This window comes from Episyrphus balteatus, chromosome 3 (assembly GCF_945859705.1).
Source record: "Episyrphus balteatus chromosome 3, idEpiBalt1.1, whole genome shotgun sequence".
Classification (NCBI taxonomy): Eukaryota; Metazoa; Arthropoda; class Insecta; order Diptera; family Syrphidae; genus Episyrphus; species Episyrphus balteatus.
This window is the reverse complement of record NC_079136.1, coordinates 16,234,252-16,522,609: the sequence shown is the minus strand read 5'-3', so window position 1 is coordinate 16,522,609 and position 288,358 is coordinate 16,234,252. Positions and strand designations below refer to the sequence as shown.

The 288,358-nt window shown below is 31.1% G+C and overlaps 14 protein-coding genes and 3 long non-coding RNA genes across 23 annotated transcripts; 7 read left to right on the top strand and 10 right to left on the bottom strand.

Annotated features, from left to right (window-relative positions):
- Positions 1-34,932: 34,932 nt before the first annotated feature.
- Positions 34,933-35,882, bottom strand: LOC129913275 (exosome complex component RRP46). Its single transcript, XM_055991864.1, has 3 exons — positions 35,640-35,882; positions 35,340-35,575; positions 34,933-35,287 (listed from the first exon to the last, which is right to left on the bottom strand). Exons 1-3 carry the CDS (start codon positions 35,770-35,772, stop codon positions 34,934-34,936), a joined length of 723 nt encoding a protein of 240 aa, XP_055847839.1. The 5' UTR covers positions 35,773-35,882; the 3' UTR covers position 34,933.
- A 2,394-nt stretch (positions 35,883-38,276) lies between these two features.
- LOC129913273 (E3 ubiquitin-protein ligase RNF4-like) lies at positions 38,277-42,393 on the top strand. The gene is made up of 3 exons (XM_055991862.1): positions 38,277-38,420; positions 38,511-38,664; positions 41,704-42,393. The coding sequence occupies exons 1-3, from the start codon at positions 38,385-38,387 to the stop codon at positions 42,318-42,320; spliced, it is 807 nt and encodes a 268-aa protein (XP_055847837.1). The 5' UTR covers positions 38,277-38,384; the 3' UTR covers positions 42,321-42,393.
- A 68-nt stretch (positions 42,394-42,461) lies between these two features.
- Positions 42,462-46,170, bottom strand: LOC129913277 (uncharacterized). The gene is made up of 2 exons (XM_055991867.1): positions 46,027-46,170; positions 42,462-42,709 (listed from the first exon to the last, which is right to left on the bottom strand). Exons 1-2 carry the CDS (start codon positions 46,168-46,170, stop codon positions 42,581-42,583), a joined length of 273 nt encoding a protein of 90 aa, XP_055847842.1. The 3' UTR covers positions 42,462-42,580.
- Positions 46,171-46,236: 66 nt separating this feature from the next.
- Positions 46,237-46,920, bottom strand: LOC129913276 (coiled-coil domain-containing protein 32). Its single transcript, XM_055991866.1, has 2 exons — positions 46,621-46,920; positions 46,237-46,553 (listed from the first exon to the last, which is right to left on the bottom strand). Exons 1-2 carry the CDS (start codon positions 46,856-46,858, stop codon positions 46,237-46,239), a joined length of 555 nt encoding a protein of 184 aa, XP_055847841.1. The 5' UTR covers positions 46,859-46,920.
- Positions 46,921-48,424: 1,504 nt separating this feature from the next.
- LOC129913278 (phosphotriesterase-related protein-like) lies at positions 48,425-49,836 on the bottom strand (the record flags this gene model as incomplete). Its single annotated transcript, XM_055991868.1, has 4 exons — positions 48,425-48,575; positions 48,800-49,017; positions 49,089-49,253; positions 49,314-49,836. Coding segments are annotated over 4 exons (1,044 nt in total), but the record flags the coding sequence as incomplete, so codon positions are not given.
- Positions 49,837-57,758: 7,922 nt separating this feature from the next.
- Positions 57,759-60,404, bottom strand: LOC129913270 (phosphotriesterase-related protein-like). Its single transcript, XM_055991858.1, has 5 exons — positions 60,222-60,404; positions 58,506-59,021; positions 58,278-58,442; positions 57,997-58,214; positions 57,759-57,925 (listed from the first exon to the last, which is right to left on the bottom strand). The coding sequence occupies exons 1-5, from the start codon at positions 60,238-60,240 to the stop codon at positions 57,788-57,790; spliced, it is 1,056 nt and encodes a 351-aa protein (XP_055847833.1). The 5' UTR covers positions 60,241-60,404; the 3' UTR covers positions 57,759-57,787.
- A 1,477-nt stretch (positions 60,405-61,881) lies between these two features.
- On the bottom strand, positions 61,882-64,112 carry LOC129913251 (radial spoke head protein 6 homolog A-like). The gene is made up of 3 exons (XM_055991836.1): positions 63,766-64,112; positions 63,522-63,699; positions 61,882-63,468 (listed from the first exon to the last, which is right to left on the bottom strand). Exons 1-3 carry the CDS (start codon positions 63,990-63,992, stop codon positions 61,918-61,920), a joined length of 1,956 nt encoding a protein of 651 aa, XP_055847811.1. The 5' UTR covers positions 63,993-64,112; the 3' UTR covers positions 61,882-61,917.
- A 96-nt stretch (positions 64,113-64,208) lies between these two features.
- On the top strand, positions 64,209-67,187 carry LOC129913599 (radial spoke head protein 6 homolog A-like). The gene is made up of 3 exons (XM_055992361.1): positions 64,209-64,544; positions 64,607-64,805; positions 65,561-67,187. Exons 1-3 carry the CDS (start codon positions 64,309-64,311, stop codon positions 67,115-67,117), a joined length of 1,992 nt encoding a protein of 663 aa, XP_055848336.1. The 5' UTR covers positions 64,209-64,308; the 3' UTR covers positions 67,118-67,187.
- A 2,975-nt stretch (positions 67,188-70,162) lies between these two features.
- Positions 70,163-76,032, bottom strand: LOC129913268 (L-threonine ammonia-lyase). Its single transcript, XM_055991853.1, has 7 exons — positions 75,672-76,032; positions 75,533-75,603; positions 71,466-71,562; positions 71,048-71,401; positions 70,702-70,994; positions 70,426-70,648; positions 70,163-70,364 (listed from the first exon to the last, which is right to left on the bottom strand). The coding sequence occupies exons 1-7, from the start codon at positions 75,921-75,923 to the stop codon at positions 70,230-70,232; spliced, it is 1,425 nt and encodes a 474-aa protein (XP_055847828.1). The 5' UTR covers positions 75,924-76,032; the 3' UTR covers positions 70,163-70,229.
- Positions 76,033-80,602: 4,570 nt separating this feature from the next.
- On the bottom strand, positions 80,603-148,028 carry LOC129913271 (AN1-type zinc finger protein 6). 2 transcript variants are annotated; one of them, XM_055991859.1, is made up of 7 exons: positions 147,892-148,028; positions 147,096-147,349; positions 88,969-90,029; positions 88,719-88,874; positions 84,463-84,834; positions 83,541-83,694; positions 80,603-81,461 (listed from the first exon to the last, which is right to left on the bottom strand). In XM_055991859.1, exons 3-7 carry the CDS (start codon positions 89,065-89,067, stop codon positions 81,313-81,315), a joined length of 930 nt encoding a protein of 309 aa, XP_055847834.1. In that variant the 5' UTR covers positions 89,068-90,029; positions 147,096-147,349; positions 147,892-148,028; the 3' UTR covers positions 80,603-81,312. The 2 variants fall into 2 exon arrangements, with proteins under 2 accessions (XP_055847834.1, XP_055847835.1); XM_055991860.1 differs by lacking the exon at positions 84,463-84,834 and having other exon boundaries at positions 147,892-148,027.
- LOC129913284 (uncharacterized) lies at positions 128,587-129,506 on the top strand. Its single transcript, XR_008772027.1, has 2 exons — positions 128,587-129,177; positions 129,256-129,506. It is a non-coding gene; the product is annotated as an uncharacterized LOC129913284 (long non-coding RNA).
- Positions 148,029-149,848: 1,820 nt separating the features above from the next.
- On the top strand, positions 149,849-155,486 carry LOC129913272 (translation initiation factor eIF-2B subunit alpha). Its single transcript, XM_055991861.1, has 5 exons — positions 149,849-149,984; positions 150,043-150,144; positions 150,197-150,563; positions 154,973-155,243; positions 155,297-155,486. The coding sequence occupies exons 1-5, from the start codon at positions 149,942-149,944 to the stop codon at positions 155,441-155,443; spliced, it is 930 nt and encodes a 309-aa protein (XP_055847836.1). The 5' UTR covers positions 149,849-149,941; the 3' UTR covers positions 155,444-155,486.
- Positions 155,487-155,718: 232 nt separating this feature from the next.
- On the bottom strand, positions 155,719-157,955 carry LOC129913252 (heat shock protein 68). The gene has a single exon (XM_055991837.1). It carries the CDS (start codon positions 157,710-157,712, stop codon positions 155,790-155,792), a length of 1,923 nt encoding a protein of 640 aa, XP_055847812.1. The 5' UTR covers positions 157,713-157,955; the 3' UTR covers positions 155,719-155,789.
- Positions 157,956-163,479: 5,524 nt separating this feature from the next.
- Positions 163,480-165,803, top strand: LOC129913253 (heat shock protein 68-like). The gene has a single exon (XM_055991838.1). It carries the CDS (start codon positions 163,655-163,657, stop codon positions 165,575-165,577), a length of 1,923 nt encoding a protein of 640 aa, XP_055847813.1. The 5' UTR covers positions 163,480-163,654; the 3' UTR covers positions 165,578-165,803.
- A 2,358-nt stretch (positions 165,804-168,161) lies between these two features.
- LOC129913250 (tyrosine-protein kinase Fer) lies at positions 168,162-282,242 on the bottom strand. Of its 5 annotated transcripts, XM_055991831.1 has the most exons (13): positions 280,939-282,242; positions 269,842-270,029; positions 187,109-187,205; positions 186,620-186,815; positions 186,420-186,557; positions 186,114-186,362; positions 185,856-186,033; positions 183,237-183,428; positions 170,694-171,068; positions 170,330-170,630; positions 170,141-170,269; positions 169,891-170,073; positions 168,169-168,686 (listed from the first exon to the last, which is right to left on the bottom strand). In XM_055991831.1, the coding sequence occupies exons 1-13, from the start codon at positions 281,132-281,134 to the stop codon at positions 168,532-168,534; spliced, it is 2,577 nt and encodes an 858-aa protein (XP_055847806.1). In that variant the 5' UTR covers positions 281,135-282,242; the 3' UTR covers positions 168,169-168,531. The 5 variants fall into 5 exon arrangements, with proteins under 5 accessions (XP_055847810.1, XP_055847806.1, XP_055847805.1 ...); XM_055991830.1 differs by having other exon boundaries at positions 186,114-186,557; XM_055991834.1 differs by lacking the exon at positions 183,237-183,428 and having other exon boundaries at positions 168,171-168,686.
- Positions 204,408-206,511, top strand: LOC129913281 (uncharacterized). Of its 2 annotated transcripts, none has more exons than XR_008772024.1 (4): positions 204,408-204,600; positions 204,666-205,491; positions 205,582-206,313; positions 206,385-206,511. It is a non-coding gene; the product is annotated as an uncharacterized LOC129913281 (long non-coding RNA). The 2 variants fall into 2 exon arrangements; XR_008772023.1 differs by having other exon boundaries at positions 204,666-205,523.
- On the top strand, positions 220,814-245,039 carry LOC129913282 (uncharacterized). The gene is made up of 4 exons (XR_008772025.1): positions 220,814-221,000; positions 228,030-228,157; positions 239,567-239,688; positions 244,469-245,039. It is a non-coding gene; the product is annotated as an uncharacterized LOC129913282 (long non-coding RNA).
- Positions 282,243-288,358: the final 6,116 nt, after the last annotated feature.

Below are 288,358 nucleotides of genomic sequence, written 5' to 3'. Positions count from 1 at the left end.
AAAGGCTATAAAGTTTTTAATATTATAGGTATTCTATTTGAAGAGGTCAACAAAATTTTTAGAATTAGGGTAAATTAGGGCATTATGGCATACCTAAGCACAAACTCAAATAACTTTACTACGGACTACAATTATTACTTCAATCATTTTTTTTAATTAAATTTCATAAAAACGTAACATAAATAAATTATTTAAGAATAAAAATTCAAGCTTTTTAACAAAAAATAAATTAAATTAAAAATAGTCAAAAAAAAACCATATTGCCCTATGTACGGGCAATATGGCGAACCCCATTTACTTCAGAACCCTTTACTTTTTTTAACGTATATTCAGCATTTCTGAAATATAATTGTTAATAAGTTTCATAAAATGAACGTTAAATTGAGGTTATTTTCAAATTTAAAAAAATGCAGAGTTACTTTTGGGATTAGTTTTACATAAGGGCATTATGGCGCAGTCGGGTATAATATAGCGCTATAATGCCCTTATTGGATCTGCGCCATATTGCAAAATATACACCTATTCACAAAACTCCAAAAACTAAACAAAATTTTTACTTCAGTTAAAATATAGCAAGTGATATAACCAAACCAAAACTGTACTCTGCGTTTCACTCTTTACAACAAACACGTGCACTGTATACTTTCCGAGATACACAAAAACAAAAACAAAGCGATATTATATTGGAACCCAGAACCGGTATATTGTTTTTGTTTTCTTTTTTGTTTGGCACAAAAATAATAGCACTGACCTGCGATCGTCACAAGGCTAGTGTTCGACGAAGGCCAAAGTTTCTGCATTGGCTTTATTTAAATGCGAGTATTGGAAGTATTGTAGTTGAGAGGTGCGCCATAATGCCCGGTGCGCCATAATGCCCGAAGTTACCCTATATGAATTTAGCTGTTATATGCAGAATTCCTATAATTCTTAAAGTTTTGTTCAAAATTTGTATGTGGACTTTAGGATTTTTTTTACCGTTATTAACGGTACCTGCCATAGAATTGTTTTTTGTTTTCATTTCTTTCTTACTCTTGAACGATTCGATCGATTTCAACTAAAATGTTTATAAGCATTTTAATGCCATGAGTAAAAATAAAAACAATTTTTGAAAAACAAATTTTTTGAATTAGTCCAAATTTTTTATTGAAAAATATTTTGTTTAAAGCGGATTGATGAATTTTTTATTAAACTTTGTTTTTCATATGTATACCGATTAATTTTTTTATTTTTAATGGCATAAAAATTTTTTTTGGAAAAAAATTTGAAAATTCGTACATTTAGCAGGAATTTTTCCCAATAAACGGTGAAAATGAAACAACCGCAAATATTCCTTTAAATTTTTGCTAGCTAAAATTGACTGATCCTTCCTTAGTGTTACGATTCCCGTCCTTTTTTTCAAGGACGAAAAATTAAAACAATTTTTTTTGTATCATTGCGTCACTAAGACAATAAAATCCAAAGAAAACGGCCCTCTCATTATATTTTTGGCCACTCTTTCTTCCCACAGATTTTATTTAAATAACAGTGAAAGTGAACATCAGATGGCCGTTCATATTTTCCCTTATTAAACTTAAGCCCTTGGATGCATTTTAAAATTACCATCAGCCGTGCCCACAAAAAGAAAAAAAAAATTTCTTCCACACTTGACTCCCAAGTTGTGAGTAAGGGGTTGACAATATTTGAATGTGAAGCAACAACCCCCTTCTGTTTTTTCCTCTGTGTTTTTTCTTTCTTTTTTCGAAAGTTCTCAGGGCCTTTGTTAAAATATTTTCTTTTTCAATTTTTTCCTTAATTGAAAATTTTTCTAGAGCTACCAAAACGTCTCAGGTGTTTAGTAAGTCTTAGTCTAAGCCTTTCGCGAGAAGCTATTTCCTAGCATATGGCCGCACTGTGCCTGAAAACCACCCAGAAAACTGGGTGATGATGTGGGTGGGTCGCTGGGTGAGAGTGGTTGTTGTCCTACAATAATACAAAAATGCAAAAAGGGACTCCGCAAAATGGATCTTATCAAAGTGAGGCTAAAGTGTTTTCAAGAATTTCATTGTGGAATTTTTTCTTCTATATACACTTTACGTTATGTATACGTAACACTGGCTGGTGGGCGGTATGGGTTTGGCAAAGCTCTGGCTCGCAATTAAAATTATTCCAGGAATGCGTGTGCAAAGAAAACAAACAAACTTTATCGCTCCTCTGGTTAAAGAAAAACGAAGGTTTAGAACTTAATGAAGAAATTCTCTTGAGGGTTAAAAGACGAACGAAGAAGAAAACGAAACAAAAGAACTCTTCTCTTATAGAAAAGAAAAAAAAAGTAAAGAAAGAAAGAAAACTATAGAAGCATATACGTTTTGCTATTTGCAAATAAAAGGACATAAATCTTTCCAGGCCGGGACAAAATCACACCACAATTAAGGAGTTTTCTTTTGAACAAAAACAAGAATGGAGATATTTACGAGGCTCATATGGTGAAAAAGGAGCTGTTGCTAATTGGAGATGGAAAAACAAGAGAGATGGGCGGGGGTTTGAGTTCTAAGTTGAGTTGAGAGTTGGGTGTGGATCACAGCTATCCGTTTGGGGTATTAGGAATGCTGAAAGGAGCTCTGTGGATGGGATCCTTTTCTCTCTCTCTCTGTGGTTTTGGTATATCATTGGAAGAGGTACCAGATGAAGATGAGTAGGACACCGTTAGTGGATGGAGAGGGATTGCAAAGACATCTGAGTATGATGCAATTTATCAAAAGGACTTATTCGTTGTTCTTGTAAAATTCCAACACAAGTCGTCCTTTTCTAGTTTGGTTTTCTTCTTCTTCGTGTATAGAGGTTTAATATTGTTTTAATTGCTCTAAGAAACTTGGGTAAAGAATTTTATTTACGACTGTGTTCCTTTTTACCAAGATCGATTTCCGGCTTGGTTAGAATTTAATTTAAGACCTTTATGGTTTAAAAAGTGGAAAATAAAAATTTAAGGAAATAGAATGGTAGGAAATGTTGAAATCCCCAAAACAAAGGATAGCTCAAAAGAAATGAAAACTTTGAAAATTTTAGTCTTTTTGAGTTGGCATTCTGCCTTACACAAAAGTCAGATTTTAGATATTGATGGTGTTGTTTTATCAATTTATTAGTTAACAAGGTAGACGACTTTTGTATGATTTCCTTTGCTTAACGCAGCAAATATTTTTGGGAAGTTAAACATTGCATTTTTTAACTATAAGGTAAACCTTCATATCTCTTCCAAAATATAAGAATTATAAGGACATTAGTAATTAGTTTAATAAGTGTTAAAAATCATTCTCATCTTACATCACCACCAACGTCAATGGTTCCCCACTTTAAAACCCGAATAAAAATGACGTTTATATTGTGAAATAAAGTAATGCTCTGGCACACTTGCAACAGAAAAAATGTCAACAGCAAAATTGTCGACAAACACGATGATGATGATGATGAAGCCTTATATCTGGCAGCGTCATCAACATTCACCATCACCGGAAACATTGTCGTCCTCCAATTCCAACGAAAAAGAAAAGAAAAATGCTGACAAATAATAATTTTACATTGCGTTGTTGTTTCGTATATTTTTCTGTGTAAAAGTTTATTTTTTCCTGTTTATTTGTAGATTTGGATGGAAGTGATTTTCCTTAGATCAGCAATTTGAATGAAATTCAGAGTTTAACCTTGGTCTTTATTTTATATATTAAATCAACTCAACAACAACCCAAACCTTTATCTTATACTTTTATTTATAATAAACTCCCAACAAGAAGATTTGGGTTTTATTTATATTTTCAGTTTTTCTGTTTCGGTCAATTTCTCGGATGTATCATGTATTTGGTTTATAGTGTTTATTGTAATCATTTGTGAAGGGTGGATATCTATAATTATTTTATTAATATTTTTTGACGTGATAGATAACGTCTTATAAATCGATGAACCATGGCAGCCACCACAAAAAAGTGACGCCATTTTCTAGCGTTACACTCTCGCACTTTCGCAGTGCGGCAAAAAATTTAAATTAAAAATAAACTATTAGAGAAACAAAAATCTCCTAAAGCTTATTTGAAAGATAATAATCTAAAGCCTGATCCAAATGAAGGATTTTTAAAAATTCCGTCATTTAATAGGGTAAACAGGGGTAAAACGGAAAGATGAAATTTCGGCTAAAATCTAAACGCGTGGTCGTAGAGAGTTGATTCTTTTTGTTAAAGATAGAGGAGACTGATTTAAGGATAACTGCATTTAAGAAAAAATTCTGGAACTCCACTATAACGTTTTGTTTGAACGTTGATCAGGTGTTGTGGGTATGACAAAATGTTGATTATGGGTAGGGGAAATTTTTTTTGACAATTCTAAAGTTGCCAGGTGAAAGACGAAGGAAAAAAAAATTAGGTGTCTCATACGGATTTTTTTCCAACACTCTTCGAAACGAAATATGAATTTTTGAAAAATACCTTTTTTAGGGGTATTTTTGGGTCGTTTTTGATTATTACCTTTTTTTTGGAGCGTTCAAAAAATCTTAAGTTATATGGGACATGTAGGGCTGATAAATGCGCATACATGTGCAAAAAATTGGAATCGTTAAAAGAGTTTTGACTGAATACGGAGAAAAATAAGTTTTTAAAAAACAGTTTTTTTTTGCCGTTTTTAACCGATTTTCATTGTTTTTTTATTTTTACCTTTTTTTTTTTCTTTAATAGATAGAGGAATATTATATATGGAGTAATGATAGACCATGACTACGACTATATGTGTGCGAAATTTCAATCATTTTCGTAAACACAATTTTGAGATAACAACGAAGAAAAAAAATATCAAAATAATACAAAATTATTAAAATTATTTTTATTTTAAGTGGAGTGATTGAATATAATTCAATATAAGTTCACTTGAACTTATATTGAATTTTGAGATAACGGTAAAATAAAATTTTAGAATTCAACAGGTTATAACTTTTTACCAAGAGCAGATAGAAATTTGATTAAACATTTATGAGCATCCTGATACAATTACCTTTCAATTGGTATATCACACATAAGGCTAGACTAACTACAAGGGACACAGTGTTAAATCAAGAAACATGCGAAAAACATCATACTACCAGTGGAGATCTGTTGCGCCATGAACAGCCACTAGTGTGGGAAGTACCGTAATCTCAGTGTGGAAATTCCACATGGTTGACTTTAAAAAATTCTAACTTCTCTTGTAGGCATCTTTGAAATGAGATTGATACGTCATTTGAAAGGTGAAACAATAAGCTTTCACATGGTATAAAATTTTGTATAGGTTGTTAGGGAAAAAATTCATTTAATAGCATGAGAACATAAAAATAAATGTTTTTTTGCTTTTTTTCATGAAATTTCATCGAGTTTAAAAAATTTTATAGATTGTTAAAAAAAAAATGGATTTAATAGCGTGAGAAGATAAATTTACATGTTTTCTTTGCTTTTTTTGATGAAAATGATTATTTTAAATAAATTATTTTAATACTTTTTGCTCATTGTAAAAATTTAAAAATGCTTTTATTATTTAGAAGAAATATTTGGCTTTTTAATGGTATAATTTTTTTTTGTGAGCTTTTAAAATAAAAAAAAAATAATGTAATGAGAAAAGAAAAAAGGTATTTTTTTTAGCTTTTTCTTGTAAATTATGATTGTTTGAAATAAATAAACCCTTCAAATGGCTCATTTTAAAAGCACACAACCTGTTTTCTTACGATGTTATCACGTAAAATCATCGTCCGTAAACCGGCTTTACAGACAACCTCTTTTTCTCCAAAAAAAAACCCATCCTTGGAACTTGCCAACATGATTCTTTCAAACTATAAACAAAAATATGTTATGTACAATATTTCAAATCGAAAATATTGGATCAAATCTTAGTTCTCCCTTCTTTAAAATTTAAGAATGCTATAATCTTTAATCTAAAAACCATTTAGACTTAACAAAGAAAGGCTTCTATTCCATTCACAAAGTACCTAAACAAATAACACATTTCTATAGTTAAGGTAATAAATCTTCAATATCCGTTAATATACACACTAACAACGCAATTCTATTGACTTAAAGGACCATCATAGCTGCTGTAGAAAACAATGGTCCACTATATAAATTGTCCAATTGGGAATGTAATGTCTTCTTTCAATGGTCAACTCAAAAGTATACACAAACAAACAAAAAACTAACAACAATTCAAATGCTAAATCGACAAAAGTCCATAATAAAGAAAAAAAAAATGTTAAATGAAACATTGAACATCCTCCTATATACAGCAAGTCAAAGAAGTTTCAGTTCTGTTGTTTTGATATAATAATGGTGTCCCTTAATAAGGAAATGACGCAAGGTGTCCTTATGTATATAAACTACACATATCTGTGTTGTATGATGCCATTAAATGTCGTTTTCATTAGTGATTATTATCCCCTCAGGAGCAATCTTTGGTTTTCAAATTAGGTGGACGACATAAGGATCGGGGACGATAGCAGCAGCGTATATCCATTCAGCCAAGCAATAAGAACAAGAGTCGTATCTATCTATCTATCCGTTTGGCGAGCAACAGAACAAGAATCGCACCATACTACCACAGAAGGTGTAATTTATGAGGAACTGTTTGAATGGAAAACCCTCAACAAACATAATATAGCAATTTCAATGAACAGGAACCGGATATAGAAACACGATGGTAAGGTTATTGTAAGTCATATAGTCGTATATAGAAGTAAGTATAATAAGGACCAGTCAGATTTGTTAGGTACAAATAATGTTATTCGATTGGACAAAATAATAATTCCAGTTATTTTTTTAAATAAATATAAATAGAAGCATTTTATCTGTGTCTATTCATGAACCAAGCAAGATATTAATTGGAAAATTCGATTCAAGATTTTACAAAATTACGATAAGGATACAATATTGAGTTGAATAACATTTTACTCTTTACGAATTTTATTTTTCCTTCTGTTTTTGGGAAAAAAGATGCCAAATCCTTAAGAAAGGAGACCCTCTGAACTGCGCCAACTAGAGAGGAATCAGCCTCCTTAGCTTTAAGATCCTCTCTACCGTAATATGTGAACGTCTGAAGGCCGTCAACAATATAGAACCTTATCACAGTGTGGCCTTAGATCAGAAAAATCCACAATACCTCAATCAACTTGTCGTGCGAAACTGGAAGAAGCTGACTTAGGATAGGGCTGGCTGGAGGAGCTTGTTGGTTGAGGTCCAGATCTGCAATGCATTGCAAGTAAGTGGCTCAACGGAATTAGGCTCCAAATAATAAGGCCCCAACGAAATGAAAAATGCCCCAAAAATAAATGAATTATGTAAGTAAGGCCCCAACTTGTTTTGACTTTTTTTTGTAACAATGAAATAAAACACCAATTTTGTTAATGAACTTTATTTTAGATAGTGCAGTATCACCTTAAATTAGTGATGAGAACTATCGAATGATTTGAACTATCGAATAGTTCATTCATTCATTCATTCATTCATTTATTCATTAAAAAAAAAACTATCGAATAAAACTAACGAATAAAAACAATCGAATAAACTATCGAATAAAAACTATCATATAAAAAAACTATTTAAATGAAAAAACTATCGTTTAAGAAAAAAAAGATTGGTTCATTCATTCATTCATTTATTCATTCAAATAAAAACTATCGAATAAAACTATCGAATAAAAACTATCGAACAAACTATCAAATAAACTATCTAATAAAAACTATCGATAAAAAAAACTATTCAAATGAAAAAACTATCTTACAAAAAAAAATCTATTCGAATGAGAAAACTATCGTAAAGAAAAACTATACGAATGAAAAAAATATCGAATAAGAATAATGTTCAAAAGAAAATACTATCAAATAAAAAATACTATTTTAATGACAAAACTATCGTACCTATAAAAATAAAAACTATTCGAATGAAAATAGTAACTAAACTATCGAATGAAAAAACTATTCGAATAAAATTAGTAACTAAACTAAACTATCGAATGAAAAAACTATTCGAATGAAAATAGTAACTAAATGAATGAATGAATTAATGATTTAAAACTATCGAATGAATGAATATTTTACAACTATCGATAGTTTGATAGTTTTTATTCGATAGTTCAAATCACTACCCCAAACCAAGAGAACCATCTTAATGGATGGAAATTTTAAAATTGTTTTTCAAGGATGTTTCAAACAGTTGTTGATTAAATTTTACACAAAATGTTTTGACGAGATGAAATTCAGTTCAGTTCAGAATTCACGATTTTTTGCTGAGCAGATACTCCCTGAGGGTTAACAGAGCACGATCTTTATATTCAAAAGAATTAGTTTGTAACTTACTAATGCTTTTTAATGTAAAGATCGTGCTGTAAACTTTCAGGGAGTCTACAATTAGCGGTACTCTACCAATTCTGGTTCCTCGATTAGAGGATTTTCAAAAAACTTTTTGTTTATCATTTTCATGTAAATTATGAAAAATTAAATAAAGACCCAAATGGTAAAATGAAATTAAAACCCTATTTGAGAAATTTCGGTTTTGTTATATTTTTTTTGACTTATTTCATTTTTTTGCTTGAGACCCTATTTCCTGGGGTCTAATTTTAAGGAGCCTAAAGAAAGAGATTAGCCAATTTCCAAAATTTCTGTCAAAATTGGACGAATAGTGTATAAGACTCCAAAAAGATTGATTTTCATATTATAATCCTAAATCCAATCGTTACCCAAAAACAAACGTTACTCTAGACTAGATTCAAGACGGTAAGGTATCAAAAAAGCATTGGAAAATATACGAGAGGGTTTTATGGCTTGGGGATGATGACATCGAGAAACGATGGTGAAAATAAATAATCTCATCGTACAAAGTGCGAAAGCACATTTTGAGAGGATTTTTTGAATAACCGATTGGTTGACCAAAAGTGGCAACAAAAATATTTAAATTGATTACACTGGTCGGCAAAAAAAAACAAAAAAAAGTCGGGAGCAAGAACTCTGTAAGGTGATTTTAATAAACTTGAGTGTGCTGAATTCAAGACAGTTTACAGATTTTTTCCATCACGTCTAGTTTTTGAGCTCTGCTCATCACAATTTTAGCTATGTATAAGGTTCCAAAAACTAATTTTAAATTAAATGTTTTTTGACATTGATCTAAAAATATTATTTTTCCGTAATATTTTGCTATTTTTTCAACCGAATCAGGAGTCGAAAACTGAAATTTACTTCAAATCTGCTTCAAAAACCATAAGTAACCTTGACCACCAAGATTTTGAGATATCATGCCTTTTTATACCAAATATCAATAAGAAAAAAATAATTTTGAAAATAAAAATAAACGTATTTAAGACGATAAAATATGGCTGTTGAATATTGCATATGTAGTTTTGTGAAAAAAAAATTTAACGGTGATGAAATTCAACGCCAAAAGTACCGCAAAAACGCGTTTCTGACCTGTTAATATTTAAATATTTCGAAAACTTGACGTGCCAGTGAAATTTTGACTTCAGATTCGGCATCAGCACACAAAAGTCCTATAGTAAAGTATGGTTTGGTTCAAGCTCCATTTTCGTTGCCGACCAGTGTTATTAAACTGTTTGAGACGGTGTTCATCCAAGAAACTTAAGCAATAGTTAATAAAGGTTCTATTTCGACGGAAGAAACCTTACTTTTTTTTTTAATATTTGCTTTTATTAGTTTAATGAGAAATAGCTTTATTTTCAATATCCGTGAAGTTGAAGTTGAATTATTTAAACTTAAAAAAAAAATGTTCAAAAATATTTTCAGTGGTCGCTAAATTTGTCAAGCATAAATAAATCTATAATAAATTCAAAAGCAATTTATCAATGTTATATCCAACTTTTAATCTTCCTTTCACACCTTTAACCTTCGACATCTTAAACTGACCGCAATAAACCAATTTTCAACATGCAACATAACCAAAACGATCAACGATAAAAAAAAAATATTCAAACTTAATTAGCTCTCCCAGTACATATATATTCCCCACATTGATTGTATATATCTCACGCACCTTCCCCAAACCCTATATGAAAGTGAAATAAGAAATTAAAGTTTAAACACGGAATGAGCACTGAGCAAACGCAATATTAGTCTACAAGGTGCCTTAAAGCAATCAACAAACGAGGTAAATATTGCATACAAAAGGAATTCAACATGGAAAATGTTTCAAAATAGACCATCTTCGCCCAGGCGCCATTTTGACATTTACTTGTGCCAAGTCTTCTTGTCGGTCGAGTGAGATGCATAAGAGAAAAAAAAACCATACCTAAGAGGATGGTTGGTAGTGACCAAGAGGGCAGATTCAACCCCCCTTCCCGAAAAGTCATTATAAATGTACTCCAAACAACATTCATTTTACTATAAAGGTGTATGTGTATTTATAATATAATTCCATAGCTATAATGCTGTCCATGATAAATGAATTGGGGCTTCTTAATTACTCCCCAAACTGTCGTATAGGCATTTTGGTTCGGTTGTCGGTTAGACGGTCGGTTGGTTTGGTTGCAAAGGTCTCCAAACTTATAAGAAATGTAACTCAATTTGGTAATGCTCCCCGAAGGCTTTACATATTCGGCTCCACTTCACATGTCTCCAAAAACCTCCATGCATATCTTATAAGGAGTCCGATGATGTTTCTTTGGACATACAACCCAGCTTGAAGGACGAATATACATTTTGTAGAGAGAAGTGAGAGGCACCTGAATTTGGACTATTGCGACGATTAAATTGAACTCTGACTTTCTTTCTTTTATTCCTGACATGTGATTCCGGTATAAGGTGGATATATATGCCTAATGGCCATGTTTCAAACTGACTATTTGAAGGCGTAAATTGGTTTGTATTTGTGGGAGTTATAAGAGTATAAAGTAGTAAAACGTCACACACACAAAACGTTGGACACCATAGATATAGAACAAAAGAGATTGTATATGCGAGAGAGAAAGGTGACACTTTAGCAAGGGGTCACTTGTCGCCATAAATTATGCAACCACATAACGTGATCTAATGCACCCTGTTCAGGGATAAAAATTAATCCCCCATATCCTGGGGATGCTGATGATGTTGGGCCATGACACACGAAGTTTACGTGAAAACGAAATGATGCTCGGAATTGATGTTGGTGTAAATGGTTACATTACACGAATCCTTTTTAAGCCCATATCAAAGAAGGAGGAGACGACCGACGACGACGAATGAAGCAGAGATGTGCGGTGGTTTTAGTCCTTCTCTCGCATTTAATTCGGGTATTTCACTTAAGCTGGATTGATTGATTTATTGTTATTCGGGCCAAAGTCTAGTGAAGTTTTTTTTGTTTCCGTTTGTTTTTTTTTGTATTTATTCTTAGCGGGAATGGTTTATTTTCTTCTTAGAATGGATGAAAGGAAAATGAAATTTAGCTGGAGCACATCTTTTGTTTTTGTGTGAATATACTTCTTAGAGGTTTCATATATATAAACTTACCTACTTTCATTTGATGTCACAGAAATTGGACCAAGGATAAGGTTGCTTCGAAATTAAAATGAGTTCAGCAAGAACCTCAGGTCAAAGGGTGTTTAGAAAATTAATAAATTACTTATGGACTTGCAAGTTGGAAGTTTGAGGTTAAAATAAAGAAATATCAGGTATATCATTGAGTGTGAGTAGACGAAGAAAAGGCGAATTCCACATTAAATTAAGCGGATTTCTGCATGGTTTTTTTGCCAAAATAACCTTCGTCTTAAATTAAGGGGACAAATCTTCTTTATTTCTTGAATGCGCAAATTTAAAAGAAATCCACTTAATTTAAGCGGAAAATCATTGTATTTTTTAAAATTATGTCAGAATGTTTGTGAATCTGTGAAAAAATGGAAAATCGAAACTACTGCAACACATTTGACATAAACTAATTTTGGAACTAGTAAATAATATGACTGTATTATGATTAAAACGACAGAAAAACCCCTATGCTGGAGCTTATTAAACTTCGTAAAAATTACTGAAACTGCTGACATTAAAAAGAAGGAAGAATTAAAGTTTAGCGATTGGGGTTCAAAATTTTTACTAGGTTGCTAAGGTGTAAAAATGTCAAGCCAAATATCCGACTTTTTTTTTAATTTTTCTGGACTGCGTACGTCAGACCAGATACGGAACAGATGCTCTGACATGGTCGCCATTTTTTTTTAATAAAAAAAAAAGTATCTGTATTTTTATCAGTTTTCAACCAAAAAAAAATTTAATAATTAAATAATTTTTCGAATAAAGAAGACGTTATATAGCCTTTATTTTGACTTAATTGGTCAGCTTCTTCGTCTTATAATGAATACTATCTGACCCGGCAGACTTCGTCCCGCCATCAACGGCGTATACAAGGGGGGGGGGTCACGGGGTCATGACCCCCCCCCCCCCCCCAAGAACTCAAAACTTAAACAAGAAATTGTTATGTTATACTCAATTCCTTTAAGAAAGACCGTTTTCAAAATATTGAAGTTTTAGAACATGAACGAAAATGAAAAGTGAAAAAAATTTTTGGTATTCAAACAACCTATTTTACCATTTTTTGGGGATGCGATCATATTTTTAGCGAATGCTATGCTGGATTAGGATTATTTTCATTAGTTCGATAATATTACAAATTGACAGACACTAAGTTGAGTTCTGCTGTAGAGTTTTGTGTAGATTTAAAATCCGAACAAGAACACATATTTAGAGCTTTAAAAAAAAATTGAATTATATGTAAAAAAAAAAAATCATCATTAGAGCAACTTTCCCTATAAAAATAAACGGATTAATCCTCAAGAACTCATCGATTTTCATACATTACTCAATCTTCAATCGCGTTTTAAGGCAAACAATAATTTTAGTCCAGTGAATAGAGACATTTTACTATGAAGCAAATGGAAAAAATAGGGACAGGCTGAAATCTTGCAGAACTGAAGTTTTTTTGAGGTTTGTTGAATTTTTGGCAAAAATCTCAGTTTTTACTATAACTACATAATTGAATCATCTGAGAATATTCGGAAAGCATTGATATTTCATAAATAAGTACATTTTTACAAACAAATTTTTGGCCGCCATTTTGAAAAATGCCTTTTTGTGATTTTCTCGGCTTCCGTTTGTTGTAGAAAAGATTGTTTTGTCTTGTTTTGTAGAAAAACTCATTCTCTATTTTTTTTTATTAAAAAACTTTTTTTTTGTAATGTTTCCGTATAAAAAGTTTTCAACGAAAAAATGTAGGTAAAATTTTCGGAGATAGTCGTCAATATTACATTTTTTTTCTCGATTAAGGTTCATCTAACCGAAAAAATCTTATCATAATTTTTGTACAAATCTAAATTTACATTTATATTATGTTTTTTTTTTTGCACGCCCAAAACTGTTTAGGTAGGTAGGTAGAGATGGCGGTCAAGGCAAACCATGTTTGATTGACCCAATGAGCGCAGGATGCGCCGTTTTGATACCAAAACTTATGAAACCTGTGAGTAATAATTGGATTTATTTGAAATACATTTTTTAATTGGTTTTAAAAAAAGGGAAAAACAAGTGTTAGGCAGTCCTAAATCCACTTTGTTGCATTTAGGAACGAGATCAAGTCTTTGATCCTTGATTCTGAGATGTTATCTATGACATTAAAGAATTCGCTCCCCAGAGAGAGTGCTCTATTCCTAGCAAAGGCGGGACATTGACATAGGAAATGGAAGACCGTTTCTTTTTCTTGCTGGTCCAAGCAGCTGCGACAGTAGGTATTGTGCGGTATACCCAACTTTGCTGCATGTTCCCCTATCGGCCAATGTCCTGTGCACACCGCAACGATTCTGCTAATATCTTTTCTGGGTCTAGAGATTAGGTCATGTGTTTTGGATTTATTATAGGTGGGACAGATTTTTCTGGATATGACGCAGCTAGTCAAGTTGTGCCACCTATTGTTAGCTTTTGTTAGGTATTTTAAGAAGATATCGCCCTTCATGACTCCTATGGGAATGTTAACTATTTCTGCTAGTGACTCATGAAGGGCTGATCCTTGCCTGGCCAGTTCATCCGCCTTTTCATTGCCTTCAAAACCACTGTTACCTGGGATCCAAATGAGAGTGATTGTGAGGCTTCCACTCAGCAATGAGAGTTCCTCTCTGCACTGCTGAACCAATTTGGAGGATGTCGTGACCGAAGCAATTGCTTTTATAGCTGCCTGACTATCTGTTAGTATAGCTATATTTTGGTTTTGATTTGGATATACTCTAAGTAATTTGCAAGCTTCTTTAATTGCCAGCAATTCCGCTTGAAATACACTGGCAAAGTTTGGTAGTCGAAAGGATTTTGAGATATTGAGGGATTCATAGTAGACACCCGAACCGACCCCACAGTCCATTTTTGAGCCATCAGTGAAAATGCAGGTGTCGAAGCCTCTCGTCACAATGCCCTCTTCCCAGTCTGATCTCGACGGGAAGCTGACCTTGCAATTCATTACAGTATTCAAAATAGGGGTGCAGTAGTCCGTGGGTGTCAGAAGCATATCCGATGGTATTAAATTTGTTGTGTCACTGAGACCAAAAGATTTTGCCTTCCAACTACCTGTTTCTTTTAGCCTTAAAACGCTACAAGAGACCTGGTATTTGATATGAAGGTCTATGGGTAAGAGGTGCAAGAGAACGTTTAGAGCCTCCGTGGGGCACGACAGGAGGGCTCCAGTCGTCCCTACGCTTGCTGTTATCTGGATTTTCTTAAGTTTGTTGATATTATAAGCTTTACTGAGTGCAGGCCACCAAACAATGGCGCCGTAGGTAAGAATGGGTCGTACAACCGCTGTGTAAGTCCATAGAATCATTTTTGATTTAAGACCCCATTTTTTAAAACTGTTTAAGTTATAACGAGAAAAAATTCACGACCACCCCGAAAATTTTATATTTTTGTTTCACTTCTAATACGAAAACAATACAACAAAAAATTATTTAAAACAAAAATTAGACAATTAATTTTTAATTTTGTCTGTACTGAGGTAATTTATTCAAAAATTATCTTTAAGGTGTAATAGCACCGTGTAGACACGAAACCGAGTGTCATTTTCATCAGTATATAAAACAAAGAAGAAACTTTATTTTCTTTTAAGTTTTTTCTTAGCTCGATTTGGTGTATCAAACTCCAAACTAAATTTTTTCATTCAATTTTAAGACAAAATTAAAAAACAAAATTATTTTCAAATGCGATTCGTTTGCCTGAGGTTAAGAAGACTTTTAATTCAAAAGTTACCACTGTTTATTACATAAAAAAAATTTATTTTTTATTGTAACGGCGAACCCCACAGGCGGATCACTAGTGTGAAGCAGTTACGTGGGATAGTTATGATCCCCTCGACATCAAGATCATAACAGCGCCGAGAAAAAGGAAGAAGAAGAAGAAGTAACTTTTAAAATTACTTTAGGCTAGCGGAAAAAATATATACATAGTTGCTTTTAGGCAAATTATTCAATGAAAGCAAACGAATCACATTCCGTTTTTTTTCGATTCAACTATCACATTTTCCACCTATCAAAATTATTGTGCCAAAAATTTTGGCATGACCAACCCCCCCCCCCCCCCCCCCCCCCCCCCCAGAAGTAAACCTGTATACGCCCCTGCCCGCCATTTCTTGTATTTCTAATTTTCGACTCTGTAATGAGTTATCATTTTCCAATAAAAAAAAGGGGATCAAAATTGGAAAAGTTCGTAAAATGAATTTAAAAATATTCACTTTTAAATTTTTAATAAAAAGATGTAACGTATTGAAAAATAGAGTTTTATTTTACCGTTTCAAATTTGTCATTACAAAATTAATGTCGAATTCCTTTCAATTTTTTGAATCGCCTCAAAAAAATCGAATTTTTGGTGTTAAAAAGGAACATGAAAACAGACCGAATTCTTTTTGCGATTGTATGTGTGTCATTTGACAACAATTTTTACACGAACGTCAAGCTGAAACCAAAACAATCTCTGCAAAATAAAACCAGAGATTCCTTTGATCAATAATTTTGTTTATTTTCTTCGGTAATATAGATTTATTTTAATCAGAATCAAAGGGAAATTGCAGTTATTATTAAGATCTGAGTGAAGTTGAAGTAGAAGGCTATTATTTTGGCCGTATGCTGTGGTTTTACAGAGAAAAAATTTTCTGACGACAATTATGAGAAGAAAAGCCACGGTAATTTGACTTTTTCACAAGAACTATGCCAGGAAAAAATATATTTTGATCCCACATTGCTTTTTTTTTATTTATTTCACATTTTGCCGCAATATAAATACGATATTCAATTAAAATTTACTCTTTATTTGAAGTTGGTGTTCTCAAATAAACAAACAACACGAAGAAAACTTTCAGCTTGACGTTTGAGAAATGTCAAATGTTCCAAGTGTGTGTGCAAATCCGTGTAAATCTCTCAAAAAAGAGGGATTAAAAAAAATTCGAATTCTGCTTCGTTTGAGGCGAATTTTTTTTCTATGGAACATGATTTTCAGAAAAAATTCGCTTCGAGATCGCCGAAAATTCGATTTTTCAATTGAAAGGAATTCGACATAATTGAAACTTTGTACAAATATAGTCTTGCTCATTATCTATCTACACTGTAAATTTCATTCATTTATCTGTTGAAGAAAAAAAGATAAAAATAAAAAACGGTTTTAAACGGCCAAAAAACTTGGGACAAAAAAACATGTTTTTCCCGTTATTTGGTCAAAAATCATTTTAAAAATTTAAAAGTTTGTACATGCATGCGCATAATTAAAACCTATATTTCCTTTAAGTTTGAGATTTTTTGCAAACTTTTAAAAATTTCAAAAAAATAAAAGACTACTAAAAAATGTCCCTATAAATTAGTTGTTTTTCAAAAAATCGGTAAGATACAACCAAATTTGTTGTAACATTTCATGAAAAGAGTAATTTACACATTACACAAATATCACAACTCATAAAAAGAAATAAGTATTTTTATCTGAAAAAAAGTGCGCATAAATTTGAGCATTCTAAAGAATCAATTTTAATATATTTTATTAAAATATACATTCAACCCATCGCTCTAATTTCCTCTCCTAAATTTCAATTTTATTAATCCAAAAACATTTAATATAATGTTCAATTATAAATTCGAAAATTTGATAGAACGACTTTATCTATATAGATTTTGGTATTTTGCAAAACCCAAACTAGCTTAAGGCTTTCATATAAAATAAAATTTCAATCACTTGCACTTTAAAGTCTTAACTATAGATTTAATCTGAATATTTAAATGCAAAATACATTATTTCCAATCCTCTCCATAACTATGTTCTAAGTTATATTTTCTTTATCTTAAAAGCCTATATTCGAATATGACTTCATAATCTTTTATGTTTTTTTTTTTAACACAAAGGCCGTATAAGGATTTGAATTTTGGGAGGTGATACAACTCATTTTTCTATAATAACTTCTAAAAGAACTCAGAACTTAAAAAAGGGGTTTTGGTATCCTAAACTTCCTCAAAGTACTGCTTTTGTCCAATACCCAAATTGAGAGATGTTCTACCTATAGAATATTCGTTCTTTTAAAAAGTAAGAAGAAAACCTCAAGCTCATACTGACTTCGAAAAAGAAAAGACAGAAACCAAAGCAACAACACACAAAACCCCTCTGACATTTATAGAAACAGAGATACAACCAATTCAAATCCAAGATAAGAAATCCCATTATCCTTTTGTTGCTGTTGTGATGTCTGATGGTACTACTGCTCCACCTCTCTCCTCTTTCAAAAAAAAAAACAACAACAATAATACCAACGGCCATCGTAGAAATTAACTTCCTATAGCAATTTCATATTTTCACCCAGGACATTATTATATCCTTTAATATGCAGTAAATTCATATTTCTACCATTTCCCAGAGAGATCTAATCCTAGCAATCTTCCCCCGAAGAACAAAAAAGGATATGATGTACTGTCTCGGCCCGTGCGTCTTCGTTTTTCGTATCTATATCGTGTATAGTATAGTCCCCTTCTCTTCTTAAGTTTTACCGAAAAATATAGACACTATTATGCTCTATACGCAGTCCATCGCATTGTGGCATCGTTTAAATGTATGAGATGACCGCACCAAAGGGCTTATCTAACAAGTCGGGACCCAAACAAAATGTCCTTATTTTCTTAGACTCAAAAAATAAGCGCAAAACTGTATAACACATGTGTATAAGTTGTATGGATCTGGTCTTTTATATGCCCTGTCCTATCCTGAGTCCTGATCCTGATGAAAATCGGTTTTCTTATTAGAAAAGGCGTGTCGAAACTGTTTAAATTGTCTAACGTTTCGTCGGCCCAGGATGATTTACAGTTATTACACAAAATCGCCAAACAGGTGTGAGTCAGAGAGACTCGTAGCGTATTAAATATGTGTTGTGTGTGTGTTTGCTAGGACTTCTTCCAAGGCGAAACCAACAAACCAAACGAATAATAATAATAAAAAAAAAATCGAAACGATCCAATTAGCAATCGATGACGTTCAAATTGCCTCTGCAGCACGCGAGAGGGCGCACGCTAATTATGGCGTAATTGCCCGCCTGCATAGATATCGGAAAATTATGGAAATTTTTTTTTGCGTTGCGATTGGCTCTGAGATGGCAGCAGCAGCTTCCTGCGGCATCCTCGAGGTACATTCCTTCTCCGCACTGTTTCAACTCCGGTGAAGGACATAGTGGGGTGCAAAAAGGATATTAAGAAGGTGCTAGCGGCAGTTTGTGGCGTCAGTTAACGAGATGAATGTGTTTTATTGATATCGAAGGGTAATTGGAGGCATAAATTAATTTCATGGTCCACGTTTTTGGTGGCAATGGTTTCGTGGTGGCTATGGGTATGGGCTTGAGATTTTGCCATTCTATAATATCGACATCGCAATGACGACTAAGACGTTTATATTGAAGCACATTTGTAATTTTCTTCGAGCAAAAAAAAAAAATAATTGAGCTTTTCTTAAGGCTTTATGGCAATTCACAAGGTGGGTGGGTGTTAATTCGGAAAATGACGACGTTTTTGTCGCTCTGTTGATGTTGTTGTTGTTGATATTGGTTGGTTGTTTTTGAGGAATATATGTGTTAACGCATGTTAGTATGAGAGTGTTGAACCATTAATTGTATTTAGGTAGAAAACAAAATGCAATAAGAAACATTTCTAACGTCTCTTGTGGATTTCTTACATGTTTTTTTTTTTTTTTCTTTCGATCTCTGGGGGGAGACGGAGAGAGCTGATTCTTGAAATTTAGGTGAATTAATTAAAAGAGCAAAATTGAGATGAATGTGTTAATAAAAGAAGTCTTATAAAGAATTTTTTATCACTGGACTTTTAAGGGTGATATGCGAGATGAGAGGGTGAGAGTAGAACACTAATTTGTTTTGGTAGAATTAATTAATTGTCAAAAATTGGTTGTAGCAAAAAAAGTAAGAATTATTGCATGGACCTAAGGTGCGGGTGAAAAGTTTTTTTTTAATTTGCCAAGGAATTAGATTTGGTGAATTACTGTGCAGAAAAAACACATACATAACTTCAGACATCTTGTTGTTTCGACCTTATAGGTAATTTTTTATCCAGAAGAAAATTTGTCCAATTCAAAATGCCTGACTCCCTAAAAAAAACCTATACGTATTACTTTTTTTTAGCACTTACGATGAATTGGCGGAAAGTCCTCTAAATGTATGAAAATTATGCATAATTTCAAAGAATTTTACCTCTTCTTTATTTTACTATTCAAAAATTGGTTAATAACACTGGTTAACAAAATTAAACTTTTTTTTTTTTTGTTGCCGAAACAAAAATATATTTTTCTGAAGGTTTTCGGTGTCGAGTCCGAAGTCGGAAAAAATTAATCAGCTCCCGTTTTTTGAAATATATTACCGTTAGAAAACGCTGTACTTCGGACCTTATTTTTTTATATAAAGAAAGTTGTTTAGCATATTTAGTAACGATTTCTAAAAGAACTATTTTCCACCTTTCAAAACCTATTTAAATTTGTCCGATATCTTTTTTACTGCCCGAGATATCCTCAGTTGTTTAGCAAATTATATCTACCATATAAATTTTATAACGTCATTATCTCCTTTATGATATATAAAGCCAAACCCACTTACTTCATTTTAAGATATCTCGGGCAATACAAAAGATATTGAAAAGATTTAAACAGGTATTGAAAGATGGAAAACAGTTCTTATAGAAACCGTAACTAAATATACTCAAAGAATTTTCCTTATATAAAAGAATAAGGTCCGAAGTACTCAAAAAACATTTTTTTGCATTTTCAAACGGTAATATCTCAAAAACGGGAGCTGTTTTTTCTGACTTCGTATTCGAGTTCAGCACACCGAAAACCTTCAGAAAAGTATATTTTTGTTTCGGCAACAAAACCCTTGTAAACCAGTGTAAAAGAATAGAAAAACTTTTTCGATGTATGTAAATTAACGAAACCGCCATCTTATGGTGTTCTTGTTTTTTATTTTTTACTAAGAAAACTCAAAATGCAGATATTTGGACTTCTTTCAGTAATAAGTATGCAAATTTTAAAAATCGTTAGAGTAGTTTTCGAGAAATTTTTGAGACATCGAAAACTTTGCATCTGAGGTACCTATACCGTTACGTTCTAAGTTAGATATAAAAAACAAAAGAACAAATTTCAGAATTCTATAAAAATCATGTGTACCAAATTTGAAGAAAATCTGTCCACCCTTTTAATCAGTGGAAATGAATATGTGTACAGATAGAAGTACAGATATACAGACCATAGCCGTATTAAGGGGGGGGGGGGGGGGTTAACCCCCCCCCCCCCCCCGAAATTTTTTTAGAATATGATGAGAATTTGAACAAATACAACCCTAATACATACTTGTGCATATATGTATATGCCGAACTTGATGGATTGCTTTTATATTTTAGTGATAAATCGAAAATCTCCAATTTTGTGGCGGTTAAGTTTCAAATAGATTTGAACAAAATAAAATGTATGAAAAAAGTATTTTTTTTTTTTTTTTTTTTTTTTTTTAAGAAGTACCTACTGATTTGTATGACATTTTCAATCCTCTTATAAGTGGGAACCATAAGTCGTACAAAAAAATAGATAATTATAAATTGATTGTCTCTTCGTTTTAAGAAAGTATACAATTTGTTTTTGCTAAAAGAGCTCACTTTTGAAATAAAACGACATAAACAGTTGTATGCTAAATAATTTTTTTGGTCAAATTCAGATTACTGACTTGTAAAAGATTGTGGTAACACAGCAAACTAGGCTGAATATGAACAAGAAACGAGAATGCAAGAAAATTTTTCCTTCAACCTAAATATGGAAACTTTCATTTTTAAACGATATAGGTATATTGACGTTTGGGTTATATTTTTTCTGTAGATATTTATCACAAAAACTGATTATGTTTGTGCTTTCTATACCTTTCTATTTTTGAAATATTTTGCTGAACTTAGGAAGTAGAGGTTACAACTCGATTTTTCAAATTCAGACTTGATATATAATTTATTTAACATTGACATTTAATAATAAATAATTATTTATAATTTACATATTATGTAAATCTCATCAGAGAGAAAAAAGTCCATTTATGATTTATCTGCTGGCTGTTAAAACCATTGATAACACTCCCCAACACACAAAAATTTTCCAGACCGTTGTTTATCAATTCTTACTAAATTTAGGGTGCTGATTCCAAGAATAACATTTTAAATTTTATTCATACATGAAAAGGCATAGAAATTTATACAATTTTTTTTGTTAAATTTTTTTTTTTTTTTTTAATTTTTCTTTTTTTTTTAACTAACTGAATCGAAATACATTACATTAGAAACAAATTTTTCCAAAAAAAAACTTTAAGAACGCTTGTAATAATAAAATCTAACAAAATAGTATAAAATTACCCCAAAAATGTGAAAAATTAAAATATTTAAAAAAATAGAGCTCCTAAAAAGCAACCAGTGTGATTTTTAGGCTTATAGTGAACCCAAATGCATTAGATTCGATAAGAAAAATTTTGGAAAATGTTAACAAACAGTTGAAATAAGCATAACTTTAAAATTAGTACGAAATTACCCCCAAAATGTGGAAAACTTAAATATTTCAAAAAATAGAGCTCCTAGAAAAAAAAATTAATGTGATTTTTAGGTTTACTGACCCCAAATACATTGAGTTTAATATAATTTTTTTCTGGAAAATTTTAATAAACGCTCAAAATAAGAAAAACTTAAAAATTAGTATTAATACTTCCCCAAATATGAAAAATTAAATATTTCAAAAACTAGAGCTGATAGAAAGAAACCAATATTATTTTTGAGCTTACTGAGCCCAAATCTATAAAATTTGATATAAATCTTTCTGGAAAATTTTAAAAAGTTGAAAATTGTTGGCCAGTGTAATATCTAGTGTTTTTTATATGATATTTTACGAAAAAGTTTTTGGTATAAGGGGTAGGTAGGCTTCTACAAAATTTTTTTGCTCGCTTACGCTCGCATGTAAAAATATATAAAAAAAAATTTGCTCGGTCTGAGCTAACCCCTCCCGAAATGAAATCCTAGCTACGGCTATGATACAGACGCACAGACCAACAGACGGCATGACGAAAATCACTTTTTTGGATTTGTCCATCATCCTAATGTTGGTTTGGATCAATTTTTTTTTTTTCTAAACGAAACCAAAATTTGCAAGTGCAATTAAAAATTTTTTGTTCATGTCTTTGAGAAGAAATTTTTTTCCGAAGTTAAAATTCTTCTTTCTGTTGCTGAAAAAAGACTATTTTTCAAATATTTAAACCGAAACACGTGTTTTTTTTTTTAATATTCTTAGACGGCAATTAGAATTTAAAAAAAAAATCGTAGTTGCCGTAAAGAGACAAGAAAACCCTGTTAAAAAATTTAATTAAAAAAAATTCTTTCGCAATTTTTTTATTCAAAAGGATGTTCTTTTATCTTTAAATGAATTTTTCTATTTTTTTCTTAAAAATAGGGTAACGTGGACAACCTTTTTTGTTTTCAATTATATCATTTTCAATAGTTTTTTTTTTATTGAAAAGGTAGACTACTTTTCTAGCTATTATGCGAATCCCTGCGATCAGGCAGACAAATCTACTTAATTTCTTCAATTTGAATGCGCTAATTTTAAAAGAATCCGCACTTAATTTCAGAAGGAAATCTTTTTATTTTTATATGAAAACATTTTAAAAGACAAGCAGCCACTGAGGATCAATCTCTTGGGTCACTAAGCAAGAACTGTACCATCAGCACTGTTGAAAATTAGTATGATTAAAATTCAAAAATTTCTTTCAGTTGTTTTACTTATCCAACATTAAGACGATTTCCTCGTTAATTTTAAATGATTTTTTTTTAAGAAAATCTTTTTATTCATAAACGATTTAATTAGTTTGGTAACCGTTGGGTGGTGCAAGAATATTTTCCTTTCATAAGAAGATTGTGGTTCTAACGACCTTATTTATATGATATAAATTATAACAGAAATTTAAGATTTCAAAAAATTGAACTTTAAAATTTTAGAAATTACTTAAATTTTCCAAAGTTCATGCAAATTTCCCAAAAGTTATATTCTCGTCCAAAATCATTTCGTCTTTATGCCAAATTATATAAGTGTTGTGTTAAGTAAAAATTTAAATTAACATTATTCAATTACAATTTACATCGATACCGTTGAACCATTAACAAAATCCTCTAACCAAAAAATTTCCATATCATTCACAACCACCTTCCGCACTTAATTTTATCTTTTTAAAAATGGTAGGTATAAAAAAAAATAAAGAAATAATAAATTACCATCAAAATGCAAAAAAGGACCAAACAAACGATAATAAAAATAAGTAAATAAAAAAAAAAATAACAACCATTAAATCGAATCAGATCTATATCAAAAGGAAACTTTTTCCATTCCCCATACAACAAAACACAAATTCTTGAATTTATTCAAATTTCCCTTAGTACTGACTCCAAGATCCAATTTTCAAAGAGTAATAATTATTATCCTGTACACCTTTCAATTTCTGTGTTAATTTTCCTTCTCTGTTGCGTGATTTTCATTTGCGAAATTCGATTAGAAATGTAAATTCCCAAACAAAGAAAAGAGTGGAAATGGAAAAAGCGAATCGCACTTGAAGAAATCGGAACAATCTATAATCGAAGTCATCCCGCTTCGAAATATAGCAGGCAATATTCAAATCGTCGATACAGGAAACACAGTCTTGTTGGTTTGTCTTCTGGCTTTCAACATTTTTTGCTGAGGATAAGGTGTAACTTTAAGGGAGACTCAAGGGTTTGCAAAATAAATATGATGTGTTGTCTTCTAAAAACTTAGCACGAAAACCGATTTTTACAAAGCAAACTAAGTTTTCAACCATTTTTTTTTTTAACAAACTTATTGCTCTCAGAGTTTAAATCACGCCAAATAAAGTTACTGAAGAGACGGTTTGAAATTAAAGCAAGTTCATGCGACCCAATTGCAAATTTTGTTTTCTTAAATTACTAAATCAAATCAGGAACTGCGAATGAAATTGCAAAAGGAAGTTTGCATCAACTAGGTTCGATATCTCGTTCTTTTGTGTGTTTCGGTTAATCGAATCGGATTGGCTATTGTTATGCAAATTGCTGAGAAGGAAGCTAATTTGAGTGTATTTTTGTGTCTGTCTTAGGATATGTCGAAGCATATTGCATTCGAATTGACATTGGTTAATTGAAATCGATGAAGCAGAGTTTTCCATTAATTTTATAAGACCTTGTAGTTGGGCCTTAGCATAGCCTTTGTGCATGGATTTATTTTGTTAAGTTATTCATTGACCTTTCTGAAAGTTTACTACCATGCCGGGATTCCTTTTTCTTATTCTTATATCGTTTCTATTTCTTTTTTACTTAATTTTTTCAAGTACACCACATCGCTTGGAAGAAAAGTAAAGCAATTTACCTATATCCACATATACATACTCTTTTATGCAAGGAATACCTTTTTGGTTTTAGCTTGCTCCTGATGAACGATACCCATGTGACTTTTGAACCGTAATATCTCAAACTGTCACTATTGGGCTACTTTTTCTTCAACTAAACTTTAGATCATGATATTTTAAGAGAAAGAGGATGCATTGAATGTCCGATTACATATACCTTCCATTCCTGTTTCCTTGAGCATCTCAAGAAATTTGTTATTTCAGCTTGAATAGTAAATAAGTTGAACCAAAAGGCGAATTACTTAAGAGGTTTCCTGGCTTATTTATGAACAGGCTAATGGAATATTTGGGCTGATGATAACTTAACCTGGAAGAATTTATTATATTACTCGCTAAGAAATTCCACCTAAATTAAAGTCGCATATTTGATAACAGTGGCATCTTTTGGATCACTGAAAGGAGGTTAGTATATTGCTGTTGTAGGTATTGAAAAGTAATAAGAAACAAGCTGCTTAAAATTCTCTGAGGGTCTGAACTCGAATTCACATTTGGAACAAAAAAGAAGGTACAAACAAGCTCATTAAAGTTTTCCATCGATAGAAAAAAAGTTTTCTAGAAATAAAATTTAAAAAATATTTTTTTTTATTTTCGTTTATTTCCTTTTTATATTTAGTTACAAGTAGAATCTAGGTAAACGAGTAAGTATTACATTATACTCGTTTGCGGAACTGAAAAGGAAATTGCAAACTGTCAGAGATACGAAGGCTCTGAAAGTTAACCAAGAAAGAAGAGATATGCCACATTTGTGCTCTGGTAACTGGAATCGAGTTGTACGATGTGATGTGGTTTCATGTCCTCATATACAAAGGACTTTCAACAGTGTGAAAGAATGAATGAAAAGCCTTTATATAGTTGGTCTCGAATAGCTATCACACCGTTGACTTTGCCGTCGTAGAGGTGTGTTCGGAGGCGAGTTACCAAAGTGACAAATGACTCCACTCACTGTGCATGTAATTTAGATATAAACCGTTGTGTGGAATGGTTAGCTATTTTTCAACTTAACCTTCTTTACGTTTCACTTCTTGGAGGCGATATGGTGGTGGAGTGGTGGCATCTTATTGTCATAGCTTGTTTATTTATGGGGTCTCGTCTCTTTATATGCGACAGTCAATTGGAGTAGGTTTTCCAATGAATATTGTGATAGTTAAAGTTCGTGTTTGGTGGTTATCTATATGCTTAAAGGTGTTGGATGTGACACTCTTTGAAGTGAAATGTATGTAGGTATGCACGTTCTGGAAGAATAAAGTGATTGAAAATTGTCGTTTTTGTTTTGTCAAAAACTAAGTTTAAAAAATTTAAATAGTCATGTGGGCTACAAATCACGAATCATTTGTAATCTTTCATTTATGTCTTATCCACTGGGATAACAACCATTTTTCTATAAAACCTATTAAGTTATCCGAGAAACGGTATACTTTTTTGTCATGTTGGCGTGGGTAGGTACTACTCTTATAAGCCGCTGTTTTATCAAAATTTGACATTCAGATGCTCGTCTCTGTGGGCCGTTCGTCTTTTTTTTTGAAAAAAAGTTTTAAAATAAAGTTGGATTGTCATTTTGTAGTACCTAATTATTAATCAACACCTAAAACCGAAATTTAAAAAAAAGTTAAATGTCCCGTTTTCGAAAATTCTATTTTTCAAAAAAAATGTTCAAATTTTGTTTATAAATCGAAAAATAATTTTTTTCAAAATGTAAGTTTTTATTTATACATACATATAAAAACAATATACCTAAATGCTTTTGTTTAAAAAAAAACCGTTTAAATCAAGCAAATTGCTTGGGAGAAAATCAGATTTAAAAAAAATGGTTGTTTGGGAGGTACCGTTAGTAACATTTAAAAAAAAATGTTTTCAACAAAAAATAGACCTTGTTTTAAAACTACTAATTGAATTTTTTGATCAAAATCGTAGGAGCCGTTTTTGAGTAAATCAAACTTTTTCAAAATTGGTATATCACAGGTACCGTTATTTTTGGCCCAAAAAAATTAATTCCAAAAACCCCTCTGTAAAAGATCAAAACTGCTACATACCAAGTTTGAAGTGGATCAGCCCCAGCCGTTTAGGCTGAAGCTCCTCTCCTTATACAGACCAATAGACATCCTCACAGAATGACAGACTAACAGACGGACGGACAAACGGACTTTCGAGACCCACTTGTAATGTTATGGTTTATTGTTATCTCAACTTTTTTTTCCGAATCCATAACTTGAGGTATTTATGTAGTACCTATGTAGCAAGTAAAAAATAGGGATGCCACTTTATACGAACTTCTATGTGGCAACCCTAAAACTTTAATTTTGAAAAAATATTGCTTACATCTACAAGTTGTTGTTATTTCATTGAAATCTTCAACATTTTTATTATATTTCAAACTTGTTCATTGTGGCGTATGCGTACTTTTTTTTGATCGACATATAGACCATTGTATATGATGAAAAATTGGCATAAATTCAAAGACAGTCATCGAATATTAAGCATATCAATTGATCACATTTGCAAACCATTCTAACTCTACTTCCCTGAAAGCGGCATTCCTTATTAAAAAACAAATTTTTATACATTATAAGAAATCCATAAAATTATTTCTAAAACAACTCAAATTTGAACTCTTTTCATCGGATTAAGCTTTATCTTAAATTTAATTTTGCACAAAGACTTTGGGAGTTTATTTTTTCTATCATATGTATATAAATCCATTGTCCTTGTTAGTTCTGTGGAAAAAAATTATGTTTATCAAAACGTAATTTTACTCTCTACTGCTTCAATAGTCCTTCTTTTTTCATTCCTTCCAACCATCATATAGATACTGAAGGAAGCCCGTTTCGTATAAAGCTTATACAGCAAAAAATTGGTAGTGGAAGAGAAAGGTTTCATATATGCGTTCGTTAAAACTTATTCTTCCATTGTTTGTCATCTGATTTATTTCTAATGACTTTGTCCTTATTAGCTGAAAACCAATTTCAGCAGAAAAAAAGCAAAAATAACAAGAAAGAATAAATACAACGAAAAAAAAATACGCCACAAGCTGTAGCTTCCAAAGAGAGGCCAACAATAGAACGAAAAATAAACTAAGAAAACTATAAACGTATATATACAACGAGTATTGGCCGTTCGCACGTGTATGGGAATTGCCAACTTGCAGAGTTAAAATAGGAAGGACCTTTTCCTGTTTGTTTATTTTTTTTTTTTGTATTTGATTTTTTTTCTAGCTGGTCATTTTTCCTTTCCATTTGAAGTTTGTTGTTCTGTTATGATCTTTATCGCCGCGATGTTCCTTTTCATATATGTATATTCACATACCGATAGAGGATATTTTTCCAGGACGAACTTTTAACCGCTTTTGTTTTCATTTTTGTGTATTGGTTCATATCCATCCAAACAAGAGATGCTCTGATGCTGAGACTATTCCAACTCTGGAAATGGTATTTTGTGCGTCGCGTCCTGAGAAAACAATCATGAACGCATAACCAGTGCATCGAAAGAGGACTACAAAGAGCACATGGCAAAGGAAATAGGGATATAGATTTTTAAGCCGCATTGCCGCCGCTGCCCGCTTATAGAAGCAACAGACGGCAAATAATAATAACAGCAACCAACTAGAAAAATTAATGGTTTTTCTGTACTGCTTGTGTATTGTGTGGGCCAATTTATGAGCCATGATACTAGGACTTTGAGAAAACACTGGGAGGTATCTGGTGGGGTTTCTGGAGCAGGACTCCTGTCAATTTACGAGCAACATAACCATTCTAGCAAAGTTTTTTTTTTCAAAAGTGATTCAATAAAAAAGTAAAGCTTTTGATGTTGTTTTCTTCTTTGTTGCATCGAATGTTGTTGACAATGGCATTATAGCAAGAGTTTACTGCGGATGTCAATGATTCTTGAGTTAAGGGTAGTAAAAACTGGAGGTAATTGATTCAAAATAGAGTATACGATCTGATGCAATGCTTTTTTTGCATTAAATTTTTTTAGTTTTTTGTCTTTTATGCGATTCGTTAACAAGATTACAACTCTATATTATGCGTGTGTTTATATTTTTTCGGTTTTTATTAAATTAAAGGAATTTCAATTAATATTTTATAATAACTTTCTTATTCAAACCACTGCAACACAAAAATAATTCTTATGATTTTTAAAACTTTGTTGGGAAAAAAATACGTATACGCCATAGTGAACAAAAATTGTTTTGCTTTCCAAATAATACAGAAATATCTAAGATTTAAATGAAATTTATGTGGGCTTCAACTTTTTCTAAGTTTATTAAAAATCTTTTCATATGTATATCCTTTATAAGGTTTAATTTTTGGTCACACTGTCAGCACCTCGGAAACTATTATGAAATGGTTTTTGTTATCTATTTTCCAAATAAAAAACGTAGTGTCTATGTTTTCGGATTTGTGTTCAGCACATAGATAGTTAAGTTTTCTTAACAAAAAAAAAATAATTTTATTGACTATAGAGTTTTTCAAGATTTACACCTTCTATAGACAAAATTAGAAGGGATCATAATTGAAGCATACAGAATAATAGTCGCATTCAGAATAATAGCCGCTTCTATACAAGTTGATTTATGAGATTATTTAAAAATGTTATGGGGTTTGAAAAATGTTCATTTTCATTTTTTTCCTGCATAGCCCTTTTGGTGATAAAAAACATAAAAAAAACACACTCCTTGCGTAGGTTTTTCCAATCAAAAGATTCCTGCATTTTATATTTTGATCAATTCCACATTATGTTGACAACAATTTTATTTAATAAAGATAAAAAAAGGAAATTTAGCTTTGAATCCTAGGCCCGAATCAGCTCACGTGATATTTGGTAGGTGGCAGTCAAATTGCACTTTTTCTGTCTTCTACAATCCATAAAGCAACAACAAATTGTGCAATATGACTGTGAACTATCACATATCACCTTAAACGATTCGACCCCTGTTTCTCATTAAATGGTTTAATTTGCATTTCACCTCTAGGCTCGTCAAGAAATTTGATTGATATGTGAGAAGAGCTTACCTATGTACATACATTTTTTGCGGTTAGAGCTGTTTTTTGAGAAATTTGCAATAATTATTTGTAAAAGAAAAACAACCTTCAGAATTCCATAAAAATCATTTATACAAAAATTGCTGCACAGATGGACGCACAGACCGACGAGGGACGAAACCCATTTTTTCAGACTTTTTCATCAACGTTAAGTTGGTTTTGATTAAAACCTCGAAATTTTTTAAACGAAACCAACACTTGCCGTATGGAGCAAGTAAAAATACTGAAAATGGACCTCTTGAATAGGCATGTGTCGTGCGCGACCGAACTTGTTCAATGAACTATTTCATTAAAGTGAACCAGTAAACTTATTTCATATACTTAGTTCAATTTAGTTCACGGTTACCTACCTAAGAGGAATTTTTTTCGATCCATTGTATTGATAATATAATATATTTGCAAAAAAAACTAATTGTTGTTTTCACTGAGCTACACTAAGGAAGGAAACATTGCAAATGCATCATCAAAGAATTTCCTACTAAGGAAGGAAACATTGAAAATTCATCATCAATTGCTACTTGGTAAATAGCTTTCAATTATTCCTACCCCATTACATCTCATAAAAGTCGATTTTTCTGCACATAGTCTGCCTAGTCTTAAGAATAAAGGGTTCAGAAACCAAAGTGCATAAGAGATTTCGTCCAAGTCTTTACGGAGCAAAAACAGTTTTAGATGTAAAACCCAACCAACAATTTCACTTCCACAAGGGTCTAACGAAGCTGTTTCTATCTTAGAAATATTGCTTGTATTCGACCATAGAGAAGCCCATCTGGCCCACCCGAGAAGCTTGATAGGCCTTAGAAGAGTCATATGCAAGTTGATTGGAGAGACTCATAACATGTCTTTAATGCCTTATAGAAACAACCAACATTTGAAATTTGAAAATGTGTATTATTGTTGCAGGCTATTATTTTTATTTAGAAGCTCTGAGTAGACTTGTCGAAGGATTGTGAAAGTCTAAACGAGGTATATCCCAAATAGAATAAAGAAAACAATTTTTTTTTTTCATTTAATTTTTTTTTTTTTGTGTACCTATTACATTTTATTTTTTCATTTTCTTCTTTGTTTTCGATCCAGACAAGTTTTGCTTCTGAAATTAAATTTCCAAACACAATTATATTGAGAAATAAACTTCTTACTTACTTGACTCATTTTGCTGGATTTGAACCTCGTACATCCTGACTGATAGTCCGGTACCTTACCCATCGAGCTACTCAGGTATATAATAAAAAAAGTTTCAAATTTGGACTAGTTGAAACCAGAGCTTCCTAAGGGCTTCGATTTAACTTCCTGATGAGTTGCACTATCTTAAAGAATATGGTGACCATTTGTGTTTTTTTTTCAAAGTTATTATTTTTGGTTATTTTCTGTTTTTTTTTTTATCTTGTAAAAAATTATTTAATAAAGACTAAATAATATTATATACTGATTGTAAAACCATGTCATTATTGAGAAGATGAAAGAGAATAACTTGTTACTCAAGAACAATTTTTTCTGGAATATCTGAAAAATTCGGTTTTTTTAGACTTTAGAGGTTTCACCCGGATGCCGTCAAACCCCATTTTTCCGAAGCAGAAATAAAATCTTTAATTTTTTTGGGCTTTTGGCTTTTTCTTAAAAATTAGAGAATAAACTTTGTTTTGAACTTAGATAAAAAAATCTAAAATGTCCATCACTATTTTATATTTAAATAAGTGGAGAAGATTAAAATCTTGTTTTCCTTTCTTCTCGACTTACTTGAATATGAACTCCGAATTGGTCAGTAAACCATTTTTAATATTACTATTTTAAACCAATTACCGATATGAAAAGATTTACTTTTTCATTTATTTCTTTATAACAATGAATAAAAAAACCAAAAATGGTCACCATAATGGCACTTATCCAAATATTTCTTATTCTCGTGAGTTTGCCTGACAGTTTAAAAAATTTAGCTTGTACTCACTTTCACAGGGCTTCTAGAAATAAAATTAGGGAGCCTTACTTCGCTTAGGCAAACCTCTAAAATTAAATGCTTTTTACAATGTTTTGCTTGTACTTAAAGGACTTCTACAAATATAAATAAATATCTCCTAACTTCGCTAAGGCAAACATATAAAACTAAAAGCTTTTCGCGCATGCGCCGGAAATTGAACTTCTTTTTTTCTCACACAGAGATGCAAAACATACAATTATGTAAGTCGTTATATTTGAAAGTGAAATTAAACATAATTTTCAATCAAAAAAAATGATTCAACAATTTTTTAATTCAAATATTAGAATGTAGTAACTATAACACATTTATTTTGTGGAATATTTGTTAAAAAGGCAAAACCGTTTAACTGCGGTTTATTTGAAATTCAACGTAATTTTTTTTTTTTTTATGAATATCACGACTCATATACTGTTGACATAATTTTGGTAATATAGAACTATAATAAAAAATGCATTTAAGGCAATTGTATAAGTTGTAGGTACTTCTACCATACTAAAAAACATACCTTAGTCATTTTTGAGTCTAATAATTTTCGAATTGGATAAAAAAAATACATAGCATTCATAAAGATTTTGTAAGCAGTTCTAATACAATTTCTTTTGCAAAGCCATTTAAAAGAAGTCAGTTATTGGCTTTTATTTCTTGTGCTTCTACAATGGAATTTCATGTGGCCATATTGAAATTAAAACGAAATGTTTTCATTAATGCTTGTAGAAATTTTTAAATTCCACTTGCACTAGGTTTCTAGGAAGCGGTTAACGAAAGTTAAGCCTCGGAAGTTTGAATTTTCGATTCACAAACTAAATACAAGCCCTGTAGAGATAATAGCTGCAAGAAATTAAAGATCCTAACCTTGTGGAAGTAAAATTGTTAGTTGGGAAGTACCAATGTCGCTTGGTCCAGTACCGTTTCTTTTGCAAGTACCACTCTGATTTATGAGCGCAAACAAGTTCCTGTTTATCTATCTTTTCCTAAAATATGCAGGTGAATTCTTGAGCTTCAAAAAAGTAAATTAAATTAAAATAAATGTATTTATTTTTATTAACTTGAAACTTGATGTTTGTTTTATATGTAGAATGCTTCAATTTTACTTAAATTTGGGTATAGTTTGAATAAGCTATTTTTTTTTTTTATTTTTAGTAGAATGGACTTATTAAACTAAACTGAACTAAAATGAACTAGTTCGTTAACGTGATTCGAACTAAATTGATCGATCACTCAAATGAACTAAAGTGCCCAACTCTACTCTTAAAGCCATAATTATATGTACATTGTACATATGCACACTCTATAACAATAACAGTTTTTATGCATATAAGGCTTCGTTCTATTATACTTTTACATAATTTTTTTTATATTTCAGTTAACATCTTTTTAAATTTTCTTTACAGATGAGTGCCTATATTGTTCTTTTTCTGCGTTAACCGAGTACTTATGAACAAACCAACTTATTTTCGGAGTCTGATGATCGGGTTGGTCCCCGTGAAATAGCTATAACTCCAGCATATGAACTTGATGGTAACACGCACACAAGTTGTTTTGTTCATTCAAAACCTTTAATATAAATACAACTTAAAGAAATTTGTTTCTAAAAATTTAACATTCGAAATGAACAACCAAAAGTATAACGAACTTTAAAGCATAACAATTAAGTAATTTCTTCGGTTTCTTTTTTCGAAGATGACTTTTGAATGCCATTTTTTAGAAAATATGTCAGCGAAGCAACCCAGAAAAGTCATTCCTAAAACTCTAAATAGACTTAAATTCAAAGTTTGCACAGCACGTTACTCTCCAACTACTCTGTAGTCTCTCTACTCTCTCGTCTCTCCTGAAAAATTTTGATTTTGGGAGTTACGAGGTTTCCTTATGAGGCCGACGATTTGTAAGAAAATCTTTTCCTATTTGCCTTCTTTGAAATATTTCCAGTGTTGTTTAACAGAAAACAAAATATCGAAAGCTTAGTTACGTGGTTAACGCGGAAAGGGGAGATTTTTGCTCCTGTAATCAGATCAAGAAGAAATCAATTCTTATCGCGACAGTCGGCAAGCCATCCGCAACAGCAGTAGGTAAGTTGGAAGAATATTTTAAATGCCATTTCCGTTGTCATCGAGACAAATTTCGTTTCTGTGCTGTGCTTTGAATAGATTGTGTAACCCTTTGACAATGTTTTTTAATATAACCCTTTCAATAGCAAAACTAAATATAATATTGTAAGAAACGGGAAAGTAAGCTATCAGCCCTATTCTGCTGTTCCCGTGAAACTCAGATCCGATTCACACATTCTGTTCACTTTAACTCTACCTTGCCATTCTGCTATCCATCGGGTAAACTGCATTATCATCCCTCAATTTGACGTCCAAGTGAACGTCAAATTAAAAAAAAAATGGCGACGAAGTAAATTGAAAGGAAAACAAATTTTTTGTTTGTGTTTATTTGCATAGAAAAAATAAAAACAGCCGATTAAATGTTAAGAAATAATTAAAAATTTATGAAAAGTGGCATTTTGCTTAATTTCAACGATGGTGAATTTATTTTTACAACCAAAAGTGACAGATCCGCAACATTTTTTATGCGGATTGCAAACGTATGGAGCAAGTTCATTCACGTGATTAGTGGAATACTGAACAACATTACCGATATTACCGACGTGAGTTTGGATTCCCCCCGATGAATAGCAGAATGGTAATTGGTGAATATTTAGCGATTTTTCCCCCCGATGGATAGCAGAATAGGGCTGTATGTCTTTTCCCTGCCAATGCAGAATTCACATAGCACTGGTACCAGCTACTGATCTAAGGCTTAGTTCACCTTACAGAACTTAAACATATTCCCACAGTCGAAACTACTTAGGCATACTCATTTCGATATCATAGTTATAAACAGTTTCAACTAAACAAAATCTAGTTCATTCTAACCAATACTATTATTAAAATTCAAATTTCTAAAAGTCCAAAAAGTCACACAACAAATATTTAGTTTTCTTCTTCTTTAATTTGATCAGCATTCAATTTACTATGTGATTTGGCAATAATATTTTTATAAAATTTAAAAACAATTTCACTAGCTGCTTTGCACATTAACAATGCATCATTATACTGAGCCAAATTGAACCGTCCATTTGTATTGCAAGCAACCAAATTCTTGTCTAAACTATCAAAGACAAAAATAAAACTTGCAACTGCCCCGACAGCTTGTCGATGGTCAGGATCAAGGACAAGTTGATTGTCACGATCGACTATGCTATGAACTGCAGCAATTGTAAACTTCATGGGAACTCCACCGGCTAACAGAGCCAAACAGGCTGCATTTATAGCACAAGCTTCTAACTGTAAACAAAAACAATAAAATCAAAGGAAAATCAATTAATTCAATTCTTACGCCACAACGATTATCCATTTCTTGCAATTGAATGGAAATTGTTGTTCTAGGATGAAGTGCTGTTAATAAAGCAGTTTCACATGTGTTCCTGAGTATGCATTCTCTGAACTTATCTTTGATTGTGGGTAAACCAGCCTTCGGTCGGTAGATAACTTCAACATTAGCTTTTTCGATTTTTGCGTGTTGTGTTCTTGCTTCAATTGGTCCGTACATTGAAGCTAGTACACTTGTCTCACCTAAAAATAAAACAAATATTAATTTCCAAGAAATGGAGCTCATTCAAAGTAAAAATCCTCTTACCTTGGGAATGAAGCGCTGAGCCATCGGCACCTGTAAGTGGATTTAGCTCGCAGTTTATTGGACGCATAGCAATGTCATTTTCAATTTCTTTTGTATCACTTTCTATATTTGTACTTAGCAAAGTCATTTTCATTATTTTTATTATTTTATTTCTTTATTTTAAAGAATTTTTAAATAAATTTTGTAACAAAATGGTAAACAAGTTAAATTTTTTAAATGCGGTTCTCTGATTTTGACGTTTTGTTTTTGACATTTGACAAATGGATACGTAACGTGACGTAAGGTGGTATATGGATTACTTTAAGCATGAACCACAATGAAATCACAGTTTAACTTCAATCGCGTGTACACACAAAAGGGCCTGGCTACACAGTGTTGTGCCCAATCAAGTTTCAATTCACATTTTCTAGGAACAAACGTCAAAAACAGGAAAATCCTCACCCCTCTTGCCTACAACCTGACTGGTTAGGCGATTGAAAAATCACCGTGTAGCCAGGCACAAACACAATCTTTTTTTTCAGAAGAAATAAGGGCCAGTTGTACAAACGTGGTTCAGCCTCGGATCAGGAACTTAACTCGCCTATTTCGGCGGATTAGCAGTGGATCAACTCTTGAGCAAGGATGGATTTAGCTATTTCAACTTATTATGTACCTAGAACCGGTGCTAAAAATTTGTAAAAGTTGCTGAACCACGGATTAAATATTTGTACAACTGGCCCTAAAAAGATTTTATTTCCCACATTTTGCAATTTTTGATTTCAGGAAGTAAAAGTTGTCAAAACCACGCGGTTCTAATATATGTGCAAAAAGTATCCATAGTGTCTTTTTCGAGCAAAAAATCATAAGGGGTATTCACGATCCGATGCAACTGGTCTTGTATCATTGCAAAAGTGCAAAAGTGTAAAATCTTACAACACTACAACAACAAAATATACGGATTAAAATTTTACAACAGTCTTGCACTTTTGCTATACCCTAGACCTATTGCAAAATAAAAATACAATAGAGTAAAATTATTTTTGATGGCAGCTCACCGTCGCGTCGCCATGATAAACAGTTTGTCTTTTTTATTCTGTTTATTATGTCCCGTAATTTAGTTTCTTTTGATGTAAAATAATTTGTGAAAATTAATTAACCCGAACAAAACAAAGACTTAAATTATAAAAAATGAAAAAAAAAGAAGAAGCAACAGTGGAGGAACAACCCAGTTAAAAAAAAAAAACATCATGGATTTCATTCATGCTTCAATATTTACTATAGATAAGAAAAGGGGCGTTCACGATCTATTGTAAAAAAATAAAATTTTACATTTTTACTAGGCCTGTTGCACCAGATCGTGAATACCCCTATACATTAGGGCCTGGATACACAGTGTTGTGACCAATCACGTTCCAATTCACATTTTCTAGGAACAAACGTCAAAAGGAGGAAAATCCTCACCCCTCTTGCCTACAAACTGACTAGTTAGGCGATTGAAAAATCACCGTGTAGCCCGACACTTAGTGCCTGGGTACACAGTGATTTTTCAATCGATTGAAAAATCACATGCGGTGGCTACACACTGTTGTGCCCAATCACGTTCCACTTTTACATTTTCTAGGAACAAATGTCAAAAAGAGGAAAAATTTAGCAATGGAACTGTACTGCCCTCAGAAAATTCAGTTCCCTTCGTGAGCATCTTCCCCCTTCACTCTTCATCACTCTTGTCTACAAACTCACTGCTTAGGCGATTGAAAAATCACCGTGTAGCCAGGTATTCACGATCTGGTGCAACAGGTGATCGTGAACGCACCTCTTCTTATGTATAGTAAATATAGAAGCATGAATGAAATCCATGATATTCTACTTGCTTCTTCTTTTTTCCATTTTTTTATAAATTCTCTGTTTTGTTCCGGTTAGTTAATTTTCACAAATTATTTTACAACAAGAGAAACAAAATAACGAAACATGAATGGCTACAACCAATTAAACAGAATAAAAGAGATACACTGTTTATCTTTATCATGGGCGATGCGACGACGCACGGCGAGCTGCCATCTGTCAAAAACAATTTTTCTCTATTGTATTTTTATGTTGCAATAGGGCTAGGCTATAGCTAAAGTGCAAGACTGTAGTTGTAAAATTTAAAGGCGTATATTTTGTTTTTTTAGTGTTGTAAAGCCTTAACTACATTGGCTCAAAAAGTGAAAAAGTACAAAAGTGAAAATTTTCAAACGCATTTTTGTATGGTTTTTCGGGATAGAAAATTAAAATAAATGATGCAGAATGCTCATTTTTCCGTCCAAAAATTAATTTGTAAACTCTTTTTTACAAAAAAATCCCGCTAGCGAGAAAAAAAATATATTTAAATTTTGTACTTTTTCAAAAAGTGGTGAATGTAGTTAAGCCTTAAGATTTTCATCTGGGAAACTTTTGTTATTTTACAAAATGGCCATTGTGGTTAAACCTTAAGTATGAACACACTCTTGCGTTCCAATCTTTAAATGAAATGAACAGTTGAAGAGCAACTGTTTCATTTCCACTATAATATCCCTTGAAATAAAAAAGGACCAAACAAAAACAAAATTCCAAAATGTCTTCAAATGCGCGATAACAGCTTTTGTATTTGTCTACTATTTTGTCTGCTTCCGAATTTGCTATATTTTCATTAACCGTTTAATTAAAGAAACAAGAAAACTAATTAAACAAAATAAACTCAGTTAGTTTCCAAATTTTAAGTTAATCTGACAAAAAACAAAATCAAACATGTCTGCTTTAGATTCCAGCAGTACGGACAAATCGGTAAGAAAAAACTTTAGTTCCTGAATGTCGAATCCTTTCAATTTAATATTTTTTTATAATTTTATATAATTGTATTCAATAAAATTATAGCCTACACAAAATGACGATTCATTATTTGACGTTGACCTAATTGAAGTTGACGATTTGCTAAACAGTGCTTCAAGACTTCTTGAAGAAGTCTACAGCATCCGACCAGCAATTGAAACATCCATTACCAGTCCTCGGGAAGATGCAATGGAACAGGGTAAACTATTTTTGTTTTGTATTTTATAAATTGGCAGCCTAAAAAATAGTAACAAATGTGCTTAATTTATTTAATTATTTACGCGACCTTAAAACAACAGGTTTTAAGTGCTCACATGTCACTTTTGAGAAAACAGGTAAAAGTTTTTCTCCTTTATAATCTTTTCATCGTGAGTTCTATTTGAATGGTTTTTGATTAAACATGTAGATCTGAATGAGTTAAAACTTTAGAACTAATAAATCCATAATATAGTGAATAATAAACCAGAAATACAGCTAGGAAATATAATTAAGACCCCTTGGGTTGAGTAAAGTAAAAATGTTACAGATTTGTATAATTTTATTTATCTTTTTTAGTCTTAAACAAAAAAATTCATTTCATTTTATAAAAAAAAAGGTATTTTATCAACACTTCATCTACTACCTTGGAAAAATAATTAGGATCACTTACACAAATGAGGAAGAAATGTTATTTTTTACAAAATTTGTTAACTTCCTGCCTAATATTTATTAGGGAATCCTCTTTGCCGCAGAACTTCTTCATATCGGCGTTGCATTTGACGAAGGGGGGCCTACATCTGTCCACAGGAATTAAAACCCAAGAGTGCTTTAACCGTGGCGTAGAGGTCGTCCAAATTTTGGATGTTTTGTCCACTTACAGCACACTTAACCTCGCCCCACAGATGCTCTATCTATAGGGCTCAGCGCTCTGGTCTGGACAACAAGAAGCCCATTCAAGGACATAATTGTCTCTAAACCACTTTTGAGTTAGCTTTGCCGTGTGCTTTGGATTAGGCTTGTGTAGTTCGCGAACGAACTAGTTCAATGAACTAGTTCATCTTGGTGAACTAGTGAACTTAGTTCACTTACTTAGTTCAATTTAGTTCGCGAATAGTGAAAAAGATTTGTTTCAAAAAACTAAACAGCAACCTAAAGCAGTCGTAATATGACATTGCGCTCACCTTACATTATCATTTTTTTTATATATTTTTTGGGTGAAAGGAAGTCCCATCTGTAAAGGGAATTTTCAAATTTGGTCCTTGTCTCCTAGTCTTATACAACGACAGCGCCCTTTTGACCCGACAGACGTTTAAAGAAGGGGTGCAGAAACCAAAGTGCATATGAAATTGCATCCAATTCTTTGTTGAGCGAAATCAGTTCTTCCGCTCTACCTCAAGATTTAGATGTAGGTAAAACAAAAGGTCGCTTGCGCCAGTATCTATCAGCGTTTCTTCTTCAAGCAACACTTACTCTTGTTTCGGAGCAAGAACAAAAAACAAGTAGCATCTTGGTCCTTGCATTACTATGATTTTGATTTAATGAAAGCAAAACGTACTTCTTCTAGACTTTCGTCAGGAACCAAAAAGCTCGACAAGTACCTATATGAACGAAATTAAGAATTTTTATAGAAAATAAAAAAATGTACAGATCTGTTATTTTTAGGTTGTATTTGTTTTATTATGTAGAATGCGTCAATTTTACATAAATTTGGATACAGTTTGTACAAACTAATTTTGTTTTTTAATTCTAACAAAACCGGAGTGATTAAAATAAATTGAACTAAAATGAACTAGTTCAGAACTAGTTCAGTAGCGTGATTTGAACTAAAGTGATCGATTACTCAAATGAACTAAAGTGCCCAACTCTACTTCAGCGTAGAACTGTATAGTTACAGTTCTAACTACCAGATAGAACTTTGAATCTTTATAAAACAAAAAATATTGGTATTGGAGATAGAACCTTTTTTTCAGTCAAAAACGAAATATTAATCTTATTAGTACATATTTTCTTAACCATCTTGAACGTGTTTTTTGTATTGTGAAAAAAAAAATCAATGATGTGGTAAAGTTTTTTTTTTCTAGGAAGGTATCATTATTAAAAAACCGCATTGTTATTGCACTTATCAGGGTTGTTCTAATATATACGTTCGAATTTGAAAACGGAAAGGAAAATTGAAACCGTACGGATGGATAACGATTGTTCTGATTTCCATTCGACTTTTTTGTTGGAGAATATTTTTTTCGGTAACAAATTGTTACCCGGATTGAAAACGGATTGTCGGATTATAGATCCGTACGTTTTTCAAAACACCTATGAATCCACAAAATGTGTTCGAATACGGAATTCAGAACAGGTAACATTCGAAAACGGGAGAAAATAGAATTTGAACAGAAATCAGAAGAGCCGTGTATTTTGCAGATTGCAGTTACCCCAGGAGGGTTTGCAAGAGTTTCACATCCTATACTATATATCCAAATCAAAGCCTCATCCAAGTTACCAATTGTTTTATAAAATCAGCACTCGCATCCAGATAATTCCGGCTGGTCCTACCATGTGCATTTTAACCAAAAACAAGCCAACAGCGTCATTTGAAAAACAATCTTAACTTATATGGCACATGATATGTGTCCTTAATTATGAAAGTGGACTAAGTCACTCCCAAAAATGGCATCAAATCTAGCCTAAAAATAATTATTATTTAAGGGGTAAAGTTTATTTGAAAGCGAAATCGCAGTAAATAAACTTCTTTATTGCTCCTCTAGTGATTTCATAAAAGAAATATAATTAAATCGTTATAAGAAAATTATTAAGTAAGTTTTTCTTCAAACAATGCAAAAAGTGACTTAGTCCACTTTCATAATCATGGGTACATATAAGAGTATTCTCGATGCTGGATCTCATGGAACTAAAACCAAGACTTCTCTGAAAAAATATTTGGCAGAACAAAAAACTTTGTGGTTTGGAGTTAACAATCGCCATAAAGCAGTTTCCGGGGTTGGGTTTTTGAAAACAAAATTTCATATTTGTTATCTACAATTGTTATTGATTATCTCAAAAACCGAAAGAGATAGACAGATTAGAATGATCCCAATCGAAAGAGCATGATCGATTTAGTACAATCACATATCTAACTCAAGTTCGGAAAAAATCTCAGTTAAAACCTTGTTGTCCTAAGGTCGCTCCTGTTGTAGGCTTTTTGTTAAACTTTTATGTAAATACGAAGAAAATCTTCACCCAGTATTCACTCTCTTTTTTTCAGTTCAAAGATTTCTAAGTTCAATAAGAGAGCGTGACGAAGAAGAGGAGGACGTTGTCTTTGTCGAGGCTCGTCCTGGAAACGCACCTCCCGCAAGTGCCAGAACTACGGCCGTGGTCGATCTCTGCACTCCAAACACAGCTGACGAGAGCACACCCGAGACACGCGGTACTCGGAGACGACGTACAACCGTAGACATAGCACCGATTGCATTCCCTGACTTAACTACCTCGCCGAATGGATCAAATACAGGTTCGAGGAGAACCAGACGACAAGCAAAGGCCGAACCGGTCGATAATTACCCGCAGGTCATCGAAGTTTCTCGTCCAGCGACTACCGCTCGTAGTTCTGTTCCACCTCCGGTTTCTCCTGTTAGGGGTAGTACAAGAGCTCAAACTGCTGCCAATAATACAGTTAGCCCAAATTCTAATAATGCTGGATTGCCAGCATTAACTTGCGCTGTTTGCATGGAAAGTGTCTTAAATCGACAGCCTGCATCGACATCGTGCGGACATATATTTTGTCAGGGATGCATAATGCAGGCCATACGCCTCACATCAAAATGTCCGCTATGCAACACAAAGCTTAATAGGACTAAGGTGCACCGTGTGTACTTTTAATTTATATTCCCACTTTACTTATTCATTATTGTTGAACAAATTTTTTTTTTATTTTATGTTTGTCTTTTTTTTTAATAGAAATAATTCAGTTTTTAACTTTATTTTGTTTTCTTTAAAATATTTAAATAAAATTAAAAAAAAATCATTAACAATTGAAACGAAACAAAATTTATGTCTACCGTTTTAAAAATAAATGAGAAAAAAAAATTATGTATAAATTGTTTTATATATTTTAATGTTTTAACAATGTGAGAGGATTCTTATTCCGGTGTTAGGTCATTTTCATCATCATTCTCTTCGTCATCGGTTTCATCTTCAGTGTCACCGTCGCTTTCTGTTGTGTACTCTTCCAGTGAATCATCATCCAAATCGGCGAGTTCAACTGCTGGCTGGAAAATATAAAATATTTAAAATTGATTTCGGAAGATGCTTTTTAAATAAAAAAGAAACCATTTACACCATGCGTTGTGTTACTCAGAAAATCTTTATGAAATTTTTATTTAATTCAAAGGGCACAAGAATTTCTGGTTAATTCGCCCTGGAGCGGATTCTAGACGCTCTAATTGGAGGCATTCCTAAAAGAATGCTTATTTGATGGGTAAGTCCACGGAATTTGCACTTTATGAAGTGGTGCGAAATATCGCTAACACGCATCAACTTTTATTTATATCTTCTTGCTACTTGCTGAGATGGAGAAGGGTTTTTTTTGTCAGCCACTCACTTATAGAAATGGATGGTATAACTCAACTTCACAGACATTACAAAGCATCGAGTCATTTCCAAGTCTCCGATACAAGTTTGCAAATTTGTCTTTGGTTAATGCAATTGTTAAAATGGTTTTCGGCAACGAACGAACGTACGTGACAAACACAAAAAAATTAACCAAAATCTCGGATAAAATCTACTGCTGTCGTATTGGATCAGCTGCTGATACACAAGCTATAATTGTCGATATAGTTTCGTAATCCCTTAATTATGACGAAAAATAAGGAGACGAAGAACCACTTTTGACCTACCTGTGTTTGTATTACTTTTTATACCTGCAGTAGTACTATCGGTTAACAATGGTATCATACACCTTTCACGTATTAGCAATAATGCGAGAAGCAGTTGTAAAAATAAAGAAGTATCCTTTTTAGAAAAAAAAAATTGTCGTAAAATGTAATTACAACTTAACGATCACCATATAAACAATGTCCCAAGAACGACTTAAGGTTTTCGTGGGAGACTTCAATTCATAAATTGAATTGAATGCAAATAGTATTTAAAAACACTGAAAAGTAAATTAGGCTCAAAATCTGTTAACAAACCTTTTTTTAAGTGTTTCACCTTACAAGTTCAACTAGAACAGGATAGAAGGTCAACTAAGCTAACGTTGCATTGAGTAATTAGAAATTTTAAGCTTTTTGCGTATACTAAAAATTGCTCTCCTGAAAAATGTTTAAAAAAAGACATTGCCAGGTTTCTGGACACAGATATAATATCGATTTACTTTCAGCGAAATTAAGAATCGACTGCAATCACAGTTTATACAAACTTCGTACGTTAATTTCAATAAAAAAAAATTGTATGGGTGATCTTAGCTAACCTTCAACGAAATGAAATTCTAGCTACGACTATGGTCAAGATAAAGAGGAGCTCACTCATGCACAACAATATTTAGTTCAGACCTTAAAAATTTTCGATTCTACTTCGGACTTCAAAACTACGAATATTTGAATTTGAACACTGCACATAGGAGTATTTGCAGTAAAAACCTGGTCAAAAGTCGATTTTCTGAAAATCAAAACTGACACCTAAAAAGTTATCAAAGTAGGTGCAAAATAAACGGGTCAATATCCTGCACTTATTTTTTTTTTTTTTTGTTTTTCGATCGTGTCTTGTTGAGTTCAAAGTTAACTATAACATCTACCTCATTTTTATTTGGATGCAAAGTACTTTGGTAAGTGAAGGATCCAGGAGAAAAAGAGCATAAGTCCATTCCAACTCATTTCGAGAAAAACGCATTTTAAAATTTTGTTCTCCATACAACTTAGTACTAAAAGCACAAATTTTATTTATTTTTTCAGCAAGGCAATTTTAAATAGTGCTCAGTAAATACTACAAGCTACAAGACCTCATCATTAGTATATTTTTGACAAAAAGTGGACATGTGCCGTTTTTCCCCTGCACCCTGAAGTGTTGTTATAGAAATTTAAACAAAATTAAATGGAGATTTCTTCTTCAGTAATTTATTAACAATATTAATACAGTTTTGGAAATATTAGATGGTGTATTCTATTTCAATTTGGGCTTAGAACAAGTATGTATATAAAAATTTGTTATTTTTGTTAAGTTATTATTTGAACTTTAATGATTTTGTTTAAGTATACCCCGTTATTCTGCGATTAATTGAGACTTATGAGTTAGTTTATATATTCCTTAAACCTATGCAAAACAAAAATGGGTGCTCTTACGTGCTCTTTAGAGAATTTAGGGTCAATTAGTTTTTCACTTTCTGATAGAAAATACTCTACTTTATGCAATGTTTTTTTATTTTTAAATTAAATTTACTGATGTTATTATTGTATTTTATTTTGGGTGATCTTAATTAAGGTTGGGGAAGAGAGAAAAGAAATAGAGAATTGCGTATTAGGGATGAGGAAAAAAATTTGAGAAAAATAATGTCGACAGGTGGAGTATAGGCCATTAATCAAATTTATGAGTTTTTAATGAAAGAATAAAAATAAGGTTTATATTGTATTTACTAGAATATTCATTTTAAACAGAAATAATAACAAAAACCACAAAAAATAATTATGGCCATGTTTTTGATGAAAATACTCCTATGTGCACCGTTTCACTTTATGGGTAGGCCTTGACATGGTAAAAGGCTAGTGGCTATTATGACTTTGACCATTACTACAAGAGTTTTCGGTTTTCGTTACTAATCACCCCAAAGACAACGCGTGGTTCAACTAAGGCACTTTAATTATATTAGACGACAGAGAAAGAATTCTCTAAATAATATAGTCAGTAGTCAAATCACACTAGGTACTTCATAAACATCTCTCATGAGGTATTACGACATATTCAGAAGTGGTTGGCCATAAACACATCAGGCTGAGTGTTTTAACGGTTCGATGAACGATTAGACGTTCCAAATAACAATGGTTTTCTGGTATTTAAGCGGATTCGACGAAACGGTCGAGATATTTATAAGATGTAGGTCGAATTCTATTAGAAAAGCTTCGCATCATAGATTAAGAAAAACGCCTCGGTAGACAAATGGTACTCTAAAACATGTTATCAATCGCAGCACCTTCTAATATAAGAAGTAAATTATCTCGCTTTTTCTGTAATGTGTGTAGAAATAGACATTGTTAAAATCGAATGATATTAATCAAGTTAAAATATTAAGTGCTAACAAGTTAGAATGACTAATCATCCAAAACCGATATTAATTCAAATAAGAAAATCTTTAAATCTGTCCGCTCCGTAGTGCGTACGCCCCTATTCTGTAACTTTTATCACTGGCGATAAGTTTTTTGAATGATTTTTGTTCAAAATCTTAGGAGTAATGGACCCATAAAAGGAAAAACTTGACTTGACTAAGTTTTCTTTTTCATTTAAAAAGGATTCAGGGCCAAAAAAGATACTAATTTAAATTGTTTATTTAAAATTGCTAAAGAAAAACAGTTTTACCATCATCAATAAACGCTCTTACCTGTCCCGACTGAATATTTATTTCGATTTGAAGTCGAATGTCCATGACAAGGAAGACAGTTGTAACTAATACAGGAATTGTCATGCGACTTTTCCAGGCCAAATCCGTAAGAAACAGGAAGACCTCTCCAAATGGTGTATTCATTGTGTTAATTACTTTAGTTATTTTGATTAAATATCAGATTAAGATAATTTTGTAATTAAAATATCCTTAGGGACTGTTTGATTCACTATTTGAGTCTTCTTGTGCTGGTTGTTGTTCGCCTTCAACTTCTTCTTCCGCTTCCAATTGATCGTATTTTACAATATGAACAGTTTCGCCAACAGACAACGCCTGCACGGGTTGGATATGACGATAGAGCTCTTGAACAGCTGAATCACCAGACGAGATTGGTGCGTCTAGCTCAAGTGATTCGTCTTTATTGATAAACAAATTGTCTTCGAGTAAATTTCGCAGACACTCGGCTCGTTTTTCTGAAAGAGCTTCGAGAATTTTGGGATTCTTTTTGATTTTCTTTAATTTTTTCTCTGTGAATAAACATGATTTGAATTTTATTGATTTTTTTATTTTGTGTAAGTAAAATAAAAATTGTACCTAAAGATTGAAGGTAATCCTCAGAGTCCGGAAGTCGAGAAGGTTGTTGAGTGGATTCTTTATTGGAGGAGGCGTTGTTAAGAATGTTGTGCGTTGGCAAAAAATTATCTTCAAATTGTAAAGATGTTTGCGATTCGATTAAATTGAAATTGGTTTCGTTGGAATTTGTGTCGGTTGGAGAATTTTCTACAGATTCTTGATTAATTGTTTTTTCACGGACCAACCAAGGATCCGTCATTTTAATTTTTGTTGATGTTTTTTTTTTCTCTTCCTCAGAATTTTTTTGACATCTTCTCTGCTGATGGATGACAGTTAAAATTTTCGAAGTAATAAATTGTACTAGAATAATCAGCTGCATGTTATGGTGGAAACAAAATTATGTACAGTAAGATACAAAAATCGTACAATAGATGGTATTTTTTCGTTAACATGTTCGCAAGCTTTGTACGCAGCTGAAGCGAAACAAAAAATTCTGAAGTCTCCAATTTTTGTCTCTACACGTGTTCGCTAAAAGCCGAGATAAATTTAAATTTAAAAATTATGACTGAATGACAGACAGGTATAGGTAACCTATTACATTCAATATAACATGTATATTTTTTTTACTGGCATGCCTCGGCAGCACACCTTTTTTTTCTCTCTCATTTTAATTTGTTTCTCTTTTAAATATTCAAAGCTTTTTTTGATACTTATTTTTTTCTTGCAGCAAGAACAAAGACCACAAATGTCAAAAATTTATCTGTGAAAGAATGCGACGAGTATTAAGCTGCTGATGCGAAACGAAATTTTCCATACAAAATTTCGTTAACGAAATCTTGAACGAAATTAAATTTGCTTTGTTTTAGCCTTAAAACTTATTTTCGGATGTTTTTTCTTGAATTTTTTGATTTAATATTCAATTATTTTTACTTTGCTTTAATACCTGATGGTATTTTTTCGTTAACATGTTCCCTGTTGACTTTGGAGAGTTCAAAATTTTTCGTTTCGCTTCAGCTGCACACTAGGCTTAAAAGATAAAATTCATGATTTAAAATCAAATCAAAACCAATTGAAAAAGAAAATTTCTTTTTTGTTTTTGTAGTTGTTTTTTTTTTTTTTTAATTTCGAGCTCTTCCGAATCTAGATATCTGTCAAATCTCAAAGCTTTGGTAGAGCTTCGGTAAAGCTCCGTTTAAGCTTCTTATAGACCTTATAAGTACATTCTTATAAAGGGTCAAACTTGTATAACGTTCTCCTTTTTCCATGCCCAACAACCTTACTAAAGTTAAAAAGAAGCTGAAATGTCCCGACAAACAATTTTGGTTCTATAAAGCTTTACAGATGCAATTATTGCTTCTGTAAAGCATTATAGAAGCAAAATTGTTAGTAGGGGTAGCTTCTGTAATACCTTAAACGAAGCTGAAATGTTAGTTGAGAAGGCTTCCTCGGATTACTCCGAACAAGATTTGTAGCTCCTGTTTTGTCACACGATAGAAAGCATCTCCAGCTGCTTCTAATATATTTTCATATTTTTTATACATTGTCTAAATATTGTGAGAAGCGTGGGATAGCTGAAGGCAACCCACTACCGCGGTTAGAGTCTTACTTTCTCTGGGAACTTTTTTCGGTCGCCACTTTATCCACAATTTGCCTAAGCCTTACTTTTTAATAATAGTTGTATTATTTAACCTTTCGGACCTTAAATTGTTTTAATGCGCCTTGAATATGGCGAGCTTTAAGTTTATTTTTATATTTTAATTATTCGTTTAAAAATTTTATAAGCATTTATTGAGTTATCAACACACTCCCCAAACACAGCACAAACTTTTTTTTGCAATTTAAATTTTAAACTTTAGCCAGTTTGCTGGATTAGTTACAATTATCTGTTCAATCTGTTCCATTGTTAGACCCTTTGCGAGAAGCCTTGGCACAATGTTCATGTGAATGTGATGATATCCATGACCTCCATAGGAAGTCTGAAAAGCAAAAGCCAAATTAATGATACATTTTCTATTAGAGTTTTAAATATGATCGGTATTTAAATCAAAACTTAAGAGTGTTTGAGAACACCTTTAAGCTTAATGAGCACTCATAGGTAATGTTCACAATTTAGTACCTTTGAGTATTTCAAGTTATGAGCACTGGAATAATACGAGCCAAAGTCCATACTGTCTAAATTTATTTTGAATAATAAACTCACCAATCTATGTTTTGAATGAATATCTTGAGAAATCTGCAACTTTTCCAAAAAGCCATCTTCAATGAGTAACATTAAATTATTGATCCTCTTTGCATCTGATGGTACGTCAATTGAATAATCAAATTGGAAAAAGGAGCATTCAACTCCAAAAAGGTCATACTGCATGTATGTTCCAAGACTTGCAAATTCGAAAACGTCTTCTATCTTTATAAGTGCTACTACAAAAGTAAAAGAGGGTTGGTTGTTGTTTTTAATTGAAATAACATCATGATTTTGATAAGCTACTTACAGTCTAAATGTGACATTACACATTTTTGAGGTTTACCACCAGCTTCTAGGTAAGTGCGAACAATCTCAAATGGAGCCTTACGATCAAAGCCTGGATGAAAAGAAACTCCACACCCTATACGTTCTTGAGTCTCACCTGTTGCACGAATTGCTAGTTTTTCAAAATCTAACCAAATGTTTTTTTTTTTAAACTAGAGGGTACAAATAAGTTGAACTTGTATACTACCGTGAATAGGATATCCACTTCCGACTTCACCAATAAATCCACATTTTACTGGCCCAACATTTGGTACATCAATACCAGTAATTATCTCTTTGGAGTACAAATCAACCATTTGTTCCACTGTCATTGCTAAATGGTCTGAAGTCTGATGATCATGCAAATAGTGACCAGTGCCAGCAATTATATTAACTCCAGTTTCTTTTTGGATATCAACCATCAGTTCAAGATTTCTCGTCAATCCAATGGAAGTGTTTTCAACAATACCTCCTCCTCCATACTTTTTATATAATGCAATATCCTTTTTGACAGCGGATCGTGACTCCTCATCGCAAAATTTAATATTTTCAAAACTCGAATAAGGATATTGACGGACATATCCGATGGTTTCTAGGGAAATCTTTTTCTCGAAAAACTCTTTGAATTCATTTGGTGGTGGACAGAGGAATTTTTCGAGGTCTACTTCAAGATGTTCATGAGTTAATGTACGTCCAAGTAAATTTGGACTGATTGGACCAAGAACTGGAAAATAATGAAATTCAAATTTTTTTTATGAAAAACCGCAAATGCTTATCTTAAAAAAGGTTTTCTGAGGATGGATAGATGTTAATTGATGAACAAATTAAAATACGTGGAGTCGAAACTTTCCCTTAAGGTTATAGGTTAACATTTGTGTTATTTAAAATTTAAGGCAATACTGAAAATGAAAAAAAAAGGGTTGCCACTTTTAAAATTGGAACTTGTAATGAGGAATATGATTATGTAGCAATTGGGTTGGGGTCGAAATCCCGAAAACGCAAAATCCCGAAAATCCAAAATCCCCAAAATTTTGGGTTTTCGGGATTTTGGATTTTCGGATTTTTTCGGGTTTTCGAGATTTAGAATTTTCGGGATTCTGGGTTTTCTGGATTCTGGATTTTCGGGACTCTGGGTTTTCTGGATTCAAAATTTCGGTATTGTGTCCGTCTCCCGTAGCAATTTTTTCATTTGAATAGGGTGACCACACATAAGTTCCCATTTCAAAAGTGGTAATCCTGTTTTTAAGTATCTTTCATTTAAGACCATCCGACTGCTCTTTACGGAACACAATAGCTTCTGTTTTTAAAAAGTATAGGTACGTTCGAATGCCTTCAAATCTAGACTGAAAACCCAAAGTATTCCGCGGAATTAATGGTTATGTTTTTGGCGAATTCTTTTATGTTTTTGGAACACAGATTCGACAATGCCGAAGCCATTTTACATACATACATTCTTTGGAATTCTTTGCGCAAATGTTTGAAAAATAAAGATCAGTTCAAAATGATAGCTCTTTCTGAAACACCATATACAGCCATGGCCAAAAGTATCAGGCAGTAGGCACCCAAAAAAATGCTTTTTTGAATACTGGAAGCGCGGATTTGTTTCATCTTCCATTTTTTTTTTGGCTGAAATTAGTCGTTATGCACGTGGGTGTCTTAAATATATACAACTTTAACAATTTATACATTGGTTCTCATATTGTTTGAATGTGGCTTTGGGCCGATTTCACTATTTTTACTTGCGATATAGGTACTATATATCAAGTTATGCATTCGTACAAAAAAAAAAAGTTCAGATAACATTTTTCCATGACATTACGATGGTAGACAATGCCAAAAAAGTGGGTCCCGGAAGTCCGTCTGTCTGTCTGTCTGTCTGTCTGTCTGTCTGTCTGTCTGTCTGTCTGTATAAGGAGCTACAGCCTAAACGGATGGACCGATTAATGTCAAACTTGGTATGTAGCGTTATTTGGCGACTCTCCAGAGGGGTTTTTGGAATTAATTTTTTTGGACCAAAAATAACGGTACTTGTCATATAACGATTTTAGTAAAATTGAAATATGTCAAAAACGGCTCCAACGATTTTGTTTAAAAAATTCAAGTGTTAGTTTTAAGCTAAGCTCTATCTTTCAATGAAAAAATTTTTTTTTGAAAACCATTATTAACGGTACCTGCCATAGAACCGTTTTTTTCAAATCCGATTATCTTCGAAAGTGTTTGTTCGATTTCAACGAAACTTTTTTTGAAGAAGCATTTATATAATTTAAATACAAAAACAAAAAATAAAATTTCCAAAAAAATGATTTTTGGATTTTTAAAAAAATTTTGAAAATTTTTTTTTGAAAAATCAAATTTTGGAAAACGGGACAATGAATTTTTTTGAAATTTTGTTTTTAGATGTTGATTAGTGATTTCTACAAAATGGCATACCAATTTTATATTAAAACTTTTTTTCCAAAAAATTATTTATAAAAAATTAGTTTTAAAAAAAACGGCTCTAACGATTTTGAAAATTTTTTTTCTAAAAATGCATGTTAACATAAAAATCAAAACTGCATACTTGTTTTGGAGGGCAATTTAATTTCAGATTTTATTTAATTTTTTTTTTAAAACGAATTTTATTTTTTTTTTTTCAAATTTCTATATAAAAAGTCTTAAAAATTTAAGCAACTTTAACTCTAAGAGCAAGTTCGTGCGACCCAGTCGTGCATTTTATTTATAACTAATTTTTTAAATAAGTCGGGAAGAATGAAATCCCAAGTATTATACTGAAACCTTCTAACTGTGAATACATACAGTTTTGTACAATTTGCTTCAGTTACCTACTTCCAGTATTCAAAAAATAATTTTTTTGGGGTGCCTAATACTTTTGGCCAAGGCTGTATATAATAAAAAAAACATTTCATTGAGCACTTTTGACTTTCTTCTCATCAAATCATTAAATTTAACTCTTTCGAAACTTTATCTTGAGCAATTCTTTCCTTTAATTGAAATTTCGTTTCTAAAATTAACCTAACTATGAAAGAATTACCTGTTTGTACAATTGACATTCTGTATTTTAATTTAAATAAATTGTTTATCACTGAATTCCAATAGCTCTAAAACTATTCGTTGAACTTTGCACTAACTCTACTTTGTTGATCTTCACAGCGTAGAATTCAATAATATACTGGCACAACCACGTTGAATTAAGTTGTTTGATACCCAAAGAATTCAATCAACAAATCATTATTTTAATCAAAATTATGAATTGAAGATAGTGTACTATGTTTCTGTTGGGGTTGATGTTTGAAAATTTAAGTTTGAGCATATTCATCTACTATCCGTGTATGTAGGTTTGTATCTGACGCTACAGTAAAACACTCAAATTGAGCATTTCGATTTGTTTCTTCTCAAGAGAGAAAATTGATCTTTCTTGGACTTAATGAGATATGAGGCATATTTTTATCGAAGACAATTCTTCTTCACCATATTCGACAAAATTCCACTGGTAACGTTTCTTTTCAATGTTTGCTGTGTAAAAGAATTACTTTTATGCATTCGCTTAAATGCATGACTTGGTCAGACGTACACAGAGAAAAATAAAACATTTAAAAAAAAGATGAGGCTCTTTTCAAATCTCACTTGGTTAAATTTTTTCAACATACCTATTAGGTAGGAATTTTTTTCTTGCGATATGAAAAGTGACGAGATCTTAGAAATCCACATTAAATAATTGGGTTTCAAAGTCATGTCGAATTCCTTTCAATTTTTTGAATCGCCTCAAAAAAATCGAATTTTTGGTGTTAAAAAGGAACATGAAAACAGACCGAATTCTTTTTGCGATTGTATGTGTGTCATTTGACAACAATTTTACACGAACGTCAAGCTGAAACCAAAACAATTTCTGCAAAATTAAACCAGAGATTCCTTTGATCAATAATTTTGTTTATTTTCTTCGGTAATATAAAGTTATTTTAATCAGAATCAAAGGAAAATTGCAGTTATTATTAAGATCTGAGTGAACATGAAGTAGAAGGTTATTATTTTGGCCGTACGCCGTGGTTTTACAGAGAAAACATTTTCTGATGACAATTACGAGAAGAAAAGTCACAGTAATTTGACTTTTTCACAAGAACTATGCCAGGAAAAAATATATTTTGATAGCACATTGTTTTTTTTTTTATTCATTTCATAATTTTCCGCAATAAAAATACGATATTCAATTAAAATTTACTCTTTATTTGAAGTTGATGTTCTCATATAAACAAACACACGAAGAAAACTGTCAGCTTGACGTTTGAGAAATGTCAAATGTTCCAAGTGTGTGTGCAAATCCGTGTAAATCTCTCAAAAAAGAGGGATTAAAAAAAATTCGAATTCTGCTTCGTTTGAGGTGAATTTTTTTTCTATGGAACATGATTTTCAGAAAAAATTCGCTTCGAGATCGCCGAAAATTCGATTTTTCAATTGAAAGGAATTCGACATCAGTGATTGAATTGGAAGAATTTAAGAGTCATTGGGTCACTGTCGTGTATGTGGAACATTTTTGAATTGAAAAATCTTATTACGAATAAAGCCTAGTACGGAGCTGAAGCGAAACGAAATTCTCCATATACAAAATTTCGTTAACAAAATCTTGAACGAAATTGAATTTGTTTTGTTTTTGCTTTAAAACCTTTTTTCGGATGTATTTTTAATACAGGGCCAATTTTTCAATAGTCAGTTAAACAGTCAGTTAGTACTTATTCCTAAGGATAGAGAAAAAATCAATTTTTCAACAAGCAGATATACCTTATTCCTAAGAATAAAACTATTTGCTTCTTTCAGAGACGAATAAAAATTATTCTAAGGAATAATCTCAACAAAAATATTGTGTCAGTTGTCAAAGCTGTTTTGAAAGAATTTTGAAAAAAATACAGTGAAACACAAGAAAACAAAAACAATCATCAATAAAAATGACGTTTAATTTTAAATATTTTTGAATTTGACAATTTTGTTTTGTTATTCTGTAGAATAAATTATTCTTGATTGAAAAATTAAATGTTTTTATCTGATTGTTTATGAGCCTAATAACTTTATTCGTCGAACAGTTAACAGACTGTTTATTAGAAGATTGAAAAATTGGCTCACAGTAAAATAAGGAGAAAAAAGGGGTAAATCTCGGAATGAATGTTAGTAGAAATTTTTTTTGCTCAATATCTTGCTTTTACCATTCTATAACATATCTCAAAAGTCTAGAAAAATCTCATGTCCGCTTGTCGTGATTTCAAGGTCAAATCGCGAAATGGAGATTTTCAAAATTAGCAAAAATAGGCTATGGTATTATATACACATATGATACATGATTTCAAGGTATTTTTTAATGCTAATTCCAAAAAATCTAAAATCAAGACAATCTGACGTCTCTGGAAAAAGTTATACCTGTTTTTTATCTGTCAACTCATATTATTATAACAGTTGCAAACTTACTGCCGAAAAACCCTTAAAAGTTATGGTAGATGAACCAAATTTTGCATGAAGATTTTAGAATCCATCATTATTAAAAATCAAAACAATCCATTACAAAAAATATATATACCTACGAAATAATGGTATTTTTTTATGGAGGGGCAAATTTTAGGATATGCACTAAAGAAGATTCTTGTTCATCTTAGGAATAAGTGCTAATAGGCTAATTTTTTCATTTTAATTTTTGTTTGGATATTCTTTAACTACCCTCAAAAATCTAAAAAAAATCTCATGTCCGCAAGTCCTAATTTTCTTGGATTGAAGATAAGGTGCAGATTTGAAAAAATTGAAAAACTACTCTTCAGATATTTGTGTCAGATCAACATGAATAAGGTACATTACTTTTCAGGGATGGTCATATTGATTTGTTTGTGGGTTTTGTTGGAATCAGCGTTAAAAAATACCTTGAAATTATATGGGTTATGTTGGTATACATATAAGAATCTAAAATTTTCTTATTATTTTTTTTAAATCTGCACCTAACTTAGTTTAACCTGGAAAATAAGAACTTGCGGTCATGAGATTTTTTTAGATTTTTGACATAAGTTATAGAATATCAAAACAAGGATAGAAACAAAAAAATTAGCCTATTAGCACTAATTCCAAGATTGTACCAGGATGTTTTTTAGTGCACATCCCAAAATTTCCCCTTTTCTCAAAAAATACCATTTTGTCATAGATATAAATGTTTTTTTGCATTGCATTGTTTTGATTCTTAATGATAATGGATATGAAAACCCTCATGCAAAATATGATTCCGCTACCATTACTTTTAAGGGTTTTTCGGTAGTAAGTTTGCAACTGTTATAATAATATGGGTTGACAGATGAAAAACAGGTATAACTTTTCAGAGACGTCAGATTGCCTTGATTTTAGATTTTTTGGAATCAGCATTAAAAAATACCTTGAAATCATGTATCGTATGTGTATATAATACCATAGCCTATTTTTGTTAATTTTGAAAATCTCCATTTCGCGATTTGACCTTGAAATCGCGACAAGCGGACATGAAATTTTTCTAGACTTTTGAGTTATGTTATAGAATGGCAAAAGGAAGATATTGAGCAAAAAAAATTTCTACTAACATTCATTCCGAGGTTAAATCCTTATTTGACTGGATTATTTCTTGAAATTTTTGATTTGTACTTTTATTATTTTTACAAATGTTATACCAAATAATACCCGATGGTATTTTTTTGTTAAAATGTTTGCTGTTTACTTTAGAGACTTCAAACATTTTCGTTTCGCTTCAGCTGCGAACTAGACGTTGTCAAATTTTGACACCTTGTCAATTTTGCCACTCTAAAATTACCGACAAAAACGCCCAAAAACCGGATAAACCTGCTTGGTAACTAGTAACTAGTTTTTTTTTAACAATAGGTGTGTTTTTTATTACAACTGGTCTTAACTGGACAAAAAAAAAGCAGTCGGGGCTAAGCAATTTACATATGAAATACAACAACACTTTAGCCCCGTGGGTTTAGTTGTTTAGCCCAGAGATTTCTCTGGGCTTAACTTTTTGAACAGTTTTAAATCTGTGCTGCCAAACTAATTTTTTCAGAAATTGTTTAGAATTTGTTTACAAACGTGAAAACTCACGTTTGGAATGATAAAATGTATTTAACTAGGTTTACTAGCATACATTATTGTATTTTTTTTTTGTAAAACATACATGAAAATAAAGGAAAAACTCGAAAGCGAAAATATGACAACTCTAAATATTTGTTGTGTCTTGTGTTTTCGAAACATTCAATATACAGTGCTGCCAAGATTTCAGGTTAAGCCCCGAGGCGTTTTTTGTGTCCAGTTAAGACCGGTGGTAGTAAAAAACACACCTGTCCTTTTGGATTATGGCTCTCCGAAAGCGTCCGGAATCATTCAGAAACCTTCTGAAAGTGTTTTAATTGCACCGACATGACAGAAGAACGCTTCTCAGAATAAAAATTATATTCTTGATTTCAAAACATATTTCATTCAAAATATTTAAATAGTTAAACGTCAAACCAAATTTCCTAGTAGAGAAGAAAAAAAAAATGATATATATGATTATTCACCAATACAGATATAAAAAAGCTGCGTTCCTTTGGAAATATTTATCTACTGCTTAGTACTTAAAGCTGCTTTGAACTACTTTTTCAGTATAGCAAAAGTAGATCAAAGTAGTTTTAAGTACTAAGCAGTAGATAAATATTTCCAAAGGAACGCAGCTAATTTCAGAATTGAGTGGAAGCGATTCAAACTATTTTGTTGGATTTTACACATACAATAATATGACCACCTTAAAACTAACAGATTGCCTTATTATTTTCTTGCCTATATGTTTTATAAGGAAATCTTATTAAAATCAACAATTAAGAAGGTTTTTGCATGGGGATTTCTAATTACATTCATTTTTTTTAACTTGGCACTAGAACAATCGCGATCAATATATTTATAGCAAGTTGGTTCAGGTGGTAATGTGTCCGACTAATGATTTAAAGTCTTCAGTTCGATCCCGGCCTAGTCGTCGTTTTTTTTTTTCTTGGCAAAACCCTACAAGTGCAGATTTTAAAACAATAAGGAAAACCCGATTGTTTTAATAAAGTTTCCTTTTTGGATGAAAACCATAGAGAAATCTTATTTTTTTTTGTTCTATTTTATGTGGTTTATTTTTCTCTGTATAGAATAAGTGAATCCTTGAGTGATTCAAATCAAAAACGACATAATTACCTCGAATCATTTCGTGAATTTTTTGTACAATTTATTTGTTGACTCAAAATAGTTGGTTTAATGAGTTATCAAAGATGTTTCAACTTTAGTGTAAAGATGCTTTATAAAGTTTTTTTTTTCAATCATGACCATATTAAATTTTACGTAGTATTTTTCCCTAGTGTATTGTATCTTTTATTGTTTTTTGTCTTTTTGATTCTTGAGGTAAATTCTTTAAAAAGAATGAAAATACACTTCACAATCTTAGCAACAATTTGTAATATAAAAAGAAAATAGTTCGCCTTATTTTCTTACCTTTTTTTTTATTAAACCAACAACAGAAAAACATCGTTATTTACTTAAGGCTCTTATTTTTAATAAATTACAAAACAATCTCAAATAATAGACGCGTTTTATTATTGAAGTACAAATTTAATATTAAAAAAAAATGTATAAAGTACAAAGATGTATGTACATTCAATACGAGAAAGATTTATTTTCACCTTATATTTTAAACTCGAGCCATTTAGCTGGATTGGTAACTGTCATTTGTTCAACTTGATCGATGGTCAGTCCTTTAGCAAAAAGTCTTGGGAGGATATTCATGTGAATATGATGATATCCATGTCCACCATAAGAAGTCTTGAAAGAAATCAACCACATCAAATGCATGAAATAATGAAAGACGATTAAAATAAAAAAAAATTACTCACCAATCGATGTTTTGTATGAATATCATGAGACATTTGTATCTTATCAACCCAACCATCTTCAATGAGCAACATTAAATTATTTATTCTTTGTGCATCAGATGGCATATCAACTGAAGCATTAAGTTGATAAAATGAACACTCGACTCCAAAGAGGTCATATTGCATGTAAGTTCCTAGAGCTGCAAATTCGAAAAGTTGGTCCATGTCCATAATTGTTCCTAATATAAAAATAGTGGTTAAGCAACATTTAAACAAGTAGGCATTCCTGAAGAAATTATTACTTTCTAAATGTGACATCACACATTTCTCAGGTTTACCACCAGCTTCTAGATACATTCGAACAATTTCAAATGGAGCCTTTGAATCACGTCCTGGATGGAAGGATACTCCACAACCTAGAACTTCTTGGATTTCACCTGTTGCACGGATTGCTCGTTTTTCGAAATCTAAATTTTAAATTTAAATACATATTTCTCATGCTTATGAAGTGAGAACAAATTAGAACTCACCATGAATAGGATAAACACTCCCAACTTCTCCAATAAATCCACATTTCACTGGACCAACATTGGGTACATCAATACCAGTAATTATCTCTTTGGAATATAAATCAGTCATTTCTTCCACAGTCATTGCTAAATGACCTGGAGTTTGGAGATTATTTACATAGTGACCAGTTCCAGCTATAATATTAACTCCAGTTGTCTTTTGAATATCAACCATCAATTCTAGATTTCTTATTAAACCATGACAACTATTTTCAACAATGCTTCCTCCACCAAATTTCTTGTATAATTCAACATCTTTCTTGACAGCAGTTCGTGTTGCATCATCGTAGAACTTGAGATTCTCTTTACTTGAATATGGATATTGGCGAACAAATCCAGAAGTTTCTAGAGAAATCTTTTTCTCGAAGATCTCTTTGTATTCGCTTGGTGGTTCACAGTAGAATTTTTCAAAATTAAGTTCAAAATGCTCATGGGTTAATGTACGTCCAAGGAGATTTGGACTGATCGGTCCAAGAACTAGAAATACAAATTTTTTGATGTTTCGATGATGATGATTCGAAACTTCTAGTGGAGTAACTAAAGCTCAAAAAATGGAAATATTAGAGAACCCGGCCGAACAGCTCTGATTTTGATGATCTTTTTTCTCAAACGTCGGTAATTAAAAATACTTTAAAGTCTATAGATTAAAAATTGCCGGTGTTGCCGTTTTGATTTTTTTAATTTAATTGAAGATTTTTGTGAACAAAAAATTTTTTTCAAAAATTTTGCTTAAATTATAAATTCACTAATGCCAGAAGATTGTCTAGGCAATTTAAGGAAAACAACTATGTATATATTGGAGTGAAGGACAATCTTCCATCAATTAGCCGATAAATGCAGTTTTCTCACAATTTTTTTTTAAACAAATTCATATTTTACAACGAAAAAGTTTGAAAAAAAGTCATTTAAAATTTTGTAATAACATTTTTTTTTCCAAAGTTCTGAGTTGAGGACCATTTTTTCAAAAACTCTTAGTTAAATTTAGTAGATTTAAATTTTACAGATAGAAATGAGATTTTGGCTTTTTAAAAAAGTGTATGTAAATGCTGTTGGTGTTGCAGTTGTGTTTAAAATATTTTTTTTTGTGTTTGAAGTCAGTTTCTGAGAAAATTGCATTTATCGCTTAAGCGATGGAAGATTGGCCCTTACTCCTATATATTTTTTTTTCCTTAAATTACCTAGAGAATCTGTTGGTATCATTTATTTTATGAAATTTAAGCAAAAAAAATGGTTTTATTAAAAAAAAAAAAACAATTCTAAAAAACAATACGGCAACCTATAGACTTTAAAGTATTTTTAATAACCGATGTTTGAAAAAAAAGATCATCAAAATCAGAGCTGTTCGGCCGGGTTCCCTAATAATTTGCTTTAGTTACTCCACTATTCAAGACTTTTTTGAAATCGCTGCTCAGTTGAAGGGAATGACTGAAGAATTGAATTTTTTTAATATGTCTCCCTTTATGTTATTCACAAGGGGATCATCACCCCAATTAAATTTCACAAACTCTAAACAAAATTTGTCAAGGCCGGTCTTGAAAAAATGTATGTATACCTAATGTCTGAAGCAATAAAACCTGCCTCACATTAATTAGGCCTAGAATCTCAGAAAAAACATTCACAATACTGGACTACACACTTTATCAAGAAGTAAAAGAGTTATTATCCATCAAATATTACCTGTTTGCACAATTGACATATTTCTGGCTTGGTATTTTAGTTTATAGTAAATTTATTCAAAATTTCTTTTCTTAAAGTGAAATTTATTTTCTTATTATTTCACAACTTGAATTAAACCACAGCTACAAATTTATATTGTGCAGTAAAATGATCTTTTCATGACAAAGAAATAAACAAGACTGAAGATAAACTCTGTTTCATCTTGTTTTACCTCTAAAGTACAGTATTGTGTATGTAAGTATAAAGTACATTATGTATATACATTTTGTTGATACCCAATTTTTAAACCTACAAAACAAATTTTTATATCTTATCTACAGAATATCTTTTGTTTTTGTGGTTTATATTAATAAATAGAGCATAATTACAGAATTTCTATTTGATTAGGTTATCAATTTGTTATTAATAAACTTTTATAAAAGGTGACTTTGCATGGATGTATTTTATCTGGTGAAATGGAAATTTTCAATTAGGTACATTAGGCTACTAATTTCACTCAAAAATTGCATTTCGTGACTTCGTTTGACGTATACGGTCAAAGTATATTTTTTTGTTTAATTAGAGGGGGGAATGGGTAAAACTAAAGTAACAAGTAATATTGGGAACATAAAAGATTTGGAGAGACAAAGTCTGTTAGGATGTTACATATATGTAGATCAACTTTATATAAGATTTTTATAATTAAAAAAAAAAGTACGTATACACCATGGTGAACGGTAACTTCCAGCGTAGTATTTAACATAAAGTTTAATGTTGTGTTGTGTGTTGTGTGTTGTGTAGATTGCATATTTAGGACCTTCGCAAAGCTAACAGCTTATGATTTTGGGCTTTTGAGAAAATGTTTACTATTCAATGTTTCGGATAAAATTAAAGAATTCAACTGAAATTACAAATAATAATAGAATAGCTAAAACTAAAAATTTTATAGAAAGTCTTGACTTTTTAAAAACGGAAGCAAAGATCTACCATAAAAGCTAATTTGACATGATTTATGATAGTACAGTTAAAATAGTACAAAAAACAATACACAAAATGGCGCTCATGTTTGACAAAAAGTTTCCTTTTGAAAAAATAAAATCAAGAAACAAAAGAATCCATAAAAAAATTTGAGTTGAATGTTATTTTTTTTTTGCGGAAGAGGGGAGGGGTAGGGAGTAAAGGTCAACAAAACAGTGAGCAAAAAAAAAGTTTAATGACAGCTGATATTTTTGCTGTTGAGTGAAAGTGTTTTTTTTTCAAAGAAAAGATGAAATTCAAAAATTATAACCCATTTTAAATTAAAAGGTACCCTATTGAAATTTAGCAATGTTACATTTAAGATAAAAATCAATGTTCTAAAGTGTCAATACGAATATCGTGGTTAAAAGGGTGTTTTATTGTTTTGAAAACAAAATTGATGGGTTACCCTAATCAAATTTTGTAAACATTTTATAAACGTTAAAAATAAATAAAAATAAAAGAATAAAAAGACTTCATACATTAATTTTTTATGAAAGAATGTCTTTTTTTTAAGAAGGTGACAATTCTGTAGCAAGTCGCCGCCAATGATTTGTGCAGTATAAGTCTAAAAAATGATGGGTAGAATGTTTTTTGTTTTGCGGAAGCAGGGCACACTAGTAACATATCGAAATAGTTTCTTTTTTTTAGAATTTAAAGACTATTTTATCGAATAAAAACATATTTATTACAGAATTAATTAATCTTCATCATCAAAATCAACCTCTACACTAAAATCACTCATTTCTTCTTCCTTGTTCTTGGGCAGAGCCTTTTTCATGTGATACTGTCGCCATTTTTCTTCCATTTCAACAGTTGGATCAGTTATTTCTTCAGCAGTATCAGCATAATCTAAAGCTTCAACATCCGGAAGTTCTTCCAATGAAATACATCTGGACACATATTTAAAACCCCATCCAATATAAATGCAATCTGAAAAATTCTCAAATGCTATAGAATATGCACCGGGCCATAAATTTGACCTCATCATTATCATTTGATTTATTTCGTTGTAAAAACTAGAGTATCGGGAAGTCCAAGATGGAATACCTTTTTTATTTTTATCTTTTGAACATGGAGAAAACAGTTCAGGACCTATTTCTTGAACATATTCTTCTCCAATTTCTTTTTCCTGAAGAATTTCTTCATCTTCAATTTCATCTTCGCCAGTATCTTCATAAATGCCAGCACTTCCTTTCATGCTTAAGATGGCTTTCTTTTCCAAATTTTCGAAAGCTGTTTTCTCATTAACATGAAGTATACGGCCTTGGTTTAAAATAATAGGTCTCACATGAACCCAATTACTTGTATAAGTTAATTCCTCTAGAGAAAGCTCTTTATAATCATTATTTTTCGTTATCAAATCATCATTATCAGGATCACCTTCTTCATCTGATTCAAAATCTTCTTCATCAACTTCCTCACTTTCTTCCATTAACTTTTTGTCTTTTCGACTCATTCTTCTATAGAAGTTCTTAGGAGCGATAAAAGTTCCAGAAGTGATTCTTGCAATCATTGCTCTAAGGTAGTGTTTTTCACTTCCTGGAAATAGTGGCCTCAAGTCAACATTAAGATCTCCAGTAAAATACTTTTTTATTTTCTTCGAAGCCTTTACATGCCTTGGTGCTACTGTAGGAAGCTCTTGCCATTCTTCACTCAAAGAAGTTGTAACAAAATATGTTTTCCGATTTAATCCAATTCCTATTGGTTCTTCTGGAGCATCAAATAATTCTTCAAATTGAAGTTTTGGAGTAGGTTCAGTAGACTGTTGCATTTTCTTTAAATCTTCTTGTGGAAAATTCTGCCATTTAGAACCAGGAATAAGTTGACTATCAGATGAAACAGAATTTTCACCATGTTCCTTCTTGGATATGAAAGATTTCATATCTTCCAATAGGCTTTCTTTAAAAGCTTTTAATCGGTTTGCTGTTTCAACATGAGTGAGAACTGCTTCTGTAATATAATAAGATCCATGCAAGCCAAAAATTCTTCCCCAAAAACGGGCATTTTCAACATTCGGATGAAGTTGGACTTTCTGAACTGATAAAGATAGTTGAAATACCTCATCGATGTTTAAACCTATGCCACAAAATCCAAAAAAATGTTGAATTTGAAGAAAATTTTCGTTATCCAATAAGGTACGTTGAATTTTTTCATGTGCCGAATCGGATGATTGATAGATTGTCATTTCTGATTCACCAAAGGGTTCAAATTCATCAATGTAACTAAATTTTTCTTGAAAATCCGTGGACTGAAATAATTTTATATTATTTTAAATTGGAATGTTAAACTTAGTTCTCAAACCCTTATAAATTCTAAAAATGACTTAGCCCGTTCAAGAAATTGCGGTTTTTCGACTGGTTCAATAGCAGAAGTAAGTTTATTTTTTCGAACATTGCGACTAAATTGTTCAAAATAATCCGTAACATTTACTGGGCGTTCATCAATTATGCGTTTTATAACCTCAACCAAATGGTCAAACCTGGAAAAAGAAGAGACACTCTTTTGAAGGGATAAGTTATGGCCAATTATAAACAATTTTCTTTACAGGTTGTCTCCACTTCTGGAACTAGATTGCTGAAGAATCGTTTTGAACTTTTTGTAGTCAATTTCTTGAACTTCATCTGATGGACATCGAAATTCCAAAGAACTTTTGGAACTGTTGCAACTCGATGGACATTTGCAATGTTTGCACCTTATGGCTTCATTAATTTTAGAATACACGGATGATAAAATTGAGGGATATTCATTGCTAGAGGCACATGAATTGGCCATTTTCTTTGCTGTTTTTATTTATTTAGTTGAAGAAGTCCTCAAAGAATTCTATGATTTTTTTAAATTTTAAGTTGGAAATTCAGATTGTTTCGTTTTTTTATCTGTTGTTCAATTTTTTGGACACTAAATACAAATACCATTGAAAGTTTAAGAGTTGAAATAAGTGTTATCAACAAAAAGCAATAATAATAGATAGCCAGTTTATGTGCCCAAAACTTTCTGAGTCGAAATTAAAAATTTACTCAGGAGTTCAATATTTCAAAAGGAACCTAGGCATTTGTTGAAAAAAACAAGTATCAATACATCTCTCAAAAAGATGCCACTTTACAAATCTTTATCACCATTGATTTCAAAAGATAATGGAGAAAAAGATTCTACGAACAAGTGTCCCTCTGAAATATATCCTTTGAGCATTTCAAACTCGGAATTCACCTATCAAAATTCAAAAACACATCTTTTTAAACAAAATCATCATCCACCAAATATTGAACATGAGTTGAATGTTGTTAAATCAATTCTTCAACAGGGAAGTTCAGTTACAGGTGATAGTTTGTAAGATTATTTGTTTTTCTCCTAATTCCCTACCATACTATTGATCTTATATTTTCGTTAAGGTTTGATCATTTGGCTGATGTAATTAAACTTGTAATAAAAGAACGTCCACCAAACATAGTGGATTATTTTGAAGAATTAAGTTTTAGTTTGCGAGCACAAAAGTTCAGGATTCCTGAAAATTTTCCGTGGGCTACTTTTAAACCAATAGATGTTGAAAAGGCTAAATCTATCATGAAGCTACTGAATGTAAGAAAAAATGTAATTATTATATTTTCTACACTATGGTGTTAGATTGGTGATTATTTTTTCCTAATAACCATTCTTGTCAGCACACAAAAAAAAAAAACAAAACTATCACAAAAAACCGCGTTAATTTTTTTCAGCCCTTTAACAGTCTGCGAAACAAAACTGCCAAGTCCCGAGAACGTTTTAATTAAAAAAAATAAGACAAACAAAAAATTTACTAAAGTAAACGGTCAAATGTTAACCCGGAAGGCTTTGAATTACATAGAAAACGATATTACTACCTTAAAATTAGATGATGCCCACCTTAAAATAATACGAAGTCCGCTTAAAATAAGTGGAATCCGTTTAATTTAATGTTAACTTCATTTTTATTGAATTTTCATCAAAACCGAAAAGAAATAAAAAATTTTAAATTATGGTTAGACTTTAGCTTTAGTTGCAGTTTATCATACTTATTCCTTGGCAAAAAACCATGCAGAAATCCGCTTAATTTAATGTGGAATCCGCTTTTTTTTAGTTGGTCTTTTTTCTCCGTGTAGGAATCGAATGGCTGCGTTAAAGAGGGTAAAAAAAGGCATCGAGCTTAAAGGGTCTTATAGCTTTTTACCAATGACGTTAACTCTTCATGATAATCACTAAAATGAACTTCTTTAATTTTACTTTTCCATAATTTCTAATCTTTTTCACTTTTAAAACGATTTTTCCTACAAACTTGTATTTTCAGTAGAAATTCGAATTCGAATTGATAAAAATTAAATTTCCTTCAGATTCCAGATCAATCAAAGAATGATACTAAATACGATGTTTGTATCGAAAACGTATCAAAAAATGCTAAAAAATCTCGAAAAGTAACACCAAAAAATGTTTTACTCATTGAAAGGATACAACGAAAACTTTCTCTAAATGAAAACATTCAACGGCTCAACTTATATTGGACCCTTTGTGGATTTGGTTTATTAGATGAAGAAATTTCTGAACTTTCGTATGCTTTACAAAAAGTTCAATTCCATCAAAACATTCAACACGCACGTTTTTGGGGTAAAATCTATGGTCTCAGAAAGTCTTATTACATTGTCGAAGCTCAGCTTATACAATCTGAGATTGATATTCGTTGTGATAAAATGAGAGAAGAAATTATTGAAAAAATCACCGTCTTTCAAGAAAAGAAATTCCAAAATATGCATAACGAAGAAGATCAAGAATTTACTCCCGGATTACAATGGCAAAACTATTCAAAAGAAGATCTTAAAAAAATGAGGAATAAATTTGAGCCTATCCCAATTTTAAAGAATCAGGTGAATTTTGATATTCCTCCAGAGCCTATGGGAACCGGGTTGCATCGACGAACTTATTTTGTTGTAAATTCACTGACTGACGAATGGGTTGAATTACCCGTTGTTGATCCGGAACAAGTAAAAATATCAAGAAAAATTAAAAAAATCTTAACAGGGGAACTAAATGCTGATATAATTAGTTTTCCTGATTTTCCAGGAAGTGAGAAAAACTATTTAAGAGCTATGATAGCTAGAATAACTTCGGGAACATATGTGGCGCCCAACAATTACTACAGAAGACTTACAAAAAAAGAATTAATTGAAATTTTTGGCGAGAGTGTAAAAGAGGCACAAGATGAATTGGAAGAATCAGATATTGAAGATGAAGAAGATGAAGAAGAAGAGGAGGATTTAGATAATGACGCCCTCATTATCGAAAACAACGAATACAAACCACATCCAGAAAATCTTAGGTCTTTGACATCCTGGGTACATGTTAGGCCAAATATTCTCGAACAAGGCCGTATAGTTTACTTTGATGAGAAAAAAGCTCTTCAAGCCTTAGAAAATGGAGGTTCTAATTTTATCCTAAGAACTGAAGAGGAAATCGAAGAAACAGACATTGAGGAAGATTACATAATCGAAGAAAATGATAATACAATCAAAGATTCAAATCCCACTCTCTTTTCCCCATGTAATCAAGATAAAAACGACCAAAATATTCAAAATTGGTCAGTACGCTATTCAAGCACTCATAATAAAATAAATCAGCTAACAATTTTGCATTCAAATTTGTGGCCAGGAGCATATTCTTTTACATTTGATAAATATTCTGATTCTATTTACTTTGGCTGGGGATTTAAATATAATGCCAGAAATATGACAATAACACAACTTCCTCCAATACAAGATGACAATGATACAATTGGACTTGATGAAATATTCGATCCTACTGTAGAAATGGAAGAAGCTTGGCGTCGTTTTCATCAGAAAAAGGTTGTTGAAGAAATTTCTGAAGAAGAAATAGAGGAAGAAGAAGATTCATGTTAAGCTTTTTTTTTTGTAAGAATGCTTTCATTCAATAAATGTTTTAGTTCAATAAAACAATAAAATAGAACGATTTTATTTTCCATTTAATAACGGTAATATTTCAAAAACGGAGGCTAATAGAAAAATAACGAAGAAAAAATAATAAAAATAATAACAATTATTTTAATTTTAAGTGGAGCGATTGAATATAATTCAATTTTAAAGTTCAAGTGACCCCAACTCCAAAGCGCTACGCCCAGGTACAACAGTGAGCTTTGGAGTTGAGATCACTTGAACTTTAAAATTGAACTAATAGAAAATTGTGAAAAATTGTAGGAAAAGTCGGGTTGACCAGTGTTATCTATATCTAGTAGCCTTATGGAGTATACACTAGACCAGGGATGGCGAACCAATAGCACGCCATGAAATATTTCCGGCACGCCACTGATATGAAATCCTTTCATAAATTTAGCTTGTCAAAATTTGATTGGTGAAAATTAAAGACATTGAAATGCAGCTGAACGATATGGACTCAAAAATTCTTCAAAACGACGAAGAATGCAATCACATCTTAATTAATGGAAACATGAAAATCAATTCCCGATACATATAGCTGCTCGAAAGTGTTGGAGTCTGTAAATATTTTTTTTCCTAAAGTGTGAGCGTGTGAGTACTTATTTCTCGAAGTTAATAACATTAAGGATCCTCTTAGAAATATGTTGCCAAATTTAACCAGTTCAGCTTGCATTTTAAATAAATGAATTTTAACGTTTACAAATAAAATGCTGCGTAGTTTAAAATTATTTATTTCTGTTTCTAGTAGTCACTAAAAAACTAGATTGAAACTGTATGGCACGCCAAATGTACTTGAAATAAATTATTTGATTAAAATGGCACGGGGCTGTAAAAAGGTTCGCCATCCCTGCACTAGACTGATTCAAAAAAATTTTTTTTTTTTTGTTCAAAGCATTGTTGAAAATATTGTTGGAAATGACGATAAAAAATACTGTAAAAGTTTCAGCCCTTAATGTTAACATTTAGTACCGCCGCATCGCAAATTTCTATTTCCCATACGATTTGTATGGGAAAGATTGTGTATTTGTGTTTAGAATTGTTTATCTTTTTAATGGTTCATCCAAAAGTCTTGACAAAATCATTTTCTTTTATAAAATTGTCCGCTCTACAAAAAAGCTCTTAATAATTTTTTTGATTTACCCCCGCGTTTCGAAGTAATTTAACCTTAAAATATAAAAAGTAATTTTTTCTCATTTTTTTCCGATTTTTTGACGAAATTATTAGGTTTTTCAAAAAATTTGGCAAAATTTTCGAATATTTGTATTCTATGTTGTGTTTTGGTTTCACAGATCCTTTAATATAACTCTCAAACCCCTTATACTATCATATTAGATTTCTTCAACAAATTTGAATTATTCATTTTTTCAACTAAAAATTTAATTAATTTTTCGCGTCCGTTTTTTTTTTATTTTATAAATGCAATTTTGTAGAGCGTTCAATTTTATACCAGGAAATTATTAAATCTAGCCTTTTTGATGAACCATTATAAAGATAAAAAAATCTAAACACAAATACACAATTTTTCTCATACAAATCGTATGGGAAATAGAAATTTGCGATGCGGCGGTACTAAATGTTAACATTAAGGGCTGAAACTGTTACAGTATTTTTTTATCGTCATTTCCAACAATATTTTCAACAATGCTTTGAAAAAAAAAAAAATTTTTTGAATCAGTCTAGTACCTATACACGTACTTTAACAGCTGCTTATCAGAAATTAAACAAACTTCCTGATCAAACTCTGAAAAAAGGTACGTATACGTCACAGTGAACCTTTTTTTTCAAAACTGTTATTAAAGGTGATCCGCAAAAGGTTCCACAAAAATCTAGAGCGGTTAGGTTGGGTTAAAACCAGAATGGTGGAGTGGCAATTTAAAAAAAGTTCTTCAAATAAAGCTAAAAAATATTTAAACCAACATTTACAACACCGTACAATAGTGTCTCACTATTGAATTGAGTGTGAATTTAGTCTACTTACATTTATTGGAAAACTCGAGTTCTTTAACATGCCGAAAACCACTTTATAGTACCTTCTTGTAAATGTTGGTTTAATTAATTCTAGTTTTATTTTAACAATTTTTTTTTATTTGGGAGAAATGAACAAAAAAATATATAATATTATATCAGGCATGATGCCCGATTCACAATATTGCAAGACGACGAGACGAGAGCGTTGCGAGTGTAAAATTGATATCAAGTTTTGTATGTTTGGTCAAAGGGATATACAAAAAGGGAAAATTATATCTACTACAACTTTGGTCGACCAACTTTTTCGGTTTAATTATAATTAATTAGACCCAAACTCGTTTTTCAAAATGGCAGATTTTGCCATGGGGTGGCGATAGTGTCCCTTAAACCAGGACTTGAGCTTTTGTATTACCGTTCTTTCAGCTCAGAAAAATCAGCCTGACTAAATTTCGTTCCGCAAAACGCCTTTTTTCCTAACTTTCCTGAACTAGTTTTTACCTTGGTATTTTTTTTTTTAATATTCAATGCTTTTATTAAATTTTAGTAAAATATTAAAAATCTGATGCATAAATGTCTTTTACGAGTAGTTTTCGAGAATATCAAAATTCACCAAAACTATAATTTTGTAGAAAAAACCTATTTTTTTTTAAATTTTGCATGATTTATTTTAAGTGTAACAACAGCTGATTCATTTTTTTTTTTAATAAAATTTCCACTTCTGCATATGCAGTTTGCAAAAGGAAAGGCATCCCCTCTCATATGCGATTTTTTTTTTGTTTTTGTTTCAACCCAACGCACACGCTCTTATCTTAAATTATGCGAATTATATTGAAGAATATTAAAAAAAAGATATACCTATTAAAAACATCTCCGTACTTACATAAATCATATTTAAAATTAAATGAACTTCCCACAAAAAAAACTTTTAAAAAGGCACGCATACACCACAGTGACCCTTTTTTTGGAAAACTGAAATATCTATCCTCAAATATAAATGAAGATATTTTTTCACTGTATTTTTTTTTTTATTTCTATAGTTTATAAATTGTATTTTATATGAGTGTGTAGGTACATTAAGAGTATCATTCTATTACTTTCTATTCAAAGTATTTTCATTTATAGCCAATGGCTCTTCGGTAAATTCAACATGTTCATAATTGGCTTTTAGTACTTCTTTCAGTTCTAAACTGTGTGACCAGTCACGAGTTTCACAAACCACTTTAACCTAGAGTTAAAATTTTAAAAATTAAATCTTTTTTTGGTTGGTAAAATAGTCAAATACTCACCTCAACAGCATGAATATCTTTTAACCATGCTCTCTCATGCATTATATCTTTGATGGAAACTCCTAAATCAGCTAAAAGTTTACACATTTCATGAATTCCACCAGGACTGTCACTCAGTAGAGCATGGAATTTCACCAGACGGCCCTCTGCAGCTAGACCTCGTTCCAAACATCTTCCTAAGACTGTTGTGTCAATATTTCCACCACACAGCAGTATAACGACCCTAAAAATGATTTGCATTAATTTCATGATGATGCGAGTATGAATTAAACTTACTTTTTGCCCTTTAAATCATTTAATTGTCCAGCAAGTATAGCACCTAAAGCCACAGCTCCAGCTCCTTCAACAACACACTTTTCCTCTTCTACCAGCCGCAAAATGGCCAAAGCTATCCATTCTTCTTTGACTACTACCATCTTGTCTACAAGAGGCATTGCGGTAGCATAAGCATTATAACCCACCTTTGGGACTGCCAAGCCATCGGCCAAAGTATTTTTAATTGGAATATGAATTGGTCCAGAATTTTCTAGAGCCTTAGTGAAACTTGGACATTTTTCTGATTCAACACCCTGTCGGACAATATATCATTTAATATTGAAATTAGTTTTTATGTAGAACTTACTATTATTTTAGTTTTTGGTGAAAGAGCCTTAACAGCTGTAGCAATACCAGCAATTAGACCACCCCCTCCAACTGGAACAATAATTGCATCTGGTTCTGGTACTTGATCCAATATTTCTAATCCAATTGTTCCTTGACCAGCCATTATGAGTGGATGATCATAGCCATTGATGTACATTAGGTTCTCATCTTGTGCCATTTTCAAGGCAACATTTTTAGCTTCACCCATATCTTTGCCTTGGACTATTACACGAGCTCTGTAGTTGCGACATTTTTGAATTTTCATAATAGGTGCTGCTGTAGGCATTACAACAGTGACTGGAATATTTAATTTCCAACCATGATAGCTGAGACCCTGTTTCGAAATCGTAAAATATTTTATTTAATCTCATTAGGAATTCACTTCCCGGAACACTTACCTGTGCATGATTACCCAAAGATGCAGAAATAACTCCTTTTTTCTTCTGTTCTTCTGAAAGTGAAAGTAGAGCATAGCGTGCACCTCTCTCTTTGAAACTGTAATTAGGAAAAAAAGGCAAAATTCAGCACTTTTTAATGCACAAAAAACAAAAATATCTTGTAGTCTGAGTTATTATATAAAGTGGTATGGATTACCTCCACCTCACATTCTCAAAGTCCCCAAACCAAAGCTGTGAACTAAAGCAACGGCGAAGGGCTGTATATTCCTCTTTTTTTTGGTTACAAGATTTTTTTTCAAAAATCATCCTCAGAATATTCATTTATGTTCCTTTGCAATTCCTCATTGGACCCGAATTGCTTCCGAGGTAAAATTTCTTATATTCGGGAACAAATGAGTACATCATACCCCAAATCCTGAAGTTTTCCCATATCCAAAGAACTTTTGTGAACAGGTGCAAAGTTATTTTTTTAAACAAATGCCTTGCGCAGAGCTTTTTCGTGCCTAATTCTTTGTGCAAGAAGTTTCGAAACCTTTCTTCGGGTTTCCTCACAGTTTTAGCTCTTTGACTAACCTTAACACCAACACGCCTATTCATTATCATCATATAACCCTTCTCGATGGTTTGCGTTGTAGCTGGTGTTTTCAGCCTTTCTCGATGTGCGTCATGAGGTCGAAGGAACAAGGTCTCTCTAAGTTTCTATCATCTTCGAATGAATTTCACTTAGGGCAAAAAAAACAAAGACTCTTATCACTGCTCGATATATAAGTTTTTAATTTTAAGGAGTAGGTATAAACACAAGATGGTTTTTGAAAAATTCTTGTAACAGAACCAAATGAGTTAAAAATTTAAAAATTGTCATATGAGCCTGGGATTTATAATTTTTCGCAGATGAGATTGCTTTAACTGTGTCAGGCCGAGAATTTTTCACCTTGCCCTCGTATTAACTGATAATTCAACTATAATTTTAGTTTCACGCGAACAAGATTTCTTCCGAAAAAATTGAAAATCAATTATTCTCTATTGAGAATTCCGGGCGAAAAGTAGTTCACGTTGGGAAAATTCCCCATTTTCTGAACTTTTTTAAGTGAAATGACACCTCTTCCTTCAATAACATTTTGGTAACGATTTAAAAACCAGTTTTACAGAAAATGTTGTGGGAAACTCTCAATGGTTTTGAAAATTCCGGATGAAAAAATTTCCACGAGAGACTCACAGGGCTGAATACGTTTGTTTTGAAATTCCATCTACATATATAATATTGTTCTTATAAATTTCTAAGCTTATTTACTAAGAAAGTTTGAAATATTTAGCAAGCTAAACAAAAATTGTTTCGTTTTTGTGACAATTTGCCCTGCTTGTTGATACTATTTGTTTTTAATGGAAAATTTGCTTGCATTGGGGTTATTTTACGATGATAATTTGCATTACATGATAAGTCCATTGACTTATTGATAAGGCTTGAATTTATTAATTGTCAACTAATTCCCAAACCGGATTATTGTTGCGAAAAAAAAAATAAATTACTTGTTTCATGGATAAGGATGCGATAAGAATAATCTTTTAACTGACCTTAATCTTAACTATTAAAAATTGTTATATTATAAAAGGTGATTTCTCGAGAGGTAAGATTAAGCAGAAGCATTTTTTTAGGTAAATTATTTTTGGTAACACTCTATAATTATATCAATTTTATGAACATTTTTAATCTCACGCAGACACATTATTAGATTCCTTATCAATTTTATAGTCTGCAAAAAAAAAAAATCTCTGTCAAGGCTAAGATTTCTCATACCTCAACAAACTAAACTTCCTTTTCATCAATATTTTGAACCAATTAATATTTGAACTGAACTTTCCTAATAATGTCAGTAGGCCTTTTAGAGAATAGTCTTTCTATTTGAAGATAGTTTGGCTTTTTTGTCATTTAAGACGAAAAAGTTATAGAATTCAATACAAACTTAATTCAATTAATAAAAGGTAAAGACATAAGTTAGATGATGTTGTACACTTCGATCAGTTTACAGTGCTGGGTTGCTAATTCTTAGTAATTTACTCTTCCAAAAGAATTTTAATCATATAGTTTAAGATCATGCATTTTTTTTTTTTAGATAATATAACCAGCGTTGTTCTTGGAAAATAAATATAAGGGGCCACTTTCGGGGCCATTTCAACATTTTAGGGGCCATTTCATTTTTCATGTAAAAATTTTTTTTTAAAACACATATCAAAACACATAAACCAGGTATATTTTGTTTATTTAATTATTTTTTCTAATAAGTTAAACACAAACAAATACATACATAAGTAGGTACTATAGTCTATAGATACAAGTAAGCAGTGTCAGCGTTACCGTTTATATTTTTAAAAGTCGCTAATCTAAAAAATTGAAAAAAAGTAGCTTTTTTGTCGAAGAATTCGCTATTTAAAAAAGAAGGTCACTAAACGGTTTTCATATGTTTTTACATAGAAAAATAAACTCAAGTTGTCTTGAAACAAAGTTTTTATTAACAACAAAAAAATAACAAAATTAGAAACAAAAAAAAAAACAGTCTTCATTTTAGGAACTTAAATTTAGTTCGACGCTACGCTTGGACCGTTAAGATTTGAAGTATGAAACATTTAATTTGAACAATGATAAAATATTAAATGAAAAAAGACTTTCAAGTTTCCCAATATATTTTTTTCCCTTTCCAATTTCACTGAAAATTCCATCTTTTTGTTCTTTGAGTTTGAATTGAAGTTGTGGGTAGGTAAAATGGATGAGTTTATGGGTAGGCGTTTTTCTTTTTCAATTCAGAAAAAAGCTCTGAACAGAACCAGAACATTCGGAGCACGCTCTGAATAGCCTCTGAACATTTGTCTATTTACCTTAAATTTTCTTTTACAGAAACAAGAAATTAAATTTAAAACTTAAATTAAAATAAAAAAAAAACTAGACCCAATACTGCACTTTTGCACCATTATTTTATTTGTTTGAAATTCTTTTTTTCAATATCACTTGCTAAATGCTTGTGTTCAGCATTCAACTCGGTCTGCTCAGTTATTTTATTCGCGCTCTGAACAAGTTCAGAATACTTTCGTAACGAAAAAAGAAATTGAAGCTCTAAATATTCAGAGGTAAAAAGAAATACAATTTCTAGAAAAAAAAGTCGCTATTATGAAATTGGTGAAAAGGTCGCTTTGAATAAAAAGTCGTCGCTTGGTCGCTAAGGCTTCAAAAAGGTCGCTTATAGCGACTAAAGTCGCTTAGCGGTAACGCTGAGCAGTGTTGCCGTTGGGAAACTCAAAACGGTCGCAAAAAAGGGTCACTAAATAATAATAGTCTAATAAAAGGAAGGTAATAGAAAAACTTAAGAACTGGTCTTTGGATCATTTCATCACCAAATGGCGAATTCCGCAATGTTGGAAAACTGTAATTGATCTATAACTCGCAGCCTATTGGTTTGACCGAATAAGTTATTTGATCCACACTGTTTCTTCTATGTTAGATATAACTTTATAAATAAAGTCCCCAAATTTGTTTTCATGAAGATCGAACAACCGGGGCTTCCGAACTACCGAACTAGGCCAGGAAAATTGGTTCTTAACAATCTAATATATTTAATTTATTTTGGATTTAATTAAATGTTTTTGTTTTTTTTTTGGCCATAAACTTTTTAAAATCATTTTAGTCTTTTTCCCAATGAAATAAAAATACTGAATACTTCAGAAGCCTTTATCAATCAGGTTTAAACTAGATATAAAGATAAAGGAAAAGAAATATCATTTGTCGTCCTTTCTCTTCAGTGAATGCATTCGCAAAACATTTTGACAATCGATCTTTAGTCGATAACTACTTAAAAAATCATCAAATTGTTAATACAACTAATTTATTTTGTAAAAATGCCTGTATTAATTAAAGAATTTCATTAAATGGGGCCATTTGCTGTTGGCCCTGGGCACGGGGCCAAAATATAAATTCTTGGGCCAAATGGCCCAATTGGGCACATTTGCACAACGCTGAATATAACCCCCATTGAAGAACTGGGCTTAACAATACCCCAGCGTATTTTAACTTAACTTACCTTCCAGTAAATTGAAGAAAATCCTTTTTTAAATACAAATCCATTCCATAAACTTCAGAAGACGTTGATCTCTATACGTAAGAAATCAATAATAAAAAATTATGCACCGAAAAAATATTTATAAATAAGTTATCCTCACTGGACAGGGTGTCTTTTCAATTCCTCCTTTGATAAGAAAAGCTGCTGATGTGATATCGTGGAATGAAATTTTCTGAGGATTTTTTGGATCACAATAGGGATCAAGTAGTTCTTCGGCTTCCAAACCACATTCCGAGATATGTCTACATTTTTGTTTTCCCACATTGACTTGTAATTTATCCATCGACGTATTAAGCTTTTCATCAGAAGAGCTTTTAGCAGCTTGTTTTGTCCCTTTTTCGGTACTTGCCATTATTTTAATAAAATAAATAAAAATGCGGAATCAATTCACAAAGTATTCCAAGGACGGATTAAGCGTCTTGTCACTCTCCCGACTTGATCGTTACTAGTTCAATTTTCAATAATATCATCTGAGTTAATCTTGAGGTAGTGTGTCTGAAGTGATCCATTATAGCTTAGCTAATCCGATAGTAGTATTTGAAAGCGATAATGTTCAATTCACATTTTGTTTAATATAATTTAATCATTTATATATTATAAAATTTAAATGTTAGTCTTTGTATAACATTTTGAGATGATAAGAGTTTTGGTCACTTGATTGTTTGAATCATTATGTTAAAGGTCTTCATTATGACACGCGTTTTACTGATAAAAGCATTGTAAGTATAGATATGTTTGGAGATTACATCTTCATTGATAGTGAGAAGTGTTAGTCCAAATTTTGTTATCGGTAAATATTGGGTCAAAACAAAACCATATGATAAGGATTTAAATTAATATTTTTGAAATGTAGTCGCAAAAAATAAAACATAGTCTAAGACTGCGGGTTGCAAGTAAATTGGTAACAAAATTAATCCCAACCAAAAAAAAAACTGTAGGTACCTACGTGTTTATTTACCTCAAAATAAAATTCCTATTTATCTATCGAAATATCAATTCGGCAGATTTTTTCTCTGAATTCTTCAAACGGACCTAAAAATAAACGAGAATAGTTTTGCAGAAACGGTTATCGTAAAATGTAATCGCAATTTTCTGTTAAAGAGGAACTTTAAAAAACGATTATCGTTATTTGTAATACAGGCTTAGATCATGACATTTAAAATCAGAGGCCATACTATTTAATTTTGTTCTGCTTTCGTATCTGTCCTAAGTTATGTGTTCGAGATCCGCAGATCTAAAATTAAAAATACCAATCTAAATCTTGCACATAAAACCCAATAAATCAATTGAGATGCAAGAGCTGTATAATTTTCATTTGAATTCGAACACATTTTTTGTAGAACAAAATTACATAGTTCGGGTCCAGGACTTTGATTAATAACGTATTTTTGTACAAAAATTAGTGGCTATTTTTTCTATTGATATAAATACCTAAATCCGACGAGAAAGAGAAACTCACTAATGCCAAATAATGTCAAAAAAGTGACTGCCGAAAAAAATTAAATTTTAAATAAATTTTTTCACGAAAATGATAGAAATCCAATCTGAATTTAAAACTATTTTTGCATGGATGTTCCAAATTTCAAATTTGTTCAAAATATTATCCCAACCCATATAACTGAAAAAAAAGGGTGTAGCAATTCCTATTTTTTACTGACTGGATTTCGAAGTCTCACAGAACACGACTAGTTGAAAAATTGGCAACTACCAATGTTCAATTTCTCATTGTCAATTAATCATTTAACTAGAGAATGGTCACACAAAAAAAAAAAAACAACAACCATTATTCGTTATATGATACAAATAAAAAAAGTTACACATACGCCACAGTGTCCCCTACTACATACCTAAACAATTTTACTTTTGCTGACCATTCATTGACTCTTAAGATGCATCCACATTATGTTGATTAGTGATGGGGTGTTTTCATAAACGTCTGCCTAACTTAGGCCTGCGTTAGTCGTGTTCATAAACTCAGATCTGCGATCGGACTAACTTAGTCCAACTGCAGTTTTGCTGTTCATAAACGTCAGTATGTCGTCAACATCGGGCAGATTGCGCAGCCAAAATTTTATTGCTGCAGAACTCAAGGAGAAATTTATTTGACTCTTGATTTTATTTTTTTTTTTGTTAATAAATGTAAATATTGTTAAAAAAAATGAAAAGCAAACATATTAATTAGGGTGGTGCAAAAAATGTTTCTTTTTTCATTTTTCAAAAAATTTAAATTTTAATGACACAGAAAATTTCGAAATCGTGTTTTTTGAGGTAATGAGTTTATATTAATTTTTTTCGTATTAGGGTGGCTCTAAAAAATGTTATCTTTCTACAGTTGCTTGAAGAATTCCCAAAAAATCAACGTGGATATTGTTTTGACCAAATTATCGAAGAAAAAAAAATTCCATTAGGGTGGTTCAAAATTTTTTTTTTTAATTAATTACAAAAAAAAATATTTTTCACTGCAGAGAAAGATTGTAAAACATGGTTTATGAAATAAAATGTAAAATTGGGGTAGGTATTTTCGAATTAGGGAGCTCAGAAAAATGGTATATTTAACATTTACGCTTGGAATTCAACCAAATTCAATTTAATTAATTCAGCATGAATTTAATATTACTATAGCAAAAATGCACTTAACAAACTTTCTGTGCACTAAAAATCATTTTTTTTTTTCAAACGCATAAAAAAACTTTCTTGAACACCCTAATTAAAAATATTTTTTCGATAGATAATTTGTTTTAAATGTGAACTACTCGGTGTTTTTTATTATTTTTTTTTTTAGAAGAAAGTATTTTTTTTAGCCACCCTAATGTAACACGGTTTACAAATTTTTCGTGTTATTAAAAACAATATTTTCGGGAACTGAAAAAGAAATATTTTTTTGCCTAAACAAAACTCATTCTGTGGTAATTTTTTTATATTTTTTTTCTGACGTTTATGAACACTCAGTGACTGCTGAAAATTGTACCAACGCAGGCCTGCAAACATTCTGCAGAAGTGGTGTGTTCATTAATGCAGCAAAGCAGAAAGACGATTGGACTGACGCAGATTTCCGACGTTTATGAAAACACCCATGATCAACACGCTCGATCAAAACTCGCTCAACTATTGTTGAGTTGTTTCCGCTCTTTGCCCTTCTTCCCAAACTTTATTGCTTCTGAATCGAGTCGATTATTTTTTGTTTTATTATAAAAGCCATCGGGCAAATTCGTAATTTCTAATCCAATTTTTAATTACGTAAAAATTGAACCTCAATTCTTTGGCGCTGTACACAGGGTTAAGTCACAAAATTGCATTTTCGGATTTTCGAGTTAGTTCGTTTTTATTTACTATCAATATAAGCAGATATTTCCATTGTATATACATAAGTTCTATTGATTCAGCTCATTGATTTTGTCATTTGGTTTTATATTCAAAACTTTGGACTGAAACACCATTGAAAATTCAATTTCTCGTCTTTTTATTCTCATTTTTTTTAATCATAAAAATAAAGCAATTTTGCAAGCAATAGTTGTTTCGTATTCTTTTGAACTACCTGTAAGACAGAACACAAAAATCACATAATTTCCTCGATCATCCAAAACAAATAATATAGAATCAATTGAAAAGAAGAAGGAACCAAACAATTTAAGGGGAGAAAACGGCATACAAAACTTAATTAAATTGAAAAACAAATAAAAACAAAATTTAATCATTTTTTTTAGAATTATTTTATTTACTTTTTTTATTTTGTTACTAACTTCTTTGTTTTGTTTTTGAAGTAATCTTTTTTTTAATTTTTTTTTGTTTTTATATTTAATATTATATTTTATCTCTTTTTTGTATTTTAACTCTAAAAAGCTGGTGCACTAAGATTAAAAAAAAAAAAAAACTTTTCACTTCATTTCCACTACAATAATAGCTTACAATTAATAAAGTTAAAGTTCTTAAAAATGTTACTCATTTATCATACCATATTTCTTGTTTGCTTTTTTTGTTTTTTTCATTTTTATATATACTTTTTTTTTTGTTTGTTTGTAATTACATAGTTAGTAAAATGATTGGTATTTTCTCAACTGTATATTGGTGAATGTTGTTGTTGGTTTTTTTGCAAATCAAAATTACTTTTTTTTGTTGTTGTTGTTTTTAATTTTAAAACATGTATTTTTCTTTTCTTCTTGTTTTTTATTTATTATTTTGTTTTTGTTTTATTATACTCAAATACAACTAAAATTTATCTAATTAAAAAACTAATAATAATTACAAGTACAACTCATATATATCCATACTAATTTAACTCAGAAAAAAAAAATATTTAAAACAAAATACTCAACTATAGTCGGAAAAAGTAAAGAAACAAAACTCCCTTAATTGTTAAAGCAAAAATGATATATAATTAATTATAATATAGACACGCTAGTATTGTTTTTTTATGATTTTTTTTTAAATTTTATTTTATTTATTTGTTTTTTAATTAACTTTTGGGAAAATAATAAATTGTAAATATTATATTAGATTTGATTTTCTTTCAATTACAAACTAATTAATAAAGAAAATAAGAATAATAATTAATTAAATGAAAAAAAAAAAATTAACTACAAAACGACCGAAAAAGAAAATCAATAAAAACAAGAAATTTAAAAAAAAAAATTTAAGAAAATAACTTCCAAAGCGAAAAAACGGGAAGAAAGATGATGAATGCAAGGAGAATATGTGAATATTTTTCTAATTTACTATTGCAGATTTTTGTTGTTGTTTTCTTTTTTAATGAATGTTCTTTGTCTTATCATCAAGTGGCTGCGCTCTTGTTCTTCTCAGAGAATCTTTTGTTATTCAAAGGAGTTCTGCTATGAATCTTGAAATCTGTAACATTTATTTCGAGATTTATAGCACAACAGATTCAAATACGACAGATTCTTTTGATAGGAAGGAACATTTCGTTATAATTCCAGATCATAGACTTGTTTTGCATTATTTTTTTTGTTTTGATTTTGTTGAAATAGATGTTTATTTCTTAATAACATTTTAAAAAGGTAAAGAAAAAAGAATGAATGACGAAAAAACTTTATTTGTCTGTCTGTTTTTGGTGGTGTAAGAGAGAGAGAGAGATTAATAAATTGGTTGCAGCGGCGGCAGAATTAATATACATAATTAATAATCATAATAATAATTTGTTTTATTATATTTAAGAGTGATAATTAATAAAAGTAAGTTGATTTTTTGTTTTCATATTACATACATATATGCGTTTATGTTTTTTGTTTACCTAAAAACTCTTTTTTTTTTCTCTTTATATATATAGTAAGTAATAATAATAATCAATATTAATTCGAAAGAAAACAAAAGAACAAAAAAATATTTAATATTCCACTTGCATTATTATTTATGTATATTTTTTTTCTTTTTTTAATTTAATAGTAAACTAGGTAATTTTTCACGATTTTTTATGTTTTGTATTGTTTTTTCCGCTTTTTTTTAGTATTTTTTTTTTCTTAATTTTTTGTTTGTTTTTTAAATTGTATTATGTACTATACTTATTTTCCATTTTTTTTATTTAATTGTAGTTTTTTTATATGTGGGCGTGTGTGTGTATTGTGTTTTGTAATGTTTTGTTTTTTTTTTTTTCCTCTTTTTATATGTGTATATTTCCTTTTTGTTTGTTTTTTGTTTCATTTTTTTTTTGTTGTAATTATATTTATTTAAATTTAATTTTTTATGTATATATATATATATGTATATTATAAAACTGATGGCACAAAAGTTCAAATTTTTTGTATTTTTTCGCCAACAACTACAGGATTATTGCGTCTAATTTCTTGGGCCCCGTGTTCCCTATAGTCAAATGTGCAGTCGTGTTTGTCGCTGTATCTGTGTACAGCACAATATAATCCACCACATCGGCATTCAAAACCTAAAATGAAAAGAAGATATTATAGAGTTAGAATTAAATAAAAAAAAGTTGAATAAATCGAAAAAATAAAGAATATAAACATAAATATAAAAAGAAAACTTGGCCATACTAAGGGTTTTCTACATTTATTAAAAACGTACTCTCGGTATAACGTACTGTCAGCGGGAGTCACGTTTAAAATATATATTTTTTTAAATTAAATACAAAAAGTACGTATACCACGTTATTGGGATATCGAATAACCTTTTATAACAAACAAAACCCGATTAAATAACAGATGAGAGTATTTTTCTTCAAACTTCCAACTTTTTAGACCACTAAGTTTTATCAATACACAAGTCCTAAAATAAGTAATCAAATTGGTATCAACTCACTTTTCAACCAAAAAACTTAGCTCTAGTTCTGTCAATTTAGTACCCAGCAGTAGTGAAGACTAAGAACTGGTTTAAATCACCTAGTATCACGAAATGCACATAATATGTACAAAATTTTCGTTAAGAGCGAGTATCCGAGTTAATAAGTGCTTAAGATAAGCTGGGTTCGAAGATACTTAGTACTTGTATGTCAAGTAATTTGGATTAAAAAAGGCGGAAAAGGACAATGAAAAGTATTTAATCAAGTTCTAAATTAATGAATTTGATGAATTTCAGGGAATATTTCACCAGTCCACAAATTAAACCACTAATAGAAACCAAATTAAATTATAAAGGTGAATGTATGGCAGGCAGAAAATCGAAGTCAGTATTGTGGAGGAAGGTTCTTCGAAAGATAAAATGTGTGGCTCCGATTTTAATTACAACAAAGAGTTTTTATTAGTACATTTCTATCATTAAGCAAAAATTGTTTATAAACGTAAAACTTTTTGTCAATCAGCGTCAATCGCATCGTCATCAGCTGAGCAACGATCAGCATCGCAAAAAAGCAGTGATGAGTAATCACTACCAAAAAATTTGACGTTTGTGAATTTACCCCTTATTTCAAATGCATTCTGAACTAATATATAACAAAGTAATAACTCTTATAGTACTGTATTATAAAAATGCTTGAAAATTAAAAAAAAAAAAACGAATTTCACATACACCCCTGTTCTGATTTTCGTTTACGAAAGCAATACTTTCGTTTTTAAAAAAGAAGTGGTCCACATTTCAATTCGTTTTTAATTTTTGCGAATTGTGATGTTCATATTAAGATTTCTCGATGTATTAAGAAAAATATTGGGTGTTCCGTTTTTTTTTTTTAGTAGATCTCGCTGGCGGTGAGGAAGATATCTCAGATCCAAATAATCTAAAATATGAAAAACCAAAGGATTCATTTTTAGAATAGATGAATACAGGTAATGAACGAAAGAATATAATTCAATATAAGTTCAATTGACCTCAACTCCAAAAATTTATAAAGCGTTTCGCCCAGGTACGACAGTGGGCTCATCCACTTAAAATTAAAATAATTTTAATAATTTTTTATAATTTTGTTATTTTTTTCTTCGTTAGAAGAACCATTGACAAAATGGTTTTTTTTATCAGAAACCTTATTCCTTCGTTTAGTACCTGACAAAAGTATCTAAAAAGATCGTCTGAAAATGTCAAGCCGATTGGTTCAGCCGTTTCGGAGAAATTTTCCTCACTGATTTTGAAAACACCGTTTCGCATTAAAGAATTTTAGGAACCATGTAAACTCAGTTGGAACGTATTCACAAATACTCTAATTTCTCCGAAACGTCTATTTAGGCCTATCGAGGTATCTTTTCAAAGGAAGTCCCGAAACGAAAACAACCTTCGATCGAAAGTCGAGGTATTCCGCGGAGGACGAAAGTTATTTGAAGTAAGAAAACCGGCAACCATATTCTTTGGAGGAAATTAAGCGTGTTGTCAAAAATTCAGCACAATAACAGTCATTAATAAAATGAGTGCATTCATGACCGAGTCATACGAATAAAGGCAATGGTTGCTCTATCATATTAACATTTAACAAAAATAGCTATTATTTCTGAAATAATGAAGAGTGTTGAGACCTGTCAACATGAGTTTTGAAAAAACGTTTTTATTCTAATTCAACAGAAAAAACAAAACAATTTCTCACCTGTTAATCCAACCTTCTTGCGGCAGACAGCACAACGATTCTTTTTCTTTTTTGCATCTTTATCACCTTCCTTGTCGTCTTGTTCGTCGTTTGTGGAAGTTGATGGACCTGCCGTTGTTGCACTGTCTTTAACTGTGTTTTCTTCATTTATTTTCTGTAATTTAAAAAATAAACAAAAAAATATAATATAATAAATTCAAAACATCAAACACAACAAATTTTAATCTCATTTAAACGCTTTTCTACAAAATACCAATTCAAATGCATATATGTAATATGTACATAAAATACTAAAATTCTATTAAAACATATTTGTTGTTCATCTCTTCTCTACTCTCCCTTCCTCGCTCTCTTTTTATATCTCTCCATCGAGTATTACGAGATGAGGAAACAAAAAAATTCTTTCTCTTCATCTCCCTTCAATGATGCAAGCTACATATTCTGTTCGAGAGATGACATTTTATAAAGGGGAACTTGGACTTGGCTGCCTTATTATAAATCTGGCTATATGCCAGCATCATTTTGAATTAAAATGCAACAGAGCATAGAACTAGCCTGTACAAGCACAAACTTAAAGCAACTAAATACTAAATGCAGGCTAGCTTAAGGGCTATTTATGTTTTCCTGGCGCATCAACTCGAACAACGAGAGCGAGCTAATGTTTTTGTGTTTAATTTTTTTTGTGGCATGGTATAGGTATTAAGGAACTTATCGCTGTTTAACTTTTGCGCCAAACCAACAAACTAATTAAAAAGCCAAACGAGATGAAGAAAGAAGCAAAAATTCTTTTTTATCACTAAATAATTCTGTTTATAGGCTCTTTCCTCTTATAAGAAAAATAAGAATGCAACAAAACTTTTACTAGTAGTAGTAGTAGAAATATGTAGTAGTTGTAAGAGAAAAAAAAAATAATAACATTTACCCTTTTCTTAGCCGAGTTATTAAGTGCCTCCTTGGAGTCCATAATTCGTATCGAAATCAAATTCGATGACGTTGAGTAATACGAAGCGGAAACGGAAGTAGAACAGCACTTTGTTGTAGAGTTTGAATTGGAAGAGGATGAGGATGCCGAGCAATTGAGGATACTAACTGCTGCTGACGAAGAACAACTTGTCGCTCCTGTTCGAATTGTTGTAGTTGTTGCGGTAGTAGCTGAAGGTGATGATGATGATGAGGAGGAAGATGTCGACGCTGATCCCACCGACACTGCCGTTTTTGCTGTTGTTGTCGTCTTCAAACTCGATACTGATGCGGATGATGATGATGCTGGTGACAATGTTGATTCACAGGCCGCCTTAATTTTATTTTAAAAATTTTCGTTTTAGATATTTTATATTTTTTTTCTGCTTTTCTATGTGCTTTTTTTGATGTTTGTTAATTTGTTTTAATTTTTTGTTTTTTTTTTTTTTTTAATATTTTTAATTCCAAATTTACTAAGACTACTTTTGCTCTAGGAAAGAGTTTTTCTTCTACTAATCATCACCCTCAGCGTTGGCCGTTGATTTAAGCAATTGTACAAGACTAATTTGCAGATATGATACCAATAGAGTGGTTACTTTTTGCAGATCAGTGCTTTTGTTCACTTCCTCGATGGGGACTTCGAGAACTGCATCTTTCTCATTGGACAATTTTATCAATTTGATTTTTTCGATTTTATTTTTAACATTATCATTTTTGAGATAGTTTATACCAAACATGGTAACAAGAATTATACCAATTGGAGTTCTTTGAGGCAGTAGATGATTTTTTTTTTATTTTGTTGATAGAAAAATTTTCTGACTGTTTTTTTTTTATTTATACATTTTTGAAACTAATAGCTTAGAAGTATAGCTCAAGGAGATTGTTTATCGAATAAATAAGTAATTTTTCACTTGCTTATAACAAGTACATTAGTATGAAACAATATGGAGCTTATGATGGCGATAAGAAGGAGGTACAAAATATTTATTTAGGTATTTCGTGTGAATTTAATGAAGGAAAGAATGAGGAAAAGAAGAAGAGCTCTGTGAGGAGTCAGCTAACGCACTTTAAAATAAAATATACCAACATACACTCAATGGTTATAGGCTTTACATAAGAAAAAAATGAATAAACATAAAAAAGAAAGAACATTGATTAGATCAATTTTTTAATTTTTTAGTGTTAAGTGCTTTATCTTGCAACCGAAATATTAAAATTTAAGTCTTAAGCTTCATTTCTTCATAGACTATTTTAAAAGTTACGCCTCAGTATCCGTCAGCATCAAAGCAAAAATATTGAAATGTAGTTCAGTCAATGGGGAAAAATCCGAAAAATGTTGTGACGTCAGCAAAATTTGAATGCAGTATTGAAGAGGTGCTTATCTTGAGTATAAATCTCAGTTTGCGTATTATTTGGTCTTGTGGGGCAAAGTATCTCATTTTCAGTAATTTCCCACTTAATTCTAAGGGGTGTTTAAAATATTTAAAATATCAAAAAATACACTAGTTGTGGTACTGTAACTCTGAATGTATAACTCCTAGAAAAAAATGATTTACTACAAAAAGAAAGATAATTATATTTCCAATCTTAAAAAATTCTTGCAAATTTTCTGCCCCACCAGTCGTTCTCGAGATATTGAGACTAACGCGTTTTTCAAAATGGCGGACGACCCACAAGACCAAAGAATACGCAAACTGAGATTTATACCCAAGATAAACCCCTCTTCAATACTGCATTCAAATTTTGCTGACGTCACAACTTTTGTCGGATCCCCTGCATTTGACTCCTCATTGACTGAACTATTTATAAGACCTCCAATATGAGAGCTAGCATAAAAAATTAACCATAAGATGTCGAAAGACTTTCAAATGCTATTTAAACGAACACCATACAACATACGAATTTTTTAGACGGACACAACAACTAGTAAGTTATCTAAATCTAACATAGACTAATTATGAAAAATGTAAATTGTTGCATGTAGCTTGTTATTTCTTTAATACTCTTAACGACAAAATAATTAACTCGAATTTGATTTTCTAAAGAGAATATTTTGCAACTGCAAATGTAGCAAGCAATTTTGTTAAAAAAAAAAATAATATAGAAAATCAGCACTGGAACGACTATTGTTTGTATTTAATGGTGCGATTCAAGTTGTATATCTGGCCTTGAAACAGTTTTTATTTTTATTTTAAAGATCTGTTTTTCTGTTTTTCACAGGTAGGTATAACAAACACAGAACCGATTTTTATTAAAACAAAAAAGTTTAAGAAAAGTTATATGTTCATAGTACAACATTATAATAAAATTTAAAAAGTCAGTCACAGCACAGTGGACGGAAAAACTATTTTTTTGGGCTATTGGGACCAGGGGTCGAATTACCGCACACGATTACGATCATACGTTAACGTTTTGACTATTGCTCTCTCTATTTAATTAGTAGAAAAAGATGGGGACACATAGTAACCATACGATAACGAACGTATGCCGTAGTTTTACACCAGGTTTTAATTCCTAGCATACTGATATTTTTTTTAAAAGAATGATACCAAATACGATACTTCTTTTCATTAATTTAAAAACCTGGGTCTCAGGAGGATGACAAGTGGTCGTACTTGGTATAGTTTCTATCCAGTATGAAGATTGATAACCATCAAAATATGACTCTAAAAACTAAATCATCTATGTAAGTTGTGTGTTTGATTTTCAAAGTTATTCGAAGTTTAAGTTTTGTGAAATAATCGGGATTTGAGATTCGACCTAACATTGAATGTTGATTAAAGATACTAAATCAATGGATTCTTATTCAAAACATAATTTTTTAGTATTTTTCTTTTAAAGTTGTTTTTTTTTCTTTGTCATTTAATTCGTAAGCCATTTGGTAATATTAAGATTTTTTTGGTAATTGTTTATTTTTGACAGAAAATAGAAGAATGTGTGTGAAAATAAGGAAATCCAGATATTAATTTTACCCTCGCAACGCTCTCGTCTCGTCGTCTCGCAATGTTGTGAATCAGGCAATAGATGTGTCTGCGATATTTTAAAAATGTTAGAGTTCTGTTTTCGGTTTTGAAAGAAAGGCAACTTTAGGTTCGCATAACTTTCTAAAGACAGCATTCTCCGAGAAAATTTAAGACTGGTTTCGGCTTGTGTTCGAATGCACACAAAAAATCATTTTCTAGTTAGGAAGCAAAATAGCTAATATTGAAATAAATTTCACAATCCAAATTTATAAATATTTCGTTAGGTGTATGAAAAGCAATTTACCTATATATAGGGTAATTGAATGCCAGGATCAGTTTTCCAAGGAGTTCTTTGGTAATTACTTTGATAATATTAGTAATGATTAGGCATCAAAATCAAGCTTAGTGTAGACAAGAAGAAAGAAAACTCACTTTAAGATACTTAAGTCTAGAACCCTGCAGTAGATATGGACTACTTGGTATATATATGTACATATATATATATGTATATGAAAGCTCAAAGATGGGAATGAGTAATTTTGACCGAAATCAAGATAGACCGAAAAATCTTATCTTTTGAGCAACTCTACATTGAGGAAAAATAAATTAAAAAACCATGAAAACCACTTTGTTTTTAATATTTAGCTTCGAAAAGCTAAGTTATATTTGTCTCAGTTAAGAGCTGTAGAAAATTTAAGATTTTTCGGTCAAACATTAATCGGTTGAATATTAATTTTTCGGTCATACGTACCCCAACTTAAGGATGCAAAAAATACATAAGTTCATATAATTTTTGTTAGATGTGTTGCCAATTTAAAATCTTTCGAAATTGATCTCATCTTAAAAAAAAAAAAACTGATAGATAAATGAAAATTATTTTTAATAGTACGTAAGATTCAAGTTCAATGGTTTTTAATTGTTTTATTGATTTTATACAAATAAAAATATCCTAAACCACATAGAAATTTTTTTATAACATAAAACCTGTTCTCTTAAGTGCTAAAAACTCAAACCAACAATCCGATTTGCTTTGTTATAAACCCTTACACCGCAAGAGTATACATCATTGATAAATACATTTTTTGATGAAAATTGTAGAAGATTCAAATATAATGGACAGCGAGAGGATGAACAACAAAATTTGTTTTGTATTCATAGAACAATTTTGATAAAAAAAAAAAAAATAATCTACATCCAATACTACATTTCTTAAAAACATCGAATACAAAAACAAAACAAAAAATGATCTACTTACTTCTTTTATTTCATTGTGTTGCTGTAAACTCTGTACTGTTGGTTGTGCTGTGTTGGTGACTGTAATGGCTGGACTAAATGTGGGACTCGGTTGTGGGCTTGGAACTGACACAGGCGTGCTGCTGACTGGTGGCTGTTGTTTTTTTCTTAAGGAATCCTTTTATTAAAAAAACAAAAAATTAAATATAAAATTAATAAATAATTCATTTATGTGAATGTGATAAAAAAAACAAAAAGAATGAAGGACTTACTTTGTAGCAAACGGAACAGAGTCCATCTGTGGCTGGGTTACCATAGAAACCGCATCCAGAGCGGCACATGGGTTGCATTGGATTTGATTCGCGTTCCATTTTTATTTAATTTTATAAATATATATTTAGCTGTGTTGCTGAGGAGGTGGTGTTGTTTTTTTTTTTTTTGTTGATTTATTGTTTTTTTTTTTATATATATTTTAGTGACTTTTTATTTTGTTTAATCGATTTAGAAAAATCAATTTAATTAATATTTTTTTTTTGTCTACTCAAAAATGTTGAAGCAGACAGTCAAGCGATTAGATTTACTAAAATATATATATTTCTATGTTGTTTTCGCACAGCGACAAAACGACTTATATTTTTTTTGTTTTATTATTATAACTATTATTTTCTTTTTTTTTTGTTTAAATTTTAGGAAATACGTAAGGGTCCCAGAAAATTAGCAATACTAATAATTTATATAGTTTTTTTTTTAAATTTTTCTTTGAATGCGATTGAAAATAATAAAATTAATTCACAATCTTATTTTTTTATCCAAATTTATCTGTATAAGGTTTTTGATTTGCTCTTGATTTTGTATGTCACAAAAATCCTTTAGGTTGACGTTTTATTCTGTGAAACAATCCGTCACAGGAAACGTATTCATTCATTAAAAATAATCACACGATGACTACAACTCAACAAAAAAGTTGGAATCTTCGACTGATATTTGCAGAAAGATTAGGTTTTTTTTTTAATATTATTTAGGCGTCTTAAAGATGACGCACACGTTGTTGAACTTTTGTGCCTTTTTTCTGTTCTACTATTTTTTATTTTTTTTTTTATAATTTCCTTATTATGTAGAGTTGTTCTCTCAGCGAGCTGTCTGATGCTGCTGCAAACTCCTTTGAAGATATATTCTTCTTTTGTTGTTGTTTTGTTTTGAAATTCTCTTGTGTTGAATCCAAGGGAATGATTTTTTTGTAGATGAGTGGTGAGCGGTACGCAGTGCCACGTAGAAAGAAAATATAAATCAAATTTAGTGGATATTATCGGTGTAATTCTGTGATGAAATCAATCTGGAAATGGAATAAACAAAAAAGAAAGTGTTATAGAATTGATTTTAATCGAAGATTATGTGAACAATAAGTGGAATAATAATAATTTTAAAGGAACAAGATAAGGTTGCATAAAATAAAGTAGATACAAGTAATAATCTAGTGAAAAACCCAAAGAACATGTGGATTTAACTGTCGTTGACAACAGTTTATGAAAGATTATCCTGCATCAAAGCTTTTCTGGTAATATTATGATCAATACCTTAAGTAGGAGAATTGTAAAAAGGCATGGGAACCCAAATTTCTGTAATTTTTTTTTAAACACTTAAAGGGAACTCTTTTCTCTATTTATTGAGGTACAAACGAAAAGGTGCATGGCTAAAAGAATTGAATAACAACCTCGAAATTCATTTCGAATAAGGTGTTCATTTATATGAATTCTAATTTCTTTGACTGAGGTAAAAAGTTGATCAGAAATTTGTATTTTTGAGATTTTGAATATGTTCTTCATTCATTTGGTATAAAAATCATAAATTAAGAGCAATCCCTTCATACTGAAATAAACGAAGATTTGCATAAATTGCTCAAACTTAAATAGCATTTTGGTTCTGGTCAAAGAAGACAAAAACTGCGATCAATGATCGTTTTGGGTCGTGAGAAAGGTCTTTAAGGTCCACTTCGTCGTGGTTAGAAAGGAGATCCATTCTTTGATTCTGTTTTCAAAATCTTGATACTTCAAGTTCCGAATTCTTGTACCCTTATTTCGTCCAGAGAAGACCAGTGGCGGTGGCACGAAAAGCGGAAGAAGGTATCCTCTTGACACTTCACTTTGATATCTTTCATAAGTAAACGTAAACGTATTTTCGTTAAATACGAAAGATTTTCGTTAAATACGAAAGTCTGTTCTCCGGTCAGACAGGAAGTGACGTCGTTTTTCGTACTTTCTGACTTCAGCTCGTCCAATTATTATTTTAGAGTTATGTCTTCACTTTAATCCGAGGGTCGCTTATTATAACCATTCGGTTTAGTGAACTTTTCCCAAGTTATGGTCAGAAATTTGATATTTCTGATTTCCGACTTTTGGATTTGAATACAGCAAACAAAACCCTTCAAAAAATCCTGGCTTCTCTTTGCTTTAGAAACGTTTAGGTAAGAATAGTTAATTCTTATTTGCCATCATAAACTCATTTTTGTCTGTCAAAAACCATATATCGCTAGAATTAATGTCCTGCTGTAAGCTTTGTTTTAATTTTGATATAGATACTCGTTTGTATTACAACTTTTTTCAAAGTTACCATAAACAAACAAACTACTCTCAACTTGTCAATATGGTAAGAACAAGAACAACACATAATAAAATGTATACTTCTTTTTTTTTTTGCACCAAAAGAAGATACAATCATAATCATCATCAACATTGTCCATAGGACAGGATACCATATTCCTTACAAAGGAAATAAACCTTGTATACAATGTTCCATTTGGATGATATACAATCAACACACGGTATTTTTTTTGTTATTCCCCTTTTGCAACAGAATATTCTCCTCTGCATAAATTGGGATTTTCATTCTTTGTTATTACTATACTGGGAGTGTGCAAGCAATAGGTACAAAGGTAGGAAAATATCTATGGTGAAGTGTAAGAAGAAGAAACTCTGAGAGCTGTCAAGTAAAATGGATTGATGATGCCATCGACGACGACAGCAGCAGCAATGAAGCGATTTCTACCTATTTTTATTACTCATAATCCACAAAGCTCAGAAAAAGAAGGAAAAAAACGGTAAATGGGGGAGAATGAAAGAAGTCTCAAAGAAGAACAAAAAAAAAAACAAAAACATCATTCACCTTAAATTTAAATTCCTATCCAACGCCATCATGAACATCACCCATATCACATCAAAAGATATACCTACGTAAAATTTCCACACCATAACCATAAGGTGGAGCAAGAGATCACACAACACCACACCACACCACACCAAACCGACACTACCATCCTCCTCATCGTCTTTCGACTTCTACTGAATCGCATTGTCATAGAAATGGAATCTAAAGGAACAACAGCAGCAGAGGTAGAGAAGTAGTAATTCCAATGGGTCGTTGAATTGGTAGAGAAACCAAACCAAGCGATGACCAAAGGGACCACAACATAATTGGATAAAGAAAATAAAATAACAAAAAAAAAATACAAAGTAAAGAAAGAAGAACTCTGCTTGGGTATACTCTTCTTCTTCTCAAGGCTGTCTTGCCAACTTCCATTTTGCTCTGCTCCCCCTTTTTGTGGTTAAGTGCAGTGTAACGGTGATAAATTGTTGGCAAGGATAGGTGAAGTTGCTGGAAGACGTACTTCAACTGAAAGAGAACCAAGAAAAACATGGCTGCTGTTGGTGCTGCTATGCAAAGGCACACAAGACATTCATCAAGATTGACTGACTTTCCCCTCCAATTCTTAACAATTCTCCGATTTTTCGAATTACACAAACAAAAAATGAAGAAACCCAAAACATAACTCTGGAAAAGGAGAAACATGATCTGCGCATTTTGTTTTCAATATAAATTCTCCTCTTCCAAAAGGGGAGGTAGGTATATATGATTGTGGTTGAGTTTTGGATTTTGACTCCAAATATAAAAGTTATATTCACCATGCAGATATGCACCCACTACCAACTTGTGAACCAAAAAAAAAAAGCCCCACAGACTTAGCAAAAGGGAGTGCTGTTTTAAAGAAATTTGTAAATGTATAGGTTCTTGTGTGGTTGTTGAAATAAAGAGGAATAAAGTATGATGATGATAATAGGGCCGAGTTATGTGTAGGTGCCTTCTCTTCCACCCGTATAATTGGGGTGTGGAAGAGAATGACAATGAACGTCGTTGCACAACTTAGGAAGCTTCAACGATGAAAATTTTATTCCTAAGCATTCAAGGTGTTATGATTACCCTTAAAGAAAAAAAAGTAGTAGGTAAATAGGGTGAGGATTAAATAAGAGACCCGGATGTTAAATTGAGCATTTTGTATTCATGCAGTGTGGTCTGCTTATTTCATTATGGCATCTTGCAAAATTTTGTTTTTGAAGTTTTACTTCTTTTCTGGGGTTTTGATCAGATTAAAAATTTACTTTTTGACATAAATGTCAAAATGACATTTACCTATATTAACTAGGGTGCTATATGAGCATTGGACCGAGCTGCTACATGTGATTTTTAATGTGTGAAACTGCTAAATTTTAAAACGGATCTTCACACAGTATGAAATTTGTGATGTTAAATTGAGCATTTCGTATTTATGCAGTGTGGTCTGCTTATTTCATTATGGCATCTTGGAAAATTTTGTTTTTGAAGTTATACTTCAACCTGATCAAAATCAGGTTAAAAATTTACTTTTTGACATAAATGTCAAAAAGACATTTACTTATATCAACTTGGATGCTACATGGGCATTTAATTCAGCTGCTACATGTGCATTATTTTTAATATTGATAAAACTAAATTTCTCCGAGTGCCAATTATAACTTTAAATCACATGTACAATCTTTTTTTTTGTTAAATAAGATTATTCTGAACAATTTTATTCGTTTGAGATTATTTATAATGCAAACATTTATTCTTATACTATCCTTATCTTGATTATTAAAGCAGAATAAATGGAAATATAAAACAGCATTTCTCAATCTCAAAGCTTTAAGTCATATGACTGGCCTGTAAGACATGTACTTGACATTCAAAATGTTCTAATTAAAAACCTACAAAATGTATTTCTATATTTTGTGTATTTTATTTAATTTTTCAAAATGAATTTCCCTGTTTTACTATACTCTCAAATAAATGTACATAACAAACCATGGATGTATCTTATTTTTTATTATAAAATCATTAACTATTTCTACATACAGAGAGTATCAGCAGAGCAAGTTGCTTTTTAATTGAAATGTTTACCAATGTCTACACAATTTTTTTTTTTTGTTGTATTTTATTTAAATGCCCTGTTTGTTTACCCCGAGAGTACACTAGTGTATATGAAAATAGTTGCCAAGTGAATTCGTCACATGACTTCTCATGTGTTTTTATTTTAAATTAAATACATTTTGCGTTTTGTTTCGGTGTTTTTTTTTTTATTTTGTTGTAGGTATTTTTATTATTTATTTTTAAGCGGAAATCAATAAAAGAATTTTAAAAATAAATAATATATAGACTTACACACGCTTGCCCTTCAACAAAGAAAAAAACATTACAATTATGTCATTGACATCAGCTATGTGCTGTCTGCGTTGCGTTTTTTTATTTGCGGGCCGACATGTCGCGGTCTTAATTTGTCAATGATCTCAATTTTTTGTTCTTCGTATTTATACAAAAAATGCTAACCAACTGCTCCTATTTCAAGATTAGAAAATGAGAAACTTAAACTGCTGGTTATATGATTCAGATTAATCAGAGGAAATCATGATAACAATTAAGGTGTACGAATAGGTCGTACATAATGCACTTAATTTTTTTTTTTTACAATCACATGATGAAAAAATAGAAGTTGCAATCAATCAAGTCACATTTATTTGTGAGCGGTTATAAAATAGGTTACATTTTCCTTCGTGGTGAGTCTTAAAAAACGATCTGATTGAAATTTTCTCGAGAGCTAACAGACTCAAAACTATCAAAGGATCTTAGAACTGGAAGAAAATGTCTTAATAAACTAGTTTGCAACTGATTTGAAACTAATTTGACATTTATTTTAATAGAGTAAGACATTTTTTCGGGTAGAGTTATTCCCTTAACTTAAGTTCTGAATTTTTAGAGGCTCTGATTGGTCAAATGTCATAAACAATTAAGTGAAATTTGGTTTTGACTAATCGGAGCTTCTAAAAATTCAGAACTTGAGTTCAGGTGGCCTACGTTGAACCCGGGGATTAAGTCGAATAAATTTAGTCGATAGCTTCAGCAATATAAGTTGTCAATTTTATCAATTTCAAATTATTTTGTAACCTATTTTAAACTTATTTACCATTTTGTTTGAGGAGTATGTTGCAAATGAATTTCAAATTACTTCTTGATATTATGTACCTTATACGATTTCAAACTATGTACCTTATACGATTTCAAACTACTAGCTTACAATTTATCAATGTGTAATTTTCTCATTTATTGTCATAGATGTTTTCGCTTACCCAGAGGAGAGGCTTATTATTTTAAACACAGCTCTTAATTTTATGAAACGGTAGTTTATCGATTCCAATCGATTTTTAACTGCTTTTGCAATTTGTTCAGGAGAAGTTTTTCAATGGATTTAGCTTTTTGAAACTTTAACAATAGCTCAGATTTGTAAAATGATGGAGAAGGTATTCCACACTTAGCAATTTGAATGTAATTTACAATTGATTTCAAACTAGTTTGCAATTTGTTTAGGTGACAGTTCGCAATCGATTTTAATTTGATTTGCAATTTTGTCAGGTGAAATTTTGCAATCGATTTGAAGCAAACTTCGAAAAGTTATATTCATATACATACATACAATTTTAAACATAGTTTAGATTTGTTCCACTGAAAATACGCTATTATGCAGTTTGTAGTCAATGTGGAGATAATTTGCAATCGATTTAAAACTATTTTGTAAGATTTGGTTTGACAATTAAGTAGGTGCAGTTTGCAATCAATTTGAAACTAATTTGCAATTGATTTAAAATATACTTCTCGATAGGGTACTCTTGAAGTTTAAAATACAGATTAGATATGGATGAAAAAATATTAAAAACATAACCATGGACTATTGATACAAGTTTGGTAATCGTTTAAAAATTATTATACAATCCAAATCATTTATATACCTACATACTGATAAGAAAATAAATATTTACCAATATTCTTCAATTATTCTTCTTCAAAATGGCATGTTTTATTAGTTAATTTATTATTTTTTTACTCCTCCTTATAATCTAATATAACTAAATATATCACAAGTAAAATATATGCCCCTTCAGCCTTCAATTTACTTAGCAGTTAATTTAAAAGCTTTTTGTTCAAGACTTATTTTTTTTTTTGTATTTGAAATTTGTTTCGCTCTCTCGCTTTTTTTTTTTTTTTCATCCCATAATAATTGAGCATCTAGAATTTTTTTCTGTAGGTATAACAAAAAAAAAATGAAGAAAAACTTTTAAGAGGCTGTTGTTGAAGTAAATAAAAAAGACTCGAAGCAAAAAAAGTGGGAGGACGTAGGAGCGAATAATGAATGAAATAATATAATGCAAGAGTATTATATTTTGCAAAAAAAGAAAAAGAACAAGAAAGACAGACAACAAAAAAGAGGGCAAAAGGAAAAATAAAAAAATAAAAAGTTGAGGTTACTGTAAGTATAGTGGTGGTAGAGAGTTGGTTAAATGTATTTTGGCCAAATATAAGCTTATTAGTGACGAAATGTGTACTCAAACAATTCAGCCAGAGTGTGAAAATAAATAAGAAACATAAAGAAAGAATACAAAAAAAAAAAAAAAACACAAACTGTAATGACGTCAGAGTAAAAAAAAATGAATAAATATGTACTTTTACATACATACATTGTCTGGCGTGGCATTGCTATATTGCAAAGAGACATTCCTACTAATGGAGTGTGACGTCAGAATTTTATTTTTTTTCTTGTATTCTGTCAAGTAATTTGGATTTCCGCGAAAAATATGATGATGATGATGACACATACAATTTTTTTTGAAAAAAGAGGTGTGGAATAGGTATGTTTACTCAGGAGGTATTACTTTTTCTATTTATAGAATTTCCCGTTAATTTGGACAAGAATTGTTTATGGGTTTAATAGTCTTCTCTTTGTGTTTGCACGGGGTTTTGGATGTAAAAGTTAAACCCTAAATAGGGTAAACCATTTTAAATGAGCCACAAAGGATCCATTTCCAGTAAATGAATTGACGTAACAGAATTTTTGTACCTAGAGTACCTCAACTTGTATGTTATCGAATTCTAAATGGTTTTAATTGTTTTTTCGATATGAAAAACCAAACTCAGTCGATTCACCAAGAACTGATTTCCTAGTCTGTAGCCTTCGAAAAGAAATTGAGTTCATCCGTTTTCGTTTCTAAGAAATTGAAATTGTTGAGTCTATTTAGAAGATATACCATTGCAGAAAATAAATTTGGGAAAAAGTTGCTCGAAATGGCCATGAACTCTTTAAGCGGGTCTGCAAGGTATAACGCTACCCTTAATATTATGAACATGCGAATCAACCCAACATATCACAGCACATCATAGGACAACTCATCATGGCCAGCTCATCATAGAAAAATCATCACGAGATTCGATTGCAACAATGAATGTTCTTCTTACTTCTTGTAGGAATTTAAACTTTTTTGTGGTTGTTATTTTTATATTGTAGGTAGGTATATTTTCTTTTAAATTGTTCTTCTTGATGAAATTTTCCGTGTGTTGTTCATGATGACTTGTCATATGATTAGCTGTGCAGCTTTGTGAATAAAGTGAGGTCCTAAAATAGATATCGATTCGTGATAGTTTCGAAGATCAGAATGTTAAATGATAGGGGGAAAAAGAGGCGGGGATTACATTCTTGTAGTGCGGCTAAACAAAGAATCTCTGTTGTTGATAGCAGGCCCCAAGTAGGACTCAATGGTAAACTGGTCAACTGACTGAAGAGTAATGGATAATAGCTGAGTCATCTGAACACTGTTTCTAAAAAATAGCCGGTGCTCGAGAGACGTACAACGTCGTACATGTTTCGGCTATCGATCTTTAAACGAGAAATTTTAGAAGTTTATTAATTTGGCAGTTGTACTCAAGTTTAAAATGAATATGTACGTTTTGTAAATAAAGGCTAGATAAGGAAGAATTAAGAATGGTCATTTAAAGAGTTCAAAAAAGACTCCATTTTTAATTCAACTGACTGCTGAACTATAACTAATACATTGCGCTACAATTCTGGTATGCTATTTAGCTAGCTATAAGGTACAAACAAAAATGAATAAGTATTTCACAATTTACTCCTATATTTTTCTTTTTCTAGTTTATGAGGTTTATACTCCAAAACGTAAACAAGATTTATGAAGTAGAAAATGATATGCAAATTTCAATAAAGATGAAGGTAAGACAAATGCCTCCATAATACATTCTCATAGTACATCTGCTGAAAACCTTGTTGTTTAAGCATTCTTCGTAGTTTTCTGAAAACAACAACAACAGCTCACAAGAACTGACGCCCGCAGATAAAAATCTACCAATGTAGTTGTTGTTGTTGATATTCGAAGTGGAAAAACGCCTCATATCACAACAAAAAATAGTTTTTTTTTTTCTCTTTTTACCTTTTTTTTTACTCTCGAGTTTTACTCAATGCTATGATCTTGCTAAGCCACTTTTTTCTCAAGTTGGTGTTGGTGGTAGTATAGAGTTTAGCATATTTAAACCGGTGAATATGCGGTGTGGCACAAAAACACAAGAAACATGTTTAACCACTTTATCAACTCACAACTTTAGTTAAGAGTTTTTCTTTTTTTTTTTTGTATTCTACCTTTTACCGTCTGCTCAAGAGTTAAAGGTGAAAGAGAAGAGAGGGTGTAAAAACAGACCGTCATAATACAGAAAGAAAAAAACTTCATGTACCGTTAGTTTGCCATCTCCCGTGGGAACTAAAGTTGACAAAAATGTTGCTCCAACTTCTGTCCTGTGGTGAGGTGAATTGGGATGCAACGGATAAGTGTGTAGATACTATGTGTGTGACACAAGTGTCAAATATTAAATACTGTAAATTATGAGTCATGAAATGGACAAGGAAAACAAACAAAAAAAAAAAACATTTGAAGGACGATTTTTTTTTTTCGTCAGAGATTAAGAGAAAGAAAGACGAAAAAGTAGAAAGGAAGCTTAAATTTGGGGCATACTGCCTTTCGTTATATAAAAACAAAAACACACATATGGTGAAATACTTAATGGCAAAGAAAATTTGTACAATCACAACAAACAGGTTAGGGGACATTTTTGTGAACATAAAGATTACACATTTCTTATTGGAAACAGGATGTGATTTTTTTTTTTCATCCAATAAACTGTGTACGGGTACTTTGGACAAAACAATTACCTGCATAATTTGAGGGAAAAAATCACAAAAATGAAAGAAAGAAAATATACAAAACGTGTTTCTTTACTTATCAAGTGGATTAGTTTATTCAAACGCCCTTAATGGTTTTATGTTTATTTATAAGGAATAATATGGAACGGAATTTCAAACAAAGTTCAGGAATTTAAGAATTACTTATACAAAAGACAAGACATTAAAGATGTACCAAAATGCAACTGAAATGGTGCCAAGACATACGTAGGTATAGTAAGTTTGGGTAATATGGAGTAGGCGGGTAATATGACCATATTACCTGCAATAACTTCTTATTGGAAAAGTGTACAAGAATATTATTTTATTAAATGTGAGTTCCATTCAATCGACGTAGTACGCACAGACCCTTGAGTTTATTTTGAAGTTGTTTTAGACGAACTGACTCACAAAAACGGAGTTACAATCTTCAGGTTGTCAGTAGTATTTTGAACTAGTCAACACTACTGTTATTGTCTGACGCAATTATCCTTGTTTTATTAGACCTTAAGGAGTAAAATAAAGCCCAAAACTTCAGTGTTTAACTTGATGGCTCTAGACTTATAATTTCAGTAGTACAGAAGTCTTAAAAATGCTGCTGCAAAAATAATACCTCTATTTTACAATTTCCTTTCCAACACAAGGTATGAATTGAACAAGGGGACCGATAAGTACTTAGCCTGTAAAAGAAAAATTGGCGATTTATTTCTTACTCCTTTAAGCTCTTCTTTAACCCATCCGAAAAATAGGTTTTAGCTTGAGATCTACAAAACAGGCATGTCTGGCAACGGCAAAAACCTCCTAATATGACTCAAAATTCTGCTCGGCGATTGATTTTTCCAAGTTTAGAAATTTGGGGAATACGGTGGATGGGGTAGCAGTACAGCTTTCTCAAGCCTAAAATGGAGGATTAGACGCACGCGGTCTTTTGCGATGCCTACTGTTTCAACAATCTCGCGAACCTTAAATTTTTGGTCTGCCAAAACGATTTTTGACACCATATCCTCTATTGTAGCCGTTCTCAAGGCACCTGGGCGGGGCTGATCAAAACCGATGGGCGCCCAGTGACTTATTGGTAACGGTGGAGCTTAGTACTATCGAAATCTCTCGCAAAAATTAACAGTAAGCGATAAAATTGATCGCATATTGGGTAGGTCACTGATAAAAGGAGTATTTTTTTTATTTTTTGGTACAAAAATTCGGAAAGTGAAAGTGCGAATTATTGTTTCAATACCAATGTGAAGCAAACACAAATTTATATCTGCCTGATATTATTGTCGCCTGGCGCTTTTCAGCATATGTTCAATGACAAAAATTACGTGCTATCAAACTTTCTATCCGATTCTCTTTTGAGACTAAACGTGAGCTACGCCTTACTTGTCATTCAGAATGGGATAGAAAAGGAGAGCCCCTTTAAAAATTCTCAATCTAAAACAATACTTTTTTGCATTTATGCTAGTTGAAAAACAAACCTCTAGAATAACTTGGCAAATAGCTATCAACAAAAAATATTAAACAATACGTTCTCCTGTTTGATAAATCATGAAATCATGAGCAATAAATTTACCTGCATCATATACCTACTCAAATAAATAAAACTAGCCTTGTAGGGCATACAAAAAAAAATAGCCTGCAGTCTAACATAAATCAACACAGGAAATAGAGGCTTGGTGGAAATTCCATAATTTTATTTCAGCCAATTAATTTAAGGAAACAAAATCAGCAGTTATGTGAATAATAAATTCATTTTTATAACGATAATAATAAATTAAACTGCATCTGCGTTTAAGTTCTTATTATTTTTTATAAAGCCCCATTGGCGGTGGTGGTGTGCTGAATAAATCAACACATAACAAAGAATCAAACAGAAAAAAAAAACGAAAAAATTCACGCCTATTTTCGTGCGTTATGCCTTAGAGTGTAATATGAAAAAACAACAATAACATAAAACCAAGACAGAAAAAAAAAATGTAAAATAATTGCCCAAGAAAGGTTCCACCTGTTCCGATTCAAACAATGGTCTGCACTCAAGTTGAAATTACAAATTTCTGTAGGATACCATATAATTTAAAACCATATGACAGGTAGGTAGGTATAAAGAGCATGAGGCAAAGGACAGAACAGCACAATACACACAAAATATACAGAGCACAGCACACAGCTTCCAATTCAAAACGTTTTCCAACGAACGAACGTACGAACAGAACAACCCAGGCCAGCCACCACTTTGGTATGCACTCAAATTGAACTGACAACCCAAAGAACCAAAGGAACCTTCTGTTTGGCTTGGCATATCCTTGACAAAGACATTTATTTAATACCATGCTCTGCAATATTCTTCGTAAATGTGTAATAGATGATCACTCATTGGATTTGCTTGGTTCTTGGTTTTCCCTTGCTTGGTATATTATTTTTTTTTCTTTTTGAACTGGCATACAGTCATGTCTGGGCTGTTGTTCCTCAAATAACAACTAAAAAAAAATAATACATATACCTATATGGAAAAACCTGAATGTATTTGTGTGTGGATTGGTTTAAAGACCCCAGCAGAGTAGTACCTACGCCCCTTACAACAGAAAAGACGAACGACCCAACAAAAAATACAACAACAACATCACAACAATTCGAATCGTCGTCGTCGTGCAAGTATTTCTCCTTGAACCTTGCCATTGCCACCATACTATTATTTCACATAGAAATGCGATAATGGCCGAAATGTTCCTTTTTTCGAAAAGTTCTTCAGTTGCTTGAATTTATATTATGCTTGGGTAGATATTGTGATACACATACTACTAGCTAAGGTATAACCTCTATGAATGTTTGAATTTTTCGTATTCTTGTCTTTTTTATTGTTGCTTTTTTTTTATATGTACATATCTTTGTGTCATTTAAACTTTTAACGAAGGTTAATTATAAAAATATAAAAAAAAAAAACAAACAAAAGCACAAAAAGCAAGAAGTGTACTTTTAGGGGAGAGAAAGACTTAAAAACTATTAATTATTTTATTTCCAGCAAGGGTTTCAAAACTTTTTTAAAATAAGAAAAATATTGAGTACATAAGTAGTTTTTAACTATTCAGTGATATTATGAAAGACTTGACAATACATAAGTAGTTTTTAACTATTCAGTGATATTATGAAAGACTTGGTATAATAGAAATAAAACAAGATATATTGCTTTCTTCTATACAGACAAGTGCAATGCACATATTTGGCCCCATTAAAACAAATATGAGCTCTCAGAGGCTTCTCTCTGTGGGACACGCCCATGTTAACTATTTTCTTAACAAAAAAGATGGGTTTCATCTTTATTGTTAACAAAATTGTCAATGTTTTACTTTAAAGGGGAGTTCACATTGGAAGTGGTAGTTTACTCATGAGTAGATCTAGTACTACAATTAACACATGATCTTCTACTCGAGGAGATAGGAATGTTTAGTTATTGTACTAGATTTCTACTCACGAGTAAACTAGCACCTCCAATGGAACAGTGCTATTGAAAAACTGTCAAAAATGAACATATCAAATTGTTTTAAAAATGGGAATGTTTAATTATTGTACTAGATTTCTACTTTTGAGTAGTCTACCACCTCCAAAGGAACGTGTCAATAACGCGGTCGATCTGAACAAATGACAGCTGATCTGTTCGGCAAGTTTTCCAATATGAACCCCGATAAATGGTAATCGAACACATCTTAATTGTTTTATCTCTGAAGGATAATGTCAATTTTTGACATACAAGAAAAAGATGTGTTCAACGAACCCATCTTTTTCTGTTAGATTACGCAAAAGTTCTAGCAGTAGTGTTCTACATTTTATTGAACTTTTTTTTTGTTTTTTTTTTTTTTTCAGATAAAGCAAGTGCTTGACAATTATCAAATTATCAGGAGATATGTTTTGTTGATGTGAGATAAGCTTACCATAAGCTATGTTGACCTAAATAAAATTCTATCCACTATAAACCAGTCTGAGATAGCAAACTTCAGTATACATACATACATAGTCCATTGTTTTAAAAGATAAGTCACTGTCTAAGATAGCAACAAATGTAACTTGATATTTATGTAAGTTCTAAGTGCTATTAAAAATCATGTAACTCAAACACGCCCAAACAAAATCCTAAACGTCATTTCTTCAGCTGTCTAGTCTAATTGACAAAGAATGTAGTAGATTTATATTGAGAAGAGTACATAATTAGTTCAAGATGTGTTTGATTTGATTATTTTTAAATATACAATAAGGTCTGATTGGGTACTTCCATGGAGAAAAATATAAAGCTTGTCAAATTTTAAAGAGAGGGAATACAATTCTTTTAGAGAAGGAAAACTTGTACAAAATTGCCCAAACAAAAAATATGGCTACTTATTCAATATTCAGAATTTTTAAAACATCTTCAATATTTTGAGTAGAGTCTGTATACACGAGGGTTTATTGATCGATTTAGCGGAGGCTATTAAAGTCAGCTAAATCAGTCATGCCAAAAAAAAAAAAAAAACATTTTAATATAGTGATTTTTTTCTACAATGTCAATAAACCAGGGAGAGGGTAAAACTGGTGTTTAATGTTAACCAGTATAATTTTGTTATAGAGTTTTTTTATGACAACCCTTATTATTATTTTTTTTTTTTTTCAATTTAGCAATTTAATGATGGTATTACTCCTTGTTGTCATTAATAGAAAGCAAAGGTTTATAGGTTTATAGTAAAACATCAGACATTATGAGTACTTATGTATGCCATCGAAAAGACCTTGCTACCAAATACCTTTTTAGAAGTACCTACTTGCTCAGGTCTGACTGTGGAATCAAAATTGTCAATTTTTTTTTTTTATCCTGCAAGCAAAAAACAAAACTCCTAATTGAAGATGGTGCATTAAAATATCTAAATATCTAATGCAGGTACATATCTACAATTTATTAGAGAAAACGAAGAAGAAAAAAAAAATACGAAATTTAATCTCTGTCATAAAACAAAGTTCTTTCTTCAAAAGGGCAATATAATAAAAAAGAGCAACAAATAAGTATGATTGTGTATATAAAAAAAAAAAAAACAGAATCATTAAAAACACTTGGTCGTTAAAAAGAAAATTATAAGAATAAAACGCAATACAGGAGTGGATCAACCAACCTTCCTAGGAGGTAAAGACCTCTCTGTGTAAAATGATATTGTGTCTACTGAATTGTCTCGTTTTTTTTTTTTTGTTTAATGGAATTTTGAAATTCTCTCATCTGCAAAGACACACGGACGACGCGGAACATGCGGACACGCATGTTTTTTTTAAAGATTTTATTTTCGAAGGGAAAACACAACACAAGGTGGCAGATTTATTTTTATTACTTTTTGACTTGATTTTAGTTCTTTTTTATGTGTTTAACTGTGCCTCTGTGTCAGCATGTGGTCAGAAGAAGATTTAAAGGATTTACCATCATGTTAAAAAGAATTTGTGTAGGAAAGTCTCAAAGATGAAACATGTTCATATTGTTTCAGTTCGTGATCGTAAGTATTTAAGTGGGCTTTCGTTGAATCGAATTATTGGCTTTCAATGGCGCACGTTTTTTTTTTGTTCTTCAATATAAACCTTTAAGATATAATCTTTTTAAATAAAAGATATACGCGAGTATGTATCATATATTATTTTCTCATTTATTTTCCTTTCAGTTGGAATCGGGTCAAGATTTGGGTTGAATGCAAAGAAAATGAGAGTTTGGTAACTGGTTTGCATTTTTTTCTGATGCAAAATTGGGAACACCTGGAAGCCGTTGTTTTCTTTTCCCAGGCAGTGAAACAGGTAAGAAACTATATGAAGTTTTACAAAATTTAAGTTCGGTTTGTTTGTGTCCACCTTTTTTTTTTTTTTGTTTGAAATTTCAATTTTCAAAACTCCCATGCAGTCTTTGTTTAATATCCACTCTTCTATTACTTTTTTATCGATTCAAGTTAAACACTAAAGTCAACGAGTGATTATCAGAACTTAGGTTACTAGCACAATTTCTATTTCATTTCTCTAATATATGAATTTTATAGATGTATCAGGTTTCTGAACACGCCTAATTTCAAAAGTCACTGGCTGTTTGGGTTAGTTCGCAAAGAAAATTTTTTGTATCCAATTTGTGTGAATCATGTCCCATACAAATTTTGACAGTTAAATGACAAACTAGGTAATATGTTTGACATAGCATCTTACCCATCTAGATGCATAGTATGTCAAAGTAGGAGCTAGATAGATAAATATTGAAACAATGTCCAATGAAAAGATAACATACAAAAGAAATCTATATAATAAAAGCAACAGTGAAAAGAAACATGTTAGTCAATGACAAATACAAAACACGATTATGTACTGTTCAAAGCGAATTAAATAAAAAAAAAAAAATCAATCCAGCGCGAATAATTTGCGTTTTACCATGAAAGTAGGGTATTGACCTTGTTTACACATTAATATGACGTTTTGTTTTGAAAGGGAGAGGAGTTTTGTTATTTTCTGTTCTGTTTTATTGAACTTCTTCTCACATTCATATATAAAGTATGTATATAATGTACATGTGTAAGACAAAGGCATCCACAGTAAAAAAAAAAAAAAATAAATAAAACTCCCTTTCCATTATGTCGGTGGTGTTCTTTCCACTTCACATGAACACAAAATGACGACAAAAAAAAATAATAAAAAAGAACACAAACAAATAAACTGTCAAGACGTAAAAAAAAAAAAACATGGGCGGATTTCTTCAGAGATGTTTATTATTATTAAAACAAAAAGAAAATGAACAAACAAAAAAAAACAGAGAAATCAAACAGAGCACATGCGCAATGTAACCATCCCTCCAATAAATTTTGCAGAGATTCAAATTACACCAACACCGCAGAGCAGTAGAGCGCAACACAACGCAACGCAAGACGTAACAAAGAAAAATTAGTTTAACACCAATTGTGTGGTGTAGATTTGGAGAGAACTGTCAAAAACAAAACTCTCCAAAAATACGAAAAAAAAAAAGGAAATAAGCATGTTTCTAGGAATATAAGGGCGAGACGACTCTGAATTGCCTGATGTAGCAAGCAAATTGCAATTATGTATTATTGCTTTTCTCTTTGTCCACTTTCTTTAGTTCGAGGTCGATAACATATGTTTTTTGTACGTATATTTTGGTTGCAGAGGTGGGAAAGTGGTGAATAAGGGAAACAAAAGTAAATGTCAACAATCATACAGATTCCCTGCTGACGTTTCCATTTCAAACCACCTTGACGTTAGTTTTCTGTTTCGCTTTTTAAATGAGAGGGGGGGGGGGGTTGATGGGAAGAAAGTGATAACAACTACTGACAAGGGGGAAATTGAAAACCCTTTTTAAAAAAAGACAGCAACAACAACAACTGTCAAATAGATAACTTTGAACTTAAACTGATATGAGAGATATGGATTTCCCCGCGAGTCATTTTCGGACGGTGGTCCAATGTTAAAAAAATGTATGCTAGAAAGTGAGTGGAAAATGCGTCTGTCATGTACACATGTTGTTTTGTACATGTCTGCTTTCCAACAAGCAAAATACACCTAGCAAACTTTGCGTGTGGTTGTTGGAAAATCAATTGGAACTTACATGTCGTCGTCATATTTTTAAGGCTGTTCTGTGCAGCAGTCTCACCCTGTTTACATAACACGTCAGCAGGGGAGTTTCAAGTCTTCTTCTTCTTCTCACCATGGGCTTTCAATTTCTATTTGCTGACTTTTAATTTAAAGGGTAAAATAAAGGAACCTGTTTGTTTAACCCCTGGAGTTTTTTTTTCTAATTTTTGAGCTTGAAGATTTTTGTATGATTCAGTAGGTTTGTACATGCAACTTGGAGAAACAAAGAAGACAATATAGGTATATGGTATAGCTGTAGTTGAAAATAGCACATAGCAAAATATTAGAAAAATAACAAAAGGATATCAGCTGATGAGTTTTGCCTAGACGCAACCCTTGTTTAAATAGTTTCTTCTTTTTTTTTTTTTGTTGGTTTTTGCTTCTTCAGTTTGTTCATAGCAACAACAACCAGTTTGTATGTATCTATGTATAAATGTATTGATTTTTTCTTAAGCCGTGGGAATGGATACAAAAAAGAGGAATGCTAAAAAAGCAGCCCCATTAGTTTCTGGGGCACGTGTATGCATTTACTTGCGAGGATTATTACTTCAGACTCAGTTTTGTTGTTTTTTTCTCATTTCTTTTTCTTCTTCGTTGGTTTTTGTTCAATTCAATGGGTTTGAAAATTTCTCTTTAAGCAAACAGAACTGGACCTAGTTTTTGTTTGTATTCAATGTGAATATTATGGTTTAGGATTTTGTCGTTTTGAAGGTCTATTATTAAGGAAGATTAGAAAAAGATTTAGTTTTTAGAGTTTCTTCCATTAAGCTCAATGACTATTAATAATTTGCTGTTAAATTTTAAAATGTCATTTGGTTGGTTTTCTGGATTATCTTTGCATTTGAAATGAATACCTCTTTGAGATCCAAGGTATTAGAATTGTCAAACTTTAATACAATTTTTGACAGTAGTTGTTGACATCAAGTATTGACAGAAACTATTGATGCGTTCTTTCCTGTTTATGAAGATTTTAGAAGAATTTGAAGATATCTAGACTTCGATTCATTGTGAAAAGGGTTCTCTGTTCTTTTTTACTGTTTTCTAATTACATATGTACATAAAAGCCTCCAAGACCTAAGGTCTTGTAAATGCAACTTGTACGCCAATACGTACAAAAATAAGATAGAAAGCAGAAATCAATGACATGATTTTGTCTGACAGCATGACAAACCATGCACGTGAAATTTCGTTCAGTTCTGTTTGTTTACTTTTTAGAAGAAAAAAACTTGAATAATTAGTTACAAAACGTCATTTGTATCTAACTGAAATATCGATCATATTGATCTCATGATGCCAGATTTTGTCATCACTTTGATACAAAAAAAAAAAAGAAATGGCAGATTGCCAAATTTTGTGATAAATTGTGGTAGCGTCATTATTTGACCTCGTGTAAATGTATAAATACAATGAGTTGACAATATATATTAGTTTGACAGTTTTGTAACCGATATAACAGATATCAATCGGGTAAATTTTAAGAGAAACTAAATGATTTCATATTTATTCCTTCAATATTTTGTAAGTTTTTTTTTTTTAGTGATCGAATTAGAAATTAAGGAAAACGTCAGAAAAATAATAAACTAAAAATAAGAAATCAATTCACGTTATTAGTTTTTATTCTTTCTAGTTCAAAACCAAGTACAGAAACTCCAGTTCAAATTACATTTTAGCCCAGGGAAATTAGTAATTTAAATCGCATTTTTCGCGGGACAAAATTTTTTTCATGGAATGTGTTCGGGTGGTTGTCCTTATCATAAAAGTCAATTTGTTGGGATAATTGGAGGTTGGGAACAGCCGCCATCTTGGAAAAGAGATTGGTATCGTTTTTATTGAATAGCTCCATTGTTATTCATTTTAACAAAAAATGACAAAGGTAAGACTTATTAACAATAAAATTATCTAAGAAATGATATACAAAACAATTCCGTGAGTTGATTAAATAAAATTTTATAGTTGGTCAAAGTGCGGGTTTGTATCGCAAGGTTGGGACAAAATGACATTTTTTCATATATCTGACGAACTTTTGATTTGTTTGGATAATTCTTGAAGAATGAATTGTAGTACTTATAATTACCTATAAAATGAGCCCACAATCGTTATTGTCACCATCGTATTGTAGAAGTAATCTAACTCCGAAACTCTCCATGTACTAGTCAAAAGTAAGAAAAAAGCTGTTTTTTTGCTAGTAGGCCGAGAAAATTTTGGGAGTAGAGTTATAACCAAAATATAAGTACGCAGTTTTGCAGCCATACGCGTGTTAATGTCGATTTCGAAGGTCTGACAACTCTAATTTTGTGCTTTATACGGTTTTTGGGGGGTTAAATAACGTAAGTTTTCCAGTTAATGTGAATGGGCAAAATTTATACTATTTGAAATTATAAATATACAAGCTGATGCTCTATTATTTTTCCTAAATCTGGACACCTCAATCTCGGCTATGGGGTTAATAGAACTCACGATATAAGCTTTTTTAACTAACCATATCAGGCTTTTCAATTCAAATAAACAAACAAAAATCTAAACAAAAAAAGCTTCTAAAACATAATCGTATAAACGGCTTATATATAGTTCTATTGGTCACATCCTCAAGATTGGGGTGTTCAGATTTAGGAAAAATAATAGAGCATCAGCTTGTATATTTATAATTTCAAATAGTATAAATTTAGCCCATTCACATTAACTGGAAAACTTACGTTATTTAACCCCCCAAAAACCGTATAAAGCACAAAATTAGAGTTGTCAGACCTTCGAAATCGACATTAACACGCGTATGGCTGCAAAACTGCGTACTTATATTTTGGTTATACCTCTACTCCCAAAATTTTCTCGGCCTACTGCAAAAAAACAGCTTTTTTCTTACTTTTGACTAGTACATGGAGAGTTTCGGAGTTAGATTACTTCTACAATACGATGGTGACAATAACGATTGTGGGTTCATTTTATAGGTAATTATAAGTACTACAATTCATTCTTGAAGAATTATCCAAACAAATCAAAAGTTCGTCAGATATATGAAAAAATGTCATTTTGTCCCAACCTTGCGATACAAACCCGCACTTTGACCAACTATAAAATTTTATTTAATCAACTCACGGAATTGTTTTGTATATCATTTCTTAGATAATTTTATTATTAATAAGTCTTACCTTTGTCATTTTTTGTTAAAATGAATAACAATGGAGCTATTCAATAAAAACGATACCAATCTCTTTTCCAAGATGGCGGCTGTTCCCAACCTCCAATTATGCCAACAAATTGACTTTTATGATAAGGACAGCCACCCTAACACATTTCATGAAAAAAATTTTGTCCCGCGAAAAATGCGATTTCATGCCCATATTTTGACTAATTTCCCTGAGCTATTTGGTGAGTTCGGATTAGAAATTTTCTTAATTAAATAAAAACAGAATGTTGTACTTTTCTATTATTAAAGCCCATACTAATAGCTGCGTTCATTTGGAGGTAGTAGACTACTCATGAGTAGAAATCTAGTACATATTATATTTACAAGATGTTTTTATAATTGTAGTACATACTAGATCTACTAATCATCATTTGCTCATGAATAGTCTACCCTCTCCAAAGACACGCGGCTAATAGTCATGTTCTTTTGGAGGCGGTTAACTATTTATGTATTGATGATCTAGTACATTTACTAATAGAACTATTCTTGGGAATAACATTGATTTCGTTGAAAGTGCGTTCCATTTAAAATAGTTAGTAAAGTACTAGAAGAATGTACTTTGACACCTCCCTAATGAACAGGTCTAATATTAAATCAGTAGCAAATGAAAGCTGAAAATATTCCTTGTCAATTATGACAGATGAAGCACATATCAACTACAAAAATACTCTTTAAAGACAACGCCCACAATTACTGACATTTGATTGATATTAATTTAAGATAATCGACAACACATCGTCGATAATTATAGTAAAAACCAATCTATCAACTATCGATAGGAAGTATACCAAGCAGCACTTAATAATGCCTACAAATGTTTATAAAAGATGTCAATATACATCAACCTATTGTATATTATATTCTTCCTCGAATAAATAATAATTCAATTTTCAATGTCATTGTGTTGATCGATTTTCTATCTGCAGTGAATTGAAAATTCACGTTCCATCTTCCCCCCATGGCTTTATCCTATTTTAGTTATGGCAACAACGTTTATGCATTTAGTGGGTTGTATGTAGGAATGTATATGAAAGTAAAATGCAAAAAGAAGATAACCTTGACAAATGCCAACGGGAAACCGACGAAGTTACGAATACCAGAGTTACGGGCGACAGAGTTACGAGCGTCAAAGTTACGAGAAACCGAAGTTACGAAAAACTAGAGTTACGAATTCTAAAGTTATGTTAAGCTATGACATATGATTTTTGGGTTGGCAACAATTGCGAGGAACGATACGGAATTATGGAAATACAAACAAGAGATTAACATTTTTCTCATTGGTCAGAACTAAATGAGTAAAGCGAAAATGGGTGTTATTTAATCTTGTAAAATTTTGATTGGATAGGTATAGATATATATACATATATGGTTTTGTTTTTGTGAGAAGATCGCAAAAACGTTGAAATAGAAAAAAAACATAAGTATACTTATGTAAGTTTGGGGGACATAATTGAAATTAACTTCTTATTTGTCCAACTAATATTGCACCTACGTATCGATATTCTCTTATTTATGTTTCCATAATTCCATATCGTTCCTTGCAATTGTTGCCAACCCAAAAATCACATGTCATAGCTTAACATAACTTTAGAATTCGTAACTCTAGTTTTTCGTAACTTCGGTTTCGCGTAACTTTGACGGCCGTAACTCTGTCGCGCGTAACTCTGTTATTCGTAACTCCGTTACCATTTCAATGCCAACATAACCAACATTTTGTTGCAAGTTGCCGCCCGTCTGTCGTTTGTCTTCATAGAAACTATTTTTAGTATCTATGGTATTCATGTGTTTTAAATGTGGTTTAAAACCAATTTAACAAAATATTCACGAAATGTCAGTAAAAATAAATCAATAAATAAATTATTGTCTCTGAACTACCTATTCGAAAAAATATAAGAGAAAACTAAATTCACTGAACTGTCACTTTTGGCAATGCGCTTAGTTTATGTAGTAGAGCACATAGATTATACCCTCACGTACAAAAATGTTGTATACATAAAAATATGTATGCAAGTACATTTTATCTATGTTTTCACAAGCAAATTTGTATATTTAAAATCATTTGCTTCTGCCATTTTTCAAAAAACCAAGGTCATTCAAGTGAATTTTCTTCTATCTTTGCGTTTAAAAACCTTTAAAAATATGCACACACATGACAAAAACAAAAACAAAGCTCTCTTTTGCTATGCGTTACGTAAGAGTTTTAAGCAAAAATACAAAATTATAAAACAAACATACCTGCGCTTATTATTTTAAACAAAAAAACTACTACCTCACGAAAATAGTTGTGTAAACCCAGTGACAGCAGCAATAACAAAATAAGAAATAAAAAAAAAAGAGACAGATAAGCAGCAGCAAATGATACACAATGACAACTGGGCGGACTGTTTGTTCATACAGTTGCATAACAACAGAGAGAAACAGAGGGAATAGTTCAGCAAAAAAAATAATATACTTCACTTTTGTATTAGGGTATAGGTTGACTCTGTCGCTGAATAGTATAGTTTCTGTTCGACTTTATGGTGGGGGAGAAAAGCTTTTATTTATTTTCTTCAATCTAGCAAAAAATATTAATAACACTTTATTATGTACATATATTACCAACATACATTAGAGGAAGTGTGTATATTTTTGCTTGTACTTGAATATAAAATATAGTTTTAAAAAAAAATAAATAAATAAACAAACAATGAACATATGATGTAAAAGTATGACCCATCGTGGTAGAGAGCTTTTTATTATCTTTATCTACGTATATTCACGAGGTCTGTGTCGTGTTATGTATAGTAGAAGTAGGTACGAACTTCGCGTATAATAAAACAAAAACAACAACAACAACAAAAAACTACAACAACGTCATTGCCTGCGTGTGGTATTTTAAAATATTTGATATCTACAAGTGTTTTAGACACACATGTGTACACACGCAAACAAAAATAGACTAATAGATAAAAAGTTTGAGAAGAAATAAAAAAGGGAGGACAAAACAACGAAATATGTACATATATTTTGTTATTTGTATTTTTGCTATGCTGCTGTTTTGTGTAGTTTTTTTTTTTTTTAAAATTATTTTGTATTTGACCCAATTTAGAAAATCGAGAAAATGTCCTACAAAAAACGACACGACACGTTCAATTTCAATTCATACATATTTTAAAATTCAGAAAAAAAAATAAACAAAGAACTGTTTTTGTGTACCAAAAATGCGAGATGAGAAAATCGAACATACCTACTATGTAGTAGATTTTTTTTATTTTTTAGTTAAACATTGAAAACCAAAACAAAAGTATTTATGGAATGTTTGTATGAGAGTGCTTTATGGATTTGTAGTATTTTTATGGGTATTATGTGAAACTCTCAACAAAAACAGAAATGGTAAAAAAAAGAAGTCGAATTCTCCTATATTGGAAATACCAATGGAGAATGTCAAATTTTCGATTTTGTTAACTTGGTTAAATTTTGTTAAGGCTGTAAAAGTAACGACAAAATGCGAGTGTCCGCATTTATACGATACTTTAAGTTCAATGATATCGTTACTCGTTACTTTCGTTACGTTAGGTATATTTGGTATGTTTCGTTACTTGTTTAGCACCACTAAAGCTTGGTGCCCACATGGTTTTTTTTACGCAATAAACCGAAGCAATATGATTCTTATCTTACATTACTCACAATAAAATATAGTATGTATACACTGTGCGGTGACGCTGTAGGTTCCCAAAACACCGCAGCGTTACCGTACGATCAGTAGATTGACTCAGCATTACCGCACTTGTGTTTGATTGCTGTATCAAATAGAGTAAAAGAAAAAAGCATATGTAAACCAGGCATAATGAAACATACCAGTAACGACCTTATTTAGGTAGTAACGTTTCGTTATTCGTTACTGAATATATACGTTAGGAATATATACGTTTTGTCATAAATCTATGTTTTTACGATAGAGGTATTCATGAAACGATGTTAACTCTGGGTAAACCCGGTAAATGTGGTAAAGTGGTAAATGTATCTAAGTTTTGTATAGGTTTGACAGTTAGTTTAAAACATTTACCATTTTACCAGGTTTACCAAGAGTTTACACCTTTGCATGAATACCCCTTATTTGATTATTATTTCTCAGTTAGTCATTTATGGTTTATCAAATAAATCATGATTTTTGTATCAAAAGACTAAGAGAAGAGTTGAACATTTTTAAGAACTCATCTTTGTTAATTGATTTTCTTCGCAGCAATTCACAGAAGTTACCCCTCTCTAAATCAAAGCAGGCGAGACTGAAATAGTTAATGGCTATTGCTTTTTCGTTTAAAAATCGTTATCCATTCATGCTTTTCATAATTGTTTTCATATTACATAAAAAGTCAAACCTAATACGATTTTCTTTTTGAATCGCATCAAACCATAAAGATGAGGGATTATGTGTAACTAAATATTCATTTATATATACAAAATGAATAATTAATAACGTATTAAAAGGCTTTACCATTGTAAATATGTAACATTTAAATGTCATTAAAGACAAATTATTAATAAATCACATGTGTAAATGCAACATTTTTTCCATTTATCCATTTATGGAACAAACGCTCCAACCCAAAAAATTTTCAAATCTTTTTTCACTCCAAGGTTCGAGACTCTAAAGAAGATCGAAGCCAAAGCGGAATAAGCTCCATTTAAAAAACAAAGTTGTAGGAAATGCTAGTCATTTTGCTCTGCACTACAAGATACAGTATCCTAGCGATTGTGAACGATTAAAAACGTCCCTTTCTTAAGCAATGTAGTTTATGGGTCGCAAAATCCAATAAAAGATAAATGTCAATTTTTTGTAAATATTGCAAAAAATTAATTAAAGGAAGCAAAAGAATACCTATAATCCTTTATAAGTCCACATATATTTTTTTTTTTTTTCAAAAACAAACACTTTTCTTTGGCGTTTGAAGGGCGAATGTATTTATGGACCAGCAGTGAACTTTTGATAAAAAAAAATTGTTAACATTGTTTACAATTGTTATCAAATAGCCTTGACATAAAAAAGCCAAATATGTAATTTACAAGTTCCAAAGTTTATTATAATTATTTTTTAGAAAATAAAGGTACAAAAAATAGAAACCATTTCAATTCTCATTATTTTTTATTGAATACAAATAGACAAAGAAAAAAAAATTTAAAATCATTTAAGATAAAAGGTCTTATATTTTTCATTCTAAACATAACAGAACTCATAAATATTTCTTTCGTTTAAACAAAAACATTTATTCATAAAACGTGTTTTTTTTTCTTTTCTGTTTTTTTTGTTTTTTTTTCTTAAATAAAAAATTAGTATTTTTTTTTTTTTCTTTCAACTAAACAACATCGATAATGATGATAATGAGATGAAGCAATTTTCTTTGCTTGCAAAACATGTTCTGCATTTTTCCAGTTTAAGAGACAGTAAGAAAGAGAGAGAGAAAAAAAAACTGAATAAATACACAAAACAACTCACACCAGCCGTGTGACCTAAAATAACTTAATAACATAATTTATATCTCCCCTTCTCTTGTGTGGTATACTAATTTTGTATTATTTTGTTATTTTTTTTTTTTTTTTGTATTTTTTGTTTGCTCCGTTATTTTTGTTATAGTTTATTTTTTTGGAGAGGGAACAAAATATATGGTTTTTTTTGTTTTTGATAAGATAGAAAAGCTATTTTTGATATAATAAATTAATTATACAGCTTTCGATGCACTTTCATTTAGAAACAAAACAAAAAAGAAAAGTTGGAAAAGATTTTATGTAACCGTAACAAATATAATACAACAATATGATAGATATTATCAGAAAAAAAAAATACTTTATTTTTTGCAAATTCAAATAATAATTGTTTTAAAATTAATAAGGAAAAAAAAAACATTATAAACTTTCAATTTTCAAAACAACAAACTAATAATGACGATTGATAAAATATGCGTGACGTGTGATTTATTATTATCATGCGCGTGCCACTTTGAAACTAGCATTGATTGTGGTGAAATCGTGTGTTGTTTATGGTTATATTTGTTTTTGTTTTTATTATTATTTTTTTTTAATCCATTGTTATTTTGAAATTTAGATTTTTTTTTTAATTATAAAAACATAAACTTTTGACGGAAATAAAATACAAAATTGAAGAACGATGATTAATAATAAAAACTGGCAGAAGATAAGGGTTTTTATTTCGAGTATTTGTACAAGTTTTATCTTTTTGAATTTGTATTCAAAGTTGTAATAATTTCAAAATACCAAAAGGTACAACAAAATTTACTCCGTTTACAAGAAAAGCCTTTCATTGCCAGCACAATATTTTTTTTTATTTATAAAAAAGAAACAATAAAATATTTGGTTTTTGGTAGGTAATATTTAATGTTTAAACCAAAACTTTCAAAGATACCAGTTCCTAAACGAATTTCTTCTATTTAACATAAAAAAAAAAAAACATGCAAATCAAGTTTTCACTCGCCCTTTACTAATTTCCCATACAAAAACAGCAAAAAAAAAAAAATAAGCGGAAGTAATTTGCCAACATATGGGGGTAAAAACATATTTCTTCGGTATGAAAAAAGTATACGGTTAATGACTTTTTTGCAAAATATACATACTTCAACATGTGTCATATTTGATCAAAAAGTAAACCATCTTATCATTTTTTTAAGATACGTCAACTCATCCCTTTCTTTCAGGTTCATTTATTTGTTGTTTTTTTTTTTTTTTATTTTTTTGGATATAGAAAAGTATTGTACACCATCCCTTCTGTTCGTGTCAATATTTAACGTTATCTTATCTAACTGTCAAAAAAAGTGGGAATTCAATTAAAAAAAAAAACAAAGGTTTTTTTTGGAAAGAATAGGGGTTGGAATTTCGAGTTCATTTCCTTTTCGAACACAACATTACGACTTTCGATTTACCCTAAAAAAAATACAGTAGGTAAATAATTATTTGATATTATTGTGACCTGTATTTATTCGAATGTCAAGTCGAAAACAATGTCAATCCAGAGCAGAAAGCTTTGCTCAAAGGAGAATAAATTACCAACAACTTCGGCCCAAAACAATGGGGTATAGTCAATGTTAAAAAATTGATGGATAGAATAAAAAAAAAACAAGTTTAAGGATAATGAGCAAAAACTCTTGCTTGGAGCATTTTGTTTCTTATTTCAATACGAGCCGAATAATTTTTTGGATTTTCGTAACGGAATTATGAATTATACCAGTTTACAGAGCGTATCTATAGAAATTGATTTTTTTAATATATTGCTTTTAAACTTATCTTTAAGACGAAATAATTCCTATTTTAATCGGATAAAAATTAAATAAGTTAAATGGGTATTTTTAATTGTAACGGGTGTGACACAGTTACTTAATTTTGTGTCCCTGATTTGAGTACTTTTTCTCTAAAAAGGTATTTATTAGCTTTAATACCAAATGTATTAAGTAATTATTATATATTTTAAAAAGCACATTTTATTAATCTGTCACTATTTACAATCTCTAAAAATTAGGTGTAACGGGTGGGTGTAACGTTAAAAAATCAATTCAGTCTTGTTCGGTTACTGTTAGCCATATTTTTAATTAAACAAATTTGGATTTCGTATTCAATATGAATGTTTGCACTTTTGCAGTAAGCATATTATATTTGAAGGAACTTTATAGAAAGCTGTGTTTTTATAATAATTAAAAAATGTAACAAAATAATACAAAATGTACCTACTTAAAAAGTACACATTTTTTTAAGTTAAAGTATCATCATTTAATATCTTGAAAATTCACTCTAATTTTTTTTTAAATATGTAGTGGTCAAATTGGTAAAAAAAAAATAATCATTTCAAAAACACAAAATTCGCCATATTTTGGAGTGTGTACGAAAGAAAAGTCAAGTTTTGGAGTAAGAAGTTTTCGTATGTCAGAATTTTTAGCGAAATATTTTTAATTTTATTTTACAGTGGCCAAATATAGTATTACATTAAATACATTCCATAATTAGCGTTCTCGGAACAAATCTTTAAAGATTTAACGATCTACTGAAAAAAAATATAGAAAATGAAAATCTACTCTAATCTAATCTAAAAGTTGGAACGAATTCAAATACGTAAATGTTAAAATATGCACGCGTTGTGAATCTAATGTTAAATTCGTGAGATAGATTTAGACAAACGCAGTTTAAATCAAAATGAAGCGACGCAGTAAGTTTAATCTGCCTTTGGAGTCCCCTAGAGTTTATCAAAATATTTACATATGCCTCAGAATAAAAAATGTAAAATGTTACTAATACAAAATTTAATATCAGTTTTCATTCCTTCTCTATTTTTTATTGTTAGTGATTTTCAGCGATAGTCAGATTTCATGAATACCAGTGAAAGGGGAATTCAAAATGCGAAAAAATAATAAAAATGACTCATAATTGTAAAAAAAAAAAAAAAAAAACAATTAAGAAATATAATAAAAAAAAAACAAGGAAATTTGAATACATAATCCAAGAAATGTCATTATGAAAACAACACACTACAATGACATCCAGCATGACATAAATCAAAAAGAAAAAAAAAACATACAAATTGTCATTCATTCATTGTTATCTCTTGTGACATTTCCGATATTATGCTGGTGTGTACACTGCACTCTGCACATGAAAAAAAAAATATGACCAAACAGAGCGCAAGTTTCACCAACGCCAAAACGAACGCAAAATTTTAAGCAAAAACCAAAAATGAAAGAAAGATAGAAAGAAAGACTGCAAATGAAGTAAGCAAGATTGAGAGACTATTTGCTGAACTGTGATGGTGGTGAGTCATCATATTTTTATTATTATTTTTTTTTTTTCATCAACAATATGATAAAAAATAATAATAAATCAGTACTTTTTTTTTTTAAGTAAACAGCTGATAATGACTGCACTTTTAACTTACCAACTATTTAAAGTTTTTGATGATTAATCCACAAAATTGTTGGGTTATTCACAATAAGAGTGTTGGTTGGAGAGGAGAAAACATATGTTTGGTTGGTTTTTATTTTTTATTTTGTAGATATAATCCCAAGAGAATCGACACGGCGACGTCGCAATGAAAGAAATAAAGAAGAATAGAAAATAAAACTTTTTATCACAAAAACACAAAATCAAAAATAAAAAAAAATAAAAAAAAAATCACTTAATTTAGATACATTTTTTTTAATGTAACTTATTTTTAAAGCAGCAAAAATAAGTAATTAAGGTACAAAAAAGAAGCCAAGTACATTACACATACACTCACACAGGCTTTTTTCGTTTTTTTTTTGTATATTTTGTTTTACTTTTTTCAACCAGACAGAATGTAGGTACGTGGTAAACGAACGAAAAAAAAAAATGATAATTATCAGGGAAAAAAACAGAGAAACAAAGGAAATTGACAAAAGACTACTTCTTAAGAAAAAAAATAAAACAAAAAGAAAATCATAAAAAAACACAAAAAACAATTTAAGAGCAATAAAATATTTGATTTATTTTTTTTTTAACTTGAATTTAATTAATCACTTTTAATCGTTAATTTATTCATGTTGAAATATTTCGAGAGAAATTCTTCTTCATCGACAACAAAGTAAAAAAAAATTAAGTAAAAAAAAATCGAACAAACTAAATAGATTAAAAAGCTAAAGATAAAGAAAAAAAATGTTTGTACGGGACAGAAAAAAAGAAAAGGTTTATATCTGCGTCGTACTATTTTTTTTTTGAGCTTATTTTATTTTGAGTTTTTTTTTTAATTTAAAAAATTTTTTTTTTTTTAATTTAAAATCCAAGATTTTTCGATTTTTAACGAAAAAAAAAAATTATTTTTTAAAAAAGTAACGAACAAAATGGGGAACTTCCTGTAAAAGGTATTAAAAAGCCAAGTGTAAAAAGAATTCAAACACAGGGGAGCACTTAATCATAAGTAATTTTTTTTTTTTTTGACATTTTCCATTTTTTTTTTTTTTCTTATTATTTTGACAGTGACAGAAGAAATGATATATATGTTATTCACATAACACACACGTAATTTAATTATTATTTTTTTCTTATTTTAAGCTTTCACTTACATTTTTTTAACTGAATTTACATAAAATTTTTAAGTAAATTTATTTTATTTTTTTCAATTTTTTGTTTCCACTAGAAGATTGCACTTTTTTGCTAATTTTTTCTTCTTATTGTATAATTTTTTTTTATATTGCACTTGTTTTAAGTGATAGATATTCTTTTATTTTTTTCTTTGTGATAAATCGCACTTCACAAAATTTTATTTAAAATAAAAACAATCACAAATATACACTTTTTCAAGTATTTTTAATTTTTATTTGATATCTTTTAAATTTCCCTTTTTTTAAATTTAACCTCAATTAAAGTATTCAGCAGTTAGGGCAAAAACGAAAATTTTTAACAAAATGACAATCTTTTTCTATTTTTTTCTTCTTCTTTAAAATTGAAAAAAAACCTATCTAACGTGGATTTGATCCTCCCAAGTTGGTGAAGTCTCCAAGCACTCGATTCAGACTAAAATTGAATATGAACTAGAAGTTTGCCCGCACCACATAAAGGCGGATATAAATGAAACTCTTGGCAGGGGAAATCGAGAAAGAAAGAAAAAAACCCAGCTCTTGTCGAAGTTTTCGTGTGGTGTGTATAAAATAAAATAAAATAAAATGATTTCAATATTCAACAACGCCATCATCGTTCGTTGTTGGTCGTGTGAGTTAAACAAGCAGGGATGAAAATGTATTTCATATGGATTTTTGCTTTTTGTGAAGGACGCAACTTATGAGTTAGTCGTTTTGCTTTCAATAATGATTGAATTTGAAAGTAAGTTTGCATATTTACACTTCTGCAGTGATTCGCATTTAAATTCACCTACTCGCGTTGGGCGCCATTTATGAATGTATTTTTTTCTTCTTCCACCTATTCTTTTTTAAGAAAATAATGATTGCTTGGTATATGATTCGATAAAAGCTCAAATATCTTCACTGATTTACAATTTAATAAAATAAAAAATGACAAATATAAGTTTCGTGTTGGGCGCCAGTTATCAATAAGCCGTTTTATCTTTTACAGTTTTTTTTTTTTTTTGCAAAAAATGGTTGCATTTATTTAAATTTAAAAAAAAAACACATATTACTGTGTTGATTCGCAATTAAAAAACAAAGAAAAATAGTGAAAACAAACATCTCACGTTGGGCGCCATTTATAAATTGTCGTTTTTCTTCTCTTTTTTGAAAGAAAGAAAATAATTATTACATGTATGTGAAAAAAGGTCGTATTTCTGTATTGATTTGCATCCTAATTTAACTTAAGAACAAACAAATAAGCAAAAATAGTTTTTCTCGCGTTGGGCGCCATTTAAGATTTTGTTTTTTTTATATTACTTAAATAAATTAAATATAAACAAATCGTCAAAAAACACTTTTTGACCAAGATAAAAATTTTCGAGACAATTAAATGTTTGAAACATCTCAATATACCTAATCTGTTTACGATTTCGGTGTAATATTTTTGTTTCTCTGCAGCAGCCATTAAAACCATCCTTTTACTCAAAATTAAGTTTCTGAAATTCGGATCAAATAAACCAAAACTAATCAATCAAACTGATACTGTTGTAGAACGTAAATATTGATTTTTTTTTCTTTTAAATTCAGTTCTCCTGATTATGGTATAGTAGGTATGCTTAAAAGCATAGGTACAAAATTGTCATCCCTGCTTCGTATGTGTTGTATCACACAAAGGAATTGTTGAAATTATAGTTGATTTCATTGGAATTGGATGCTTGTATTGGTGAATTTACTTATAAAAACACAACACACAAATAAACAAAAAAAAAACAAAATAAAAATAGGGGAAATTAAAGTTGTTATAAAATGCGATTTTAAGCTATTTGTGTCGCAGCAGCACACGTTTTTGTTTCGTTTTTCGTCTTTGTTTTTGCGGTTGAATCAATTTGGTTGTTGGTTGAATTTCATATGCCCTGTTCGTGTTCTGTATCTGTTTTTCTGTATACTCTATATTTTGTGTGATCATTACAATATTTCGTGGGTTATTTAGTATTCACCATTGTGAAATGCTATAGCACACAATTCCCCTCACTTTGTTGTTGTTTTTTTTGTACGTTGTTTGATTGACGGATGGGTGAATAAAATTACGATTAGGAGAAATTTCATTTTAGAGAGGGGAAAAAAGTTAAGTACGCATTTTATTGTAGTATTATTTTTTGTATGGTATAACTGTTTGTTTCTACAACAGATATTGATAGTATCTAAAGCGATGAAGTTCGAATAATAAACTTAAAAAAACAAGAAATTGTTTATATTTCGAGATATTGTAAACTTTCAAAAAAGCTAAACACTCCCTTTTGAAAACCTACTACAAATCGTTAATATTAATACTCCTATTGTATTATTTAAGGAAAACCAGTGTCTACTTGCATAAACATTCTTCTTATTTCCCCAATAAAGGCCAACAGCTTTATACATATATTTATTTCGCATTAATTCGCAGTTACTTTGTAATATTCTCAACGATTTACATCATTTTATTTTCTTTGTTGCGTTGTTTTGTGAAAAAAAAATTATATAGGTATCTTCGTCTTCTACAACGAGACAAAGAAAGTAACTTAAAAAAACTCACAGAGAAGTGAACAACATTGAACACTACACTGTCTGTCTCTGTATAACCTACCTACTCGAACTGGCCTGGCCCGAAATTATTATAAATGCGACGACGACAACGAAGAGTAGGTATAGACGACAACGACAGACACAAAAAAAAAAACAGACATTTTGTGCGTAGTTCGATTGTGGTTGGTAATATGGTAAAGTATCGGCTGCTCAGCTTGCTTGGTGAAATGATAATAATCATCCACAATACAAGTGCATTTTAGCATCATCTCTTCTTATAACAATGGAGACAACACTGAATGAAAGTGATTGAACTTTGAAATTTGAGAATTATGGGAGTTGTTGTTTTTTTTTTTTTTGTATTTATTGTTTTTGTTTGTTTAAAATTCCAAGGAATTTGTTATCGTTAAGGTAAATATCCAAAGTCTGATTAATTTGACAAAGGAATGTAGTAAACAAGCATAAAAACATCAATACATCAATACGTTTAGTAGCAACGTATGATATCTGCGTTGAAATTTGAAATGTTGTCAGAAAAGTATGAAATACAAAGTTTTCTAAGCCGAAATTAGCATTGCATCATTTTATGAATGTTGGCCAAATAAGCAATAATCCCATCAATTATCTTTATTTTTTATTTTTTGGAAAACTTGAAACAAACGACAGAAATGAATGATTTTTTTCAAAGCTAAAGCTTCAAAATTAAGACGAGGTAAAATTCACTTGAGTTTTGCACTGTTCTAGACAAAAATCAAATTATATATGGATAAGATAGCCTGTTCTAGATTAGAATTTGTCAAGTGACAGCGATGGTGCTATGCTAGTCTAAGAGCCCACAGCAAATTTTGGGAGTGGAGGTATAACGAAAATGTGAGTATGCAGTTTTATAGCCTTATGCGTTCTTATAAAGAATTCAAAAGTCTGGTAGCTTTAAATCGTGGCTTTGTATTGTTTTTATGGGGTTGAAAAATTTGAGTTTTCCAATTCATATAAGTAGGCTAAATTCACACTATTTCATATTCTTTAATAGAGCAACTGATGCTCTGTGATTTTCCTTAAGTTTGAAGACATCAATCTTGACGATGCGATTAATAGAACTCAAGATTATAAGCTTTTAAAGCGGCTTTGTTTTGGAGACTTTTCTGTTTAATTTTTTTGTTTGTTATTTTGAACTCAAATCACATATATTTTTTAACAAAAACTTAATGTGAACAATATCCATCAAGATTAAGATTTTGATCATTAAAACTGGAAAAGGTTTTGCCCGTGGCTTGGCTTGTTAATAAAGAAGAAGATTGGTTTTATAATACAAATTGTACATACTACTGAATCAGTAAAGTGGAAGAATAATCACTATATTTATTTCAACTTGTTAAATTGTTGATTTAATATAGCCTTTTCCGGTCTTTTGTCCATACAAAAATTTGAAGTTTTTCCTAGTGTTTCATCGGATTTTCCTGGCTTTTTAAACAATTATATAAATAAAATGTTTTGAATTTTAAAAGTTTCAATGACCTCAACACCAATGCTTTTCACCCAAGTGGGCTAATAAGTTAGATGCTATCATACCCTCACTAAAACGCAATTTTGATCGATGATGATTAACGACTCTTATAAAAATCACAGCCTAAATATTTTTCCTTTTATTAAAAAGTTTTTAAAATTATGAGAATTAAAATTTGAATAAATTAATAAATTACACTGTGCAAGTCGAAATCCTTGACAGGCGCGCGAATAACTGTTTCGCCCTATTTCGGACCCGAGAAATCCATTGGCATCATTGGTTTTTCGATTTATCGGTACGACTTCGAACAAAATTTTTTATGAAAGTTTTTTCAATTATTTTGAGAGTTTCCCACTGTTTTTAGTCATTTTTCAACCAAAAACAATATTTATATTGCTAATAATTCTGCTCAAACGTTATTAGCTGCCAGTAGAAAGACATTATTAACAATTTTAAACAATTTATTTGAAAATTTAGTGATTTTTTTTTGAAAAAATTTAAAAAAATCGAAATATTTTACATTGTTAATCGTTTTTTCGCTGTTTTTGTTCTCTTTTGCACAAATACATTGCATGTTTTCCATTAAAAATTAATTTAACTGTTAATTTAGCGTTGGTTAAACTTCGACAGTCTATCGATAGCATCGATAATAAAAAAATATCGAGTATATCGATACTTCACAAAACTATCGATAGTTTCAATACTTCCAAATTATTTTACCACAAGGCTACCGATATTATCGATAGCTTTGAAATTAATTAAACACAATTTGAACTACAAGTTGAGTTTTCGTTTGACATTGGATAAAAACAACGAATTAACATAGTGTTTGGTAGATATCGATAGTTTCCATTATCGATTGTATCGATAGTTTTGAGAAAAAACTATCGATAATATCGGTAATCTTGTGGTAAAGTAATTTGGAAGTATTGAAACTATCGATAGTTTTGTGAAGTATCGATATACTCGATATTTTTTGGTTATCGATGCTATCGATAGACTGTCGAAGTTTAACCAACACTAAATTAACAGTTAAATTAATTTTTAATGGAAAACATGCAATGTATTTGTGCAAAAGAGAACAAAAACAGCGAAAAAACGATTAACAAGTAAAAAATTTCGATTTTTTAAAATTTTTTCAAAAAAAAACACTAAATTTTCAAATAAATTATTCAAAATTGTTTATAATGTCTTTATACTGGTAGCAAATAACGTTTGAGCAGAATTATTAACAATATAAATATTGTTTTTGGATGAAAAATGACTAAAAAAAGTGAAAAATTCTCAAAATAATTGAAAATCTTTCAAAAAAAATTTTGTTCGAAGTCGTACCGATAAATCGAAAAACTAATGACGCCAATCGATTTCTCGGGTCCGAAATAGGGCGAAACAGTTAATCGCGCACCTGTCTCAAAAAAAATTTTCAAAAAACTTGCACAGTGTTATCATTTAAAACAAATTGAAAAAATTAATATATAAAAACTACAACATAAAAATTATCACAGTATTTTATTAAAATAGCATGCTACTTACCTACACTTGTAAAAACAAAGGATCTCAAGTTTAATAATAAGAAATTACCTGAAAAAAAAGAAAAAACGTACAAATTATTTACTGTAAAATTAGATAAAATAAAATAATATTTTTTGGGCCAAATTCATACTCGTTGTTTCACATAAACTGGAGTTTATCCAACACAATTTAAATGGCAAAAACTCGAGTTTTTTCTTTTAAAAAAAAAGCAGATTAAACAGTGTCTTTGAATACGCCCCTTTGAAATGTTTATCTTGAAATGATCAAGAAACATTTTTAGAATATTTTTAATGTTTAGTACCTTGAAAATAAAAAAAACATACATATTTCCCAAGAAATAACTATAATTAGGTACTATGTATTTAGATCGTTTGAGACTGTTAAAAATTTTAATTTGATTTAAATGGGAATACAAAACCTTTTCTAAATTATTTTACCCTTAAAATCATTACAACAATTTTAAAAGTGAAAGAGTGAAAAGAGTAAAAAAATTCGTAAGAAGTCAATATCTGTTTCAATGCTGAAAATAGTAAGCAATAGATTTGAATTCTATGAGCTTATTCAATTTTGTTTCTTAATATCTTTTCATTTTATTTTTATTATTTTTTACAATTTTTATATTATTTTATTTTTTTTTAAATATTTTATTTTTTTTTAATATTTTATTTTTTTTAATATTTTATTTTTTATTATTTTTTAAAATCTTATCAATTTTTACTATTTTTTATTATTTTTTTTATTTGTTATCATTTTGTATTACTTTTTTATTATTTTTATATTATTTTTTACTATTTATCATTTTTTTTATTATTTTTCTTTTTTTTTTATTTTTTCTTTTATTTTTAATTGTTTTTTTCTTTTTTTTTTCAATTTTTTTTTTTTTTTTTCAAAATTACCCACTGGTCCAAAAACAGTACTGAAAAATACTCCATTTTGATAAAACTGACAAATTTCGATGATCAATATTTAAGAAACCATTAAGCTTACAGACACGGTTTAAATTATAGAAAATTTGATTAGCTTTAAAGCCGTATTACATTATTTTTGTCAACAACAAGACTTAAAAAATTCGGTCAGTTTTTTAACATTTGATGTAGATATTTTTGACAATGATGAGTTCGACACTTTTTGTCCGAAACTGTAGGATATTCTTTGAGCCTTAACTCTTAACAACATTATCAAAAATCAGAACTATCAGATTTAACCAACAGTCTTTCTTTACAGAAACGACAAAGTGACTGGAAGAGGCCAAATGTAAGGAAAAATTTGGAATTCATCTAGAAATATTACCTACTAAAATCTCATTTTTTTTTTTGAAAATGTATTGTTTAAAGTTCATATGCATTATTGAACAAATTATCTAAATTTAAAAAGATCTTTGCCCAAGACCATCACTTTAGTAGCAGGAAACGAGCAACGGATTTTAATTTACGCTCCGAAAATACATAAAATAACAGCAAGGAAAAAGACCTCATCACATGCTATTTTCTTTTCTATACTTTTTATCCCATTTTATACCAATCACTTCTAGAATAGCATTTTAATCTCAAGCTTTATTAATATTATTTTACGAATATCCATAAATACCATATTGCCTATACGCACTTAAAAATAACGTTAAAGATTTCAGATATTAGAAATGTACCTATTGGTATTGGATTTTACTATATCCATTGGTAAGGACCAACCAAGAAATGGGAAAAGGAAGACATAAAAACTCATGAACCGAAAACGTGAATACACAAATTGTCCTTGAGACAGTTTGAAAAACCAAAAAGTCTATTGACGTTTTTGGTTAAACCAATAAAAATGGTTGTGGTTTAAGGTTATGACATAGCCGGAAACTTAAAACTTACAATAGATATCATCTTTTGATGACGTTATTTTAAAATAAGTGCACGTTTAAAAAAAAGACAAATTAATTGTTTAAGTGAACATACAATTAAAACCAACGTCATATGAATTTCATCAATATCAACTCTAAGTTAATCAGTTTATATTATTCTTCAATAAAAAATATCATTCATCGGTTATATCTGATGTGGGTATCACCAATACACTGACTCATTGATCATTTCTAAGAAAAAATAAAACAAAATATTCATATAAATCTTCTAGAAAGTATTAATTTGATTTCTCAACGAAAAAAACAAATCCCACCAACTACTATCTAACACAAAAAAATAATAATTTAAAACCTTCTAATTTTTTCTTTCGAATTTTCTAAAATAAAAAAAATTATAAAACAACAAAAAAAAACGATTTTGTCAGTAAAATTTTTTAATCTCAAGTGCAAAAACTGATACTAAAAGTAGCAGCGATTATATCTACACTTTTTAGAGGGGAAATTCAAAAAAAATATTTTGGAATAATAAAATTTTGTGCTATCTCATCTCACCAATGTTCAACAACAATAATTTTTAAGGAGGAGGTAGACAATTTAAACTCTAGACAGATAAAGCAGTGAGAGAGAGAGGAGAGAGAGAAAAAGAGGCAACCAGGGCAAATTGGATCTGAATCTTGAATCTGAATAATTCATTCCAAAAACTAAACTCAATATACAAAAACATATTCGTCGTGGTCATACATATAAATACTACACACAAATAAATAACATTGTTTTCTGAAGGAGAAATTCCAAAGAGAACAAAAAATTCCAATAAAGAGTGAAAAACGAAATTTTTAAATTGGGAGCGAGAACTGATGGAGCTTGGAGCTGGAGGAGAGATGTGTGGTTTCTGATGGTAAATGATTCAGAATTTAAGATTACAGCAATTGAATCTGTCCATGAAATGGTTGAGATGTTAAACAGACAGAGATTAGGTCATCTTTATTTTTTTTTTCTCTTTAAGAGAAAATTGTAATATAGTTTAATATACAAAATGTACAATATTTAAGATTTAATAAAAAAATTACATATTTTTTCATTATTCAACAACGGAAACAGGGGTGTCGAAAAGTATCATATCTTAAAACACACCTTTAAAATTCCCCTCAATTACATTGGTGTTGGTTTTTAAATTTGTTAACATGTGTATAGAAAAAAAAAGAGAACAACAAAACGTGTGTTTTTAATCGAAATAAATTTTAAACTTCAACATACACTCTAGCTTGAGAGCTCGACATTGCCCCAACGAAACAAGTATCTAAGGTAATCGAGGTAAAAAAGAAAAAGGAATAAATAGAGAACATGAAAAAAAATTTAACCAAGAGTATAAAAGGTGTTGTGGTCTTGTGGCGGACACATCATCGGAAGTCAGGTGTTGAAGGCAGTGCAAATAGTTGTTGTTGTTGTTATTGGTGAACGTATACGAGTACGCGTCATCATTATAGTAAAGTACATACATAAGCAAAATTGGATGTTTTTAATCGAAAGGAAGAAGATGAACACAAAACACAATAAAAATAAATAAAGCGAAAAAACGAAAAAAAAAAAAAAAACAAAACAGTGTATGGGAATGGGGATGAAGGTTGTCTGCTGAACTCTACACCACGTACATACAAACATACGTGCATACTATGTAGCTGTACCTACAAGAACGATAGTAATAATAATTGCCGTCGATTCGCATTATACTGTTCGAGTTCGAAAGTGTCTGAAAAGAGTAACTTACAGATTTCTTTTCTTGTGTGCTCGTAAATCCTCTTCATCCTTGCCATCCTCTCCATATCCTACATCGTCATCGTTTTTTTTTTTAATTTTTTTCTTTGAAGGAAATCCCAATAGGATCGGAGGCAAGCAACACAATGATGGTGGAAAGAAGTTAAGGTGAAGCAATTGGATTGATGTTCATTCACTTTTCAGATATATCGTTCGAACCATACCTACCTACCTTACATACCTACAAACATGTGATTTATGAACAATATGTCAAAATTATGTCTAGTCATTTATAATATTTTTTTCGCAAATAAAAAAAAAAAAAAACGAGAGCTCTCTGTCTCTAGTAGACTTTAGGGAATTATGATGTCAAAAAAAAAAAAAAAAAAAAAAATAAATTAAAATAAAAAAAAAACTTATTTCGTGGTGAAACTAATCGATTTGGCATCAATCAATGCAATTTAATTAATTATAACATTTACTTCACCATGGGAATTTTTAGTAGGGAATTGATTTTTCCACGTGATTTAACACTACTTGTGAAGGGAATATGATTATACAAAAAAATCATTTCAATCAAACTTGAAAAATCATTTGATTAAAAAATCATCAATTTAAATGATTTTTAAAAGGTTTTGTATGGTTCAGCGAATATATATTGATTGGCACTTGGCATGTTCAACCATCACCAAACTCAAACATATCGCGTAAGCAAAAATAGTCAAATATTGAACATAGATTTTTTTAGAAATAAAAAGGTATTTTTTAACCCCTGCTAATAATTATTGGTTTTCGAATTTCAAAATTGAACCATTAAGTTTTAAGTCTTAAATTATTTAGTGACAAATTGTTAACGTTAAAAATTGTGACAATGAATGAATAAAATATGTAACATGGCACTTCTTTAAATTGAAGAATATAATGTTGAGTTCACAAGAAGTGGACATTCTTCAATAAAGAAAAAAATAGAAATAGAATGATGTCGTACAAGCGTATTGAATGGCGATTGCAGTCGAAATAATTCTACAATTGAGCTTATTTTCCCATAAAAACAAAAACCAGATAAATAATTTTATTACATACTTAGTACCAACATGTTTTAATTTTGTTCATTTATTTTTTATGTAATTATTTTTACTTTTGTTTTAGTAAATTTTAATTTTTTTAAAAATTATTTTAAATTAAAAAAAATTTTTTTTATTATTTTTAATTTTTTTTTAATTATTTCTAATTTTTTTTAATTATTTCTAATTTTTTTTTAATTATTTCTAATTTTTTTTTTAATTATTTGTAATTTTTTTTTATTATTCTTTAAATTATTTTTAGTTTTTAAAATTTTTTTTTTTAATTTATTTGGTTATTTTTATTTTTTTTTAAATTATTTTTAATTTTTTTTTAATTATTTTTAATTTTTTTTTTTAATTATTTTTAATTATTTTTAATTTTTTTTTTAATTATTTTTAATTTTTTTTTTTTAATTACTTATAATTTTTTTAAATTATTTTTAACCACGTAATTTTAATTATTTTTCCTTTTTTATAATTAATTTTTATTAATTTTTGTTTTTTAAGTTTTTCACATTGAAATAAAGCCCCCTCGAGATTGGAAAAAAATCAGTCTTTACTTTTTCATAAATGAAGTACGGCACCACATCAATTTTGCGTGAAGTAGGTTATGTATGCAATTCCCCTGCCAGGGTCACTTTTGGCTCTATTTCAATATTTCTTTCCCCGTAATAAAGGTTATTAGCAAACCGCCAATGTTTCTAGTGTGAGGCTCGATTTTCAAAATAGGGCACTGTCTTCGGCGAGACTCAAAACATAGTAAAACTGCGAAAAAACGGGTCTGGGAGAGTTGAGAAGAGCATCGCAAATAATTATATGTTTTCTTATGAAAATTCACTATCTTTCTTCTCAGAATTTGACCACTTACTAGGATGACATTAGTTAGTTTTTACTACAATCCTTGACTTTCGGCTCATCACTCTTCTCCAACCTCAAATATGTTTTGAGCCCTATGAAGCTAGCAGCGCTGCTCTTTGGCCCAAGTATGAGAGCTATCATTATGAAACAAGAGTTCCTTAAGTTCATAAAAGCAATATCCCTACATTGAAATTTCATAACCTACAAACACTTATTGCATAGCATTTAAATAGGTGCGTCCCACCAAGGGAGATCTCTGAGCTCTCAGAGATTTTTTAAGTAAGACAAAAAATCTCAGCTGAGGTCTCAATTTTTTTTCTGAGATTTCTGAGACGAACATTTTTTGGATTCAATTTCTCAGTTTTCTTTCTCTTTCTTTAGTTTTTTTTTTTGTTATTGTTTTGATTTTTTTTTTTTGGGTGGTGTGCAGTTATAAAAATGCTAAAAACATGAAAAATCTAATGAAAATTTGAAGAAAATGTTATTATTTTGAGCTTTCTTCACAAAATAACTTATTTTGAAATAATTTTTTATCATAATTTAATATTTGAAGAAAAGTTGCAGTTGTGTGAAGTGGCAGTTGAAGTGTTGGATTTGAAAAAATTTGGAATCATGTGAGAAACTTGTCCCACAAAATTATTTTCCTCTATTCCTAAATGACATTGAGCCCTCAGAGATCTCTTCTTGGTGGGACGCGCCTAATGAATACACTTTTCTCAATAGTTAAATCAAGTCTTCGCACAAAAGCATACAGTTAAAACTAAATTTATATAGATAATTCTAACAGGCTTTTATATTTTTAAACTAGGAAATAAGTTTTGAAAAAAAATCTAGTTTTAATATTAATTTCTCAAATGCAAATAATTTGTTCACTAGAAACTTTTGCTGCTAAGCAATTTGTAATTCAGGTAGATATATATTTAGTTTTTGAATACAATATTACACTAATGTTCTCATTATATTTTTGTTAAGAACTCTTCAACTATATTTCCTGTCTTCTTATAAAAAAAATGTTGTTTAACTACCTGTAAATTCCAAAGTACATTTTTGAGGTCATAAATTGAACCTACTATATTTATGTATCTATAAACAAGTAAAATGACTTTGCTTTTGCTTCTTATCTTCCACGCTCCCGCTTTTCCGTTCGTTCACTGACCGCAAGTGATGACGACTGTCCAGTCCATCCAAACACAACAATAACAAGAACACAACAACGTTATACAAAAGCAGAAACAACTTTTTGCGTTTTCAACTTAAAAGTCAAACAGAGAAATAGCAGAATCATTATAAACAGAGGCGTACTTCACACGCCCCGCGACTGATCAATGCGATCATCATCATCATAATCATCAGGCAGCAGGCAGTAAGATAGATGACAACAATGAACACATGCTTCTCGGCTTCAAAGCACAATACAACTTTTTTTTATTATTATATTTCCTCTTTTGTGAAGGACAAACAAATTGTGGATTGAATGGAGGAGAGTTGAAGGACGTCAGACGTCAAAAATGTTGTATGTATGTGTGAAGTATATAGAGTAAAATTCATTTCAATATTTTTATTTATGTTTTTTTTGGTTTTGTTTTTTATTCAATTTCATTTGTTGTCGTGTGGTGAATTAAAACGAGTGGGTGGAGGTGAATAAATAAATAAAGCTTACCCGGAAATTAAGTTTAGTTCATTTAAGAAAAAGAAAGAAGGTGTGTGCTTCGCAGTCATTTGCACGTTAGATTAAATTTTTTAAATAGTTATTGTCACTTATCGCTAGCCTTTCCCAAAATAAAATAAAAGGTATAAGCTTTGCTGTTTAATTCTTCTCATTTGATTCTCCTTTGTTTGACTCATTTGCTGTTAAAAAAAAATCTATAACCTGAAGATAAAGAATTTTCAAAAGCCCCTTTAGGGTATTACTTAAAGATTGTTCACCAGCATAAAAAACAACTTAGTAATTTGTATCCGCGAGGAAATAAATGCTCAAAACACCAAGTGCTTCTTACTAACTACTCTATTATCATACCATAGAAACCATATCTTTTTTAATAACCACATTTCGAATTCGCATTGTGTCTTTTTTTCTCGAAATACGTTTACACGCAGTTAGGACGGGTGAGTCAAAAAACGGCTCACAGTTGGTACTTAAAGCCAAGAGTGCTTGTGAGCTTGAACCAACATTTGAGCTTGGGTAATATAAATTATTCATTTAACAAGTCAACAAAAAATAGTCCCAACTGTAAAAGAGCACATAAAACAATCTTGGCAAGAGTTCTAATTTGTTTAGTCCACTCAGGCGTGAATATATTCAATATCTTAAACATACATATTAGCAAGATACTACGTTAGAAATTGATCCCAGCGGCTCGTATAAGATTTCCTAAATGAACAACAAACTACACAGTACAGTCAGAAATGAAAATCTTCAATGAATAGTAAAAAATTCTACTCTTCTGCTCGGAACAATCAAAAACAACCTCGTTAAACACACATTTAACATTGAAAAAGCTAAAATATTTATTAAATATCAAAAAGGGGGACCTTTATGTTCCCTCCTGCCTAAAGCTCACATCATTTTGATAGAGAATTTTAAAGTTATACCTAGAGTTCACCCCTACCCCCAAATCAGAAGTCACAAAAGTCACCAAATCAGAAGTCACTAAATAAAATTTGCTTCAAAGAACCATTTCGGGATTACGTAAGTAGTTTTAACAATGATAATATTAAAAAACGTGAAGTACCAGTCAAATTTTGACTTCGGATTCAGAATCAACGCACAAATTCAATAAAGCAGACTAGCGTCAGTCACTTCAACGATTGCAATCCTTCAGCAGAACCTGTAGAAATCTGGTTCTGATGCTTCAAGATGGAAAAAAAACGCTTAGAACTTTTATAATCCCAACTTAGACGCAAGGATTGTACTGGAATGTTCAACTTCAACACTCGAAGGACTTAAGATTTAAATTGAAGCACTTGGCTAGAATCTGTCAATTTAAACTTAAATTTGTGAACTCGTCCATAAAATCGATGTGAACTTTTTCGGGTTTTACTGTGAGATATCCATATTTTCCCATGATCCCTTAATATAAACTTAGAAGAAAAATGTCGTATTGAAATTCCTTTCACAATCAATCCTGTCCAAAGACATTTCCACGCTTATATGTATACTCAGCATTTGCATATAATTGAGGGTGACGGAAGACCCACTTAATTTGTACAAAAATTATACACCTGATGCACCTTTAATAAAAAAAAATATATCAAAGACAAAGAGACAAAAACCAACACAGAACAAGGGGATGTAAATTTTAGTTCAAGTTTTTTTTTTTTTTTTGTTGTATGTTGACTTTTATTAAAGCCAAGAAGAGATCCCCTATATATTTCTACAAATGCAGACACGGCCAGTGACCTTAGGGGAGGTTATTTAACAAAACATACAAACATATTCAGGTTGAAAGTAATTTTACTGCCGATTACCAAAGCCAACAGTAAAGACTCTGAGAGACGAAAAAAAAAACAAACAATGACAATGAAACCAAGTACAAGCACATACATACATATTTATATATGACTTTGCTCCCCGTCGATCACGGCAATCGAGAGTCCCAAGAAGAACGGATAATTTCTTAAGAAGCTTTCTCAAGAATACCAAAGGATTGAAAAAAAACTATATACACAAAGTGTACATACATATATACAGGGAATTATTTTGCGGCGGCCACAGCTTGGATGAAGAGGATTGGAATTGTGGGAAATTATTCCCACGAAGTGCAAAATCCTTTCTTTCGTCGATGTTTCTTGTTTCTCGTTTTTACCTTCTTGTGTGTATGTACACTAAGAAGTTGAAGTGTACACACTTCTGGGTTGATTAATTTCATTTCCTTACGAGCAGGCAAGATGAACACAAAGAGTGAGGGTCTCGACTCTCGAAGATGTTTATACTTTATACTGCTGCTACTACTGCCACTCTTTGTTGAATTGCATTGTTAATGCTTTTGCTTTATTGGAAGCCACCACCCAGCCAGCTAGTCAGCTATACAGTCACCCAGTCAACAGCAGCCGTAATAGCAGTCAGTCAATTCACTGGATGACTGAGTTTAGATTCTCTCTCGTTGTCCATGCTGGATGACTTGATATCTAACTTTTTTTTTATTGTTCCTAAAGAAATATCATAGTTGATTTACAAATGCACAACAACAACAAAAGAAAAATCAATGCTTTTTAAGAAGATATTAAGCAAAAGTTTCCCTGATTTATGGCCCGCCGTGTATAATCTTTGATTGTTATTTCAAAGTAAAGTAGTTAATATAAAACGGCGCAGCGCGTCCAGACAAAGGAGTGCAATGACTGATTAAAATACAATTGAAATGCATTTTATAAGTTGGGAGACTCTTGAAAAACTTCTCGAAATAGGCTATAATTAGGTTATTCGTTTTAATGAAAAGAACAATATTGAACATGCATTTATACAAAACAATTGAAAAAAAAATTACTCGTATGGTTATGTACTTTAAGATTCATGAGGTATTTTTTGACGTTTTAATTAGCTGTCCATAAGAAATATTAGTTTTTTTTTGAACCAATAATATTACATTTATGCATATTGTGCGAAGGTTAAACATATACGCTCAAGAGGACCATTTTTAGGCTCAAACTTTTACAGAAACAAGGAAGATGTAATGCAATTTGGGGAAATGTGTTGTACTTGCTATGATTTCCGAATTAAAAGATTAAATTTGTTTGTAGGTTTGGGCATTCGCAGAGCAGGTATCTATTTCTTCTACATTTAAACAGCAGCAGGCCATTGTCCGAATGGTGCGATGACTCGTTAGCATACCTATCAAGATTCTAGTATTCTTTTTACTCAGTTTCTTTTCACTAATTTCAGGCCTCAAATTTCTAGAGATAACAAAGACGTTCGCAGGAGTTAATGCTTTTCTTTTTTTTTATTAGGTCGATTTTTTTTTAGCACGCCGATCGGGATAACTGCCCCGTAACTAATTGGCTGCTACTACTCCTATTACTCCAATTTGATGCTGACCCTTTCCTTGCTAGTTCATCTACTACTACAATCTAGGAAGCCAGCAAAGTTTTACTTGGTATAGTGTCCCAATTCTGCCGCTTTTTCAATGTTATAACTCTCAGCCTGAAAGACACTACAGTCGTCTGGGAGTTTGAATGATTCTTTAATACTAAGAAGTTTGCAGAACTTCCCAGCTTCTGTTCCTTTTTAAATTTTTGAACCATCAGTGAAGAAGAGAATAACCTGTTCACTGATAAGCGAGAAAGGATCCCATCCCATTTTTATTGGAATCTACAAAGGGTGGGATGTAATCAGTAGTTGCCTCCAGTTCAGAAACTCAGAAACTGTGTCGTACTATCGCATGATAGACCCAGCTTAATATTTGCACCTTGCTAAGGTTCCTGAGATAGCCAGCTTTTTCAATAGCCAAGGGAAATACCTTAATCATCACGGACTTATAGTTGATTTATTGATCTCCAAAACAATACATAAGTCAAGAAATTCAAAGTAAAGCTAGAATTACGCAGTCAACAAAATTGGTCAACACGCCCCCGTCAATTTCAAAACCTAAAATTGTATGTCTGAGAAGTTCAAAGTAAAGCTAAAATTACGCGGTCAAAGAAATTGGTCAACACACCCCCGTCAATTTCAAAACCCAAAATTGTATGTCAGAGTGAGTGTCATCGTTTCCGTCAATGCGCTGACGTAAACGCGTTGACCAATTTCGTTTACCCTTTAAACGTAGCTTAACAGCGCATGTTATTTTGTGTCAGTGTTGGACCTGGACTGGCCAAAGAAACTGTTCACTCATAGAATTTGAGGAGACTTGAAAAAATTAAAAATCTACAATAATGTTCATCACTGCAATTTCTACATTAATTTTGCATGATCAAGGAAGTCAAAATATACATCTTTTTTCTCAACAAATCATTATGTGAGTGAATTGAATACAATCATCGTATTTGCTTCACGCAACCTTTGCAGTCACACGTTGAACATTGTCTCTCTCATTTGCACATTTGATTTTAACGACCTTCGAAAATTACTTTATTAGCTACAAAGAGTATAAAGCAATTCACACAAAATGATTAATTTTTGCCTTAATAGACAACTTGTAGAATGTTGTTGCGCAGCAACAAAACAAGTCAGCGCATATAATCGTGATTTAATAATAAAGAAAACGAAAAAAAAAAAACAAACGATTCTGTCTATACGACTTTAATCTACCACATTTTATGCCCAATGTTCTAATATTCAAACAAATATACTCGTATGATAACAAAACAAAAATAATTAAGTTCACCATATTGGGAATCACGGTATTGCCAAACGACCTTTCGTTTTCCATAGGGGCGCTTTCAAAATTGTTGAACCTTCAGCATTTAAACTTTATAATGCTTCCCTTATCTTTACCGGCTTGACTCGAACGATAAAAAAAAGGGCACCACAAGTGAAACAACTTTTAATTTTTTTTAAACGAAATTAAAAAGTTTTTTTTTTTTTTTTGGGTGGCGAGGAAGTTTGGTGAACCTCAGTTTGTCCTCCCTTAAAAATATATACAAACCAAAGTCTACAAAAGGAAAATCGATTTTTGTATTATTTTTTTTTTTTGCCATAAATGGAACGAAATTAAAAAAAATATATATTTATTTTTCCTGTTCTTGGTTTGTGTTTCTGTTCGGTCTCTTGTCCGCCGTCATAGCATTAACAACGACTCATTTTAAATTGTGTCATGAACGCGAAAAGTTAACAACCTTTAACTTGACACGAATCAGTGGAGGGAGCTATAACAATCGTTACACAAACAAACCATCACAGCCCAGCCAGCAGCGCCGGAGTTACTTTGACCTTTGTATATTTCTACGTCTTGTCGCAGTTGGTGTTATTTATGTTGTTTTTGTTTTCATCGTTGTCTAGTGCTAGCCATCAATGCTATTTGTCGCGCTCTACGTATATATCTGTTTAAACACGACCAACCAACAACAGCCCGTGTATGTAAACAATCAACAGTCAAACGGGTGGCGGTTGAAGGTAATTCCGCTCGAAAGTCGCAATTTTGGAAAATGCGTTTTGTGTTTATCAAAAATGACCATGTCGGCTATTGATGGATGCTGTGCTCACTGGGTTTGTATTCCCACCTACCCTTTTAACAACTACAAACACTAAACAATAGAAAACAGATTTTGGCAAAATGTTGGATAAAATTAGGAAAACGCGGTAGGTTACGAGTGGTGACCCCCGCTGTGGTTTAAGTTTTAAGGTAAACAGAGCGACATTAAATATTATAAACGTTTAATACTTCGTTGTTAAACGTTTTGTGTTATCTGTTCCTGTAGAGTCAACATATTCCACAGAGTCAACACACATCGTAATTGTATTTTCATTGTGTCAGTCTTTGGCGTAATCAACTCTGGTTAAATAAACTTGTTTTTGAGAACAGAGACGCACTCGATTGTAAATCTTATCAGATTTGAAGAAATAAAAATATATATTTTTTTTTCTCTTTTAATGAAATTCATGTGGGAATCATAAATTTTGCGAAGATGACCCAAATAAAGGCGCAATTTTGTTTTTAGCTCCTGACGTCAGATTTTAAATGTGGAGCAATATAAATGAGCTTGTGTAGCTCATTTAAATTGTGATTTACACACAAAAACAATAAGAAAAGATGAATTAAAAAGGGATTCATATAAATGGGTCAGTCATTTAATTTTTAAGGTGCTATATCTACTTTGATCGACGCAGTTTCAGATATTTATTATGGGATTTCAATTGGCACTTTACTGGATTTTTTTTTACTTAAGTCAGTTTTATTTTGAATCCTACTAATCATTCGTTTCCACTAAGGAAAGTGAATTTTAGATTTTGAAGATTAGTCTATTTAATCGACCGGAGATTCAGAGCAAAAATAGAACAAATTCGTTCAAGAGTTTTTATTGCTGATTATGATTCCTTGGCATTAAAGAATACTCCAGCCAAAAGTGCTATAGGTCGTTTCAAATCAAAAGTCCTGACTCAGAGTTTATTTTCTCCCTTCCAATAAAATTGAGAACAAATAAACAAAAAACTCAATTTTATTGGCTCATTGCGACAAATCAACTCAAAAATAACAACAAATCATGCTTGTTTGAATGAAAGAAATGCTAGAGAAAAAAAATAAGCAAACGAAAAATCTGAATTTGTTTATTAATGATTTCTATGGTGACGACTCCAAAATAATTGAAAAATAAAAATAAGATATTTACTGCCCAATTATACAAATGAAAAGATGTGAATAGTGTTTTAAGTTATGAATTGCTATCATATAAACTGGCCATTTCTGGTCCATCTTCACCTAGTCCTATAACAATATTTTCGGCAGTTATCTAAACTGCCTTCAAATGATAAATAATTGTATGTTTTTTTGTATTGTCCGCGAATATGGAGTGATGCAAGCCCGGGAGACTTGCCTCCGCTTTCTGAGGCTAACCCAGTGAATCTCAATTAATTAAAACAGGGATATCAAGAACTGTTCTTCATTATTTTATCGTAATTTTAGGAAAAGTTCAGCTCCCTCATAAATGCTTCCTTCCAGTAAGCGAATGAGTTTTTTTTATTTTTGCTCAATTTTCCATGGTTTTGATTTGTTTTGAAACGACCTATACTAAATCCATTGGTGCATTTCTGAGAAAACGGCAACACTGGTCGGTTTTCAGTTTTTTTGATTAAACTCGAAAACCAAGCCTAACTTTGAAATGGTTCAAAGACACTTTTCACAGCAAATTTAATTTTATGTCAAGTTAAGATGATTAAAAAATTTTAAAAATTATTTTTGACTAAAATTCTAACCTAAAATCAAAGAAAACAAAAGTTAAAAAATTGACGATTTTAGTTTTTTTTACTAAATCAAGAGGCATTTTGTGTATGAAGCCGGTACGTCCAAACTTTGTACTAATAAAATAAAGTAGAGGTAAAATCCTTTGATAATATGAAATTTTTATTTTTTTTTTTGTTGTCAAAAAACGACTTAAAACCTTTTCAAAAATTTGCACTTTTTCTATATTTTTGACTTTTTTAGTTAAAAGCATGTTTTTAAAACTCGATAAAATCGTTTTAATTGGTAACTTTTAGACTTTTAAAGTAAACAGACTTCGAGAGATTGATTTAATATAAACTAAGTATGACAAACAAACAAAAACGAAAAACGAAAAAATTACTCAAATGATTTTAAACAAAATAGCCCCCGCAAATTAGTAAATCAAATTGCATTTTACGCGGGACAAATTTTTTTCATGAAACGTGTTACACCCAAACACGTCCTTATCGTAAAAGTGAATTTTTTGGGATTATAGGACATCGGGAACAGCCTTGGCAAGTACAAACTTATTCACAATGAAACTATCTAAAAAATGATATACAAATGAATTCCGTTAATTAAATTCAATTTTATAGTCGGTCAAAGTCCGGGTTTTTCTTGCAAGGTTAGGACAATAAGACATTTTTTCAAATATCTGAAGAACTTTTGATTTGTTTGGAATTTTCTTTAAGAATGAATTATAGCACTTTTAATTATGTATCTATAAAATGAGCCCTTTATCGTAACTGTAACCATCATAATGTATTATCGATTTCAAAGCCTGAAGATACTCTATCGAAACTTAAGAAAGATATCTTCAAAAGAAATTCAAATTATTCTTGCTAATCGCCTATTGTTTAGGCTAAAAAAGCCATTAAGGAGTGAGCCTCTATTACAAAAAAAAAAAAACCAAAGAGATGCTTTATAAAACACTCAAAATTACAATTTGGTTAAAAAAAATATGGAATCATGGCGGGTGAAAGCTCTCGGGATGTGTTTCAAAGCATCGTTCTATGTACAGCTGTACGGCCTGTTCAATGACTTGTCAAGAAACTACCAGAAAACCTTTAGAATGGGTGGGTCACTTTGAACAATTGAACGTTAACGATCCAGCCCATAGTCTTTTAAGCAAGGTCTAATATCACCCGTATTTTATTGGTAAATGTGAACGTAGTTAGTAAAATTGTGCAAAGTATTCAACAACAAACGATTGCTAAGGATAAACAAAAATAATCGTTTGTTGTTTTAAACCACGGCTATATGACACCATGAATCGGAATCAGGAATCGCTAACCACAAATCTAATGACCAATTATAAAAACATGTTCAATACTGAACCAATTAATATGTATGTTTAAAGACTACAACAAGTCTTAAGGCATTTTTATTCACTAAATCCATAACACATCGTATTAGAAATCGCTCTCATTATTCCGGTCCCAGAGTGCATTGTGGCACATGATTACAAATTCAGAAAACATATTTCCTAATGATCACATCATCTCTATTTAAAATAAATAAATGACAACAACTCATTACAACTCCTACTATTCAACTAACTTAATGATTGCTCAAAACATATTTTCATTATTTTTTGTCCCTTACTGCCACGCAAATCACTAAAGCACAACAACATGTTAACCTATTCAAACGCCTTTAACTCCAAAGAACACCTCACAACCGTGCATTATAATTGATATATCATGATTGCAAATATAATTCAAGGTGCTCCTGCTACAAACACATTGCCACTTGCAATTGAAGTAGTAATTATTGTACTAATAGCTTTGCCTCTCCGCATTTTCCATCAGAGTATAATTTGGTGCAACTGGCGACACAGCAAGCACTCAAACTTTAATATTTTATTTCTATCGCTTGAAGATACTTCGAGAGATGGCAAAGAACTTTCTATGGGTTTTCTATCCTTTATATACGCTGAAAGGATATATATTTCATAAGTATTAAATTACATCTGTATATACAGAGACACAGACATATACCAAAAAATTAGTAGCTTCTATTGATTTTCATTCCAAGTATCATTATTGGTTCAAATTTCAATAAATTTCAAGCTAAATATCAACCATTGAATATGATGTGATTATGTAAATGGTCTTTTGACTTGAGTTTTATCACAAATGAATTATTTTATTCTCCTTTTTGGATTCTGTATATATCAACTTCAATATGGACACTTGGGATGTTTTGTTTTCTTTTCTATATTCTATTAAATTTTATAGCAATATTCTATTAGATGATGACAGAAGCTCTCTTCATGATTATAGTGAGTGGAAGAAAATCAATTTGAATTTTACATTTACTTGGGGTAATGCATTTGTGAAATAAATATTCTGTAAACAGAATTTTATTAAATTAAGAAAAACACTCAAGTGATTCAAGCTAATGAGTGAATAAAGAAGCAGCGTTAGATTGAGAAGCCGAAACAACTTATTCGGTCGTTGTAATAATTATGCATTCTAAAAAACATAATAGCTTATACGAAGTATTAAAAATCGAAATATTAATAATTTGGATGTTCATTATTTTTTTAATCAAAAGCAAATAAAGAGGCTTCATTTTAGTGAAATGTTGAAATGAAATACTTGAGTATAGGTAACAAATATTTCTTGCTTTGTGATTGAATTAATGGTTATAATTCGTTTAGAGGCTTTTTTCTCTTCTGTTCTTCACTTTTTCAGTGCTGTACTATCTTATTTCGTCGATAACTACGGAAACTATTTTGCGGCAAATAATCTGTTCATGTTAGTATTTATGTATAAGAAATAGAGTGTGATTGGATAAATTAGGTGAGAAAAGCATACATGAAAAATTTATATACTGGGTTTGAACCCAGAACCTCTAATATTGGCAAACTACAGTCCCCTTTTAAAGGGATTATAACCATATAATATCAGGATGAGTTTTCAAAGTTCACAAAATTGATTTTTTTTATTTATCCAAGTTCTCATTTCATATTAACAAAAACAATTATTTGTAGGGTAAAAGTTAAAGAAAGAAAACAAGTCTAAATATACTTGAAATACCCTCCTTAGTTTATCAGTACTTAATCTTCAAAGCGGTTAAAGTTTATTGAGGATTTTGCTTTGCTTTCGAAACATTAAAAAAAGAATACATTCAATGAAATACAATTTATAGCTTGCGTTGCATTTGATTAAATCAAATTCAAATAGAATCTAATGTGAGATCATCGGCTTAAGTATACTACTTTTCAATAGATGCTTTCAATTCTGATAGGGTATTAATAGTTTGAGGTGTGCAGTGTTTCGAATAATGAAAACAAACTCTATATCGATGTGAAAGTAAGACTAATAAAAATTAACGCAGCTGAACATACATTATGTATACATATGTACATATATGAGACAAGAACAAATAAAACAAATTTAAATAAAATTAAAACGCAATTTTGTCTTTGGGTTTGAACTTTCTATTTGAAAAAGATTAGAAAAATTAGATTCAAGTATATGATTTAGCGTATGATTTTGGAATTACATAATTTTTGCACTATATATTTTTTATAAATCGGAACTCCTGATGATGAATAATTCTTCAAGCCCCGAAAACTACAATCCCGAAGCACCTAGAACTCTAACGGCGTATGCATACTGAAATAGCTGTTTATTTTTGCATTGCTATCCGTATCTGCAGTTGGCTTTTACATGCATAACAAAAAGAACACGTAGCTGCCGATAGGAATAGAAGCTTAACCAAGCTGCGGATAGAATTTTGACGAGGTCTATAAGTTTACGTTTTCCTTTCTTGCAAATAAATTTTTGTTCAATGTTGATATTTAAGAAATCCTACTGCGGATAGATTTTCTAAAACAAAACACGCCTAATATCATCAGCTAAATTCGGCTGCTTTGATTTGTGTGTGCATCCAATGCTTCCATTGGGAGAATGTCGGAGAATGGAAATGATTTTGTTCTGCAAGTACAATTTTTTGTTGTTTAATATTGATTTTTAATGTTCTTAACTCCTTGCCAAACATGTTCCAAACTCTGGACTATGTGCAAAAACAAAAATTAAATGGTAAATGTCTTAGTTGGCTTATGATGATATGCATACATTAGGCAGATTTAGTACACATGCTTACGGAGCCAGTTATAGCTCAATTTCATCTTTGAAACAAATCATTGCAGCGGTTTTTGTTAAGTTGGGTATCTTCATTGAAAAATTTCTATCATTGAAAGCTCTGTCTATGAAATAAACTACTGCAGTAAGACATTAAAGGTTAAGAAAGGAAGCGAATAGAACATTTCAGTGAAATGATTGTGTTCATCGCTATCAATTTCAATCAGTGATATGATAAAATTGTATTTAAAGAAAAGTTTAAATCAAACCGAAGTATGTTTCTGAGTAAAAATATTCTACACCTCATTATCTTCAGGATGATACCCTTTATAACCATTTTTGTTTACTTCACTAGCTCGAAATTGCAAATGAAAAAATTCAATAGTGCATATCAATGCTATCTATAACTATGCCCCAACTTGAAGAAAGAGTAAGGTTAATATTTACATTACATTTACATCTAATCCGAAAATTAATCTTAAGAACTAGAAACACTGCAGCGCTAGAAACTAAGTCCATTGGCTGATGCAACAGAAAAAATAATACAGTCATTGGGCCATCAAGCCAGGGTCTCATGACCGCCATTCTTACCTATGTCTAGTACTTACTTATGTTTAGCTTATATGAAAATCTAATCAAAAGTGTTCTGTTTGCTGCTTATGGACGTTGTTTGGAATAATTAGGAACTGAATTTCAGCACCTGCTTTTGATTTAGTACACTTTTTTTAAGACGGAATAAGAAAACTCAATAAGAAATGGGTCCTATGATCACCCTTCGACGAATGGCATTAATTAATAATAAAATTGTAAATCCCGGTCCAAGATTGTCAAACATCTCTTAAGGAAGATGTCTGAACAGTACAACATTCACCTGACATGGGTGCCGGGACATTGAGAAATTCCGGACAACAGTAAGGCGGATGAACTCGCCAAACAAAGAACAACCAATTAATTGCCACCAGAAAGGAACATTAAAAATAAACCCACCGCTACATGCAAACTTACGCTAAAACAGGACCCTTTAAAGAAAACTAACATTTCATGGACTCAGACTTCCCTATCAACCGAGCATAGATATATGGACAGTTATACTGCCGTGCTAAGCAAAAAGGGCGCATATCCATGTTTGTAGTTTTGAGATAAATGCATTTTACTGAAAAGGGAAAAGGTTGAGAATTGTAAATGTGCTCAATTTCAAAAATGATTTTAAGCAACTTGTAGTAGAAAAATTATAATTTTTAGTTTACACAAAAATTATATATTGTTCAAGCTTCCCAAATGCGTATCTAATTTTTTTTTTTTTAATTTTTAGAGTTAGTAATAAATGCATTTTTATACTGAGGAATACAGCAGAGTAATATCATTGTGCTCATCTTCATTGGCTATTTTGAGCCACTTGGAATTGAAAATGCGCTGTTTTTAGGTAACATATAAATGAGGAATTGTTTCAGGATGTCAAATATGCCTTTAACTCACAGCCTTATTATGGTTGTCAAATTTCAATACGATATTTGACTATTATCAACAAAATTGATAAATCGGTATTATGGTTTTTAACTATCAATTTTTTTGATAAAAGTTCAGATTTAAGAACTATTGTGAATAGGCCCATTGACAAATTCGGTATTACGTTTGTCAAAAAAATTGGTATTTGTCAATTTTTCAGTCAATCACAAATTTCTTGTTGATAAAATATTTTTAAGAGTCGCGAAAGTCAGACGCATGTCTATTTTTCGGTGAAAATGAAATTGATGAAGAAAATACTTTGTAGCATGCAAAGATTCGAAGAAAATTACGCGATGCTTCAAACCCGGTAGATTTGGCAGGACATATGAATATTTTTTAATTAATTAATTAAATTTTGGTTTACTTTTTAGATTTATCAAAAACTTCAGACTTTCGAAGGAAGCCTTCCTTAATGTATTTTTAGATACATTATCTCTTTACAAAAAGTTAAAATCAATAAAAAAAAAACACCATTGCGAGCGTATTTAAATTTGCACCTGTCTCAATATTCCTTCTAGCAAGGTGTTTTTGTCACTTACAATCTTTCTCCTACGTTGAGAAAACACTTAAAATAAATGGCATCATTTATTTTGTATTCAATATCCACATTTTTCAATATAATAAGCTAAATAAAATAACAACGACGGCGACGCACGTGTGATGGAAAAACGAAAATGATTTAATTCATAAAATTGAAACATTAAACGTCAAAATCAAAAGTCGATTTGCACCATTCACAATAAATTTTTGATCTTTGTTCACAATGGATCAAAAATTTGTCAACTCGCGTTCATAATACCAATTTATCAATTGATTGACAAATTTTTTCAATTGTCAATAAATTGATCTTTGACAACCGTAATAAGGCTGTCAGTTTTTAATTTTTGGCTCATGCGCCCTTTTTACTTAGTACGGCAGTATAGACCTGAAACGTTCAAATTGTTTGTGGAATTTAAATTTAGCTCCAACATAAGTGTTTTTACAGAACACTTTATAGAAAGGCACACCAAACACATGGTCATGTTCTCTAATGGCCTCTACAGGACTTGAATGGATGAAGAAGAAGAAACTATTCAACATCTTCTGTGCACCTGCTCTCTCCAATAAAACTAAATTTATTATTCTATGAAGATACTAGTCATCTAGATCTAGACAGACGTAAGGTATCCGTGTGGTTCGACTAGTTACTTCCAAACTCGCTTGTCTTTTGTGGTATTACAATGAACCCATGAGACCTAAGTCATGCGAGTATTGGCCCGACATTCAGTTTAATCGAACCTAACCTACGAAGGAACATGACATGACACTCAATCAAATAGGGAACATAATTTTTGTTTATAGATTTTATTATTATACCTAAACCCAGATTTTGGTATTTTCCTATTTTTTCCACAATTGAAAATGCTCTAATGTTATACGAAATAACTAATCTATTATAATTCAAGTAAACTGTTAATTCTGTTTATACGGTGTTTCCGACCATCAAAAATCAAAACTGTTTATTTGACAAAACTGATTAATTAAAAAACAACAAAAAATATTAGAAAAAATTAAAGAAACTTATATGATTCACACAACTCACCTGATTAGATGAAAGATTGTGAAAAATCTGGGGGCCTCTAAATGGCATAGATTATATTCCAATAAGATTCGAAGAATTCACAACGAAATTGTCTACTCTCCTTCTTCTTCTCTCTTCTCACAGATTTTTCATCTATTTAATGTTCAGAGATTTTTTGTTTTTGTATTTGCCCGCACTTTAATTAAATCAAATAAAATGGAAAAAAAATAATAAAATCGACGAGATTGATTTCCCTTGAAATAGTTGTTGGTCACCTGAAATGAAACAAGTACAAACTGAATATAAAACAATTCAATTTAAAACAGAAAAAAATAATGAAACATATTTCTCAATAATTTATACACAAGTTTTCTCGAGATTTTTTCCAATGATTGAACTCTTGTATGAAATTGATATTTTGTACAAAACAGTTATCCAATATATGAATTAACTTTAAATTACAATTTAACTTTAATTTCAATAAGAAAAATTGAAGAATTTAATGTTTAAAAAAAAAAACATTTATTTTGTCCACAAAATATTGAAACGGGGGGATGGGGGGGACGAATAAAATGGCCGCCACAATGGTGTCTCGTCGCCGTAGTCATTCGTTGTTCGCTGCAAATTGCATTCGATGAAGGGTCTCTCTCATATAAATTAAAGTGAAACCTTCAACACTACATAGTACATACATATATACATTGCGAACGGATGCGCCAAACTTTAATCGAAGATTTAACATGAATTTTTGATGGAAATTCATAGATATTTGATGAATATCAATTGAGAAAATGTTTAAATTGTATTTATTACTTACAATAATTGGAAGTGAACAATTGAAATCAATCAAAATGTCGAATTTCTTTCCAAATTACTATGACACAGCATATCAAACTACACCACTCACTTTTTTTTGTGTGCTTTACGATGTAAAAATTTACCGTAATGTCGAATAAGATCGTAGGTAATTTTTATTTTTTTATTTCATTGCGATGTTTTTTTGACAGATGGATTCAAAATGGAAGCTAGTTGTCAAAAATGTATGTTATCGATGTGTAATGGTACGGTTGCACTTAAAGCATTTTATAATACTTTAGGATGGGTCCACACTAGGTTGATCAACATGTTCAACATCAGTTCCAAATCGATAAAATCGGCAGATTTTATTTAAAATCAAAAATAAATCAATTTATTTTGCTCCATGGAATGCGAAAACATCTGATTTAACAGATTTTAATCAAAAATAAATAAATAATGGGAAACCTCCATAAGTTTTCAACAATAAACGCAACACTGTTAGTGCCTAGCTACACGGTGATTTTTCAATCGCCTAAGCAGTGAGTTTGTAGGCAAGAGGGATGAGGATTGAAGGGGGAAGATGCTCACGAAGGGTACTGAATTTTCTGAGGATAGTACCATTCCATTCCTAAATTTTTCCTCTTTTTGACGTTTGTTCCTAGAAAATGTAAAAGTGAAAAGTGATTGGGCACCACAGTGTGTAGCCACCTCATGTGATTTTTCAATCGATTGAAAAATCACTGTGTAGCCATTCCCTAATTGTTAAAACAGACGTGCACATTTTACCCTGCAGAAAAATAAAACAACACGGGCTCTTATGGGAGAAAAATCTGCATGCAGCGCAAAGCAAAATGTCTCTATTTCTTAATTCCATACCAAGTTTCATTGCATCCACAATAAGAAACAACAAAAATACAAAATACTTGCTATTTGGCATTACTGATATTGGCAGTTGACATAATCTTTCATTCAAAAATTCAAATAACGTTCGTTTTGATTTTCTTAAAATGGAAAAACTAATTGAATTTATAAAAAAAAAAAACATAACCATCTCGTTTTGCTTTATAAAGCCTGGTACGCTGCTCGCGCTAAATTTTAGCTGAGTTGAATACCCTTATTGAATTTAAGCCTGGTACGCTGCTCGCGCTCAATTTTAGCTCCCATACAAATTATCGAAAATTTTTAGCCAAGATAAAATCGATCCCATACAAGTTATCGATAACTTGTATGGGAATTTTATCTCAGCTAAAATTTAGCGCGGGCAGAGTACCAGGCTTTAAAAAAAAACTATTTGCATTGACCTACTATATATGGACTGCTAGTCGTTTGACTCATTGACCTACTAATATATGGACTGCTAGTCGTTTGACTTTTCCATACAAAAGCCTGGTACGCTGCTCGCGCTAAATTTTAGCTCCCATACAAATTATCGAAAATTTTTAGCCAAGATAAAATCGATCCCATACAAGTTATCGATAACTTGTATGGGAATTTTATCTCAGCTAAAATTTAGCGCGAGCAGCGTACCAGGCTAAAAATTGAAAAAAAAAAAAATGATTCCACATCTTTCTAGCTCTACTAGCGGTATAACCTTAGACGGCGAAAAAAGGAAACTTTTAGTGAATGACATCTGTCGTTAAAAGGTAGTGCTTTCTCTGTTTTTCTATATTTGTTCCTTTCGCACTTCGTCAAAAATGTTGCACTTATTCTCAGCTTTTTTTTAGGGCGCTAGTATCGCGAAGAAACAAGTGGAACCAACCTGAATATGCTTCTAGCAGTCCATATATATTAAGTCAATGCTATTTGTATAATTTTGTTTCGCAAATAAAAACAAAAACTGGCTAGTGTAGTTAGAACTTCAAATATAAAATGTGTACAACTCCTAAGAAAAATGTTATCGAAATATCGAACAAAATAACATAGAAAACTACTTCTGTATGCAAACCCAAGCAACAACAGTTGAAAACTAGCCGTAAGCCAACCAACAAAAAATTACCTGTCAACGACGACATTTACCCAAATATTTGTGAAATTGAAATCTCGTTTCTTTCCTATTTTTCATACAAAAAATGTCTCCTAAAAGTAAAACTCCCAATAAATCTAGCGATTTTGGTAAGAATATTAAAATCATATTCTAATTACATTTGTAAATTAAAGAAAACTCTTTTAGATGTCGTCCAATACTTCCTCAATCTCATGGAAAAAGACAAAGATCTAAATTCTGGAATAGCAGCTATCAAGACACTTCTCATGATCCTGGAAAAGAAACAATGTTTGTCCTATTTTGGTTTTAAAAACAAGAGTTAATTTAATCCATTTTCCAGTTGAAACAATTCACATTCTCCACGAAACAATGCGCAATGCTGTCGATGCAATGCGAAGAACTGACATTTCCATTGCTGCCATCGTCTCTGGAGGAGAACTCTTTTGTCGATTTATCACACTCAGTTTAGATGACAAGCATATGGAAGAATGCCGACAGATTATGTTACATCGTGGTAAGATTTTCTTAGCCAAACTGGAACAATCGAGAATGGTAATTGCCCGCCAGGCAGTACTTTTTGTTACCGATGGTTGCAGAGTGCTAACGCACTCCAGATCGAGAGTTGTATTGCAAGCTCTCATCACAGCTGCCAAGTCCAACAAACAGTTTCATGTTTATGTGACTCATGGAGGACCAGATAATTCTGGGTAAGTTTTACAAGCTTAATTTATTGTTGTCACAAGTTGGCTGGTCTTGTTTAAATAATTGTTTAAATGTTAACGTTATGGTATTTGAGTTTTAATAATATTTTGTTTGATTGCTTTTTGAAATCAGTTCCTATATCGATTGTAAAAATCAAGATCTTATGTTCCAGATTGGTACGATAGCGAAATCAAATGAGAGTACCCTTTAAGTACTTATTTTTTTGCACTTTTGAAGGTTTTGTGTTCTCACAAAAGTGTAAAAAAAAATTACTCCGGAGTAATTTTAGAACTACGGAGTACTCCGGATTTACTCCACATTTTGAGTCAGATTTAGGTACACCGATTTGCATACACACTCTTATGAATTTGAAGCTTGACATTTTAAAATTTTGTTTGAAAAGAGAAAAATGCGAAATTGGTTTCTTCCATTATTTTTGTTAATTCTTTACTTTTTCCAAAAACCGAATAAAAGAGTTTTTCAGTCAGTGTTCTTCATCAATAAAAAAAAAATCCTGTGCTAGACACAAAAAATCCCATTTTTTTTTCTGCGATGATGGGATGTTTTTATTTTACAATTACCAAACTAAGGGTGTGTGTCCATTAGGCTGAAAAAACCCGATCAGAAGTATAATGAAAAATATACCAAAAGTAAAACTAAGTCCGCTTCTGCACGAAGACGCAAAGCGCGAGACGCACATAAGAGCAAGGGAGAAATAAAGTTCGAAAAAAAGGGAAGGAAGATTATCTACCGTGAGTCTCCGGTAAAAAATTTTGTGACTCTTTTTGACGTTTGATCTTGTTCTTTTTTTGCCGTTCTGCTTTATTTTATTTCGTCGGTCGCAGAGTCTGCTTCTTCGGTTGTCTATTATTTGCGTGTATAGTAACGTTTTTAATTTATTCAAAAGTTTTCGTTGCACATAGACACCACTGGAGTGTTTTTTTTTTTTTGTATATTTTGGTGTTTTTTTCTTTAGAATTAAAATACATAGTCTGCTCCCATGGTATAAAAAGACAAGGTATGATCATTAGAGCCTCCATCTTACAAAATGGGGTAATAAGGTTTTGACGTTTGGCATTTGGCAAAGTCAAAAGCAACAACAATTTCGAAGACAAATTTGTTTACAACAACAATTTCAATGGGCTGGGCTGTCAAAACCTTAAGTAGCCATAAGTTTTGACAGTTCTCGATACTGAGTTTTTTCTAATGATCATACCTTCTCTTTTTATACCTCCTACACGAAGACGTAGGCGCACAAGATGCACATAAGAGCAAATGAAAAATCGATCTTTCTCTCTCCCTTGTTATTAAAATAATTTTTTTTTTTTTTTCAATTCATAAAATTTTTTCCCTAGGCCTGTTGTCACTATTTTTTTTTTTTCAAGGAAATTGCCCATTTTTGCCTTGTCACACACACAATTGCAAAAAAAAATTACTCTCAATATGTTCTATCACTCCAGAAAAAGGAGTAAAAATTTAGAGTACTCCTTAATAGAGTGAAAGAAAACGACATTAATCACTTGCAATGACCATTTTTGGACGTCTCTAAAATCCATTCTTCCGTACATAGAGCAAATTTTTTTTTTAAATTAAAAATTTATGGGTTGAAAAAGTATGATTTTGAACAAAATATCTTTTATTTTGATGTGATAAAATGTATTTTAAAGTCATTCAAACATTTTATCGCCAGTAATAAAGGTTACAGAACGGGGCACCAGGGCAAAAAAAAGAGTCCTTTTGAAAATAAATGTGTCCCTTAACTAACTACTACTACCTTAACTACTTAACTGGCGATTGGCCTATTTTTGCAAAAAAAAAAAAAAACGTACAAAAGTAAAATTTTGTTTTCCCAAAAAAATTTACAAACTAATTGCAAGCGCAATAAAAGTACACAAATTGTTTTTTAGGCCAAAAAATAAGATTTCTGCATCATTTGTTTTAATTCTTCAGCCCAAAAAAACTAAACAAAAATGCGATTGAATATAAAATGTTCACTTTTGTACTTTTTCACTTTTTGAGCCAATGTACTTAAGGCTTTATCAATTTTGTTTATTTCATTAAACAAGAACTTAACAAAAAAAAATTAATTGGCAGTTCACACGATATTATAATATCTATGTACTTGTTTACGAAAACAAATTCAATTACATTTATTTGATTTGCGTTTATTGTTCTTCTTAATAAACTCAGTATTCTTTGAATTGAAATGACTGTGGAAAAATGTATCCCTTTTCAAAAATATGCATCCCCGAATCCCATTGGAAAAAAAAAGAATCCCCGGGGACACTATTGTATCCTTGTGGTAACTCTGGAACAGATATCAATTTCAATACTTACTGTGAGTCAAAGGATATTTTTAATAGAATATCAAATTTAAGGTATCTTAATTATATTCAAAAGGTGCAAAGAGATCTGGAAATGAATCCAAATTTTTTTTAGAAATCTTGTCCTTACCCGTCTGCTTTTAAGTTAAATGACATTTCAAGTCATGACTATTTTCTAACTTTTTTAAAATTGCCTTCAACTGTAATACTGTGATACTTCAAACTGTGATACCTTAAATTGTGATTCCTCAATCTGTGATAAATCTTACAAAATGGCTCAAAATTTTGACCATTGTAAGGGAGGAATACATAGTCGTCACTCAAGTTGAGAAATATCATAAGCATTCGCTCAACCGAATCCTTATTCATATTCATGGTCATCACTGGTGTCGAAATTTTCAATTCCCTTGCCCGATTGCTTGAAATATTTCTCAACTTACTGGAGTTGAGTTGAGAATAATCTTAACTCGAGCAACGACTTTGAATTCCGCACTAAATCTTTTACATACATGACTGATATGAACTTATTTATTTTTTTTTATTTATTTGTTTTTTATTTCGTTATTGCTTAGTAACAGTAAGATACATACAATATCTTATAATTTAGTTATAAGCTAATTTTACTATTTGAGCAAGCATAATTTAAAAATATATAATTTTTCAAAAACTATTAAATCTAAACATTTCCTGCTGAATAATATTTTCTTAAATCCTTTCGCATTCTGTGTTGTGTTTTGTATTTCTTTAATGTATCGAGGTAAAGAGTTCCAAAGGCGTACCGAGTTTACGAAAAATGTCAATATTAAAAAACTTCAATATTAATATTGACAACATTTAAAAGTTTATATCTAACCTTGACAATAGCTGTATACCTGGTCCTGATGGTATACCGTCTATTAAAAAAAAAAAAAAAACTGTAGGTCAATAATTGTCATTGTCTTTATATCTATTCTTTTCAACTGTTCAATGTCTTCGTGTGTATTTCCATCTATTTGGAAAAGTTCTTTCATAATCCCTCAACATAAAAAAGGAAAAAAAAGTTAGTCTGGCCTATTGCCAGACTATATGTGAATCGTTATGTTTTCATGTGAAACCTTTTATTGTTCCTCAACAACATGGTTTTAAAAAAGTTCGCTCAACAGTAACATTCTTATTAGAATTGGCTGAAAATTGTATTGACTGTTTATTTTTTTTTATTTTAGTATTTTTTTTAAATTAAAAAAATTGGAATTTAGCGATTGCTTGGTGAGATGGATAAAATCTTATTTATTCGATAGAACCTACTCTATACTGTTTAATGGTTGCGAGTCAAACAAATTCAAGATCAATTCTGGAATTTCACAAGGTAGTCATTTGGACCCTATTCTTTTCATTTTATTTAGAAACGACTTGCCATCTATTATAAAATACTCCAAGTGTCTAATTTACGCTGGCTATGTGACATGACAATCTTCAAAACTATTTCAAATACTCGTGATTGTGAAGAACTACAATGTTACCTTAATTCGTTTTATGACTGGTGTACACGTAACTATTTGTTTTAAATTCGAATTTATTCAGCATATTAACTTTATTACCAATAATGCCAATTCTATTCTTGGTTGGATAAAGAGAAAGTCAAAAGAATTTTCCGACCCTTACGTTACAAAACAGTTGTTTATATCTTTTGTTCGTCCCATTTTAGAATATGCCTGTCTGGTTTGGTCACCACACATAAAAATATGCTTGAACAGGTACAAAGCTGATTTCTTAGATTTGCGCTCAGAGGACTAGGTTGGAATAATACTTATGATCTCCCACCTTACGAGAACAGGCTTAAACTTATTGACTTACCTAGTGTTGAGAACAGACGTTCCTTCGTGTTCATTGTTAAAATAATCAATGGTACAATAGAACCTTTGTACCTTCTGCCTAGTATTAACTTTAATATTCCTCAAAGAAACTTAAGGTATACATATACCGGAGAGCATACATATTGCAAGCTATTGTACCAATTATTAACAATTCTCTCCATTAAATAAAATTTTTAAATTAATATTAATAAATTAAGTTCTTTGGAATTCACACTTATTAACCGGGCTTAATTCTAGTTCCCAAATGTGCCGTGATCTTGAAAAAGCTGGAATCGAAACAACACTGATTCTTGATTCTGCGATTGGCTATGTCATGGAAAGTGTCGACATTGTGATGGTTGGAGCTGAGGGAGTTGTAGAAAGTGGTGGCATAATAAATCGAGTTGGTAGCTTCACGATGGGATTGTGTGCGCGAGAAATGAAGAAACCTTTTTATGTTCTGGCAGAGAGTTTCAAATTTACCCGACTCTATCCTCTGAATCAGCGAGATCTTCCAGATGAGTATAAGGTAAAGTTCTTTTTATTTATTTTGGAGAAACTTTTGATAAATTTTAATTTTAGTATCGAGCCAAGGACCTTAATGATGTTTCCAAAAGCCATCCACTTGTCGATTATACCCCGCCAGCTTATATCACTCTTCTATTCACTGACTTGGGTATATTGACTCCATCTGCAGTAAGTGACGAACTGATTAAGTTGTATATGTAAGCGAAGTTTGAAAAAAAAAATTTCGATGTAAATTTGTTGGCAATAAAATATTTTTTGTAATTTTTTGTTTTGGTGAGATTGTGAAAAATTTCAGAGAAGCAGTCATTTCTAGAACCATCTTTTACTCCGAAAATTTGCCCTGTAAACGACTTAATTCATAGTAGCAGAACAAGGAAACCTTCAAATTAAAAACACAGTTTTTTTTTTAATTTAACAACTTCGAGTATTTTTATTGGATTAAATCCCTTAAGTCTAATTACAGTTAATTAATAGGATAAATAGCGAGATAACTAAATGCTAGGCAGTCTAAAATTTCGAGATCATAGTTAAATTAAAGAGTTCATATTTAGTCAACTTCTTCGACAGTTGGTCCATGATAGCCGTTGCCATTTGCTTGCTGTTGGAACTGAGCTGATTGCGATCCCGCTCCACATCCAGCTCCTCCAGTGTGTATTTTCGTCATAATTGGACTGCAAATCTTTGTAGCTTCTTCCATCTTATACTCAAACTCTTCCTTCTCAGCTGTAGTATTGTCATCCAACCACTTGATGGTTTCATTGCAGCAATCCAGGGCCCTGCTCTTATCTGACTGGTCTAACTTGTTACCAGCTTGTTCGACTGCTTGTTTAACATTGAACACATAACCTTCTAGATTATTGCGTGCAGCAATTCGTTGACGATGTTTTTCATCTTCTTCTTGGTACTTCTCCGCCTCATTTACCATTCTATCGATTTCAGCTTGGGATAGTCGACCCTTATCATTTTTAATGGTGATATTCTTGGCTGCACCAGAACCCATCTCTTTGGCAGCAACATTCAAGATTCCATTGGCATCCAAGTCAAAAGTCACATCGATCTTTGGCACTCCCCGAGGTGCTGGTGGAATGCCAGTCAAATTGAATGTACCCAAAAGATTGTTATCTTTGGTCAGAGCCCTCTCTCCTTCGAACACTTGGATGGTCACAGCTGGCTGATTATCAGCATAAGTCGTGAAAGTCTTCGATTGCTTGCATGGAATTCTGGAATTGCGTTCAATCAGCTTAGTCATCACACCTCCGGCTGTTTCAATGCCCAGAGACAGAGGAGCTACATCCACCAATAAAACATCCTGAATCTCGCTACTCTTGTCCCCACTCAGAATGGCAGCTTGAATAGCTGCGCCATACGCAACAGCCTCATCCGGATTGATTGATAGATTAAGTGTCTTTCCATTGAAGAATGTCTGCAGCAGATTTTGCACCTTTGGAATCCTAGTAGACCCACCAACCAAGACAATATCATGGATTTGACCTTTATCCATTTTGGCATCTTTCAACGCTTTCTCCACTGGTTCCAGAGTCGAACGGAATAGATCCGAGCACATCTCTTCAAAACGAGCTCGACTGATCTTAGTGTAAAAGTCGATTCCCTCAAACAAAGCATCGATTTCAAGAGTCGCCTCTGTGCTGGATGACAATGTTCGCTTTGCTCTTTCAGCGGCTGTCCTCAATCTACGAAGAGCTCTTGGATTCGTCTTCAAATCCTTCTTATACTTTCGCTTGAATTCTTCTGCGAAATGATTAACCAACCGATTATCAAAGTCCTCACCTCCCAAATGAGTGTCACCAGCTGTCGACTTGACTTCAAACAAAGAACCTTCATCGATCGTCAAAATGGACACATCGAAGGTTCCTCCACCCAAATCAAAGATGAGAACATTTCGCTCTCCAGACAGATTCTTGTCCAAGCCATAAGCCAGTGCTGCCGCAGTCGGTTCATTAATAATTCTGAGCACATTCAAGCCAGCTATTGCTCCAGCGTCTTTAGTTGCTTGACGCTGTGAGTCATTGAAATAAGCTGGCACTGTGATTACCGCATCTCGAATAGTACTTCCCAAATAAGCCTCAGCGGTCTCTTTCATCTTCGTCAAAACCATTGAACTGATTTCCTCGGGAGCGAATGACTTTTGCTCCGCCTTGAACTCGACACTTATCTTTGGCTTACCGCAGTCATTGACAACTTTGAATGGCCAATGTTTCATGTCATCTTGAATCTTCTGGTCGTCGAACTTGCGGCCAATCAACCGCTTCGCATCGAAGACTGTGTTCTTGGGATTCATGGCGACTTGGTTCTTGGCAGCGTCACCGATAAGGCGCTCAGAATCTGTGAATGCGACGTAGCTGGGTGTTGTTCGATTGCCCTGGTCGTTGGCAATGATTTCTACTTTGCCGTGCTGGAAGACTCCAACGCAGGAGTAGGTTGTTCCCAAATCAATTCCGATTGCTGGCATTTTTTCTGTTTTCTTTTTACTTTTTAGTTGAAAATTAGACAAAGTGTTTATCACACTTTTCAGATGTTAAAATTATTAACAATGTCACTTTGTTGTTCTTTTAGCAAATATTTTACTGATTTTATACTTTATTACGAATACTTTTCTGCGATAATAAACAGAAACAAACCACTTTCTCACTTCTTTTTCAAACGTTCACTTTGATTATTTCAAATTGAATACTGAAGCGAAGAGAATTTCGGCGGCTATTTATATGATTTTTCATAAAAAGAGAAATTTCTCGAACCATTTTCTAGAGATTTGTAGAAAATTGTGGAAATAAACAAAGAGTATGCGAAAATAAAAAGATTCAAAACAAAAACAAAGAGGGGTAGTGCAGTATAAGAGAAAGGAAATACTTAATGCAATAAGCAAAAGTAAATGTCAAACCAAAGGAAAACAAGAAAAATAAATGGAATTCTCTTTCACCAATTGGAAGTGCAAAGCGTTGCCACAATATCAAAATTTAAAGCGGCAGATTTAAATTTTATGATAAATTTAGAAATTATTTATTTTACTAATTATTACTTATATTGAGAATAAAATATATTTATAACCAATTTAAAATATGTGTAAAACAAAAAAAAGATTCTAAGTATCTGAATATGTTTAATGTTTTCATATAAAAAGTTGAAAAATCAACCCATATTTGGTTGTTGTTATTGGTACGATTTTCCATAGGCTAGAATGTTGTGGATGTAAAGTAAAAATTCCACACAAACATATATGACTTTATGTATCGTCTTCATATTGATCTGTATCTGTTTTTATGTTTTCGCTCCACAAGTCTATAAATTGTGTTCAAAATACAATAGTTATAGCAGAAACACAGAAAATTTAAAGTATTCAATTGAAAACATAGCACAACATAATATTGTCTAGTATGATCGAAAGTTTTTTATCCCATTGCTATGCAATTTAATACTTATTCACTTTTAGTAGTAGTAGGGAAAATTCTCGATCATTCTGGGTCCTATACAACTGCAAGAGAAAGATGATAAAAATTCACAAATTTGGCAACGCTAATAAAGGAGAAAAATACTTGTCATTGAAAAGAGATTAAGTGCGAAGCAAAACCGAAGAGTATACTTAAACGAGAAAAATTAAGAGATATATACCCAACTAGCACAACAGCTTCTATAAATTCAGATCTCGCAGGTACTACTTTTTATACAGCTTGTATTGAACTTGCTTCAGAATTTAATTGCTTATAGAAGTTTGAACTTGTTTAACAATTTCTAATAAGTTGTTTAAATACTGTTAAAGAAACTTAAAAGAAAAAAGATTGTTTTTCGGAAAAGCCTGCTTAGTGAATTTATAGAAGCTTTACAGAAATTACCAAGTTAGTATTAGATTTTTGGTTTTGATATTGAATAATCTAGCTCGGACACTTTTTGGTTTTGACATTGAATAATTTAGCTCAGACATTTTTTTTTGACATTTCTGCTATTTGAACTGGTTAAGTTTTTGATTTCATTAATGAATATACTAGGATGGCCGAATGGGTTAAGTGGTGGACTGCCACCAAGTAGGTACGAAGTTCGATTCCTGGCTGTGGTAAAAAAATTATATACTTTTAATATTAATATCAATAGATCGACTAAAAACTAATGGAATAATATATATAATTTCAGGTCAAAAGATAAAATTCATGATTTAAAATCAAATAAAAACCAGTTAAAAAAGAATTCTTTTTTGTTTTCGTAGTTGTTTTTTTAATTTCGATAAGACATGTATTAAAGAGCTATACAAGCTCTTCCGAAGCTATCTGTCAAATCTCAAAGCTTCGATAGAGCTTCGGTAAAGCTTCGTTTAAAATCCTTATAGAGGGTCAAACTTGTATAACGTTCTCCTTTTTCCATGCCCAACAACCTTACTAAAGTTTAAAAGAAGCTGAATTGTAGCTTTTGTAATACCTTAACCGAAGCTGAAATGTTAGTTGGGTATACATCAAGAAAATTTCTATCCTGAAGAGCACAAGCAAATTATAGCTTATAGGGTTCGGATGTTTCAAATCGATTTTTAATTACACTTCTGACTCATAAATTGATTTCATATATTTTTGAACAAATGAAAAAAATGATGCGTAAAAAAGTAAAATGGGGGAAAGATTGAATTTGAAGGAAGAAATAATTATAACTATCTTGCATATTTCTTTAAAAATAAGTTTTTTCCTGTTATATTACTTGAAATACTCTTCTGCTCAAAATTAACATACGCTATTTTCTTCTTTAGTTAAACCCCTGTATCTTATTTAAAGTGGCGTTAAAATTCTTTGGTGTAGTTTTTTGTGTTGGCTTATTGCTTAGCAATTAATATCAACTAGTAAAAAAAAGAACCAAATTTAACAATTCAAGTCTAAAAATCGATATCAAAAAAATTTTTTGTTTTTTTTTTAAGAAAAAAAAAAAATGACTGTTCTTTCCAACAATTTTATTCAATACTTGGTATTGTTTCTAGCGCCTGTGACAACTTGGATTCGTCTGTTCTTTCCAGGAATTAACTTATGAAGATTTAGTTGTAACTCGTCTTTCATTGCATTGCAATGAGATAATTTCACAAGTTATGTATGTCATTTCTAATGTCAAAAGAATTTATTTTAGTATGAAATTCTAACTGATCTTATTCACCAATTTATATATAGACTTACACTCTAATGAAAACAGACTATTAGCATAGAACATAAGAATTGAAATAATAAAGCTGAATTTTGATGTTGTTTACCATGATAGTCCTTCATTTATGCATATGATTTCAAAAGTTAAGGAGTTATACCTAGTTTTGCATATTTTGAATGTACATATATATAAGAATGTTGTCCGCAAATTTCACATTGATACAGAAATTAGTTTCCGAGAAAATACGTATTTGTGAAGACTTTTTAACTAAGTTTACATGGCTCCAAAAATTTTTAAACGCGTTTCTTTCGAAACTGTGTTTTCAAAGTCGGTGAGCATAATTTTCCCGAAACGGCTGGAGTGATCGGCTTGCAATTTTTATACAACTTTCTTATATACTTTTGTCAGGTAATGACCGAAGAAATAAGGTGTTTGACAATAATTCGATTTTTTAAGCCACTTTAAAGTGTAAATTTTCGTGAAAAACGATTTTTTTGTTTGGGAAGCCGCCATTTTGTCAAAAATCAAAATTTTGACTATTCCTATTGCATTCGTCTATCCTGGAAATGAATCGTTTGGTTTTTAAATTTTAGGTGATTTGGATCAGAAATATCTTGTTCACCGCCAGACACCTTTTTTTGGAGGTCGTCTAGGAGATCTACTACAAATATAACGGTACCCACTATTTTTTTTAAATACACAGCGAATTCTTTTAATACATTAAATTTGCTATATGTACATGTATTCTTTATTTTTATATAATTAAATGCCTCTTCACAAAAAATCCATAAAAAAAAACGTTTTTTTTTTCACTTACAACTAGATATAACCCTTTAAAAGAGAATTCTAAAAAAATTCATTGAAAACACATTTTTGAATAAGAAAGGCAAAAGAAATCATATATTACCCGTAATATAAAACAGGAAAAAACTTATTTTTAAAGAAATATGCAAGATAGTTATAATTATTTCTTCCTTCAAATTCAATCTTTCCCCCATTTTACTTTTTTACGCATCATTTTTTTCATTTGTTCAAAAATATATGAAATCAATTTATGAGTCAGAAGTGTATTTAAAAATCGATTTGAAACATCCGAACCCTATAAGCTATAATTTGCTTGTGCTCTTCAGGATAGAAATTTTCTTGATGTATCAAGGGGCACGGTAGTGCCCAGCCAAGTTCTCTAGCAACTTTGGCACTACACCCTTATTTACAGGAAACAACTCAGGCCATTTTCGACCCCCCTCTAACTTCCACACCAAATATGCTAGAAATTTAAACTCGCTACATTTGTTGAGCTGGTCAAAACCAAACACCTCACAAAATTTCAACCTCCTACGATGAGTAGTTTCTGAGATATAGGGCTTCAAAAATAGCAAAAAGCGTAACTGACTCACTGACTCACTGATTCACTGACTCACTGACTCACTGACAGATCATCAAAATTATGGAGAACTTCCCGATATCGTAGAAACTTGAAATTTTACACGATGATAGACTTGTGGTGTATACAAAGGAAAAAATCGAAAATTTGAGATATTCAATTCAGGGGGCGTGGCATCCGCCCATTTCCGCTGAATTTTCATCAAATATTATAGAGCACTTCTGATTATCGTAGAATCTTGAAATTTGGTAGAACGGTAGAGCTGGTAGTTTATACAAAGGAAAAAATTTAAAATTTGAGAACTTCAGCCAGGGGGCGTGGCAACCGCCCCCATTTTCACTGAATTTTCATCAAATATAGAGATTTTCAATTCTACAGCCATACCTTGCAAAAAGTAGTGAAATCACAACAAAAACATACTGTTAAAAAAAGAGCCAAGTTCTCCTATGTTGAAATTATGCTGGCACAAAAAGTACTGAGATGTAAAAGTGTACCAAGTTCTAAAGTTTGGGTTCAAATTCGTATCAATAAAATTTTGATTGTTTACTTGGCAATTTTTGAAATAACTTTAAAAATCGATAATTAAAAGAAAAATTGTCAAGAGAACAATCAAAATTTTATTGATACGAATTTGAACCCAAACTTTAGAACTTGGTACACTTTTACATCTCAGTACTTTTTGTGCCAGCATAATTTCAACATAGGAGAACTTGGCTCTTTTTTTAACAGTATGTTTTTGTTGTGATATATATCTCTTAATTTTTCTCGTTTAAGTATACTCTTCGGTTTTGCTTCGCACTTAATCTCTTTTCAATGACAAGTATTTTTCTCCTTTATTAGCGTTGCCAAATTTGTGAATTTTTATCATCTTTCTCTTGCAGTTGTATAGGACCCAGAATGATCGAGAATTTTCCCTACTACTACTAAAAGTGAATAAGTATTAAATTGCATAACAATGGGATAAAAAACTTTCGATCATACTAGACAATATTATGTTGTGCTATGTTTTCAATTGAATACTTTAAATTTTCTGTGTTTCTGCTATAACTATTGTATTTTGAACACAATTTATAGACTTGTGGAGCGAAAACATAAAAACAGATACAGATCAATATGAAGACGATACATAAAGTCATATATGTTTGTGTGGAATTTTTACTTTACATCCACAACATTCTAGCCTATGGAAAATCGTACCAATAACAACAACCAAATATGGTTTGATTTTGAAACTTTTTATATGAAAACATTAAACATATTCAGATACTTAGAATCTTTTTTTGTTTTACACATATTTTAAATTGGTTATAAATATATTTTATTCTCAATATAAGTAATAATTAGTAAAATAAATAATTTCTAAATTTATCATAAAATTTAAATCTGCCGCTTTAAATTTTGATATTGTGGCAACGCTTTGCACTTCCAATTGGTGAAAGAGAATTCCATTTATTTTTCTTGTTTTCCTTTGGTTTGACATTTACTTTTGCTTATTGCATTAAGTATTTCCTTTCTCTTATACTGCACTACCCCTCTTTGTTTTTGTTTTGAATCTTTTTATTTTCGCATACTCTTTGTTTATTTCCACAATTTTCTACAAATCTCTAGAAAATGATTCGAGAAATTTCTCTTTTTATGAAAAATCATATAAAATAGCCTGCTAAATTCTCTTCGCTTCAGTATTCAATTTGAAATAATCAAAGTGAACGTTTGAAAAAGAAGTGAAAAAGTGGTTTGTTTCTGTTTATTTATCGCAGAAAGAAAAGTATTTTAAATCGTAATAAATTAAAATTTTTGCTAAAAGAAAAACAAAGTGACATTGTTAATAATTTTAACATCTGAAAAGTGTGATAAACATTTTGTCTAATTTTCAACTAAAAAGTAAAAAGAAAACAGAAAAAATGCCAGCAATCGGAATTGATTTGGGAACAACCTACTCCTGCGTTGGAGTCTTCCAGCACGGCAAAGTAGAAATCATCGCCAACGACCAGGGCAATCGAACAACACCCAGCTACGTCGCATTCACAGATTCTGAGCGCCTAATCGGTGACGCTGCCAAGAACCAAGTTGCCATGAATCCTAAGAACACAGTCTTCGATGCGAAGCGGTTGATTGGCCGCAAGTTCGACGACCAGAAGATTCAAGATGACATGAAACATTGGCCGTTTAAAGTTGTCAATGACTGCGGTAAGCCAAAGATAAGTGTCGAGTTCAAGGCGGAGCAAAAGTCATTCGCTCCCGAGGAAATCAGTTCGATGGTTTTGACAAAGATGAAGGAGACCGCTGAGGCTTATTTGGGAAGTACCATTCGAGATGCTGTTATCACAGTGCCAGCTTATTTCAATGACTCACAGCGTCAAGCAACTAAAGACGCTGGAGCAATAGCTGGCTTGAATGTGCTCAGAATTATTAATGAACCGACAGCGGCTGCTTTGGCTTATGGATTGGACAAGAATCTGTCTGGTGAACGAAATGTTCTCATCTTTGATTTGGGTGGAGGAACCTTCGATGTGTCCATTTTGACGATCGATGAAGGTTCTCTGTTTGAAGTCAAGTCGACAGCTGGTGACACTCATTTGGGAGGTGAGGACTTTGATAATCGGTTGGTTAATCATTTCGCAGAAGAATTCAAGCGAAAGTATAAGAAGGATTTGAAGACGAATCCAAGAGCTCTTCGTAGATTGAGGACAGCCGCTGAAAGAGCAAAGCGAACATTGTCATCCAGCACAGAGGCGACTCTTGAAATCGATGCTTTGTTTGAGGGAATCGACTTTTATACTAAAATCAGTCGAGCTCGATTCGAAGAGATGTGCTCGGATCTATTCCGTTCGACTCTGGAACCCGTGGAGAAGGCTTTGAAAGATGCCAAAATGGATAAAGGTCAAGTTCATGATATTGTCTTGGTTGGTGGGTCGACTAGGATTCCAAAGGTGCAAAATCTGCTGCAAACATTCTTCAATGGAAAGACACTTAATCTATCCATCAATCCGGATGAGGCTGTTGCGTATGGCGCAGCTATTCAAGCTGCCATTCTCAGCGGTGACAAGAGCAGCGAAATCCAGGATGTACTCTTGGTGGATGTAGCTCCTCTGTCGTTGGGCATTGAAACAGCCGGAGGTGTGATGACTAAGCTGATTGAACGCAATTCCAGAATTCCATGCAAGCAATCGAAGACTTTCACGACTTATGCCGATAACCAGCCAGCTGTGACCATCCAAGTGTTCGAAGGAGAGAGGGCTTTAACCAAAGACAACAATCTTTTGGGTACATTCAATTTGACTGGCATTCCACCAGCACCTCGAGGAGTGCCAAAGATCGATGTGACTTTTGACTTGGATGCCAATGGAATCTTGAATGTTGCTGCCAAAGAGATGGGTTCTGGTGCAGCCAAGAACATCACCATTAAAAATGATAAGGGTCGACTATCACAAGCTGAAATCGATAGAATGGTAAATGACGCGGAGAAGTACCAAGAAGAAGATGAAAAACATCGTCAACGAATTGCTGCTCGCAATAATCTAGAAGGTTATGTGTTCAATGTTAAACAAGCAGTCGAACAAGCTGGTAACAAGTTAGACCAGTCAGATAAGAGCAGGGCTCTGGATTGCTGCAATGAAACCATCAAGTGGTTGGATGACAATACTACAGCTGAGAAGGAAGAGTTTGAGTATAAGATGGAAGAAGCTACAAAGATTTGCAGTCCAATTATGACGAAAATACACACTGGAGGAGCCGGATGTGGAGCTGGACCGCAATCAGCTCAGTTCCAACAGCAAGCAAATGGCAACGGCTATCATGGACCAACTGTGGAAGAAGTTGACTAAAAATTTAATCTCATTAATGATCAGTATTCAATAATATTAATAACTAAAATTTTTATATTGTGATCCCAAAGAGAATTTTAATCTTTGTTCCTAAAAAAATAATCAAAAGACTAAATAATTATTATTTAAGTTAGTTTTGGTAAATATTATCCTTTTTTTTTTATTCAATAAACATTTGTTAAAATATAGTTTTAATAATAATAATAATATTGTTATGTTATAAATTAGAGGAAAAATGAATAAAATAAAAATATTACTCGAAAAGAGTTAAAATAAATTTAAAGTGTTTTTAATTTACTTTAAATTAACAGCTTCTTTTTTCTGAAAGTAGTTAGGTCGATTTATTACTTTGATAATTGTTGGGGTCTTAATGTCTGGGAATATCGCAAAAAAAGATAAATATTCACCAACTACTCTTGGAACTAACCTTTATGTATGAGAAGTTCACACTTAATCAGGAGTGCCAGCACACAACTTGTGGCTGGACCTAATATGCTTAAATCTAGGGTTCTCCATTGAAGACTTGATTGAATCAAAATTTCGATACTCGACTGTAGCGAACACACCCTAAAATTGGTTTTATCTGTTCATATATCTCGGTGGATTGTTTTTTGATATGCTTGTTTTAAACTCATGCAAAAAAAAAATTAATCTGTATTAAATTGAGCGGATTTTTGTTTAAGACTTCCGGCTTAAAATAATTAACTTCTTGCACCTAAACTAATCTTATTATTTTAAGAAAATACATTTATCTAAGAAGAGCATCATCTTTATTCTAAGCTCTTATTTTACTCTGTGCTTTGGTAAATCTCTTCAATTATGCTGTACAATATTTTATTAAAATATTTTTGGAGAGCTGGTAGAGGATTCTAATAAAGAACAAGTTAATATCCGTTTAAGTTGAAAATTAAAAGTTGATGTATTGCAGATATCGCCTTTCCTTTTTTTCCTGAATATACAACATATTTGTTACAGTTCTCAAATGGGCCTTAAGAGCTACATACCATAGAGTCAACTTCGCATTATCAATTAAACCAACAAAGGTCAACAGTTCTGATAAGTTGCTCGACAATAGAACAATTCAATAAAAGTTACGTATACACCACAGTGACCCTCTGACAGAAATATGTAATATAAAACATGATTGTCAAAGTTATGGAAATGTTCATTTGAAATTTTACTTATTGGGATCTAATATATTGGATCCCTTTGTGATATGATAATCATATTTTATTGGTAACTCAGTACATTATCATCTCTGATATCATTTTACACTCAACACAACAAAAACAATTGGTTTTATTTATTTGAACAATTAAAACTTATAAGTCTAGCAAACAAGTTTACTCTGTAAACAAGGATTTTTGCAGTCAGTTACCAATAAAATACTGGTACTTATAAACTTATCCCAAAAAAAGCATTGAGTGTTTTCCCACTATCATAAAAAGAACCATACAACAAATTGGCAGATTTTGTGTACTACCGATGGACGAAGAAAAAACTTTTTGTAGTATGAAGTTTTGATATGGATGCTATACAACTAGATAGAAATAAAACTACTTAAGTATTCCAGAACAACAACAATACATCCGGATAAGAACTGCGTTTCAGTAAAAAGTTTCCTTCTTCTTTTCACTCTTTGAAGATATCGATACCTTCCCGTAAGAATGTATTAAGCGACATTTCTTAAATTGTTCAGCAAACGCAAAAAACAACCATATTTTAGTAAAGAAATGTATGCGATACACAATTTCATTTTCTCTCTAGTTTTATTTGCATACATGATAGAACAACCAAAATTGTACCAAAACGTACAGCTTAACCCATAGTATATTTCCACATCAAAAAGTCATTTTCGAAAAAAATGTCGCTTAATACATTCTTACGATATGTTTTAGGTTTGCCATACTCATGTTATATGACAACAAATACTCGAATTTTCGTTTTCACTTTGCAAATAGACATTATTCTCAATAAAACGAAAAAAAAACGACTTAATATGTTTATTTACTGATTTATTTGAATATTAAAAAATAATAATGTACATTTTCTTACAAGACTAGTTAAAAAATCCATTTAATTATTTGTATTTTTAAGCTAATAATATACTTAAGCATACTTATATTTTTTTTTTATTAAATCAAAAAAACAAGCATAGCTTGAAAAAAAAAAACATTTAATTATAAATTCTTTCGTTGGACTTGAAACTCATAAGTGCAAATTATACATACTTTTCTATTTTTATTGAATTAAACTTAATAAATAATACTCTATTTTCAAAAACATTATAAACAAAAAATTTTAATTATATTTAATTTTTACATCAACAATTTTCCAATAAAATTTAAACTTAAATTCATTTAATTTTTTTATTATTATTATTAATTGACATTATGTAGGGTTAAAATATTCATAAAATAATTAAATACACAAAAATTTTCATTTCGATAAAATGGAAAGAAAACTTTAATAATAACTTAAACATAACAAAATTACATAGCAAGGCCAAGATTATATCGTTAATTGTTTTAAATTAAATTATTGATAATTGAAATAATTCAACATAGCACTAAATAATACAAAATATATATATTTTTTTTTTGGCACATTGAGCTTTATTTCATAAAGAATAAATGAAACTCAAGTTATTTTCCAATAAAATATTTTTCTCATGCAAAATACTTTATATTGAAAACTACAATAATTATATTATAATTAAAATAATGAATTAAATATGAAATAAATTTAAGTGATTAAAAGTTGAATTGTTATGATGAGTTTGTTCGTTGTAAGAAAAAAACTATGCAAGTATTTTATGTAGATATTTTTCTTTGTTAAGGCTATTTTATTTTTATTATAAGATTATGTTTTTTTAGGGATAGATTGTTGTTGAGAGACGGTATTTTAATAAATTAAGACACATTGTGACAAAAGCATTACATTATATAAGTGGATTAATTGCTATTGTTATCATATCGGATAATCAGTGCATCGACGACATTAAATATTTCGTCAAAATGTGGACGAGATTCGGCTTCAGCAGCCCAGCATTTAAGCATTAGACGGTACATCTCTGGTGGTGTATTCTCGGGAGCTGGCATTCGAAAACCTGTTGAATAAAAGAAAACAAAAATAATTCAGTTGATTGTTTTTAAAATGACAAATAATGATCCTTTTAAAAAATATCCGAACTGTTAGAGCTCTATAAAGTCTTAGATATTATGAGAGAACTTTTAAAAATGAGTTTATATTCATACTGTGGTTAAGTTGCCGAAAATATGGCACTTTTGAAGATTTTACTATTTACTGTATTCAGAGAAGAATTAAAAACATCAGTTATCGAACAAAAAATCACCAATAAATTAGTCTACTGCTCATATTAAGGAGGAGTAATTTCATGTGACAGGACCTATGATGCAATTGGATAGTGGATAATAACACCATTTTGGTTGTTCGGAGATGAAACATTGTAAGAAAATTATAACAATTAAAAAATATAACATTCCCACAGTTTAACTTTGCACAATAAAAAAAAATTATTACACATACGCCATAGTGACCGCTTTAATTTAAATTTTGAAAATTGTTGATAAATTTAAAATAAAATGCTTAAATGATACAAAATTGACTATGTTTTTATGTGAAAGAATCAAATCAATAAACACTCCCAAGGAAATGGTGGAGTATCGAACCGATAGGTATAAAGTGTTGAACTAATAATTTGTCAGAAAAAAAAAGAACTATTCTCAAACTTAAATAACTATATAAATAATGTCTGTTTTAACTCTGTCGGGCACGTGACGTTATTTGTCTGTACGTGACAGACTATATAATAAGATATTAACTAAACCTGAGGAATGCGATGTTTTGGTTTTCACTTAAAACTTTGTTTATTCAATTATAGGGGAATTATATTCAAAATGTTTGCATATAGCAAAAAATTATTGCATAAAATAAGAACACGACAAGTGGTTTTGTTGGAAAGAAAACTCAACCTAATCAGTTCGCAACCACCGTGTTCTGTTGGAAATTGACTCTTTTTATAAGATTTAGCATTGTAAAAAAATCTTAGAATCATTCACCAAATGTATCAGTTAGCCCCAAATAAATAAATATTCAATCAAAGTAAGATAAAAAAACCTATTTTTCTACTTCCTACCTCAAACTTCTTCATCTTAGGTATTTGACTCAATTTATTCAAAAAATAAACAAAATAATAGTTTTTTTTTTCACTTAAATTGCCCTCAGCCCAAAATAGCAGATATCTTCTGTGGTAATTTTTGAAAATTTCTGACTAAATTCGCATGACTTACCAGTATCGATACGCTCTCTAGCCCGTGAATTACTCATTCCAGAATAAGGTGTATCGCCCTTTGAAAATATTTCCCACATCAAAATACCATAAGACCAAACATCACATAAGCAAGTATATTTTCCAAAGTTCAAAGCCTCCGGGGCAGTCCATTTAACTGGAATCTGTTTCATTCCATCGGAAACTAATAAACAACAAAGAAAACAATGTTTTAAAAAAAAACTTATATCATACAAACTATCAATGTTTACCAATGTACTCTTCTTCTTCTCGGGACATTCCGAAATCAGAAATTTTCACTGAATTTTCTAAATCGATAAGACAATTTCTAGCTGCCAAATCACGGTGAATGCAATTCTTTGATTCAAGATATCGCATACCTAAGAAAATAAATGAATTTCAGTAAACGTTTTCGAGTGATAAAATTTATTCATCCATACCGGCTGCAGCATCTCTACACATTCCCATCAATTGTCTTGTCGTTAAAGAATTGGAATTCTTTCGCAAAAAATTCAACAATGATCCACCGGGTACAAGTTCCATAACAATCATTATGGGTTGCTTTTGTACGCAGATTCCTATTAACTTAACGATATTCGGATGATCATATTGTTTAAGAATACGACCCTCTTGGAGGAATTTCCTCTTTTGTTCGTCTGGCAGCGTCATTCGACAGGTTTTAACAGCAACGTCCTGTTTTGTAGACTTGAGTTTTGCTTTGTAGACATCACCAAAATTACCCTAAAATTAATGTCGACAGTTTTTTAGTACTTAAGTACTAAATTTTTTTAAATAATAACCTACCCTTCCAATTTTCTCCAGTAGCACCACATCATCATTACTCAACTCCCAACGTTCCCGACATATTGGTCTTCTTAGAATTGCTCCTGATTTAACTGTCACTGGCAACTCTGATTGATACTGATGCATAATGAGTTCCTGTATGCTTGGGAATGGTGGTCCTTCGAACCGGAAGTGTCCATCAACTGTTGTTTGCACAATAAAATGCTTATGGCCATTCCAACAGACACTGAGAACAATTTGACTTTCTTCATTGCGAATTGTTTCACGGACCAAAAAGTCACCATCGTTGTTGAGTAGACGTACGACTTCTTCACGAGGCAGAACACCATGGAACCATTCTTCTTCGTATAGTGGACGGTTCGATGACAGGGACATCTATAAAGAATACATTTTTTTATAAGTTCAAATATAATTGTTTGTTTGAATAAAAATATTTACAAAACTAGTGCAAGTCTTAAAGTCTTATAATAAAGGTGCATACAACTCAAAACTTTTCAAGTGTGTTTGTGTTTTAACAATGCTAACATGCTTCAGTGTGAAATTAAAAAAAAAAAAACAGTTATAAAAGGAAGGAAGCAACCACAAGAAATACTTACAATATGTAGTTTGAAAAATTCCACTAAATAAATTAAAATTAAAGTTTGTGTAGAAAAAATTAATAGGTGCCACAGTTTTCGAACGAAAAATTTAACAAAAAGTTTCAAAAAATAATCAATATGATTCTTTCAAAAACCTATATCTTGAGTTCTATTAGTTGGATCTTCAATATTGCGATCTTCAGCTTGCTTCAGGGCAATTTATAGAGAATACGAGCTAATTTCATCAATTTTAAATTTCAATTTGTCCTACCATTGAATAATTATATATAGAAGTGACACCGATAGTTTCTAGCGCCACAGAATTTTATTTTTTTCGGCAATCAGATGTACTAAAAAATGTCCAGAGAGAATGGGACTTGTCCTAGAAAATTATATTTCCAAAAATTTGTTTTTAAAAAAGGAAATTTCACTAATACAAACATTAGAAAACAAATATCAAATAAAAATAAAACATATCGACATGTCGACATCCTAAATTAGAAAAAAAAAATAAGGAAATTTAACTCACACATAAAACATAAAACAAATATCAAACAAAAATAAATCTTATCGACACATCGACATCCTATAAATGAAAAAAGAAAATATGGAAATTTTACTCATACATACAAAATTACACAAATATCAAACAAAAATATTGAAAAGTTATTTGACATTATAAATGTATCCATAGTAACTCGAAACTAAAAACAAAACATTTATATTAACGACGAGAATTTGAACAAAATTAAATAATTATTGGTGTATATCCTAGGCACGTTATAGCTTATAGGGCATGAAAGTTACACTTATTTCAATAGTCCTATTAGCGTAGGTGACAAGGTGATTGCTCTTTACTTTTGCTCTTTGAGTTCGTATCCCCACAGAGATTGCTATTTTTTTATATTATATATTTTTTTGGCAATATTATAAATATATAAAAACTCCACCTGATAACTTTACTTCATGACAAATAAATTTGTGCCAAAGAAATCTGAGTAAGAAGTTTTATTCACAAAAACTTATAATTAGTAAATTTTATTTTCTACGGGCCTTACCAATAATCAAATTTAAGGCTGACTTAAATATTTAACTGAATTATATATATTTCACCCTACCAATAAACAATTTAATACTCAGGTACAAGGCTAACGCTCGGCTAAATTTAATAGTTGAGTTTCATAACGAGTGCAGCTTTTAACCTGAGTTGTTTTTATACACTAGTCCAAAAAGTTAAAGGAACAAAGCAGAATTCCAACAAGTACCTATTCAATTTGATTTCTTCTACTAAGAAAGATTTGTAGAAAAAAAATTTCAAAATCGTTGGAACCTTATAAATAAATTAAAACAAAAAAAAATCAAAAATAAAATTGGTATGCAATTTCGTAGAAATCACTATTCAACATTCAAAACTAAAATGTAAAAAAAAATTAATTTCCGGTTTTCGAAAATTTGATTTTTCAAAAAAAAGTGTTCAATTTTTTTTATCCAAAAACTATTATTTTTCCAAATTGTCTTTCTGTTTTATATTCAAACTATATAAATATTTAAACCATATAAAAATTCTTTAAAATTGAATTGGCAGTTTGGCAGAAAATCAGATTTGAAAAAAAAACGGTTCTACGGTAGGTTAATAATAATTTTAAAACATTTCCATGATTGCCCAAAAACTATTTTATAATTTTTTTAAACAAAATTACTGGTACCGTTTTCGAGAAAATAAAACATTTCCGAAATTGGTATATGGCAGGTATCGTTATTTCTGGTAAAAAAAATTAGTTCTAAAAACCCCTCTGGAGAGTCTCCAAAAAATACTTCATACCAAGTTTGATGTTAATCGGTAGATCCGTTTAGCTATAGACAGACAGACTGACAGATGAACAAAAAAATCTACTATTAGTATTCTCCAATGGAACAGGGCTATAGTAATGCAATATCTGATTGTTATCTCAACTTTTTTTTGTGAGAATGCATAGCTTGACTATATAGTATCATGACAAAATAAAGAGCATGTAAAAGCTACATTCTTCTAGTTTTAGAATATTAGAACCAAATATTTTATTTCAAATGGTGAAATAGGAAAATCATTGGAACTATCCAAAACCACATTTTCATACATTTGCGATCAAAATAGACCTTTTTACAGTTTTTTTTTTCAAATAAACTCAAATTCTTGTGAGTTTATTTCAACATTTTATTAATTATTATCGTTTAAATTTTAGATTAAAAAAAAATTAAAAACAGAGAAAAGTATCCAAAAATGGTACGAAAAGATTTTTTTTCCAAAATTTAACATTTTGTAAAAACTGCAAATTTGAACAAAGCCGTAAATCCAAAGTTCTTGTTTGCATACATAAATCATTTTAAGCAAATAATCGAGATAGTTTCGTATTGTATTAAAATATTTGAAATATGCATTAAAATACTTTAAAATAATGTGTAATATGGCCATATTGTATGAACTTGATCCTTACCTACTCTTGCATATGGGGTTTAAGAAAATAGTAAGTATATGCTACAGTGCATGCAGACAACATTTAAATAATGTGAACTACAGCTAGATATTATTACAAAAAGCACCCTAGTCAAAATTAAATAAACTCTCTATAGTTGAAGAAAAATCTTCTTGTCGTTAATAAAAACAGAAAAACAAAATCCTTTCAAATATACATAAGAATCAAACATTCAAAAATAAATGTTCAATACAAAATATTACAAAAATTAAAAATAAATTCAATTTGAATATTACAGAAACAAAAATAAACAAACACACTTCTAACACAAAACAAAACTAATACAAATACACCAAATATAAATAATATAGTAGTTGTGGTTACTTAGTAACCAAAAGTCCTTTTAAGGAATTTTTCGGCCATCGAATACACAATCCTAAAACGATTGTGGCGCCACTCTTGTAACGATTGTAGCGCCACCCCTCAAACAAAGCGGATGTTTTTTCCGGTGTCACTTCTATATATAATTATTCAATGGTCCTACACACATATCATTCTCAAAAAAACACTTTAATCACTTAGGACAAAACGACAGCATTGTACGAATAGACGACAATAATCTGGTTCTAAATAGAATCTCAGTGCATTAGTTCGAGATGACTTGAAAGATCACCCCCCTAAAAAATGGAAGCCACATGAAAGTGCTTGATCTTGGTCTCATGGACGACTAGAGACACTACAAAAACAATCATGAACGATGTACCTAAATCTTACGAGCCAGAAATCTGTGCGACAGTGCAGTTATACAGATGTTCTTAAATGAATTTTTAAGACCGATAAAAATAATTGCAGGACCTTGCATCAAAAGAGGTACAGCTTCATTTTTCAAATTTAGACAGATTCAAACTTAAAAAATTGGTAGTATGTGTATCTACTAGAGTGGGCCGAAAAACACTTTTTTTTTGAATTTCAAATCGCAATAGCGCGGAAAAGTTGAAAATGGTGAAGACTAATAAGGGTTAAATCAACATAATCAAAATCAGTTCATATCTTCCGGTCGCGCATCGGCTCTGAAGTATGAAAAAATTTAAAATAAAAAAAAATGGTATTTATACAAAAAAAATTTTACCACAATAACATATTATTTTTTGAACATAATAACTTTAGAAAACTTTCATATGAGCTAAATATTAAGTAGAAAAAAAAATTGGCTCAAATTGGTTAAGGACTTCGGTGGCGCATGTGTTTCAAAATTTGTCAAAAATGGCAAAAATCATATTTTTACGACATTTTTTTCTTTTTTATAAATTCAAAAGTCGAACATCTGTTTTTCATCAATTTAGCTAAATTTTTAGCTTATAAACAGTTTCGCAAAACAAGATTCTATAAACGCTTATTCTGACCGCCATTTTGGGACCACCATTTTGAGTAAACAAAAAGTTGGTAGCTCTTCGTATTTCTTATACTTCAGTGTACTAAATTTCATGACTTTTCATCAAGATATGGCCGTGAAAAATAATTTGAAGCCAAAAAGCACCAAAGGCTCCACTGTGCGGCAAAGAGAATAATAAATAGCCAATGTGTTCTTGAGCGAAAGATTTTATAACTACAGCGACTTCATGGCTTTCACTGATTGTGTCAACTTCATTTTTAATTCTTATTTGGTAAAAATAATAATTTTACAAATAGTTTATAAAAAAGAAAAAAATATCGTAAATATATGATTTTGCCATTTCTTACAAATTTTGAAACACATGCGCCACCGAAGTCCTTAACCAATTTGAGTCAATTTTTTTTGCTACTTAATATTTAGCTTATATGAAAGTTTTCTTAACCTATTATTATGTTCAAAAAATAATATGTTAGGGTGGTAACATTTTTTTTGTAAAAATACCACACAAGTCGATTTACACCGCTTCGGCATAAGGGAGACTTTATAACCGGACCTTAAATAGGCCATGTGCATTGTGCAGTAGGGTGGAGAGAAACTGCATTTTTTTTTCTTTTTTTTTTATTCTTTATGCCAATAGTCATCAAAAACGAGCATACCAAATCTCAGCCCGATCAAAAAATATCTTGAGGGTTCACAACGCCCTTTAAAATTTACATGCTTGTTGGAAGTAATGTACTGGGAGCAATTTTCAAAAGAGATGGAGCAATGTGCCAAAAAGTTAGAGCGTGTAGGTTCACTCGAGACAAGAAAAAAATCGTATGGGAAGAGGGTCTATTCCCCTTCGTTTAGCGGGGAGGGGCAATTTAAAAAAGAAATTATTTAATTTGAAACAAAAAAATATTAAAAATCAACGGTTATACTTACAATAACGTGCTATACCTTTTTGTAAAGCCAAAAACCTCGTCTTTTACAAAAATGTTTAATATGGCCATTTTCTGGCACAGTTTTTGAAAAATTAATTTTCGAAATCAAAATTTTGAAAAAAAAAATTTCAAACTAATTTTTTTTCAAAATTTTATTTAAATAAGTACTACTTAAGTTTTTAAAATTCGATGCTGTTATTTGTTTTTAAAGAAAAACAGAAAACCGCGTCCAAAAACATCTTGTCATTTTCGAGAAATTAACAAAAAACCAAAACTATTTTTGTCTAAGAAATTTCTTTATTTTTTGTTTTTACGTGGCTGGATTATGGGAGTTGGGAGTGCTCGCCGCCCATGGATTCTTGCAGTAAGGGCCTTAAGTCAATAAAATCGCAATTTTTGAATGAAAATTGAACAATAAATAATAAGGTGCATGTTTTTCGAATCAAAAAAACTGAGTAAAACAGTAAAAACCCAAAAAACTCCATAAATAAACCTCTATGGTGTTTTCATTTTTTTCAAGTGACTTGTGAACCCTCTAAAACTTCTTTGGTCGATCTGAAACTTTTTTGCCGTTATTTAAGTTCCAAATGGCACCCTTTTTTTTCACTCCACTCTATTGTGCAGTGCACCCAAACAACTAGTGGAGATCCTGTTTAGCTACAAAACAAAACCGGTGATATCTATAAAGCGGAAAGTGACAAACGCTTTTTTACAGTCCGCGTCAAGATCAAATTTAAAAACCTAACTTACGCTGATCTGTGTTCACGCCACGCTCTAACAGAACCAAGAAACTATTCAAAGATCATTCTTTTCAAGAAGTAGAAGACAAAATTTATCTTCGATGATTTGACGTAAGAAGAGCATTCAGTTGGCCTACGAAATAAAGCAGATACGTGGGAGATTTACGAAGTCCTTTTGACGTCAAGATTCTAACAGCACCGATTAAAAGAAAAAAGAAGATTTGACGTCAAATCGGAAAAAGGGCATCTCTGGTTCGATGGGCGGAAGACACATCCTGCGTGAAAACACTTCCGACAACTGATTCCAACTGTTGGAGATGGTGCACCGCGATACAATATCAGTGGGGGAAACGTTAGGTCAACAAATTTATCTACAAATACTGCGGTAAATTTTTGTTTGAACCTTATCTCTCGAAAAAATTTACCCGGAGGAGCAAACGTAGGGAACCAGTGGAAACACTGCTAAGTGCAGTAGTTGAAGGTGGTTCAGGAACTATGGTGAAACTTTACTTAAAACGGAAGGGCGGCGAAAATGAGCTTTGCTATTTATGAGACAAAACATGAAAGGTTGAACTCGTGCAAAACCTCACAAGGAACAGATACATGTCTTCGATCATCGATTATCCGTTAAATCTTTCAATAGCTTCTATACCTTATTTAATTTAATTTTCCCCCATACAAGAAAATTCGACTGGATTCCAAACGATATGCCCGAGTCAGATCTTAACGAAGTTCCTTAAAGAGATCACTGATATCATACACCATTTATAGATCAATCATTGTACCTACAAAGCCGTGCATTACGGAAAAACTATACAATATTAGAATACATTACAAAGCCGTGCATTACGGAAAAACTATACAATATTAGAATACATTTGATGATGCATTTTTTTTGTTTTTATTAAGTTTATATAACAATAACACTAACCAACACCATGGATTTTGGTCTTTTCTTCCTTGCCGGAGCGATGGGTGCAAAATTAATATTCGACGAACCGCTACTACTTGCACCAGATGCACTCATAGCTAATTTATTATCTACACCGAACTTATTTAAAAACCAACAATAAATCCATAGGTAAAGTGTAGTATAAGAATTTATTTTTTAAAATACAACCGGGAACACCATTTGATTCATAAAAATGATAAATAATTGCAAAACGCGAACACAAAAAAAAAATGTGTTGATTGTTATGACGGGAATTGAAATTATGCTATTTCCAATTTCCGACAGACACTTTTGCTCATGCGATAACGACAAAAACTTTTTTAATTCTATTTTTGTTTTAATAATAAATTGACGTAAATGACGTTGTTTCCAAGTTTCCGAAAGTAATTTACTTAAGTTTTTTAAACTACCAAAGAAGAGCATCAGTAAGCAAATGCACTCTATCTGCTTGATAAATGGAATAACTAACTCGAGTGTTTGGAAAAAGTCAATGAAATAGTTTTTTTTTCTTTAAGAATTGAAAAAAAATATTTTCCAAACAAAAACTTTATAGCGGCACGAAGCAGGCAGCTTTCTCAACTCGAGGCCGATTTTCCATTCGGAAAACTGTCGCTCTCTATGTACCTCGATCGAGTTGTATTGGTCAAGGAAATAATGTGTGTGTTCTTGCTCAGAGAACGATGATCAGACTTCTATTTTCAGATTAACCGTGCGCTCTCGAAAATTACTCAATGGATTCGTCTAATAATTTGATTTTATTTTATTTTCAAATAAGCAAACTATGAAGGTAGGAAGATCGGAAGATAGTGGAACTTTTCTTCAATTGTGTGTTTTTTAGTAGGGTATTTTGGGGGTTCATGAGCTGCTTAAATTTGTATATACGATCTAATTAAGTTATAAATTGATGGAGATGTTAATTGAATTGAGGTGATGGGTGTCAAAAGATAATTAGGAAACGTCATGAATCACATTTATAACTTTTTTAAAGGTCAAAAGCCCAATATACTCGCAAGTTTTATGTGCTCGCAAATAGAATCATATTAGACAGAAATATTTTTGTAAAACGTGGGTTGCGAACGACATTGTTGCCGAGGTGAATTTAATGATCATGTAGATTCTTTTAAAAGACAAAAAAATGCTGATTACTATCTTTCTGAATTTGTGTTTTGAAAAATCCTGTGGACCTTGAAACTGCGAAATTAGGTAGGTATGCAGGTACTGTGGTCTCTTATTTATTAAGAATTTAACGAATACCTCAGGACCTCTTTGCCAGGTAAAAATAGACTGTCATTATAGAGAAATAAAATGCAGGTACATAAATAAAATATGTTCAAAAAAACATGCGTGTTTTAGATTTGCGTCAAAATTACTGTAAATCCATTGGGAACCTCAAAGGCTAAGAATGAAGTGGTTTCTCATTAATGCTTTGTTTAGGTGCAAGAGATTAAAAAGATTTGTTTTCTTATTTTATTTCTTTGTAAAAAAAACTGTGATTAATACGTAATGTACCAGTTGGAAATGAAATTGTGATTTTTTAGCTAGAGCTGCGAACAACTTGGTTGAAATTCTTGAATAAATTTTAGCTCGGCTAAATATAAAATATAAACAGAGCCGGTCGAAAAATGTTGGCCAAATATTTTACTACCCTTTTCAAGCTCAGAATTCATGACTGTTACATGAGAAAGACTATAGTCCATTGAAATGTTACAAAATTTTGACCGAACCTTGCATTTTGGGTAGGACAAGATTTTTTTGTTTTGATGTGTAGAGGAGATTAATGTGAGTATACAATCTAGTTTTCGGGGTTGAAAACTCCCCCATTTGGCCGCCATCTTGAAAAAAGTGGTTTAAACTGTTTTTTTACTAATATCTTGCGAACCGTTAGTCCCACAAAACATTTTTAACATTGTTTTTGTAGATAATGTATTTCTCTACAATTTTGATTAAGTTACTTTTTTCTGTAAAATTGAAAATAAGAAAGTTATACTTGAAAATAGATGTACATTTTCAATAAAGAATACTTTGAAGGGCCACAACTTTTTTCCTAAAACCTTTATTGAAAAAATACTCATGACAATTTTTAAAGATCATTTAATTTCCAACAATTTCATGTGCTCATTTTGCAGATTTTGTTTATATAAAGGTGCTGCAATGGTTTTACAAAAAAAAGCAATAATTTATTTTCGTACTTTTATGACTGATTTCGAAGGAATATGTAAGCTGGGTCGAAACAAGAAGAAAATCGTATAGTATAGGGGATTTCAGGTCCTGGGGGACCAGGGCAATTTTCTAAAAAATGTCTTACTTTTGAAAAAAAAAATTATTTAAAATCAACGATTACACTTACAACATTTTATACTTTTTTGTACGACGAAAAACCTTTTCTCTTATTCTATTTTTAATTAAACCTGGGGCCAAATCGTCGCATCCGTTGACGAAACCTCAAGCGTACGAAAGATAATTTCGTGATACATTAAACGAGCACAGCGATCGGGATGACGGCATACGTTAGAAAACATAACGAAATTTTTGGTAGAATGTACAACTGCATAGGCCAAAACATAATTGGTGACAAATTTGACTTCGTCGACCCCTATGCGAGGATGGCCGAGTGGTCTGAGGCGCCTGACTCAAAAAACAATTTTGCCTTCTAAAGATATGGGAGCGTAAATGACATGGGTTCGAATCCCACTTTTGACAAGAATTTTTTTTTTATTTTTCTTATATGTACATTTTAAGAGTTTTATTATTTTTTTGGCTAATCACGTCGTTTTAGTTTTAAAATCAAATTTTTTTTCCATATAATTCTAATTTGAGGAATTATTTTTTTCTTAAATCATTGCGGTTGGTGCTGGTGCTTTTAAACTCTTTTGGTGAAATTTTATTTTGTTAATATATGCCCTAATGTATGTTTTCGTGATTTCAAACAGTTTGATTATTTTTTTAAAATAAGATATTCTTATATTTTCATTACTTTTTGAACCCATTAACAATATGTTCGAAAGCTTCAAACCAAACGAATAACATTCCGTTCAGTTGAATACGAAGTCGTTTGCTGTACGTATGACATCATGCCAAATGAACATATTTCTTGAACGAGTTACTCGTTAACGTATGCGACGATTTGACCCCTGTTTTATAAAATAGTTTATGAAAAAATAATTTTCAAATTCAAGACTTTGAAAAAAATTACGAAAAAATTATTTCGAACTAATTTTGTTCAAGCGATTAACCTTGAATTAATCGAAACCATCATAAATAAAAAATGACTTGTGCACCCATTAAAGTCAATGTTTATTTCACAAAAATATCTTTTTTAAAGGATACTCTGTACAAATAAAACACAGTATTTAAATCCATAAACTTTAAAAAATTTTCCTCCACACAGATTAAACCACATTTTCCAAGATGGCGGCCAAATGGGGGGGTTTTCAACCCCGAAAACTAATTGTATACTCACATTAACCTCCTCTACACATCAAAACAAAAAAATCTTGTCCTACCCAAAATGCAAGGTTAATGTAACATTTCAATGGACTACTAGTACCTATAGTTATTGTAATTTGGGCTGACTAGGTTAATTTTTAAAGGAGGGTACCGATTCCTAAATTGTATCGGATTTGTTAAATTTTTTTCATGAGATGTAACCAGCTGACCGGTTGGGAGAATGTAATTTAAAAAGTTTTAACCTGCAAGTTTATATTTTCGAACGATTTTGTTGGTGGGTATTTTTATTGTAACGTGCGTGACAGCCTAAAACTTTTTATCTTCACTGTTGTACTTGTAAATATTTTAGAGCTATAAACCCTAAAATATTGTGTTTTTTATTTGTTGCATATTTACAATTTATTAAATCTAAATCTAGGAACCATAAGATTTTTTCTTATTTTTGCCTATTGGCATTTTGCACGCAGTTTTACTGGTAAGTCGACAAAATAAAAACATTTATTTATTAAAACTACGAATGTGTACAAAAATACGTGAAAAGTTTTGCGATTCAAAAAAAAAGAATAGGTAAACAAGAAAGTGTGTCATATTTAATTTCAAAAATAACAATGCAAATCAAACACAAACTTAAAAATATAAAAGCGTTATTATTGATCAAAACGACATTTAAAGCGAAAATCATTTAAATTGTGCAAAGACCGTTTGATAGCAAAGTTTGAGGAAGCAGCAGCCATTTTTCTATTAATTTACAGATTTTTTCTATATGTATTTCCTTGAACGTTTGATTCATTTATCAACAAATTACTCACACCAGCAATACTTGGTTCGCAGTACTTATGATCCTGGACTGACAAAACTTCCTCATCATTCTCATCATTAGTTTCCTCACCAGATCCTTCAATCAAATCATTTGTTGTATTTGTGGCTGTTGAAATGGTATTCAAATGATTTGCATCTTCCGGACAAGCGCAAAAATCATTTTCATTCCAACTTGTCAAATTGAAGTCTTTTGCAAAATCAAACACACTTTTACTCGGATGTATTCGTCGTTTCTTTGCGCACGACTTGCATGTTTTTCCTCGTTTCATCTGGAAGGCTATAAGTTTCGTGCGAAAGGTATTCCGAATAGCTTTGGACTTTTTCATTTTGGGCGTTTTTGTCTTTGATTTCGAAGAGGTTTCACTTTCCGAACAATCGGTAGAAGTTTCAATCATTGGTACTGTAGCATCTTCAATCGAACCAGGTTTTTTGCTTAACACCGTTACACCTTCGAGAATTTCATTAATCTCGCGATCTTCAGTGGCGGGCTGGGTGCGAAGTCCCCGAGTCAAAGGACTGCGGGGAAATTTGAAATCCTTAATATTGCTGAGGATTGTGTTGATTGATTTGTGTGAGAATGATATAGACCGTTTTTTACCCACCGGAGTGGTTTGCTTTCTAATTGACGGTCGGGTATCGGATGAGGACGATGAGGTTCGTTTTGAGCTACATTCTTGAATTTCACTTGCTGAGATTCTGTGTTCCACAGATTCAATTGCATTCAGGTCCGTATTCATTGGAGTTTGAAGGAAACGAGTTTGTGGCAGTGATCGTTTGAGCTTGTCATCTAACGATCGATTAATTTCGTCGATCTTGTCAAGGTGGGCATCGATGGAGCTTTTAACAACAGGTTCTTCAAAGTTGTTGTTATCAGCTACATCTTCTATGGACGGTGGTAATGGCGGTGAAGTTGGTCTTGACGTTGTCAGGGAAGAAGTATCTTCCTCAGGAACATGATTAATTTCAATTTGAACACTTTGTTGGCTGGAAGAGCTTGGATTGTTAGTGTTAGAAGGGACAATAGGAGCAAACTGATTATCGTTCACTTCAAGTTCGGAATAGATGTTAGTAGAGGGCTCTTCAATAACACAAAGCATTGAGCTATGTCTCGCAGCTGAGACATGTTTTGGCGACTGATGGGGAAAAGGATCAAACACAATTATATCATCGCTGTCATAATTATTATTAGCTTCCACACTGGCCGATAGTCTAAGGTTAGTTTTACACTCATCAATTACCGATAATGATCCAAGACTTTGAGAACGTGGCTGCATGTTTTTGTTGAAACGATTTCGATTGCGGATTGTAGAAGTTGGAGTTGTTGGTTGCGGTGTTGCCGCTTTTCTTTTAAATGGTCCTCGTAAGAGTGTAAGGACTCCACCACGGCGAATAAGGTCGTTCATTATACTTACATTGGCTGAAGGACGAGTCTATGTAGTTTTTTTATTTTTGTTTTACGATATTTGTTTGTTTGTGTTTTAGTAGAATTTAAAAGCAAATAGAAAAAATGGAAGAAATTTTAATTATTTACTTAAGATACCCATAACCAGAAGAGGAAATATAAATAAATATAAATATAATTTTCTACACAGTTGAAAATGTTTCAATGGAAAACATAATTATCGAATATTTTACACAAGCTTAAGCTACATTTTTAAATTTTATATTTATTCTTATCCCAGGTAATGACTAAATGAAAATATGGATCAAAACGCCTTGTAAGTTGTAATAAAAAGTCATAAGTATAAGTACAGCTCTCTTTTGAACAAGGACATTTCCCTAATCTAGGAAAATTACTGCCACCTAAATATCAATAACAGAGAATACCCCGATAAAAAACATTGCTAGTTGTGGTTTTTTCACAAAAATTGAAAAATTTACTGACAAAAGTTGAAAAAAATAGAATATCATAATTTCAAAAGTATTGTCCGCACGGAACAAATGTGTAGGTAAACACAAGAAAAATTATTTAAAGTTACCTACAATTTTGATCAAATAACTTATTCTATCAAACCAATAGATATATGTAGATTATATTGTATCAGTCGTATTTATAAGATTTTTGTCTACTTATATACTGCATAACTTTTTTCAAATTGTTGGAAATATGCTTTATTTAATAAAAATAATAATCACATTATTCGCGGTTAAGACAATCTACTCTTGTGTAAAAGTTTGACAGCTATTAAGACAACAATAAACAAGTTTTTGAGCACATTTTCCAAATTTAAACAGTTGTATAAAGTTATACAACGTTTATAAATACGGGGGTATATGTATATGAACGTATATAAATTCGCATTTTCCAAAATGGTGGATTTCACCAGGGGGTGGCGTCCGGAAAACATGAACTTAAGTTGAAAAAAATTAGCCTTTCCTTATTTCGTTCTACGAAATTCCTGTTTTTTTATTAACTTTCCTGTACTAGGAAATACCTAACAAATAACCTAAGTGATACTAATCTTTATAACAAAAAAAAAAGTTTTTTCAATTTTTGTATGCATTTCTATTGATAAAAAGGTTCGAGTTTATAACATTTTTAACACTAGCAATGCATACAAAATTTGCAAAAAAAATCATTTTTATGTTAAGAATTATGAACATTTATTGTCAATATCGTGATCCTTTTATTTTCTTGCAAAAATTCGATCGAATAAAACAAAAAAAAAGTGGTCGATGTATTGAATCGAAACTTTGTAGGATTTTTGTTGGCCTATTAAACTGTCAAAGACGCAATCAATATTAGGTTTTCTCAATATTTCCAACTTAGCGCTTGATTATTCCAAAAGCCAACAAAAGACCATTTTTTTTTTGATTTTTCAAATTAATTTAAACAAAAAAAAATTGTAATCTCAAAACTAGAATGTTTGAGCTTTAAAATCCTCTTTTTAAAATTCCAATCCAGGTACAACCATTTTTAAGGGAAATACAGTCACTTGAAAAACCTCAAAAAATTTGGATTTGTTGTGTCCACTAGTTTACAATGAAAAAATAATTTGTAATAATTTATAATAATTTTAACTATTACAATTAATTTAAATTAACATAAAACGGCAGTAGAAGACATCCCGGACTGTGAGCGCCACCTTAAGTGGCCACAATCAATAAACTCATCAGACCAGTAAAAGCTGTTTTAAGAGCTATGAGAGCAGTAAAAATCATTACTCTGTTTTTGTTTTTAATTTTTAGGATTTTTAACAATGATTCCATATTTTTGTTTTTAGGTATGTAGGTACACAAAAGATTTCGCTCTAACCGCATGAAACAATACTGATTTAGAAAATTATGAAAGTATGCTTTCGCAAGTGAGCTTATCAATTGGAATAGAGAACTACTGAATTGATTAGGTCAAATAAAAGCACCTTGCCAAAAGGAGAGCCTTTTTCTACTAGAAGACTGCTAAAGACCAGACCCGCAAAATTGAATTTTTGGTTTTTGTTCGAATCACCTCAAAATATTTTTATCAGCCGTTCCGAATCAGCGGGAAACTGTAGAGTGTAGGCCTTTAAATTCTTGTAAATTAAGGTCTTGTAGGAGTATAATTTGAATTTTATCAAGTATTCTATTAGAAAACTTGTATTTGTTGTTTTTTCTTATGTTGTAGGTAAATGAAAATAAATTTCAAATTAAATAAAATTCAGATGTTGTGAAACAATCGCTAAATCAAGAAAAATTATTAATATTCGATAATTACTTTTTCCATTTATTGCTGTGAGACATTCTATTTCTATATCAATCCCAAAACCAAATAAATCATACCCATACAAAATAACCAAACTTAAGGAAAAATAAAAATGAAAAGTAGTTTTTTCTTAAGAATATCGCTTAAAAAATAATTAAAAAAAAAAAAAACCAACCTGATTGTCATTATTAAAAGAATTTTCAATAAAAGTTTGATCAACATTTAAGTGATCATCACATCCAGATGGTAATTCTTCACAGCCAACTTCACTCAGTGCGCTTTTGATCATATCTAAAAGTTTTTGTTTTTGTTTTTCTTGACATCGCAATGAATTAAGATCTTTTGAGTTTCTACTGTAATTAAAAAATAAAACAATACATAATTAATAAAATACAAAAAAAAAAAAAAAAAAATTCAAAACAAATCCACTTACTTTTGACTATCTTTATTTGATATTCCATTAACACCATTTGCAATCGGTGATCCACCATTTAAATCACCAATCATTTTAATTTGTTTCTCTTGACATTCCTTAACAGATCCTTCGAGATCATTTAATCTAGATCGCAACCAATCTACGGTCAGATTATCAACAGTCAATGTATTTGATTGTAATTTGCCGGGTATATCTTCAATTAATGTCTCATCAAATTGAAAGACAATTGGGCTATTGGGTGAGGTCCTGAGGAATGATTGATATTTAGATAGACTTTCTTGTTTTTGTAGTTTAGGAACTTGCTTATGCTTTTCCGTGAATTCTCTGTATTCTTCGTTGGGATTTATTTTATTTATCACATTATCAATACGCTTTTGGATTTCATTAAATTTATCTGATGTTAGATCACCATGTTGGCTGGCTTCTTGGAGGATGTTCTTCCTAATGAATTAAAATATATATTAATAATACAATATTTTTGTTAAAAAAATGATGAAAATTACCATAACAATATAAAACTTTCTTGTACAGACTGTTGATGTTCTAGCAGACCAGGCAACAGTACGGTTCGAAAGTCTTTTTCCACCTCAACGGCTTCTGTTATTGATAGAACATACTCGTTGTGTGTTAAATGTAGCTTACGGCAGGCTTTTTGATATTTATCACGGACATCGTCTAGCTTACGACCACCGCGACCACCTATGGATTAAAAAAGGAACAAAAAAAAAATAAATTAAAATCAATATTCACTCTTTTAGAACAACAAATTTATTTCATTGAAGTACATAATGTTGCTAAAAGCTACAGCAAAATAAAATTTAATCCTTTAGACAAAATGTTTTTGAACCTACGATTCCATGTATACATTTTTCCAGTAATACAAAATGCAGCATTTTTTTCATTATTTAAGTGTAATCAACAAAATTAGTAGACTTTTTGATTTATTTATAAAGTAATTTTTTCTATAATTTCCAAAACTACATTAAACTTACATTTAATATAATGCTCCTCGAATCTGGTCCTTAGCGCTTTGTATCCTTCTAGGTGTTTTTGGTATTCGGACTTTTTACGTAGTACCTCATCGGTTAGCTGCAAAATAATAAAAAACCAAATTAATACCGTCAATATATAAATTGAGTACCTAAATAGACTTGTACAGTGTACAAGTACAATGTACAACGTACACATATTCAATAAAAGTCAATAACAGTATTTGAAAAATTGTAAAATTTGGATATTGAGCTATTTGAAAAAATATTGAAAACATCTTCAAGGATATGTAGTCTAAGAGCCGGCAGCATATTTTGGCAGTTTTGATATAACCGAAATTCGAGTATGCACATATCTAGATATGCACCACAGTATGTCAACGGAAAAAGTCTGGCAGTGATCTTTTTCAGCTTTCTCTTGCCAGACGCTTCCAAAGTGCAGCAAAAAATCAACTTTTGGCGTTTTGGTATAACCGAATAAATGATAAACCAAAAAATCATAAAAAATCCCCTGATTTCGAAACTGTGGGTACCGCAAGCTTCTTTTTCAGCTTTCCCCCCGCCAGACCGCTTTAAAGCATTTTTAAGTGCATTTTTCTAATAAAAAACCTAATTACTTATTTTCTGTTAGGTATTATTGAATGATGGTAACAAATTAATATTCTATGTCTATTCCAGGTCTAGAAAATATAATTTTTAGCCAGCTATTTTTCAGCCTTCCCTCTGCCAGACGCATCCAAAGTGCAGTCAAAAATCAACTTTTGGCGTTTTTCTAGATATAAACCGAATAAATGATACACCAAAAAATCACAAAAAATCCCCTGATTTCAAAAATGTGGGTACCAGAAGTTTTTTTTCAGCTTTCGCCCCGCCAGACCGCTTTGAAGCATTTTGAAATGCATTTTTCTAATAAAAATCCTAATAGCTTATTTTCTGTTGGGTATAACCGTATGATGGTAACAAATAAAAATTCTATGTCTATTCCTGGTTTAGAAAATATAAGTTCAAGCCAGATATTTTTCGGCCTTCCCTCTGCCAGACGCCCTTAAAGGTTTCCCAAACAGGTTTTTCCATACAAAAAACACCTAGTTTCTGTTTTTTTCTTATAAAATTGAAATAATATTTTTTTGAATTTTAAAGTTCAAGTGACCTCAAGTTTAGAGTAACCATATGGTGGCCAAATATTAACTTTCTCTGCCTTTTCCTGTTTAAGAAAATGTAAGTTTAAGCCAGATTTGTTTCAGCCTACCCTCTGCCAGACGCCCTAAAAGGTATCTCAATAGTACGGGAAAGTTAGATTTTGTTATATGGGGGTCTGGGAAAAAATCCGAAATGCATTTTGACTTCAGGGCTCGAAAGAGCATAAGCCTAGGGATCGAAAGAGTCTGAAACCACATTTTGTACAACCGCACCAAGAGTCATTTTGTTTGTCCCTATACAAAAAATTGCAATTTTTTTGAAGTTTTTTGCCTACAGATCGAAAACGGTCTGTCAAATCGAAAAACCAATATTGTAACAAATGAAGGTAATAAAAAGATCTACAACTTTTACTACGAACAAATTAAAAAAAAAACGCTCAAGTAAAAGAGATATGACAAAAATAAGAAAATCACTTTTTGACGTGTTAAAAAAAACACTCTAACTTTTAAACCAAAGGGATAATCGAAAAATGTTATTTAACATATATTATAGAAAATTAAATTATTTCAAGTTTGTCATACATTGTTTTTCTGTAGGTTCAAAAATACGCGAGTTATGTGAAAAACTAAAATTTTTATTAAAAAAAAATGGCGGCCAAATGACTCTTGGTGCGATTGTACAAAATGTGGTTTAAGACTCGTGTCTTTATGCCTTTCGAGCCCTGAAGTCAAAATGCATTTCGGATTTTTTCCCAGACCCCCATATAACAAAATCTAACTTTCCCGTACTATTGAGATACCTTTTAGGGCGTCTGGCAGAGGGTAGGCTGAAACAAATCTGGCTTAAACTTACATTTTCTTAAACAGGAAAAGGCAGAGAAAGTTAATATTTGGCCACCATATGGTTACTCTAAACAAAAAAATATTATTTCAATTTTATAAGAAAAAAACAGAAACTAGGTGTTTTTTGTATGGAAAAACCTGTTTGGGAAACCTTTAAGGGCGTCTGGCAGAGGGAAGGCCGAAAAATATCTGGCTTGAACTTATATTTTCTAAACCAGGAATAGACATAGAATTTTTATTTGTTACCATCATACGGTTATACCCAACAGAAAATAAGCTATTAGGATTTTTATTAGAAAAATGCATTTCAAAATGCTTCAAAGCGGTCTGGCGGGGCGAAAGCTGAAAAAAAACTTCTGGTACCCACATTTTTGAAATCAGGGGATTTTTTGTGATTTTTTGGTGTATCATTTATTCGGTTTATATCTAGAAAAACGCCAAAAGTTGATTTTTGACTGCACTTTGGATGCGTCTGGCAGAGGGAAGGCTGAAAAATAGCTGGCTAAAAATTATATTTTCTAGACCTGGAATAGACATAGAATATTAATTTGTTACCATCATTCAATAATACCTAACAGAAAATAAGTAATTAGGTTTTTTATTAGAAAAATGCACTTAAAAATGCTTTAAAGCGGTCTGGCGGGGGGAAAGCTGAAAAAGAAGCTTGTGGTACCCACAGTTTCGAAATCAGGGGATTTTTTATGATTTTTTGGTGTATCATTTATTCGGTTATACCAAAACGCCAAAAGTTGATTTTTTGCTGCACTTTGGATGCGTCTGGCAAGAGAAAGCTGAAAAAGATCACTGCCAGACTTTTTCCGTTGACATACTGTGGTGCATATCTAGATATGTGCATACTCGAATTTCGGTTATATCAAAACTGCCAAAATATGCTGCCGGCTCTCGGTCTAATGGGTAGAGTTCTTAGAATGTATTTAATTTAATAGGAATTCTTACAAGCTATTATTCTGTACTAAAAAGCTAGAGCTGTGTTGACTGTGGCGTATACGTAATTTATTTTTTTAACTTTACTGCAAAGCAAGACAAATGCTATTAAGGAATATTTTTAGTAATGAATAACAGTTCACATAAAAATACATAAAGACGCATATATGGAACACGCAGAAAAGTTATAAACTATTCTAACAGACACACTTGAGCTTAAAGCCGACAAAAAATTTGCATGAATCAAAAGTAATTGACTTTGTAATCCAAGCTTGCATGTTAACTGAAGAAATGAACATGCAAAATATCTGCCCTCGATCGCAATCTTACATATTATGTAACGTTCTTTTCTCTCATGTTATGTAAGAATTTTTCAAACTTCATGGCAAGTATTTTTTGGGAAAAAGCATTTTATAATTGCGTGTCTTCTTCGTAGATAGTTACGGAAGCATTTACCCACATTTCCAGAGGCAATAAATAATATTTTTTTGAACAACTTTCTATCGTGGGATTTTAAAAAGCTATTCCTGTTAAAGTGTTTCATTTATGAATTTATTCAACAAAATTCTTTTTAAATTAATGAAAGAAAGAAATATTCCTAAATACTTCTTTTCTATTGTTATAGCTTAGTTATAAAATAAAATAACCTACATACCACTCAAATCAGTTTACGATGGGAAAAATGAAATGTGTGGATAATAAACTTGCACCTAATTAAGGTCTGACACAAAAAAATTGTTTTATGTCATGTACTGATCATTCATAGAAAATAATTAAAAGCTAATGAAAATTTTAAATCTCAATTAGTATTAACTTTTTATTACCTAAGTACTTTACATACCAAATAGTTCGTTGAGTGTTTTGGTAGCTATACAATGGAAGATATCAAAAGTGCAAGAAAAATAATTTTGCAGTAATACTAATAAGGAAAAATTTTAAATTTATTATTTCTTAGAAACCCGCGACTTCATTTTGCATTAACATTAAAAAAAAATTTAAATGGTTTATACTTAGCACTTTTTTTTGTTTAATAGAACAAAAAATTATTTCAATAAGTAAATTGAAGTTCATTGGAGTAAGAAAAAGGAATTTTTATTTTCTTTACTATTTCACCTAAGACTTTACTTGGAATTTCCTGATAATTAGAGCAACTCTCAATTTGATTGAAAGTAAAGTTCCTGCGACTTTATAGATGAAATAAGTGACTTTCTTTGTTTATATTGAAGTTGCTTACCAACTTAAGAGGCCCAATAGTACATTTTAGCTCTCCATTCTAACACTATTAATTTAGTTGCCAATTTTTTTTATTCATGCGGTAAATTTTTGAAATTCATTTTAAATTCCTTTGAAAACTTTATTTCCTTTTCCGCAACAGAATTGTTTATTACAAAACGACAACTCTGTACGGTAGCCCTACGACCTATGGCATTCGCAGAATTCTTACTAACTGGTACTAATATATTGCTTGAGAATATTTTAAATATTGTTGATTAATATGCAGGGTTCTGGTTAATTTTCAATCGAGACACGTTTCCGGTTAACTTAAGTTTAATACGTTGTATGATTGTCAGCCGACAGGCTATAATAGAGTTGAGGAGAAAGAAAAATTAAAAAAAAGTAACAATCTGTAGCCAAAACCTTATACGAGAGTGTATTAGCCAAAAATAGAAATGTATTAACATTCATCGAGTCCATTTATGTTTATAAAAACAAAAAAGAAACACAACATAATGTGCAAGTTTCACTTAGGTTCCTTAGCCTCTTTTGCCTGTTTTTGTATTATTGTTGTAGTTGGTTGTCTCCTTTTGTCGCTTACAACAACGATTAAAACAGTGGCGTATTTTATTTAGAAACCATTGTCATTGTTGTACAAAGATAACAATGGAATTTTCAAAGGACTTAGCTTAAGATTCTAGCTAATAAATAAGAAGATTATGTATAAAAGACGCTTTAAGGTGTTTTTAACTAAACGCCAAGTTTTCCCAGAAGGTTTGAGAACTTATTGTTCTATTACAAAATCAAACGCGTTAACTAACCCCTCGAATAGCGTTTAACAATAAGCGTCTAGTTTTTTCTTGCTTGAGTTTTAGGCTATATTCCATCATCAAACTACCTTACTAGATAGTTTTATCTAACTCATAGTTAGTAAAAGTCATCTAGTACAATTTTTTTCCTACTAATAATAGCCGCCTTCCTTTGGAGATGGTACCTAGACGATAAGTAGGTGAGAAGTAGATCTAGTACAAAAATCTACACATGATCTTCTGCTCGAGTAGATAGAATGTGTTGTTGGTAGTACTAGATTTCTACTCATGAAAATACTCAAACCACTTGCAAAGAAACGCAGCTAATATTTTACTTTTATTCTATAAAGTATGGAAAATCAATATCATCTCATGGCTTAAATTCAAGGGCCCGAAGACGACTAACTCCAGCCCTTCTTTTAGACTTTGAACATTAAGGTTTTTTTTTTTTCCTTTAACTTATGTTTGAAGTCTTTTTGTCTATTTCTTCACTTGGAAGTTGTTGTGTATAGGCGGTCTAACGAGTCCGACTGGGCCTCAGGTGTGCACCATGGCACCGTACCGTCACCGGGTACGGGTACTATATAACATAGCACTCGCGCCATGGTCATGATAATAAACTGTATACTCGACTATAAGTGCAGGTAATTTCATATACAAATAAATAAATACACAGATACCTACACTCGAGAATGGGATCTGCACCTCGGAAATTATTGCAAATGAACGGATAATGTCTCTTCGGTTTCTCGTTGCTCATTTGTTAGGTAGGATTTGTTTTTTTTTTTTTTTGTTTTTTTCGTTTTTTGTTTTATTTTTATCTTTTTCACTTAATCTTTGTGGTCACACAGAGTATAGAGAGGAGGGCATCTGGCGGCTAAGTCACACAACTGACAAAGATGAAGATGATCACGACTTTGATGCTGAGGACAACAACAACAACAAAGATGATGATGACGATGTTGGTAAACGAAAAACAAAACGACGACAATTGAAGCTTTGTAATTGTTACAGTTGCGCTTGCGCCTCTCATCTTGATTTATGTATACCAATATTATGGAGATGGAGACAGACTTTTTTTTAACAACACAACACAGCAAAACCAAGACATATACAAAATGAAAAAGGATTGTAATCAGCCATGGAGTGGCAAAGGGGTCAATAACGCATATGCTAGCTAGCGATGTACACTTGCTAATGCGTTTTTCCTTTTAAAACAAAATTCAAGATTTGGATTTGTCGGATGGGTTAGCTTTATATCTTGGGGCTTCGGGGTTTTTAAATCTGTTTTATTTTATTTATTACATCACGTAGTTTCAGATCTGATGGGATTTCTGGTTAATTGTAAGAAGATTACCATGAAACTAAGGATTGGATATTTAAGAAGTGTTTTTACGGCAAGGGATTGGCTTATGAAATAAACAATAAACAAAACAAGAAAGAAAAGAAAAGAAGCTATTATAATATACTCGATATGGAAAGTCAAAGAATTCGATAGCCTTGCTTGCAAGAATCAGCTAAAGTATTTCTAAGAAAATTATATAAATTTTTGGATATGTAATACATTACATAACCTACAATCGAATTTTATAAAAAAAAAATAATAACAAGAAGTAGGTACAATCCGTTAGTGAAACAGTGCCTCGTCTGTTTAACATGTTCATAAGGCACGCAGCTGCCTTATCAAATAAAAGAACCGAAAATGAAATGAAAAATATTGTTCAAGGCTGCCACCCATCAGTGGTTTTATAACTCCTTACCATTTATTTATTTTGCCGATTTACTATGTTTGTTTGTTGATTGCATGATTCATCCTTAGATTGTCGAGTCCCTATTTATTTGCAGGCACGCCTGTTAATTTCCCGGATTCGTCAGTTGATATGCCGGGTTCGTATGTACATCGTTCTTCCAGGCTTGCATGTTTATTTGCTGGACCTTCTCATTGATTTCCTAGGCTTGCGTGCTCATATCCCAGAATCATTGTTTCATTGCCGACTCTTTCTTTATATTTTCCGTATTCGACCGTTGTTGATTTTTCAAGTCTGCGTTTTACTTTGCCGAATTTGTCCGTTGATTCGTCAAGTTAATTTATTGTTTCACCGTGTTTTCCGCAAATTTATACGGTTTTCCTGTTTGTTTATTGGGTACAAGGGTTCATTTGTCAGGTTCTCTCGTTAAATATTATCGGCGCCTAAACAGACCACGTGCAGCCGAACAACAAACGAAGGCACTTGAACACTGGCGGATCTAGGGGGGGCACGGGGGCACGTGCCCCTCCCCAGAACTGGTTCATACTTAAAGCAAATCAAATTATAAGAGTTGTTAAAATATATGAATAATAACAGAAAGAACTTGGGTGAAACTCTTGTCTATTTCTGGCTGAAAATGCGAATTTTATTGTTTTTTGCATCCCTTTCCCATGAAAAGCTCCACCTCACAAATAAATAAACGACTATTTGTTGATGGGTAAACACGAATGTTTTTTCGATTTAAAAAAAAGTGAATTTTCTAAGTGTTTTTTTTTTAACTTCAAAGTGATTTTGGTGAAAGATTTTGATATGGACATCGACAATCAAGGTATGAATGGTATTCTAAAAAAAAATTAAATATACATATATGCAACTCTATTTTTTCATACGGAGGGATTGAAGTTCACACCTAAAAAATTTGCACTTTTTTCGTTGTTTTTTTTTAACATTAGAGTTTTTAAAATAGCGCAACACTCCACAACATTGCCTATATATTATTGAACTGCTGGATATGTAGAACAAACTTGCATTTCAGAAGTTTGCCCAAAATTGCACCCCGAAAATAAAGACCCCTTGAGAAAAACTCCTCAAAAGCGACCCTTACTTATAGATTTTTATAAACATTATGTTATTGAGAAAATTTCTCTAGGGATTCCTTTAAAAATATGTAATAAAAAATAAAAAATAGTGTCCCAAATTTCAAAAGAATCGGTGCGTTAGTTTTGAAGTTATGAGGGGCACCGGCTTTGAAAACATTAGTTGTGGGAAGAACGATTTAAAGTTATGAACTCTGGACTAAAACGTTCTTAAGCGAAGTATTTAAATACCCATAACTTGGTAAATTTGGCTCTAATAGACCTACAATTTGAACACAATATTCTTGAGATATAAAAAAATTTTAATGCAAATAAAAAAAAAACAAAACTGGGTTTCCCGGGGAAAAAGCATGTTTCAGTTTTTTTTTTTGTTTTTCTTTTAGAACTTTAATATTTATTAGAATGAAGATTTGAGTATTTGACTAAAAACTACTAGGTCATTAAATAATGGTATAAATATGTCCATGATATTGCAAAATTTTATACAAAATCAATTAAAAAACGTAAACATTTTTTTTTCTAAATTTTATCTTTAAACCTCAATTTCTCAAAAACTTTTTGATGAAACAACTTAAGTCAAAAAATAAAATAAGGAATAGATTAGGTACTAACTTTAATATAGCACAGGATTGTACATGCATTTTATGATTTTTATATTTTTTTTTCAGGAGATAAGTAGGTAAGCACTTAAGTGGCTTTTACTGTAACAAGAAAATGAAAATTTTTCCTTCCGAATAACTTTTTTGTCATTTGGTACCTATTTAATGCAGAAAATGTGCCAAAATATTTTTAGCCAGGTTTAAGACCAAAATACCGCACTGTGCGTCGTTAGAATACGCTGCTTGTCAGTCAGTCGTCATTTTATTTCTAACTGTTATTGCTGATTTTTGTTGCCAATCCATCCCTTGTGCCCCCCCCCCCCCCCCAGAAAAAAATCCTGGATCCGCCCCTGCACTTGAAGGTTGTTAAGCAGATATAACTGCCATTTAAGAAGTGAATTGGGAAAGGCTGGGCAAAATGAGCCTAAAAGACCATTACATTTACTACGATGATTGCTACTGACAACAATTCCACTGTGATAGTTCGATTTTGCAACAGAAGCGAGACACATCGATTCTAGTTAATTCAAGTATGCTGAATTCAGTGGTGGCAACCCTTTTGAAAGTTTGGCTCAAGTTTTCGAGATATTTCGAAAATAAAATCTTAGGTCGGGCTATTTAAATAATATAAAATATCCCGAATCAATGTTAAACTCAAATTGCCTCCATATTAAAGGCTTTGAAAGTCAACAAAATAAAAAAAAAACATGAAAAAGTGAAGTTTTTGTTTATAAAATGCTTTGTAAGCGACCGAAACATAACAATCTAGGCTGGAATAGTGTTAAACATATAGCTATATACAGGAATAACTTTTCTCTAAACTAAAAACTGTTTAAAAAAACTTAATTATTCGAAATTATCAGTATTTTAATAGTCCCGACCTAAAATTTTGTTTTCGAAATTTCTCGAAAACTTGAGCCAAACTTTCAAAACGGTTGCCACCACTGAACTCAGCATACTCGAATTAACTAGAATCGATGTGTCTCCGCTCTGTTGCATAAAAAAAGTTCTAAAAACTATCACAGTGTTCTTATTTGAATGCAGATTCATCGTAGTAGGCAGACCGTCTTGAGATGGGTTAGCGAGCGTCTCACCGAGATCTGCATCAATGCTAAATTCACCAACATTGGCCTGATTTTCGTCACGCATTCACGGAATAAAAAGACGACATCACCAAAGATAATTTTTATGATGAGCTCCTCGGAAAGCATAACCTGCACAACACCAATTCCGATAACGGATTTGATGCTTGTCGACTTTGCTGCATGCCAAAATGTTGTCCCGCATTTCATCATTCATAAAAGGTCATGGAAATTACCATTCCTCCAGTATTATGGACATTCGATCGTTCCGCGGAGCCAACATTGACTCTGATCATGACAACTACCCGGCAGTAGAAGCCAATTTACTGATGCGGATATCCAGAGCCTTAACTTGCCAGATACACCTTTTAATTTCCAGAGATTTCCAGATTAGCATGTTGATTTGACGGGATATAATTCTGTGGCCACAACCAATAACCGCTTAAGTGAGTTAAGACAAAAAATTTTCAGTGGTCTTATGATGCTTTCCAATTCAAAGTCTACATATTTTTACTGTTTTAACTATAAAAAACGATAGATTTAAACCATCTACATCGAGTTAATAAAAGATTGAGTTGTTTTTGAGGTAAATTAAAAAATGCGGAGCATTATAGTAAAACTTAATTTTGTTTTCTTTTTCGACCTAAGCGGTTATTGGTTGTGGCCACAGAATTATAATGCCCATGCAATTGACCAAATGAATAGGGACAACAAGTCTTTGTAAGGATCGCGAGTAAAACTGGAATTTAAATGTCTACTCTAAACAATGTCCTAATTTCAAAACTCGTATTAATAAGTTACGCATAGGGTTTTAATTCTATTTAAGACTGAATCTTTTCTTTGTTCAAGAAAGGAATATCGGATTATAAAAAGAAAAAAAGTTATTCTACCTGATGGACTTCTTTTAATAAATCATTTTTAGTATCAAATCGTGTTTTTCCATTAAAAACTTATGTAACAACTACCTATAGTAATTGATCTGTCAAAACCTAAAAACCAAATATTCAACTGATATGCATCAGAATGATACATAAAAACTAGAACTGTGCCATTAAGTCATCCTGAAATAAATGTATTAATCCAGAAATGTCAAACACATCTAATGGACCGAATCAAAATAAGAAAGATTCTAAGGCCTATAAACACACATGACGATAGCAGATCGAGCCACGTAACTCTATTTGATGAAAATATGTCAGTTTTATCAGTCATTGACCTACTGGTAGTGCCATTAAATCAAACAGTTAGTCAACCACGCTTTTTGATTTGTTAATGAGAATTTAGTATTTATAGTTATGTATACAGTACACAGTACAAAAACTCTTACACATTCCATTGCATTGACATGACTACACTTAACCATTAATAAAATAGTTCCGCATTTTATTTAACTAACTTAATATTTCGTAATAACACTCTTATAGGTAGGTACTAAATATTTTTCTTAGCTTTAACTTTTGTACTGTCCCGGCTTTTTATTGTTCAAGACATCATTTGAATGTTAATACTCATTTGTACCTAAACAAAATCACATGTGAATGCAGATACTATACCTTAACAATGCTTTCCCGTTTTAATGTGACAAGAGTTACGCGATAGGGGGCGTCGGTCAATTGTGCACTCATAATAACCGCTCATTTATTATTGTATGTGTGTTTTTTTTTTTTACTTTTCTTTAAAGTTATGTAAAGCAAAATGTCAATCTGTGTATGTCAACATTGTCAAAGTAACAAATCGAATAACGCCTTCATAGCAAGTAAGTAACAAAAGAAACGATTTCTTTTAGGTTAAACATTCAAGTTAAATGAATATGTTTATGGTTATACACTCTAGGTCTATGCATTAGGGATAGTCAAATTATTAGGAATTTTTTCAAGGGTCAAAATGGTTTCGATTAAATTAGAAGTTCCGATTATAAAATTAAGTACAAGTTTTCTGACAGCAAAAACAGTTGCACTTTTAAAAATTAGCTTCCGCTTTAAAGTGAATCTATTCATAACCACCACGTCTTACTCACAAACCAATTGTTTCTATTTTCGCAGCAGAAAAGAAGAGATGAGTAGCGTTTTCTCAATTTTACTTCAGGCGTGGAAAATTATGTAATACTTAGTCATTTTATACTGTCCTTATTTTTCTAGTTCAGAGTGTAGAAAAATACCAAAACAAACAAAAAAAAACTTTCGATTTCTTTTATGTCATGGAAGATGACTGACACTGGCTTGTAAGCATTAAAAAGCGCAACTCAGGGTGCGTCATGAGTATGTGCATTTGTCTATCTCTCGTGTAGACACGTAAATATACTTATTTAATTTTTAATGAAATGCAAATTGAATTAATTTTACAAAGAAAAAAATGCATTTTGTATCGTTTGTCCAATGAAAGTTTTTTTGTTGTATTGTATTGGAAAATGCGTTTCATGCGATGTTTCGGTTTTAAGCATTTTATATGCTTTCAGTAGCAAAAGGTGTCAGCTTGTTGGTGGAATTTTTGATGAGTTTTGCATTTTCCATCATAATCAGAATAAATAATAATAATATTCACAAATAAGTGCATACTATTATTGCATAGGATTTATTTTTTGAGTGGCTCAACACTTAATTGGTTTTCGTGATTAATTAAAAAATGTTTCGTAAAAGAAGTGAAATGCTAAAATTTTGCCTGCAGTTCCATCAGATACTTGAGAATCCTTGGAGTTTTTCACAGCATGAACACGTAATTTTATTTCCTCTGAAGCTGAGGTAACGCGAAGCTCTCAAAACTTCATAATGTGTACACCACAAATTGAAATTCTTTAAAAGTTTCTTCGATGGACTGCAGAACCCCGCGTTCTTAGATGATGTCGAAACATTTGACTAGCAAAATTACAAGCTCAACATGGAAAGTCTGTTATTGCAAATCCGTTACTTACAACTTGATAACCAACTACGCCTTTTAGAATAAATTATTCTAGGAGTTCTAGGAAATAGTTACAGTCTAATGGCAAATATGATTATTCATCACAATTTTTGTATTCCTTGGCCAAAACTACACATAAGAATTCCACAAACAATATTAATTAAGGTCGCAAGAGTTATGGTATCAAAACGGCGTAAATTTCGAAGATAGAAACCGAGTTACTTTTGATCACGGGCTGAAACATTTCAGAAATAATCCAGTCTACGAGGAAGGAATTTATTTATAAACACCACATTAACTCCCCACTACATAATGATAAAGATGCACACTGTGAACAAACATAGCTACATGAACAACATTATGAACCTGACTGGTAATGAAATTAGTAGAACAATTTCTTTTTAAGCTGACACGAGGTAAGACTTTCCGCTCTTATAACTTCAACCCAGACAAAAGTCTTCATCATCTCCTATCAATCTCATCGAGAAACCAGAACTACATGCTCTTTGCCCTTTCAATTAATGATTTCAAACTCAAACTATCGTTCCTAACGGACCAACCTTGTCGATCATTTAAGTTCCTTAGCTCTTTAAAGATAGAGATCCGTCGATGACTGTTTAATGTCTTCGCAATCGATGTATGTTCGTAACCTCTTATAACTTTAAAAAACAGCTGAACTGCGTTGCATTTTTTCTCCATACTCCATTGTACTTTATAATTCCTTTCATTTCATCAAAGTTCTATTAGAGGCCTGTACCGATCATGTTTTCTATTTGTAAAACAAAAGGTCTCTAAATGAAGAAAATCTAGAATAGAACAGATCAGAACACCACAAATATGTAGGTACGTAAAAACTGTCAGAACAAAAAAGATTAGAAAAGTACAACTTCAAGTTTTATATAGGTTTGACTAATTCAATTCAATTCAATTTAAGTTTATTGAGACTTTCTTTTTTTTTTACATTTTTTTTTAAGTAATAATACTAATACTAGGTTTTGTTGCTCACTTGGAATTGGTCTAGCTTATGCATTAATATTTTATAAAAAGATTTACATTCAATTTTCAATTTTGGAAATTAAATAACAAAATTGGTTGTAATGATTTTTCATTCAAATAAATTATTCTGATATGATTCTTGAAACTATCACCTGAAAACGTAATAGGTTAAACACCACTTGCATGTCAACTTACTTGCAAGTTCAAGTTTTAAAACGGTTTTTGCTTAATTTTGTAGAAGCTGTTAAATTACTTTCTCTGATTTTTTTTTTGTATATATCTCTTATCAACACCATTTTTGTCGCTGCAAATTGTCATTTTGGTTTGAGTAGGTAAAAGCCATACATTTGAACTTAATCTTTTCATTTCATAAAAAAAGTCGAAAATTATTAAAGCTATGATTACACGGTCAACGAAATAGGTCAACGTGTTGACTCTCTGACGTAAAAATGACGTCACAATCTGTCCCAAGAGTGTCACGTTGTGTGATCGTCAACGAAAAGTGTTGTCATTGCGTTGACGGGTACGATGACACTCGCGTTGACACACATTTTTGGGTCAAAGCATTGACTATTTTCGATGACCGTGTAATCTCTCTGTCAATGCCATTGGGACGCGTTGACAGGGTTTTAGGACTGGGTGTCATCGCAATGACCCTGTCCCAGCGTTGACGTGGCAGAATTTAATACCGTGTCATCGTTTTAGAATGACATTGTTTTTTGTATAGAAATATGTTTAAAGTTGGATTGGGAAAATTTTTTGTAGGACGATTATTTGAATGGTGTACCGGTTTGGAGGGGGGTTCTCATTTCACCTTTTTGTTTTTACAAAAAAACTTTTTGGTATGGCCATGGCATCCATGTTGGATGCAAAAAAAATTTTTTTTTACAAAAAACCAAAAACCATTTTATGTATATTCTAAGCTACATTTTAAGACCATAACCATTAACATTGGGTGCGGCGTTCCTATGCTATAACGTTTGAAGGTGGCCATGTTGATTTTTTTTTCGATTTTTTAAAAATCAAATGTCGAAACTTTTTTATTTTTTTTTTCTAATTTTTCGACACAAATTTAGTAATTTTAAATTTTTATTCGTTCAACAATCTTATCAGAATTTATTTAAGACTTTTATCTTAAAAGTGCATTGCGTATATCTCGAAATATTTACATTTCAATGCAACAATGTCAAACATATTTCCGTTTAATTTTTCTATGAGAGCTTTTTTCAAATCTCATTTTCTCCGCTTTTTTTTTCAAAACATTTTTGGAAAATTTAAATTTTTGCTTTGTGTCAAACAGTGTGATCAACAAAGTTTTGCGAGTCAACGCGGTGACACTGCTAAGTAAACGTCACGTTGACACACCTGCGCGTCAACGTAATTTAGGACAACATTGACGCAATAGTGTCAATCGTGTGATAGTCAATGTTTTATGCATTGACACTGTGAACGTTGACGGTGAGATGACAGAAAGAATATGGATTTTTTCTTGACGTCAGAGAGTCAACGCGTTGACCGATTTCGTTGACTGTGTAATCATAGCTTAATAGTTTTGACACAAACCTAATCTATCAGACCATTTGAAATTTGATATACTCCCTTGATAGTTTTAAGGGGAAGCTCGAATGTGAGCATTTGCGTTAACTTAACATTTTACTCCATTTGATAAATTTACGAAATTCCATAAATGATTGACAAGGTACATAGGTTGTAGCATTTGCTAGTATTTTGAAAAAGCATAACACACAATGAAGTGTCATGAATATGTTTTTCCTACTTATTCAAATTTCATACCCAACAACTCAAGTTCATTGCATTGATGTAAGAAACTTTAAGATGACTAATTTGTTGTTCAGCTGAAAAATGACATCAAAATTTTAATATTTCCCTCACGAATGACCTACATATTCTTGATGAATGGTTTGAATGTTATGTGTTGTCTATAGAATAATTCCCCTGACGACATCTTGAAAAATTAAGCTTTTATTGAAGAAATTGGTAAACACCTTAAGTACTCATAAAAGCACAGAGATATTCAGCATAACAATAGTAGTAACTTTTTCTGTATATGTATTAAAAAAGATCACCTACGAAGTTAATTTTTGTCAAAGTAAGCATACTAATGTAAAATTTGCTAGTGTTACACATTTTTCAGTGACCTTCAATCTACAAATATCAGCATTGACATTAATTAACACTGAATCAAATTTGTTTGGCTGCAATAATAAAAAATCTGTTAAAATATTTTTTAATGCAAAAATGCAGTTACTTAAGGCCAGACCACATCATTAAAAAATTTAAACGTTAAGTCAACAAAAATACATCAAATTAGTTTAAATGCTTACGGTTGCGATGTAAACAAAATTCTATAAAATATTTTACGTTAGCTGAATGTATCTTTATATCTATATACGCATAAAACATTCAACAGGCAAGAACTTTAAAAAGTGTAGATTGTTAGCGCACAGCTCATCCTGTTTGACTTTGCGAAAGCGACCTGAAAACATCGATTTCGATCAATTCGCCAACGAGTTATCGTTGTTGTTTGTTCTTGTTGGCGAATTTATTTGGTGCAATCGGACATAAATGTTTATTTACACGATCCGAGAGCTGAATTGAAAGTTAGTTTTTTCCGTTTGTTGTTGCTGGATATAATATCATACTTCATGTGTGGAGCTGTCATCGTTATCATGTTCTAATTAAGTGTGCAACACAAATATGGGAAAAAAAAGTAATTGTGGGCAGTATAGTGTATGGGGGTATAAATCTTTTGAGGTGTTTTCTGTAGAAATTGCAGTGGAGAGTGAAAGCACCGCAATTATAGCTGCGGGCTAGTTTCATTCGATTGGAATGTACTCGTACTGTGTGCGTCGGTAATAAGAAAAATACTTTATTGTGGAAAATCATTAGAAAAGGGGTTTTAATGTTTCAGGTGTGTCTGATTGTTTTTTCCGCGTGATTCATCTGACGGTACTCTACACTATCCAATTAAATGAAGATTTGTGAAGAAATGACAAAAACTTAGTACATAAGCCAAATTTATGAAGAAACTGATCTTGGAAGATAGAATTAGCGAACAATACTTTAAAAGCAATATGAATATGCAAAAACCTGCGCTGCACATTTATATTTGCGTCCCGTCTGTTGTAAATTCGAGTACCAGATTTGAGTCATAAATATACTAGAGCCATAGGTTTGAGCCACAGATTTGAGTCCTAGGTTGGATTCTCGGACTTGAGTTACAGATTCGTTTCGCAGACTGAGTCGGCTGAAAGATTTGAGTAGCAGGTGGAGTCGTAGATTTGAGTCGCACATTTATTGCGCGGGTTTGAGTCATGAGTTACAGCTTCGAGTCACAGCACTGAGTTGCAGATTTGAGTGATAGATTTGAGTCGCAGATCTAAGTCCCAGTTTTTACTCACAGATTTGATTCAGAAATTTTAGTCGAAGACTTGAGTTCCAGATGAGAGAGTATGTTTTGAGTCACAGATTGAGTGGCAAATTGAGTGACAAATTTGATTCGCAGAAAGTTGTCGTTTTCGATTGGTTTCACTCGAGGATTCACAGTTTGAATCGCTTCCACTCAATTCTGAATCGCAGACTTAAGGCAAAGAAACTTGAGTATATTTGATTTGGAAACTTTAGGAGAAGATTTGAGTCAAGGATAGTATGCAGGTCTCAGATTTGACTACCAGATTTGAGTCGTAGATTTATTGTACTTTAGTTCGAGTTTTAAGTCGTATAGAGTCATAGATTTGAGTCGCAGATTGAGCTTTGGACTTGAGTTGCGGATTTGAGTCTCAGATTTGTGCCGCTAATTGGAGTTACTGATTTGAGTCACAGAGATATTTACAAGAATTACCAACTTTTAATAGCTTTTGGGACACTGATCAAGTGACTTAAACTTACAAATTATCAATTATAAATACCTCAAACCACCCTCTGAAATGAATTCCATAATCGTATGAATAAAGTAAAATTAGATTTTTGAGTCAAAAACGAATTTAAAATACTTAAGCTAAAAATTCAAAGTATAAGAAAAATTTAAAAAATGGTCAAATTAATGTCATGTTTATTTATTTCGATCCATAACTGAAACTTTTGTATCAAGTCATTCAGGAGAAAGGGTTTGTATCTTGTTTTTATATGCAATCTAAGTAGAAGTCAAAATTGAGTTTGCAACATTTTATAGATTGCTGAAATCATACGATTGGGTCACAATTTGGTTGAACAAAGAAAGGAGTTTTGTAAATTTACTTATGAAAAATTCAAAAAACCATTAAGATGAGATGAAATGTCCGATTGGAACAAAAAAGCGTATTGGCTTCAATAAAATTTGGGAAGTTAAACTAAATTATTTGTTTCGTGGTGTTGGCTATATTTTTTGACAACCAATTTCTATCAAAAGTACAAATTGATGTCTTCTCAAGTTTGTATTTCTTATAGTTATTGGTTTTCAAAACTTAAGGCAATAATATTTAACTTTATGTTTTGTACCAATAAAAGATATGTATGAAAACTTTTGTCTTATTAAAAAAACTCATAAGCTGAACCTTTCATATTTTCAACAAACAAAGTGAAAGTAACAATTTATCTCTCAAGATTGATATCCATTCCCTAAAGTATATAAAAATAAATAAATTAAATCAACTTTTCCTTCTAAGCTTGACGCATGAAAAATGACCATAAAATAAAAATGCGTTTGGATCACGTAAAACGTGATCGTAAACTGCGTGCGTGATAACATTAAACGTCAAACTTGATGTCAACTCAAAACTAAACCTCTACTTTGGCCGCATGCCAGCATTCAGCTGATATTCTGGAAACATGAAAATAACTATACACTCTCAAGTTTTGATTACAAAATTATTCATCAACAAAACAAAAAAAAATTGGCAAGATCAAGTTTCACTTAGCCGCACTTAGGCTATCAATTAGTTCGAATTTGGCACACCACTGGCTATAGTGATGGTATTCCCAGCAGGTCTCATTACCACCAATGCGATCGATACACAGAAGTAAGCGAAACAAAAATTGGATCACATAAAAAGTTGTATCTTGAATGAAATTGATTTTTTCTCTTTAATTTTAATGTAACACATATTTAGTGACTACGACGACGACGACCGAAAGTCGCATGGCGAATTTTCAAATCAAGTTTTTATAAACAACCATTTGGCAAGCCCGGACGGGTTCGGCCGGTGGCGGTGACGATGACGGTGACGGGCGAGCGGTGGCGGTATATTCTTTTTCGATCTCAGGAACCAGTTCCACCCAGCATACAGCTCCGATCCAGCTTCAAGACCTCGAATCCGAACCAAAACGATCGACTGTGTGACTCTTTTGCGGTTATATTTGAGGTCTACTACCGCACCCGTCTCCCGCCCAGCAGTTTCATAAAGTTGATCGCCCTCCGCATATGCTCGTCCAGAGCTCTCTCTTTCTTTTCGGTTTTCTGATTTTATTTATGGAAATGCCCAATAAAAACCCTCGCCGTAGTAATAATAATAATAATCAATTTCTGTGATGATTCAATATAAGTTTTTTTTTTTGTTTGTCGTATGATGTTGCTTGTTGGGAGGTGCTGGAAGCTCCACAAGATTTGAAACTGATTATTATAAATGTTTATGCGGATGATGATATGGGACCAAGATGAACGAACAAGAACAAGGAACGAAACTAGAGGGACCAGTTCGAGAATGTAGCACGGCGCATGGTACGGCCGGCGACTAGCGGGGTATTTTCGCCGTGCCTTGTCGTGCCTTCGCTGTGTGATGGTGGTTCCAGTTGAATAACTTATTTATATAAATAAAGTTAATGATTTAAGGAATGACATTAGAGTAAGATCATTGAATGTCATAGGTGTTATCAAATAATTATACCTGTCAAAATGTTTATTATTATTATACAGGTGTCAAGAAAATGAGGTGCCGTTAAATAATAATGTGGTCGCTGATTAAAGCGCATTTTTTCATTAATTGAATCAGCTGTTATTTTGTGTTATGCAAATAACGAGTTAACAATAAACAAATTTGTGGCCTAGGTATGAGCTTAAAATGAACAAAAGAGGAAACTTTAATGTGCATACTTAAGGATTTAAGAATAATGTATATTACTTGCCATTGCCATACACTGTTTCTATTGATAACATTGGTACCTATTGAATTTTTTTTCGAAGGAGACCACGAATTCTTCCATATAGCATTAGCATTAGGAGATATTCAATACTAGCATTTTTACCCGGCTTAGCATTTCCATAACAATAATCACCGAAACATGGGAAATAAAATCATATACCATAGCATAGACATAAACAATGTGTCACAAGTATAACCGAAAAATTTTAAGTAACTCCTGATATTTTTCTTTAAGAAAGTTTAAAGTTCACATTAAGTTGATTAAATGAGTGACTGGGTGTTAGGACAGAAGGAATTAAAAAGCTTTATTGAGTCTTAAAATCTTCTTTAATCGGAATGACATTCTTCTTAAAAACTTTTGTATTCCTTCTTCCATAGATATTAAATTTCCTCTGCTCTTAAAAAGTCTTTTTAAATCACGAGGCACAGCCTCGGCAGTGCCCAACCAAGTTCCCTACCAACTTTGGCAATATACTCTTATTTAAGGAAACAACTCAGTTAATTTTCGGCTCATTTCCTAGAAATTTCGGACTTCCTTTATTTATTGAGCTAGTCAAAAATAAGCTCCTCAGAAAATTTCAGCTAATTACAATTCATTGCTTCTGAGATCAAAGAACTTCAGAAATCACTTAAACCGTAACTGGCTGACTCCTTGATCGATCATCAAAATTATGGAGAACTTTCTTTTGGTACAGATAAAGGAACAAATTTGAAATTTTTCATTCAGAGGGTGTGGTAACCGCCAATTTTCGCTGAGCTATCATCAAATATTATAAAGCACTTCTGTCTTAGTACAATCTTGAAACTTGATGGAATGGTATAATATCTAATAGCTTATACAAAAGAAAAAATTTTAAACTTGAGATTTTCTACTCAAGGATGGTGATACCGACCCTGTGTAATATTTTTAGGTAACGAATGCCATCAAATAAATGTCTTGAAAAGTATGGGAATTATAGAAAACTTAAGATTTTCTAAAAAAAAAAGTGGAATAAAAAAAAAACATTCTACAGCAACATATTCCTAACAGAAGTGAAATCCTAGCAAAATCATAACTATAAAAAAGGAGCCATTTCCCCATATGTTGAAATAAAGTCACGGACAAAAAAGCACAGAAGTATAAAAGTGTACCAATTTCTTAGATTACCAAAGATAAAAAAGGATTTTTTTTTGGAGGAATAGCTTTTTGTTCTGGGGAAGATAACACTGGTCGGTAAAAAACTAAAAAAAAGTCGGGAGCAAGAACTTTATAAGGTGATTTTGATTGACTTTAGTGTGCTGAATTCAAAACTGTTTACAGATTTTTTCTATAACGCCTAGTTTTTGAGCTATACTCATCACTATTTTCGCTATAAAGCTTCAAAAACTAATTTTTAATTGAGTTTTTTTAATGTTTAGTCAAAAATATATATTTTCCGTAATATGTTGCTCTTTATAAGTCCAAATCAGAAGACGCAAGATGGAATTTGATTCAAAAAACCATTCATTACTTTGAAAAAAATAATTAAGATTTTGAGATATCTATCATAAATTTCTTTTTTCAATATCTTTGAGAAAAAAAATAATTTTGAAAAAATATAAATATCTTTAGGACGTGTTGATATGGCGTTTTGAGATTACATAAGTAGTTTTACAAAAAAAAATTAACGGTGATGTAATTCGATGTCAAATGTACCCAAAAACACGCGTTTTTGGCCTATTAATATTCAATTATTTCAAAAACGTGACGTGCCAGTGAAATTTTGACTTCAGATTCGGACTCAGCACACAAAATTCCTCTCGAAAAGTAGGGTTTGGTTCTTGCTCTATATCCGTTGCCGACCAGTGTAATCAGCCCTATCAAGGTATCCGTTCGGAGAAAATTTTCGAAAGAAATATAAAAATTAAAGACTGAAATATGAAGTTTCATACGGAATTTATTTTATTTTGTTCTCTTAAAGGCTTGGCCACACTGGAGGGTATGCGGTAGCGGTACGGATAGCGGTGAGGGTACTTGTATGAAAAAAATTCCAAACTGACACATCAACGTTCAGGTGTGGAATTTTTTTAGTACAAATATCGTTACCGCTATACCGCATACCCTCCGGTATGGCCAAGCCTTAATTCGGTTTTTTTAAAGTTTTGACAAAAAAAAAAAAAATGCTGGAAACTTGAATAAATTGAAATACTTATAGTTTGTTCTTGCTTGTTTTTGGTGGTTAACAAAAAGAATTTTGTTGCCAATCAAAGTCGTTTAAATAATTAAATGCACTTTAAATTATAATTTCTATGTTAAAGCTTGATAATACTGTTTTCTTTGATTAAACAAAATATTTTAATCCACGCACCAATTTAACGTAATTCTATCTTTTTTTTCCTAATGAATTCCACCTTGATTCAAATAAATTTTGATGTTTATATATAAGAATTTAAAAAATGTCATTTTCATCGGGAAAACTTGTTAATTTCTTTCCTTATATCTCCACACACGTTATAGCTATAGAAACATGTTCTTTACACCATCACCATTTTTGTAAACCACGTTTTATTCCATAATATTATTTATGCAAATTGCTTTGTGCCTTAAATTACTACTAAACACTTATAGGTAACGCTATTTTCCATCCTCGCCTTTTTTGCATCTTAATTAAATAATTTTTCTGTTAATCACCCCTCTGTATTCCCGTGTACCCTTTTCGCTATAGCAAACCTAAACCAGAATCAAACTAAAAAAAAAAGACAAGAAATAAAATAAAAAACAAAAAACAAATAAAATAAATGAAAGAAGCTATCTCGACTCTTGATGCGAACCAAAAGAAAAAGAACATTATCTGCAAGATTACCACTTCTTTCGATCAAAGATGTTATGGCTACGTAGCCTTAAGGTCTTACACAAATACACTTAGGTAACTTAGCTAAGCAGAGCTTCTCTTTGTTAAAATCTCACATCTTCTTGATGGTGTTGGCCGCATCTCCTCCTTTATAGCTGCTGCTGATGCTGCTATTGCTGCTGCAGCAGCAGCAGCAGCATCCATCCTATCATCGTTTGTCGGTCAAAAGACCACGATTCCAAGAACTCTGGACCAGTTATGAAACAAGCCAGGCAAAAATAATGAAAGTAAAAATAAAAAAAAGGTATCATAACGTACGCTTAAAGGTTGTATGTACTTGCTGTTACTTTTAATCTAAACCAAATTTGTAAGGTCTTAAAGTTCGACTTATGGAAACTTTATTTCACTCTTAGCAATTAGAAATACCAAGCAGACAAGTCTTATAGCCTGACGGTTTCGTGCAGATGGAAATATCCAAATTTTTGTTCAGTTATTTTTACGAAACCATGATTAACCCTTATTCTACCTTTATCACAAGCAAACAAAAAAATAACAAAACTATCCAAAACGACGACAGAGAAAAATTGAAAAGAAGACAAAACGAAGAAACCGAAAGCAGCGCATATATGTAAAGAGTACAATTTTTTTTTATAAACCTAATACATCAAAAGGAATATACAATTTAAAAAAAAAACTTGTTCCCGCAGATTCATCCATCGTGAATCAAAAGAGTGAGAGGCAGGTAAGCCAATGGACCAAAGCCATGGCTCATGTCTATAACCAAAGCGCAAGCGCACAAACCTAATGCAATTCACGCACAGATCGCCAGCTCACAATATATTTTGTTCCTTATTCTTTACCTCTTTCTTGCTAGTGATTTTGTGATCGTCTTGCATAAAGAAAGACCAACAAGTTCAACTTGAGAATCTGAGCCAGTTTTGAGAATAAAATCTGTTTCAAGAAGGTTTGTACTTAAACTTGGCAATTAAAGTGATGAGGTTAAATGGTTTTTTGATTCAATTTTTGGGTTCGATTTTAAATCTTAGATACTTTTCCCTTTCATTAAATTTAAATTCAAATTAGCAACAATTGTAAAAATTATTTAAAAAAGTCTTAAAAGAAGAAAACAGTGTATTTGATTGAAAGGTTAGTTTTTTTGTCATTTAAAAATATTTTATAAAATTCGGGAAGAGAATTTAATAGTATTTTTTCATTGTTTTTTGTTATGATTTGTGTGTGAAAAAGAGGTGGAGTGGAGACTTCTTCAGATAATTAAATAAATATTGCACATTTTGTTATTTTGTTCTCTATGTAAAGCCTGTACTTGTTTAATCCTTGGATATTTTTTGGCCAATGTTTGTTTCTCTCCCCAATAAGTTCAACCAAAGGTTTGTATGTTCTATTTTTCGGACTTACAGCGATTTTTTACTCACAGCGATTCGTGACTCACGTGTTGACTGACAAGTAAAACACTTTCGAAACGTCGCGTCGGGAAACAATGTTTAATAATCGCGATAAAAAAGGTCTACAAAAAACCACCATTTCACACTGTCTCACACTTGTCTCAAATACAAAAAAAAAAAAAAAAAAAAAAAAAATATTTATGAAAATGCATTTTTTGGCATAACCCAAAGAACTTCCTTTACTATCGTCTAATTTGTAAGTTGCAATTAAAAGAGATGGAATCATATCTATGGAAAAGACGAATAATTTTCTCTTTCATAGAATTCTTAATTCAAAAAGGAACAGTGTTTATTTTGCTGTTACTTCTTACCCCTGTTATTTCTTATCCCGCTCACCCCTAGTCAAAAAATATATCTTTCCATAAAAAGGATTACAAAATTTTTTAGAGTGTTCGTTTCGGGTTTCATTTCATTCAGCTACATACACACATTAAAATAATGTGTCATATAGCCAGATTGCATGAACTTAAATTTTCAAGCTTGATCATCAACCGCTTTTTCCTCCCATACTCTTCCATATGCATTAAAAAAAATCCAATAGGTATAACAAATAGCACGTATACGCCCCAGTGCAAAGGAGATGGCACATTTTTCTATGGAGCTTGGGCCCAGTGTGTTCACTAACGAAATTGGTATCAAATGAGAGGTGACGGTAAGCACATTACGTGAATAAAATATTTTCAAATTCGTTAGTGGGGTTTTGGAGATATTTGAGTTTGAAGTTTCGGATTTCACAATCAAGATTTCAGCTAATTTTTCGAACAATTAATCGTAGAATGCGTAATAATGGGTGTACAGAAATAATATTGGTATCAAATGAAAGGTATTTCTCTTGTCTATAAATCTGTATCAAAAGTTATTTTCTTTATTAAAAAAAATAATACATATTAGGTATTTACTTCTCAAAAGGTGATTTTTTTAAGCGAGGCATTTGGCACATCGAAATATCAAAATATTCAGTGGTGACATGCACTTTTTTTTTTGCAATTTTTCGATAGCTTAATGTGTAACCTTTAATTCTATATATAAAATAGTTCTTTAAAACATACAAAAACCTTATAATAAGCAAAATACATAAAAACGCGCTGAAATATGCCTATTAAATAATAAGAATAGAAACTATAGTTCAGTCAATGGGGAAAAATCTGGAAAAAGCTATGACGTCAGCTAAGTTTGAATGCAGTATTGAAGAGGGGTTTATCCCAAGTACAAATCTCAGATTGCGTATTGTTTGGTCTTGTGGGGCGACCGCCATTTTGAAAAACGCATATGTCTCAATATCTCGAGAACGACTGGTCGGACAGAAAACTAGAAAGGACTTTTTAGATTGGAAATTAGTTAATCTTTCTTTTTCTAGTACATCATTTTTCTCTAGGAGTTATAATTTCAGAGTTACACTACCGAAAATTGTGTGTTTTTTGATATTTTAAATATTTTAAACAACTCTTAGAGTTAAGTGCGGAATTACTGAGAATGAGATACTTTGCGGTTCTGTTACTCTGAAAGTATAACTCCTAGAGAAAAATGATGTACTAAAAGAAGAAAGATTAACTAATTTCCAATCTAAAAAGTCCTTTCTACGCATACTACGATTAATTGTTCGAAAAAATAGCTGAAATCTTGATTTTGAAATCCGAAACTTCAAACTCAAATATCTCCAAAATCCCACTAACGAATTTGAAAATATTTTACCCACGTAATGTGCTTACCGTCACCTTTCATTTGATACCCATTTCGTTAGTGAACACACTGGGCCCAAAAATGTGCCATCTCCTTTAAAAATATTTCTCTCTCGTTACTTCTTCGCATTTAAAAATATTCATAGCGGATTTTTTCCCAGTGTGACTTCAATATACATAATTATTCAATGCCAAATACCTAGATCAAATTTAATCGGAATCATTAGAGCCAATTTCGAGATGTGTTAACAAAATGAAACCAAAAAAAAAAAAAGACAAAGAGATCACTACAGAGAAAATATTATTTGGTCTTAGACTCGTTAGGTCAAATAGTCAAAATTTTTAGAAATTCGACGAATATTAAAAAAAATATTTTATGTAGGTACACTTTTTGCATGAATTTTTTGTTTCAATGCACAAAACTCTGTATGCATTTATGCTTCTTTTAATTTCGAATACATTTTTACTTGCTCTATAGGGCAAGTATTGGATTCGTGTCGAAAAAAAAAATTGAGGTTTTAATCAAAACCAACATTACGATGATGGAGAATTCCGAAAAAGTGGGTCCCGCAATTCCGTCCGTGCGTCTGTGCGTCTGTGCGTCTGTGCGTCTGTGCGTCCATCTGTACACATTTCCACAGCCTAAACGGGTGGATGGATTTTCTTCAAATTTGGTATAGATGATTTTTATGGAATTCTGAAAGTTGTTTTTTTTTTGTTTTTTTTTATATCTCGTTTAGAACGTATACCTCCCATACAAAAAAATACGATATTACGAATTTCTCGAAAACGGCTTTAACGATTTTGATTAAACTTTGTATACGTAATATTTAAAGCAGTGGCAATAAAACTACATTTTTATTTTTCTCAAAAAAGTCAAATAACAAAAAAATTTTTTTTTTCATTTAACAAAATTTTGCCCTAAATGTCGGCTCTTCCCCAATATCAATTTTTTAAAATTTAGATCCAGCTTTTAAAATCTACAAGTAGACTAACATAAAAGTGATTTGAACTGCAAGAGCAAGGACGTGCGACCCCAGTCGTGCATTTTATTTTCATTGATATTCTTACAACCCTGCCTCAAAGTATTAAAATTTTTAAAGAATAAATTAATAGCAAAAAAAGTTTGATTTTTTTTTTACCAGTGTAATCAGTGATTTCATGTTACTAAGATGTGATTATTTATCAAATTTTCAAAATTCAAAATACATCCATAAAGAAAAATCAAGAATGTAAACGCCATCAGGCCAATTTGCTTGTAGCATTGATAAGGCTCAATTATCACCCACTCGAAACAATATTAAACTTTTTTGTTGATATTTGATGTGCATCCATATCAAATTCATGAAAAAATGTAAGTTCGGGGTTATCATTTTTTTCATGTAAGAACCTCTGCGCAGTAAGTCTAAACGCGTATGAGATATCTATCAAAATTAAAAAAAAAAAACTTGGTGATATATCTGTTTACTGATATAACTGTACGTGATTTTACAAACACGTGCTGTTAAAGCCTCTTTCTTCTCTTATACGATTATCTTTAAAATGTAACGTGAGTTTTACTAAAACTAAATTAAACGCATCTTATGCGGAAAACTTTATTGGCCACGAAAATTAAACATTCTCATTTTATCATCCTAAAAAAGATAAAAGGGAAATTTTAAATTTTTAATTTACTTCATTAAAAATTAACTAAAGCAAAGTTTTACAATCAATACCTACAATAAAAATTAGTATACATTGTCAACTTCTCATATCAAATAAATAAAAGAAACCTTTTTGCTTCAATGTTAAAGTATACCTCTTATATATCGAAAAACAGTCAGTTGCATCGTAGTCCCAGGGGTGATTTTGTCTTTTACATCAAAGAACCTTGTGAAATAAAATAACTTAAACTATTCACATGGAAATGCAAATTCACTCAGCATTTAAAACTAATCCATCTTTAGTTTTGTACAAAAAAAAAAAATAGCAAACAAAAAAAAAATGCAAACAGAATTAGCTAAACCAATGCTACTTCGCGTGTCGTTTTAAAAGGAATTAGACAGGATTATGTTTATACAGTGCATACGATTGTATAGGTACTATTGTCTATCCATTCTTTTAAGTTAAGTAAACTTCCGTTTTACGTCCTTCTAAGGTATACATTATTTTGTTTCTACTATTATTAAAGGGTTAGTAAGGAATTCGTGAAAAAAGCTGAAATCTTAGTCAATTGTCCTTAAAAGTTGGCAAAATGAAGATTTTACTTTTATCCCGGGGAGAGCATATCAAAAAATGCGTAACAATCTGCTTTTAATTATATACATGGTATTTCAACTCGACAATCTTGGAATTGGAAAGGTTGGTTGGCCCTCTTGGAACTTTTTGTTTCAATTTTTATTTTATAGAATAAATTTGAACTAAATGAGCAAGTACCTACGACCTATTAGAGGACCTATGCTATTTCCCTTTATTTGTATCTTTTACTGGACAAGAAGTAAAATGCAAAAAAAAACAAAAAAACAAAATCTCAAGGGCCCAATGGCCATCAAATAGTCAACGAAAGGGAATACTTTTACTCTTTTGGTCTCGATGTGCTTTGTGGATTTCAATCGATGAATAACTACCTTGCAAGTGATACAAAAAACAGAAAGAGAAGAAGAGCACCTATCTACTCAACTCATATTACATATTACAATAATTGAATCATTTGTTTTCAAAACATGATAAGTCCACTTTTTTTCAAAATTCGTTTTTTGACTTAATTGTTACTCTAGGGATAACCATGTCTGTCTTCAAAATATGAAGTATCTACTCCATTTATATCTGATTTTACAGCTACGCGAAATATTTTTTTAGTATAAGTCCCGGACTTATCATCTTTTAAAAATAAACAACAGCTTCTTTATGTGTACACCGAAAAAAATAAAATGCACGACTGGGGTCGCACGTACTTGCTCTTGTAGTTCAAAGCACTTTTATGTTAGTCTACTTGTAGATTTTAAAAGCTGGATCTAAATTAAAAAAAAAATTGATATTGGGGAAGAGCCGACAGTTAGGGCAAAATTTTGTTATTTGACTTTTTTGAGAAAAAATAAAAATGCAGTTTTATTGCCACTGCTTTAAATATTACGTATACAAAGTTTAATCAAAATCGTTAGAGCCGTTTTCGAGAAATTCGTAATATCGTATTTTTTTGTATGAGAGGTATACGTTATAAACGAGATATAAAAAAACAAAAAAAAAACAACTTTCAGAATTCCATAAAAATCATCTGTACCAAATTTGAAGAAAATCCATCCACCCGTTTAGGCGGTGGAAATGTGTACAGATGGACGCACAGACGCACGGACGGAATTGCGGGACCCACTTTTTCGGAATTCTCCATCATCGTAATGTTGGTTTTGATTAAAACCTCGATTTTTTTTTTCGACACGAAACCAATACTTGCCCTATAGAGCAAGTAAAAAACCAATATCAATTTAACATTTTTTAAATATCAAATTAACATTTTTTAAATATCAGTCAAAAATGCTCTATAAAATGTGTTTTATGATATTTAAAATGTTAAACCAATATTTTTATTATCAGGATGATATTTAAATATGTATCACATTTTGGAAATTTTTTGGATATTTTATTATCATTTTTTCATATCAATTTCTCATTCCAAATTATTGAAAAATATTAAATAAAAAATTCTTAATGTGTACTAATTTAAAGGCGCTTTGTGTTTTTTTCGAAGTAAAATGTATGATTTACTGAGAAAATTTGATCGGCAATAAGATTTTACTTCACATAGTTTGGGAGAAAATAACTAGACAATTATATCACCTACACTGAACCAAATCCTTACGTAAATACAACGAAAAAATTCGTTGAGCCAACGAAAATTAAATTAATTTTCAGCCGATGAAAAATTTAATTGGCTCAACGAAATGGCTTTCATACGTTAATGAAGAACTTCATCAATCAACGAAAACTGTAGTATTTTAATGAAATTTTTCATAAAAATTTTTGATCGAGAGTTAATGAATTTTTACATCACTTTACGAAATTTTTCATCGATTAACGTAAAATTTAATTAACCACGGTGATATTTTTCGTTAGTCAGTGTATTTTTTGATTAATTTATGAAAGAACTTTCGTTAGCTAACGAATTGTTTCGTAAATTTAATAAACATTTTAATTAAATTACGAAAAAATATTTGTTAGCTAACGAAACTTTTCGTTGTATTAATTGTATTTTTTTATTGGACTTGTTAAATTATTAATTTAATATATAGTCCAAAACCAAAAATTGGCGTTTCGACCCAGTGGAGCTCACTTAAGTCAACTGATGAGTCCGACTTCTCGTGAGACACCTTGTCAATACGCAAATATTTTGTATATTCAGCTCAACTTACATAGATTTTTAAACAAAAACCTAATGTGAACTATATAAAGCAAGATTCAATTTTTAATCATTAAAACAGAAATGCACCCAAGTCTAGGTTTTTTTTTTTTTTTGTAAGGCAACGATTTTTTCGTTAACTGATGTATTTTTTCATAAGCCAATGTAATATTTCATTAATATATGAAGAATTTTCATAAGCTTATGAAGATTTTCGTTAGTTAATGTTGAATTTCATAAGTTAATGAATTTTTTCGTTACTTAATTAAAACTTTAATAAAGTAAGGAAAAAATTCTTATTTTTATTTTTTAAAATGAGTATGAAATTTTTCGTTAATTGATGAATCTTTTCATTGAATTGGATTTTTTGGCACTAAAAAGGGAGAAAAAGTGTATGAAACGTTTTCATTAATTGATGAAGGTTTTCATATTACGAAAAATTACATATTTTCGTTGAGCCAACGAAAGTTTCGTTGGGCCAACGAAAATGTAGTGTATGAAACGATTTTCGTAATTTTACGAAATTTATTATTTTCAGTGTATAAATAGAAAAAATAATATCACCACTATTTTGTAAAGAATATTCACTTTCAGTAATGTTTTGAAAAAAGAAAGAAAATACTTAAAATAATAAAAATAATAAAAAAGAAAAAGAAAGAAATAGGTTTCATTATAATAAACTAAAACGTAAAATCTAGTCAACATTGACATTTTAATTTGCAAAGTGAAATTTTCACTATCCACTTAAACTTAAAAAAATGTCAAAATGACATTTTAATTGTCAAAGCGAAATTTTCACTATCCACCTAAAATTTAAAAATGTCAAAATGATATGATTAAATATCAAAATTGATATTTTAATTGTTGGACGACTTTTGTCACTCAAAAATGTTAATTTGATAGCTGTTATTATCAAGTTTTTTTTTCGGTGAAATGCTATATTAGGCTACTGGCTGAAAATCTTAAGTTTAAAGCGTCTTTAAAGTTAAATTAGCACTCCGGATATTATATTTTAATCTCAAATACAATTGTGCGATAGACTGGGGATGAAACCAGAATTGTATACCCATTTTAAAACTAATTTCACATCCGTTTATTTTCAAAGTATGAAAAGTCCAAAAGCGTTTTTATTTTATTCTATTAATTATAATTAATTAATAATCTTTTTTATCAAAAAACAAAACCGACTTCCATGGATCAAACCTGGGTTTTATGGTTTTTCTAATGGTTCCTATGGCTATAACTGAACGAAATTGAAATGGGACCACATTGCAGCCACCAGCTGTCCAATACAAAAAGAATTATCAAAATTGGTTCACTCAGTCCAAAGTTATGAGGTAACAAACATAAAAAAAAAATAAAAAAAAAAAAATACAGGCGAATTGAATACCTCATCCTTTTTGGAAGTCGGTAAAAACGAAACGGTATTCTGTACCTATGTAGGCAAAAGTTCTACAGAATATATTTTTTATAAATTTTTCTTCTACTGAAAAATTTAAAATCATAGACTTATCATGTTTTGAAAATAAATGATTCAATTATCTGGAGTAGATTGACATCTACCTATATTATCAAAACTTTGAAACATAAAAAGGCTTAGTTTTAATTTATTATTATTTACTCTGTTTTTTGAAAAGTTATTTTTTCGGGCCCCTTTAAAAATAGCAGCATTCACCGAATAGAACCAAAATGTAACCGAACCGCTACTTTTCTAAGGATTACACTACACAGGGTGTCTCGTAATAAGATAAGAAAAACTTTGGTATTTACTAAGAAAAAAATTGTTCCTTAGTAACGCTGCATCTGCAATTTCAAGTCTTAAACTTTATTTATTGAACTGAAAACTCAAAAAATATAAAATTAAAATCCAATAGAAATTTTCAATTAGGTACACAAACTCGAATGTCAAAACTGTTTAAAGCTTTCCGATATGATTCCGAGATTATCTTTAGTTGTTTGGCTTGTTATAATATCGTGAAGGAGAAATATTTCGGCATTTATTTAAAAGTAGGATATTTTTTAAAGGTAAGACATTTTTGAAGGCCTGAAATTTTCATAAACTTTCAAAAATTTTTGAACTAACTAAGGCATTTTGAAGGTAGGACAATTATTATGAATAACATTTTTGAAGGTACAGCAATTTTGAAGGTAGGGCATCTTTCCTAGAAATGTTTTTTTTTTAGAGCTAGAGCTTTTTTTGGAAATCGAACGTTTTCATAAGCAGGGCAATTTTGAAGTAAGGGCATTATTTAAACTAGAGTATTTTTGGGGGAAGGCCATTTTTGTAAGGTAGGGCGTTATTGAAAATAGAGAATTTTTAAGGCAGGGAATTTTCAAAGTATTTTTATAAGAAGGCCATTTTTGAAATAAGGGCATTTTTGAAGATAGAGCATATTTAAGGTAGGGCATTTTAGATTTAAGGTAGGGCATTGCTCCTCAATGCCTCCCCCTGCCTACAGCCCTGGTTGATACCATTTAGAGAACGAACAACAAGAATCACTACTTAAATTTTCCTTATCTTATTAAAAGACACACCCTGTATTATTATGATTATCTTAAAGTTCTCAATCAAAAACATCAGAATCGTGCCAAACACACTTCTTGCTCTCAAAACATGTTTTCACAAAATTCGAACTACTAGGCAAAATGGATACTAAAGAAGACGGGTGACACTGAGTTGGCTCTGGTGCATTCAGCTGGCGATGATTAAGCTTAAAAGACTCAAAATTTAGCCAGGTAGCGGTGACAAATTAGCCAGCTGGAACCAGCTAAGTGTTACACGTGCTTAATTATGAATCAAACACTTAGGTCAAAAAACCTCTTCAAATTATTAAATACTCTTTTTGTGATCTTTACGATTTTAATAAAACACGGAGTTGATAAAAAAGATGAATTTAATCATTATCAATACTTTGTATGCAAATCCTTAGCTAAAAACAAAAAAGAGTTTATGACCTCATGTCAAATTAAATGTAAATCCTAAAACGCAGCAAAATATACAACATATCACGCAAATTCAAAAAGAAATGCTTATTAGGACAAAAAACTGTTCATTTAGAACTAATATGACTAAAATGAATGAAAACACATCATTAGCAATGCAAACAAGCGACTAACTGCGAATCGCACAGTTAATTGTTTTTATTTTAATCTATTTGTTGTTGTTTTTTTTTTTTTGTTTGTTCTCAAAGTTCTTCTACTAATTTACTTGACACGCAATTCAATTAAATTAAGGTGTGTTCAAGGGCTACTGGGGAGCTAATAGGGCTTGAATGAGATACGACAATTGCAATAGCATAGCAAGGATATAATTGTTAATCTGTGATTTAAGTACATACTTGTATGTGTTTAACATTTGTTTGGGTTTGTCATTTCTAATTCTAACTAACTTGTAGTACAGTAAAATGGCTGACAAAAACGTACTTGAATTGTTAAGCTTTTGGTGAACTGGCAGGTGTTTTTTTGGTATTTTAAAGTAGATTAATGATGTTTGAATGAAAATATTTACAACTTAATTCAACCGAACAAAGTTCTGGTGAGGTTTTTGATGTGTTGAATTTGCAGACTTTCTGTTTTTGGGATATTTGGTTAGAAAATATTCTTTTGATGGTAGGTGGCCCTAATTTTAAGTTGAAATTGATTCACTTATAATAAGATTTAAAGTTTTTTTGACGAAGAAATATAATTAATTCAATAATTGTTGTATTACTCACACGTTATTTTATGATAATTTATCATATCAGCAAACTTACCTGAAAAAATAAGAAAAAAAAAAATAATTAGTAATGAAGGAACTTATTAAAATTAAAACTAAATTAAAACGTATGAAAACAGGAAAGAGATTGTTTTTAATTTAACTTGTAAGATTCGAAAAAAAAACAAGAACTCGACCTAAAATTAATCAAGGAAGAAGTAAAATTATTTCAGAAAATCTGTCCTAAACAAAAATGTTTCTTTTCTCAAAAAATATCGAAGCAGTTGAGCAAATACTCGTATACACCGAAGAATTTTTGACAGTTTCACAATCTTTAAGGACAACCAAAAATAACAGACAAATTTGAATTTGGTAGGTCTGAAGTTGGTGAATGGTTCGTTCTTGCAAGGAGAACAGGTATTTGTGGATTTATTATAATATAATCCTTAAGAGTAATACACGGTTAAAAATTCTGGAGTATTTTTTAATACTTTTAGGTCTACACCAGAAATGTATTAAAATTTAATACAAGACAAATATTAAAATTTTTAGTTAATAAAAAATGTATTAAAATGTAATATACACAGAGAAAAATATGACCCGCTAAAAACTAACAGATTGCCATATTGTTTTACCGTCCATACATTTCATAAGGAAATCTTATTAAAATCAACGATTAATAAGGTTTTTTTAAGGAGATTTCTTATTATTTTTATAGAGAAAATCTTATTAAAATTTGACTGAAAAGTTGATTTTTTTTGCAAGTTAGCACTAGAACAAAAATGGCGATCAATACTTTCATGGCAGCTTGGTTCAGGTGGTAAGGTGTGCGACTAATGATTTGAAGTCTCCAGTTTGATTCCCAGCCTGGTCATCGTTTTTTTATTTTTTTGCAGATTTTAAAACAATAAGGAAAACTCGATTGTTTTAATAAGGTTTCCTTCTTGGATGAAAACCATAGAGAAATCTTATTGTTTTTGTTCTATTTTATGTGGTCTATTTTTCTCTGTGTAGTTGTATTAAAAAATAATACAGTTTATGTTAGAAATTAATACCAAATGTATTAAATTTCAATTATTATTATATTAAAATTTAATATTTTCATATTAATTTCTAATAAGAATTTTATTAAAAGATAATACAAAAATATTTCAATTCAATACCAAATGTATTAATCCAGTCAGATAAGGGTTTAACCTCGGAATGAATGTTAGTAGAAATTTTTTTTGCTCAATATCTTCCTTTTGCCATTCTATAACATATCTCAAAAGTCTAGAAAAATCTCATGTCCACTTGTCGCGATTTCAAGGCCAAATCGCGAAATGGAGATTTTCAAAATTAGCAAAAATAGGCTATGGTATTATATACATATATGATACATGATTTCAAGGTATTTTTTAATGCTGATTCCAAAAAATCTAAAATCAAGACAATCTGACGTCTCTGGAAAAAGTTATACCTGTTTTTCATCTGTCAACTCATATTATTATAACAGTTGCAAACTTACTGCCGAAAACCCCTAAAAGTTATGGTAGATGAACCAAATTTTGCATGAAGATTTTAGAATCAATCATTATTAAAAATCAAAACAATCCATTACAAAAAATATATATACCTACGAAATAATGGTATTTTTTGATGAAGGGGCAAATTTTAGGATATGCACTAAAGAAGATTCTTGTTCATCTTAGGAATAAGTGCTAATAGGCTAATTTTTTCATTTTAATCTTTGTTTGGATATTCTTTAAGTACCCTCAAAAATCTAAAAAAAATCTCATGTCCGCAAGTCCTAATTTTCTTGGTTTGAAGATAAGGTGCAGATTTTAAAAAATTGAAAAACTACACTTCAGATATTTGTGTCAGATCAACATGAATAAGGTGCATTACTTTTCAGGGATGGTCAGGTTGACTTGTTTGTGAGTTTTGTTGGAATAATTGTTAAAAAATACCTTTAAATCATGTCGCTTATGTTGGTATACATATAAAAATTTAAACTTTTCTTATTATTTTTTTAAAATCTGCAACTTATCTTCAAACCAAGAAAATTAGGACCTGCGGACATTAGATTTTTTTTTGATTTTTGAGGGTAATTAAAGAATATCCAAACAAAGATTAAAATGAAAAAATTAGCTTATTAGCACTTATTCCTAAGATGAACAAGAATCTTCTTTAGTGCATATCCTAAAATTTGCCCCTTCATCAAAAAATACCATTATTTCATAGGTATATATATTTTTTGTAATGGATTGTTTTGATTTTTAATAATGATGGATTCTAAAATCTTCATGCAAAATTTGGTTCGTCTACCATAACTTTTAGGGGTTTTCGGCAGTAAATTTGCAACTGTTATAATAATATGAGTTGACAGATGAAAAACAGGTATAACTTTTTCCAGAGACGTCAGATTGTCTTGATTTTAGATTTTTTGGAATCAGCATTAAAAAATACCTTGAAATCATGTATCATATATGTATATAATACCATAGCCTATTTTTGCTAATTTTGAAAATCTCCATTTCGCGATTTGACCTTGAAATCGCGACAAGCGGACATGAGATTTTTCTAGACTTTTGAGATATATTATAGAATGGCAAAAGGAAGATATTGAGCAAAAAAAATTTCTACTAACATTCATTCCGAGATTTACCCTTTTTTTCTCCTTATTTGACTGTATTATATTTAAAGTTAATAATATGTATTCTTTTCCTACATTCATTACTGAAAATAAATATTAATCATAAATAATATAATCATATATAATATTATAATGGTGATATTATTGTCTCTATTTTATCTGTTTCACAAACTGTGGCATGTAAAATCTTATTGCCGATCAAAATTCATCTGCAATGTATGTATTTTGCTTCGAAAAAACACAAAGCGCCTTCAAATTAGTACAAATTTACAAATATTAATTATATTTTTTTTTAGAAAAGGTACCTCAAACAATGGATTTTTTTCATTTTTAAAATGGCTGCTGCTGACCACAGTACACATAAAAAGGTAATATATTCCAAATCTTATTTCTTTTATTTACCGACGAAAAACGCACAAAAACCGAAAAACCACGCACACCACTAATTTGTTAACAATTATTCACCATTTTCCACGAAGAAATACAAGGAAATTTGTTATTTTTTAATTTAGGTAAACAAAGAAATTGCTTATTTTTTAATTTATAATTTTTTCAAATGACATTTTATAAATTAAAACAAAAACAAATTTCCTGTTTACCGCGATTAAAATATAGAAATTAAAGGCCGACCTGACAGATTGGTGGCCATTTTTGACAAACTAATTTTGACAACGTTCGGAATATATTACCTTATTATGTGTACTGTGGCTGCTGACGTTTGATTAAAATTTAATATTCTCGTATTACAAATTAATGCTTTTTATATTAGTTTTTAATAAATTTTTATTATATTTTAATACAATTATATTAAAATGTAGTATAATTATATTAAAATGTAATACAATATACTCAAATATAATACAAAAATATTAAAATCTAATACAGCGGTATTAAAATTCAATACAAGATTAGAATTTAACAAACGGAGATTATTTTCTAATAATTTTTGTATTACAAGTAGTAAACTTAATACTTAAATATTGAAATTTAATACAAAAAAGATTAAAAATAATTTTAATATTTTGGAAGTATTAAAATGTAATATTTTTTGTATTGAAAATTGCTTTAATACAAGAGCTGCATTAAAAACTACTCCAGAATTTTTAACCGTGTAGTTATCAAAAACTTATCGTGCACTTTAATGCCAAAAGGGGATTGCCGATTTATTCGTATAACTCTCCATACTAATACTAGGTTATGTTGAGTTATCAATCGCTTTGTGTATTGGTGGGACATTAAACCTTTACTAGCCTTATCGGGCAAGATATTTATTGCTGTTCAGATACGGCCAAGTTCATAAGTCTTAAAATTACCTAAAATTGGGCTTTCAAAGAATTTGAAGAGACTGACTAACTATCTTAGAAGGTAGTACAAGACGTTTTTACCGCCAAAATAACTGCTAAGAATATGCGAAAATGACTAGAGAAGTTCAAGGAGATAGAGGAATTTTGTCTGTTTGAACACAGGATTAAGTCTATTTTGCTGCTCTAAAATGCCAAATTTTTATCAATATATGCAAATAAAAATAAGTTCAAAAGGATCTTCTCATAAACCGAAGGCCATATCGGGAAGGAAAAGTTGATGCACAAAATAATTATACATTTTTTTTTTTTTTTGAGGTCTACTTGAATAAAAATCGCTGAAATAAGAAACCTACAATCGTTTATAAAACGAAGCACAAAATGCGTTAAGGATTTTTTATACATAAACAGTATGATATCTAATGACGAATTTTAAAAAAGAACGAGGAAGTTATCAATTTTCAGCCTCGTCCCTTATTTGTTTTGATTTATTATAACTTTGAAGCCTGATTACTCTGATGTCTAATGCAATCATATGTCTATGTTGAAATACGCTTTATTTCAGTTTGACCTTTTCCGACAAGCATGAAATGGAACAAAAATTTTCTCTAGAGTTTGTCTGATCTAGTAAATCAATCAATTAAAATGCCAAATCATTTTTCTTCAATTTTAAAAAGTCCTACTTTTAAACCAAAACAAAATGCAAAAATTATAAAAATGTTTATTCAAATGACAATGTACTCATTGCTCAAAGTTTCCATTTTTATCATCTTCTTATAAACAGTAATTTATCTGAACACTGTAAATAAAATGATTTTTCCATGACGTAAACAACTTCAAATTATTGTTATCTTGGAAACCACTCAAAATGCAAAATGAATCATTTTTATTTTAAGTTTTGTAAATGCTTAAAAATAGCCAAGACAAAACGTAGAATTATTTTATTTTATTAAATTGACATAGTTCAGGTATTCAACCATTTTGCCCGTGGCAAACATGTTTACCTATTATAATGTCTTGATTTTATTAACTATAAAGTCACATTAAAACAGATTGACATTAACCACCTCCCATTAAATTTATCATTAACAATGCGTCAAATTCCCCATCAAAATGTTTCACGGTTATTAAATTTCAAGCTGTGTGTGATGATAAATTGAAGTCTGTTAATCGCTTTGCACTTTTCTTATACAGCGGAGTGCACTTCTGTTATAAACCAAAGAAACGAATGAAAGATAACGAACAAAAGTGTAAGGTGAGATAAAATAAGTGAGTGCATTTTTGTGGCATTGAAATGTGAATACCTGTGGCAAATTAAATGATGACATTTCTTTCATATTTAATACCACGACGAGTACACAGCAGCTACCAAACCAACACACTGTATATTTCATTTCACATTTAACTGGAATTTATAACAGAAATATGCATTTATTCCCAGTATAGTGTTATGATGAGCTGAATGCAATCATTAGGCGACGTACATTGTGTTTACACCACAAAATGCATGAAAGACGTTATTTTGAATTCCGACTATATACCATTCTCAAATCGGAAGTGAAAATAAACACGCAATGGTTTTTTTGTTATTGTTGATTGGGTGTTAGTTGGATACGTGTGACTTTATATAAATGGACTGTTAATGATGAAGTTCTCGGAATCTTGTATTGTGGTTTTCCTGTATAGACATAAACAACAACAAAAAAAAACTTATGAAGTCAATAAACTGGAATGGTATAATCTGCTAAATTATCGAAAAAATAAAATGTTTTGTCACAAAAGAACCTTTTTGGGTATTTATTTGTTATGCATTGAAATTGAATCATTGTCAGGGTAAGCAAGATTGTCATGATTTAATATGACGTTTAGCCGTAAATGGTAAAAGCCATTAGTGAATTGTTATTTTCTGATTAAGAAACTAATATTTTAACACTGAATTTAATAGTTACCTGCGGAGCGTTTCAGAATAGAATATTTTAAGAAGGTATCATCAATTTTAGTATGCAAAAAACGTCAAGACAACAAATTTTGAATTCTCTAGTTAATAATACTTTTTCTTCTCTTTCTTTCATCTGACTACGCTGTCGTATTGGAACGTTGTTTGAGATGTTACCATGGCAAAGAATCACAAAAACAGTATTTTTGGAAGTTCAAAATTCGATATCTCAAAAACTTTGCACGTTAGAGCCATTCTAATTAAATCAAGAAAGTCAAATGCTATTTATTAGAAAAGTATAATTTGGTTTCTATGGAAAAATATTTTTCGCCAATATCAATATTACTGTAATTTACGGAAAAATTGATTTTAAAAATCGTTTTTTTTTTTCAAATTTTTTCAATATTTTCTAAATCAAAAGTATACTTTTTCTACATAATCTTAAATAAAAGGCTATTTTTTTTTAAATAAAATTCATCAAAAATTAACTTTTAGCTCGAAAAACTTTTAAAATAGGTAAAAACCATAACAAAGTAATTTTCAACCAGGTTTTGTTAAAATCCAACCATTTTTGTTAAAGATAAAAATAAAAAAACCAAAAAATTGTATTTTTGTATTTTTTTCAATACTTTTGTGGTTATATAAAAAAATGGTTTGAGTAAAAGTTGTAGACATTTTTACAATATAAAAACTTTTGCTTTAACTTTTTTCGATAGGAGGTGTACTTTTGACAGAAATTGTAAAAAACCACGATTTTTGACACCCACCCCACTTTTTCGCCCACCCACCCCTTTTCCCCAATTTTTTTGTGGGCAATTTATTTTTCCCTTTTCATATACCATTTATCCTAAACTTTCCCACCACCCTTATGCTGTTAATAATATTTTCTCCACTTTTGCCTTCTGAAAATCGGATTGGCACTGGTCTATATTATCGATCATACGATATGCAAACCTTCCAAGAAATATCGATGTTTCCCATTATGATTCTGATACTTTTTATTGCATGTGTGATTAATTACCTGCGAAACACCCGTGTGTGACATCAACTTAATCGAACGGTAATTTACAAAAAACCTTCCCTCTGTAGATTGCAATATGGTAACGTTTACTCCATTGATTAGGCATGCGATCGCCCCGTTTAAATGAGAGTCATGAATCATGAGCCATCTAACCCAATGTTTCCCATCTTTTTCCAGAACTCTGAACCTGAACAACAACTTTTCCCTTTTTTAACTATTTAACCGGCTCACTTTTTCGACTGTGACTCATGTTCATCTTGATCCAAAATACATTGTCATTTTTCTTAATCGAAAAACATTTTCCACAAAAATTTCATTCTTGACTAAATCGCAACTTGATATTTCACTATAGCAATTAAAAGTTAGTCAACTTACAAAGAAGTCTCGTTTGATTTATCTTTTGCTTACCATTTTCTTTCCATCTTACATAATATAGCTTTCTTTCAACTAAAATAATTTCCCTTCTTTATTTTCAATTTTATATAATTCTTCTTTCGTTTCCACTTAGTTTTACTTTTTCTATTCTGATTCATCAACTTTTGCTGAGGTGAGTGTGTTCCAAGAATTCACTGAAAAAGAAGAAAATAACTTTTCTATGGCTGCCCTGCCCTTTAAGTAACTCACTTTGGCTTGAAGGTAAATTGAAAAATTCTTAAATTACCCGGTGACAATGAGTGTTATAAAAACAAAAACCAAAAAAAAAAAAAAAAATCGTAAAAACATTAAAACATAAAACAACCTTACGACAGTTTCTCTGCTCCAGCTCCAGCTAGTGGAGATGCTCATCAAACCGCAACTTGCGAACGAATTTGATATCATAAAACTCTACTAGCACGGAGATAAACAGTGGGGTTGTTTTAATGGTATATTGGAAAAAAAGTAAGAAGAGATCTAAAAATGCATACCAAAGCTTTAAAAGGACACTTCTTTTAGTCAGGAACTTCAAAAAAATAAAAAAAGCCATACAAAAGCGCCATCTGTCGGCACTCATATGAACAAAAATAGAATATTTTAACCTCCGAAGTGGATATTTCAATTCCATCCAAAGACCTAAAAATACTAAGAAATAAACGAAATAAAGCATGGAAACTTTTTTTAAGAACCCTTTCCCCAGTTGATCACGCTTCTTACATTGAACTATTTGAAGAATTCAAAACTCATTCAAAAAATTTGTACACCGACTACATAATTGAGAAAGGAAATTCCCTAAGAAAAGATCCAAAGTCATTTTGGAACCTTGTTAACTCAAAGAAAAACTCAGATGGATATCCGGCAAACTTCATTCATGACGATATTACATTACATCAAACATTTGACATTTGCAATGCTTTCGCCAATAACTTTCGTAATTCATTTGTTAATGAGACTGTTGATGTTGACGAAATCTATTTCAAAAATTTACATTCATATTCCGAAACGAGTTGTACGAACATCCCTGTACTGCAAAGTACTGTGTTAGACCTTCTTTCATCCTTAAATGATGATTGTTCTGCTGGCCCAGATGGTGTGCCACCAATAGTATTAAAAAACTGTAGAAACTCCCTAGTTCAGCCTCTAACATTTTTATTCAAACTTTCCATCAAGTCAGGAAAATTTCCCTCCATCTGGAAAAAGTCATTCCTCACTCCTGTTTTCAAGAAGGGTGATAAGACAGATATAAAGAATTATAGGCCTATCTCGAAACTATCCTGCATTCCAAAGGTTTTTGAGCAAGTTGTTTGTGATAGTCTAGCATTTTATAGTAAAAATCTGATAAGTGAAAAGCAGCATGGCTTTGTAAGAAAAAGATCTACTACAACTAATCTTCTTAGCTTCTTAAATAAATGTTCAAATGCATTAGAAAAAGGTAATGAAGTTGACTGCGTTTACACTGACTTTTCAAAGGCATTTGATCAACTTAGTCATAAAATAATAATCTTCAAATTAAAAGCTTTTGGTTTTCCACGTATTTTTATTGCCTGGGTAGAATCTTATCTTAACCAAAGATCCTATCAGGTCAAATTTAGAAACTGTCTTTCAGATCTTTTTATAGCCAACTCTGGCGTCCCTCAGGGAAGTCACCTAGGCCCATTTTTATTCATTTTAGCTATAAACGACGTAATCTCGTGCATAACTTCAAGTGATATTCTCATATTTGCTGATGATATGAAGATTTTTAAAGAAATTAAGTCTGACAATGACCGTATCCTTCTACAAAGCGATATTAACAGTTTTAATGTTTGGTGTGGTAAAAATGGCCTTTCACTTAACCCAGCTAAATGCCAAACAATTACATTCTCGAGAAAACGAGTCATTAATATTTTTGATTACTACATCTTGCAACATAAGCTATGTAGAGTATTTAGCTTCAAAGACTTGGGTGTCCAATTTAGTTCAAATTTAGGATTTACTGAACACATCAATTTTATAGTAAATAAAGCGAGCTCAATGCTTGGTTTTATTAAACGTTGGGCAAAGGAATTTGATGATCCATTTGTTACTCTATCTTTGTACAACTGCTACGTTCGACCCCATCTTGAGTACGCTTCTCAAGTATGGAGTCCTTTTTATGAAGTTCATAAAAACCGAATCGAATCTATTCAACACAATTTTGTACGCTTCGCTCTAAAAGGTCTTCCTTGGACCGACCCTTTCAACTTGCCACCTTATGAACATCGCATTCAACTTCTTCAGATACAAACTTTAGCACAGAGACGTGTAAATAATGATTTAATCTTTCTTCATCAGCTTATTAATTCCCAAATTGACGCCCCTGATCTATTAGCTTGTATTGGTATAAATTATCCGGGTGGATCTCACCTCCTACGAAGATTTGAACCTTTGCATATCGACTTTCATAGAACAAACTATGGTATTAATGAGCCTCTTAGTCGCATGAGTAAACTTTTTAACTTGAACCATTCATCCTTAGACTTTAATTTGACGAAAATGGGTTTAAAAACATTGTTTCGAACCAGTGCTCCACAATCGTGACTGTTAATCAATGTTTTAAATAAATGTTGGATTTTTTGTACTTATAATTTTATAACTTGTAAATTTGTTTGTAATTATTTTGTTTTTATATTGTGCATGTGGGAGGTTGTATTTTTTGTCTACTAACCACTAACATGCACTTATGATGAGCCTCTGATTGTAGTTAAAAGCTTGTTCTAAGCTTACTACATCAAAGAATCTGAAGTGAAAAAAAAAAAAAAAAAAAAAAAACTTTATCCCACTGTTTTTAATGAAAATCCAAAAGTGTCATCGTAACTTTTACTGTCCACTAAAAGTCATAAAACATTCCAACGAGCCCACAAGTGAAATTTTTGCCTGGAATGGCGCCAGTGAACAAGAAGTACCTTGCAGACAATTATTTAGTTGTGTCTGTGCTTTTCCCATATATGGCTCATCTGAGTAGAAATAAATATAAAACTAAAAAAAAAAAAAAAATAATAACAATGCCAACCAGGAGGGGAAGCAGGAAAAAAGCAATCCTGACATAGCTAGCAGCAGACAGATTAAAGTGCATGTGGCGACCTAAAACTTTCGCCCCAAATAGGCCATTTAGATTGAACGAAATAAAATACTCCTCGTATGTTGTGCGCTCTCCATATAACCTAACATCATGCTTGTCAATTCTATGTGCTATAGAGTGCTAGAGTTGGTCCATTTGCAGACAACCTCCAAGCTTTTCGGCTCAAAACTTCTTTGTTTGGAAATTTTGTATGATGAAACGCATAGTATGTAGGATATGAAATTTTTGTCCTTGGTTTGGGTGATGGCGGGCGCCTGCGGCCAAACATGCCGCTAGTATCGTGATTGTGAGCCAGCAGAGCCCAGAGGTTATGAAGCAATTTTCATTTGTTTGTCTGGCATTTCTACTATATGCGAGGGGATGCAAATTTACGAGTTCTGGTTTTCGTTGTGCTTTATTATTTGATAAATAGTAGTACAACGAGGAGTTTTTTTTTTTTTTGTAGTGGGTAAAAGCGAGGGAGTGAGTTTTGATTGCTAGATATGTATATTGGGGGTTCAGTGAGTTTTTGTTTTTTTCCAACACTAATGTCAACAACCCTTGGGCTGGAGGGTGTTCTTGGAAAAGCTGTTATCGATTAATTCACATTTTGTGGGTGCATGGTATTCGAAGAAAAAACGATGACGAATCCAATAGAAGAACCATTAACTGGTTTTTCTTTGCCAGAATTTCTAGATATAAAAAATTTAAATTGGCATTGAACAAGGGTTGATGACGGTTCATCAGTAGACATTAGAACTATTGTGAGCATTTTTGGGAAACAAAAGCAATTCCTAAGAATAGCTTCGGCAGTAATGACACTTTTATATGTATGCCAGAAATGCGTTACAATTTTTTTTTCTTCCTTCAGAAGTTACAAGAAAACCATTTTGTGGTGAAAACTTCATTTGGTAGTTGTATCTACATATCGGCCATTAAAAAGTAAGGGAGAAGATATAATATAGACCCTTAATATCCAGTTTATCTAGTTGAAGAAGCAATATATTTTCTTGAATTTTCTCTAGTTGAAGGAGCAATGTATTTTCTTGAAAATGGGTGAGATCATCGCAGTTTAACGAAACTTAATTAAATGTAGATTAGTTATTTTTTCACGGACAAAGACGGTAATGAAAAAGATGTACGCGCTTGGCTTGCCTTCAGTGGACTTTGAAAGAGTTTTTTTTTTAGAGCAGAAGCTATACCTTTCCCTTCACTGATTAAGCATTTGAGCATCGTTGTAATTTATATACAGGGTGTCCCACAGTCACCGCCCCAAATGAAAACCATGGATTCCTGAGGTCATTTGAAGTCGAAAAACTTAAGAGGTAATTTTCTCGTTTTCGTCCCGTTTTAGAGTTAGCACGGTTTTTATGATTTTTGCTCTCTTGTCCTTTAACTGGCCTTATCTTTGCCAAACTACGTTTTATTCGAAAGATTTTTTTTTAAACCAATCAAGAATTTATTAGAGTTTCAGTTTGTCTCAAAACTTTTTTTTCTGCGGACAACCGTTTCTCCACAATTTTGCATCAAACACAATTTTCTTCGTTTTTTAAGTTGTTTTTTACACTTTCATATCATTTAAGTCAAAAAAAACACGTTGATGAGTATTAATTTTTTGTGCTTTTTATTAAAGCCCAGTTTATTTTTATAAAAAAAAAATAAGTTTTATTTCATAAAAAATGCTAATGCTACTGAAAGTAATTAAAAAAAATAAACAAACTGAGTGAATTAAAAAAAAAATAATTTTTAAATACAAAATTAATTTAAATGAATTAAAACTTTTTCTGAGCTTTATCTATTTGTTCTTTTCTTAACCACAATAGCTCAGAAAAAGTTTTTAGTCCATTTAAATTAATATTTATTTAAAAATTATTTTGTAATAAATTCTGTAATAAATTCTTGATTGGTTGTAAAAAAAATCTTTCAAATCAAACGTAGTTTATCAAAGATAAAGCCAGATAAGGGAAAAGAGAACAAAAATCATAAAAACCGTGGTAACTCTAAAACGAGACGAAAACGAGAAAATTACCTCATAAGTTTTTCGACTTAAAATGACCTCAGGAATCCATGGTTTTCGTTTGGGACGGTGACTGTGGGACACCCTGTATATATAGTAGGTATAGTCTAAAAATGAGTTCCAAAAGAATCTGCATTCTCTTGGCAACCCTAGTGTAGTGAAGCTGAACTTGAACACATTCAGCGTCAACTACATAACAGTGTAAAGTGAACTCCTGTACTCGAAGATTATCTTCCGGAGAGCAACCCAAAACCATAACAACACAAACACACAATTCTGAAAAAGACTGCATTCAATAAGATATATGAATCTGATGCCTTGAATCAAATTATTGGACTGATACCGAAGGTGAATGTCACTAACAATAGAAAAAGTAACAACAACATTATGAGAAAGGAGGAAAGTGAATCCTGCAAGTAAAGCAGTCGACAGCCTGAAACTGATCATCACGGAAAAGATAACCTATATAATTGACTTCCCCAAGCTAAATAAATCATCTAGAAGCGATAGAGTAGAGTTCCGCAGATGACCTTCTTAACCGTCATTTTAATAATAACTGCGCCAGCTATATGTACATTATCCAAAACTCAAACAATTGTAAAATACTACAAGACCAGCAAATAAATTATTTCCCATCTCAGCAACCAATAGGTACATACAAGTATAAAAGTTTCTACACGCAGAAAAATAATGGACCTACCTAGAGGTGGGTTAAAAAAAATGTGTTAAAATAACGTAATCTTGGTTAACCCTTTCGGAACCAGCGTTACTCTCATGTAACATTTTTTTAAAAATTCGTAAATAATATTAAATTAAACAATATTTTAGGTTACGATGGCTTAATTGAAAGATAATAATGCCTAGTTACTGGATTATTACAAAAAATTAGTCAAATATCATACCTTTAATTTTTTTATCGAGAAAGGGACTGAAATTTACATTTTTTTTTTTTGAAAAAAAAATTTTTTTTTTTATATATGGTCATAATTTTGAAAAAAAGATAAAAAAAAATGTTAATGCAGAAAGTGTTTTGTTTTTTTGCTTGGAAGAAGTAGCATACATTATAGTTTTATAAAAAGTTATTTTCTCAGTTCTCCGAACTTTTTTGGTGATCATAGGCAGTGTATGTTACTTACATGGTACATGAGAATAACACATTAGTTTTGCTATTTATTATTTTGGAAAATAACTTTTTGTTATTCATATTTCTTAGTTGTGATATTTTTTACCCGATAATACCGAAAAAACATTTTTTAATATTGATTTTCATAGCTTGGGTTCGAAAGGGTTAAGAACTACGTAGTTCCCGTTGCTAAAATCAACGTAGTCGCCTCGTTTAAGGTAAATTGTTTAAAGTTACCATTTTAGAAGGTTATTTTAACCGATCAACTGGTTTATATTGATCAAGAAACTCGGTTAAAATTTGAGATTTTAGTAAAATTTAACCGAGAAAGTGGGTAAAATTAAACAATTTTAAAATAATCGAATCGACTCGTGTAATTTTAACCGGGGTAAGTTTGCAGGTGCTATATTAACAATCTTCTCTGTTAATTTTACACGAGTTCTACATTGTTTTTAACTGATCATTTTTCTGCTTGTAGAAGAGTTTAAAGAAAGGCGGAAAAGATCGACTTCAATACTTAGAAGTACGATGATATTAAGGACCTTTAAGGCCATGAAGTTCTATCTTTGTCATATATTTCTGTGACTTGACATTAACCAAAGTTTAATTTAAAAGAAAAAGCCTTAATCAAATAATCGTGTTCAAAACACATCTTCCATAGAAAATGGCAAACAATTCTGACACACACTTCTTCTACGTAACTCTAGGTTACTCTAGCTTTAAGCATATGTCACGTTTCCTTAACCGATATGTAATCTTTTCATTTAATTACATCAAAAAATCGATCGCTTGAAGATTATTTCTAATTGCTTCTTTCCTCCCTATACCTAATATGCATCCACAACTAATTTAGGCTCCTTTTGTATGTAGAAAAAAGAAAACGAAAACAGCAACATCCTATCTATTTGAATGACATGTGCCATCTTTTGTTCTTGTGATGTATATCCCAAATACAACAATCCTTTTTGTATATATGCTATATAACTAAACTCTTTAGTTACATCCGGCTAGATGACTTCAATTTTGAACCTGTTAGAGAGTTTGCCTTGTTGCGTTCTACATTCCCGCACATCCGCATACAGTATAAATTACAGTCATGCCCGATGCCACAAAAGCACAAAACTCTATAATATTGCGCCTAGAAAAGACAAACTTATACTATACTTGCTGTATACGCTGACACAATAACGATAAAGAAAACAACCCAAGTGAATGGAAAATGAGGAGTAATACCTAATACTCGTACTATTCCTCTGCACAAACACTCTGTCCATGTCCATGTTTTCTATACATTAATCCGTAAAAGTAAAAACCAACTTAAAAAATAATAATAAATAAAAAAAAAAAAATGAAGAAAATCTTTATAAGAAAAAAAGTGATTCAGAATAATAATGTCAATGTGAACGAACGTGCTGTACAGGTTATTTTCTAACTAAGTAGAAACTTATACCTACTTAGTTCTTTTTTCTATAAGTTGTTAGTTGTTGTTGTAGTAGATGTTCATAAATTGGCTCACGTCGTCGTTTAAAAGTTCTTTGTAATTTTTTTTTTAACTCTCTTATGAAGGAAAAAAGATTAGAAATGAGTGTCGGTACAACACTTGAGCGATTGATTGGTACAACCTACAATTTTGTTGTACCTTTCTCGTATCTATGCAAATATAGTGGATAGCATAAAGGATAGAGATTGATCTGAATTTATTAAGTTTCCTAGACGGCAATGAAGGTCACTGCCCCTTTAAAAAACTTGTACAAATCAGCTAACCATGGCTAACATATGGCAAATAAAAAAGCGTATAATCTTCAAGAAGATTGCGAAACACTCATTTTTTGCAGAAATCCCTCTCTGCAATACTAATACCAAAACACCAGAGTTTTACGGTTCAAATACTGTCAGCGAACTTTATTCCAAGTGCATTTCTATCTTTTGCTCATGAAACGGTTTCAGTAAGGATATCTAAGTTTTTGGCCCTAGAAGACAGTGGACTAAACTTTGAGCTGAGGAACTGAAGATTTTGGCTCTTAACACAGTTTCTAAACTTCTTTATTAGTCGAAGCAACACGGCTGTCAAGTAATTTAACTCATACGGTTAGTGGTTACAATTGGTATTAAATGAAATATAATTTAATGAGATAAAAATTAGGATTGCCACTTTTCAAATGGGAACTTCTAAATGGCAACCCTATTTTAGAGGAAAAAATGTCACATAACTAACTTTTTAGATGTTTGTAGTTTGATCATCAAAAAAGAAAATTTTTAAAAATCCTAAAAAAGTCTTGATAGTGAAAGAAATTAATGAAATAATCAGAGATCAGAAATAACAGTCAACCTTTATTTTCAATCGGTTTCTCTCTGAGAGTTACCACATTACTTTTAATAGTTTCGGTTAAGGTTTGAGATTTATTTTTAAAAATAAAAAATAAAGGTTATCGGTTGAGATTTATTTTTTATTTTTTTAAATATCTCTCAATGGTTGAGATTTTTACAAAAAAAAAATAAATGGAAAAGGTCAACCTTTAACCGTTTTCGCTGAAAATAAATCAAAAATGGTCAATTCAAAGAAAAATGTCGAATATGTGAAGAATGTCTTTATATTGCAAAAATAAATATGAAAAGGATGTTTTTTCTAAGTTTGTATTAAATAATCTATGAACTAAATAGACTCTCAAAGTTCTTTAGACCCAAGATTATATCTCTTTTCGTTTAAAGTAAACTAAATCTAAAAACGTAAATGTGTTTTCCACTGTGATTTGAGTCGCTGCTGGGACGAAAAGCATAACCAATGCAATTTCGAATATTTCAGGAGACCGATGTTCTAATATCTAGGTCAAAGCGTTCAGCTTCCAGAAGCGTTTTTTTTTTTATATCTCGGAATTTTGAAAAAAATGAAAAAATTTTTTTTGATGACGAAAGGTAGCGGGGTACCATTTACATTTGGGTACCACTCCCGTCCCTGTAGGTGCACGCGTTCTCAAACCGGGAGAATTTAAAGGTAAACAAAAAGTTAAGCCCGATTCTGAAAAAATAGGCATGATGTGGCGGTTTAACATGGAAGATGATTTTGTAAAAATCTGACAATGTGCAAAGCGTAGGCCCATGACACAAGCTATCATTTGGCATCACTCCCAAAAATTGCTCTCAAGCGGCTTAGCTTCAAGGAGCGTTCAAAGATCTGGGGATTTTTCGAAAAAAAATTTTACCCCAACTTTCAAACGCGATTTTCTCGGAATTTTGAAAAAAAATCCATGACCCGATTATACCACTTTCGGGTAGCTGAGAATATAAGCTTTCATATTTCACCACTCCCTTGTCTCTAGGAATTGATACATTTGCAGATGAGATTTATTTTTTTCTCTCAGCGATAAATCTCACTGGTTGAACGAAACATAAAAAAATACAAAATAAAGGTTTCTCTCAGACCTTGACCGAAATTTTTCTTTTTTAAAAATAAAGGTTATTTTATGACCTTTATTGAAAATGGCGACAAATAAGAGTTATTAAGGAACCTTTCAAAAGGTTGAGATTTATTTCTGATCTCTGGAAATAATATAAGGAATGTAGGCCTACTATACAAGAGTATAAGTTGTCATACACTAAATGGCTTACACATACACCAAATTTTAACTGATACTATATTATATCTGATAAATGTGGGGTGCCAGCCCTTAAACACGAACAAGTATTTGGCAAATCCTGCTCAAATACATTAATTTTTCAGCCAAAATATTTAATATTTGATAGATTTAAAAGCTAAAACATACATCAAATTTTAGTTGAAACCATTTTTTAGTCTAAAAATGTTAGACGCCATCTCTTAATTTCGAGGAAAAACATGGCAACCCTACTCAAATGCTTTAAATCACTAAAAACACATATTTTCAGCAAATATTTATGATATTTGATATAATTAAAGGCTAAAACATAGGTCAGATTTTAGGTGAGACCCTACTCTATCTTAGAACTGTCAGATGCCATTTCAAAAGTACGAGCTAGTATAGGTACACGGCAACCTTACTCATATGTTACAAAATATGAACTAAAAACAGATATTGTTGAGCAAATTGTATGATATTTGATCTTCATTGGCCAGGCTACTCGGGTGTCTTCTTTGGTTATCAAAGATTGCTCTATGGGAACTGCACAATCGAAAATTGGAACAAAATGTTTTGTTTCGTTCTGTCATTTTTGTAGAAGTTTTTTTTTTTCATCAACAACATTGTAGGCTAAATACAAAAATTCTAAAGTCCCAGCAGAAATCTTTTTACTTACCTGTCAATAAAATGTGTTACAAGTAAAATATCTTTCCCAATAAACACATAATAAAGAAGAATATTTCTTTCCAAACCTGTAACATATATGTACAATAAATAAGATTATGCATATAGGAAAAACCTCCAAAAACGTTGTTTCTAAATCACAAAAATTCTAAACTATGGATATAAATTCAATCCGTGTATTATCAACCAATAAATCAAAATTTGTTATGCTTCGGCTCCCTTCCAAAATATGCTCACATCGTTGAGTCATAACAATTTGTCTGGATATGAATCGTAACAATGTCTGCCCCAATACTCACCACACCAACAAAACAACCCCAACAAAACACTAGAATTCTTGTAAATACAATATAAATCTGCCATAATTTATGAAATGCCATAAATTACTTTGGAAATTAATGAAAATCCATGTGGGAGGGTGCGCTCTGCTCAAACGGGCTATATATTCTGCTGTTGCACTCAACATTCAGATGAAGTTTCATCTCTTCCCAGCTTTTGAAATTAGCACATAGAATACTGCTGCACTATGCAGTGCAACACATATGAATCCCAGAAAATGTTTTGGATTAATTCAAAAAGTTTGTTTTTAGTGAAATTGATGAGTTTTGTCTGGTTTATGGAAAGTTGAAATATTTCTCTCCAATCCAGTTTGCTAGCAAACTCGTAGTCATCTTCTCTCTCATATAAATTGTATACATCAGACGAACGAATACTTGCTAAAAGTTAATTGAACAATTTCTTTTAATTAAATTTCTGACAGAATCATTTCCATTTGGTGCTATGTGTGTCTGTGCTAGGTTATTGGAATTCCAAGTGGAATTTCATATTCAATTGCGAAAGGATGTTTCGTCGTCGTTGTCTTCATCGTTGTCGGTCGGTGGGTCGTTAGAAAAGCGCACACACGTTGTAATAAATTGTTCATTTGTATCGATGTTCAACAACAACAACAGCAGCTTGGTAGTAATGTTCAATTTTTTAAGCGAAATTTGATTTGTAGCTCTTGTCTATCTTTTTAATGAGTTAAAATCTTTCATAAGTCAAAATGCCGATTCTAATGGTTGGTTATTACTTATAATACTTTGGTACCTATGGCTTTTTTCTATTTCATTCAATTTTTTTTAATTTTTATCTTTAGATAAATTGGCTACTTTAGACATGGAGATAATGGATAATCGATGTTGCTGTTTTCTCTATCAATATAATTGTTGCAGGAGCAACATGAAAATACGATGCCAGCAGAGGACGTTGGTATTTAGGGTAGGTAAGGTTTTTACTATTGATTTACCTTTCAAGCTGTTAAATGGTATAGTACTTATGTTCTTCTAAAGAAAAATCAATTAAGTAATGGCTTGAAAGTAATTTTAAAGCAATGAATAATGAAATATAAAAGTGATACCTATAGTTTCTCAAGAGCTGTAAAATTAGTTTTTGGCAATCAGATATATGTAGGTACTGAAAAATCCCAAGATAGAATGGAGCTATTCCTATATACATAATTGTCCTTTTAATGTAGTTACTATTTACAGTGTTAAGGGATGAAATTCGGCAGGAACGTTACATTTGCAATGAGAAACAAGAACCAAAAGAGTGCATCGAAATATTTTGGGTGACAGGGTGTTTTTTTTTTAAGGAAGAACCAAAACACTTTGTTAAAATAATGGTAGATACAAAAAAAAAAATTGTTAAAGTATTTCGATGGTCATTGGCAATAAAGAATTAAAAAAAGACCATAAGCACACATCATTTGTGTGAAAGGGTGTTTTTTTCTATTATACTGAATTTATATTGGAATTTAAGGGTGATAGCTGGGAACCAATTAACCTTAAAGACCTTTCCAAACTTTTAGCTATCAGTCTTAAAATCCAATACAAATTCAGTTTAATAGAAAAAACATACTTTCACACAAATGATGTGTGCTTATGGTCTTTTTTTAATTCTTTATTGCCAATGACCATCGAAATACTTTATCAATTTTTTTTTTGTATCTACCATTATTTTAACAAAGTGTTTTGGTTCTTCCTTAAAAAAAAAACACCCTGTCACCCAAAATATTTCGATGCACTCTTTTGGTTCTTGTTTCACGTCAGGTTTTCAAGATAACCTCAAAAAATGCCACAGCCCCAAAAATTTTTTTTGTTTGAAATGGGAATGCGACAGGGCTAAATATATGTTTTTCGGGTCGCTAAACCCAGATTCGAAGTCTATTTTGCCCTTTCACGTCAGGTTTTCGAGATAACATAAGAAAAGAAACGAACATCTTAGAATCTGGTTTCAGCTACCCGAAAAACATATAATAAATATAGTCGCACTTCTAGATCAAAAAAAAAAAATGTTGAGGACGTAATATTTTTTGAGGTTATCTTGAAAACAAAATGGACTTCGGATTCGGTCTCAGCGACCCTAAAAACATATGGATTCCACTAAAAAAAAGGGCAAAACACAATATAGAGAGTTACTATCCCTTTTAAAAGGTTTGAGACAGCTATCGGAAAAAACCCGTTATTTTAAAAACTGTCCATTTTTCTGTCCTTTGCAAAATCAAATTTTTTTTAAATATCCGTTATATTAAATTTTAAATTTTCAAAAATAATGCAATAATGCGATTTGGGATGATTGTTTTTAAAACAAATTAATATTTTTTTTTTGGGTAGGTATATATATAGGGAAAGTTATGAATGAAATGTTTTAGTCCAAAAGCTGATTTCTTGCGAGAACAATATTTAAATATTAATCTTCTGAGTTCATTTAAAAAAGTAATAGTTTTATAAAAAACAATGGAAGAACAAAGTATTAGCTTAAATCTTAATAATAATATATTTTCTATTTGCGACAAAAGAAACTTACCGAAGTAAGGTATGGGGGACTTTTGGCGAAATAAAAAATCAAAATGGTGATACTATACCAAACTTTGTGGCATGCAGATCGTGCAAAAAAGTGATGAAAATTTTTAAAACAACGACGAACCTTTTGAGGCACAGATGTTTTAAAGAAAGCTTGCCAAATATAATTAAAGAAGTGATTGTGTCGATGGCCGATAAGAAAGCAGTTTTTGATGTGTCCGTGAAGGCGTGAAGCTGTGTATTGAAGATATTAGACCGTTTTCTACTGTAGAAGGCTCTGGAATGCAGGCATTTGTTAAAGAGTGTATAAAAATCGGTGCTAAATACGGAGAACATGTTAACGTGAAAGACATGCTTCCCACTGGAACAACCATAAGCAACAATATAAAAAATATTAAAGACAAATTAGTGGAAATAGTCAAAACAGAACTCGGTTTTATTAAAATCTTTTCGGCAACAACAGATTTGTGGACTGACCTTTTCTGAAAATTCAGAAAATTTAAGTGATTTAAAATACAAAGTAAAACATTATTTAGTGAATTTGTTTCATCCTGAAAATCAAAAACCTTTATGAAGCACATAAAATCTTGAATCGTATTCCCGCAACATCAGCAGCATCAGAACGAGCATTTTCACAGGCTAGAAATAGAATTACAGAAAAACGATCGAGGTTGAACCCAGAAACTGTAAATAATTTGATGATTCCGAACTTAAAGATAATTCCAATTTAAATATTTTTTTTTTTCATAAATACAAGTGTCATAATTTTTAACTTAATTAAATTTATTCAATTTTTTGTATCTAGCATTAAGTTTTATTTAATTTTTCTTTTTTTATGTATTTAATTTAATTGTATTCTAATATGTTTTTCTTCATTTCATTATCTTGTCAAATTAATTAATTTAAATAAAACAAATGTAACTTGCTTTTGTGTACCAAACTGATTCTCTTTTATTTATGCTACAAGAAAAACCACCCTCGAACACTATGAATATTTCCTCTCCAGTTCAAGTAATTTCGATCACATTGATCATAAACATTTTGTTCACTATCATTTTACTCGATTTTACTCGAATAGAAAAATGATCGTTTGAACTCGTTTGAAATGTAGGATTGTAGGATTACTTACGAGTCATCATACTCCTAAACAGGAAAGCTCGAACATATTTGAGTTGTGTTGATTCTGTTTGTTCGAGATCGTTTTTTTTCGAGTAAGCACTCGATGTTCGTAAACAATACTCGACTCGTTTGGTTCTCTGATGGCGACATTGCGACAAGGCGACAAGGTGACATGGCGACAAGGCGACATGGCGACAAGGCGACATGGCGACAAGGCGACAAGGTGACATGGCGACAAGGCGACATGGCGACAAGGCGACATGGCGACATGGGGACAAGGCGACATGGCGACAAGGCGACATGGCGACATGGCGACAAGGCGACATGGCGACAAGGCGACATGGCGACAAGGCGACAAGGCGACAAGGCGACAAGGCGACATGGCGACAAGGCGACAAGGCGACATGGCGACAAGGCGACATGGCGACAAGGCGACATGGCGACAAGGCGACATGGCGACATGGCGACATGGCGACAAGGCGACATGGCGACAAGGCGACATGGCGACAAGGCGATTGGCTGATTTTGCCAATCCGTCCCTTGTGCCCCCCCCCCAGAAAAAAATCCTGGATCCGCCACTGTTTGGAGCCGTGGAAGGATAGAGCCCATGATTTGAGCGTGTTTTTCAAAGTGAATCTTAAAAACAACTACATTTAAAAACTAAAAATGTATATATCTAAGCATTAAAAATACCCTTAAATCAAATGCAACATGTTTCTAATTCTAATTCTCCAAATGAAATTAAAGCAATAAAATCGTACTTTTAATTTCTGTCAAAAACACACTCTATTTCAAGTTTTTTTTTGTAATACCAAATAAAAAGTCCATAAAACTCGAAACCCATGTTGCAAGGACAAAAAGAAGAAATTAGGAAGATCCTACGTCTAAGTTACAGTTTATGCATTAAACTGAACTGAACTTTTTTAGAGAGATGGTTTTGGGTCTCATACCATTCAGCATTATAAAATACATTTAAATAATGTGTCATATGGCTTATTTTCTAGCTTGTCCAATAGTCTTCTGGTCCCCTAATTGCATATATGGTAAAAAAAATAAAACAATAAAAAATCACGTATACACCACAGTGAACGTGGACAACTTAAAATCAACGAAAACCACTTTGATTTAAATATTTTTTGAAATGTTTTGCTTTAAAGTCTATCATTTTAAAACCAAAGTAGAACCACTTTAGTCAGGAGTGGTTATTAATCATAAATTTATCCTTAAATCAAAGTTGTTTAACTTTGTAACTTTGAAAAGAAAAGATAAGAAGAGCACCAATCGGAAATAAAAAAAAGAAAAATTGGCTGCTGACAGGGGTCAGTCCTACAACCGAGTGACCCAACTTATCTCACTTTTGAAAAATATTGTGATAACCTGCAATAATTATAATTAAAAATAAGTTTTTAGCTTATGTTTCTTTTTAATTTAAAAATAAGTAAGTTTTTCCAGAATGAACGTTGACCATATTACATTCTGAATTGCGTTTTATCCCTCAGTAAACCTATTTATTTATAAACCTTTTACTTTAATCAGGCATCCTATTTAAATACTTGAAAAACAGCTTATTCAGTACTTAATACTTCAAAACCACTTATTCATTACATAGAAATAGTCCAAATTTACGTACAAGAAACTGAATACGGAACTTTACTTATATAGACAAAAGCCCCATTCAATTGCATAACTTAAAGCAAACATCTTTATGATACAATCTCAAAAAGTAACATAAACCAATTTGTTTTTATGTGTTTTCCATAAATGTATGTAATTCAACTTCGATATTCAAATAAAAAGGAATTTTTTTCTCATCTTTCAAAAAGATCAAAGCTCAAGTGCCCTAAAATGGTTTGCAAGGGTTAAACTTAATTGGTATCTTAAATCACACGCCCAAAGTTTACATTGTAAAAATTAAACAAAAAGAAATACAATTCAAAATATTTAGGTCACCATCATACTAAGAATGTGAGTGCATCGTTTAATATTTAAAGACTTTTTACATTATTTTCAAAAGAGCAACAAACACTCAAAAAATCCCATCATAAAGTCTATGAAGATTTTTTTCTTTTTTTTTTTAGTTTTCTAAGCAACTAGTATGGTGTTGCATATACAACGAGGAAAATCCCATTAAAAATGCTGAAAGACATTTAGAAGACTACAAGACTGACTGCTTGAAAGAAGACATGATGTGAAGCGTCACCCTATACAAAATTTTTCGCTATGAATGCAAAATGCATCCAATGGCCGTGGGGGTCGCTTCAAGCAATAGAAAGAAGAGGAAGAAGAACTTTAAGAATTTTATAGTGCAACTAATAAAATTCATTTGTTGCACAGAGAAAAAGAGAGAAGCAAAGAGACTAAAAAGTGACCTACTCACTTGCATCGTAAAATAGGTTTCATATTATTCCAATTTTAATTGAAAATATACGGAAAACTAAGAAGAATTTTCCACTGAATTAATATAAAAATATATCATGACATAATTTCGTTTTCATTATGTTCCACGTTCCTTAGAGAGAACACCATCATAAACACATGTTATTCTCATTCAAACAACGTTGTAGCGCTGTTTGATGTAAATATTTTAAATTCCGGGCCAAACAACAAGCTTTTGAAAAAATATAATTAACAGATACAAAATATTATAGATGGGGGAACCATATAAGTAAACCATGAGAACAAGAAAATAAAAAAAACAAAACAAAACAAAAGAAAAAATTAACAAATCTTTTACAAATACGATGAAAAGTGATTTTTCATTTAATAGTGTGGGTGCGAATGTAAAATAATAATAATCGGATTGAAACTTTTTCAATGCAATTTCATTGCAAAAAGATTTGCAGGTGGAAGTGAACTTTCAAGAGGTCAATTTTATATTATATTGAAAGAGCAAAAAAAAAAAAAACTCTTTGTTTAAAAAAGAATGTGAGTAGAATAGTCTATTTAATAGACCCGAGCTCCAGAGCAAAAATAGAACAAATTCGTTCAAGACTTTTTATTGGCGATTATGATTCCTTGGCATACAAGAATACTCCAGCCAAAAGTGCTACTAAATCCGTTGGTGCATTTCTGAGAAAACGGCAACACTGGTCGGTTTTCAGTTTTTTTGATTTAACTCGAAAACCAAGCCTGACTTTGAAATGGTTCAAAGACACTTTTCATAGCAAATTAAATTTTCTGTCAAGTTAAGATGGTTAATAAATTTTAAAAATTATTTTTGACTAAAATTCTAACCTAAAATCAAAGAAAAAAAAGTTAAAAAATTGACAATTTTATTTTTTCTTACTAAATCAAGGGGCATTTTGTGTATGTAGCCGGGACGTCCAAACTTTGTACTAATGAAATAAAGTAGAGGTAAAATCCTTTGATAATATGCAATTTTAATTTTTTTTTGTCAAGAAACAACTTAAATGTACCTATTCAAAAATTAGCACTTTCTCTAAATTTCTGACTTTTTTAGTTAAAAGCAAGTTTTTAAAACTCGATAAAATCGTATTAATTGGTAACTTTTTGACTTTTAAAGTAAACATACTTCGAAGGATTGATTCAATATAAACTAAATATGGCAAACAAAAAAATTTATTTGCATCCTTATGGCCTTTTGTGCAATTTTGTGTATGTGCATTTTTATAAATACGGGTTAAATGGATGGACGGAGAGCCATTAGCTTTGGTCTATTGCATAGAAGAACATTTAATACCAACTCTTTTACTGTTTTCAATGGCCTGAAAAACAATTCTTGAAAAATCTGCGACCAACGAAAAGTTTCTCTTGAAAAACGAAAACAATACTCTAATGAGTTTGAAACAAAATAGCTCAGGCAAATTAGTAAACCCAATTGCACTTTTCGCGGGATAAATTTTTTTCATGGAACGTGTTTAGGTGAATGTCCTAATAGTAAAAGTGAATTTTTTGGTATGATAAGATTTCGGAAACAGCCGCCATCTTGGAAAAGAGGTCGGTGCCGTTTTTATTTTATAACTCCATTTTTACTCATTTAAACCAAAAATGTCCAAGGATAGACTTATTATAAATTAAATTATCTAAAAAATGATATACAAATGAATTCCGTGAACTAGTTAAATTCAATTTTATAGTCGGTCAAAGTCCAGGTTCTTCTCGCAAGGTTAAGACAATATGACATTTTTTCAAATATCCGAAGAACTTTTTATTTGTTTGGGATTTTCTTAAAGAATGAATTATAGCACTTTTAAATATCTATAAAATGAGCCCTTTCTCGTAACTGTAACCAACATAATGTATGAGCCACCTAACGTCGAAGCTCACATTCTACTAGTCAAAAGTGAGAAAATAACAAGTTTTCTTCTATTAGATCGAGCAAATTTTTGAAATGGAGGCATAACCAAAATATAAGTAAACAGTTTGTTAACTATATTCGTCTAAATATTGAAACCTTTATATGGTTTTCGAGGTTTTAAATGAAGTGAATTTTCCAATTAATGTGAATAAGCTAAAGTGACATTATTTATAATTCTAAATATAAGAACTGATGCCCTGTCATTTTTCCTAAACATGAACACCTCAATCTCAGCATTACGATAAGTATAACTCAAGATATGAGGCGTGTAAGCCGTTATGTTTTCGAGACTATTGTGTTTAATTTTTGATTGTTTATTTGAACTATTGAAATGTTCAGTTAAAAAATCGTATATTAGTCCGGTCAATTTAGACATCCGAGGTTACATTAATTCCCAGCAAGCTGAAAATTGGTAGGATTGTTGGAAACACCATCATAAATTAAATTTAAAAAGTCCTCATCGATCCGAGGTGTGGAAAAAAACTTACGGGGGGTCAAACGTCACAAAAACTGGTTTTTCACGATTTTCAGCAAAACGGTAAGTCTCATCAAAAAATTTTCAATGCAAGAATTGTAGACCAGATTATTATATATAAAAAGTGTTATAACACTTTTTTTCCTAAGACCCACCGTTTCTTAGGTATAACGATTCAAAAAGTTGAAGTTGAGTTGTAATCGTCATAATCAGGCCTATTTTGAAAAAAAACTCCTAACTGAAAAGTTCCTGAAATTTGATTATTTTTTAAGCTTGAATTTCGTTTTTCAGTGGTTAAGAATATGGGAAAGCAAAAAAAAAATGGAAATTTTCGCCATTTTTCCGATTGGGGCCCTTCTCCCGAAACCATTTCCCTGGGAATTTTTGTTTATAATACGTCTGAATATATACAGGGTGTGCAATAGAGAATGGACAACCCTAAAACGGCTGATAGCTACACTTATGGATGTTCTAAAAATAGATAGAAAAAAGTTCTATCGCAACCAGTTCATAAAATAATGGCTTTTTTTCGTTCAGTGTATTTTAAATTTTAACATCTTGTGTTTTCATTCACTACAACCACGAATGAATGAATTTTATTTATTTCTTTTTTTTATAATTTTCTACAATAATTGTATGAGTACATAAACTCTTTAAAAACTGCAAAGCTATTGCACATTTTCGTAAAAAAAATTTTGAAATCTGTTTTTTGATGCAAAATGTAAAAAAAGTATTTTATGAAAAATTTTAAACACCTGTGGTATAAAATAAATCTATAGAAACCTAAGTGGCCAACTTTCTTAAAAATACTCCCCTTAGACGAGAATATTTTTAAGTAAGTCGGCCACTTAGGTTTCTATTGATTTATTTTATACCACAGGTGTTTAAAATTTTTCATAAAATACTTTTTTTACATTTTGCATCAAAAAACAGATTTCAAAATTTTTTTTACGAAAATGTGCAATAGCTTTGCAGTTTTTAAAGAGTTTATGTACTCATACAATTATTGTAGAAAATTATAAAAAAAAGAAATAAATAAAATTCATTCATTCGTGGTTGTAGTGAACGAAAACACAAGATGTTAAAATTTAAAATACACTGAACGAAAAAAAGCCATTATTTTATGAACTGGTTGCGATAGAACTTTTTTCTATCTATTTTTAGAACATCCATAAGTGTAGCTATCAGCCGTTTTAGGGTTGTCCATTCTCTATTGCACACCCTGTATATATTCAGACGTATTATAAACAAAAATTCCCAGGGAAATGGTTTCGGGAGAAGGGCCCCAATCGGAAAAATGGCGAAAATTTCCATTTTTTTTTTGCTTTCCCATATTCTTAACCATTGAAAAACGAAATTCAAGCTTAAAAAATAATCAAATTTCAGGAACTTTTCAGTTAGCAGTTTTTTTTCAAAATAGGCCTGATTATGACGATTACAACTCAACTTCAACTTTTTGAATCGTTATACCTAAAAACGGTGGGTCTTAGGAAAAAAAGTGTTATAACACTTTTTATATATAATAATCTGGTCTACAATTCTTGCATTGAAAATTTTTTGATGAGACTTACCGTTTTGCTGAAAATCGTGAAAAACCAGTTTTTGTGACCTTTGACCCCCCGTAAGTTTTTTTCCACACCTCGGATCGATGAGGACTTTTTAAATTTAATTTATGATGGTGTTTCCAACAATCCTACCAATTTTCAGCTTGCTGGGAATTAATGTAACCTCACCCCCTTATTTTAGTCTAATTTGACCGGACTATATCATGACTTCGACGTTTGGTTGCTTCTGCAATGTGATGGTTACAAAAACAATAAAGGGTTCATTTCATCGATACTTAAAAGTGCTATAATTCATTCTTTAAGAAAATCCCAAACAAATAAAAAGTTCTTCAGATATTTGGAAAAATGTCATATTGTCTTAACCTTGCGAGAAGAACCTGGACTTTGACCGACTATAAAATTGAATTTAACCAGTTCACGGAATTCATTTGTATATCATTTTTTAGATAATTTAATTTATAATAAGTCTATCCTTGGACATTTTTGGTTTAAATGAGTAAAAATGGAGTTATAAAATAAAAACGACACCGACCTCTTTTCCAAGATGGCGGCTGTTCCCGATATCTTATCATCCCAAAAAATTCACTTTTACTATAAGGACATTCACCTAAACACGTTCCATGAAAAAAATTTATCCCGCGAAAAGTGCAATTGGATTTACTAATTTGCCTGAGCTATTTTGTTTCAAACTCATTAGAGTATTGTTTTCGTTTTTCAAGAGAAACTTTTCGTTGGTCGCAGATTTTTCAAGAATTGTTTTTCAGGCCATTGAAAACAGTAAAAGAGTTGGTATTAAATGTTCTTCTATGCAATAGACCAAAGCTAATGGCTCTCCGTCCATCCATTCAACCCGTATTTATAAAAATGCACATACACAAAATTGCACAAAAGGCCATAAGGATGCAATTAAATTTTTTTGTTTGCCATATTTAGTTTATATTAAATCAATCCTTCGAAGTATGTTTACTTTAAAAGTCAAAAAGTTACCAATTAATACGATTTTATCGAGTTTTAAAAACTTGCTTTTAACTAAAAAAGTCAGAAATTTAGAAAAAGTGCTAATTTTTGAATAGGTACATTTAAGTTGTTTCTTGACAAAAAAAAATTAAAATTGCATATTATCAAAGGATTTTACCTCTACTTTATTTCATTAGTACAAAGTTTGGACGTCCCGGCTACATACACAAAATGCCCCTTGATTTAGTAAGAAAAAATAAAATTGTCAATTTTTTAACTTTTTTTTCTTTGATTTTAGGTTAGAATTTTAGTCAAAAATAATTTTTAAAATTTATTAACCATCTTTACTTGACAGAAAATTTAATTTGCTATGAAAAGTGTCTTTGAACCATTTCAAAGTCAGGCTTGGTTTTCGAGTTAAATCAAAAAAACTGAAAACCGACCAGTGTTGCCGTTTTCTCAGAAATGCACCAACGGATTTAGTAGCACTTTTGGCTGGAGTATTCTTGTATGGCAAGGAATCATAATCAGCAATAAAAACTCTTGAACGAATTTGTTCCATCCAAAAGGGTCTATTCAATAGACTAAATAGATAGATACAAAAAAATAATCTTGTTTGTTAGGGAAACTAAAAAGTAACAACGATTATGAGCTTAATGTTCAAAGAATGTTTTGAAGAAAGATTTGTAATGGCATAATCTGTAAGAAGCTGAATAAGAGGATTAACTGTATTTAATAGCATTGGCCATTCTATAAAACTAAAAAATTTCAATGTTATGTGGAAGGAAGGAGGTTCTATGTATTTCAAAATGCAGATTACCGCCATCATAAAAAGAAAAACTTAAGCGCGTCCTTCTGCTTAAAATTTGCTTATTCAGCATCCGCATGTTAAGTTACCTAATCTAGAGAATTGGTAATGCTGATTGACTTTAAACAGGGGAAAATTTGGTGTTTTGCTAGGGCCGTTCCAATTTAGGCTGGACAGTTTGACATTTGAATAGATATCTGTCCCGAATTTTGAAAAATCTGGAATTTTATCCCAAAATTCTGTTTTTTTTTATACAATATCTCTCGAAAACTTTAAGAAACTAAAAATTTATTTAACTGCTATAAGTGGTAATGAAATGTAAGACTTGATACATTTCAAAAACTAACATTTTCATATCCTCCATACAAAATATCATTCTTTTTTTTTTTTTTAATCCCCATAAATTGTTGTTTGTTGAATGTAGACCTAATGAAATGGATACAAACAAAAAATCGTCGTTTGTCCACCCTACGTTTGGAAGATATTCAAAAAACGAATTTTGTACTGAAGAATTCAAAGTCCACTAAAATCCCCAAAATGTATGTACATACGTACCTATACTTTTTTCAAAAAATGTAGGTACCTATACTTTTTTCAAAAATTCAAACACCTCGAGTTCTTAACATCTACCAACCATCGTCATTTTTCCATGATATACATTTTTTTAGCATGATACAAAATTTGCACTGAAAAATTCAAAAGTCCTCAAAATTCCCAAAAAAAAAATTACGTATACGCCACAGTGACTTTCTTAGTTTCCTCTAATTTAATCACTGACTGAATAGTAAAATCATCTGAACTTTTTAGACCATTCACTAACTGAAAATTATACGGTTGCAAGGTCAAAATTTTGACTGTGCTGCATGATTTGTTTTCCGTGTCATACGAAAAAAAAAAATACCTTAAATCATTTCTCTCATCTTTTTTATGTATGTATTAACATTTCAAACACACATGTATGTATGTATTTCGAAAATGTTTTCAGAAATGGGTGTGCCACTGCAACTTTACAATAAAGTTAAACAATAACAACTTTAAACACATTTTTTGATTCATTTTCTTAAAGCTCATATTTGAATGAAAATTACCACACAATTGTTCATTGACCAATATAGGCATTATCCAACCCTCTATGTAGAAAATAAAAATCATACATAAATTAAACATGCATCATCTTTTTAAATAAATTGCTTTTCAAGACATTTTACGACTTAGCGACTGGGCTTGTGGCCAGAAGCAGCACCAAAGCATACAGTACTCAGTGTAGGCCTATTAAACGACCAAAGAAAAGATGAACATCAATTATTGAATTGAACCCATTGTCGCCAAAGACTATTAAAACTGAAGTCATCAACCGTAAATGTTCATATACAAGAAAAAAAAATGAAGAAAAAATTAAATTCGTCGACTGCATCATTCGTTTTTAATAATATTCAATTCATTACTCATGAATTCGAAGGCACACGATGCCTGGGCTTCTTTCGTTAATGATGAAATAATATTCTTCTGACAATTTTTCATAATTTATGCAGATTGTAAAGAAAGGACATATTGCTGTCATAAAAGTATACTTTTAGACTAAAATATACAAAATAAATAAAACAAAAAAAATATAAAAACATATGAAAAAAAAAACATCATAAAATATTTTTTTTTTTTTAAGTTAGAGAGCGTGTGGTTGCAAATTATTCGCTAGCCACTATTGAAAGACATGAAAATTAGCAAGAAACCCGCCAATCTTTGGATTTCGTCTTTTCCCTTATAGCTTTTAAAATGTGTTTAACAAGATTCTGCTGGCTGGTGGCAGGCATGAGCTGGCCATTGGCTATATACATATAGTGCGCCAAAAGCAAGCTGTTTAAATATTTATTTTTACGACATTTTACGTTTTGATAAATTTATTTTGATTTTGTTTTGCTTCCTTGGTAAATTTTTGATTTTTTTTTATATTTCGCCAAAAAGTTTACACAGAAGAGAACATTTTTGGCCAACATCCAACTACATAATATATACGATACTTTTTGTGTAAAGTTGTGTGAAAGTGGACACGCTTTTGAATCTTACACGTTGAAAATGATTAGTTTGTTTTATATCACAAATTTACGGATAACTTACAAAACAAAAAAAAGTGTAGTAGTCGCAGAAAAGACGAATTTCTGGGATTTAATTTAAGTTTTCTAGAAATATTGTTATTTACTAAGAGAATGTAGACAAAACAGTTTTCCAAAAATACCAGAAAAGTGTTAAACTTTCTTCAGGTAGGTAGCCCATTTTAAAGTTAAATGTTTTCTTCGTATTTACCTTCAAGCTGAATTCGAGATAAACTCCGAAACGCCTAGCTTTGAACCGGAAGATTTCTGAGTTTCTAAAGAAGACCTTAAGTAGGTATGATATGATACCTATTCTAGTATTTTGTCTAGATTTTTGTCAGTTTTGAAGATACTTTGTGTCATTTCCCAAAAATTACCAAGACAGTTGAAAAAGTTGATTTATTTATATGCATAAAGTTAATTGTTTTTAAATATCATCTTTTTCGTAGCAAAGGCTTTCCTTATTTCGCTTAACTCATTAAAAATACAAGACAAAAAAAACCTAACCTTAAAATAGACTGCTGACGAAACAAAACTGCAAAGCTATAACCTTTATTTTGACAAAAAAAAAGTCCATAATAAGTAGTGATGGGAACTATCGAATAAAAACTATCAAACTATCGATAGTTGTGAAATATTCATTCATTTGATAGTTTTAATTCATTTAGTTACTATTTTCATTCATAATAGTTTTTTTTATACGATGGTTTTGTCAAAAATAGTTTTTTTTTATTTGATAGTATATTCTTTTGAACATTATTCTTATTCGATAGTTTTTTCATTCGAATAGTTTTTCTATACTATAGTTTTCTCATTCGAATAGATTTTTTTTGTACGATAGTTTTTTCATTCGAATAGTTTAGTTACTATTTTCATTCGAATAGTTTTTTTTATACGATAGTTTTTTCATTCCAATAGTTTTTTTATACGATAGTTTTTTCATTCAAATAATTTTCTTAAACGATAGTTTTTTCATTCAAATAGTTTTCTTAAACGATAGTTTTTTTATTTGAAAAGTTTTCTTAAACGATAGTTTTTTCATTTGAATAGTTTTCTTAAATGATAGTTTTTTCATTTGAATAGTTTTCTGAAACGACAGTTTTTTCATTTGAATAGTTTTCTTAAACGATAGTTTTTTCATTTGAATAGTTTTTTCATACGATAGTTTATTCGATAGTTTGTTCGATAGTTTTTATTCGATAGTTTTATTCGATAGTTTTTATTCGAATAATTAAATGAATGAATGAATGAACTATTCGATAGTTCAAATCATTCAGTTACTAACTATCGATAGTTCAAATCATTCGATAGTTCCCATCACCAATAATAAGAACGATGCAGTGCAAAATGCAACTTAACAACAAGGACAAGAGCCACACCATGATCAAAAATTATTTTTTGGCCCAACTTCCTTCCGCACGCAGCGTGAGTCGTAAATCGCAATTTTCTGACAAACGGGTGTGATTCGGCCCAAAATGCTATTAGTTTTTAAAAATTTCATTACCGTTTTTAGTTGGGGTAGTCAGAATTGAGATTTTGAACTTATTTTTCTATTTAAATTCAAAAGTTTTGGGGTTATAATTTCTGGACAATGTATTAAAAATAAAAAAGTTCAAGAATTTTGCCTCTAGATGGCGCCATAATCAATTTCAAGCAATAACCTATAACCATCGTATAAGAAAAATGCTTTCAATGATACCTCATTTGTCAAATTACGTTAAGTAGTTTAGAAGCTATTATTACACAGATGAACATTTTCTGAAGTAAAGTTTTTCGCAGTAGGATTTTGCAAAAATCAAAGTTTAACAAAAATGTAATAAGTATTAAATATTTTGTAAAAATCCAATTCGCTCTGTTGGATTTAATTTCTATTCTTATCGGCAGCTGTGTGTTTTTTTTTTATTGTAATACATGTAAACTACTACTGCGGACACAAATTTCTATGCCAAAAACAGATTATAACAGTTCGCTGACCTGAATAAAACATTAATTAGACAAAGGGTGTTAGTTTTAAAAATACCATATTTCATAAAAAGAAGTTCAAGGTTACTTTAAAAAGCAACAACTAAAACTTAAAGAAAGCAAAAATATAATAAATTCAATTTTGTCTTTATAATTTACATTCAATTATGCAGAGAAAAAAAAAACTGTCACTCTTTCTTTGTTAATTTTGCATAAATGATAGATTTTGCATGTTTAAAAAAGTAAACTTGCTTTTTTGAAATTATAATTTTTTTCTATTCTTTGTTATTTGAGAAACCTTCTTCTAAGAATTCTAACATTTTATTGATAGAATATTATTTTTCGTTGTATTTTTTTGACTAATTACCATTTGTTGACCTCTGTTGACCAAGTCTTCTGTAAGTGTCATTTTATGTTTTCAAATAAATTAAACATTTTTTGTGTCATGTCAAGCGTAAAACCATCTCGTAAACAATAATTTTAATTATTATTATCATTCAAGCGCTAAAGCGGTTAATTGGTGAACTCAGGTAGAGAGAAGAAGTATTTTTTTATTAAATTCAAAGTCGTCGCCGCCACCGTGTGTGGTGTGGTTAAATAGTGTGATGTTTGAGGTGTGTCTGGCTGGGTCTGTAGCGTGTGGAAGATCAACGTTCAACTTAAATAAGCTTTGTTTTTAATGTTTAAGGTTTTTTTTATTTTCATTCTAAACAAAAAATATTTTAGTAGTTGTTTGTTTCTGTATGTTCAATCTTACGCCCACTGCAGGTATTCTACATGGCAAACCTCTTTTGTGATGATCAGTATTTATAAGACAGGAGGTCGAAGTGAATCTTTTTTTGTTTACTATTATTTATTTTTATTTTTATTGTTTTTTTTTTTAACTGAGAAGATTTATTATGAGCCTTAACTGTCACAATTTTAAAAGAAGCTTGGAGATTAAACAAAAGAACAAAGAGATATTTGATAAGAGGGTACAAACCTAAGCTATCTATTCTCTTATGTGATAGCTTTTTATGAATAATAAATTATGAACACCGGTGTTTGTGAACATGCTGTTCAAAATATTAATTCTTTTTAGAGAACAGTAAAAAGAGCATACAAACTTTGTTGTTAAGAAAAATCAAAATGCAGAGCGTTGAAACTTAATCTTGAAGTTAGGATTTTTGGGCCCAAGTTTTTCAAGGGCTGTCAGCATAAGCTTTTCGAGGCGCCAATATTAAACCTGGAAATACCTCGGAGAAGAAGTAGGAGTAGCTTGTCTTTCTTACGCTTCTCGATCATGCGAATTGATTCTTCTTAATAAAACTTTCCAAGCATCCAGATTCTGGATTCCAGAAGCAAGTTATTTTTAATAGTCAAAACTTCAATACGATTTTTTTAATTCAAAACGTGGAGTAACTAAAGCTCAAAAAATGGCAATACATATTAGGGAACTCGGCCTAACAGCTCTGATATTAATGATCTTCCTTTCAAACGGCGGTAATCAAAAATACTTTCAAGTCTATAGATTACAAATTGCCGCTGTTGTTTAAATTTAATTGAAGATTTTTGTGAACAAAAAAAATTTTTTCAAAAATTTTGCTTAAATTTCATAAATTTACTAGTGCCAAAATATTTGTCTAGGCAATTAAAGGAAAACAAAACTATGATTTTTGGTATACGTAAAGAACTCGAGGTGGACAAACGACAGCAGTTTGAATTTTTGATAAAAATTGATTTTTGGGGATTTTAGGGGAATTTCAATTTTTCAGTGCAAAATTTGTTTTTGGAATTGCTCCTAAACGGGGGGTTGAAAAACGATAATATTTGGTATATATATAGAATTTGAGGTGGACAAACAATTGCAGTTGGTTTTATTTTTCTATCTCAAAATTTGAGCGTTTAAGACAATTTTTCATTTTTCAGACTTCCTATAAAAAAAAAGAATTTGCTCTAAATTTTTTTTGAAGGGTGGACAAACGAAAATTTTGGGTGGACAAACATGGACAAACGAATTAGACAAATTTGGTTCAAAAATTTTGAGGTCGCAGTTCTGGCTTCACGGAGCTGGAAAACAACTATATGGGAGAGAAGGACAATCTCACAAATTGACTTCAAAAACAAAAAACAATATTTGAACACAACGGCAATACCTACATTATTTAAATATACATTTTTAAAAAGCTTGAAGCTTATTCATTTTTGTAAAATTAAAATTAAGTAAATTGAAGAAAGGGTTTTTGAAAAAAAAAAATTATTGAAGAAATTTTAACACGTCCTTTTTTAAACTTTTTCGTAATATAAAATGCATTTATTTGTCCAATGAAATTGAAGTAATTTTTATTTTTTATTTTTTTTTTTTCAAAACTGTAATAAATATTACCTTTTCTTTTTCGCAATTCTTCTGATAATATTTAGGTATGGGCAAACATTTTTTAAAATAAATTCATACTTTACTAGGAAAAAGTTTGAAAAAAGTCATTTGAAAATTTTTAATAACGTTTATTCCAAAATTTTGAGTTGAGGATCATTCTTTCAAAAACTCTTGATTACATTAAGTGGATTTAAATTTTACAGATAGAAATGAGATTCTGGCTTTTTAAAAACGTGTATGCAAATATTGTAGGTGCTCCGTTGTGTTCAAATTTTTTTTTTGTGTTTGAAGTCAGAAAATTGCATTTATCGCTTAAACGATGGAAGATTGTCTTTTACTCCCATATATTTTATTTGCTTAAATTACCTAGAGAATCTTTTGGTATCATTTATTTAATTAAATTTAAGCAAAAAAAATGGTTTTATTCAAAAAATAAATTAATTTTAATTTTAAAAACCAATACTGCAACATCGGCAATTTTTAACCAATAGACTTTAAAGTATTTTTAGTAACCGAAACGCGACATTTGAATAAAAAGATCATCAAAATCAGAGCTGTTCGGCTGGGTTCCCTAATAATTTGCTTAAGTTACTCCACTTTTAAGTTAATCATGAGATCATGACAGAAATTCTGTAAATTACTTACAAACAAAATAAAACAACAAAAAAACTATGGGAAGCAAGACCTTTGTCCGATTAAATAATAAAGTTTATTTTTTATTTAAACAAATTTCTCATTTTATTCTTTCAAAAAATCAAAAGAAAACTAGAAATGTTTATGATGATACAAAAATAAATTTTATTTGTTTATATACACAGAAATTATCTAACCCCACTGACCAGTGACCATATTTCATTTAATTTCTATCAAAATCAAAAATGAAAGTATTTTGGGTGGGGGGAGAAATTTGTTCTAAAATTTTATTTTCACGGTTTCTCATGAACGACATCAACAAAACAATGACGAAGAAAATTTGGTAAAAATTTTATTAAAAATAAACGCTCGCTTCATTCATCTTGAAGGACTGTGCAAAACACAAAACAAATTAGTTTTCTTTCGCACCAAATTACTATAAAAACTTTCGAAAATGTGCGCCGCACCTAAATACCAATGTAAATAGTAAATGTTAGAAAGCTGATTTGGAAAAATTGAAAGAATTTTATTCAAAACACCTAATTTTCACCATGTGGCAGTTGTGACAGACGTTTATTTGTTAATTCGCTAAATTGATGATGTTCATCGTCGGTCTCGTCCGTCCCGTTCCATTTAGATGTTATAGGAGCATAATTTTTATTTATTTTTTTTTTTTCAAAAATGATAAATTACCTCTGGTGGTATTTATTGAATATTTTTTGTGTGATGTTTGATGTTTTAATGGATTTCTTGTTAAAAAGAAAAAAAAAAAAAACAAAATACACACACACACAAGTAAAGTAGTTGTTTTGTTTACTTTAATTTAACTACCTGTTTTTTGATGTTGACTTCCTCTTGTCTTTGTATTGTTGATGTCTTTTGTCGTTTTTTTTTTTTCAAGAGTGTCATCATTATTATTATTGTCTTATCGTATTACATGCGTTTACTTATTCTATTTTGGATTTGAATATAAAAAAAAACTAGCTTTAATTAATTTTGTTTCGTGGACTATTACTAATAAAATCAATATTTTCATAAATGTTGATAAAGGCCCATTTTTTCAATAGTGAGTTATCAGTTAGAGCTTGTTCTTAAAAATAAAATAACAAAATTAAATTGAAAAAAATAGGTTTTTTATATTGACAATATTCTTTTGATAGTCAAAGTGAGGAGTGACTCTTCAAAAGGGGATAAAAGCATCTTCAATACTCCTTCGGTAAAATAAGCTTTTAAAATACGTTTGGTTATGCGATGTAGACGAAAAATCCAATGGGATTATTTTTTTTTTACAAAATTTCATTCCCTAAATTAAAAAAAAAAAACCTTAAATTTTGGGGGGAAAATTTGTTGTTTTAAAAATAACACTATTTTAACCTTTTAAACTATTTCATTTCAAATTTAACTGCTTTCATTTTTAAATGACATGAATTACCTACACTTTTTTATCCAAACAATGTAAAAAAATAATGTTTTAGTTTTGATTCAACATGAAACACGGTATTTAGATTTGAAAGAAAAAGATTTTCTTTTTGAATTGAAAACCCTTAAATTGGTATGTTTTTATTCATTTTAATGATAATTTCTCTCGTAATATTAATGGTAGAAACTAGTTAAAACTCTTTATTTTTAAAAGAAATTATATTCTTTGTAATTATCTTTAGAAATTTTTGATATCTTTTTTGGTTGCTCAGATATTAATTTATAAATCTGTTCATTTTTTCTTGCCCATACTAGTTTTTGTCTTTGAAGCCTATTTTCTTTGAGAAGTGTGAGATAAACATAGTGTCATATTACTTTATTCGTATTAAGAAAACAAAAATAAAGAAAAAAGTTATCATAAAGACCATCAAAAAAATAATACATATTATGATATTTGGGAAAACACGGACCAGATGAAATCTTTTAAAAATGTCTTTTTTAATTAAGTCTAAGAATTAAATGCTAAGAATTAACAAATTATTTTTGTTGTTTAAGTTAATATCAATTTAAAAAACATTTAAAACTAGTATTTGAAGCGTCTTTATAGGTTTTGTATGCATGTTTGAGCCAGATTTTTCGATTTTATTGCCAATACTTTGGAAATTTTGGAAATTTTGGAAATGAAAATCTCACTAGGAATTTTTCCGCAGATAAAACCTAAAATGACTGGATTATTCACTGTGTATATTATACCATGTATTGGGGATACAAAAAACTTTTAAATATCTTTTAAGAAAATAACTTTGAATATCTATTCGAAACAGTCCAGATCTGAAATATAAAAATATGAATAACTTTTGAAAAGGAGCAGTTAGGATTTCAATTCCAACGGATTTTGCACCTATTATCATCAACAAATACAACCCAGCTGGAAGTTTTTGTCGACATTTTTGTCAAACCTATCGATGCTCTCCTGCCCACCGTGATAATTATTGTAAAAATGTCTATCAGTAACATTTGTAACAAAATCGTTCAAAAAAATTTGTTTTGATAAACTTAAAACATTTTGGCATATACGGTGGTTTTCGAAATGTATCGAAATTAATAAATTCACCAAAGTTCTTTTTCAATGCTAAAAGACATGAATCTAAACCTTAAAATTAAATTCTTTAAAGGTGGTATTTTGAAAAACTTTTAAATGAGCCATTTTCTAAGATATTCTTTTCAATATCAGCAGCAACTAGTCATAGTCGGAGAGGCGACCGTCGAGTTACTTAGCTCATAAGGTTAGAGGTTAAAATTGGTGTCAAATGAAAGATAAGTTGATACTGAAAATAAAAAAATAGGGTTGCCACTTCTAAAATGGGAACTTCCATGTGGCAACCCTATTTGAAAGGAAAAATTGTCACATAACTAATACATTCATATCTTTGTTGTTTGGCCAGATAAAAACAAATTTGAAAAGCCAAACGAAAGCCAAAATAGTACAAAAAAAATAATAAAATAATATAAAGGACGTGACCCTACAAATGTGGCAACCCCATCCAAATGAAAACAACACTGACAAAAATCTTCTTTGAACAAAACAGTATAACTTTTTATGCACTAGAAAGCTAAACTAAACACCATATTTTAGATAATACTCTCTTCTATCTAAAAAATGTCGGGTGCCACCCCGCAAATGTAGACAAGTACTCGGCAACCCTACTCAAATGCTAAAAAACCCAAAAATCACTTGTTTTTTGGCCAACGTGTATAATATTTGATAGAGTTAAAGGCTACAAAATACATCCTGTATAGCTTAGACTCTCTTCTATCTAAAAAATGTCGGGTGCCACCCCGCAAATGCAGACAAGTACTCGGCAACCCTACTCAAATGCTAAAAAACCCAAAAATCACTTGTTTTTTGGCCAAAGTGTATAATATTTGATAGAGTTAAAGGCTATAAAATACATCATGTTTAGCTAAGACTCTCTTCTATCTAAAAAATGTCGGGTGCCACCCCGCAAATGTAGACAAGTACTCGGCAACCCTACTCAAATGCTAAAAAACCCAAAAATCACTTGTTTTTTGGCCAAAGTGTATAATATTTGATAGAGTTAAAGGCTGTAAAATACATCATGTTTAGCTTAGACTCTCTTCTATCTAAAAAATGTCGGGTGCCACCCCGCAAATGCAGACAAGTACTCGGCAACCCTACTCAAATGCTAAAAAACCCAAAAATCACTTGTTTTTTGGCCAAAGTGTATAATATTTGATAGAGTTAAAGGCTGTAAAATACATCATGTTTAGCTTAGACTCTCTTCTATCTAAAAAATGTCGGGTGCCACCCCGCAAATGCAGACAAGTACTCGGCAACCCTACTCAAATGCTAAAAAACCCAAAAATCACTTGTTTTTTGGCCAAAGTGTATAATATTTGATAGAGTTAAAGGCTATAAAATACATCATGTTTAGCTAAGACTCTCTTCTATCTAAAAAATGTCAGGTGCCACCCCGCAAATGTAGACAAGTACTCGGCAACCCTACTCAAATGCTAAAAAACCCAAAAATCACTTGTTTTTTGGCCAAAGTGTATAATATTTGATAGAGTTAAAGGCTACAAAATACATCATGTTTAGTTGCCGAGCACTTGTCTGCATTTGCGGGGTGGCACCCGACATTTTTAGATAGAAGAGAGTCTAAGCTATACAGGATGTATTTTGTAGCCTTTAACTCTATCAAATATTATACACGTTGGCCAAAAAACAAGTGATTTTTGGGTTTTTTAGCATTTGAGTAGGGTTGCCGAGTACTTGTCTACATTTGCGGGGTGGCACCCGACATTTTTTAGATAGAAGAGAGTCTTAGCTAAACATGATGTATTTTATAGCCTTTAACTCTATCAAATATTATACACTTTGGCCAAAAAACAAGTGATTTTTGGGTTTTTTAGCATTTGAGTAGGGTTGCCGAGTACTTGTCTGCATTTGCGAGGTGGCACCCGACATTTTTTAGATAGAAGAGAGTCTAAGCTATACAGGATGTATTTTGTAGCCTTTAACTCTATCAAATATTATACACGTTGGCCAAAAAACAAGTGATTTTTGGGTTTTTTAGCATTTGAGTAGGGTTGCCGAGTACTTGTCTGCATTTGCGGGGTGGCACCCGACATTTTTTAGATAGAAGAGAGTCTAAGCTAAACATGATGTATTTTACAGCCTTTAACTCTATCAAATATTATACACTTTGGCCAAAAAACAAGTGATTTTTGGGTTTTTTAGCATTTGAGTAGGGTTGCCGAGTACTTGTCTGCATTTGCGGGGTGGCACCCGACATTTTTTAGATAGAAGAGAGTCTAAGCTAAACATGATGTATTTTACAGCCTTTAACTCTATCAAATATTATACACTTTGGCCAAAAAACAAGTGATTTTTGGGTTTTTTAGCATTTGAGTAGGGTTGCCGAGTACTTGTCTGCATTTGCGGGGTGGCACCCGACATTTTTTAGATAGAAGAGAGTCTAAGCTAAACATGATGTATTTTACAGCCTTTAACTCTATCAAATATTATACACTTTGGCCAAAAAACAAGTGATTTTTGGGTTTTTTAGCATTTGAGTAGGGTTGCCGAGTACTTGTCTACATTTGCGGGGTGGCACCCGACATTTTTTAGATAGAAGAGAGTCTTAGCTAAACATGATGTATTTTATAGCCTTTAACTCTATCAAATATTATACACTTTGGCCAAAAAACAAGTGATTTTTGGGTTTTTTTAGCATTTGAGTAGGGTTGCCGAGTACTTGTCTGCATTTGCGGGGTGGCACCCGACATTTTTTAGATAGAAGAGAGTATTATCTAAAATATGGTGTTTAGTTTAGCTTTCTAGTGCATAAAAAGTTATACTGTTTTGTTCAAAGAAGATTTTTGTCAGTGTTGTTTTCATTTGGATGGGGTTGCCACATTTGTAGGGTCACGTCCTTTATATTATTTTATTATTTTTTTTGTACTATTTTGGCTTTCGTTTGGCTTTTCAAATTTGTTTTTATCTGGCCAAACAACAAAGATATGAATGTATTAGTTATGTGACAATTTTTCCTTTCAAATAGGGTTGCCACATGGAAGTTCCCATTTTAGAAGTGGCAACCCTATTTTTTTATTTTCAGTATCAATTTATCTTTCATTTGACACTAATTTTAACCTCTAACCTTATGAGCTAAGTAACTCGACGGTCGCCGCTTGGACTATCAGTTATAATGATTTTTTTAATACAAAAGCATATACAAATTCTTTTTCAAAAAATAAAGGAGAATGGGCATTTTGGACGTTCGGCAGCCATTAATAGATTTGGTATCAAATGAAAGCACTTAACTTAGGAATAACTTTTAGTATGGACGTTTTGCTGCAAAGCATTAGATATAGATATTGCAATATTCGCAGTGTTAATGCATTATGCAATTTTAAAAGGACAAAGTGAATAATATATTGATTTTGAATATGTTATAGGTATCCATTTGTGAGACACGTCACAGGGAAAAAACTTTTCAAAAATACTTTCATGACTTAACTACATCAATAAATGAGAAAATCATTTTTGGCCAAGCAACGTCCACTTTCAAATATGCCCAATATCCTTTCCTGACTTAAAAATAATAAAAATTTTTTTTTGTTAAAAATCAATTTTTCGAAAACAGAACATTGTTTTTTTTTGACGTGATAACGTCTTATAAATCGACGAACCATGGCAGTCACCACAAAAAAGTGACGCCATTTTCTCCCGTTCCACTCTTGCACTTTAGCAGTGCGGAAAAAAATTTCAATTCAAAATTAAAAATAAACTATTAGAGGTAAAAAATCTTCTATAGCGTATTTGAAAGATAATAACCTAAAGCTTAATCCAAATGAAGGATTTTTTAAAATTCCGTCATTTAATAGGGTAAACAGGGGTAAAACGGAAAGATAAAGTTTGGGCTAAAATCTTAACGGAAGAAACAAGTTTTTAAAAAACACGGTTTTTGACCGTTTTTAACCAATTTTCATCGTTTTTTTATTTTTATCTCTTTTTCTTTAATAGATACAGGAATAAAATATATGGAGTAATGATAGACCATGGCCACGACTAAATATGTGCGAAGTTTCAATCATTTTCGTAAACACAATTTTGAGATAACGGTAAAATAAAATTTTCGAATTCAACAGGTTATAACTTTTGACCAAAAGCAGATAGAAATTTTATTAAACTTTTATGAGCATCCTGATACAATTACCTTTCATTTGGTATATCACACATAACGGTAGACTAACTACACTCAAAAAATTTCATGTGTAAATAGTACTAATAACTGCGTACATTCTACGAATTTTATTCGTGGTTTTCAGCCACGAATGTTATTCGTAAAATGGACGTTTATTAGTACTTTTACGAATATTTTATTAGTATTCGTAGAAAATCATGCGTACATTGTACGAATACTATTAGTAGATTTACATTCCCATTCGTACATTGCACGAATAATTTGTAGTATTTACTAATGCTTTTCTCATTCATTCGTACATTGTACAGCACTATTCGTATATTGTACGAATAGCATTGAAATATTTACAAATGGCTTTACTAATAATTCGTACATTGTACAGTGCTATTCGTATAATGCACGAATGTTATTTATTGTAGAACTTTCCGCCATTGGTTTTTTTCCTGAAATTTCTTGAAATAATTACCCATGCATATAACTGTACTTCAAAACTATAATAATTTATTGCATACATTTTTTAAAATTTATTAGTTTTTGGACTTAAATATTATACCACATGTATTCCCTGGTGTTCATATTGTTTTTCGTGGAAGACCACTGAAAATATATACATAAACATATAACATTGAAAATCGCTCGAAAGAATGTCTTTACTTACAATAAATATTTTAGAAAAGTACTTCTAACCAGAGAGGTTTTGATATGGTCCGCCATTTGCCAATTGGTAAAGCTGATTGTTGATGAATTCTTGATGCAAACCTTGGAAGAATATTCTAAAATGAAAGTTAAAAGGCAAAAACTAAATTAGGATTACTGAAATAAGCTATAAAGGACAATGATTTAATCTTAAACATAGATTACTCACCTGATTTTTGTTGTGATTCTGGTTGTTCAGTCGATCCTTGGTTCTGTAATCACTTCAAACACTATTTTTACAAACTTTATGTTACTAAATTATCGAATTATATTTTCCGTGAAATATAGGCGATCTACTAGCGACGACACGCGTATAGCAACTAACTTTTTGATGCTATTTAGGAATGGAAAATGATTAACAAATAACGGAAATAACGGATATTTCGGTTCAAATTTGGTACCACTCAACGAATTATTCGTATATTCTACGAATAATGCGTACAGGCACCCTACGAATAAATTTCTCTACGAATATTAGTATTTACTTAGTAAATAGTACGAATTTATTAGTAAATACTACGAATACAATGCAAGAAACTACGAATGCATTCGTACGAAGAATTTACGAATGTTATTAGTTATATGTACGCAATAATTCGTACAATGTACTAATAAAAGTTGTTTAATTTTTGTTTACGAATAAAATTAGTACATTGAACGAATAAATTCGTGGATACTACTACAGTTATTCGTAAAATTTTACTAATGCATTCGTAAATTTTCTACTGCACGAATACTGCGTGTATTTTACGAATATGCGTACAATGCACGAATATTTTTGTTACGAATGCCATTCGTAGCCGTTTTACTAATAAATTTTTTGAGTGTACAAGCTACACAATGTCTAATCAAGAAACTTGCGAAAAACCTCAAAACACCAGTGGAGATTTGTTGCCCCCCGAACAGCCACCAGTGTGGGAAGTACCGTAATCATGGAAATTTGACAGGATTGACTTTAAAAAATTCTAACTTCTCTTGTAGGTATCTTTGAAATGAGATTGATACGTCATATGAAAGGTGATATAATAAGCTTTCACATGGTATCAATTTTTTTTTAAATTGATTCCATAGCGTGAGAACATAAAAATAAATGTTTTTTTTTTGCTTTTTTTAATGAAATTTGATCGAGTTCAAAAAATTCTAGCTCTTTTTGTAGATGTCTCATAGACCTGATCGATATATATATTTTGAGCTAAGACAAAAAGCTTTCAGATGGTATAAAATTTTTATAGGTTGTTAGGGAAAAAATGGAATTAATGACGTGAGAAGGTAAAAATTCATGTTTTTTTTGCTTTTTTGATGAAAATGATAAATTATCAATAAATTATTTTTATACTTTTTGCGCATCGTAAAAAATTAAAAATGGTTTTATTTTTAAGAAGAAATACTTGGCTTTTAAAATGCATAATTTTTTTTGTAAGCTTTTAAAATAAAAAAAAATAATATAATGAGAAAATAAAAAAGATATTTTTTTAAGCTTTTTCTTGTCAATTATGATTGTTTGAAAAAATGTAAACGCTTCAATTGACTCATTTTAAACAAAAGCACACATCCTGTTTTCTGACGACGTTATCACGTAAAATCATCCTCCGTAAAGCGGCTTTACAGACAACCTCTTTTTTTTTATGTTGTGGTTTCAGTTGCTTCAAAATTGTCCATAAAATAGCCTTTCAAACTTATTTAATTTTTTTTTAACTATTTGACATTATTATCTTTTTAACCGGCTCTAACATAAAAAAAAAAAACATTTCTAATGCACCCAATTAGCGTTTAATTTTTTTTTTTTTTTTTTGCATAGAGGAATTGGCAACTTTGTTACTTTTTCTTTTAATCGGATTCGAATTAAAATTGTGTTAGCTAACTAAAGGAAATTGAACCATGTCTGATCTCTAAGGCACAACATGCCTACACTAAAGGGAAATCGGTGGAAACTGCTCTCCATTCTCTGGTTAGCACCATTGAATACTCTCTACACTACAAAGAGTACACTCTTGTCGCCTTTTTAGACATAGAGGGTGCTTTCAATAATGTCAGGAACTCAGCAATCATGAATGCTCTTGACAATCTCAAAATAGAAGACTCGCTTAAGAACATGATAGAAATCATGCTTAGTAGCAGGATTATCAGTTCAGAGTTGGGAAACTTCAAAACCCGTAGAGCAGCCAACAGAGGGACCCCTCAAGGAGGGGTCTTATCGCCTCTCCTATGGAACTTAGTAGTCAACGAACTGCTGCTAGACCTAGAGGGAGAAGGTTTTAAGGTTATCGCCTACGCGGATGATGTGGCAATTGCCGTATCGGGCAAATACCCACAGACACTTGCAGAACTTCTACAAACAGCTTTAAACAAGCTAATTCACTGGGCTAGAGGATGTGGATTGGATATTAATCCCCACAAAACGGATCTTGTCCTTTTCACGAGGAAATACAAGATTCCAGACTTCAAACTCCCTACAATTAAAGAGGTAACACTTACTCTATCCGATCAAGCTAAATACCTAGGACTCATTTTTGATAAAAAACTGACCTGGAAGCTCAATATTGAAGAAAGAGTTAAAAAAGCCAATGTGGCACTCTTTTCATGCAAAAAAGCCATTGGTGGCAAATGGGGATTTTCTCCTAACATTGCACACTGGCTGTACACATCGGTCATAAGACCAATACTTACATATGGGATGGTAGTTTGGTGGACCGCACTGGACAAAACGATAAACTTAAACAAGCTTATCAAAGTCCAAAGGTCAGCAAGTATGTGCATAAGCGGTGCGCTGAGGTCAACCCCTTCTGACGCCCTAGACATACTTCTAAATCTCACACCCCTAGACATCTTCAGCAAACAAGTAGCAGCTAGCTCAGCTACTCGTCTAAAAGCAACCTCTCAGTGGACCAGTAATCATATTGGCCACACAAACATTCTAAACAACTTCGGATTCCTTCCGGATCGTCTAGACTATACTACACCTCAACTGGTGTTCGATAATAATTTCCAGAATTCCATTCCCTCCAGAACTGAATGGGAGAACCTTAGTACTCTGGATAATGACTCTCTACACTTCTATACTGATGGTTCAAAAACCAATGAAGGTGTAGGAAGTGGCATATTTTCGGAAAAACTGAATCTCAGTCTCTTCTTCCGCTTACCAGACCAATGTAGCGTGTTCCAAGCAGAAATTCTGGCGATTAAGGAGGTTCTCTCTTGGCTCAGAGAAAACGTAATATCCAACACGGATATTCGGATCTTCTCGGACAGTCAAGCAGCCATTAAATCTCTTGCCTCTGTCTCTACAAACTCAATCACGGTCCTCGACTGTCAAACATCTCTAAGGGAGATGTCTGAGCAGTTTAACATTCACCTCGTATGGGTGCCGGGACATAGAGACATCCCAGGCAACTGCAGGGCAGACGAACTTGCCAAACTAGGAACAATTACTCCTCTTCAACCAGAAAGGAACAATATAGGAACACCTATCGCTACATGCAAACTTATGCTAAAGCAGGACGCTTTAAAGAAAACCAACCTCAGATGGACTCAGAGTAATACTTGCCTAGCTACTAAACAAATATGGCCTTGTATAGACTTGAAACGTTCAAAGGGTTTGTTAAATTTAAACAGAATGCATATTAGCTGCACCATAGGTGTCCTTACAGGACACTGTCTAATAGGTAGACACGCAAAAAGAATGGGCGTGTTCTCTAACGATTTCTGCAGAAGTTGCATGGATGAAGAAGAAGAGGAAACTGTTCAACATCTTCTGTGCACCTGCCCTGCTCTATCTAATAGAAGAAAACTCTATCTAGGAGAATTCTTCTACGATTACACTAGTGATCTAGTGAAAACGGACGTTAAAAGTCTATCTTCATTCATAAGAAGCACCGAGTGGTTCGGCTAGTGAGTCCCAACTTGCTAGTCTTTTGTGGTATCACAATGGATCCATAAGGGTCTAAGTGTGTCGGGTAATTTGCCTGACAGCCACTACTACCTAACCTAACCTAGCTAACTAAACACATGGATGCGGTAGTATAATTTGAATGTGCAATACATATAATACAAGAACATTTGCCCTAAAAATATTTAAAAATTCTACTTTTACTTTTCCGTGAGTTTATTTTATTTACGACTATCTAACACAGTCAGAAACTTTAAATTGCATTTTGCTTGTTTATCTTATCTCTTGAACACCTCCGGTGTGGAAAAGCAAATAGTAGATACCAATGTTAATATTTATTGATAAATAATTTATATTCGCAGTTATATCAACCTAAAAATCCCAATAAAAAAAAATACCCCAATACTTGAAACATTTTATTATTATTTTAATGGCTTGGTCTGTTTTATTTTTTGGAATAAAGTAAGACGAAATTTTAATACAATGTCGGTTAGGGTAGGTGTTTAACTTTAAGAATATGTACCTAATTACAACCACCAGTAATTATTAATTGAAGTCATCTCGAATGAACCCATAGGTCATTGTCCCAAGAACATTATCATTTCTGTATTAATAAAGTAAGTAAAGAACTCTAACAACAAAACCTCTATATCAACAAACAATATTCTAATTTATTTCCATCGATTACAACGATATCTAACAATCGTCCGGGAATATTCATCTGTCGGCATCTAATAGATTATTCAAGTAGGCATATTTAGATTGTTTCTATTGTTTACAAAATGCCTCAGCTGGATACTATATTTACACTTCAATCACTACAAACATATTTATAGAGAGTCGTATTGTCTGCGTTCTTAACACTTGCTTGCTTTATTTATAGAGTTTGTTTTAGGTTTATTTTTTATTCGTGTGATAGCTGTATTTTAAAAATAGTCTCGAGACATTGAAAACTATTTTTAGTTGCATTTTTAGAAGTTTTGTGTTTTGTAATTTAGTGTAAACCGAGAGAGAGAGAGAGTAAAATTTTGTATTCTTATTGCGTATCAACTTACATGATTTAAACGTACTGCAATTTTTGCATGCTCCTCTTGATAAGACTTGCGGGCTTTCCGTTTATCCTGTGAAAGATGAGCCAATTTTTCGCATATTACTTCCAAGAGTTCAGCATTTATGCGGAATTGTTTAGCTTGTTGATCTAATTCGTCCATGTAGGAGCGCCAGGATTTTGTTATGAGGCTGCCTGTAATTTAGAAAATTAACAAAATTAATTAGATATGAGAATTATATTTGAAATGAAATTTTGAAACAAAAACTACTTTATTGTAAATTATAGCGGAAAGATCTTAAATATGATTAAAAAAACTCGATAAAATAGTTCACCGGCTTTATTGTTTCAGATATATGTAACACCCTTGCTCTGATTTTCGTATTTTCGTTAAAAAAAAGAAGTGTTCCACATTTCAATTATTTTTCCATTCTTGCGAATTCTGGTGTTCTAAAAAACTATCGAGTTGCTATAATTTTTCAAACGCTAAAGTGCATCTTTGGATAGCATAGTTTACAGTTTAAAACACAAATTTCGGTAGTCCTTAGTCCCTACGTCTACGTATAGGAAAAACCGAAAATAGTAGTAAAATAGTAGTAAAAACATAGATTGATGGGACACTTAAATGGTCAGAGCAAGATCACTGATAGATTTATAGTTAAAAATTCGATGTATCATAATTTTATTTTTTAGGTACTTATAGTTTTTTCTGGTCCATAAAAAAAATTATCACTAAAGATTTTGTTTACTCTTTTGTTTTACTCTTCGAAATTCTCAATTTTTTATGGGACAAACTTCAAGACTTGTATGACCATTTGGAAAAAGTTCAGTTTCGGTCAAGCATCGATAGTACCTTAAAGTGGCAAGTTCGATTTAAAATGTGATAAAATGCGATATAGTTACTATATATAAAGTTATGCATTCGTACAAAAAAAAAGTTGAGATAGCATTTTTTCATGACATTACGATGATAGAGAATGCCAAAAAAGTGGGTCCCGGAAGTCCGTCTGTCTGTCCGTCTGTCAGTCTATCTGTAAACGAAGCTACAGCCTAAACGGATGGACCGATTGATGTCAAACTTGGTATGTAGCATTATTTGGCGACTTTCCAGAGGAGTTTTTGGAATTATTTTTTTTTTACCCAAAATGTAAGTTTTAAGACAAGGTCTATCTTTCAATGAAAATTTTTTTTTCTGAAAATCGTTATTAACGGTACCTGCCATAGAACGGTTTTTTTTTAAATCCGATTGTCTCCGAAAATGCTCATTCGATTTCAACGAAACTTTTTGTGAAGCATTTACATAATTTAAAAATAAGCCAAAAACAAAATTTCCAAAAAAATAATTTTTGGATTTTTTAAAAAAATTTGAAATTTTTTTTTTGAAAAATCAAATTTTCGAAAACGGGACATTGAATTTTTTTGAAATTTTGTTTTTAGATGTTGATTAGTGATTTCTACAAAATGGCATACCAATTTTATTTTAAAACTTTTTTTTTTCCAAAAAATTATTTATAAAAAATTAGTTTTTTAAAAAACGGCTCTAACGATTTTGAAAAATTTGTTTCTAAAAATGCATCTTAATATAGCAATCAAAACTGCATACTTGTTTTGGAGGGCAATTCGATTTCAGATTTTGTTTTATTTTTTTTTTTTGAACGAATTTTATTTTTTTTATTTTTTTTTACATATATGTACCTACATTTTCCAAATTTCTATATAAAAAGTGTTAAAAATTTAAGCAACTTGAACTCTAAGAGCAAGTTCCTGCTACCAAGTCGTGCATTTTATTTTGTCAGCTAAGCAAGCAGAGACGCGAAATTTGACTTAATATTTAGTCCTTAACTTTTCCGAATCTGCCCATTCTTAGAAGGCTTTAAAATTACTGATACAAAATTGCGAACGTTTCTGACTTAAGCCCAATCGCCAAAATTCAATGTCTTAACTTATTGATTCAATTGGACGCTTAGTTAGACATTCAGGATCTTTGATGTTCAATCATAAGTACTTTCTAGACGATAAGTCCTCTAATACAAATCATTTGCATTTGGGGGTACCAAACAAAATCAACAGAATATAAGTTTTTAAAAGTTTCAATAAACTAAAAAGCATTTGATTTATTTATCGATGACTGTTACTTAAAGATTGAATGTCTTCTTCATTTAATTTTAGAAATATTTTACACTAATCCACAACTCTATTTCAAATAATTGTGTGACAATCTTGCAATTCATTTTCTTATCTAAAAATGTTTACCTTCTTACTTTCACATAAAGAGTTAAATCCATTTAAAATGTTATCCATTTTTGTAAAATGTCAATGAACGTGATAAATGAATTACTTGTCGAATCCGAGAGTGAAAGTTAAAACCTATTGTGTGTGTCTCTCTTTAATTGATTCACGTTCAATTTCCAGATTTATATTTTTTTCTTTAGATTATATTTTATTGACTTATGCATAAATTAATTTTAAATCGTTCGTGTACTTTGTATAATTTAAAAAACAAAAAATTTGAGTATGAGTGAATCCCCTCTGAAATAAAATCACAACTCTTGACGCAATATACAATTTGTTGTTTAACCAAATAATAAATTTAAAATTCGCTTAAGATTTGAGTAGGTACTTTTGTGAAGATAAGAAAAAAAAATATTTATGTACACAATTTGCCAACACAAATAAAAAGTATTAAACAAAAAATAAAAAAACAAAAATTTGTGCTGGTACCTACTTAAAATTATCATGACTAATTTGAGATCATGTTTAACAAATAATTGATTGAATAATAAATAAGGCCAAAGTTTATACTGACTAATTATTTTAATTAATCTTGTACAGATGAAAATTAAATGTTAAAATAAACTGGTATCACTGATATCAGGAAGTAATGTTTTGAAATTTCTGGAATTTCATACTGATTTCGTGCATTGTTCACAAAGTACACTAGTTTACAAAAAAATTAAAATTTTTTTGACAGCAAGTTCCGTTATACTTATATTTATATAGATTCGAGCTCAAGAATCTCAAAAATCTTATCTAAAACAATGTTTATGAATGATTTTTTCAAAGTTTTTTGTCGTTTTTTTTTCCTGCCCACTTCGGGCTATAAATTGAGTGATAGGTAATTGTTTTAACAGAAAAACCGGCACCTGATAGCTGAATAATTAAGCAACAAACACTGGAATAACTTTTTGGGACACTCGAGATGTTAAAGTGCAATGTATCATAAGTCATAACATTAAAAAAAAACAGATTTTTAAAAGATAATTAAATTTCCTATCGATATATATGTTATGTATATCCTTTTCAAAATGTTTAAAATTAAAATATTGTAAAAAACTCAAGATTTAGATTTTTTATTTCAGTGAGAAATTTTTTTTGGCAAAAATTTCTTCTAAAAATCGATTTTTTAAAATATTTTATTACATTACACTTAAACATCTGGAGTGAACCAAAAAAGTTATTCTAGCGTTTGTTACTTATTTATTCAGCTTTCAGGCGCCGGTTTTTCTGTTAAAATAATTGTTATTCAAGATATAGCCCGAATACTAAGTATGCAGGAAAAAAAAACAACAAAAAACTTTGAAAAATTATATCTAAAAAACGTATCTATCGTAATTTTTTTAAAGTGATTTTCGAGTTCCTGAGGTCAAAGTACATAAGAAAAAAATTGTGGGATTGAGTGTCCATTTTGGCTGTAAACCAGTGCTACAATACAGTCCATAACAGAGTTCCCATCAATAAAATTTTTAATAGAGAAGTGGTTTTGTGGTTTCATTTCCCATGTTGAACTTAACCTATGGCATCGGGGCAAAAGGTTGTTGTCCTCTAAATTCGGTTTCGAACCTTTTAATTACTTTTTTTTTCAATTTACTAAATTCTTTGATGTCCCAAACCATAATTTACCTCAAAAACATGGTGCAACCTCATTTAACTGTAATAAATTAAAATAAAATTAATTCATTTTCTTGATCGCAACACCCATTTGCACATTAACATTGAAACAAACTATGAAAAAAAAAAAAAAAACAAGTAGGTAAACAGTGATGCTGCTAAAAGCAATTACCATCACCTTGTGAAGTTGGCCAAAGCCGACAGGCGTAAACTGTAACTCCGTTTCGATGAAAACCACTAGCCATGTAATTGTTTTTTAAAAATTAAATTAAGTAGTGTTACATCAATTATTCTTTTTTTTTATTTTATGTTTTTTTTTTATATATATGTATAAACACGTTATTTCCTTTGTTTTGGCTGAGCTTTATTTTGCAATTTATTTGCTTAGTCTGCTGGAATGTGTTCAACTTCAACTAGATATATCTGTGTATATTTATGTTGGTTTTAAACGATGTTGATTGCCACTTTGCTGCTGCTGGTAAAACTGAAGCTGAATGCAGAGAAGCAAAGGAAAAAAAGCTACATCATTGGAAAAACGAAAGAAATGTATTTTCTTTTTTTCCAGAGATTATACCCGGTCGACTGTTAGTGGCATTTTGATTGAGGTGCCAACGATCTGAGCCACACACAGCGAGTGTGAACAATTTAATTTAATTACAGACTTTTTATAAGTGAAGGAGCTGAGTGATGGGCATGCGGTATTTTATACAATTCTTTCCAAATAATAATAAGCATAATTTTCATTGCCAAGAATAATATAAACAAAAAAATACAAAAACAAAAATACAACAAAAAAAATCATTGCTAACACGGCTGGTGGGTGTGGTTGGTGTTGAATTAATTCTAAAAATACTTTAACAGAAGGCTTAGAAATCGAATTTTCTTGTGTTTTTTCTGATGATTGTGTAGTAGCTGGATAAATGTTGTTGTGCATTGTTTGCATTATCTCTGGAAAATTCCCAAAAAAATAATACAATTTCTCAATATGTTTGTGGGGCTTAAAAAAGAGAAAGATAGTAGAATGGTAAGGAAACATTTTACTTAAGATAAGTCATTATCTTTGTTAATGATTTTTTTATAGATAAATGAATGTTTTAAGGGAGTTTAAAAGTTATTTAAGTTTTGTTTATAAAAAAAGACAAAAAACATATAAGCATTTTTGATTCGTAGGTAAGACAGTCATTTTAGACATTATAAGTAGCAAAAAATTGCACTGCACTGATTTTTCGGGATGTTGTTAAGATAGATACTATAGTACTTTATAACCATGTTTGCAGCTCCGAAGGACTAGTCTAACTTCGTGATGAGCGAAAAACCGCAAACTTTTCATACATTTTTCAGTTTCTGAATAATATGGAAAAATTCAGTAAACGAAGTTAAAATTTGCTATTATTTCACCGCAACTGCACCTCTGTAGGCCCAAAACTTCTTGAAATATATCACTCCAAAGGACTTCATTACAGTTAGTGATTGATTGCTCATTTGTCTTGCATAAATCATCTGAGGTCATTTTTAAACCATCCTCATTCTCTATATAGAGGCAAGATGTACGGAAAGCCAAATGCAATATTGTGCTTGTTCCACGGGCGACTTGCAAACTGCGAACTTAGAGGGTCACTGTGGCGTATGAGAAACTTATTTTAAAATCTTAAAATTGTTTTATTCTTCAGTAATTAATAAAACGAATAAATCTTTTTTTACCATACTGTTATGGTTTCATTAGTCGTGCAGAGATGGGAACTTACTCTAATGTAGAACTACAAAATTTTTTTTAAACAATTAAAAAGCGTTATTTGCCCGATACTAGCCCGTATGCACAAAAAATAGTAAATGATTTTACTTGAAAAATTGTAAAGTATGAACTTTTTTATAAACATTTTGTGCATATCAAACCTAGTTTAAACTTATTAATTTTCTCTTGCTAGTATTTCCTATTAGGCCAGTCATTATATACATTTGGAAATGCAAAATGACCGAGAAAGCTAAATTTTGGATATGTTGTAGAGGATGCTTAAAAAAGCTTAACTTGAAGTTTTCGACCAAGATTTCCTATGAGCTTTTTCCGACATTTTGAAAAAAAGGATACAATTGGTTTTTTGACAATAACTCGGCTATCTGACGTGATGCGAAAATTTTACAAGAAGCTTTTTTGTAGCTTTTAATTAGTTCTACAATTCATGCATACAAATTGTTTGTGTATCATGAACCGTTTTCGAGATATCGATTAAAAAAGTCAAAAACATAGGACATGCCATTTGTTTTTTGACATAATCTATTTTTGGGTGATGAATATCGAAAAAATTATCAAAATAAAATTTGTAGACCAAATTCAGACCTACAATGTCGTATTTTTATATTTTTTTTTTTTTTTTTTGACAAAAATTACGACTTCCAGCCGGCCGCAAAGTCGTTTAGTCCGCACCCACCGCCAAGCAAGCCGCCCCACACTGGTCGATTCAGTACATCGTAGCTGGTCAAAAGTCGAAAAAAAAGTTGTTGTCAACATAAAAAATACCGTTAGGCCGAAAGTAAATATTCTTAAACAACAAAAAACAACAAAAATAATTTTTTGATTCCGTTATTTTATTAATGGGAAGCATCTCAATGTAATCATTCATGATTTGCTCACTCTCTATTTTAACGTCCGCGAGTTAACAAGTGTTTACAAAGTGATAGTTTATGATAAAAGTGATTAATTGAGTTGAACAAAAAAATGTCAGAAAATGCTAGTGGTATGTATTTTTAAATTCAATTTGTTTTTTGTAAAAAAAAAAGTCGGATTCTATTTCTATTAACTGAATGTTGTAAGGCATTTTTTTTGATAGTTCTCAGATGTTTGTTTTTTACTTTTTGGACGATTAAAAAAAAGTGCCGAAGAGTGCCATCGTGAGTTTTTTATATTTTGTAGTTTGAATCATTACCTTTAATTTGATGCTAAAATTAAGTGCCGAAAACCGCCGCAAACAATTTTTTTTTTCGTCTCTTTCAGGTACCAATCCGCTCTTTTTAAGGTGACCATTTTTTTTACGGAAAGACATTGTTCAAGATTGTCAAGCTTGTAGAGCATGAACTGTTATGTGTGATATATGAAATGAAAGGTTATATTATATCTTTTCAAAATAAAAATAAATCAAATTTAAAAATGCTCTATGTAAAAAGATATTACGTGTCAAAAAAAAGACCATCTTTTTACCGTTATCTCAAAAATGTGACTATGAAAATGATTGAAATTTTGCACTGGCTTTTATTTAAATTTCCTACTAATTTGATTAATATATCTATCAAAACGAAAAAGATATAAATAAAAAACGGTCAAAAGGGCTCGAAAACGGTCAAAAATTTGGGAAAAAGAAATATTTTTTCCCATTAAGGATATCTCGGGCAATAAAAAAAAATCAGAAAGATTTAAACAGGCATTGGAAGATGGAAAACAGTTCTTATAGAAACCGTTACTAAATATGTTCAAACAATTTTCCTTATATAAAAGAATAAGGTCCGAAGTACCCAAAAAAAAACGTTTTTTTGCATCTTCTAACGGTAATATTTCAAAAACGGGAGCTGATTAATTTTTTTTAACTTCGGATTCGAGTTTAGGACACCGAAAACCTCCAGAAAAGTATATTTTTGTTTCGGCAAAATAACCCTTATAAACCAGTGTAATAGTTTAAGCTGTACATTGATATAATTAATATAGCAGCTAAGGTGAAAAAACTGCTAACAGGCACAGGAAGAACGGGAGACCAGGGTTCATCGATTTGTAAGGCGTTATCACATTAAAAATAATATTCAAAGCCAATAAGACATACAAAAGAATTAAGTCCACCTAGTGACTCAAAATCGACCACTGTGCGCCCGTTCGGTTGTAAAAAAAAACAATCATTCATGTTTTTTTTTAATGTTTATATTATTATATCAGTAACACATACATACAAATGTCTGTATTTATTTATTAAATAATGAGAAGAGGATGGTAATGGTTTTTTTGTAACCCCAATTTTATTAACCCAAATTACCTTTCGAAAGTCAAAAACTTAGGACATGCCATTTGTTTTTTGACATAATCTATTTTTGGGTGATGAAACCCAAAAATAGATTATGTCAAAAAACAAATGGCACTATTAAAAGCTACAAAAAAGATAGCCGAGTTATTGTCAAAAAACCAATTGTATCCTTTTTTTCAAAATGTCGGAAAAAGCTCATAGGAAATCTTGGTCGAAAACTTCAAGTTATGCTTTTTTAAGCATCCTCTAAAACATATCCAAAATTTAGCTTTCTCGGTCATTTTGCATTTCTAAGCCGTTTTTTCCGACATAATGACTGGCCTATATTTTTTATGCCTACGGGCCACTGTCTGTTGACTTTATCGACAGGTGCTTTTTTGTGTGCTTATGCTTACAGTAAGGTAATAAATTAAGTGCTATTGTAATTGTCAAGTTGTGGGCTTATCGTCTAATCCAGCCATACTCAGCCTTTTTTAGTATAGCTGGTTTAATTCGTTTTATAGAGATCTTTTTTCACCATTCGCTTTGTAGAACGTTTACATCTTACCGAGAGCTTCGATTTTGCTAATGATTCGATCTGCTTTTTATATATAAAGCGATAAACAGTTTCTTGAACCGTTGGCTGACTCTGTAAAGTTAAGACCCCAACCCATAGAATCCGTTGCGTGCGTTGCGTCAATCAATCCGTTGAAGTTGAAGGATGGGACAGAAGAAAGGGGTGACCAATAGAATACGCCGCTCCATATGACGGATTGCTTTTTGACAGCTCACTTCAAATTCCAAGGTGTGTTCGATATTTTATCGCTGAATGTGCATGTGCACTAATAAAGTTCGGATGCAAAAAATTGTTAACTCTATTATCGTCGTTCATTTTTTTAATAAAAAAAAAATGTGCTACTAGATTTCATTTAGGTACTTGCTCTTCATTTAAAAACAATTTTTAATTACAGACTATCAATTGTAGGTATGACTTTGGTATTGCAAAATTGAACTCTACAACAGGATTTAGATATTTAATTGATATATATTTTATTAGATACATCATTAAATGTTACTTTTATTACGTTTTCTTCACAAATGAACAATTAATTTTAATTTTCCTCTGCGTAAATTGTCACATAAGGATTTATGTAGAACTTAAATGCTAAAGTTTCGATTCAGCAATTGGGTCTTAAATGAAGATAATATGTACTAAGCTTTTGTGTACGAATTTCTTGTTTTTTTTTTGTTCCGATACGTTTTTTTTATCAATATTCTTTGTGTAAAAAAAACTAAAAACCATTAAAGCCCACAGTGTATATCCTCACGCAAGTAAGACTTAAGCCAAGCAATAAATTGTGCATTAACTCCAATCTTGAACATGTTGGTACTTAAATTTCGTAGGAGAATTTATCAAATAACTTTCTAAAATTTGTAACAGTGTAATCGATTAAAGTTCTATTCCAAGGTTGTAAAAAAATATTTTTTTTTAACCCATTTGTTTTTCATTACAAATTAAAAAAAAAAATTATTGCAAAACAAAATGTTTACATTAAAAAAAAATATTTATTGCAACTGAAAAAACTTTCCACTAAAAATAAATTTTTTATTGCAACTGAAAAATATTTGCATTAAAAAAACTTTTTTTGCAAATAAAAAAATTTTGCATTAAAAAAATGTTATTTCAACTGAGGCGATGAGAAACAAAACTCGCTTTATCCATAATCATTAATTTTGAGAAAAACGGAAAAAACATTTCTAGTTTTATATGGGGCTAGTAGTAAAGCTCGACATTTAACTTGAATTTTGAAAGGGGATTTGAATAATTTTTCTACAAAACTAGTTTGCAAAACTGTTCAATGATACATACTCTATGAATGTGCATCAAAATCATATTTTTGAAAAAAAAAAAATGGATATAGCGAGTTTTGTTTCTCATCGCCTCAACTGAAAAATTGAAAATAAAATTTTTATTGCAAATACCTAAAAAATTTCTGCATTGAATTAAATATGCATTAAATATTTTTTTTTAATGTTCGTCGAATTTCTTACAATTTTGAATATTTGACCATACATTAGCAATTTCAACTATAACATTGAACCTAATATACCTAAGGCCAATAGGCCAAACAGTCAAAATTGATGTCGAATCAGAAATTACCATCTTACTTCTATAAGGGTTAAAAAGCGATGTATATTGAGCAAGTTGTTTTGAATTCGACAAAATATCTATTATCTTTAAAAAGCTTTCCGAATTTTTACTCTTCTACTCCAAATCATTCGTATAGTAACAGCCAATGTTTGGGAAAATGGCGCCCAAATATAGCTTTGTTTGCTATTTGAATATGATGCAAATATATTAAATCTAAAAAAAAAATTATAAATGTAGGTAGGTACCATCAGAATAACCCGGTTAACTGCATCAGTGTTTTACTGGATTTATGTATACTCTTTCAGTAGATGTCCTTGTGTTACGATGATGGCTAACACACTAAATAACAAAGTTAGCATTTCCTTAAGATTTTCCAAAGGGGAAAACAGATGATTGTTTCATTTATTAAATTTAAACATGTAAATCTTTTAGCCCTAATTTTTCAATCCATTTGTAGTCCAGTAATTTTAGGTTTTATCTGCGGAAAAATTCCTACTGGGCTCGATTTTGGTATAGACCTTCGTTACGGCGTTGTTATGAAGATGTGAAAAATCGACATTGATATCGCGTCCGCGTTAGAAGTTATAGAGGTCAAAAGGTCACGAAAATCGGTTGGATTTACAGAAAAAAATTACTGGGCTATTGACAAGCTAAAGAATATAATTATTTTATTTTTTTTATTTCTAAGAGCCAATTTTTCAATCTTCTAATAAACAGTTAGTTAACTGTTCGACGAATAAAGTTATTAGGCTCTTAAACAATCAGATAAAAACATTGAATTTTTCAATCAAGAATAATTTATTCTACAGAATAACAAAAAAAAATTGTCAAATTCAAAAATATTTAAAATTAAACGTCATTTTTATTCATGATTGTTTTTGTTTTCTTGTGTTCCACTCTATTTTTTTCAAAATTCTTTCAAAACAGATTTGACAACTGACACAATATTTTTGTTGAGATTATTCCTTAGAATAATTTTTATTCGTCTCTGAAAGAAGCAGATAGTTTCTTAATTTCATTTCAACCCATAATATTCTTGTTAACAAAAAAAAACAAATACGAACAAAATAAACCCTTCCATTACCTTGCATATCATCAGCACGATCAATTTTTAATCCCTGTTGAGCTACTGTTGCCAACCCAGCAGCATACTCCCTGTCACATTTTGCTTTCATTTGAAAACAACGTTTCATTGTTTCCATTAAACGCAATTCAGCATCCTGGCGCAATATAAGCGCCTCATGAGCCGCACGACCCTGAAGGGCCGTCGAAAAACCCATTGCCAGTTATTCGTAAAACTGAGTATCCTTTAAATGTCCAAATGACGTGATAATTTTATTGAAATCCAGTTATAGTTGGTTAATAACAGTAAAAATTTGATTTTTAAAAAATGACGTTTTTACAAAATGTCACCGCATTTCCTTCGTTAAATTTATGGATATCCTGTTTAACCGTTAAACAAAACAAGATGACAGCTATGATATTTAAACAAAAAAAAAAAATCAAACTTATTTTGGGAAATAATTGTATCAATCACATTTTGTTAATATAACTCAATTAATTATTTTATTGATTCTATGATACATAACTTTTATTTTTTATTCAATTTATCGATAGAAAAAAACTTGACGATTTTAAGATAGGTAAGTAATCACATTCACTTTTGGCTGGAAACACAAGACATTTGTTGTTGTCGCTGCAAAAAAAGGCACAAACAAAAAGAACTTTCACAATTTTTTTTTCTTTCTTTTTTGTTTGCTTTTTGTTTAAATATTTTATTTTCTTCTTCTTATTCTTCTCTTTTTTTTTAAAACTTTTAAATTAATTTATTGTTAAGGTCGCACACACAAGTTATTCAAATTTAGGTCGATGACAACAATCGAAATATTGTTGTTGTTCGACACTAAACTAATATTAACGGTGACTGACTATAATGACCCCGGTTAGAATATTTGTAAAATTTGCAAAAATGTTGCAACATTTGAATTTTTCTTTTCTAAAAAATTATTCAGAACTGCCAGCATTTAAATACGACACCACGACAACAAAAAAGACAAACGACCAAGACGACGAATCTATATCTTTTGTTTTTGGAGGTTTTATTTGTTGTTGTTGTTGTTATTGTTGTTGTATTTTCGATAATATAAACACTATAAACGACGGCACATCATCCATACACAATACTATAATATCGATAACTGTGTTACACACCTTGCGGCTGGTACAAGAACCGGATTATAGAGTGTATTCCGAATGATTTTGAGGCAAAATCTTTAAAAAGATACACTGCTGTATCTGTGAGATACACATGAAGCAAACAAGATACAAATAATTATGGACGAATCTATCCGCTACACCAAACGATTAGAGAGAGCGCTACGAACCGAATGTCAGTTGGTTATACGGAATGAGTGGTGGTTCGATTTCATCGTTTCTTTATTTTTTAGTTTGAGTACCCACTCAATCGAGAGTGAGTGGTTTTTGTTTTGGGTTTGTTGGGTCTTGGGTGTTTGAAATCTCACTTCTCAATGTATTTTTTTCAAAGTGTTTGTGGAGTATCTATGCATATAAATTTGTGAATGCAGTTTGGTATCAACATGGTTGCCAGGCGTTTGAATTGCCAGTACATATTTTTATCGCTTAATCGTGTTATCGTTTCCTTTTTTTGAGAAATCTGGTAAACCGAAAAAAATTTTTTCTAAAGTGAATAAGAAATGTGGATTTAATCAAAGCTCAGTTCAGTTGGGGCTATTTAAACCCCAAAAAAATACTTACAAATTCTTAGATAATTTTTCAAAGTTATAAATGTTAAGCTGATGAAGCTATGCTACTTACATATGTAATGTATGTACATATGTTGAAAGTAAATCATTCATTCATTTTAGAATTTCATATAAGGGTACTTCCATTGTAACGGGTGTGACAGTGTTAATAAATTTTGTGGACCTTTATAAGGAATTTAATAGGTTCAGCACCTAATGTATTTAGTTATTAATATATTTTTTTAATCTGTATTTCAACGTCACAAGTTCTTAAGATAAGGATCAGGTGTGACGTGTGACTAAACTTTTTTTTTCTTGTACTATCAAGAATGTACTTTTTTCTAGGCAGGTACCAAAAAATTGATCTTACTGAGAAGCTGCATAATAAAATATCCATTAAAATATATACTGACTGTTCACATTCACATGGCCTGCTGGGAAATTTATGCGTGACCCACCGGTGGGCGACATGGCAGTCAACGTTCTAAAAAAAACGTGAAAAGTCTTCTCAAAATGTTGATAGAAGTGAAATTTTGAAAATATTAAACCAATTAAGAATAGTTGAATGATGTTTGATGAACCTGCCTGTATAACAAGGCTAGTAACGAAAATTAACGTTTGCCTAGGTATAATGTTTTCGCTTTCACCCTCTGCTACAAATTTCTTAAATTTTCTTGAAGCTGTTACTCTTTGAAAGATACAATCTACTTGTATATACAAACCAATCTAAGATTTATTGTCGTCATGATGATCTTTTATTCTATCCAAACCATCTTTACACCATATTTAAAGCATTATTACAGTTACCTCTTCTAGATGAACGTTCAGTTTGTATGTTTAAAAATAGTGAAAATATAAAGAAAATATAGACAAATAGTATCGACGAATTAGTCTTTTAATGACTACGAACACCACGGGTCAAAAAGTTCGCGGAATGAAATCGTTGCAAAAGCATTTGGACTTTGGAGTCAAAATTTTTACCTCATATTGTTTGCAAGTTAAAAACAGGTCATTTATTGTACTTCGTTAAGTTAGCAAGTGAATCGGAGAGACAAAATTAATTTAAGAATACAATTTCTACCTGTTATTCAGTGACTCTTAAGCCAGAACTATAATAATTGTCGGAAGTGTCGGACGAAACGGAGGCCAACAGCGCTTGCAACCGCACTCGACGGATGAAAACTTATCAAAAAGTCGAAGAAATCAACAACAAAAACGTGGATTTGCCGTTAGCTTCCTCCAATTATAGTTCTGGCTTTAACTTGAAAATTGGTGTATAATTGACATTCTCGGTTTTCGGTTTAAACAAGGCGGAGAGTCAATTGAAGATGATTCTTTCTGGAAAAACCACGGCTACAAATTCTTGGGATACTGGACGGATTTCGCTATAAGGAATAGGGTGTTTGAGTTGTATCCACCGTGGTTGCTGCATAAATAGAAAAGACGCCATCAAAGCGAAAAGAAATAGGAAAGTTGACAAAAAGGATCTGCTATTGCAAAACAAGGCTTTGAAGTTCTTAATAGCCATTTAGAGAAGACTGCGTTTCAAAAATGTGGGTTTTGGCCCTTGTGATTATATTTTGTATCCCAAAACTAAAATAAAAACTTTGGAGAAAAAACATACATACGATGAACATGAAGAGGTAATCGAGAATTTCTGCCTATTTTGATGGTTGATGGTACAATTTTCACCGTATTATTATGCTTTTTGACTAACTTTAAAAATGCATTTGGTTTAAGAGAAAATATTGGAAACGAAATACTAAAAAATGATAAATTTCTTGATTCTTTCCTGCATATCGGCCAACTTTTTTATTAAAGTTAAAAAACATGTTTTTAAAATGGCTTTTACACCCAAACGAAAAAATTTATTGCTTCAGTTTCTTCACTTCGAAGTTACCTATATTTGAAGTCATTGGACGAAGAACTTACTTCATTAGAGATGTTTGAGAAATTTTAATTCTCATTGTCATTCGGATGGTGGTCAAACATTTCTAATATAGGTAAGATATATTCACTTTAATTAGTTTTATAACTATGTAACTTCCTGCATAAAAGACTTAAATATAAATATTGTGTTATTAGTGTTATTACTATTTTATTTTTTTCAAATAAACCCTAATGAAAAAAATCCAATAAGTTGAATGCATTATCCACGAGCATATTACCAACACTTGAAATTGTTAATCATCCAAAACCACAAGAACACAATCTCCAATTCTCAACTGACTCCCCTGATAAACCACATGTACATACATCACCGGTCATGCCGTCAACTCCCCCATTAACTGTAACACCATTTCGTTTAGAACGTGTCCGTTGGTGTTCCACAAAATCTCATCTAATGCTGTCTGGGTGGGTGGCAAGAAAACAAACAACCCGGGGCTGTACAAAACGAGAAAAAAAAATAAATAACTTCTATACTCCCTCAAGCTCAAGCCGAATCGAAAACAAAAAACACACACTTTAAATGTGAGTGGAAAAGACGTTTGAGTGGTTTGTATTTTATGCACTTTACCTCCGCTCATATTGCATCTACAAGATACAGATTCAGGTTTCGATCTTTGTTTTTTTGTATTTCATTTTTTTGTTTTGTTTTGTTTTGTTAATGTTTTCCATGGAATCGGAACTGGTTGATATATATGGCACAGGCCGCACACACGGTTGCCACTCGCATACAAAATTTCCTACCAAAGTTTCGAAAAAAACCTACCAATTCAAAGAAAAACCTACCCAACGAAAATTTTCGATTTTAAGAGAATAAATTCTTGTTTAAAAAAATAAAATGCACGACTGGGTCGCACGAACTTGCTCTTGGAGTTAAAGTTGCTTAAATTTTTAAGACTTTCTATATAGAAATTTGGAAAAAAAAAATAAAATTCGTTTAAAAAAATAAAATAAAATCTGAAATTAAATTGCCCTCCAAAACAAGTATGCAGTTTTGATTGATATATAAACGTGCATTTTTAGAAAAAAAATTTCAAAATCGTTAGAGCCGTTTTTTAAAAAAACAATTTTTTATAAATAATTTTTTGGAAAAAAAACTTTTAAAATAAAATTGTAATGCCATTTTGTAGAAATCACTAATCAAGAATGTGAAGTTAGTGTCAACACAAAACATGAAAATGGATGAGTTCAGACACCAACAATGAGGATACTGCGTTTACATACACTACTTAATATTATTACTCTCGGTTTAGATGGGCACATTTGTTTGGCACAAATATTTTGGGTAGATTTGACATAATTACAATTTTTTTTATCAATTATTAAAAATAAAATTATTTTAGAGAAAGAACTTGGAAAAACCTACCAAATTGACTTCAAACCTACCAACCTACCCAAGGTAAAAAAACCTACCCAGTTTGGTAGGATCCTACCCACTCCGGCAACCGTGGCCGCACAACACAGTACAGGTAAAAAGAACAGGTAAGAGTTAGAGTGGCCCCCGATGGCACTAATATTACCTGTAGGATCGAGGCTAAATGTGCAAACATACATAACCACTCAGACACTCTAACTATATTTTATTATTATTATTTTCTTTCTTTTCGTCGTCATCGACGTGGTTGTCGTTCTGGTTGACGTCGACAAAGCGACTAGACTCATTTGGAAATAAGAATGGAACTGAAATCACCTTTGTTTGGAAAGGCAATTGAATATATTATTTTGTTTTGTTTTTTTTTCTTACACTAAGATTATTGGTAAACTTTTTTTTTGCCGATTTGTATTGAAAATTGAAATTCGAAGAAAAACAAGAACCATCACAAGGATATCATTAAAGTTGGTTATACAATATGCACACATAGGAACATATTGTATATGAAAATATACATACCATACATATTAAAAGTAAGGTAAAGAATTTTGGTGTTTAAGATTAAGTCAATTTTTTTTAAGAAGAAAGCGAAAAAAATAATAACATTTCTATTTTTTTAATCTTTTCGTAAATTTTGTTATGTGAAAGGTTTAATTACAGTTTATGGTACCTTACATCTTACTTTCTGACATTTAACGTCTTATTATTTTCTGTATTTGCAGTAAAAAAAAAAATAATAATTTCATTTTTACAAAAAAATTTAACAAAATTTTCATTTTAATTATTTTTTATTTTTGTCAGTTGAAAGTTTATAAAAACAATGTATACCACAGTCGAAGTCGAAAAAAATCTATGACGTCACGTTTTTGAGATATAAAAAGTTCAAAGTTGAATTTTTACCTAGGAAATGTGACGTCATAGGTTTTTTTCGACTTCGGATTTGAATTAAAAATATTAAAATCTACTAAAAAAGTATGGTTTACCGAAAAAATAAATTCTCAGTTCTATTGAACATTGAAATTTTTCATTATATCATGTTTTCTAATATTTACTTAAAAACAAAGTTTGCAACCATATAACCCCGAAATATTCAATTTTTTATGAAACAAAAATTGAAGAGATGTCTAAATGGTGCTAATTTACAAAAATGTTCATTAAATAGAGTAATAAGAGGCCTAAAAGTGTCTTTTACCTATTTGGCACTTTTTGGACTTTGTTTTCGAAGTTTTATATTTTTTTATCAAATATGAATCTATGAATTCTTTATCTAAGATCTAAAACCTTTTTGGTCAGATTTTAGCCGAATTTCTAGCTTTATACTATTTTGAAAAAGAAAATTCTATTTAAAGGCTTATTCTGGCCACCATTTTGAATAAAAAAAAGTTGGCAACTTTTTCGTATTCTCCATACAAATGTCCTTCAGTGTACCAAATTTCATGAAATTTCGTGAAGAAATGGCCGTCCAAATGAATTTTGACGCAAAAAAGCACCAAATGCACCACTGTGCGGCAGGGCGATATGGAGACAGGTCGACTTGGTTTTAGCTATAAGGCCATTTAAATCTTTTCAAAAAGGGTCAAAAGGGGTAAAATAGGTAATGGGTAGAGTTTCCTAAAAATAATAAGTTTTATTCATTCCTACAACATTGTGTTTAAAATGCTTTGATTACATCTTTGATTTTAAAACTTGATATGAAACGAATTTTAGGAGCTTTGTAGCCCTCTATCTTTTCAAGCAGTAACTATACAGATCATCAAACGTGAATATATATTTGCAATCACGCTTCTTCAATATGATCAAAGCATTTTTTTTCAAATTTTTGGTTGCTGATGAAAAATACTGAAAAGTATTGTAAAGATCGTAACTTTTTTTCCCCTAACTTGTGATAATAAGAAAACAATGGATTGAATTTGAAAACAATGGTTTATTAATTTTTTTTTAATTTTTGGTTTAAAATAGTCCACAAAACTAGATTAATTCTAGATCTTCATTTTAAGCTTCTCAAAACAATTAAGTATTTGCTAATAAGTTGCTCTTTGTGATTGTTAGTGAAAGGCAAAGGATTATTCTGATGCATATAATGTTGTTGAATATCAAACAAATAATAATAATAGGTAAGGTCTACTCTCTAGTTTTCATTATCACTGTAAATTTCTTCCCAGACAAATAAAATCTTATTTTCTTGTTGGTATGACATCATTTTAAATAAACAAGGTTACGCTTTATAATCCCAAAACATACAATTAGGTCACCGCGAAAAAAAAACCAACACACTTTCTCCCAAACAAACATCGTCTTACTTGTTCTTCTTTTTTGTATCTTCTTTATTTTTGCAATCGGAAATTAATCATCTGATTGGACATAATATTTACCATAAACTTTTATCTATTTACAGTGATTCTTCATTTTTATGAAATTCTCTA

What these genes read in the sequence shown, in the direction of transcription:
- LOC129913275 (XM_055991864.1), bottom strand. Translation starts at nt 35,772, where the DNA reads ATGAAAATGACTTTGCTAAGTACAAATATAGAAAGTGATACAAAAGAA. An exon ending in CTCAGCGCTTCATTCCCAAG is followed by an intron (nt 35,576 to 35,639) that starts GTAAGAGGATTT and finishes TTTTATTTTTAG; the next exon opens with GTGAGACAAGTGTACTAGCT. An exon ending in AAATGGATAATCGTTGTGGC is followed by an intron (nt 35,288 to 35,339) that starts GTAAGAATTGAA and finishes TTTTGTTTACAG; the next exon opens with TTAGAAGCTTGTGCTATAAA.
- LOC129913273 (XM_055991862.1), top strand. Translation starts at nt 38,385, where the DNA reads ATGTCTGCTTTAGATTCCAGCAGTACGGACAAATCG. An exon ending in CCAGCAGTACGGACAAATCG is followed by an intron (nt 38,421 to 38,510) that starts GTAAGAAAAAAC and finishes ATAAAATTATAG; the next exon opens with CCTACACAAAATGACGATTC. An exon ending in GGAAGATGCAATGGAACAGG is followed by an intron (nt 38,665 to 41,703) that starts GTAAACTATTTT and finishes TCTTTTTTTCAG; the next exon opens with TTCAAAGATTTCTAAGTTCA.
- LOC129913277 (XM_055991867.1), bottom strand. Translation starts at nt 46,170, where the DNA reads ATGAATACACCATTTGGAGAGGTCTTCCTGTTTCTTACGGATTTGGCC. An exon ending in TAAATATTCAGTCGGGACAG is followed by an intron (nt 42,710 to 46,026) that starts GTAAGAGCGTTT and finishes TATATTTTCCAG; the next exon opens with CCAGCAGTTGAACTCGCCGA.
- LOC129913276 (XM_055991866.1), bottom strand. Translation starts at nt 46,858, where the DNA reads ATGACGGATCCTTGGTTGGTCCGTGAAAAAACAATTAATCAAGAATCT. An exon ending in GGATTACCTTCAATCTTTAG is followed by an intron (nt 46,554 to 46,620) that starts GTACAATTTTTA and finishes GTTTATTCACAG; the next exon opens with AGAAAAAATTAAAGAAAATC.
- LOC129913270 (XM_055991858.1), bottom strand. An exon ending in GAGTGTTTATCCTATTCATG is followed by an intron (nt 58,443 to 58,505) that starts GTGAGTTCTAAT and finishes TTTAAAATTTAG; the next exon opens with ATTTCGAAAAACGAGCAATC. An exon ending in TGTGATGTCACATTTAGAAA is followed by an intron (nt 58,215 to 58,277) that starts GTAATAATTTCT and finishes TTTTTATATTAG; the next exon opens with GAACAATTATGGACATGGAC.
- LOC129913251 (XM_055991836.1), bottom strand. Translation starts at nt 63,992, where the DNA reads ATGGCCAATTCATGTGCCTCTAGCAATGAATATCCCTCAATTTTATCA. An exon ending in TCCAGAAGTGGAGACAACCT is followed by an intron (nt 63,700 to 63,765) that starts GTAAAGAAAATT and finishes TTCTTTTTCCAG; the next exon opens with GTTTGACCATTTGGTTGAGG. An exon ending in CATTTTTAGAATTTATAAGG is followed by an intron (nt 63,469 to 63,521) that starts GTTTGAGAACTA and finishes AAATTATTTCAG; the next exon opens with TCCACGGATTTTCAAGAAAA.
- LOC129913599 (XM_055992361.1), top strand. Translation starts at nt 64,309, where the DNA reads ATGCCACTTTACAAATCTTTATCACCATTGATTTCAAAAGATAATGGA. An exon ending in TCAGTTACAGGTGATAGTTT is followed by an intron (nt 64,545 to 64,606) that starts GTAAGATTATTT and finishes ATTTTCGTTAAG; the next exon opens with GTTTGATCATTTGGCTGATG. An exon ending in TACTGAATGTAAGAAAAAAT is followed by an intron (nt 64,806 to 65,560) that starts GTAATTATTATA and finishes AATTTCCTTCAG; the next exon opens with ATTCCAGATCAATCAAAGAA.
- LOC129913268 (XM_055991853.1), bottom strand. Translation starts at nt 75,923, where the DNA reads ATGGCAAGTACCGAAAAAGGGACAAAACAAGCTGCTAAAAGCTCTTCT. An exon ending in TTTCTTCAATTTACTGGAAG is followed by an intron (nt 71,563 to 75,532) that starts GTAAGTTAAGTT and finishes TCCTAATTACAG; the next exon opens with TTTCAAAGAGAGAGGTGCAC. An exon ending in AAGATATTCATGCTGTTGAG is followed by an intron (nt 70,365 to 70,425) that starts GTGAGTATTTGA and finishes TTTTAACTCTAG; the next exon opens with GTTAAAGTGGTTTGTGAAAC.
- LOC129913271 (XM_055991859.1), bottom strand. Translation starts at nt 89,067, where the DNA reads ATGGAACGCGAATCAAATCCAATGCAACCCATGTGCCGCTCTGGATGC. An exon ending in TCTGTTCCGTTTGCTACAAA is followed by an intron (nt 88,875 to 88,968) that starts GTAAGTCCTTCA and finishes TTTTAATAAAAG; the next exon opens with GATTCCTTAAGAAAAAAACA. An exon ending in AACACAATGAAATAAAAGAA is followed by an intron (nt 84,835 to 88,718) that starts GTAAGTAGATCA and finishes AATAAAATTAAG; the next exon opens with GCGGCCTGTGAATCAACATT.
- LOC129913272 (XM_055991861.1), top strand. Translation starts at nt 149,942, where the DNA reads ATGTCTCCTAAAAGTAAAACTCCCAATAAATCTAGCGATTTTG. An exon ending in CAATAAATCTAGCGATTTTG is followed by an intron (nt 149,985 to 150,042) that starts GTAAGAATATTA and finishes AAACTCTTTTAG; the next exon opens with ATGTCGTCCAATACTTCCTC. An exon ending in GGAGGACCAGATAATTCTGG is followed by an intron (nt 150,564 to 154,972) that starts GTAAGTTTTACA and finishes GCTTAATTCTAG; the next exon opens with TTCCCAAATGTGCCGTGATC.
- LOC129913252 (XM_055991837.1), bottom strand. Translation starts at nt 157,712, where the DNA reads ATGCCAGCAATCGGAATTGATTTGGGAACAACCTACTCCTGCGTTGGA.
- LOC129913253 (XM_055991838.1), top strand. Translation starts at nt 163,655, where the DNA reads ATGCCAGCAATCGGAATTGATTTGGGAACAACCTACTCCTGCGTTGGA.
- LOC129913250 (XM_055991830.1), bottom strand. Translation starts at nt 281,134, where the DNA reads ATGGGTTTTTCGACGGCCCTTCAGGGTCGTGCGGCTCATGAGGCGCTT. An exon ending in CGAGGAGCATTATATTAAAT is followed by an intron (nt 186,816 to 187,108) that starts GTAAGTTTAATG and finishes TTTAATCCATAG; the next exon opens with GTGGTCGCGGTGGTCGTAAG. An exon ending in TACTGGAGAAAATTGGAAGG is followed by an intron (nt 170,631 to 170,693) that starts GTAGGTTATTAT and finishes CATTAATTTTAG; the next exon opens with GGTAATTTTGGTGATGTCTA.